The sequence below is a fragment of the Pristiophorus japonicus genome, chromosome 31 (genome assembly GCF_044704955.1).
Source record: "Pristiophorus japonicus isolate sPriJap1 chromosome 31, sPriJap1.hap1, whole genome shotgun sequence".
In the NCBI taxonomy this organism is placed as follows: domain Eukaryota; kingdom Metazoa; phylum Chordata; class Chondrichthyes; family Pristiophoridae; genus Pristiophorus; species Pristiophorus japonicus.
This window is the reverse complement of record NC_092007.1, coordinates 13,350,169-13,638,526: the sequence shown is the minus strand read 5'-3', so window position 1 is coordinate 13,638,526 and position 288,358 is coordinate 13,350,169. Positions and strand designations below refer to the sequence as shown.

The window sequence follows — 288,358 nt, the reverse complement described above, 5'->3', positions numbered from 1 at the left end:
GTGCCGCACTGTCGGAGGGGCAGTACTGAGGGAGCGCCGCACTGTCGGAGGGGCAGTACTGAGGGAGCACCGCACTGTCGGAGTGGCAGTACTGAGGGAGTGCCACACTGTCGGAGGGGCAGTACTGAGGGAGTGCCGCACTGTCGGAGGGGCAGTACTGAGGGAGTGCCGCACTGTCGGAGGGGCAGTCCTGAGGGAGTGCCGCACTGTCGGAGGGGCAGTACTGAGGGAGTGCCGCACTGTCGGAGGGGCAGTACTGAGGGAATGCCGCACTGTCGGAGGGGCAGTACTGAGGGAGTGCCGCACTGTCGGAGGGGCAGTACTGAGGGAGCACTGTTGGAGGGGCAGTACTGAGGGAGCGCCGCACTGTCGGAGGGGCAGTACTGAGGGAGCGCCGCACTGTCGGAGGGGCAGTACTGAGGGAGCGCCGCACTGTCGGAGGGGCAGTACTGAGGGAGCGCCGCACTGTCGGAGGGGCAGTACTGAGAGAGCGCCGCACTGTCGGAGGGGCAGTACTGAGGGAGCGCCGCACTGTCGGAGGGACAGTACTGAGGGAGCGCCGCACTGTCGGAGGGGCAGTACTGAGGGAGCGCCGCACTGTCGGAGGGGCAGTACTGAGGGAGCACCGCACTGTCGGAGGGGCAGTACTGAGGGAGCGCCGCACTGTCGGAGCGGCAGTACTGAGGGAGCACCGCACTGTCGGAGGGGCAGTACTGAGGGAGCACCGCACTGTCGGAGGGGCAGTACTGAGGGAGCACCGCACTGTCGGAGGGGCAGTACTGAGGGAGCACCGCACTGTCGGAGGGGCAGTACTGAGGGAGCACCGCACTGTCGGAGCGGCAGTACTGAGGGAATGCCGTACTGTCGGAGGGGCAGTACTGAGGGAGCACCGCACTGTCGGAGGGGCAGTACTGAGGGAGCGCCGCACTGTCGGAGGGGCAGTACTGAGGGAGCGCCGCACTGTCGGAGGTACCATCTTTCGGATGAGACATTAAACCGAGGCCCTGTCTGCCCTCTCGGGTGGATGTAAAAGATCCCGGGGCCACTATTTGGAAGAAGAGCAGGGGGAGTTCTCCCCGGTGTCCTGGGGCCAATATTTATCCCTCAACCAACTTGACGAAAGAAACGAGATGATCTGGGTCAGACCTGGAGTATTGTGTACAGTTCTGTTCTCCTTACCTAAGGAAGAATATACTTGCCATTGAGGGAGTGCAGCGAAGGTTCACCAGACTGATTCCTGGGATGGGGGGATTGTCCAATGAGGAGAGGTTGAGGAGACCAGGCCGATATTCTCCAGAGTTCCGAAGAATGAGAGGTGATCTCATTGAAACACACACAATTCTTACAGGGATTGAAGGGGTAGATACAGGGAGGGTGTTTGCCCCCCCGGGCTGGGGAGTCTAGAACCAGGGGGTCACACAGTCTCAGGATAAGGGGTCAGCCATTGAGGACTGAGATGAGGAGGAATTTCTTCACTCGGAGGGTGGTGAATCTTTGGAATTCTCTGCCCCAGAGGGCTGTGGAGACTCAGTCGTTGAGTATATTCAGGGCTGAGGTCGATAGATTTTTGGGATATTGAGGGAATCGAGGGATCGGGCGGGAAAGGGGAGTTGAGGTCAAAGATCAGCCGTGATCTCATTGAATGGCGGAGCAGGCTCGAGGGGCCCAACGGCCGACCCCTGCTCCTAATTCTTATATTTTCACGTTGCTGTGTGTGGGAGCTTGCTGTGCGCGAGTTGGCTGCTGTGTTTGTCACATTACAACAGTGACCGCACTCCAATAAGTACTTCATTGGCTGTGAGGCGCTCTGCGACATCCGGTGGCCGTGAAAGGCGCTATATCAATGCAAGTCTTTCTCAGTCATTTCTCGTCTTTGGCACGATCAATTTTTAATTCGCAGGAAGACATTAATTTCCCCTAAATAGCGACGGTAGATTTGGGTTGAGTCACTTGTCTGCCACAACGATTGTGAAATTCTCCCAATGTTGCAATAGATTGAGTAAACTTATTAAAAGGGATTTGAGGACCAGGGTTTTGTGATACAATGAAATCCACCATTTAGTCCACTCTCTCACTTCTGCTCTCAGTTCCGTCCAACCCGACTCTCTCTGTCTCAGCTATCTCCACTTTGAGACACACTATCCAGGCTGACACTCCCCAGTGCCAGTACTGAGGGAGTGCCGCACTGCGCTGTCAGAGGGGCAGTACTGAGGGAGCGCTGCACTGTCGGAGGGGCAGTACTGAGGGAGTGCCGTACTGTCGGAGGGGCAGTACTGAGGGAGTGCCGTACTGTCAGAGGGGCAGTACTGAGGGAGCGCCGCACTGTCGGAGGGGCAGTACTGAGGGAGCACCGCACTGCGCTGTCGGAGGGGCGGTACTGAGGGAGCACCGTACTGCGCTGTCGGAGGGGCAGTACTGAGGGAGCGCCGCATTGTCGGAGGGGCAGTACTGAGGGAGTGCCGCACTGCACTGTGGGAGGGGCAGTACTGAGGGAGCGCCGCACTGTCGGAGGGGCAGTACTGAGGGAGCGCCGCACTGCACTGTGGGAGGGGCAGTACTGAGGGAGCGCTGCACTGTCGGAGGGGCAGTACTGAGGGAGCGCCGCACTGTCGGAAGGGCAGTACTGAGGGAGCGCCGTACTGTCGGAGGGGCAGTACTGAGGGAGCGCCGTACTGTCGGAGGGGCAGTACTGAGGGAGTGCCGCACTGTCGGAGTGGCAGTACTGAGGGAGCGCCGTACTGTCGGAGGGGCAGTACTGAGGGAGCACCGTACTGCACTGTTGGAGGGGCAGTACTGAGGGAGCGCTGCACTGTCGGAGGGGCAGCACTGAGGGAGCGCCGTACTGTCAGAGGGGTAGTACTGAGGGAGCACCATACTGCACTGTTGGAGGGGCAGTACTGAGGGAGCGCCGCACTGCGCTGTTGGAGGGGCAGTACTGAGGGAGCACCGCACTGCGCTGTCGGAGGGGGCAGTACTGAGGGAGCACCGTACTGCGCTGTCGGAGGGGCGGTACTGAGGGAGCACCGTACTGCGCTGTCGGAGGGGCAGTAATGATCGGTAACCGAACTCGCACCGAGTCCCACTCACCCATCTGTGCCCGCTGACCTACATTGGCTCCCGGTCTGGCAACACCTGGATTTTAAAATTCTCATCCTCGTGCTCAAATCCATCCATGGCCTCCTCGCCCCCTCCCTATCTCTGTAACCTCCTCCAGCCCCGACAACCCTCCCAGATCTCTGCGCCCCTCCAATTCTGCCCTCTTGCCCATCCCCCCGATTCCCATCGCTCCACCATCGGTGGCCGTGCCTTCAGCTGCCTGGGCCCCAAGCTCTGGAACCCCCTCCCTGAACCTCTCCGCCTCTCTCTCCTCCTCCAAGACACTCCTTAAAACTCACCTCTTTGACCCAGCTTTTGGTCACCTGTCCCGAATATCTCCTTATGTTGCTCGGAGTCAAATTGAGTCTGATTTTTGCCCCCGTGAATCAACTTGATGTCTAACCTGTGGGTTTATTTTCCAGGTCCGTGTCTGATCGACAGTGAAACCCGTCTCTGAACATGACTGCCCCAGTGATCGCCGTGTTCTCAATTGCCGTCGTCCTGGAAGGTAAGGGCAGATCGTTCTTAAGCAGAGACAGAGAGGTTCGGGCGAGCACAGTGTGTCTGCCGTTCCATGAGAGAGGAAAGACTGATTAAAGTCTGTCCGGGAAGTCCCCAGTCAAAGTGTGGACGGACGTACAAGTGGGAAGATGTTCAGGGAGATAGAGAGAGGGGGAGAGAAAGAGCGAGAGAAATAAGGAAGGAGATGGAACGAGAGAGAGAGAGAGAGAGAGAGAAAGAAAGGGTGAGAGACGTTGTGATGTATGCACTGGGCTCCCGGGCCGCCTGCAATTCCTGCGGCCTGGAGGAGTCCGTGTTCCACGTGTACGTTCGGTGCGCGAGGTTGCAGCCGCCTCTTCCAACATTCGAAGGGGCAGCTCCTCAAATTCTGGCTGCGCTTCAGTCCCACTCTCCTGATCTTTGGGCACCCTGTGCGGAGGGGAGCGGGCAGGTCTGAGGGCCTTCTCGTAGGACTGCTCCTGGGCCTTGGCCGAGGGGGCCATCAGCCGGTCCAGGCAGCGGGCGGTCGAGGGGGTCGTTCAGAACCGACTGCCCGCCTCTCTTCCGCGGTTACATCCGAGCCGGTGTGTCCCTGGAGGTGGAGGTAGCAATTTGTCAGCCGGAGCGGACACGATGGGCCAAATGGCCCCCTTCTGTTTCATAGAATGGAATCAGAGAAATTTACCGCGTGGAAGGAGGCCATTTCGGCCCATCGTGTCCACGCCGGACAACCAAGAGCTACCCAGCCTAGTCCCACTTTCCAGCTCTGGGTCCGTAGCCCTGCAGGTTACGGCACTTCAAGTGTACATCCAAATGTGATGAGGGTTTCTGCCTCTACCACCCTTTCAGGCAGTGAGTTCCACCCCAGACCCCCACCACCCTCTGGGTGAAGACATTTCCCCTCAAATCCCCTCTAAACCTCCCCCCAATTACTTTCAATCCACGCCCCCTGGTTGTTGGCCCCTCTGACAAGGGAAACAGGTCCGTCCTATCCACTCTATCCAGGCCCCTCATCATTTTATACACCTCAATCAGGTCTCCCCTCAGCCTCCTCTGTTCCAAAGTAAACAACCCCAGCCTATCCAATCTTTCCTCATCGCTAAAATTTTCAAGTCCAGGCAACATCCTGGTAAATCTCCTCTGCACCCTCTCTAGTGCAACATCCTGGTAAATCTCCTCTGTACCCTCTCCAGTGCAACATCCTGGTAAATCTCCTCTGTCCCCTCTCCAGTGCAACATCCTGGTAAATCTCCTCTGTACCCTCTCTAGAGCAACATCCTGGTAAATCTCCTCTGTACCCTCTCCAGTGTAACATCCTGGTAAATCTCCTCTGTACCCTCTCTAGAGCAACATCCTGGTAAATCTCCTCTGTACCCTCTCTAGAGCAACATCCTGGTAAATCTCCTCTGTACCCTCTCCAGTGCAACATCCTGGTAAATCTCCTCTGTACCCTCACCAGTGCAACATCCTGGTAAATCTCCTCTGTACCCTCTCTAGTGCAACATCCTGGTAAATCTCCTCTGTACCCTCTCCAGTGCAACATCCTGGTAAATCTCCTCTGCACCCTCTCCAGTGCAACATCCTGGTAAATCTCCTCTGTACCCTCTCCAGTGCAACATCCTGGTAAATCTCCTCTGTACCCTCTCCAGTGCAATCACATCTTTCCTGTAAGGTGGTGACCAGAACTGCACGCAGTACTCCAGCTGCGGCCTAACCAGTGTTTTATACAGTTCAAGCATAACCTCCCTGCTCTTGTATTCCATGCCTCGGCCAATAAAGGCAAGTATTCCGTATGCCTTCTTAACCACCTTATCCACCTGGCCTGCTACCTTCAGGGATCTGTGGACCTGCACCCCAAGGTCCCTGTGTTCCTCTACACTTCTCGGTGTCCTACCATTTAATGTGTATTCCCTTGCCTTGTTAGCCCCTCCCCAAACGCATGACCTCACACTTCTCCGGTTTGAACTGCATTTGCCCCTGCTCTGCCCACCCGACCTGTTCATCGATATCTTCCTGCAGTCCGCAGCTTTCTCCTTCATTATCAACCACACGGCCTTTTTAGTGTCATCTGCAAACGTCTTAATCATACCCCCAACATTCAAGTCTGAATCTTTGATATACACCACAACAAGCAAGGGACCCAGCACTGAGCCCTGCTGGATAAGGCCTTCCAGTCACAAAGACACCCATCGACCAGAACATCATGCAGTACTCTAGCTGTCCTGGCTAAATTTATTGCAAAGGGGATGGAGTATAAAAGCAGGGAAGTCTTGCTACAGTTATACAGGGTATTGGTGAGGCCACACCTGGAGTACTGCGTGCAGTTTTGGTCTCCGTATTTAAGGAGGGATATATTTGCTTTGGAGGGAAGTCTTGCTCCAGTTATACAGGGTATTGGTGAGGCCACACCTGGAGTACTGCGTGCAGTTTTGGTTTCCATATTTACGAAAGGATATACTTGCTTTGGAGGCAGTTCAGAGAAGGTTCACTCGGTTGATTCTGGGGATGAGGGGGTTGACTTAAGAGGAAAGGTTGAGGAGGTTGGGCCTCTACTCATTGGAGTTCAGAAGAATGAGAGGTGATCTTATCGAAACGTATCAGATTACGAGGGGGCTCGACAAGGTGGATGCAGAGAGGATGTTTCCACTGAGGGGGGAGACTAGAACGAGGGGGCATGGTCTTAGAATAAGGGGCCGCCCATTTAAAACTGAGATGAGGAGGAATTTCTTCTCTCAGAGGGTTGTAAATCTGTGGAATTCTCTGCCCCAGAGAGCTGTGGAAGCTGGGACATTGAATAAATTTAAGACAGAGATAGACAGTTTCTTAACCGATAAGGGGATAAGGGGAGCGGGCAGGGAAGTGGAGCTGAGTCCATGATCGGATCAGCCATGATCGTATTAAATGGCGGAGCAGGCTCGAGGGGCCGAATGGCCGACTCCTGCTCCTATTATTTTCTTATGTTCTTATTAACATCCTGGTAAATCTCTGTACGCTCTCTGCTGCAATGACATCTTTCCTGTAATGCGTTGTCAAGTCGTGTGATTATGATATGATAGAAACATAGAAACAGAGAAATATACAGCGCAGAAGGAGTCCATTGCGGCCCATCGTGTCCGCCCCGGCCGACACAGAGCCGCACGGCCCTCGGTCAGCAGCCCTGAAGGTTACATATAAACCCATGAACAATGACGGAAAGGCAAAGGGCACCCGGCCCAACCAGTCCGCCTCACACAACTGTGACACCCCTTATACTGAAACATTCTACACTCCACCCCAACCGGAGCCATGTGATCTCCTGGGAGAGGCCAAAACCAGATAAAAACCCAGGCCAATACAGGGAGAGAAAAACCTGGGAAAATTCCTCTCCGACCCATCCAGGCGATCGACACTTGTCCAGGAGATCCCCCTGGCCGTATTCGATTCCCTGCAGTACTTACCGTTATATCTGCTCCATCCAGCAAAAGGTCATCCAGTCTAATCCCAATGACCAGCTCTAGGTCCGTAACCCTGCAGGTCACTGCACTTTAAGTGCCCATCCAACCATCTCTTAAATGTGGTGAGGGTTTCTGCATCCACCACTCTTCCAGGCAGCGAGTTCCAGATCCCCACAACCCTCTGCGTAAAGAACCCCCCCTCAAATCCCCTCTAAACCTTCCACCAACCACCTTAAAACTATACCCCCTCGTAATAGACCCCTCCGCCAATGGGAAATAGACCCTCACTGTCCACTATGTCCAGGCCCCTCAATATTTTGTACACCTCAATGAGGTCTCCTCTCAACCTCCATGATGCCAATGATGCCGTTTCCTTGCTCCTCAGGCATGCTGCAGGCCGATTCTAACCAGACGGTACCGATAACCCGGCGCCTGAGGGGGCAGAAAGGCCTCTGTGTGTTGATCCCGTGCAACTACAGTGAGCCAGAGACGCCACTCCCAACTGGTCTTGTGGCCGTCTGGTACAAGGACTATGATCGCCCCACGAATAGCACAGTGTATCACCCGAACCAAGACCTCATCGACCGGGATTACAAAGCTCGGGCCCGGCTGAGCGGGAACCTGTCAGAAGGAGACTGTTCCCTGATCATTGGCGGCCTCCAAGGTGGCGACAACGGAGCATACCGCTTCACGATTGAACACACCGCGCTTAATTTCACGGGAGGAGACTTGCAAATCGAACTGGAAATTACAGGTAGGTGTCATGGTCTCGGCTTTTTATCCTCTTCCGCTTCAGGGGTCTCCAAGGGGTGACGGGACCACTTTAGCATTCTACAGCCAGAGTCAGCAATGCATTCTCCCCAACGGGTTTAGGTACAGAGTAAAGCTCCCTCTACACTGTCCCATCAAACACTCCCAGGGCAGATACAGGGGGTTAGATACAGAGTAAAGCTCCCTCTACACTGTCCCATCAAACACTCCCAGGGCAGGTACAGCACGGGGTTAGATACAGAGTAAAGCTCCCTCTACACTGTCCCCATCAAACACTCCCAGGGCAGGTACAGGGGGTTAGATACAGAGTAAAGCTCCCTCTACACTGTCCCATCAAACACTCCCAGGGCAGGTGCAGGGGGTTAGATACAGAGTAAAGCTCCCTCTACACTGTCCCATCAAACACTCCCAAGGCAGGTATGGCGGGTTAGATACAGAGTAAAGCTCCCTCTACACTGTCCCATCAAACACTCCCAGGGCAGGTACAGCACGGGGTTAGATACAGAGTAAAGCTCCCTCTACACTGTCCCATCAAACACTCCCAGGGCAGGTACAGGGGGTTAGGCACAGAGTAAAGCTCCCTCTACACTGTCCCATCAAACACTCCCAGGGCAGATACAGGGGGTTAGATACAGAGTAAAGCTCCCTCTACACTGTCCCATCACACACTCCCGGGGCAGGTACAGGGGGTTAGATACAGAGTAAAGCTCCCTCTACACTGTCCCATCACACACTCCCGGGGCAGGTACAGGGGGTTAGATACAGAGTAAAGCTCCCTCTACACTGTCCCCATCAAACACTCCCAGGGCAGCGACAGGGGGTTAGATACAGAGTAAAGCTCCCTCTACACTGTCCCATCAAACACTCCCAGGGCAGGTACAGCACGGGGTTAGATACAGAGTAAAGCTCCCTCTACACTGTCCCATCAAACACTCCCAGGGCAGGTACAGGGGGTTAGATACAGAGTAAAGCTCCCTCTACACTGTCCCATCAAACACTCCCAGGGCAGGTACAGCACGGGGTTAGATACAGAGTAAAGCTCCCTCTACACTGTCCCATCAAACACTCCCAGGGCAGGTACAGGGGGTTAGGCACAGAGTAAAGCTCCCTCTACACTGTCCCATCAAACACTCCCAGGGCAGATACAGGGGGTTAGATACAGAGTAAAACTCCCTCCACACTGTCCCATCAAACACTCACAGGGCAGGTACAGGGGATTAGATACAGAGTAAAGCTCCCTCTACACTGTCCCACCAAACACTCTCAGAGCAGGTACAGGGGGTTAGATACAGAGTAAAGCTCCCTCAACACTGACCCATCAAACACTCCCAGGGCAGGTACAGCAGAGGGTTAGATACAGAGTAAAGCTCCCTGTACACTGTCCCATCAAACACTCCCAGGGCAGGTACAGGGAGTTAGGTACAGAGTAAAGCTCCCTCTACACTGTCCCATCAAACACTCCCAGGGCAGGTACAGCACGGGGTTGTAGTGAAAGGGTAAACATGTTATTTTTTGATACTTTTATTAGATAAAGGTATCAAGGGATATGTATTAAAGGCGGTGTTAGGATACAGATTTACCATGATGTCGTTGAATGGCGGAACAGGCTCGAGGGGCTGAATGGGCCTCCTCCTGTTCCTGGGTAACAGGCCCGAGGGGCTGAATGGGCCTCCTCCTGTTCCTGTGTAACAGACTCGAGGGGCTGAATGGACCTCCTCCTGTTCCTGGGTAACAGGCCCGAGGGTCTGAATGGGCCTCCTCCTGTTCCTGTGTAACAGGCTCGAGGGGCCGAATGGGTCTCCTCCTGTTCCTGTGTAAGAGGCTCGAGGGGCCGAATGGGCCTCCTCCTGTTCCTGTGTAAGAGGCTCGAGGGGCCGAATGGGCCTCCTCCTGTTCCTGTGTAAGAGGCTCGAGGGGCCGAATGGGTCTCCTCCTGTTCCTGTGTAAGAGGCTCGAGGGGCCGAATGGGCCTCCTCCTGTTCCTGTGTAAGAGGCTCGAGGGGCCGAATGGGCCTCCTCCTGTTCCTGTGTAAGAGGCTCGAGGGGCCGAATGGGCCTCCTCCTGTTCCTGTGTAAGAGGCTCGAGGGGCTGAATGGGCCTCCTCCTGTTCCTGTGTAAGAGGCTCGAGGGGGCTAACTCTTGTTCCTATGACACTTCCCCCTCCCCCCCCCCCCCCCCCCCTCACACCCCCACAGACCTGGAATGGAAACCCAACATAACCTACTCTTCGGAGATCGTTGCTGACAGGAGCACCACACTGGACTGCAGCTTTGTCGACGACTGCAGGGGTCAGGGTCCCAACCTGACCTGGATCAACTCCACCCTCCTAATGAGTTCCCCCTCCATCAAGCGGAGCAGAGGTGACAATTCCACCTCACTATTTTCCACCTCCCTGACCTTTGTCCCCTCATACAAAGACAACGGTAAAGAAGTCGGCTGCAAGGCCCAATTCGTGTTGGCCGATTCGTGGTCCGTCCAGACTCTCGTGCTCGATGTTAAACGTGAGTACACTCTACCTTTGCCCGACACACCTACTGGAGTTTTTGAGGATGTATCTGATAGAGTAGATCAGGGAGAACCAGTGGATGTAGTGTATTTGGATTTTCAGAAGGCCTTTGATAAAGTCCCACATAAGAGGTTAGTGTGAAAAATTAAAGCACATAGGATTGGGGGTAGTGTATTGGCATGGATTGAAAATTGGTTAACTGACAGGAAACAGAGAGTAGGAATAAATGGGTCTTTTTCTGGGTGGCGGGCAGTGACTAGTGGGGTACCACAGGGGATCAGTGCTGGGGCCCCAGCTATTCACAATATAGATAAATGATTTGGATGAGGGAACCAAATGTAATATTTCCAAGTTTGCCGACGACACAAAGCTCGGTGGGATTGTGAGTTGTGAGGAGGATGCAAAGATGCTGCAAGGCGATTTAGATCGGTTGAGTGAGTGGGCAAACACATGGCAGATGCAGTTTAACGTGGATAAATGTGACGTTATCCACTTTGGTAGGAAAAACATAAGGACAAAGTATTATTGAAAGGGTGATGGCTTGGGAAGTGTGGATGTACAGTGGGACCTGGGTGTCCCTGTACACCAGTCATTGAAAGCCAACATGCCGGGGCAGCAAGCAGTTAGGAAGGCAAAGGGTATGTTGGTCTTCATTGCAAGAGGGTTTGAGTACAGGAGCAAGGATGTCTTACTCCAGTTATACAGGGCCTTGGTGAGACCACACCTGGAGTATTGTGTGCAGCTTTGCTCTCCTTACCTAAGGAAGGATATACTTGGCATCGAGGGAGTGCAGCGAAGGTTCACCAGACTGATTCCTGGGATCCGCTGTAGGGCTGTACTGCGGCACTTTTCAAACGTAAGATGTGCCAAGGGATTATAGACAGGCTCAGTGAGTGGGCAAACATTTGGCAGACGGAGTATAACGTGGGAAAATGTGAGGTTATCCACTTTGGCAGAAACAATCGAAACGCAAATTATAATTTTAATGGCGAAAGTGCCGCAGTACAGCGGGACCTGGGGGTTACTTGTGCATGAAACACAAAAGGATAGTATGCAGGTACAGCAAGTGATCAGGAAGGCCAATGGTATCTTGGCCTTTATTGCAAAGGGGATGGAGTATAAAAGCAGGGAAGTCTTGCTACAGTTATACAGGGTATTGGTGAGGCCACACCTGGAGTACTGCGTGCAGTTCTGGTCTCCGTATTTACGAAAGGATATACTTGCTTTGGAGGCAGTTCAGAGAAGGTTCACTCAGTTGATTCTGGAGATGAGGGGGTTGACATGAAGATAGGTTGAGTAGGTTGGGCCTCTACTCATTGGAATTCAGAAGAATGAGAGGTGATCTTATCGAAATGTATCAGATTATGAGGGGGCTCGACAAGGTGGATGCAGAGAGGATGTTTCCCCTCGTGGGGGAAATTAAAGCACAATCTCTGTAACCTCCTCCAGCCCCTACACCCCTCCCTATCTCTGTAACCTCCTCCAGCCCCTACATCCCTCCCTATCTCTGTAACCTCCTCCAGCCCCTACATCCCTCCCTATCTCTGTAACCCCCTCCAGCCCCTACACCCCTCCCTATCTCTGTAACCTCCTCCAGCCCCTACACCCCTCCCTATCTCTGTAACCTCCTCCAGCCCCAACTCCCGTCCCTATCTCTGTAACCCCCTCCAGCCCCTACACCCCTCCCTATCTCTGTAACCTCCTCCAGCCCCTACACCCCTCCCTATCTCTGTAACCTCCTCCAGCCACTACACCCCTCCCTATCTCTGTAACCTCATCCAGCTCCTACACCCCTCCCTATCTCTGTAACCCCCTCCAGCCCCTACACCCCACCCTATCTCTGTAACCTCCTCCAGCCTCTACACCCCTCCCTATCTCTGTAACCACCTCCAGCTCCTACACCCCTCCCTATCTCTGTAAACCCCTCCAGCCCCTACACCCCTCCCTATCTCTGTAACCCCCTCCAGCCCCTACACCCCACCCTATCTCTGTAACCTCCTCCAGCCTCTACACCCCTCCCTATCTCTGTAACCACCTCCAGCCCCTACACCCCTCCCTCTCTCTGCAACCTCCTCCAGCCCCTACACCCCTCCCTATCTCTGTAACCACCTCCAGCCTCTACACCTCTCCCTATCTCTGTAACCTCCTCCAGCCCCTAAACCCCTCCCTATCTCTGTAACCACCTCCAGCCCCTACACCTCTCCCTATCTCTTTAACCTCCTCCAATTCTGCCCTCTTGCCCATCCCCCCGATTCCCATCGCTCCACCATCGGTGGCCGTGCCTTCAGCTGCCTGGGCCCCAAGCTCTGGAACTCCCTCCCTAAACCTCTCCACCTCTCTCTCTCCTCCTTGAAGACGTTCCTTAAAAACCGACATCTTTGACCCAGCTTTTGCTCGCCTGTCCCTAATATCGACTTCTGTGGCTCGGGGTCAATTTGTGTCTGATAATCGCTCCGGTGAAGCACCTTGGGACGTTTCACTGCGTTAAAGACGCTATATAAGTGAAGAGTTGTTGTAAATCTGAGTTTGGAAAAGGAGAGTTTTTTTTCCTGCGACTCACGGAAATGGTTGATGATTCTGGCCATCTCCCTTTACACCCTATCTCGTTTCGCCTTTTGTTTCTTAACTTGTCCCAATTACCATCTCCTTCTGCCTCGCTCCACCATCCCTTTTGTCTCTCTAATCTCTCCTGCTTTCCACTCTGTCTCCGACCTTCCCTTTTGTTCTTACTCCCCTCCCCCTTCGCTGACCTCTACACTTGCTCAAATACCTGTTGCATCTCAAACTTTTTACAGTTCTGACGAGGCGGTGGGGGGGGGGGGTGTGGCAGGGGTGGTCACAGACCTAGAAACATTAACTCTGTTTCTCTCTCAACCAACGCTGCCCTGACTGGCTCAGAATTTCCAGCGTTTTCCGTTTTTATTTCACATTCCAGCTGTTGCTGTTAGATTAGAAAAACAGAAGTTATGTTAAACTTATATAGAACTGTGGTTAGACCACACTGGGAGCACTGTGCACAGTTCTGGTCTCCATATACCTGGGTTAGACCACACTTGGAGCACTGTGCACAGTTCTGGTCTCCATATATCTCATTGGAACACACTTGGAGCACTGTGCACAGTTCTGGTCTCCATATACCTGGGTTAGACCACACTTGGAGCACTGTGCACAGTTCTGGTCTCCATATACCTGGGTCAGACCACACTTGGAGCACTGTGTACAGTTCTGGTCTCCATATACCTGGCTTAGACCTCACTTGGAGCACTGTGCACAGTTCTATTCTCCATATACCTGGGTTTGACCACACTTGGAGCACCGTGCACAGTTCTGGTCTCCATATACCTGGCTTAGACCACACTTGGAGCACTGTGCACAGTTCTGGTCTCCATATACCTGGGTTTGACCACACTTGGAGCACTGTGTACAGTTCTGGTCTCCATATACCTGGCTTAGACCACACTTGGAGCACCGTGCACAGTTCTGGTCTCCATATTATACAAACGATATAGAGGTATTGGAGAGGGTGCAGAGAAGATTTACGAGGGTGAGAACTGAGAGGTTATAACTATCAGGAAAGGCTGGGGCTATTTCTCTCGAGAAGAGAAGGCTGAGGGGTGAGCTGATGGAGGTGTGTAGATTATGAAAGGGTTCGATAGGGTAGATGTAGAGAAGATGTTTCCCACTTGTGGGGGAGACCAGAACTAGGGGCCATCAATATACGACAGTCACTAATAAATCCAATGGGGAATTCAGGAGAAACTTCTTTACCCAGAGAGGGTGAGAATGTGGGACTCGCTCCCACAGGGAGGGGTCGAGGCGAGGAGCAGAGATACATTTAAGGGGGACGCTGGATAAACACATGAGGGAGAAAGGAATAGAAGGATATGGTGATGGGGTGAGATGGAGAGGGGAGGGAGGGGGCTGGTGTGGGACATAAACCCCGGCACGGAGCGGTGGAACATAAACCCCGGCACGGAGCGGTGGGACATAAACCCCGGCACGGAGCAGGGGGGACATAAACCCCGGCACGGAGCGGTGGGACATAAACCCCGGCACGGAGCGGTGGGACATAAACCCCGGCACGGAGCGGTGGGACATAAACCCCGGCACGGAGCGGTGGGGACATAAACCCCGGCACGGAGCGGTGGGACATAAACCCCCAGCACGGAGCGGTGGGACATAAACCCCGGCACGGAGCGGTGGGACATAAACCCCGGCACGGAGCGGGGGGACATAAACCCCGGCACGGAGCGGTGGGGACATAAACCCCGGCACGGAGCGGGGGGGCATAAACCCCGGCACGGAGCGGTGGGGACATAAACCCCGGCACGGAGCGGGGGGGCATAAACCCCGGCACGGAGCGGTGGGGACATAAACCCCGGCACGGAGCGGGGGGGCATAAACCCCGGCACGGAGCGGTGGGGCCCAGTGGCCTGTTTCTGTGGGGTAGGCTTGATGTAACTTGCTGTAATTCTGCGACTAGATGGGCCGAAGATGAAGAAGGTTCAACTCGATCCGGTGACGGAGGGAGAGTCGGTCGAGGTGACCTGCATTGCCGAGAGCAATCCATTGTCCAACGTGAGCTGGTTTCGGAACAATCGCAGGATCTTGACCACCGTGAACAAAAGTCTAACGCTGACCCTGAACATCACCCGTCAGGATCGCGGTTATTATTACTGCCGCTCGTGGAACGGATATGGCCGAGCTAAACGGAACATCTCTATCGTGGTCAACTGTAAGTACACAAGCATAGTCCATGGATCGGCAGGGCGGCGAGAGAGAGAGAGAGAGACTCGCATCCCGACATTGCCTTTCAAACCCACGGCCACATCCCAAAGCACCTCACAGCCCAAGGAATCCTTCCCAGCTGCGGTCCCTGTTGTAGTTCAGCCAACGCGGCTGGCTAATTTGCGCACAGCAAGCTCCCACAGACAGCAACGTGATCGCGGGAGCTCATGATGACCCAGCTCATCTGTTGATTGAGCGATAAGTCTTGGCCCCAGGACACCAGCGAGAACTCAGCCCTGCTCGTCTTCCAAATCGCTGGCCGTGGGACTTTCCAACGTCCATCTGCGCAGACAGAGCCGCGGTTTGATCTCCACTCCGACAGGGCGGTGCTCCCTCAGTACTGCCCCTCCGACAGTGCGACGCTCCCTCAGTACTGCCCCTCCGACAGTGCGGTGCTCCCTCAGTACTGCCCCTCCGACAGTGCGGTGCTCCCTCAGTACTGCCCCTCCGACAGTGCGGCACTCCCTCAGTACCGCCCCTCCGACAGTGCGGCGCTCCCTCAGTACTGCCCCTCCGACAGTGCGGCGCTCCCTCAGTACCCCCCCTCCGACAGTGCGGCGCTCCCTCAGTACTGCCCCTCCGACAGTGCGGTGCTCCCTCAGTACTGCCCCTCCGACAGTGCGACGCTCCCTCAGTACCGCACTGGAGTGTAAGCGGAGAATTTTTATGCTCAAGTCTGTGGTTGTGGGACTTGAACCCACATCCTTCTGACTCAGAGGCGAGAGAGCTGCCCACTGAGTCACAGCTGACACTGTTGGAGGGGCAGTACTGAGGTTCCTACACCCAAGCTGTCACTTCCGTTTTATTAACCAGCGAGCAAAAACATTGCTCTATGCCGGGAGATTTCCAAACGTGATGCAACAATCGTTTTTTGGTCCTGGTAAAGTTTAGCGCTCAGCAAGAAGGGATGTGGTTTCTGGAGAGTAGAATGTCCTTCACCATCACACGCTCCCAGAGCAGGTACAGCACGGGGTTAGATACAGAGTAAAGCTCACTCTACACTGTCCCATCAAACACTCCCGGGGCAGGTACAGGGGGTTAGATACAGAGTAAAGCTCACTCTACACTGTCCCATCAAACAATCCCAGGGCAGGTACAGGGGGTTAGATACAGAGTAAAGCTCCCTCTACACTGTCCCATCACACACTCCCAGGGCAGGTACAACACGGGGTTAGATACAGAGTAAAGCTCCCTCTACACTGTCCCATCACACACTCCCAGGGCAGGTACAACACGGGGTTAGATACAGAGTAAAGCTCCCTCTACACTGTCCCATCAAACACTCCCAGGGCAGGTACAGGGGGTTAGATACAGAGTAAAGCTCCCTCTACACTGTCCCATCAAACACTCCCAGGGCAGGTACAGCACGGGGTTAGATACAGAGTAAAGCTCCCTCTACACTGTCCCATCAAACACTCCCAGGGCAGGTACAACACGGGGTGAAAGTTGTGAAAGGCGCTAATGAAATGCAAGGACCTTCAGACTTTTCCCGCTGTGTGCAGCACACGACGTCACTCAAAACGTGACTTGAGAGTAATTATTTTTCTCTTGTCTTTCTCGTTTTCTCCCCTTCCTCCCGACCCCTACATTTCCCCCCCCCCGCCCTCCCCCTCCCCCCTCGCCCGCCCCCTCCTCCAGACGGACCCAGAATTGAGGACATGGGTGGAACGGTGATCGTCTTGGAGGGCGGATCTTTTCAAAGGAGTTGCATCGTTGATAGCCACCCGGGTTCGAACGTCACCTGGTCCAGGGGAGACCAGGCTTTCGGCAATGGGAACTCCAGCCAAGCAACGCTCCACATCAACGGAATGCGGGACACAGATTCCGGATTGTATACCTGTACAGCTGAGAATCCGTATGGAACCACAAACCGATCTCTGTACATCACAATGGAGTGTAAGTCTTGTTGGAGATCTTCAAAGTGTACCGGCTCTCTCACCAAGTGTACCTGCTCTCTCACCAAGTGTACCTGCTCTCTCACCAAGTGTACCTGCTCTCTCACCAAGTGTACCTGCTCTCTCACCAAGTGTACCGGCTCTCTCACCAAGTGTACCTGCTCTCTCACCAAGTGTACTGGCTCTCTCACCAAGTGTACCTGCTCTCTCACCAAGTGTACCTGCTCTCTCACCAAGTGTACCTGCTCTCTCACCAAGTGTACCTGCTCTCTCACCAAGTGTACCTGCTCTCTCACCAAGTGTACCTGCTCTCTCACCAAGTGTACTGGCTCTCTCACCAAGTGTACCTGCTCTCTCACCAAGTGTACCTGCTCTCTCACCAAGTGTACCTGCTCTCTCACCAAGTGTACCTGCTCTCTCACCAAGTGTACCGGCTCTCTCACCAAGTGTACCTGCTCTCTCACCAAGTGTACCGGCTCTCTCACCAAGTGTACCGGCTCTATCACCAAGTGTACCGGCTCTCTCACCAAGTGTACCGGCTCTCTCACCAAGTGTACCGGCTCTCTCACCAAGTGTACCGGCTCTCTCACCAAGACCTCCTCTGACTTCATGCCCCCTGCCTCAGCTCATCCACTGCTGAAACCCTCGTCCCTGCCTCTGTTACTTCCACACGCACTCCTGGCCGGCCTCCCACATTACCCGCTCCGTAACCATCAGCTCTTCCAACACCCCGCTGCCCACTGTGTCCTGACTCGCACCGAGTCCCGCTCACCCATCACCCCCTGAGCTCACTGACCCCATGTCCTGACTCGCACCCAGTCCCACTCACCCATCACCCCCTGTGCTCACTGTCCCGTGTCCTAACTCACACCGAGTCCCACTCACCCATCACCCCCTGTGCTCACTGACCTCGTGTCCTAACTCACACCCAGTCCCACTCACCCATCACCCCCTGTGCTCACTGTCCCGTGTCCTAACTTACACCGAGTCCCACTCCCCCATCACCCCCTGTGCTCGCTGCCCCGTGTCCTAACTCACACCGAGTCCCACTCACCCATCACCCCCTGTGCTCACTGCCCCATGTCCTAACTCACACCGAGTCCCATTCACCCATCACCCCCTGTGCTCACTGCCCCCGTGTCCTAACTCACACCCAGTCCCGCTCACCCATCACCCCCTGTGCTCACTGACCCCGTGTCCTAACTCACACCGAGTCCCGCTCATCTTCCACCCCCTGTGCTCACTGCCCCGTGTCCTTACTCGCACCGAGTCCCACTCACCCATCACCCCCTGTGCTCACTGCCTCCGTGTCCTAACTCGCACCCAGTCCCACTCACCCATCACCCCCTGTGCTCACTGCCCCCGTGTCCTAACTCGCCCCGAGTCCCGCTCACCCATCACCCCCTGTGCTCACTGCCCCGTGTCCTAACTCGCACCCAGTCCCACTCACCACTCACCCCCTGTGCTCACTGCCCCGTGTCCTAACTCGCACCGAGTCCCACTCACCCATCACCCCCTGTGCTCACTGCCCCGTGTCCTAACTCGCACCGAGTCCCACTCACCCATCACCCCCTGTGCTCACTGACCCCATGTCCTAACTCGCACCGAGTCCCACTCACCCATCACCCCCTGTGCTCACTGACCTACATTGGCTCCCACTCCGGCAAAGCATTGATTTTAGAAATCTCATCCTTGTGTTCAAGTGCCTCCATGGCCTCCTCGCCCCCTCCCTATCTCTGTAACCTCCTCCAGCAACTACGCCCCTCCCTATCTCTGTAACCTCCTCCAGCCCCACAACCCCTCCCTATCTCTGTAACCCCCTCCAGTCCCTACACCCCTCCCTATCTCTGTAATCTCCTCTAGCCACAAAACCCCTCCCTATCTCTGTAACCCCCTCCAGTCCCTACACCCCTCCCTATCTCTGTAACCTCCTCCAGCCCCTACACCCCTCCCGATCTCTGTAACCTCCTCCAGCCCCTACATCCCTCCTTATCTCTGTAACCTCCTCCAGCCCCTACACCCCTCCCTATCTCTGTAACCTCCTCCAGCCCCGACACCCCTCCCTATCCCTGTAAATTCCTCCAGCCCCTACACCCCTCCCTATCTCTGTAACCTCCAGCCCCTACACCCCTCCCTATCTCTGTAACCTCCTCCAGCCCTACACCCCTCCCTATCTCTGCGACTTCCTCCAGCCCCTACACCCCTCCCTATCTCTGTAACCTCCTCCAGCCCCACAAGCCCTCCCTATCTCTGTGACCTCCTCCTGCCCTTACACCTTCCCTATCTCTGTAACCTCCTCCAGCCCCACAAGCCCTCCCTATCTCTGTAACCTCCTCCAGCCCCTACACCCCTCCCTATCTCTGTAACCTCCTCCAGCCCCGACACCCCTCCCTATCCCTGTAAATTCCTCCAGCCCCTACACCCCTCCCTATCTCTGTAACCTCCAGCCCCTACACCCCTCCCTATCTCTGTAACCTCCTCCAGCCCCTACATCCCTTCCTATCTCTGCAAACTCCTCAAGCCCCTACACCCCTCCCTATCTCTGTAACCTCCTCCAGCCCTACACCCCTCCCTATCTCTGCGACTTCCTCCAGCCCCTAACCCCTCCCTATCTCTGTAACCTCCTCCAGCCCCTACACCCCTCCCTATCTCTGCGACTTCCTCCAGGCCCTACACCCCTCCCTATCTCTGTAACCTCCTCCAGCCCCACAAGCCCTCCCTATCTCTGTGACCTCCTCCTGCCCTTACACCTTCCCTATCTCTGTAACCTCCTCCAGCCCCACAAGCCCTCCCTATCTCTGTGACCTCCTCCAGCCCTTACACCTTCCCTATCTTTGTAACCTCCTCCAGCCCTACAACACTCCCAGATCTCTGCGCTCCTCCAATGCTACCCCCGTGGCTGATCTGTGACCTAACTCCCTCTCCTCGCCTTTGGCCCGTAACCCTGGAGACCTTTGGTTAACTAAAATCGATCAATCCCAGTTATTAAAATGAGTAATTGTTCTCACATCGATTGCGGGAGAGAGTTCCAAATTTCTCTCTCCCTTTGTGTATCGAAGTGTTTGCTAACTTTGCACCTGAACGGTCTGGCTGTAATTTTCAGACTCTGCCCCTAGTCCGAGACTTCCCAACCAGCGGGAACAGTGTCTCTCTCTATCTACCCTCTCTGTTCCCCTAAATATCCTGAAAACTTCCATCAGATTGCCCCTTAACCGTCGAAATTCCAGAGAATACATCCCTAGTTTGTGTAATATCTCCTAACTTAACCCTAATTTAACCCTTAGAGTCTGGGTACCATTCTGGTAAACCCACACTGCACTCCCTCCTCAGCCAATATATCCCCCCTAATGTGTAGTTTCCTGAACTGCTCACAGTGCTCCAGGTGTGGTCTAACCGGGGCTTTGTACAGCTGTAGCAAGCTCATAAACAACAAGACGCGAGCGGTTTCTGAAAGCAATCATACAAAAGCAAGGAATTTCTGTTGGACTTCTAAAACAAGCTGCATTGCCCCAACTGGAGTAATAATAAGGACATAAGAAATAGGAGCAGGAGTCGGCCATTCGGCCCCTCGAGCCTGCTCCGCCATTTAATACGATCATGGCTGATCCGATCATGGACTCAGCTCCACTTCCCTGCCCGCCCCCTTATCAGTTAAGAAACTGTCTATCTCTCTCTTAAATTTATTCAATGTCCCGGCTTCCACAGCTCTCTGAGGCAGCGAGTTCCACAGATTTACAACCCTCTGAGAGAAGAAATTCCTCCTCATCTTAGTTTTAAATGGGCGGCCCCTTATTCTGAGACCATGCCCCCTAGTTCTAGTCTCCCCCATCAGTGGGAACATCCTCTCTGCATCCACCTTGTCGAGCCCCCCTCATAATCTGATACGTTTCGATAAGATCACCTCTCAGTCTTCTGAATTCCAATGAGCAGAGGCCCAACCTCCTCAACCTTTCCTCATAAGACAACCCCCTCATCCCCGGAATCAACCGAGTGAACCTTCTCTGAACTGCCTCCAAAGCAAGTATATTCTTCCTTAAATACGGAGAGCAAAACTGCGCGCAGTACTCCACGTGTGGCCTCACCAATACCCTGTACAACTGTAGCAAGACTTCCCTGCTTTTATACTCCATCCCCTTTGTGATAAAGGCCAAGATTCCATTGGCCTTCCTGATCACTTGCTGTACCTGCATACTAACCTTTTGTGTTTCATGCACAAGTACCCCCAGGTCCCGCTGTACTGCGGCACTTTGTAATCTTTCTCCATTTAAATAATAACTTGCTCTTTGATTTTGTTTCTGCCAATTGGGTCCAATTCTTGGCCCCACGCACTTGAGGAAGGATGTGAAGGACTTGGAGACCCTAGTGCGGAGGAGATTGACCAGAATAGTCCCGGGGATGTGGGACTTCAGTAACGTGGGGAGACTGGAGAAGCTGGGGTTGTCCTCCTGAGAGCAGAGAAGGCTAAGGGGAGATTTAATTGAGGTGTTGTGTATTGGAGCAGGGAGGTCTGGAGTAAAAATAAAATGGGGAAGGTGGCTCAACCGTGGCGAACAAGGGAAATTAGGGATAGTGTTAAAACTAAGGACCAGGCATATAAATTGGCCAGAAAAAGCAGCAAACCTGAGGACTGGGAGAAATTTAGAATTCAGCAGAGGAGGACAAAGGGTTTCATTAGCAGGGGGAAAATAGAGTATGAGAGGAAGCTTGCAGGGAACATAAAAACTGACTGCAAAAGCTTCTATAGATATGTGAAGAGTAAAAGATTAGTGAAGATAAACATAGGTCCCTTGCAGTCAGAATCAGGTGAATTTATAATGAGGAAAAAAGAAGTGGCTGACCAATTGAACAAATACTTTGGATCTGTCTTCACGAAGGAAGACACAAATAACCTTCCGGTAATACTAGGGGCCGAGGGTCTACCGAAAAGCAGTAACTGAAGGAAATCCTTATTAGTCAGGAAATTGTGTTGGGGAAATTGATGGGATAGAAGGCCGATAAATCCCTGAGGCCTGATAGTCTGCATCCCAGAGTACTTAAGGAAGTGGCCCTAGAAATAGTGGATGCATTGGTGATCATTTTCCAACAGTCTATTAACTCGGGATCAGTTCCTATGGACTGGAGGGTAGCTAATGTAACACCACTTTTTAAAAAAGAGAGGGAGAGAGAAAACGGGTAATTATAGACCGGTTAGCCTGACATCAGTAGTGGGGAAAATGTTGGAATCAATTATTAAAGATGAAATAGCAGCGCATTTGGAAAGCAGTGACAGGATCGGTCCAAGTCAGCATGGATTTATGAAAGGGAAATCAAGCTTAACAAATCTTCTAGAAGTTTTTGAGGATGTAACTAGTAGAGTGGACAAGGGAGAACCAGTAGATGTGGTGTATTTGGACTTTCAAAAGGCTTTTGACAAGGTCCCGCACGTGAGATTGGTGTGCAAAATTAAAGCACATGGTATTGGGGGTAATGTACTGACGTGGATAGAGAACTGGTTGGCAGACAGGAAGCAGAGAGTCGGGATAAACGGGTCCTTTTCAGAATGGCAGGCAGTGACTAGTGGGGTACCGCAAGGTTCAGTGCTGGGACCCCAGCTATTTACAATATACATCAATGATTTAGATGAATGAATTGAGTGTAATATCTCCAAGTTTGCAGATGACACTAAGCTGGGTGGCGGTGTGAGCTGTGAGGAGGACGCTAAGAGGCTGCAGGGTGACTTGGACAGGTTCAGGTGAGTGGGCAAATGCATGGCAGATGCAGTATAATGTGGATAAATGTGAGGTTATCCACTTTGGGGGCAAAAACAGGAAGGCAGAATATTATCTGAATAGTGGCAGATTAGGAAAAGGGGAGGTGCAACGAGACCTGGGTGTCATGGTACATCAGTCATTGAAAGTTGGCATGCAGGTACAGCAGGCGGTGAAGAAGGCACATGGCATGTTGGCCTTCATAGCTAGGGGATTTGAATATAAGAGCAGGGAGGTTCTCACTGCAGTTGTCCAGGGCCTTGGTGAGGCCACACCTTGAATATTGTGTACAGTTTTGGTCTCCTAATCTGAGGAAGGACGTTCTTGCTATTGAGGGAGTGCAGCGAAGGTTCACCAGACTGATTCCCGGGATGGCAGGACTGACATATGAGGAGAGACTGGATCGACTAGGCTTATATTCACTGGAGTTTAGAAGAATGAGAGGGGATCTCATAGAAACATATAAAATTCTGACGGGACTGGACAATTTAGATGCAGGAAGAATGTTCCCGATGTTGGGGAAGTCCAGAACCAGGGGTCACAATCTAAGGATAAGGGGTAAGCCATTTAGGACCGAGATGAGGAGAAACTTCTTCACTCAGAGAGTGGTTAACCTGTGGAATTCTCTATTGCAGAAAGTTGTTGAGACCAGTTCGTTAGATATATTCAAGAGGGAGTTAGATGTGGCCCTTACGGCTAAAGGGATCAAGGGGTATGGAGAGAAAGCAGGAATGGGGTACTGAGGGAATGATCAGCCATGATCATACTGAATGGTGGTGCAGGCTCGAAGGGCTGAATGGCCTGCTCCTGAACCGATTTTCTCTGTTTCTATGTTTCTATGAGGGGTTTTGATGACGTAAATCAGGAGAAATGTTCCCCAGGGGCAGGAGGGCGGGTAACCAGAGGGACACAGATTGACGATAATCGGCGATGGAACCAGAGGGGGAGATGGGGGAGAATGTTTTTAACGCAGCGAGTTGTTGTGATCGGGAACGCGCTGCCTGAAAGCTCGGTCGGAGCAGGTTCAATCGTGACTTTCAAACCGGGAATTGGGTAAATACTGGAAGGGGGAAATGTGCCGGGGCTGTGGGGGAAAGAGCAGGGGGGGAGTGTGGGACTGATTGGGGTCGCTCTGTCACAGAGCCGGCACAGCACGGGCTCGAGGGGCCCAGTGGGATCCTCCTGTGCGGCACGGTGCTGTGGTTTTGCCCACACCGAGCGAGAAGGGGGTTTCTGTCCGACGGTTGAGCCCGTAAGCCGGTTGGTGAACCATGTGTTTCTTTCCAGATGCGCCGAGGAACCTGACCATTAGTTTGCCGGATGGCACGCCCGTCAACGTATCGCTCGCGACCGAGGAAGGCTTGGCGTTCTCACTGCTCTGCGTCGCTGATAGCGATCCGCCTTCGAACCTGACTTGGCTGGTCGACGGGAGGGTCAGGAACTCCAGCGCGGGCAGCGAGGAGTTATGGCTGGTGGTCACTAACGTTACGTACCAGGACGACGGAGAACACCGCTGCCTGGCGGTGAATTCGCACGGGACCCTTCAGGTCTCGGTGACTGTCGATTTAAAATGTGAGTACGCTGGTCCAAGCTGTGGGAATAGGAGGAGGCCCATTCAGCCCCTCGAGCCTGTTACACAGGAACAGGAGGCCCATTCAGGTCCTCGAGTCTGTTACACAGGAACAGGAGGAGGCCCATTCAGCCTCTCGAGCCTGTTACACAGGAACAGGAGGAGGCCCATTCAGCCCCTCGAGCCTGTTACATAGGAACAGGAGGAGGCCCATTCAGCCCCTCGAGCCTGTTACACAGGAACAGGAGGAGGCCCATTCAGCCCCTCGAGTCTGTTACACAGGAACAGGAGGAGGCCCATTCAGCCCCTCGAGCCTGTTATACAGGGAACAGGAGGAGGCCCATTCGGCCCCTCGAGCCTGTTACACAGGAACAGGAGGAGGCCCATTCAGCCCCTCGAGCCTGTTACACAGGAACAGGAGGAAACCCATTCAGCCCCTCGAGCCTGTTACACAGGAACAGGAGGAGACCCATTCAGCCCCTCGAGCCTGTTACACAGGAACAGGAGAACGCCCATTCAGCCCCTCGAGCCTGTTACACAGGAACAGGAGGAGGCCCATTCAGCCCCTCAAGCCTGTTACACAGGAACAGGAGGAGGCCCATTCAGCCCCTCGAGCCTGTTACACAGGAACAGGAGGAGGCCCATTCGGCCCCTCGAGCCTGTTACACAGGAACAGGAGGAGGCCCATTCAGCCCCTCGAGCCTGTTACACAGGAACAGGAGGAGGCCCATTCAGCCCCTCGAGCCTGTTACACAGGAACAGGAGGCCCATTCAGCTCCTCGAGTCTGTTACACAGGAACAGGAGGAGGCCCATTCAGCCCCTCGAGCCTGTTACACAGGAACAGGAGGCCCATTCAGCTCCTCGAGTCTGTTACACAGGAACAGGAGGAGGCCCATTCAGCCCCTCGAGCCTGTTACACAGGAACAGGAGGAGGCCCATTCAGCCCCTCGGGCCTGTTACACAGGAACAGGAGGCCCATTCAGGTCCTCGAGTCTGTTACACAGGAACAGGAGGAGGCCCATTCAGCCTCTCGAGCCTGTTACACAGGAACAGGAGGAGGCCCATTCAGCCCCTCGGGCCTGTTACACAGGAACAGGAGGCCCATTCAGCTCCTCGAGCCTGTTACACAGGAACAGGAGGAGGCCATTCGGCCCCTCGAGTCTGTTACACAGGAACAGGAGGAGGCCCATTCAGCCCCTCGAGCCTGTTAAACAGGAACAGGAGGAGGCCCATTCAGCCCCTCGAGCCTGTTACACAGGGAACAGGAGGAGGCCCATTCAGCCCCTCGAGCCTGTTACACAGGAACAGGAGGAGGCCCATTCAGCCCCTCGAGCCTGTTACACAGGAACAGGAGGTGGCCCATTCAGCCCCTCGAGCCTGTTACACAGGAAAAGGAGGTGGCCCATTCAGCCCCTCGAGCCTGTTACACTGGAACAGGAGGAGGCCCATTCAGCCCCTCGAGCCTGTTACACAGGTACAGGAGGAGGCCCATTCAGCCCCTCGAGCCTGTTACACAGGAACAGGAGGAGGCCCATTCAGCCCCTCAAGCCTGTTACACAGGAACAGGAGGAGGCCCATTCGGCCCCTCGAGCCTGTTACACAGGAACAGGAGGGGGCCCATTCAGCCCCTCGAGCCTGTTATACAGGGAACAGGAGGAGGCCCATTCGGCCCCTCGAGCCTGTTACACAGGAACAGGAGGAGGCCCATTCAGCCCCTCGAGCCTGTTACACAGGAACAGGAGGAAACCCATTCAGCCCCTCGAGCCTGTTACACAGGAACAGGAGGAGACCCATTCAGCCCCTCGAGCCTGTTACACAGGAACAGGAGGAGGCCCATTCAGCCCCTCGAGCCTGTTACACAGGAACAGGAGGAGGCCCATTCAGCCCCTCGAGCCTGTTACACAGGAACAGGAGGAGGCCCATTCAGCCCCTCGAGCCTGTTACACAGGAACAGGAGGAGGCCCATTCGGCCCCTCGAGCCTGTTACACAGGAACAGGAGGAGGCCCATTCAGCCCCTCGAGCCTGTTACACAGGAACAGGAGGAGGCCCATTCAGCCCCTCGAGCCTGTTACACAGGAACAGGAGGCCCATTCAGCTCCTCGAGTCTGTTACACAGGAACAGGAGGAGGCCCATTCAGCCCCTCGAGCCTGTTACACAGGAACAGGAGGCCCATTCAGCTCCTCAAGTCTGTTACACAGGAACAGGAGGAGGCCCATTCAGCCCCTCGAGCCTGTTACACAGGAACAGGAGGAGGCCCATTCAGCCCCTCGGGCCTGTTACACAGGAACAGGAGGCCCATTCAGCTCCTCGAGTCTGTTACACAGGAACAGGAGGAGGCCCATTCAGCCTCTCGAGCCTGTTACACAGGAACAGGAGGAGGCCCATTCAGCCCCTCGGGCCTGTTACACAGGAACAGGAGGCCCATTCAGCTCCTCGAGCCTGTTACACAGGAACAGGAGGAGGCCATTCGGCCCCTCGAGTCTGTTACACAGGAACAGGAGGAGGCCCATTCAGCCCCTCGAGCCTGTTAAACAGGAACAGGATGAGGCCCATTCAGCCCCTCGAGCCTGTTACACAGGGAACAGGAGGAGGCCCATTCAGCCCCTCGAGCCTGTTACACAGGAACAGGAGGAGGCCCATTCAGCCCCTCGAGCCTGTTACACAGGAACAGGAGGTGGCCCATTCAGCCCCTCGAGCCTGTTACACAGGAACAGGAGGTGGCCCATTCAGCCCCTCGAGCCTGTTACACAGGAACAGGAGGAGGCCCATTCAGCCCCTCGAGCCTGTTACACAGGTACAGGAGGAGGCCCATTCAGCCCCTCGAGCCTGTTACACAGGAACAGGAGGAGGCCCATTCAGCCCCTCAAGCCTGTTACACAGGAACAGGAGGAGGCCCATTCAGTCCCCTCGAGCCCGTTACACAGGAACAGGAGGGGGCCCATTCAGCCCCTGGAGCCTGTTAAACAGGAACAGGAGGAGGCCCATTCAGCCTCTCGAGCCTGTTACATAGGAACAGGAGGAGGCCCATTCAGCCCCTCGAGCCTGTTAAACAGGAACAGGAGGAGACCCATTCAGCCCCTGGAGCCTGTTACACAGGACCAGGAGGAGGCCCATTCAGCCCCTCGAGCCTGTTACACAGGAACAGGAGGAGGCCCATTCAGCACCTCGAGCCTGTTACACAGGAACAGGAGGAGGCCCATTCATCCCCTCGAGTCTGTCACACAGGAACAGGAGGAGGCCCATTCAGCCCCTCAAGCCTGTTACACAGGAACAGGAGGAGGCCCATTCAGCCCCTCGAGCCTGTTACACAGGAACAGGAGGAGGCCCATTCAGCCCCTCGAGCCTGTTACACAGGAACAGGAGGAGGCCCATTCAGCCCCTCGAGCCTGTTACACAGGAACAGGAGGAGGCCCATTCAGCCCCTCGAGCCTGTTACACAGGAACAGGAGGAGGCCCATTCAGCCCCTCGAGCCTGTTACACAGGAACAGGAGGAGGCCCATTCAGCCCCTCGAGCCTGTTACACAGGAACAGGAGGAGGCCCATTCAGCCCCTCGAGCCTGTTAAACAGGAACAGGAGGAGCCCCATTCAGCCCCTCGAGCCTGTTACACAGGAACAGGAGGAGGCCCCTTCGGCCCCTCGAGCCTGTTAAACAGGAACAGGAGGAGCCCCATTCAGCACCTCTAGCCTGTTACACAGGAACAGGAGGAGCCCCATTCAGCCCCTCGAGCCTGTTACACAGGAACAGGAGGCCCATTCAGCCACTCGAGCCTGTTACACAGGAACAGGAGGCCCATTCAGCCCCTCGAGCCTGTTAAACAGGAACAGGAGGAGGCCCATTCAGCCCCTCGAGCCTGTTAAACAGGAACAGGAGGAGGCCCATTCAGCCCATCGACCTGTTAAACAGGAACAGGAGGAGCCCCATTCAGCCCCTCGAGCCTGTTAAACAGGAACAGGAGGAGCCCCATTCAGCCCCTCGAGCCTGTTACACAGGAACAGGAGGAGCCCCATTCAGCCCCTCGAGCCTGTTACACAGGAACAGGAGGAGCCCCATTCAGCCCCTCGAGCCTGTTACACAGGAACAGGAGGAGGCCCGTTGAGCATGCGCACAGGTTTGTGGGGCTGTTGACAGCATCTTGCCCTCCGGAGGAGGTGGAGTTCCCCAGTGGAGTGCTCACTACGCGGGAATCCTCCCTTTATCCGTCGGGGACTTGGCCTGGAGGGTGGTGCACGGAGCAGTCCTGTGCAGTCAGTTTTTAAGTCGGTTCACAGACACCCAGGCCGCCTGTAATTTCCCGAGGCATCCGTGTTCCCACGTGTCTGTGCAATTGTGTGAGCTTTGGAGTGGCTTAGCGAGTCACGTGATGCTTACAAGACTCAATGAAACCCCACTCCAGTTGGGTAGGGGGGGGGATCCACAACATGGTAGGCCGTTGTGAGCCTAGTCGATGAACCGGTAAAGTGTAGTGTGATTGTTAAACCTTTGCTAATAAACCAACTGGTTATTCATAGCAACATAATAGCAAGGCCAATGGTATCTTGGCCTTTATTGCAAAGGGGATGGAGTATAAAAGCAGGGAAGTCTTGCTCCAGTTATACAGGGTATTGGTGAGGCCACACCTGGAGTACTGCGTGCAGTTTTGCTCTCCGTATTTACGAAAGGATATACTTGCATTGGAGGCAGTTCAGAGAAGGTTCACTCGGTTGATTCCGGGGATGAGGGGGTTGACTTATGAGGAAAGGTTGAGGAGGTTGGGCCTCTACTCATTGGAGTTCAGAAGAATGAGAGGTGATCTTATCGAAACGTATCAGATTATGAGGGGGGCTTGACAAGGTGGATGCAGAGAGGATGTTCCCACTGATGGGGGAGACTAGAACTAGGGGGCATGGTCTTAGAATAAGGGGCCGCCCATTTAAAACTGAGATGAGGAGGAATTTCTTCTCTCAGAGGGTTGTAAATCTGTGGAATTCTCTGCCTCAGAGAGCTGTGGAAGCCGGGACATTGAATATATTTAAGACAGAGATAGACAGTTTCTGAACCGATAAGGGGATAAGGGGGGCGGGCAGGGAAGTGGAGCTGAGTCCATGATCGGATCAGCCATGATCGTATTAAATGGCGGAGTAGGCTCGAGGGGCCGAATGGCCGACTCCTGCTCCTATTTCTTGTGTGTTACTGTGAATTCTTAAGCAAAGAACCCACCAGGTGACTACATTACAAACTTGTGATGTATGTTAACTGGATTTTACCCGCCAGCAGAGGGCACGACTATCGGAGTCCGAATGGTCACTGGCAGACACGTGCAAACCGTGTATATAATGTTGGCAGCCATGATGAATCCTCACTTTGAGAATAAATTCACTGGAGTAAGGTTATAGAAACATAGAAACATAGAAAATAGGTGCAGGAGTAGGCCATTCAGCCCTTCCAGCCTGCACCACCATTCAATGAGTTCATGGCTGAACATGAAACTTCAGTACCCACTTCCTGCTTTCACGCCATACCCCTTGATCCCCCGAGTAGTAAGGACTTCATCTAACTCCCTTTTGAATATATTTAGTGAATTGGCCTCAACTACTTTCTGTGGTAGATAATTCCACAGGTTCACCACTCTCTGGGTGAAGAAGTTTCTCCTCATCTCGGTCCTAAATGGCTTACCCCTTATCCTTAGACTGTGACCCCTGGTTCTGGACTTCCCCAACATTGGGAACATTCTTCCTGCATCTAACCTGTCTAACCCCGTCAGAATTTTAAACGTTTCTATGAGGTCCCCTCTCACTCTTCTGAACTCCAGTGAATACAAGCCCAGTTGATCCAGTCTTTCTTGATATGTCAGTCCCGCCATCCCGGGAATCAGTCTGGTGAACCTTCGCTGCACTCCCTCAATAGCAAGAATGTCCTTCCTCAAGTTAGAAGACCAAAACTGTACACAATACTCCAGGTGTGGCCTCACCAAGGCCCTGTACAACTGTAGCAACACCTCCCTGCCCCTGTACTCAAATCCCCTCGCTATGAAGGCCAACATGCCATTTGCTTTCTTAACCGCCTGCTGTACCTGCATGCCAACCTTCAATGACTGATGTACCATGACACCCAGGTCTCGTTGCACCTTCCCTTTTCCTAATCTGTCGCCATTCAGATAATAGTCTGTCTCTCTGTTTTTACCACCAAAGTGGATAACCTCACATTTATCCACATTATACTTCATCTGCCATGCATTTGCCCACTCACCTAACCTATCCAAGTCACTCTGCAGCCTCATAGCATCCTCCTCGCAGCTCACACTGCCACCCAACTTAGTGTCATCCGCAAATTTGGAGATACTACATTTAATCCCCACGTCTAAATCATTAATGTACAATGTAAACAGCTGGGGCCCCAGCACAGAACCTTGCGGTACCCCACTAGTCACTGCCTGCCATTCTGAAAAGTACCCATTTACTCCTACTCTTATGCCTGAACTAGCTTGCCATACTGAGCCTCGTGGAGTTATTCGATACTTAACAAACCGCGTGTTGTCTTTCTTTCAAAGATTCTCCGCGGGAGACGGTGGTGAGGTTCAGCGGAGATGCAATAAAGGAGGGCGATGAGGTGACCCTGACCTGTGGCAGCAAGAGCAACCCTCCGGCCACCAACTACAGCTGGTTCAGGGCGGACGGGAGCCAGAGGTTTGTGCTCGTCGCCAACAGCGACTCCATCGGCCTGGGTCGGGTAACCCGCGACAACCAGACCAGCTTCTTCTGCACAGCCGAGAACACGATCGGCTCCAGCAACTCGAGTCTGTTCCACCTCAGCGTGGAGTGTAAGTGTCGGACACTCGGGAACGCGGGCAATAGGAGCGGGAGGAGGCCCTCGAGGCTGTTACACAGCAACAGGAGGAGGCCCATTCAGCCCCTCGAGCCTGTTACACAGGGAACAGGAGGAGGCCCATGCAGCCCCTCGAGCCTGTTACACAGGAACAGGAGGGGGCCCATTCAGCCCCTCGAGCCTGTTACACAGGAACAGGAGGAGACCCATTCAGCCCCTCGAGCCTGTTACACAGGAACAGGAGGAGGCCCATTCAGCCCCTCGATCCTGTTACACAGGGAACAGGAGGAGGCCCATTCAGCCCCTCGAGCCTGTTACACAGGAACAGGAGGAGGCCCATTCAGCCCCTCGAGCCTGTTACACAGCAACAGGAGGAGGCCCATTCAGCCCCTCGAGCCTGTTACACAGCAACAGGAGGAGGCCCATTCAGCCCCTCGAGCCTGTTACACAGCAACAGGAGGAGGCCCATTCAGCCCCTCGAGCCTGTTACACAGGAACAGCAGGAGGCCCATTCAGCCCCTCGAGCCTGTTACACAGGAACAGCAGGAGGCCCATTCAGCCCCTTGAGCCTGTTACACAGGAACAGGAGGAGGCCCATTCAGCCCCTCGAGCCTGTTACACAGGAACAGCAGGAGGCCCATTCAGCCCCTCGAGCCTGTTACACAGGAACAGGAGGAGGCCCATTCAGCCCCTCGAGCCTGTTACACAGGGAACAGGAGGAGGCCCATTCAGCCCCTCGAGCCTGTTACACAGGAACAGGAGGAGGCCCATTCAGCCCCTCGAGCCTGTTACACAGGGAACAGGAGGAGGCCCATTCAGCCTCTCGAGCCTGTTACACAGGAACAGGAGTCGGCCATTCGGCCCCTCGAGCCTGCTCCGCCATTCAATGAGATCACGGCTGATCTTCGACCTCAACTCCACTTTCCCGCCCGATCCCTCGATTCCCTTAATCTCCAAAAATCTATCGATCTCAGCCTTGTATATACTCAACGACTGAGCCTCCACAGCCCTCTGGGGCAGAGAATTCCAAAGATTCACCCCCCCTCCGAGTGAAGAATTTCCTCCTCATCTCAGTCCTCAATGGCCGACCCCTTATCCTGAGACTGTGTGACCCCTGGTTCTAGACTCCCCAGCCCCGGGGGGGGAAACACCCTCCCTGCATCTACCCTGTCAAGCCCCCTCAGAATCTTACACATTTCAATGAGATCACCTCTCATTCTTCTAAACTCCAGAGAGTATCGGCCCATTCTACACAATCGCTCATCATAAGACACTACTCTTATCCCAGGAATCAATCGAGTGAACCTCCGTGGTATCGCCTTCAAGGCAAGTGTATCCTTCCTTCGATAAGGAGACCAGAACTGTGCACGGTGCTCCAAGTGTGGTCTAACCCAGGTATATGGTGACCAGAACTGTGCACGGTGCTCCAAGTGTGGTCTAACCCAGGTATATGGAGACCAGAACTGTGCACGGTGCTCCAAGTGTGGTCTAACCCAGGTATATGGAGACCAGAACTGTGCACGGTGCTCCAAGTGTGGTCTAACCCAGGTATATGGAGACCAGAACTGTGCACGGTGCTCCAAGTGTGGTCTAACCCAGGTATATGGAGACCAGAACTGTGCACGGTGCTCCAAGTGTGGTCTAACCCAGGTATATGGAGACCAGAACTGTGCACGGTGCTCCAAGTGTGGTCTAACCCAGGTATATGGAGAGCAGAACTGTGCACGGTGCTCCAAGTGTGGTCTAACCCAGGTATATGGAGACCAGAACTGTGCACGGTGCTCCAAGTGTGGTCTAACCCAGGTATTTGGAGACCAGAACTGTGCACGGTGCTCCAAGTGTGGTCTAACCCAGGTATATGGAGACCAGAACTGTGCACAGTGCTCCAAGTGTGGTCTAACCCAGGTATATGGAGACCAGAACTGTGCGCGCAGTACTCCAGGTGTGGCCTCACCAATACCCTGTATAGTTGTAGCAGGACTTCTCTGCTTTTATATTCCATCCGCCTTGCAATAAAGGCCGTTCGTGCCATTTGCTTTGCTGATTACTTGCTGTAGCTGTGTGTTGGCTCGCTGAGATTAATTCTGATGTCAGTGTTGTATCCTACAGATAAGCCGGAGATATCCCCGGAGTCAGACTGTGCTCGGAGGACAGAGGGAGTTACCTGCGTCTGCACAGCAATTGCCAACCCTCCTGGAGACCTCACCTGGCACCAGCCCTTCAGCAATGTCAGCGGCAACCAGACAGGCAGCCGCTTCGTGGCCTGGCAGGTCACCCACGGCCAGCTGGTGACCGGCTCGCTGACCCTGATGACAGGCGAGGCCGAGGAGGAGACCAGGGTCGCCTGCTCGGTCCGGAACCAGCACGGAGAGGCCTGGTTCAACGTGTACCTGTGGGTGAAAGGTCAGAGAGCGGCTCGGGGCCGAGAGAGAGAGAGATAAAGGGAGAGGGAAGCGGGGGGAGAGAGAGGGAGAGAGAGAGAGAGGGAGAGAGGGAGGCGGGGGGAGAGAGATAGAGAGAGAGAGAGGGAGAGGGAGAGGGAGGCGGGGGGAGAGAGAGAGAGGGAGAGACGGGGGGAGAGAGAAGGAGAGAGGGAGGCGGGGAGAGAGAGAGGGAGAGAGGGAGGCGGGGAGAGAGAGAGAGAGGGAGAGAGAGAGAGGGAGAGGGAGGCGGGGGGAGAGAGAGAGAGGGAGAGGCGGGGGGAGAGAGAGAGAGGGAGGCGGGGGGAGAGAGATAGAGAGAGAGAGAGGGAGAGGCGGGGGGAGAGAGAGAGAGAGAGAGAGAGAGAGGGAGAGGGAGGCGGGGGGAGAGAGATAGAGAGAGAGAGAGGGAGAGGCGGGGAGAGAGAGAGAGAGGGAGAGAGAGAGAGGGAGAGGGAGGCGGGGGGAGAGAGAGACAGGGAGAGGCGGGGGGAGAGAGAGAGAGGGAGGCGGGGGGAGAGAGATAGAGAGGGAGAGAGGGAGAGGCGGGGGGAGAGAGAGAGAGAGAGGGAGAAAGGGAGGCGGGGAGAGAGAGATAGAGAGAGAGAGAGAGGGAGAGGGAGACGGGGGGAGAGAGAGAGAGGGAGAGGCGGGGGGAGAGAGATAGAGGGAGGTGGGGGGAGAGAGAGATAGAGAGAGAGAGAGGGAGAGGCGGGGGGAGAGAGAGAGAGGGAGTGGCGGGGGGACAGAGAGAGAGAGAGGCGGGGGGAGAGGGAGAGAGGGAGAGGGAGGCGGGGGGAGAGAGAGAAAGGGAGAGGGAGAGGCGGGGGAGAGAGGGAAAGAGAAAGGTACAGAGAGGGAGAGAGAAGGAGAGGGAGAGAGAGAGGGAGAGCCGGGGGGGGAGAGAGAGAGAGAGAGAGCGAGAGGGAGAGGCGGGGGAGAGAGAGAGAGAGAAAGGTACAGAGAGGGAGAGAGAAGGAGTTGGAGAGAGAAGGAGAGAGAGAGAGAAAGAGAGAGAGGGACAGAGAGAGAGAAAGAGAGAGGGAGACAGAAAGAGAGAGAGAGAGAGAGCGAGAGGGACAGAGAGAGAGAGGGACAGAGAGAGAGAGAGGGAGGGGGAAAGAAAGGGAGAGAGGGAGTGGGAGACAGACAGAGAGAGAGAGGCAGAGAGAGGGAGAGAGAGACAGAGAGAGAGAGAGAGGGACAGAGAGTCAGAGAGAGAGAGAGAGAGAGAGGGTCAGAGAGGGAGAGAGAGGGAGGGAGAGAGAAAGGGAGAGAGGGAGAGGGGGACAGAGAGAGAGAGAGACAGAGAGAGAGAGAGAGAGAGGGAGGGAGAGAGAGGGGGAGGGGGAGAGGGAGAGAGAGGGAGAGGGAGATAGTGAGAGAGGGAGAGACAGACAGAGAGGGACTGAGACAGACAGACAGACAAACAGAGAAACAGAGAGAGAGACAGAGAGAGAGACAGACAGAGGGAGAGAGCGAACGAGAGAGAGACAGAGTGTGACCGAGAGACAGAGAGAGAGAGAGAGAGAGAGAGAGAAAGAAAGAGACAGAGAGAGAGACAGTGAGAGAGAGATTGTGAGAGAAGGAGAGAGAGAGAGAAAGTTACTATTATAATGTGCGAAACGCCAATTTGCGCACAGCAAGCTCCCACACACAGCGATGTGATAATGACCCGGATCGTCTGTGTTAGTGATGTTGGTTGAGGATTAAATATTGGCCCCAGGACACCGGGGAGAACTCCCCCTGCTCTGCTTCCAAATAGTGGCCCCGGGATCTTTTACATCCACCTGAGAGGGCAGATGGGGCCTCGGTTTAACGTCTCATCCGAAAGACGGCATCTCCGACAGTCCGGCGCTCCCTCAGTACTGACCCTCCGACAGTGCGGCGCTCCCTCAGTACTGCCCCTCCGACAGTGCGACGCTCCCTCAGTACTGCCCCTCCGACAGTGCGGTGCTCCCTCAGTACTGCCCCTCCGACAGTGCGGCACTCCCTCAGTACTGCCCCTCCGACAGTGCGGTGCTCCCTCAGTACTGCCCCTCCGACAGTGCGGCGCTCCCTCAGTACTGCCCCTCCGACAGTGCGGCGCTCCCTCAGTACTGCCCCTCCGACAGTGCGACGCTCCCTCAGTACTGCCCCTCCGACAGTGCGGCGCTCCCTCAGTACTGCCCCTCCGACAGTGCGGTGCTCCCTCAGTACTGCCCCTCCGACAGTGCGGGGCTCCCTCAGTACTGCCCCTCCGACAGTGCGGTGCTCCCTCAGTACTGCCCCTCCGACAGTGCGGCACTCCCTCAGTACTGCCCCTCCGACAGTGCGGCACTCCCTCAGTACTGCCCCTCCGACAGTGCGGCGCTCCCTCAGTACTGTCCCTCCGACAGTGCGGCGTTCCCTCAGTACTGCCCCTCCGACAGTGCGGTGCTCCCTCAGTACTGTCCCTCCGACAGTGCGGCGTTCCCTCAGTACTGCCCCTCCGACAGTGCGGCGCTCCCTCAGTACTGCCCCTCCGACAGTGCGGCGTTCCCTCAGTACTGCCCCTCCGACAGTGCGGCGTTCCCTCAGTACTGCCCCTCCGACAGTGCGGCGTTCCCTCAGTACTGCCCCTCCGACAGTGCGGCGCTCCCTCAGTACTGCCCCTCCGACAGTGCGGCGCTCCCTCAGTACTGTCCCTCCGACAGTGCGGCGTTCCCTCAGTACTGCCCCTCCGACAGTGCGGTGCTCCCTCAGTACTGTCCCTCCGACAGTGCGGCGTTCCCTCAGTACTGCCCCTCCGACAGTGCGGCGCTCCCTCAGTACTGCCCCTCCGACAGTGCGGCGTTCCCTCAGTACTGCCCCTCCGACAGTGCGGCGTTCCCTCAGTACTGCCCCTCCGACAGTGCGGCGCTCCCTCAGTACTGCCCCTCCGACAGTGCGGCGCTCCCTCAGTACCGCCCCTCCGACAGTGCGGCACTCCCTCAGTACTGCCCCTCCGACAGTGCGGCACTCCCTCAGTACTGCCCCTCCGACAGTGCGGCGCACCGTCAGTACGAAGCACATTGAATCTGTGTGGTGTCTGTCCTGTAACACGTACACTAACTCCTGCTCTGTTTTTCCAGGGCGAACTCATTATCTATCAGAGATAATTGTTCCAGCAATCGGTGGGGCTGCGGTGATGCTGATTCTGTCCTTGATATTCTGTCTGATCATCGTGCGTTGCAGAAGGTAAATAAACATTGTGATCAGGGCGAGGAAGGCTTACTCCCACACTACGACGAGTTATCAGTTGACTGATGAGCCCAATTTATGACAATGTCTGGGACAGATAGACGTTGAGGGAAGGGGAGGGTGGGACAGACAGACGTTGAGGGAAGGGGAGGGTGGGACAGATAGACGTTGAGGGAAGGGGAGGGTGGGACAGATAGACGTTGAGGGAAGGGGAGGGTGGGACAGATAGACGTTGAGGGAAGGGGAGGGTGGGACAGATAGACGTTGAGGGAAGGGGAGGGTGGGACAGATAGACGTTGAGGGAAGGGGAGGGTGGGACTGGTTTGCCGCACGCTCCTTCCGCTGCCTGTGCTTGGTTTCTGCACGCTCTCGGCGACGAGACTCGAGGTGCTCAGCGCCCTCCCGGATGCACTCCCTCCACTTAGGGCGGACTGGTCTTTGGGCCCAGGGACTCCCAGGTGTCGGTGGGGGATGTTGCACTTTATCAGGGAGGCTTTGAGGGTGGTCCCTTGTAACGTTCCCTCTGCCCACCTTTGGCTCGTTTGCCCGTGAAGGAGTTCCGAGTAGAGCGCTCGCTTTGGGGAGTCTCGTGTCTGGGGGACATGCGGACAATGTGGCCCTGCCCAGCGGAGCTGGTCGAGTGTGGTCAGTGCTTCGATGCTGGGGATGTTGGGCCTGGTCGAGGACGCTAACGTTGGTGCGTCTGTCCTCCCAGGGGATTTGCAGGATCTTGCGGAGACATCGTTGGTGGTATTTCTCCAGCGACTTGAGGTGTCTACTGTACATGGTCCATGTCTCTGAGCCATACAGGAGGGCGGGTATCACTACAGCCCTGTAGACCATGAGCTGGGGGTGAGGTACCTACTGTACACGGTCCATGTCTCTGAGCCATACAGGAGGGCGGGTATCACTACAGCCCTGTAGACCATGAGCTCGGTGGTGGATTTGAGGGCCTGGTCTTCGAACACACCCTTCCTCAGGCGGCCGAAGGCTGCACTGGCGCACTGGAGGCGGTTTTGGTCCGCGACATCGAATTTATATAGCGCCTTTCACCCTCTCAGGTCGTACCAAAGTGCTTCACACCCAATGAGGTCCTGATTTGAAGTGAGCTCACTGTTATAATGTGGGAAACGCCAATTTGCGCACAGCAAGCTCCCACACACAGCGATGTAATAATGACCCAGATCATCTGTTGTAGTGAGGTTGGTTGAGGGATAAATATTGGCCCCAGGACACCGGGGAGAACTCCCCCTGCTCTTCTTCCCAATATTGGCCCCGGGATCTTTGCGTCCTCAAAGACCTGTCCATGGAATTTGATTAATTGTACCTCAACTCTGTGACCGTGTTCGACAAACTCTCCCTCTGTTCATCTTCCGATCCTGTTTACCTCTTCAGTGTCTTTCTCTTGCCCCATTTCCCTGACCTTCTCGTTCTTTCTTCCATTGGCCCCGCTCACTTTCCCTCCTTCCCCTCCATTGTATCGCTGACCTTCATTCTCTCCGACCCTCGCGTTCCCTTCGTCTCTCCCGCTCATCCTCTCCCTCCTGCTCCCCTCTTTCTCTTGCGTTTTCCTTCATTCTTTCTCTTCTTTCTTCCCCTTTCTCACTCGTTCTCCCTCTTTTCCCTCTATTCCATTTACTTTCATTCATTCGTTCCTGCTTTCTCTCCTTTCTCTCTCTCATTCGTTCTCTCTTTCTTTTTCTCTCCTTTCTCGTAATCATTCATTCTCTCGTTCTTTCTCTCTTTTCTCACTCTTGTTCATTCTCTTTCTCTCCTTTCTCACTCATTCTCTCTCACTTTCTCTCTTTCTCACTGCCATTCTCTCTCTCTCTTTCTCTCCTTTCTCACTCTCATTCATTCTCTCTTTCTCTCCTTTCTCACTCTCATTTGCTCTCTCTCTTTCTTTCTCTTATTCTCTCTCTCCTTTCTCTCGCTCGTTAATTCTCTCTCTCCTTTCTCACTCTCATTCAATCTCTCTTTCTTTCTCTTCTTTCGTTAATTCTCTCTCTCGCTCTCTCCCTTCCTCCCTCCCTCTCTCTCTCTCGCTCCCCCTCTCTCCCTCTCTTCCCCTCTCATTCTCTCACTCCCCCTCTCTCCCTCCCTCCCTCTCTCTCTCCCTCCCTCCCTCTCACCCCTCTCTGTCGTTCCCCCTCTCTCCCTCTCTCCCCCTCTCATTCCCTCGCTCCCCCTCTCTCTCTCTCTTTCTCTCTCTCTCCCTCCCTCTCTCTCCTCTATTTCTCTCTCCCCCCTTTTCTCCCTCCCTCCCTCCCTCCCTCCCTCCCTCTCTCTCTCTCTCTCCCTCCCCCTCTCTCTCACTCCCCCTATCTCCCTCTCTCCCCCTCTCTCTCTCACTCTCCCTCTCTCCCTCTGTCCCCTCTATTTCTCTCTCCCCCCTTCTCTCCCTCCCTCCCTCCCTCCCCCTCTCTCTCTCTCCCTCCCCCCTCTCTCACTCCCCCTCTCTCCCTCTCTCATTCTCTTGCTCCCCTCTCTCCCTCCCTCTCTCCCTCTCTCTCTCTCTCTCTTTCGCTCTCTCGCTCTCTCTCGCTCTCTCTCTCGCTCCCCCTCCCTCCCTCCCTCCCCCCTCTCTCTCTCTCTCGCTCTCTCTCTCTCTCGCTCTCTCTCTCGCTCCCCCTCCCTCCCTCCCTCCCTCTCTCTCTCTCTTTCGCTCTCTCTCTCGCTCCCCCGCCCTCCCTCCCTCTCTCTCTCTCGCTCTCTCTCTCTCTCGCTATCTTACTCTTCCCCTTTGCGTGTGGGGAGAGGACAGAGCCCTCGCTCACACGCAGACTTCCTGAACCCAGTTCCCCACAAGAAACAAAGCTGCTGAACAGTGCGGGTGACTGGAAGGGGAAGTGGAGAATACACCATTATGTGAGCAATGAGAAAGTGATTCTGAAATACCTGGAGTGCATTTACAGCCCAGTCACAGGCCACTGGGCCCCACCGCTCCGTGCCGGGGTTTATGTCCCACCGCTCCGTGCCGGGGTTTATGTCCCCCCGCTCCGTGCCGGGGTTTATGTCCCACCGCTCCGTGCCGGGGTTTATGTCCCACCGCTCCGTGCCGGGGTTTATGTCCCACCGCTCCATGCCGGGGTTTATGTCCCACCGCTCCGTGCCGGGGTTTATGTCCCACCGCTCCGTGCCGGGGTTTATGTCCCACCGCTCCGTGCCGGGGTTTATGTCCCACCGCTCCGTGCCGGGGTTTATGTCCCACACCAGCCCCCTCCCTCCCCTCTCCATCTCACCCCATCACCATATCCTTCTATTCCTTTCTCCCTCATGTCTTTATCCAGCTTCCCCTTAAATGTATCTCTGCTCCTCGCCTCGACCCCTCCCTGTGGGAGTGAGTCCCACATTCTCACCCCTCTCTGGGTAAAGAAGTTTCTCCTGAATTCCCCATTGGATTTATTAGTGACTGTCTTATAAGAAATAGGAGCAGGAGTCGGCCATTCGGCCCCTCGAGCCTGCTCCGCCATTTAATACGATCATGGCTGATCCGATCATGGACTCAGCTCCACTTCCCCGCCCACTCCCCATAACCCTTCACTCCCTTATCGCTCAAAAATCTGTCTATCTCCACCTTAAATATATTCAATGTCCCGGCCTCCACAGATTTACAACCCTTTGAGGGTAGAAATTCTACGGAGACCAGAACTGTGCACGGTGCTCCAAGTGTGGTCTAACCCAGGTATATGGAGACCAGAACTGTGCACAGTGCTCCAAGTGTGGTCTAATCCAGGTATATGGAGACCAGAACTGTGCACGGTGCTCCAAGTGTGGTCTAACCCAGGTATATGGAGACCAGAACTGTGCACAGTGCTCCAAGTGTGGTCTAACCCAGGTATATGGAGACCAGAACTGTGCACAGTGCTCCAAGTGTGGTCTAACCCAGGTATATGGAGACCAGAACTGTGCACGGTGCTCCAAGTGTGGTCTAACCCAGGTTGATGGAGACCAGAACTGTGCACAGTGCTCCAAGTGTGGTCTAACCCAGGTAGACGGAGACCAGAACTGTGCACAGTGCTCCAAGTGTGGTCTAACCCAGGTAGATGGAGACCAGAACTGTGCACAGTGCTCCAAGTGTGGTCTAACCCAGGTATATGGAGACCAGAACTGTGCACAGTGCTCCCAGTGTGGTCTAACCCAGGTATATGGAGACCAGAACTGTGCACGGTGCTCCAAGTGTGGTCTAACCCAGGTCAATGAACCCCAATGTTGGGTTTGCTTTGACTGTGGCCTTGTCAACGAGCGTGGCTAGTTGTAGTAATTTGTGAACCTATTTATCTTTCTGTTCTTTTATTTCAGGAGGGCGAAACCGTCACCTATCGAATTGGCAGAGATGGAAATATTGACTGGTCAGCTGACCCCAGTCCTGACCGTGAGCTTGGTGTATCGACACCCTTTATTTATTATCCAGTAGACGCACACTCCCTTCCTGACTGCGAAAGGCTGGTCCTCTATCGAGAGTTTTTCTATTTGTTCCTGGGCGTCGCTGGCCAAGGACCAGCATTTATTTCCCATCCCTCGTCGCCCCTTGAGAAGGAGGTGGTGAGCCTCCTTCTTGAACTGCTGCAGTCCGTGTGGTGAAGGTGCTCCCACAGTGCTGTTAGGGAGGGAGTTCCAGGATTGTGACCCAGCGATGGTGAAGGAACGGCCGATATATTTCCCAGTCGAGGGATGGTGTGTGTGTGACTGGGAGGGGAACGTGGAGGGGGTGGTGTTCCCATGGACCTGCTGCCCTTGTCCTTCGAGGCGGGTAGAGGCCGCGGGTTTGGGAGGTGCTGCCGAAGAAGCCTTGGCGAGTTGCCGCGGTGCATCTTGTAGACGGTGCACACCGCAGCCACGGTGCGCCGGTGGTGGAGGGAGTGAGTGTTGGAGGTGGTGGAGGGAGTGAGTGTTGGAGGTGGTGGAGGGAGTGAGTGTTGGAGGTGGTGGAGGGAGTGAGTGTTGGAGGTGGTGGAGGGAGTGAGCGTTGGAGGTGGTGGAGGGAGTGAGTGTTGGAGGTGGTGGAGGGAGTGAGTGTTGGAGGTGGTGGAGGGAGTGAGTGTTGGAGGTGGTGGAGGGAGTGAGTGTTGGAGGTGGTGGAGGGAGTGAGTGTTGGAGGTGGTGGAGGGAGTGAGTGTTGGAGGTGGTGGAGGGAGTGAGTGTTGGAGGTGGTGGGGAGCGTGGCCCATCGAGTGGCCTGCTTTGTCCTGGATGGTGTCGAGCTTCTCGAGTGTTTGTTGGAGCTGCACCATCCAGGCAAGTGGGGAGTGTTCCCTCACACTCCTGACTTGTGTCTTGTCGATGGTGGAGAGGCTTTGGGGAGTCAGGAGGTGAGACACTCGCAGAATACCCAGCCTCTGACCCGCTCTTGGTCCATTTAGCTCGGCCTGTGTTCCCTCGAGTTTAGAAGATGAAGGGGCGATCTGATGGAGGGGTTTGAGACAATTGAAGGATTGGATCGGGGAGATCGAGAGAGAAACTGTTCCCTCGGGAGGGGACAGTCCAGAACAAGGGGATGTCACCCTAATATTCAAGCCAGGCCGCTCAGGGGTGATGTCAGGGAGCACTTCTTCACACAAAGGGCCGCGGGAATCGGGAACTCTCTTCCCCCAAAAGTCTGTCGAGGTCGGGGGTCAATTGAGGCTTTCAAAACTGAGATCGGTAGAATTGTGTTGGGTCAGGGTATTACGGGTTACGGAACCAAGGCGGGTAGATGGGGTTAACGTACAGATCAGCCGTGATGTGATTGAATGGTGGAACAGGCTCGAGGGGCTGAATGGGCCTCCTCCTGTTCCCTGTGTAACAGGCTCGAGGGGCTGAATGGGCCTCCTCCTGTTCCTAATGTAACAGCCTCGAGGGGCTGAATGGGCCTCCTCCTGTTCCTGTGTAACAGGCTCGAGGGGCTGAATGGGCCTCCTCCTGTTCCCTGTGTAACAGGCTCGAGGGGCTGAATGGGCCTCCTCCTGTTCCCTGTGTAACAGGCTCGAGGGGCTGAATGGGCCTCCTCCTGTTGCTGTGTAACAGGCTCGAGGGGCTGAATGGGCCTCCTCCTGTTCCTGTGTAACAGGCTCAAGGGGCTGAATGGGTCTCCTCCTGTTCCTGTGTAACAGGCTCGAGGGGCTGAATGGGCCTCCTCCTGTTCCTGTGTAACAGGTTCGAGGGGCTGAATGGGCCTCCTCCTGTTCCTGTGTAACAGGCTCGAGGGGCTGAATGGGCCTCCTCCTGTTCCTGTGTAACAGGCTCGAGGGGCTGAATGGGCCTCCTCCTGTTCCCTGTGTAACAGGCTCGAGGGGCTGAATGGGTCTCCTCCTGTTCCCTGTGTAACAGGCTCGAGGGGCTGAATGGGCCTCCTCCTGTTCCTGTGTAACAGGCTCGAGGGGCTGAATGGGCCTCCTCCTGTTCCTGTGTAACAGGCTCGAGGGGCTGAATGGGCCTCCTCCTGTTCCTGTGTAACAGGCTCGAGGGGCCGAATGGGCCTCCTCCTGTTCCCTGTGTAACAGGCTCGAGGGGCTGAATGGGCCTCCTCCTGTTCCCTGTGTAACAGGCTCGAGGGGCTGAATGGGCCTCCTCCTGTTCCCTGTGTAACAGGCTCGAGGGGCTGAATGGGCCTCCTCCTGTTCCTAATGTAACAGCCTCGAGGGGCTGAATGGGCCTCCTCCTGTTCCTGTGTAACAGGCTCGAGGGGCTGAATGGGCCTCCTCCTGTTCCTGTGTAACAGGCTCGAGGGGCTGAATGGGCCTCCTCCTGTTCCTAATGTAACAGCCTCGAGGGGCTGAATGGGCCTCCTCCTGTTCCCTGTGTAACAGGCTCGAGGGGCTGAATGGGCCTCCTCCTGTTCCCTGTGTAACAGGCTCGAGGGGCTGAATGGGCCCAACTCGTTTTCTTGCGGTAAGAGGCTCGAGGGGGCAGTTGGGGCCTAACTCCCTGTGACCCTTGAGGTAACGCCGATGGGCCGCTGGAGTGACGGGGCACCTCCCGTTTGGGTTTTTTTTTTGCAGCAGGAGGACGAGCAGGAGGCGGAGGAGAGAGGTGAGGGCGGGGAGGAAGAGGAGCTCGCTGAGCTGGGGACCGAAGAGCTCAGCGAGACGGAGAGCGTGAAGCGGCTGGAGAACGGGGAGACAGGTCAAGTGTCCGAGGAGGAACTGGAGCTTCACTACGCCTGCATCGATTTCTCCAAGGCCCGCCCGTCCAACGAGATCGTGGGTGTCTGTGACAGCACCCAGTATGCCGAGATCAAACCCCAGTGAGCCCCCTGGGGGAGAGTGGCTTCCGTCTCTCCCTCCTATCACAGGAGCCATCGCGATACCAGCCACAGGGTCTGACTATTCCCAACTCCGCTCCCGGCCGGCCTCCCACTGTCCGCACTCCCAAACTCCGCGGCCCCCCGCTGCCCCCCCGTCTCCCCGTGTCCAAACTCGCACCCATCGCCCGCTGTGCTCGCTGGCCGACAGTGGCTCCCGGTCCAGCAACCCCCTTCGATGACAAAATTCTCCCCTCCTTGGGTTCAAATCCCTCCCTCGGCCACGTTGGCACTTTCCATAACCTCCTCCAGGCCCGACACCCCTCCCTATCTCTGTCTCCGGAGGGGGCTGGAGGTGGTTACAGAGATAGCGAGGTGTAGGAGGCTGGAGGAGGTTACAGAGATAGGGAGGGGTGTAGGGGCTGGAGGAGGTTACAGAGATAGGGAGGGATGTAGGGGCTGGAGGTGGTTACTGAGATAGGGAGGGGTGTAGGGGCTGGAGGAGGTTACAGAGATAGGGAGGGATGTAGGAGGCTGGAGGAGGTTACAGAGATAGGGAGGGATGTAGGGGCTGGAGGAGGTTACAGAGATAGGGAGGGGTGTAGGGGCTGGAGGAGGTTCCAGAGATAGGGAGGGGTGTAGGGGCTGGAGGAGGTTACTGAGATAGGGAGGGGTGTAGGGGCTGGAGGAGGTTACAGAGATAGGGAGTGGTATAGGGGGCTGGAGGGGGTTACAGAGGATAGGGAGGGATGGAGGGGCTGGAGGAGGTTACAGAGGAGATAAGGAGGGATGGAGGGGCTGGAGGAGGTTACAGAGATTGGGAGGGATGGAGGGCTGGAGGAGGTTACAGAAATTGGGAGGGATGGAGGGGCTGGAGGAGGTTACAGAGATAGGGAGGGGTGTCGGGGCTGGAGGAGGTTACAGAGATAGGAAGGGGTGTAGGGGCTGGAGGGGGTTACAGAGATAGGGAGGGGTGTAGGGGCTGGAGGAGGTTACAGAGATCGGGAGGGATGGAGGGGCTGGAGGAGGTTACAGAGATAGTGAGGGATGGAGGGGCTGGAGTAGGTTATGATTGAGCGATCGTGTTGTTTCCGTCACGTCCCGACTGTTACAGGTTCCTGAAAGCTGATTTTGCTGAATCTAGGCTTTAGATTCAGAAGCCTTGCAGTTCCTTTAAATGGTACACCATTCAACATGTTCCATTTCCTTCTCAGTGTGAGCGTGCACCTCTCTCTCGCATCCCATGGTCCCTTTCCCTCCAAGCACAGAAGATGACAATTCCAGCCCTTGCTTCCCCTCTCTTCCCACGATCGTGCGCCCCTCACCCCCACAAACGCCCCTTCTGGACGTCCCAAAGCGCCTCACAGCCAATGAAGTACTTTGTGGAGTAAGCTCACTGTTGTAATGTGGGAAACGCCAATTTGCGCACAGCAAGCTCCCACACACAGCGATGTGATAATGAGCCGGATCGTCTGTGTTAGTGATGTTGGTTGTGGGATAAATATTGGCCCCAGGACACCGGGGAGAACTCCCCCTGCTCTTCTTCCAAATAGTGGCTGTGGGACCTTTTACATCCACCTGAGAGGGCAGACGGGGCCTCGGTTTAACGTCTCGTCCGAAAGACGGCCCCTCCGACAGTGCGGCACTCCCTCAGTACTGCCCCTCCGACAGTGCGGCGCTCCCTCAGTACTGCCCCTCCGACAGTGCGGCGCTCCCTCAGTACTGCCCCTCCGACAGTGTGGCGCTCCCTCAGTACTGCCCCTCCGACAGTGCGGCACTCCCTCAGTACTGCCCCTCCGACAGTGCGGCACTCCCTCAGTACTGCCCCTCCGACAGTGCGGCACTCCCTCAGTACTGCCCCTCCGACAGTGCGGCGCTCCCTCAGTACTGCCCCTCCGACAGTGCGGCACTCCCTCAGTACTGCCCCTCCGACAGTGCGGCACTCCCTCAGTACTGCCCCTCCGACAGTGCGGTGCTCCCTCAGTACCATCCCTCCGACAGTGCGGCGCTCCCTCAGTACTGCCCCTCCGACAGTGCGGCACTCCCTCAGTACTGCCCCTCCGACAGTGCTGCGCTCCCTCAGTACTGCCCCTCCGACAGCGCAGTGCGGCGCTCCCTCAGTACTGCCCCTCCGACAGTGCTGCGCTCCCTCAGTACTGTCCCTCCGACAGTGCGGTGCTCCCTCAGTACTGCCCCTCCGACAGCGCAGTGCGGCGCTACCTCAGTACTGCCCCTCCGACAGTGCGGTGCTCCCTCAGTACTGCCCCTCCGACAGCGCAGTGCTGCGCTCCCTCAGTACTGCCCCTCCGACAGTGCGGCGCTCCCTCAGTACTGCCCCTCTGAGAGTGCGGCACTCCCTCAGTACTGCCTCTCCGATAGTGCGTCACTCCCTCAGTACTGCCCCTCCGACAGTATGGCACTCCCTCAGTACTGCCCCTCCGACAGTGCCGCACTCCCTCAGTACTGCCCCTCCGACAGTGCTGCACTCCCTCAGTACTGCCCCTCCGACAGTGCGGCGCTCCCTCAGTACTGCCCCTCCGACAGTGCTGCGCTCCCTCAGTACTGCCCCTCCGACAGCGCAGTGCGGCGCTCCCTCAGTACTGCCCCTCCGACAGCGCAGTGCGGCGCTCCCTCAGTACTGCCCCTCCGACAGTGCGGTGCTCCCTCAATACTGCCCCTCCGACAGCGCAGTGCGGCGCTCCCTCAGTACCGCCCCTCCGACAGTGCGGCACTCCCTCAGTACTGCCCCTCCGACAGCGCAGTGCGGCACTCCCTCAGTACTGCCCTGGGAGCGACAGCCTCGATGTTTCGTGCTCAAGTCTCTGGCGTGGGACTTGGAACCCACAAGCTTCTGACTCAGAGGTGAGAGTGCCGCTCACTGAGCTACGGCTGACAGTACCGTTAACGCAATCTGCCCCCTCTCCTCTGTGTGATATTTGTAACCTCGCTGTTCCCAGCAGATAGCCAAAGATTAACCTTCGTTTCCTGCCGACACCGGGTGTCAGTCCTGGCGAGAGTTGTCTCATTCTGTCGCCCATCTGCCCGACCTGTTAATCTCCTCAACTGAAAATAAGCATCGTGGCCTTACACGGAGAGTTGGTCGGCCCTGACAGCTTGTAGTTTCATCGCTCTGTTATGCTCGCGAATGTCAAGCACTTTCGAAAGAATATATTATTAACGTTTGGTCTCAGAAAATAAATGTGAACATTTGCAGTAATACGAAGCAGTTGTGTTCTGGTATTTGAAATGAATGTTTAGTGGTAACTAACGCAAAAAACATTGATTGAAAATGCAGCAGCAATTGGAAATGTGACAAGCAGTCGACATGAATTTGCAACTTATGTTTTACTGAGCTCTGTTTGTGTGTGTGTTAATAGACTTCTATAAAGTTATGCCGAAAATGTTTCTGTTACAATCTCTGTCTTTCCCCTAAACAATCCCTTCTCCCTTCATTCGTTCCTGGGATGTGGACGTCGCTGGCCAAGGCCGGCATTTATTGCCCATCCCTAATTGCCCCTCGAGAAGGAGGTGGTGAGCCCCCTTCTTGAACCGCTGCAGTCCGTGTGGTGAAGGTACTCCCACAGTGCTGTTAGTAATACCCGCCCTCCTGTGTGGCTCAGAGACATGGACCATGTACAGTAGACACCTCACCCCCAGCTCATGGTCTACAGGGCTGTAGTGATACCCGCCCTCCTGTGTGGCTCAGAGACATGGACCATGTACAGTAGACACCTCACCCCCAGCTCATGGTCTACAGGGCTGTAGTGATACCTGCCCTCCTGTATGGCTCAGAGACATGGACCATGTGCAGTAGGTACCTCACCCCCAGCTCATGGTCTACAGGGCTGTAGTGATACCTGCCCTCCTGTGTGGCTCAGAGACATGGACCATGTACAGTAGGTACCTCACCCCCAGCTCATGGTCTACAGGGCTATAGTAATACCCGCCCTCCTGTATGGCTCAGAGACATGGACCATGTGCAGTAGGTACCTCACCCCCAGCTCATGGTCTACAGGGCTGTAGTGATACCCGCCCTCCTGCATGGCTCAGAGACATGGACCATGTGCAGTAGACACCTCAAGTCGCTGGAGAGATACCACCAACGATGTCTCCGCAAGATCCTGCAAATCCCCTGGGAGGACAGACGCACCAACGTTAGCGTCCTCGACCAGGCCAACATCCCCAGCATCGAAGCACTGACCACACTCGACCAGCTCCGCTGGGCAGGGCCACATTGTCCGCATGGCCCCCAGACACGAGACTCCCCAAAGCGAGCGCTCTACTCGGAACTCCTTCACGGGCAAACGGGCCAAAGGTGGGCAGAGGAAACGTTACAAGGGACCACCCTCAAAGCCTCCCTGATAAAGTGCAACATCCCCCACCGACACCTGGGAGTCCCTGGGCCCAAAGACCAGTCCGCCCGAAGTGGAGGGAGTGCATCCGGGAGGGCGCTGAGCACCTCGAGTCTCGTCGCCGAGAGCGTGCAGAAACCAAGCGCAGGCAGCGGAAGGAGCGTGCAGCAAACCAGTCCCACCCTCCCCTTCCCTCAACGTCTGTCTGTCCCACCCTCCCCTTCCCTCAACGTCTGTCTGTCCCACCCTCCCCTTCCCTCAACGTCTATCTGTCCCACCCTCCCCTTCCCTCAACGTCTATCTGTCCCACCTGTGACAGGGACTGTGGTTCTCGTATTGGACTGTTCAGTCACCTCAGGACTCGTGTTAAGAGTGGAGGCAAGTCTTCCTCGATTCCGAGGGGCTGCCTCTGTTAGGGAGGGTGTTCCAGGATTGTGACCCAGCGACGATGAAGGAACGGCCGATATATTTCCCAAGTCGAGGGATGGTGTGTGTGTGACTGGGAGGGGAACGTGGAGGGGGTGGTGTTTCCATGGACCTGCTGCCCTTGTCCCTCGAGGCGGGTAGAGGTGGCGGGTTTGGGAGGAGCTGCCGAAGAAGCCTTGGCGAGTTGCCGCGGTGCATTTTGTAGATGGTGCACACCGCAGCCACGGTGCGCCGGTGGTGGAGGGAGTGAGTGTTGGAGGTGGTGGAGGGAGTGAGTGTTGGAGGTGGTGGAGGGAGTGAGTGTTGGAGGTGGTGGAGGGAGTGAGTGTTGGAGGTGGTGGAGGGAGTGAGTGTTGGAGGTGGTGGAGGGAGTGAGTGTTGGAGGTGGTGGAGGGAGTGAGTGTTGGAGGTGGTGGAGGGAGTGAGTGTTGGAGGGGGTGGAGGGAGTGAGTGTTGGAGGTGGTGGAGGGAGTGAGTGTTGGAGGTGGTGGAGGGAGTGAGTGTTGGAGGTGGTGGAGGGAGTGAGTGTTGGAGGTGGTGGAGGGAGTGAGTGTTGGAGGTGGTGGAGGGAGTGAGTGTTGGAGGTGGTGGAGGGAGTGAGTGTTGGAGGTGGTGGAGGGAGTGAGTGTTGGAGGTGGTGGAGGGAGTGAATGTTGGAGGTGGTGGGGAGCGTGGCCCATCGAGCGGGCTGCTTTGTCCTGGATGGTGTCGAGCTTCTCGAGTGTTGTTGGGAGCTGAGGCAATGAGAGGCAATGAGATAGAATGGTTAAAAATGATCAGACAGGGTAATGATTGAATGAACCTGCATTTATATCGCACCTTTCACTCTCTCAGGATGTCCCAGAGCGCCTCACAGCTGATGAAGTTCTTTTGAAGTGTGCTCACTGTTGTAATGTAGGAAACGCGACAGCCAATTTGCGCACAGCAAGCTCCCACAAATGACCAAGGCGATAATGACCCAGATCATCTGTTATTGTAGCGAGGTTGGTTGAGGGACAAATATTGGCCCCAGGCAACCAGAGAGAAGTCCCCTGCTTTTCTTCCACATAGTCCCATGGCAGGCAGTGACTAGTGGGGTACCGCAGGGCTCAGTGCTGGGACCCCAGCTATTTACAATATACATCAATGATTTAGATGAAGGAATTGAGTGTAATATCTCCAGGTTTGCAGATGACACTAAGCTGGGTGGCGGTGTGAGCTGTGAGGAGGATGCTAAGAGGCTGCAGGGTGACTTGGACAGGTTAGGTGAGTGGGCAAATGCATGGCAGATGCAGTATAATGTGGATAAATGTGAGGTTATCCACTTTGGGGGCAAAAACAGGAAGGCAGATTATTATCTGAATGGCGGCAGATTAGGAAAAGGGGAGGTGCAACGAGACCTGGGTGTCATGGTACATCAGTCATTGAAAGTTGGCATGCAGGTACAGCAGGCGGTGAAGAAGGCAAATGGCATGTTGGCCTTCATAGCGAGGGGATTTGAGTACAGGGGCAGGGAGGTCTTACTGCAGTTGTACAGGGCCTTAGTGAGGCCACACCTGGAATATTGTGTTCAGTTTTGGTCTCCTAATCTGAGGAAGGACGTTCTTGCTATTGAGGGAGTGCAGCGAAGGTTCACCAGACTGATTCCCGGGATGGCAGGACTGACATATGAAGAAAGACTGGATCGACTAGGCTTATATTCACTGGAGTTCAGAAGAATGAGAGGGGATCTCATAGAAACATCTAAAATTCTGACGGGACTGGACAGGTTAGATGCAGGAAGAATGTTCCCGATGTTGGGGAAGTCCAGAACCAGGGGTCACAGACTAAGGATAAGGGGTAAGCCATTTAGGACCGAGATGAGGAGAAACTTCTTCACCCAGAGAATTGTGAACCTGTGGAATTCTCTACCACAGAAAGTTGTTGGGGCCAATTCGTTGGCTATATTCAAAAGGGAGTTAGATGTGGCCCTTACGACTAAAGGGATCAAGGGGTATGGAGAGAAAGCAGGAATGGGGTACTGAGGGAATGATCAGCCATGATCATATTGAATGGTGGTGCAGGCTCGAAGGGGCGAATGGCCTACTCCTGCTCCTATTGTCTATGTTTCTATGTTTCTATGTGAGATCTTTTACATCCATCCGAGAGGGTAGACGAGGCCTCATTTTAACGTCTCATCTGAAAGATTGCCCCTCCGACAGTGCAGCGCTCCCTCAGTACTGCCCCTCCGACAGTGCAGCGCTCCCTCAGTACTGCCACTCCGACAGTGCGGCACTCCCTCAGTACTGCCCCTCCGACAGTGCAGCGCTCCCTCAGTACTGCCCCTCCGACAGTGCAGCGCTCCCTCAGTACTGCCCCTCCGACAGTGCAGCGCTCCCTCAGTACTGCCCCTCCGACAGTGCAGCGCTCCCTCAGTACTGCCCCTCCGACAGTGCAGCGCTCCCTCAGTACTGCCACTCCGACAGTGCGGCGCTCCCTCAGTACTGCCCCTCCGACAGTGCAGCGCTCCCTCAGTACTGCCCCTCCGACAGTGCAGCGCTCCCTCAGTACTGCCCCTCCGACAGTGCAGCGCTCCCTCAGTACTGCCCCTCCGACAGTGCAGCGCTCCCTCAGTACTGCCCCTCCGACAGTGCAGCGCTCCCTCAGTACTGCCACTCCGACAGTGCGGCGCTCCCTCAGTACTGCCCCTCCGACAGTGCAGCGCTCCCTCAGTACTGCCCCTCCGACAGTGCGGCGCTCCCTCAGTACTGCCCCTCCGACAGTGCAGCGCTCCCTCAGTACTGCCACTCCGACAGTGCGGCGCTCCCTCAGTACTGCCCCTCCGACAGTGCAGCGCTCCCTCAGTACTGCCCCTCCGACAGTGCAGCGCTCCCTCAGTACTGCCCCTCCGACAGTGCAGCGCTCCCTCAGTACTGCCCCTCCGACAGTGCAGCGTTCCCTCAGTAATGCCCCTCCGACAGTGCGGCACTCCCTCAGTACTGCCCCACCGACAGTGCGGCGCTCCCTCAGTACTGCCCCTCCGACAGTGCGGCGCTCCCTCAGTACTGCCCCTCCGACAGTACAGCGCTCCCTCAGTACTGCCCCTCCGACAGTGCGGCGCTCCCTCAGTACTGCCCCTCCGACAGTGCGGCGCTCCCTCAGTACTGGCCCTCCGACAGTGCGGCGCTCCCTCAGTACTGCCCCTCCGACAGTGCGGCGCTCCCTCAGTACTGGCCCTCCGACAGTGCGGCGCTCCCTCAGTGCTGCCCCTCCGACAGTGCGGCACTCCCTCAGTACTGGCACTGGGGGAGTGTGGGCCTGGATTTTGTGTTGAATCTCTGGAGTGGGGTCTCGAACCTAGCACCTTCTGGCTCCGAGGGGAGAGTGCGAAAGCCAATGAGCTGCAGCCGCGGATTGTGTAAGTGTGGCGAGAAGTGAGACCTTGAGGAAATGCCACATTTGTATGAGTTGTTGAAGTGCTGATGCAATCGACAGAAGCAGAATAATTTCCCCTGTTCCTCATTTGCAGCATCTCTGTGAGAGCAAACGAGATTAGGGCCTCCAATGTGATGAAGTATCAGCCAAATGATACTTCCTTGATTTTAGAGATTATTGACTATTCGTCGCGACCTCCAGACTTAACAATTACAATGCCCGAAATGACTAAGACTGCCTATTTCCCCCTCCGTAACATCGCCCGTCTCCGCCCCCTACCTCAGCTCTTCCACTGCTGAAGCCCTCATCCCTGCCTCTCTTCCCTCCAGACTTGACCATTCCAACGTGCTGCGCTCCTGGCCGGCCTCCCACATTCTACCCGACGTAAACTAGAGGTGCCCCCGTGTCCTAACTCGCACCGAGTCCCACTCACACATCACCCCCTGTGCTCACTGCCCCGTGTCCTAACTCGCACCGAGTCCCGCTCACCCATCGCCCCCTGTGCTCACTGCCCCGTGTCCTAACTCACACCCAGTCCCACTCACCCATCACCCCCTGTGCTCACTGCTCCGTGTCCTAACTCGCACCAAGTCCCGCTCACCCATCACCACCTTTGCTCACTGCCCCGTGTCCTAACTCACACCCAGTCCCACTCACCCATCACCCCCTGTGCTCACTGCCCCCGTGTCCTAACTCGCACCGAGTCCCACTCACCCATCACCACCTGTGCTCACTGCCCCGTGTCCTAACTCGCACCGAGTCCCGCTCACCCATCACCACCTTTGCTCACTGCCCCGTGTCCTAACTCACACCCAGTCCCACTCACCCATCACCCCCTGTGCTCACTGCCCCATGTCCTAACTCGCACCAAGTCCCGCTCACCCATCGCCCCCTGTGCTCACTGCCCCCGTGTCCTAACTCACACCGAGTCCCACTCACCCATCACCCCCTGTGCTCACAGCCCCCCCCGTGTCCGAACTCGCACCCAGTCCCGCTCACCCATCACCCCCTGTGCTCACTGCTCCGTGTCCTAACTCACACCCAGTCCCACTCACCCATCACCCCCTGTGCTCACTGCCCCATGTCCTAACTCACACCCAGTCCCACTCACCCATCACCCCCTGTGCTCACTGCCCCGTGTCCTAACTCGAACCCAGTCCCACTCACCCATCACCCCCTGTGCTCACTGACCCTGTGTCCTAACTCGCACCCAGTCCTACTCACCCATCACTCCCTGTGCTCACTGCCCCGTGTCCTAACTCGAACCCAGTCCCACTCACCCATCACCCCCTGTGCTCACTGACCCAGTGTCCTAACTCGCAACGAGTCCCACTCACCCATCACCCCCTGTGCTCACTGCCCCGTGTCCTAACTCGCACCCAGTCCCGCTCACCCATCACCCCCTGTGCTCACTGCTCCGTGTCCTAACTCGTACCCAGTCCCACTCACCCATCACCCCCTGTGCTCGCTGACCCCGTGTCCTAACTCACACCCAGTCCCACTCACCCATCACCCGCTGTGCTCACTGTCCCCGTGTCCTAACTCACACCCAGTCCCGCGAACCCATCACTCTCTGTGCTCGCTGCCCCATGTCCTAACTCGCACCCAGTCCCGCTCACCCATCACCCCCTGTGCTCACTGCCCCGTGTCCTATCTCGCACCGAGTCCCGCTCACTCATCACCCCCTGTGCTCGCTGCCCCGTGTCCTAACTCACACCCAGTCCCACTCACCCATCACCCCCTGTGCTCACTGCCCCGTGTCCTAACTCACACCCAGTCCCACTCACCCATCACCCCCTGTGCTCGCTGCCCCGTGTCCTAACTCGCACCAAGTCCCGCTCACCCATCGCCCCCTGTGCTCACTGCCCCCGTGTCCTAACTCACACCGAGTCCCACTCACCCATCACCCCCTGTGCTCACTGCCCCGTGTCCGAACCCGCACCCAGTCCCGCTCACCCATCACCCCCTGTGCTCACTGCTCCGTGTCCTAACTCGCACCCAGTATTACTCACCCATCACCCCCTGTGCTCACTGCCCCGTGTCCTAACTCGAACCCAGTCCCACTCACCCATCACCCCCTGTGCTCACTGACCCAGTGTCCTAACTCGCAACGAGTCCCACTCACCCATCACCCCCTGTGCTCACTGCCCCGTGTCCTAACTCGCACCCAGTCCCGCTCACCCATCACCCCCTGTGCTCACTGCTCCGTGTCCTAACTCGTACCCAGTCCCACTCACCCATCACCCCCTGTGCTCGCTGACCCCGTGTCCTAACTCACACCCAGTCCCACTCACCCATCACCCGCTGTGCTCACTGTCCCCGTGTGTAACTCGCACCCAGTCCCGCTCACCCATCACCCCCTGTGCTCACTGCCCCGTGTCCTAACTCACACCCAGTCCCGCTAACCCATCACTCTCTGTGCTCGCTGCCCCATGTCCTAACTCGCACCCAGTCCCGCTCACCCATCACCCCCTGTGCTCACTGCCCCGTGTCCTATCTCGCACCGAGTCCCGCTCACCCATCACCCCCTGTGCTCGCTGCCCCGTGTCCTAACTCACACCCAGTCCCACTCACCCATCACCCCCTGTGCTCACTGCCCCGTGTCCTAACTCGCACCAAGTCCCGCTCACCCATCACCCCCTGTGCTCACTGCCCCGTGTCCTAACTCGCACCAAGTCCCGCTCACCCATCACCCCCTGTGCTCACTGCCCCGTGTCCTAACTCACACCCAGTCCCACTCACCCATCACCCCCTGTACTCACTGCCCCGTGTCCTAACTCGCACCAAGTCCCGCTCACCCATCACCCCCTGTGCTCACTGCCCCGTGTCCTAACTCGCACCAAGTCCCACTCACCCATCACCCCCTGTGCTCACTGCCCCGTGTCCTAACTCGCACCCAGTCCCGCTCACCCATCACCCCCTGTGCTCACTGCCCCGTGTCCTAACTCACACCGAGTCTCACTCACCCATCACCCCCGTGCTCACTGCCCCGTGTCCAAACTCGCACCAAGTCCCACTCACCCATCACCCCCTGTGCTCACTGCCCCGTGTCCTAACTCGCACCGAGTCCCGCTCACCCATCAACCCCTGTGCTCACTGCCCCGTGTCCTAACTCACACCCAGTCCCACTCACCCATCACCCCCTGTGCTCGCTGCCCCGTGTCCTAACTCGCACCCAGTCCCACTCACCCATCACCCCCTGTGCTCACTGCCCCGTGTCCTAACTCACACCCTGTCCCACTCACCCATCACCCCCTGTGCTCACTGCCCCGTGTCCTAACTCGCACCGAGTCCCGCTCACCCATCACCCCCTATGCTCACTGACCCCGTGTCCTAACTCACACCCAGTCCCACTCACCCATCACCCCCTGTGCTCACTGCCCCCGTGTCCTAACTCGCACCCAGTCCCACTCACCCATCACTCACTGTGCTCGCTGCCCCGTGTCCTAACTCGCACCGAGTCCCACTCACCCATCACCCCCTGTGCTCACTGCCCTGTGTCCTAACTCGCACCGAGTCCCGCTCACCCATCACCCCCTGTGCTCACTGCCCCGTGTCCGAACTCGCACCGAGTCCCGCTCACCCATCACCCCCTGTGCTCACTGCCCTGTGTCCTAACTCGCACCGAGTCCCACTCACCCATCACCCGCTGTGCTCACTGCCCCCGTGTCCTATCTCGCACCGAGTCCCGCTCACCCATCAATCCCTGTGCTCACTGCCCCCGTGTCCTAACTCGCACCAAGTCCCACTCACCCATCACCCCCTGTGCTCACTGCCCCGTGTCCTAACTCGCACCCAGTCCTGCTCACCCATCACCCCCTGTGCTCACTGCCCCGTGTCCTAACTCACACCGAGTCTCACTCACCCATCACCCCCGTGCTCACTGCCCCGTGTCCAAACTCGCACCAAGTCCCACTCACCCATCACCCCCTGTGCTCACTGCCCCGTGTCCTAACTCGCACCGAGTCCCGCTCACCCATCAACCCCTGTGCTCACTGCCCCGTGTCCTAACTCACACCCAGTCCCACTCACCCATCACCCCCTGTGCTCGCTGCCCCGTGTCCTAACTCGCACCCAGTCCCACTCACCCATCACCCCCTGTGCTCACTGCCCCGTGTCCTAACTCACACCCTGTCCCACTCACCCATCACCCCCTGTGCTCACTGCCCCGTGTCCTAACTCGCACCGAGTCCCGCTCACCCATCACCCCCTATGCTCACTGACCCCGTGTCCTAACTCACACCCAGTCCCACTCACCCATCACCCCCTGTGCTCACTGCCCCCGTGTCCTAACTCGCACCCAGTCCCACTCACCCATCACTCACTGTGCTCGCTGCCCCGTGTCCTAACTCGCACCGAGTCCCACTCACCCATCACCCCCTGTGCTCACTGCCCTGTGTCCTAACTCGCACCGAGTCCCGCTCACCCATCACCCCCTGTGCTCACTGCCCCGTGTCCGAACTCGCACCGAGTCCCGCTCACCCATCACCCCCTGTGCTCACTGCCCTGTGTCCTAACTCGCACCGAGTCCCACTCACCCATCACCCCCTGTGCTCACTGCCCCCGTGTCCTATCTCGCACCGAGTCCCGCTCACCCATCAATCCCTGTGCTCACTGCCCCCGTGTCCTAACTCGCACCGAGTCCCGCTCACCCATCAACCCCTGTGCTCACTGCCCCCGTGTCCTAACTCGCACCGAGTCCCACTCACCCATCACCCCCTGTGCTCACTGCCTCCGTGTCCTAACTCGCACCCAGTCCCACTCACCTATCACCCCCTGTGCTCACTGCCCCGTGTCCTAACTCGTACCGAGTCCCACTCACCCATCACCCCCTGTGCTCACTGCCCCGTGTCCTAATTCACACCCAGTCCCACTCACCCATCACCCTCTGTGCTCACTGACCTACATTGGCTCCCAGTTAAACAACACCTCGATTTCAAAATTGTCATCCTTGTTTACAAATCCCTCCAGCCCCTACACCCCTCCCTATCTCTGTAACCTCCTCCAGCCCCTACACCCTCCCTATCTCTGTAACACCCTCCAGCCCCTACACCTCTCCCTATCTCTGTAACCTCCTCCAGCCCCTACACCCCTCCCTATCTCTGTAACCTCCTCCAGCCCCTACACCCCTCCCTATCTCTGTAACCTCCTCCAGCCCCTACACCCCTCCCTATCTCTGCAACCTCCTCCAGCCCCTACACCCCTCCCTATCTCTGCAACCTCCTCCAGCCCCTACACCCCTCCCTATCTCTGTAACCCCTTCCAACCCTTCACCCCTCCCTATCTCTGTAACCTCCTCCAGCCCCTACACCCCTCCCTATCTCTGTAACCTCCTCCAGCCCCTACACCCCTCCTTATCTCTGCAACCTCCTCCAGCCCCTACACCCCTCCCTATCTCTGTAACCTCCTCCAGCCCCTGCACCCCTTCCTATCTCTGTAATCTCCTCCAGCCCCTACACCCCTCCCTATCTCTGTAACCTCCTCCAACCCCTACACCCCTAGCTATCTCTGTAACCTCCTCCAGCACCTACACCCCTCCCTATCTCTGTAACCTCCTCCAGCCCCTACAACCCTCCCTATCTCTGTAACCTCCTCCAGCCCCTACACCCCTCCCTATCTCTGTAACCTCCTCCAGCCCCTACAACCCTCCCAGATCTCTGCGCTCCTCCAATTCTGCCCTCTTGCCCATCCCCCCGATTCCCATCGCTCCACCATCGGTGGCCGTGCCTTCAGCTGCCTGGGCCCCAAGCTCTGGAACTCCCTCCCTGAACCTCTCCGCCTCTCTCTCCTCCTTCAAGATGCTCCTTAAAACCCACCTCTCTGACCCAGCTTTTGGTCACCTGTCCCGAATAGCTCCTTATGTGGCTCGGTGTTCAACATTTGTGCCTCATAATACTCCTGTGAAGCACCTTGGGACATTTCACTATGTTAAAGGTGCTATATAAATTATTGTTGTTGTTGTTGTTGTCTGAAGGACAATTGAGGTGGGCAACTAACGCTTGAATCTTCGATACCTTGGAGCCCAGACAGGTGCAATCGCAATTGTGACCAATCTCAAAGACGGATTTCACCGGGGTGAGCGGAACATAATTTTTTAGTACGAAGAAAGACTTGCTTTTGATGAGCGCCTGTCACCCCCCTCAGGACGTCCCAAAGCCTCACAGTCAATGAAGTACTTTTGGAGTGTGCTCACTGTTGTACTGTGGGAAATGTCAATTTGCGCACAGCAAGCTCCCACACACAGCGATGTGATAATGACCCGGATCGTCTGTGTTAGTGATGTTGGTTGAGGGATAAATATTGGCCCCAGGACACCGGGGAGAACTCCCCCTGCTCTTCTTCCAAATAGTGGCCCCGGGATCTTTTACATCCACCCGAGAGGGCAGACGGGGCCTCGGTTTAACGTCTCATCCGAAAGACGGCACCTCCGACAGTGCGGCGCTCCCTCAGTACTGCCCCTCCGACAGTGCGGCACTCCCTCAGTACTGCCCCTCTGACAGTGCGGCACTCCCTCAGTACCGCCCCTCCGACAGTGCGGCGCTCCCTCGGTACTGCCCCTCTGTCAGTACGGCGCTCCCTCAGTACTGCCCTTCCGACAGTGCGGCACTCCCTCAGTACTGCCCCTCCGACAGTGCGGCACTCCCTCAGTACTGCCCCTCTGACAGTGCGGCACTCCCTCAGTACTGCCCCTCCGACAGTGCGGCGCTCCCTCAGTAGTGCCCCTCCGACAGTGCGGCACTCCCTCAGTACAGCCCCTCCGACAGTACGGCGCTCCCTCAGTACTGCCCCTCCAACAGTGCGGCACTCCCTCAGTACTGCCCCTCCGACAGTGTGGCACTCCCTCAGTACTGCCCCTCTGTCAGTACGGCGCTCCCTCAGTACTGCCCCTCCGACAGTGCGGCACTCCCTCAGTGCTGCCCCTCCGACAGTGCAGCACTCCCTCAGTACTGCCCCTCCGACAGTGCGGCACTCCCTCAGTACTGCCCCTCCGACAGTGCAGCACTCCCTCAGTACTGCCCCTCCGACAGTGCGGCCCTCCCTCAGTACTGCCCCTCCGACAGCGCAGTACGGCGCTCCCTCAGTACTGCCCCTCCGACAGCGCGGTGCTCCCTCAGTACTGCCCCTCCGACAGTGCGGGGATCCCTCAGTACTGCCCCTCTGTCAGTACGGCGCTCCCTCAGTACTGCCCCTCCGACAGTGCGGCGCTCCCTCAGTACTGCCCCTCCGACAGTGCGGCACTCCCTCAGTACTGGCACTGGGGGAGTGTGGGCCTGGATTTTGTGTTGAATCTCTGGAGTGGGGTCTCGAACCTAGCACCTTCTGGCTCCGAGGGGAGAGTGCGAAAGCCAATGAGCTGCAGCCGCGGATTGTGTAAGTGTGGCGAGAAGTGAGACCTTCAGGAAATGCCACATTTGTATGAGTTGTTGAAGTGCTGATGCAATCGACAGAAGCAGAATAATCTCCCCTGTTCCTCATTTGCAGCATCTCTGTGAGAGCAAACGAGATTCGGGCCTCCAATGTGATGAAGTATCAGCCAAATGATACTTCCTTGATTTTAGAGATTATTGACTATTCGTCGCGACCTCCAGACTTAACAATTACAATGCCCGAAATGACTAAGACTGCCTATTTCCCCCTCCGTAACATCGCCCGTCTCCGCCCCCTGCCTCAGCTCTTCCACTGCTGAAGCCCTCATCCCTGCCTCTCTTCCCTCCAGACTTGACCATTCCAACGTGCTGCGCTCCTGGCCGGCCTCCCACATTCTACCCGACGTAAACTAGAGGTGCCCCCGTGTCCTAACTCGCACCGAGTCCCGCTCACCCATCGCCCCCTGTGCTCACTGCCCCCGTGTCCTAACTCACACCCAGTCCCACTCACCCATCACCCCCTGTGCTCACTGCCCCGTGTCCTAACTCGCACCCAGTCCCGCTCACCCATCACCCCCTGTGCTCACTGCTCCGTGTCCTAACTCGTACCCAGTCCCACTCACCCATCACCCCCTGTGCTCGCTGACCCCGTGTCCTAACTCACACCCAGTCCCACTCACCCATCACCCCCTGTGCTCACTGCCCCGTGTCCTAACTCACACCCAGTCCCGCGAACCCATCACTCTCTGTGCTCGCTGCCCCATGTCCTAACTCGCACCCAGTCCCGCTCACCCATCACCCCCTGTGCTCACTTCCCTGTGTCCTATCTCGCACCGAGTCCCGCTCACCCATCACCCCCTGTGCTCGCTGCCCCGTGTCCTAACTCACACCCAGTCCCACTCACCCATCACCCCCTGTGCTCACTGCCCCGTGTCCTAACTCGCACCAAGTCCCGCTCACCCATCACCCCCGGTGCTCACTGCCCCGTGTCCTAACTCACAACCAGTCCCACTCACCCATCACCCCCTGTACTCACTGCCCCGTGTCCTAACTCGCACCAAGTCCCGCTCACCCATCACCCCCTGTGCTCACTGCCCCGTGTCCTAACTCGCACCAAGTCCCACTCACCCATCACCCCCTGTGCTCACTGCCCCGTGTCCTAACTCGCACCCAGTCCCGCTCACCCATCACCCCCTGTGCTCACTGCCCCCGTGTCCTAACTCACACCCAGTCCCACTCACACATCACCCCCTGTGCTCACTGCCCCGTGTCCTAACTCGCACCCAGTCCCACTCACCCATCACCCCCTGTGCTCACTGACCCGTGTCCTAACTCGCACCCAGTCCCACTCACCCATCACCCCCTGTGCTCACTGACCCTGTGTCCTAACTCACACCGAGTCTCACTCACCCATCACCCCCGTGCTCACTGACCCGTGTCCAAACTCGCACCAAGTCCCACTCACCCATCACCCCCTGTGCTCACTGCCCCGTGTCCTAACTCGCACCGAGTCCCACTCACCCATCACCCCCTGTGCTAACTGCCCCGTGTCCTAACTCGCACCGAATCCCGCTCACCCATCAACCCCTGTGCTCACTGACCCCGTGTCCTAACTCGCACCCAGTCCCACTCACCCATCACCCCCTGTGCTCACTGCCCCCGTGTCCTAACTCGCACCCAGTCCCACTCACCCATCACTCACTGTGCTCGCTGCCCCATGTCCTAACTCGTACCCAGTCCCACTCACCCATCACCCCCTGTGCTCACTGCCCCGTGTCCTAACTCACACCCAGTCCCACTCACCCATCACTCCCTGTGCTCGCTGCCCCGTGTCCTAACTCGCACCGAGTCCCACTCACCCATCAACCCCTGTGCTCACTGACCCCGTGTCCTAACTCGCACCCAGTCCCACTCACCCATCACCCCCTGTGCTCACTGCCCCCGTGTCCTAACTCGCACCCAGTCCCACTCACCCATCACTCACTGTGCTCGCTGCCCCATGTCCTAACTCGTACCCAGTCCCACTCACCCATCACCCCCTGTGCTTACTGCCCCCGTGTCCTATCTCGCACCGAGTCCCGCTTACCCATCAACCCCTGTGCTCACTGCCCCCGTGTCCTAACTCGCACCGAGTCCCACTCACCCATCACCCCCTGTGCTCACTGCCTCCGTGTCCTAAGTCGCACCCAGTCCCACTCACCTATCACCCCCTGTGCTCACTGCCCCGTGTCCTAACTCGCACCGAGTCCCACTCACCCATCACCCCCTGTGCTCACTGCCCCGTGTCCTAACTCACACCCAGTCCCACTCACCCATCACCCCCTGTGCTCACTGCCCCGTGTCCGAACTCGCACCCAGTCCCGCTCACCCATCACCCCCTGTGCTCACTGCTCCGTGTCCTAACTCGCACCCAGTATTACTCACCCATCACCCCCTGTGCTCACTGCCCCGTGTCCTAACTCGAACCCAGTCCCACTCACCCATCACCCCCTGTGCTCACTGACCCAGTGTCCTAACTCGCAACGAGTCCCACTCACCCATCACCCCCTGTGCTCACTGCCCCGTGTCCTAACTCGCACCCAGTCCCGCTCACCCATCACCCCCTGTGCTCACTGCTCCGTGTCCTAACTCGTACCCAGTCCCACTCACCCATCACCCCCTGTGCTCGCTGACCCCGTGTCCTAACTCACACCCAGTCCCACTCACCCATCACCCGCTGTGCTCACTGTCCCCGTGTGTAACTCGCACCCAGTCCCGCTCACCCATCACCCCCTGTGCTCACTGCCCCGTGTCCTATCTCGCACCGAGTCCCGCTCACCCATCACCCCCTGTGCTCGCTGCCCCGTGTCCTAACTCACACCCAGTCCCACTCACCCATCACCCCCTGTGCTCACTGCCCCGTGTCCTAACTCGCACCAAGTCCCGCTCACCCATCACCCCCTGTGCTCACTGCCCCGTGTCCTAACTCGCACCAAGTCCCGCTCACCCATCACCCCCTGTGCTCACTGCCCCGTGTCCTAACTCACACCCAGTCCCACTCACCCATCACCCCCTGTACTCACTGCCCCGTGTCCTAACTCGCACCAAGTCCCGCTCACCCATCACCCCCTGTGCTCACTGCCCCGTGTCCTAACTCGCACCAAGTCCCACTCACCCATCACCCCCTGTGCTCACTGCCCCGTGTCCTAACTCGCACCCAGTCCCGCTCACCCATCACCCCCTGTGCTCACTGCCCCGTGTCCTAACTCACACCGAGTCTCACTCACCCATCACCCCCGTGCTCACTGCCCCGTGTCCAAACTCGCACCAAGTCCCACTCACCCATCACCCCCTGTGCTCACTGCCCCGTGTCCTAACTCGCACCGAGTCCCGCTCACCCATCAACCCCTGTGCTCACTGCCCCGTGTCCTAACTCACACCCAGTCCCACTCACCCATCACCCCCTGTGCTCGCTGCCCCGTGTCCTAACTCGCACCCAGTCCCACTCACCCATCACCCCCTGTGCTCACTGCCCCGTGTCCTAACTCACACCCTGTCCCACTCACCCATCACCCCCTGTGCTCACTGCCCCGTGTCCTAACTCGCACCGAGTCCCGCTCACCCATCACCCCCTATGCTCACTGACCCCGTGTCCTAACTCACACCCAGTCCCACTCACCCATCACCCCCTGTGCTCACTGCCCCCGTGTCCTAACTCGCACCCAGTCCCACTCACCCATCACTCACTGTGCTCGCTGCCCCGTGTCCTAACTCGCACCGAGTCCCACTCACCCATCACCCCCTGTGCTCACTGCCCTGTGTCCTAACTCGCACCGAGTCCCGCTCACCCATCACCCCCTGTGCTCACTGCCCCGTGTCCGAACTCGCACCGAGTCCCGCTCACCCATCACCCCCTGTGCTCACTGCCCTGTGTCCTAACTCGCACCGAGTCCCACTCACCCATCACCCGCTGTGCTCACTGCCCCCGTGTCCTATCTCGCACCGAGTCCCGCTCACCCATCAATCCCTGTGCTCACTGCCCCCGTGTCCTAACTCGCACCAAGTCCCACTCACCCATCACCCCCTGTGCTCACTGCCCCGTGTCCTAACTCGCACCCAGTCCTGCTCACCCATCACCCCCTGTGCTCACTGCCCCGTGTCCTAACTCACACCGAGTCTCACTCACCCATCACCCCCGTGCTCACTGCCCCGTGTCCAAACTCGCACCAAGTCCCACTCACCCATCACCCCCTGTGCTCACTGCCCCGTGTCCTAACTCGCACCGAGTCCCGCTCACCCATCAACCCCTGTGCTCACTGCCCCGTGTCCTAACTCACACCCAGTCCTACTCACCCATCACCCCCTGTGCTCGCTGCCCCGTGTCCTAACTCGCACCCAGTCCCACTCACCCATCACCCCCTGTGCTCACTGCCCCGTGTCCTAACTCACACCCTGTCCCACTCACCCATCACCCCCTGTGCTCACTGCCCCGTGTCCTAACTCGCACCGAGTCCCGCTCACCCATCACCCCCTATGCTCACTGACCCCGTGTCCTAACTCACACCCAGTCCCACTCACCCATCACCCCCTGTGCTCACTGCCCCCGTGTCCTAACTCGCACCCAGTCCCACTCACCCATCACTCACTGTGCTCGCTGCCCCGTGTCCTAACTCGCACCGAGTCCCACTCACCCATCACCCCCTGTGCTCACTGCCCTGTGTCCTAACTCGCACCGAGTCCCGCTCACCCATCACCCCCTGTGCTCACTGCCCCGTGTCCGAACTCGCACCGAGTCCCGCTCACCCATCACCCCCTGTGCTCACTGCCCTGTGTCCTAACTCGCACCGAGTCCCACTCACCCATCACCCCCTGTGCTCACTGCCCCCGTGTCCTATCTCGCACCGAGTCCCGCTCACCCATCAATCCCTGTGCTCACTGCCCCCGTGTCCTAACTCGCACCGAGTCCCGCTCACCCATCAACCCCTGTGCTCACTGCCCCCGTGTCCTAACTCGCACCGAGTCCCACTCACCCATCACCCCCTGTGCTCACTGCCTCCGTGTCCTAACTCGCACCCAGTCCCACTCACCTATCACCCCCTGTGCTCACTGCCCCGTGTCCTAACTCGTACCGAGTCCCACTCACCCATCACCCCCTGTGCTCACTGCCCCGTGTCCTAATTCACACCCAGTCCCACTCACCCATCACCCTCTGTGCTCACTGACCTACATTGGCTCCCAGTTAAACAACACCTCGATTTCAAAATTGTCATCCTTGTTTACAAATCCCTCCAGCCCCTACACCCCTCCCTATCTCTGTAACCTCCTCCAGCCCCTACACCCTCCCTATCTCTGTAACACCCTCCAGCCCCTACACCTCTCCCTATCTCTGTAACCTCCTCCAGCCCCTACACCCCTCCCTATCTCTGTAACCTCCTCCAGCCCCTACACCCCTCCCTATCTCTGTAACCTCCTCCAGCCCCTACACCCCTCCCTATCTCTGCAACCTCCTCCAGCCCCTACACCCCTCCCTATCTCTGCAACCTCCTCCAGCCCCTACACCCCTCCCTATCTCTGTAACCCCTTCCAACCCTTCACCCCTCCCTATCTCTGTAACCTCCTCCAGCCCCTACACCCCTCCCTATCTCTGTAACCTCCTCCAGCCCCTACACCCCTCCTTATCTCTGCAACCTCCTCCAGCCCCTACACCCCTCCCTATCTCTGTAACCTCCTCCAGCCCCTGCACCCCTTCCTATCTCTGTAATCTCCTCCAGCCCCTACACCCCTCCCTATCTCTGTAACCTCCTCCAACCCCTACACCCCTAGCTATCTCTGTAACCTCCTCCAGCACCTACACCCCTCCCTATCTCTGTAACCTCCTCCAGCCCCTACAACCCTCCCTATCTCTGTAACCTCCTCCAGCCCCTACACCCCTCCCTATCTCTGTAACCTCCTCCAGCCCCTACAACCCTCCCAGATCTCTGCGCTCCTCCAATTCTGCCCTCTTGCCCATCCCCCCGATTCCCATCGCTCCACCATCGGTGGCCGTGCCTTCAGCTGCCTGGGCCCCAAGCTCTGGAACTCCCTCCCTGAACCTCTCCGCCTCTCTCTCCTCCTTCAAGATGCTCCTTAAAACCCACCTCTCTGACCCAGCTTTTGGTCACCTGTCCCGAATAGCTCCTTATGTGGCTCGGTGTTCAACATTTGTGCCTCATAATACTCCTGTGAAGCACCTTGGGACATTTCACTATGTTAAAGGTGCTATATAAATTATTGTTGTTGTTGTTGTTGTCTGAAGGACAATTGAGGTGGGCAACTAACGCTTGAATCTTCGATACCTTGGAGCCCAGACAGGTGCAATCGCAATTGTGACCAATCTCAAAGACGGATTTCACCGGGGTGAGCGGAACATAATTTTTTAGTACGAAGAAAGACTTGCTTTTGATGAGCGCCTGTCACCCCCCTCAGGACGTCCCAAAGCCTCACAGTCAATGAAGTACTTTTGGAGTGTGCTCACTGTTGTACTGTGGGAAATGTCAATTTGCGCACAGCAAGCTCCCACACACAGCGATGTGATAATGACCCGGATCGTCTGTGTTAGTGATGTTGGTTGAGGGATAAATATTGGCCCCAGGACACCGGGGAGAACTCCCCCTGCTCTTCTTCCAAATAGTGGCCCCGGGATCTTTTACATCCACCCGAGAGGGCAGACGGGGCCTCGGTTTAACGTCTCATCCGAAAGACGGCACCTCCGACAGTGCGGCGCTCCCTCAGTACTGCCCCTCCGACAGTGCGGCACTCCCTCAGTACTGCCCCTCTGACAGTGCGGCACTCCCTCAGTACCGCCCCTCCGACAGTGCGGCGCTCCCTCGGTACTGCCCCTCTGTCAGTACGGCGCTCCCTCAGTACTGCCCTTCCGACAGTGCGGCACTCCCTCAGTACTGCCCCTCCGACAGTGCGGCACTCCCTCAGTACTGCCCCTCTGACAGTGCGGCACTCCCTCAGTACTGCCCCTCCGACAGTGCGGCGCTCCCTCAGTAGTGCCCCTCCGACAGTGCGGCACTCCCTCAGTACAGCCCCTCCGACAGTACGGCGCTCCCTCAGTACTGCCCCTCCAACAGTGCGGCACTCCCTCAGTACTGCCCCTCCGACAGTGTGGCACTCCCTCAGTACTGCCCCTCTGTCAGTACGGCGCTCCCTCAGTACTGCCCCTCCGACAGTGCGGCACTCCCTCAGTGCTGCCCCTCCGACAGTGCAGCACTCCCTCAGTACTGCCCCTCCGACAGTGCGGCCCTCCCTCAGTACTGCCCCTCCGACAGTGCGGCACTCCCTCAGTACTGCCCCTCCGACAGTGCAGCACTCCCTCAGTACTGCCCCTCCGACAGTGCGGCCCTCCCTCAGTACTGCCCCTCCGACAGCGCAGTACGGCGCTCCCTCAGTACTGCCCCTCCGACAGCGCGGTGCTCCCTCAGTACTGCCCCTCCGACAGTGCGGGGATCCCTCAGTACTGCCCCTCTGTCAGTACGGCGCTCCCTCAGTACTGCCCCTCCGACAGTGCGGCGCTCCCTCAGTACTGCCCCTCCGACAGTGCGGCACTCCCTCAGTACTGGCACTGGGGGAGTGTGGGCCTGGATTTTGTGTTGAATCTCTGGAGTGGGGTCTCGAACCTAGCACCTTCTGGCTCCGAGGGGAGAGTGCGAAAGCCAATGAGCTGCAGCCGCGGATTGTGTAAGTGTGGCGAGAAGTGAGACCTTCAGGAAATGCCACATTTGTATGAGTTGTTGAAGTGCTGATGCAATCGACAGAAGCAGAATAATCTCCCCTGTTCCTCATTTGCAGCATCTCTGTGAGAGCAAACGAGATTCGGGCCTCCAATGTGATGAAGTATCAGCCAAATGATACTTCCTTGATTTTAGAGATTATTGACTATTCGTCGCGACCTCCAGACTTAACAATTACAATGCCCGAAATGACTAAGACTGCCTATTTCCCCCTCCGTAACATCGCCCGTCTCCGCCCCCTGCCTCAGCTCTTCCACTGCTGAAGCCCTCATCCCTGCCTCTCTTCCCTCCAGACTTGACCATTCCAACGTGCTGCGCTCCTGGCCGGCCTCCCACATTCTACCCGACGTAAACTAGAGGTGCCCCCGTGTCCTAACTCGCACCGAGTCCCGCTCACCCATCGCCCCCTGTGCTCACTGCCCCCGTGTCCTAACTCACACCCAGTCCCACTCACCCATCACCCCCTGTGCTCACTGCCCCGTGTCCTAACTCGCACCCAGTCCCGCTCACCCATCACCCCCTGTGCTCACTGCTCCGTGTCCTAACTCGTACCCAGTCCCACTCACCCATCACCCCCTGTGCTCGCTGACCCCGTGTCCTAACTCACACCCAGTCCCACTCACCCATCACCCCCTGTGCTCACTGCCCCGTGTCCTAACTCACACCCAGTCCCGCGAACCCATCACTCTCTGTGCTCGCTGCCCCATGTCCTAACTCGCACCCAGTCCCGCTCACCCATCACCCCCTGTGCTCACTTCCCTGTGTCCTATCTCGCACCGAGTCCCGCTCACCCATCACCCCCTGTGCTCGCTGCCCCGTGTCCTAACTCACACCCAGTCCCACTCACCCATCACCCCCTGTGCTCACTGCCCCGTGTCCTAACTCGCACCAAGTCCCGCTCACCCATCACCCCCGGTGCTCACTGCCCCGTGTCCTAACTCACAACCAGTCCCACTCACCCATCACCCCCTGTACTCACTGCCCCGTGTCCTAACTCGCACCAAGTCCCGCTCACCCATCACCCCCTGTGCTCACTGCCCCGTGTCCTAACTCGCACCAAGTCCCACTCACCCATCACCCCCTGTGCTCACTGCCCCGTGTCCTAACTCGCACCCAGTCCCGCTCACCCATCACCCCCTGTGCTCACTGCCCCCGTGTCCTAACTCACACCCAGTCCCACTCACACATCACCCCCTGTGCTCACTGCCCCGTGTCCTAACTCGCACCCAGTCCCACTCACCCATCACCCCCTGTGCTCACTGACCCGTGTCCTAACTCGCACCCAGTCCCACTCACCCATCACCCCCTGTGCTCACTGACCCTGTGTCCTAACTCACACCGAGTCTCACTCACCCATCACCCCCGTGCTCACTGACCCGTGTCCAAACTCGCACCAAGTCCCACTCACCCATCACCCCCTGTGCTCACTGCCCCGTGTCCTAACTCGCACCGAGTCCCACTCACCCATCACCCCCTGTGCTAACTGCCCCGTGTCCTAACTCGCACCGAATCCCGCTCACCCATCAACCCCTGTGCTCACTGACCCCGTGTCCTAACTCGCACCCAGTCCCACTCACCCATCACCCCCTGTGCTCACTGCCCCCGTGTCCTAACTCGCACCCAGTCCCACTCACCCATCACTCACTGTGCTCGCTGCCCCATGTCCTAACTCGTACCCAGTCCCACTCACCCATCACCCCCTGTGCTCACTGCCCCGTGTCCTAACTCACACCCAGTCCCACTCACCCATCACTCCCTGTGCTCGCTGCCCCGTGTCCTAACTCGCACCGAGTCCCACTCACCCATCACCCCCTGTGCTCACTGCCCTGTGTCCTAACTCGCACCGAGTCCCGCTCACCCATCACCCACTGTGCTCACTGCCCCGTGTCCGAACTCGCACCGAGTCCCGCTCACCCATCACCCCTTGTGCTCACTGCCCTGTGTCCTAACTCGCACCGAGTCCCACTCACCCATCACCCCCTGTGCTTACTGCCCCCGTGTCCTATCTCGCACCGAGTCCCGCTTACCCATCAACCCCTGTGCTCACTGCCCCCGTGTCCTAACTCGCACCGAGTCCCACTCACCCATCACCCCCTGTGCTCACTGCCTCCGTGTCCTAAGTCGCACCCAGTCCCACTCACCTATCACCCCCTGTGCTCACTGCCCCGTGTCCTAACTCGCACCGAGTCCCACTCACCCATCACCCCCTGTGCTCACTGCCCCGTGTCCTAACTCACACCCAGTCCCACTCACCTATCACCCCCTGTGCTCACTGACCTACATTGGCTCCCAGTTAAACGACACCTCGATTTCAAAATTGTCATCCTTGTTTACAAATCCCTCCAGCCCCTACACCCCTCCCTATCTCTGTAACCTCCTCCAGCCCCTACACCCCTCCCTATCTCTGTAACCCCCTCCAGCCCCTACACCTCTCCCTATCTCTGTAACCTCCTCCAGCCCCTACACCCCTCCCTATCTCTGTAACCTCCTCCAGCCCCTACACCCCTCCCTATCTCTGTAACCTCCTCCAGCCCCTACACCCCTCCCTATCTCTGCAACCACCTCCAGCCCCTACACCCCTCCCTATCTCTGCAACCTCCTCCAGCCCCTACACCCCTCCCTATCTCTGTAACCCCTTCCAACCCTTCACCCCTCCCTATCTCTGTAACCTCCTCCAGCCCCTACACCCCTCCCTATCTCTGTAACCTCCTCCAGCCCCTACACCCCTCCTTATCTCTGCAACCTCCTCCAGCCCCTACACCCCTCCCTATCTCTGTAACCTCCTCCAGCCCCTGCACCCCTTCCTATCTCTGTAATCTCCTCCAGCCCCTACACCCCTCCCTATCTCTGTAACCTCCTCCAACCCCTACACCCCTAGCTATCTCTGTAACCTCCTCCAGCACCTACACCCCTCCCTATCTCTGTAACCTCCTCCAGCCCCTACACCCCTCCCTATCTCTGTAACCCCCTCCAACCCCTACACCCCTCTCTATCTCTGTAACCTCCTCCAGCCCCTACACCCCTCCCTATCTCTGTAACCTCCTCCAACCCCTACACCCCTCCCTATCTCTGTAACCTCCTCCAGCCCCTACACCCCTCCCTATCTCTGTAACCTCCTCCAGCCCCACAACCCCCCGAGATCTCTGCGCTCCTCCAATTCTGGCCTCTTGCCCATCCCCCCGATTCCCATCGCTCCACCATCGGTGGCCGTGCCTTCAGCTGCCTGGGCCCCAAGCTCTGGAACTCCCTCCCTGAACCTCTCCGCCTCTCTCTCCTCCTTCAAGATGCTCCTTAAAACCCACCTCTCTGACCCAGCTTTTGGTCACCTGTCCCGAATAGCTCCTTATGTGGCTCGGTGTTCAACATTTGTGCCTCATAATACTCCTGTGAAGCACCTTGGGACATTTCACTATGTTAAAGGTGCTATATAAATTATTGTTGTTGTTGTTGTTGTCTGAAGGACAATTGACGTGGGCAACTAACGCTTGAATCTTCGATACCTTGGAGCCCAGACAGGTGCAATCGCAATTGTGACCAATCTCAAAGACGGATTTCACCGGGGTGAGCGGAACATAATTTTTTAGTACGAAGAAAGACTTGCTTTTGATGAGCGCCTGTCACCCCCCTCAGGACGTCCCAAAGCCTCACAGTCAATGAAGTACTTTTGGAGTGTGCTCACTGTTGTACTGTGGGAAATGTCAATTTGCGCACAGCAAGCTCCCACACACAGCCAGTCGTGATAATGACCCGGATCGTCTGTGTTAGTGATGTTGGTTGAGGGATAAATATTGGCCCCAGGACACCGGGGAGAACTCCCCCTGCTCTTCTTCCAAATAGTGGCCCCGGGATCTTTTACATCCACCCGAGAGGGCAGACGGGGCCTCGGTTTAATGTCTCATCCGAAAGACGGCCCCTCCGACAGTGCGGCGCTCCCTCAGTACTGCCCCTCCGACAGTGCGGCGCTCCCTCAGTACTGCCCCTCCGACAGTGCGGCACTCCCTCAGTACTGCCTCTCCGACAGTGCGGCTCTCCCTCAGTACCGCCCCTCCGACAGTGCGGTACTCCCTCAGTACTGCCCCTCCGACAGTGCGGCGCTCCCTCAGTACTGCCCCTCCGACAGTGCGGCGCTCCCTCAGTACTGCCCCTCCGACAGTGCGGCGATCCCTCAGTACTGCCCCCCCGACAGTGTGGCACTCCCTCAGTACTGCCCCTCCGACAGTGCGGCACTCCCTCAGTACTGCCCCTCCGACAGTGCGGCGCTCCCTCAGTACTGCCCCTCCGACAGTGCGGCACTCCCTCAGTACTGCCCCTCTGACAGTGCGGCACTCCCTCAGTACCGCCCCTCCGACAGTGCGGCGCTCCCTCGGTACTGCCCCTCTGTCAGTACGGCACTCCCTCAGTACTGCCCCTCCGACAGTGCGGCACTCCCTCAGTACTGCCCCTCCGACAGTGTGGCACTCCCTCAGTACTGCCCCTCCGACAGTGCGGCGCTCCCTCAGTACTGCCCCTCTGACAGTGCGGCACTCCCTCAGTACTGCCCCTCTGACAGTGCGGCACTCCCTCAGTACTGCCCCTCCGACAGTGCGGCGCTCCCTCAGTACTGCCCCTCTGACAATACGGCGCTCCCTCGTACCGCCCCTCCGACAGTGCGGCGCTCCCTCAGTACTGCCCCTCCGACAGTGCGGCGCTCCCTCAGTACTGCCCCTCTGACAGTACGGCGCTCCCTCAGTACTGCCCCGATAGTGCGGCGCTCCCTCAGTACTGCCCCTCTGACAATACGGCGCTCCCTCAGTACTGCCCCTCTGACAGTACGGCGCTCCCTCAGTACTGCCCCTCCGACAGTGCGGCGCTCCCTCAGTACTGCCCCTCCGACAGTGCGGCGCTCCCTCAGCACTAGCACTCAGGCTATCTTTCGAATGAGACATTAAACCGAGGCCCCGTCTGCCCTCTCGGGTGGATGTAAAATATCCCACGACCACTATTTGGAAGAAGAGCAGGGGGAGTTCTCCCCGGTGTCCTGGGGCCAATATCACTCAACCATCATCACTAAAACAGACGATCCGGGTCATTATCACATCGCTGTGTATGGGTTCATGTGTGGTCAGTGCTTCGATGCTGGGGATGTTGGGCCTGGTCGAGGACGCTAACGTTGGTGCGTCTGTCCTCCCGGGGGATTTGCGGGATCTCGCGGAGACATCGTTGGTGGTATTTCTCCAGCGACTTGAGGTGTCTACTGTACATGGTCCATGTCTCTGAGCCATACAGGAGGGCGGGTATCACTACAACCACATTGGGCAGGGCCACATTGTCCGCATGTCCCCCAGACACAAGACTCCCCAAAGCGAGCGCTCTACTCGGAACTCCTTCACGGCAAACGAGCCAAAGGTGGGCAGAGGAAACGTTACAAGGGACCACCCTCAAAGCCTCCCTGATAAAGTGCAACATCCCCACCGACACCTGGGAGTCCCTGGGCCCAAAGACCAGTCCGCCCTAAGTGGAGGGAGTGCATCCGGGAGGGCGCTGAGCACCTCGAGTCTCGTCGCCGAGAGCGTGCAGAAACCAAGCGCAGGCAGCGGAAGGAGCGTGCGGCAAACCAGTCCCACCCTCCCCTTCCCTCAACGTCTGTCTGTCCCACCCTCCCCTTCCCTCAACGTCTGTCTGTCCCACCCTCCCCTTCCCTCAACGTCTATCTGTCCCACCCTCCCCTTCCCTCAACGTCTATCTGTCCCACCCTCCCCTTCCCTCAACGTCTATCTGTCCCACCCTCCCCTTCCCTCAACGTCTATCTGTCCCACCCTCCCCTTCCCTCAACGTCTGTCTGTCCCACCCTCCCCTTCCCTCAATGTCTATCTGCCCCACCTGTGACAGGGACTGTGGCTCCCGTATTGGGCTGTTCAGCCACCTCAGGACTCGTGTTAAGAGTGGAGGCAAGTCTTCCTCGATTCCGAGGGACTACCTATGATGTTGATGTTTGTGGGAGCTTGCTGTGCGCAAATTGGCTGCTGTGTTTTCCTCATTACAACAGTGACCACACTTCAAAATACGTACCTCATTGGCTGTGAGGCACTTTCTGGTTAACATCGAAACATTGAAAATAGGTGCAGGAGTAGGCCATTCGGCCCTTCGAGCCTGCACCACCATTCAATGAGTTCCTGGCTTAAGCCTTTGAATGACCAGCAGTCAGATGGAGAATTGATCGGACGGCAAACAGCATTTAACTGTTTTATTACATTCAATCATTACATTCACAGTCTGTGTCATGTCAGCTTTTTCTGGGCTTCACACAAGCAGCAAGCTATTTGCCGGAGAAGGTTTGTCGCGTTTTATGTGGGACCAGCTCACATGACTATGGGCTGGAGAAGGCTGGACATTAATCCTGGAGTTCTTCCGTGTCTTCAGTCACTGCACCTCCCCACCCCCCCTCCCGCTCCCAACCCTCCCGCTATTGGTCGCCCGACAGGTTCCGTCATCGCGGAGCCCCGGCCCCCCCCCCCCTCCCCCACCCTCTCTCGGCCAATCGCAACGCGAGCAGCCTCTCTGTTACCCGCTTGGTCAACCCTTGACCTGTCCAAGCGTTTGACGTCCGCGTCGTCGGTGACAAATAAACAAAAGCCTTCGAAAGGATTAAAAAAAACATGAACTCTTCCTCTACGGGATGCAGCATCTATTGCCCATCCCTAACTGCCCCTTGAGGAGGTGGTGCTGAGCTTACCTGATTACCTGCAAACTAACTTTTTGGGATTCATGCACAAGGACCCCCAGGTCCCTCTGCACCGCAGCATGTTGTAATTTCTCCCCATTCAAATAATATTCCCTTTTACTGTTTTTTTTCCCCAAGGTGGATGACCTCACACTTTCCGACATTGTATTCCATCTGCCAAACCTGAGCCCATTCGCTTAACCTATCCAAATCTCCTTGCAGCCTCTCTGATCCTCTACACAACCCGCTTTCCCACTAATCTTTGTGTCATCTGCAAATTTTGTTACGCTACACTCTGTCCCCTCTTCCAGGTCATCTATGTATATTGTAAACAGTTGTGGTCCCAGCACTGATCCCTGTGGCACACCACGAACCACCGATTTCCAACCCGAAAAGGACCCATTTATCCCGACTCTCTGCTTTCTGTTCGCCAGCCAATTCTCGATCCATGCTAATACATTTCCTCTGACTCCGCGTACCTCTATCTTCTGCAGTAACCTTTTGCGTGGCAGCTTATCGAATGTCTTTTGGAAGTACCCCCATCCCAGGAATCAGTCTGGTGAACCTTCGCTGCACTCCCTCAATGGCAAGAATATCCTTCCTTAGGTAAGGAGACCCGAACTGTCGACTGTTTTAGCTTCTTAGCATTTCTGACTAGATGTCCCAGCGAGAATGTCGTCGCCAATGCTGTTTTGAAGGGTCCTCTATCCCGCCATTGGTTGCTCGATATGTCTGTTCTCGCAAAACCCCACCTTTTCCACGTCCAATCAGAGAAGCCAATCATCTCTTCGTTGATCCTGATTGGATGGCTTTTGACCTTTTATTCTTCCAACAGATTTAAGTCTTTTCCCCCCAACTCCAACATAATATAAAACAAAAGATTTCGAGAACAAAAAAACCACTACATTCTTTTTGAAGCCTCCATGATTTCCACTCACAGGTGCTGTTGCTACTAAGCATTCTGGAAATGAATCTTCACTTCCGGGAGACTCGTATAGTCGATAGGGAACCCTACAGGAGACCAGAACTGTGCACAGTGCTCCAAGTGTGGTCTAACCCAGGTATATGGAGACCAGAACTGTGCACAGTGCTCCAAGTGTGGTCTAACCCAGGTATATGGAGACCAGAACTGTGCACAGTGCTCCAAGTGTGGTCTAACCCAGGTATATGGAGACCAGAACTGTGCACAGTGCTCCAAGTGTGGTCTAACCCAGGTATATGGAGACCAGAACTGTGCACAGTGCTCCAAGTGTGGTCTAACCCAGGTATACGGAGACCAGAACTGTGCACAGTGCTCCAAGTGTGGTCTAACCCAGGTATATGGAGACCAGAACTGTGCACGGTGCTCCAAGTGTGGTCTAACCCAGGTATATGGAAACCAGAACTGTGCACAGTGCTCCAAGTGTGGTCTAACCCAGGTATATGGAGACCAGAACTGTGCACGGTGCTCCAAGTGTGGTCTAACCCAGGTATATGGAGACCAGAACTGTGCACAGTGCTCCCAGTGTGGTCTAATCCAGGTATATGGAGACCAGAACTGTGCACAGTGCTCCCAGTGTGGTCTAACCCAGGTATATGGAGACCAGAACTGTGCACAGTGCTCCAAGTGTGGTCTAACCCAGGTATATGGTGACCAGAACTGTGCACGGTGCTCCGTCTGATTTATTCAACATTGCTTCTATGCCGCAGTCCATTCTGAGGCTCGGGAGAATATTAATTGAGGTGTTTCATTCTGGTTGAATGCAGTTCCTTGTTCACTCTGTACATGGTCTATCTGAGGTAGGCAAAAGAGAGAGAGAGAGTGTTAATTGAGTTGTAGAATTATATCGATTGTTTTGTTCTATTCTTTCCTGGGATGTGGGTGTCGCTGGCAAGGCCCAGCATTTATTGCCCATCCCTCGTCGCCCCTTGAGAAGGAGGTGGTGAGCCTCCTTCTTGAACCGCTGCAGTCCGTGTGGTGAAGGTGCTCCCACAGTGTTGAATTTGTCGTAGTGCTTTGGTACAACTGAGTGGCCCGCTGGGCCATTTCAGAGGGCAGTTCAGAGTCAACCACACTGCTATGGGTCTGGAGTCACATGTAGGCCAGAGCGGGGGGTAAGGACAGCAGATTTCCTTCCCTAAAGGACGTTAGTGAACCCGTTGGGTTTGTACAAAAATCCAGTAGCTTCATGCTCACCAATACCGACACTGGCTTTTTATTCGGGATTTATTTAATGAACCGAAATTATATTCCCCAGCTGCCTTGGTGGGATTTGAACTGGTGTCTCCGGATCATTAGACCAGGCCCCTGGATTACTGTCTCAGTCACACAACCACACTGCTACCCATACCAGAGGCTGTGTCAGGCTACGCGATGTACAGCCCAGACACAGGCCACTGGGCCCCCCCGCTCCGTGCCGGGGTTTATGTCCCACCGCTCCGTGCCGGGGTTTATGTCCCACCGCTCCGTGCCGGGGTTTATGTCCCACACCAGCCCCCTCCCTCCCCTCTCCATCTCACCCCATCACCATATCCTTCTATTCCTTTCTCCCTCATGTGTTTATCCAGCGTCCCCCTTAAATGTATCTCTGCTCCTCGCCTCGACCCCTCCCTGTGGGAGCGAGTCCCACATTCTCACCCCTCTCTGGGTAAAGAAGTTTCTCCTGAATTCCCCATTGGATTTATTAGTGACTGTCGTATATTGATGAACATCAGAAATAGGAGCAGGAGTCGGCCATTCGGCCCCTCGAGCCTGCTCCGCCATTTAATACGAACATGGCTGATCCGATCATGGACTCAGCTCCACTTCCCCGCCCGCTCCCCATAACCCTTCACTCCCTTATCGCTCAAAAATCTGTCTATCTCCACCTTAAATATATTCAATGACCCAGCCTCCACAGCTCTCTGGGGCAGAGAATTCCACAGATTTACAACCCTCTGAGAGAAGAAATTCCTCCTCATCTCAGTTTTAAATGGGCGGCCCCTTATTCTAAGACCATGCCCCCTAGTTCTAGTCTCCCCCATCAGTGGGAACATCCTCTCTGCATCCACCTTGTCGAGCCCCCTCATAATCTGATACGTTTCGATAAGATCACCTCTCATTCTTCTGAATTCCAATGAGTAGAGGCCCAACCTACTCAACCTTTCCTCATAAGTCAACCCCCTCATCCCCGGAATCAACCGAGTGAACCTTCTCTGAACTGCCTCCAAAGCAAGTATCTCCTTTCGTAAATATGGAGACCAAAACTGCACGCAGTACTCCAGGTGTGGCCTCACCAATACCCTGTATAACTGGAGCAAGACTTCCCTGCTTTTATACTCCATCTCCTTTGCAATAAAGGCCAAGATACCATTGGCCTTCCTGATCACTTGCTGTACCTGCATACTAACCTTTTGTGTTTCATGCACAAGTAACCCCCACGTCCCGCTGTACTGCGGCACTTTGCAATCTTTCTCCATTTACATAATAATTTGCTCGTCTATTATTTCTGCCAAAGTGGATAACCTCACGTTTTCCAATGTTATACTCCATCTGCCAAATTTTTGCCCACTCACTTGGCCCCTAGTTCTGGTCTTCCTCCACAGGTAGAAACATCTTCTCTACGTCTACCCTAACGAACCCTTTCATGATCGAAAGACCTCTATCACACCCTCAGCCTTCTCTTTGCTCGAGAATACAGCACCAGTCTGTTGATCTCTGACGGGGTATTATTAGGTGCCCTAAGAATGTTGCGTCTAAGTTCGGGAGGCAAAGAATCACTTGTGTGTGTGTGTGTGTGTGTGTGTGTGTAGATGTCACATGAGTATGGGATCACACTCAGAAGTCAATCCACAAGGCCGTACCCACAAAGTGTTTCATGTGGCAAAGGAACTCCAAACCACGTTACGGCAATAGCCCAGTATAAGACGAAACTGCCCCTATCTTAACTACCCACGACACTTGTCACCTCGATACGTGACCATTCTGACACTCTCCTGGCCGGCCTCCCACCGACCCCGCTCCGTAACCATCAGCTCGTCCAAAACCCCACTGCCCCCGTGTCCTAACTCACCCCGAGTCCCGCTCACCCATCACCCCCTGTGCGCACTGACCCCGTGTCCTAACTCGCACCGAGTCCCGCTCACCCATCACCCCTGTGCTCACTGACCCCGTGTCCTAACTCACACCCAGTCCTGCTCACCCATCACCCCCTGTGCTCACTGCCCTGTGTCCTAACTCGCACCGAGTCCCGCTTACCCATCACCCCCTGTGCTCACTGCCCTGTGTCCTAACTCGCACCGAGTCCCGCTCACCCATCACCCCCTGTGCTCACTGCCCCGTGTCCTAACTCGCACCCAGTCGCACTCACCCATCACCCGCTGTGCTCACTGCCCCCGTATCCTAACTCACACCCAGTCCCACTCACCCATCACCCGCTGTGCTCACTGCCCCCGTGTCCTAACTCACACCCAGTCCCACTCACCCATCACCCACTGTGCTCACTGACCCCGTGTCCTAACTCACACCCAGTCCCGCTCACCCATCACCCCCTGTGCTCACTGCCCCGTGTCCTAACTCGCCCCGAGTCCCGCTCACCAATCACCCCCTGTGCTCACTGCCCCCGTGTCCTAACTCACCCCGAGTCCCACTCACCCATCACCCCCTGTGCTCACTGCCCCCGTGTCCTAACTCACCCCGAGTCCCACTCACCCATCACCCCCTGTGCGCACTGACCCCGTGTCCTAACTCGCACCGAGTCCCACTCACCCATCATCCCCTGTGCTCACTGCCCCCGTGTCCTAACTCACCCCGAGTCCCGCTCACCCATCACCCCCTGTGCTCACTGCCCCGTGTCCTAACTCACACCCAGTCCCGCTCACCCATCACCCCCTGTGCTCACTGCCCCCGTGTCCTAACTCGCACCCAGTCCTACTCACCCATCACCCCCTGTGCTCACTGCCCCGTGTCCTAACTCACACCCAGTCCCACTCACCCATCACCCCCTGTGCTCACTGCCCCGTGTCCTAACTCACACCCAGTCCCACTCACCCATCACCCCCTGTGCTCACTGCCCGTGTCCTAACTCACACCCAGTCCCACTCACCCATCACCCCCTGTGCTCATTGACCTACATTGGCTCCCGGTCCGGCAACGCCTCGATTTCAAAATTCTCATCCTTTTTTACAAATCCCTCCAGCCCCTACACCCCTCCCTATCTCTGTAACCTCCTCCAGCCCCTACATTTCGCCCTATCTCTGTAACCTCCTCCAGCCCCTACACCTCTCCCTATCTCTGTAACCTCCTCCAGCCCCTACACCTCTCCCTATCTCTGTAACCTCCACCAGCCCCTACACCCCTCCCTATCTCTGTAACCCCCTCCAGCCCCTAAACCCCTCCCTATCCCTGTAACCCCCTCCAGCCCCTACACCCTTCCCTATCTCTGTAAGCTCCTCCAGCCCCTACACCTCTCCCTATCTCTGTAACCTCCACCAGCCCCTACACCCCTCCCTGTCTCTGTAACCCCCTCCAGCCCCGACACTCCTCCCTATTTCTGTAACCCCCTCCAGCCCCAACACCCCTCCCTATCTTTGTAACCTCCTGCCGCCCTTACACCCTTCCCTATCTCTGTAACATCCTCCAGCCCCTACACCCCTCCATATCTCTGTAACCTCCTACAACCACTACACCCCTCCCTATCTCTGTAACCTCTTCCAGCCCCTACACCTCTCCCTATCTCTGTAACCCCCTCCAGCCCCTACACCCCTTCCTATCTCTGTAACCTCCTCCAACCCCTAAACCCCTCCCTATCTCTGTAACCCCCTCCAGCCCCTACACCCCTCCCTATCTCTGTAACCCCCTCCAGCACCTACACCCCTCCCTATCTCTGTAACCTCCTCCAGCACCTACACCCCTCCCTATCTCTGTAACCCCCTCCAGCCCCTACACCTCTCCCTATCTCAGTAACCCACTCCAGCCCCTACACCCCTCCCTATCTCTGTAACCGCCTCCAGCCCCTACATCTCTCCCTATCTCTGTAACCCCCTCCAGCCCCCAAACCCCTCCCTATCTCTGTAACCTCCTACAACCCCTGCACCCCTCCCTATCTCTGTATCCTCCTCCAGCCCCTACACCCCTCCCTATCTCTTTAACCTCCTACAACCCCTACACCCCTCCCTATTTCTGTAACCCCCTCCAGCCCCTACACCCCTCCCTATCTCTGTCAACTCCTCCAGCTCCTACACCCCTCCCTATCTCTGTAACCCCCTCCAGCCCCTACACCCCTCCCTATCTCTGTAACCCGCTGCAGCCCCTACACCACTCCCTATCTCTGTAACCTCCTTCAGCCCCTACACCTCTCCCTATCTCTGTAACCTCCACCAGCCCCTACACCCCTCCCTATCTCTGTAACCTCCTCCAGCCCCTACAACCCTCCCTATCTCTGTAACCTTCTCCAGCCCTACACCCCTCCCTATCTCTTTAACCCCTCCAGCCCCTACACCTCTCCCTATCTCTGTAATCTCCAGCAGCCCCTACACCCCTCCCTATCTCTGTAACCTCCTCCAGCCCCTACACCCCTCCCTATCTCTGTAACCTCCTCCAGCCCCTACACCCCTCCCTATCTCTGTAACCTCCTCCAGCCCCTACACCCCTCCCTATATCTGTAACCGCCTCCAGCCCCTACACCCCTCCCTATCTTTGTAACCCCCTCCAGCCCCTACACCCCTCCCTATCTCTATAACCCCCTCCAGCCCCTGCACCCCTCCCTATCTATGTAAACTCCTACAACCTTCACAGATCTAGGCGCTCCTCCAATTCTGGCCACTTGTCCATTAACGCGATTTAAACATCGAACATCGAAACATAGACAATAGGTGCAGGAGTAGGCCATTCGGCCCTTCGAGCCTGCCCCACCATTCAATATGATCATGGCTGATCATTCCCTCAGTATCCCATTCCTGCTTTCTCTCCATACCCCTTGATCTCTTTAGCCGTAAGGGCCACATCTAACTCCCTTTTGAATATTTCCAATGAACTGGCCTCAACAACTCTCTGCGGTAGGGAATTCCACAGGTTCACAACTCTCTAGGTGAAGAAGTTTCTCCTCATCTCGGTCCTAAATGGCTTACCCCTTATCCTTAGACTGTGACCTCTGGTTCTGGACTTCCCCAACATCGGGAACATTCTTCCTGCATCTAACCTGTTGAATCCCGTCAGAATTTTATATGTTTCTATGAGATCCCCTCTCATTCTTCTAAATTCCAGTGAATATAAGCCTAGTCGATCCAGTCTCTCCTCATATGTCAGTCCAGCCATCCCGGGAATCAGTCTGGTGAACCTTCGCTGCACTCCCTCAATAGCAAGAACGTCCTTCCTCCGATTAGGAGACCAAAACTGAACACAATATTCCAGGTGTGGTCTCACCAAGGCCCTGTACAACTGCAGTAAGACCTCCCTGCTCCTATACTCAAATCCTCTCGCTATGAAGGCCAACATGCCATTTGCCTTCTTCACCGCCTGCTGTACCTGCATGGCAACTTTCAATGACTGATGTACCATGACACCCAGGTCTCGTTGCACCTCCCCTTTTCCTAATCTGCTGCCATTCATATAATATTCTGCTTTCGTGTTTTTGCCCCCAAAGTGGATAACCTCACATTTATCCACATTATACTGCATCTGCCATGCATTTGCCCACTTACCTAACCTGTCCAAGTCACCCTGCAGCCTCTTAGCGTCCTCCTCACAGCTCACACCGCCACCCAGCTTAGTGTCATCTGCAAACTTGGAGATATTACACTCAATTCCATCATCCAAATCATTAATATATATTGTAAAGAGCTGGGGTCCCAGCACTGAACCCTGTGGTACCCCACTAGTCACTGCCTGCCATTCTGAAAAGGACCCGTTTATCCCGACTCTCTGCTTCCTGTCTGCCAACCAGTTCTCTATCCACGTCAGTACATTACCCCCAATACCATGTGCTTTAATTTTGCACACCAATCTCCTGTGTGGGACCTTGTCAAAAGCCTTTTGAAAATCCAAATACACCACATCCACTGGTTCTCCCTTGTCCACTCTACTAGTTACATCCTCAAAAAATTCTAGAAGATTCGTCAAGCATGATTTCCCTTTCATAAATCCATGCTGACTTGGACCAATCCTATCACTGCTCTCCAAATGCGCTGCTATTTCATCCTTAATGATTGATTCGTACATTTTCCCCACTACTGATGTCAGGCTAACTGGTCTATAATTACCTCCTTTCTCTCTCCCTCCTTTTTTAAAAAGTGGTGTTACATTAGCTACCCTCCAGTCCATAGGAACTGATCCAGAGTCGATAGACTGTTGGAAAATGATCACCAATGCATCCACTATTTCCAGGGCCACTTCCTTAAGTACTCTGGGATGCAGACTATCAGGCCCCGGGGATTTATCGGCCTTCAATCCCATCAATTTTCCTAATGCAATTTCCCGCCTAATAAGGATATCCTTCAGTTCCTCCTTCTCACTAGACCCTCGGTCCCCTGGTACATTCAGAAGGTTATTTGTGTCTTCCTTTGTGAACACAGGACCAAATTACGTGTTCAATTGGTCTGCCATTTCTTTGTTCTCCATTATAAATTCACCCGAATCCAATTGCAAGGGACCTACATTTGTCTTCACTAATCTTTTTCTCTTCACATATCTATAGAAGCTTTTGCAGTCAGTTTTTATGTTCCGGCAAGTTTCCTCTCATACTCTATTTTCCCCCTCTTAATTAAACCCTTTGTCCTCCTCTGCTGAATTCTAAATTTCTCCCAGTCCTCAGGTTTGCTGCTTTTTCTGGCCAATTTATATGCATGTTCCTTGGATTTAACACTATCCTTAATTTCCCTTGTTAGCCACGGTTGAGCCACCTTCCCCATTTTATTTTTACTCCAGACAGGGATGTACAATTGCTGAAGTTTGTCCATATGATCTTTAAAGGTTTGCCATTGCCTATCCACTGTCAACCCTTTAAGTATCATTCGCCAGTCTATTCTAGCCAATTCCCACCTCATACCATCAAAGTTACCTTTCCTTAAGTTTAGGAACCTAGTTTCTGAATTAACTTTGTCACTCTCCATCTTATAAGGAATTCTACCATATTATGGTCACTCTTCCCCAAGGGGCCTCGCACAACAAGATTGCTAATTAGTCCTTTCTCATTACACATCACCCAGTCTAGGATGGCCAGCTCCCTGGTTGGTTCCTCGACATATTGGTCTAGAAAACCATCCCTAATACACTCCAGGAAATCCTCCTCCACCGCATTGCTATCAGTTTGGTTAGCCCAATCAATGTATGGATTAAAGTCGCCCATGATTACTGCTGTACCTTTATTGCACACATCCCTAATTTCTTGTTTGATGCTGTCCCCAACCTCACTACTAATGTTTGGTGGTCTGTACACAACTCCCACTAGCGTTTTCTGCTCTTTGGTATTCCATAGCTCCACCCATACCGATTCCACATCACCCAGGCTAATGCCCCTCCTTTCTATTGCGTTAATCTCTGTAACCAGCAACACCACCCTGCCTCCTTTTCCTTTCTGTCTATCGTTCCTAAATGCTGAATACCCCTGGATGTTGAGTTCCCAGCCTTGGTCACCCTGAAGCCATCGTTCCACCATTGGCAGACGTGCTTTCTGTTGCTTGGGACCCAAGCTCTGGAACTCCCTTCGTAAACCTCTCCGCCTCTCTAACGCTCTTTCCTCCTTCAAGACGCTCCTTAAAACTGACCTCTTTGACCAAGCAGCTCCCATAATTTCTCCTTCTGTGGCTCGGTGTCAAATTCATCTGATTTGTCCTATAACACTGCCGCAAAGCATCTTGAGATGTTTTACTATGTTAAAGGTGCTCTGTAAATGCAAGGTGTGGCCTGAGTGCTGTCCCTCTCTCCCAGTCCCAGTCCCACTCCCCCAATTGCCGATGTCCAACTCTCCCTCACTGATTGATTCAGTGCTTTAGCCTTTATTGCAAAGGGCGATGGAGTATAAAAGCAGGGAAGTCTTGCTCCAGTTATACAGGGTATTGGTGAGGCCACACCTGGAGTACTGCGTGCAGTTTTGGTCTCCATATTTAAGGAGGGATATACTTGCATTGGAGGCAGTTCAGAGAAGGTTCACTCGGTTGATTCCAGAGATGAGGGGGTTGACTTATGAGGAAAGGTTGAGGAGGTTGGGCCTCGACTCATTGGAATTCAGAAGAATGAGAGGTGATCTTATCGAAACGTATCAGATTATGAGGGGGGCTCGACAAGGTGGATGCAGAGAGGATGTTTCCACTGATGGGGGAGACTAGAACTAGGGGGCATGGTCTTAGAATAAGGGGCCGCCCATTTAAAACTGAGATGAGGAGGAATTTCTTCTCTCTGAGGGTTGTAAATCTGTGGAATTCTCTGCCCCAGAGAGCTGTGGAAGCCGGGACATTGAATATATTTAAGACAGAGATAGACAGTTTCTTAACCGATAAGGGGATAAGGGGGCGGGCAGGGAAGTGGAGCTGAGTCCATGATCGGATCAGTCATGGTGGTATTAAATGGCGGAGCAGGCTCGAGGGGCCGAATGGCCGACTCCTGCTCCTATTTCTTATGTTATTCTGTACCTGGAAGGGTTAAAACCGGATGTCAGTGTAATCGATACTGTCCTCCGAAATGCGACGTTGCAAACGGTTTCTGGGCAGGTTGAGGTGGACTACCGAAGTGTAATTAACCTCGTCCTCACTGCCGTCATCGTCGTTGGAGTACAGATGGCTGACATTCTCATAATCGTCATTGGCTAGTTGCTGCAACATGGAGAGAATGAGAACGGGTCAGTGCGATTCTCTCGGCTAAACAACAACAGGCTCAATCTCAGCACGACTAAGTGTCAGCCTTATTTCAGTGGGTTCTCACTCTCTTGCTCATCGAAGAACATCGTAGGTTCGAGCCCCTTCCTCCCCCGCTGCACAGACTAGAGCCCGTAATCCATCCCGACGCTCCCCTAAGCCAGTACTGAGAGAGCGCCGTACTGCGCTGTCGGAGGGGCAGTACTGAGGGAGCACCGTACTGTCGGAGGGGCAGTACTGAGGGAGCACCGTACTGCGCTGTCGGAGGGGCAGTAATGAGGGAGCGCCGTACTGCGCTGTCGGAGGGGCAGTAATGAGGGAGCGCCGCACTGTCGGAGGGGCAGTACTGAGGGAGTGCCGCACTGTCGGAGGGCCGGTACTGAGGGAGTGCTGCATTGCCGGAGGGGCAGTACTGAGGGAGCGCCGCACTGTCGGAGGGGCAGTACTGAGGGAGTGCCGCACTGTCGGAGGGCCGGTACTGAGGGAGTGCTGCATTGCCGGAGGGGCAGTACTGAGGGAGTGCCGCACTGTCAGAGGGGCAGTACTGAGGGAGCGCCGCACTGTCGGAGGGGCAGTACTGAGCCACCAAGCTCATGGTCTACAGGGCTGTAGTGATACCCGCCCTCCTGTATAGCTCAGAGACATGGACCATGTACAGTAGACATCTCAAGTCGCTGGAGAAATACCACCAACGATGTCTCCGCGAGATCCTGCAAATCCCCTGGGAGGACAGACGCACCAACGTTAGCGTCCTCGACCAGGCCAACATCCCCAGCATCGAAGCACTGACCACACTCGACCAGCTCCGCTGGGCAGGGCCACATTGTCCGCATGGCCCGCAGACACGAGACTCCCCAAAGCAAGTGCTCTACTCGGAACTCCTTCACGGGCAAACGTGCCAAAGGTGGGCAGAGGAAACGTTACAAGGGACCACCCTCAAAGCCTCCCTGATAAAGTGCAACATCCCCACCGACACCTGGGAGTCCCTGGGCCCAAAGACCAGTCCGCCCTAAGTGGAGGGAGTGCATCCGGGAGGGCGCTGAGCACCTCGAGTCTCGTCGCCGAGAGCGTGCAGAAACCAAGCGCAGGCAGCGGAAGGAGCGTGCGGCAAACCAGTCCTACCCTCCCCTTCCCTCAACGTCTGTCTGTCCCACCCTCCCCTTCCCTCAACGTCTATCTGTCCCACCCTCCCCTTCCCTCAACGTCTATCTGTCCCACCCTCCCCTTCCCTCAACGTCTATCTGTCCCACCCTCCCCTTCCCTCAACGTCTATCTGTCCCACCTGTGACAGGGACTGTGGTTCCCATATTGGGCTGTTCAGTCACCTCAGGACTCGTGTTAAGAGTGGAGGCAAGTCTTCCTCGATTCCGAGGCACTGCCTCTGATGGTGATGGTGGGGGTCTGGGGGGGAACTCACTGCCTGAAAGGGCGGTAGAGGCAGAACCCTTCACCACATTTGGATGTACACTTGAAGTGCTGTAACCTGCAGGGCTACGGACCCAGAGCTGGAACGTGGGATTGGGCTGGGTAGCTCTTGGTCGGCCGGCACAACACGGACACGATGGGCCGAATGGCCTCCTTCCGTGCCGTAGATTTCGACGATTCGATGCTTCCTGGACCACAGCAACTCCGCGGAGCGAGTTGAGACAGAGCTACTTCAACCGGCCGCTCCGTGCCGTGAGAGACTTTGAGAATTTCAGCGCCGTGTCCGGTGCTGGCAGTGACACAGGTTTGGGGGAAATACCGAACTTTCTGTAAGAATAAAAAAAAGGGAACATATCTTTCCTGTTGTTGGTGACTCAAGAACAACGGTTGCGCACGGGGACTGACCTATCGAGTCAGGGCCTCTCACAACACAGGAGGAGGCCGTTTGGCCCATCGAACCTCTGCTGGCTCTTTGAAAGAATGAAAGACTTGCATTTCTACAGCACCTTTCTCAACCATCGCATTTCTCAAAGCGCCTCACAGCCCAAGAAATATCTTGTGGAGTGCGCTCGCTGTTGTAATGTGGGAAACGCCAATTTGCGCACAGCAAGCTCCCACACACAGCCAATGTGATAATGACCCGGATCGTCTGTGTTAGTGATGTCAGTTTAAGGGATAAATATTGGCCCCAGGACACCGGGGAGAACTCCCCCTGCACTCCCTCAATACTGCCCCTCTGTCAGTGCAGTACAGCGCTCCCTCAGTACTGCCCCTCCGACAGTGCGGCGCTCCCTCAGTACTGCCCCTCCGACAGCGCTCCCTCAATACTGCCCCTCTGACAGCGCAGTGCGGCGCTCCCTCAGTACTGCCCCTCCAACAGTGCGGCGCTCCCTCAGTACTGCCCCTCCGACAGCGCAGTGCGGCGCTCCCTCAGTACTGCCCCTCCAACAGTGCTGCGCTCCCTCAGTGCTGCCCCTCCAACAGTGCGGCGCTCCCTCAGTACTGCCCCTCCGACAGCGCAGTGCGGCGCTCCCTCAGTACTGCCCCTCCGACAGTGCGGCGCTCCCTCAGCACTGCCCCTCCGACAGTGCGGCGCTCCCTCAGCACTGCCCCTCCGACAGTGCGGCGCTCCCTCAGCACTGCCCCTCCGACAGTGCGGCGCTCCCTCAGCACTGCCCCTCCGACAGTGCGGCGCTCCCTCAGCACTGCACTGCGAGTGTCAGCCTAGATTTTTGTGCTCAAGTATCTGGAGTGGGACTTGAACCCACAACCTTCTGACTCAGAGGCGAGAGTGCTGCCCACTGAGCCACACTGACCTTATCCTATTAGTCTCACAACCCACCTTCTCTTTCCCCACATACCCTGTTCCTTTTGAAGTATTTATTGGGACCGAATACCTCTCGTACAAGCTGCAGCATTTGCCCTGCCCCGTGTAATGCCCTCTGACCTTGCCAGCTTGCCCAACAATTGACGAACTGTAGCATTGCTTCAGTCAGCCGGGATTTGACGATGCAATCATCGCTGGGGCAAGGTACAGTGTGGATTCCTCAATATCCTGACACACAGAAATATTTATTAACTCTCCGTCAGCACAGTTTCGGTTTTGATAGACTCATTCAAATCCCTTCAAATTAACAAGATTAACTCAAACCCTAACTCGGCTAGCCCCATGTCCTAACTCACACCCAGTCCCACTCACCCATCACCCCCTGTGCTCACTGCCCCGTGTCCTAACTCGCACCCAGTCCCACTCACCCATCACCCCCTGTGCTCACTGCCCCGTGTCCTAACTCGCACCGAGTCCCGCTCACCCATCACCCCCTGTGCTCACTGCCCCCGTGTCCTAACTCACACCCAGTCCCACTCACCCATCACCCCCTGTGCTCACTGCCCCGTGTCCTAACTCACCCCCAGTCCCACTCACCCATCACCCCCTGTGCTCACTGCCCCGTGTCCTAACTCACACCCAGTCCCACTCACCCATCACCCCCAGTGCTCACTGACCCCGTGTCCTAACTCACACCCAGTCCCACTCACCCATCACCCCCTGTGCTCACTGCCCCCGTGTCCTAACTCACACCCAGTCCCACTCACCCATCACCCCCTGTGCTCACTGCCCCGTGTCCTAACTCGCACCGAGTCCCACTCACTCATCACCCCCTGTGCTCACTGCCCCGTGTCCTAACTCGCCCCGAGTCCCGCTCACCCATCACCCCCTGTGCTCACTGACCCCGTGTCCTAACTCACACCCAGTCCCACTCACCCATCACCCCCTGTGCTCACTGACCCCGTGTCCTAACTCACACCCAGTCCCACTCACCCATCACCCACTGTGCTCACTGCCCCGTGTCCTAACTCGCACCCAGTCCCGCTCACCCATCACCCCCTACGCTCACTGCCCCGTGTCCTAACTCACACCCAGTCCCACTCACCCATCACCCCCTGTGCTCACTGCCCCGTGTCCTAACTCACACCCAGTCCCACTCACCCATCACCCCCTGTGCTCACTGCCCCATGTCCTAACTCGCACCGAATCCCGCTCACCCATCACCCCCTGTGCTCACTGCCCCCATGTCCTAACTCACACCCAGTCCCACTCACCCATCACCCCCTGTGCTCACTGCCCCGTGTCCTAACTCGCACCCAGTCCCGCTCACCCATCACCCCCTGTGCTCACTGTCCCCGTGTTCTAACTCGCACCCAGTCCCGCTCACCCATCACCCCCTGTGCTCACTGCCCCGTGTCCTAACTCACACCCAGTCCCGCTCACCCATCACCCCCTGTGCTCACTGCCCCGTGTCCTAACTCACACCCAGTCCCACTCACCCATCACCCCCTGTGCTCACTGACCCCGTGTCCTAACTCACACCCAGTCCCACTCACCCATCACCCCCTGTGCTCACTGTCCCCGTGTCCTAACTCGCACCCAGTCCCGCTCACCCATCACCCCCTGTGCTCACTGCCCCGTGTCCTAACTCACACCCAGTCCCACTCACCCATCACCCACTGTGCTCACTGCCCCGTGTCCCAACTCACACCCAGTCCCGCTCACCCATCACCCCCTGTGCTCGCTGACATACATTGGCTCCCGGTTAAGCAACGCCTCCATTTGAAAATACTCATCCTTGTTTTCAAATCCCTCCATGGCCTCGCCCCTCACTATCTCTGTAACCCCCTCCAGCCCCTACACCCCTCCCTATCTCTGTAACCTCCTCCAGCCCCTACACCCCTCCCTATCTCTGTAACCTCCTCCAGCCCCTACACCCCTCTCTATCTCTGTAACCTCCTCCAGCCCCTACACCCCTCCCTATCTCTGTAACCTCCTCCAGCCCCTACACCCCTCCCTATCTCTGTAACCCCCTCCAGCCTCTACACCCCTCCCAGATCTCTGCACTCCTCCAATTCTCCCTCTTACCCATCCCCCCGATTCCCATCGCTCCACCATCGGTGGCCGTGCCTTCAGCTGCCTGGGCCCCAAGCTTTGGAACTCCCTCCCTAAACCTCTCCCCCTCTCTCTCCTCCTTTAAGACGCACCTCTTCGACCCAGTTTTTGATCACCTGTCTCTAATGTCTCCTTCTGTGGCTCGGGGTCAAATTGTGTCTGATAATCGCTCCCGGTGAACCGCCTTGGGACGTTTTACTACATAATAGCGCTATATAAATGTAACATCTTGTTGATATAAATTGGACATTCCAACCAGTGCAACGCTCCCTCAGTACTGCCCCTCCGACACTGCGATGCTCCCTCAGTACCGCCCCTCCGACAGTGCAACGCTCCCTCAGTACTGCCCCTCCGACAGTGCAACGCTCCCTCAGTACTGCCCCTCCGACAGTGCGGCGCTCCCTCAGTACTGCCCCTCCGACAGTGCGGCGCTCCCTCAGTACTGCCCCTCCGACAGTGCGGCACTCCCTCAGTACCGCCCCTCCGACAGTGCGGCGCTCCCTCAGTACTGCCCCCCCGACAGTGCAACGCTCCCTCAGTACTGCCCCTCCGACAGTGCGGCGCTCCCTCAGTACTGCCCCTCCGACAGTACGGCGCTCCCTCAGTACTGCCCCTCCGACAGTACGGCGCTCCCTCAGTACTGCCCCTCCGACAGTGCGGCACTCCCTCAGTACCGCCCCTCCGACAGTGCAACGCTCCCTCAGTACTGCCCCTCCGACAGCGCAGTGCGGTGCTCCCTCAGTACTGCCCCTCCGACAGTGCGGCACTCCCTCAGTACTGCCCCACCGACAGCGCAGTACTCCCTCAGTACTGCCCCACCGACAGCGCAGTGCGGTGCTCCCTCAGTACTGCCCCTCCGACAGTACGGCACTCCCTCAGTACTGCCCCTCCGACAGCGCAGTACGGCGCTCCCTCAGCACTGCCCCTCCGACAGCGCAGTACGGCACTCCCTCAGTACTGCCCCTCCGACAGCGCAGTACGGCACTCCCTCAGTACTGCCCCACCGACAGCGCAGTACGGCACTCCCTCAGTACCTCCCCTCCGACAGCGCAGTACTCCCTCAGTACTGCCCCACCGACAGTGCAGTACGGCACTCCCTCAGTACTGCCCCTCCGACAGCGCAGCGCGGCACTCCCTCAGTACCTCCCCTCCGACAGCGCAGTACTCCCTCAGTACTGCCCCTCCGACAGTGCAGTACGGCACTCCCTCAGTACTGCCCCTCCGACAGCGCAGTGCGGCGCTCCCTCAGTACTGCCCCTCCGACAGCGCAGTACTCCCTCAGTACTGCCCCCTCCGACAGCGCAGTGCGGCGCTCCCTCAGTACTGCCCCTCCGACAGCGCAGTACTCCCTCAGTACTGCCCCCTCCGACAGTGCGGCGCTCCCTCAGTACTGCCCCTCCGACAGCGCAGTACGGCACTCCCTCAGTACTGCCCCTCCGACAGCGCAGTGCGGCGCTCCCTCAGCCCTGCACTGGAGTGTCTGCCTCGACTTTTGTGCTCGAATCTCTGGAGCGGGACTTGAACCCACAACCTTCTTGACTCAGAGACGAGAGTGCTGCTCACTGAGCCATGTCTGACACATGGACCAGGTGCTTTAACCCAACGACAGTCAATGGGGGTCACAACCCACGTTTGGTGTCTTACCTTGGACGGCAGCTCTGCTTTCTGTACCAGACTATAAATAGCATTAGCATCAGCGTCATGATTGGCCTTCGGACTTTTCTTCACTGTCGATCTGCAAATTCCAAAGCAAATAGATGAATAAAAGGCGCCTTTTGGACAGATGTGAAGTTCTTAAAGGAGTTGACTTATGAGGAAAGGTTGAGGAGGTTGGGCCTCTACTCATTGGAGTTTAGAAGAATGAGAGGTGATCTTATCGAAACGCATAAGATTCTGAGGGGGCTTGACAGGGTAGATGCAGAGAGGATGTTTCCCCCTCGTGGGGGGATCTAGGGGGCATAGTCTCAGAATAAGGGGCCGCCCATTTAAAACTGAGATGAGGAGGAATTTCGTCTCTCAGAGGGTTGTAAATCTGTGGAATTCTCTGCCTCAGAGAGCTGTGGGGGCTGGGTCATTGAATATATTTAAGGTGGAGATAGACAGATTTTTGAGCGATAAGGGAGTGAAGGGTTTTGGGGAGCGGGCGGGGAAGTGGAGCTGAGTCCATGATCGGATCAGCCATGATCGTATTAAATGGCGGAGCAGGCTCGAGGGGCCGAATGGCCGACTCCTGCTCCTGTTTCTGACGTTCTTCGAGAGGGTACAGATATCATTTAGGAGATAGGGTCCAGGGGATGGGGGACTCGAGTGACGTGGAGAGTTTGGAAAAGCTGGGGCTGCTCTTGGAGCCGAGAAGGTTGAGAGGAGATTTGCTCGAGGGTGTTCGAAATCACGCGGGGTCTGGTCAGAGCGGATAGAGAGAGCCTGTTCCCATTGGTGAAGGGGCGAGAACCAGGGGACACAGATATAAGGATGATTGGCAGAAGAACCAGAGGCACGACACGAGGCAAAATCTTTTTACGCAGCGAGTGGTTCGAGTTACGTCTCAAATAAAGAACATAAGAATTAGGAACAGGAGTAGGCCATCTAGCCCCTCGAGCCTGCTCCGCCATTCAACGAGCTCATGGTTGATCTGGCCGTGGACTCAGCTCCACTTATCGCCCGCTCCCCTTAATTCCCTTATTGGTTAAAAATCTATCTATCTGTGACTTGAATACATTCAATGAGCTAGCCTCAACTGCTTCCTTGGGCAGAGAATTCCACAGATTCACAACCCTCTGGGAGAAGAAATTTCTTCTCAACTCGGTTTTAAATTGGCTCCCCCTGTATTTTGAGGCTGTGCCCCCTAGTTCTAGTCTCCCCGACCAGTGGAAACAACCTCTCTGCCTCGATCTTGTCTATCCCTTTCATTATTTTAAATGTTTCCATAAGATCACCCCTCATCCTTCTGAACTCCAACGAGTAAAGACCCAGTCTACTCAATCTATCATCATAAGGTAACCCCCTCATCTCCGGAATCAGCCTAGTGAATCATCTCTGTACCCCCTCCAAAGCCAGTATATCCTTCCTTAAGTAAGGTGACCAAAACTGCACGCAGTACTCCAGGTGTGGCCTCACCAATACCCTGTACAGTTGCAGCAGGACCTCCCTGCTTTTGTGCTCCATCCCTCTCGCAATGAAGGCCAACATCCCGTTCGCCTTCCCGCTTACCTGCTGCACCTGCAAACTAACTTTTTGGGATTCATGCACAAGGACCCCCTGGGAGGCCTGCTTATACACAGTGCTCCCAAGGGATGCTGGGATCCCTTGGGACTCCAACAGATGCGCCCTCTGGTGGCGGGAGAATGCTGGTCTCAAGGTGTTGCATACATAACATCACTCCCCCCCCCCCCCCAGCAAAAGTCAATAGTACACTTATTTACAGGGTGAGACGATATGGGGCTTTCCGATCCCTCGTCGATCGCCTCCCTTGGGAGCACGGCTTGTAAGCAGGCGCCCCATGCTGTGCCAGTCCTCTGGAGTCCGAATAAAGTGACCAAGGTCACGCTTGCTCAAGTACTTACTGAGTACTCAGCCACATTGCTTTGTTTGAGACGTAACAACTGGCGACGAGGCTGGGATCCCTCGGGACTCCAACAGATGCGCCCTCCGGTGGTGACGGAAGGCTGGTCGCAAGGTGTCGCACTCACAACAGCTAGGATCTGGAACCCGCTGCCAGAGAGGGTGACGGAGGCAGACTCTGCCTTGGCTTTCAAAAGGGGGCGATTGGCCGGGCTACGGGGAAAAGGGCGGGGGCGAGTGGGGCCGGCCGAGGTGCTCTTGCAAAGAGCCAGCACGGGCTCGACGGGCCAACTGGCCTCCTCCTGTGCCGTAACCGTTCTATCATTGTAAGTTGGTAACTGTTATGACCTGCGCTCCCATATTCCACCCTCCGTAAACTTCAGCAGGCCCATGGGAACACTCCCCCCACCTCCACGTTCCCCTCCCAGTCACACACACACACACACACACACACCATCCCTCGACTTGGGAATATACCGGCCGTTCCTTCGTCGTGGCTGCCTCACGACCCTGGAGCTCCCTCCCCAACAGCACTGTGGGAGCACCTTCACCACACGGGACTGCAGCGGCTCAAGAAGGAGGCTCACCACCTCCTTCTCAAGGGGCGACGAGGGAATGGGCGATAAATGCCAGGCCTTGGCCAGCGACCGCCCACATGCCAGGAACGAACTTTGGATGAAGCACGGTGGAACTGGGGACAGGTCGAGAAGGGCGGAGATCTTGGACAATGGACTGGAGGAAGGAGTCAGAGACTCGAGACCAATATCGACGGAGTCAACCTACCGAGCTGGTTGCTTATGCTGGAGCCGGTCTCTATCTCTGGGGCCTTGAGCGAAGTTGATCGAGGCGTACTCGATACCCTCCACAGGGGGATCAACGCCCCTCGTGTGGGAGTTCGTCTCCATACAATCAGTCATCACCATATTTTCATATACTTCGGTCTCTCTTGGCTGAAATAGCAAAGGGCAGAATAGCGAAGGCAATTAGCGCCTCTCCTTGCTCAACAACCTGCAATCATACGACGTCTTGAACTCCCAAGGCCCTTCGCAGAGTCGTGGCTTCGAGCCCTCACGCCACAGAATCCACCCCCATCATCCAGGGCCTACTGAGGGAGCGCTGCACTGCGCTGTCGGAGGGGCAGTACTGAGGGAGCGCTGCACTGCGCTGTCGGAGGGGCAGTACTGAGGGAGCGCCGCACTGCGCTGTCGGAGGGGCAGTACTGAGGGAGCGTCGCACTGCGCTGTTGGAGGGGCAGTACTGAGGGAGCGCTGCACTACGCTGTTGGAGGGGCAGTACTGAGGGAGTGTCGCACTGTGCTGTCGGAGGGTCAGTACTGAGGGAGCGTCGTACTGTGCTGTCGGAGGGGCAGTACTGAGGGAGCGCCCGTACTGTGCTGTCGGAGGGGCAGTACTGAGGGAGTGCCGCACTGTCGGAGGGGCGGTACTGAGGGAGCGCCCGTACTGTCGGAGGGGCAGTACTGAGGGAGCGCCCGCACTGTCGGAGGGGCAGTACTGAGGGAGTGCCGCACTGTCGGAGGGGCAGTACTGAGGGAGCGCTGCACTGTCGGAGGGGCAGTACTGAGGGAGTGTCGCACTACGCTGTTGGAGGGGCGGTACTGCGGGAGCGCCGCAGTGTCGGAGGGGCAGTACTGCGGGAGCGCCGCAGTGTCGGAGGGGCAGTACTGAGGGAGCACCGCACTGTCGGAGGGGCAGTACTGAGGGAGCGCCGCACTGTCGGAGGGGCAGTACTGAGGGAGCGCCCGCACTGTCGGAGGGGCAGTACTGAGGGAGCGCCCGCACTGTCGGAGGGACAGTACTGAGGGAGCGCCGCACTGTCGGAGGTGCCATCTTTCGGATGAGACATTAAACCGAGGCCCCGTCTGCCCTCTCGGGTGGATGTAAAAGATCCCACGGCCACTATTTGGAAGAAGAGCAGGGGGAGTTCTCCCCGGTGTCCGGGGGCAAATATTTATCCCTCAACCACCATCACTAAAAAAAACGATGATTTGTGTCATTAACACAGTGCTGTTGGTGGGAGCTTGCTGTGCATAAAATGGATGCCGCTTTTTCCGACATCACCACACTTCGAAAAATAGTGCTTCATTGGTTGTGTCGTGCTTTGTGATGCTGCTGACCTTGTCTCCGAGAATGTGTCTGTATGTTCAACACCAAGTTTGGGAAGGTTCTGTTCGAGAGCGAAGGTATCCTCTTCGAAACAGAAAACGAGGGTTTAAGTTTGATTTGTAAATCTGGCGAGATAAGTCCATATCTTTTGTTGCGTATAACCGTACAGGATATGCACGATGATCATTTTGGTTCTAATTACTTCTTCAATGAGGAGGGAGAAGTGTAACATGGGGCTCCATCTGGTGGACTACTGCTCCACCTGGTGGACAACTCTGGCAATGCAACCATGGCTGTTTACAAGAATAAAAAGGAGTAGGAGTCATCTTGTAAATGTAATGTTGTGGAAATTACGACTGCCTGGAACCGTACGGAGTGTGTACAGACCCGGGAAGGCATCGGAAAAGCCGGTTTTCGGCGCGCAACACGCATGCGCTGAAAACGGTCTTTTCCGATCTGTCACGCTGGAGCTCGACAGATCCTAGACAGATCGGGAGCGAGGATATATGTACAGGCAAGACTGCAGTATTTACCCATATCTTGCCCGGCAAATGTCCTCAAAGATCTTGCGGCTGATAAAAGTAGGCACATAGATGACTTTTACAGGCGCAAGTGTTTTAAAACACTCATAAACACAATAAAATTAAATTAAATAAACACATTTTATTGCTTAAAAACTCTGCCAACTAAGGGAAGTTTATTTTTAACCCAAAACTTAAAATAAATCAGAAATATATTGTTTATTCCTAAGGCATTTTTTTAAACTTTAATTTCAATTAATTTTAATTATGTGAGGTGTATTTTTTATTTTTTATTAGTGTGTGTTTGTTTTTTTTCCCATTAATAGCACTGAGAACTGGTAGTTAGAACATAGAAACTAGGAGCAGGAGTAGGCCATTCGGCCCTTCGAGCCTGCACCACCATTCAATATGATCATGGCTGATCATTCCCTCAGTACCCCATTCCTGCTTTCTCTCCATACCCCTTGATCCCTTTAGCCGTAAGGGCCACATCTAACTCCCTCTTGAATATATCTAACGAACTGGCCTCAACAACTTTTTGTGGTAGAGAATTCCACAGGTTCACAATTCTCTGAGTGAAGAAGTTTCTCCTCATCTCGGTCCTAAATGGCTTACCCCTTATCCTTAGACTGTGACCCCTGGTTCTGGACTTCCCCAACATCGGGAACATTCTTCCTGCATCTAACCTGTCCAATCCCGTCAGAACTTTACATGTTTCTATGAGATCCCCTCTCATTCTTCTAAATTCCAGTGAATATAAGCTTAGTCGATCCAGTCTTTCTTCATATGTCAGTCCTGCCATCCCGGGAATCAGTCTGGTGATCCTTCGCTGCACTCCCTCAATAGCAAGAACGTCCTTCCTCAGATTAGGAGACCAAAACTGTACACAATATTCCAGGTGAGGCCTCACCAAGGCCCTGTACAACTGCAGTAAGACCTCCCTGCTCCTATACTCAAATCCCCTCGCTATGAAGGCCAACATACCATTTGCCTTCTTCACTGCCTGCTGTACCTGCATGGCCAACTTTCAATGACTGATGTACCATGACACCCAGGTCTCGTTGCACCTCCCCTTTTTCCGAATCTGTCACCGTAGCTACGGAGTTTCCAACGCTATTAATGGGAAGACTGTGGAATGCTGGACCTGATTGGCTGAGCAGCCTCACGTGACTGCGCCGTCTCCATGGGGAACGCCCCGGACTGGAGCGCGCTTTACAGTAACATACATCAAATTAAGATTCTGTTGCCGGGGGCGGGGGGGTGGGAGGGGGGGGTGATGATGCACTCCAGTCCCTCCGGCGCCCACCTCTGGCGGAAGGCCGCGAGCGTACCGGTGGACACCGCGTGCTCCCATCTCCAGGGACACACCGGCTCGGGTGTAACCGCGGAAGAGAGGCCGGCAGCCGGGGTCTGAACGACCAACCCCTCGATCGCCCGCTGCCCGGACCGGCTGATGGCCCCCCTTGGCCGTGCCCGCGAGCAGTCCTACGAGGAGGCCCTCGGACCTGCCCCGCTCCCCTCCGCACAGGGTGTCCAACGATCAGGAGCGTGGGACGGGAGCGCGGCCAGGATTCGAGGAGCGGCCCCTTTGAATATTGGAACAGGGGCTGCAACCTCGCATATATTCGTGGAACGCAGACTCCTCAGGTGTACAAGCTGAATTTGGCGATTGGAGCCTGCACCGATCGCCCGGCGGTAAAATCAACCCTGATACCGCCTCAAAAATGGCGGTAACGAATTTCGGACCCCTGTGTCTTTAGCCTGTGGTATTAATTACCTTATTACGTTTTATGACCATGCTGTAGACTGTATTGGTGGCAGGTGTGTCATCTTGGTGAAGAGAATTAGCCTTCGCATTCCTCCTGTGTGCAAACGCGAGATGATTAAGTACTCCGCGCAAGAATTCCAGGCCGATATTTTCATTGGGATCAGAGCGAGGCATTGCAGAGTGATCTCTCAGTGAGCAGCAGGAATTCGGGTAGAATCACAGAGCGATATAGCACAGGAGGATCCCACTGGGCCCCTCGAGCCCGGGCTGTGCCGGCTCTGTGACAGAGCGACTCCAATCAGTCCCACACTCCCCCTCTGCTCTTTCCCCCACAGCCCCGGCACATTTTCCCCTTCCAGTATTTCCGGTTTGAAAGTCACGATTGAACCTGCTCCGACCGAGCTTTCAGGCAGCGCGTTCCCGATCACAACAACTCGCTGCGTTAAAAACATTCTCCCCATCTCCCCCTCTGGTTCCATCGCCGATTATCGTCAATCTGTGTCCCTCTGGTTACCCGCCCTCCTGCCCCCGGGGAACACTTTCTCCTCATTGACTCGGTCATAGAAACATAGAAACATAGACAATAGGTGCAGGAGCAGGCCATTCGGCCCTTTGAGCCTGCACCACCATTCAATAAGATCATGGTTGATCATGCAACCTCAGTACCCCATTCCTGCTTTCTCTCCATACCCCTTGATCCCTTTAGCCGTAAGGGCCACATCTAACTTCCTTTTGAATATATCTAACGAACTGGCCTCAACAACTCTCTGTGGTAGAGAATTCCACAGGTTCACAATTCTCTGAGTGAAGAAGTTTCTCCTCATCTCGGTCCTAAATGGCTTACCCCTTATCCTTAGACTGTGACCCCTGGTTCTGGACTTCCCCAACAGCGGGAACATTCTTCCTGCATCTAACCTGTCCAGTCCCGTCAGAATTTTATACGTTTCTATGAGATCCCCTCTCATTCTTCTAAGTTCCAGTGAATATAAGCTTAGTCGATCCAGTCTTTCTTCATATGTCAGTCCTGCCATCCCGGGAATCAGTCTGGTGATCCTTCGCTGCACTCCCTCAATAGCAAGAATGTCCTTCCTCAGATTAGGAGACCAAAACTGAACACAATATTCCAGGTGAGGCCTCACCAAGGCCCTGTACAACTGCAGTAAGACCTCCCTGCTCCTATACTCAAATCCCCTCGCTATGAAGGCCAACATACCATTTGCCTTCTTCACCGCCTGCTGTACCTGCATGCCAACCTTCAATGACTGATGTACCATGACACCCAGGTCTCGTTGCACCTCCCCTTTTCCTAATCTGCCGCCATTCAGATAATATTCTGACTTCCTGTATTTGTCACCAAAAGCCTTGTCAAAACCCCTCATGATATTGAACACCTCGATCAAACCGCCTCTCAATCTTTTCAGCTCCAAGGAGAACAAACCCAGCTTATCCAATCTCTCCATGTCACGGAAGTTGTTCATCCCCGGGATCATTCTAGTTTTGGCCACTTTGTATAATCTTGTTTTTAATTGGATACCGTCTTTTATTTCTTTGGTTGGCCACGGATGCTTTTACACACGTTGCTACTCACTGGAATATATTTTTCTTGAGAATTGTGAACTATCTCCTTAAATGTACGCCACTGTTCATCAAGCGTCCTACACTTTAATCTATTTTCCCAGTCCACTTTACCCAACTCTGCCCTCATACCTTTATAGTCTCCTGTATTTAAGCTTAGTACGCTGGTTGGAGATGCAGATTTCTCACCCTCCATCTGAATTTGAAATTCAATCATGCTATGATCACTCATTCCAAGGGGATCCTTTACGAAGACGTTGTTTATTAATGCTGTCCCATTACACAGGACCAGATCGCCTGCCCTCTGGTTGGTTCCGTAACATTCTGCTCAACTTACGAGCGTACAGCCCCGACACAGGCCACTGGGCCCCACCGCTCCGTGCCGGGGTTTATGTCCCACCGCTCCGTGCCGGGGTTTATGTCCCACTGCTCCGTGCCGGGGTTTATGTCCCACCGCTCCGTGCCGGGGTTTATGTCCCACCGCTCCGTGCCGGGGTTTATGTCCCACTGCTCCATGCCGGGGTTTACGTCCCACCGCTCCGTGCCGGGGTTTATGTCCCAGCGCTCCGTGCCGGGGTTTATGTCCCACCGCTCCGTGCCAGGGTTTATGTCCCACCGCTCCGTGCCGGGGTTTATGTCCCACCGCTCCGTGCCGGGGTTTATGTCCCACACCAGCCTCCTCCCTCCCCTCTCCATCTCACCCCATCACCATATCCTTCTATTCCTTTCTCCCTCATGTGTTTATCCAGCTTCCCCCTTAAATGTATCTCTGCTCCTCGCCTCGACCCCTCCCTGTGGGAGCGAGTCCCACATTCTCACCCCTCTCTGGGTAAAGAAGTTTCTCCTGAATTCCCCATTGGATTTATTAGTGACTGTCGTATATTGATGGCCCCTAGTTCTGGTCTCCCCCACAAGTGGGAACATCTTCTCTACGTGTACCCTATCGAACCCTTTCATAATCTACACACCTCCATCAGCTCACCCCTCAGCCCTCTCTTCTCTAGAGAAATGAGCCCCAGCCTTTCCTGATAGTTATAACCTCTCAGTTCTGGTATCATCCTGGTAAATCTTCTCTGCACCATCTCCAATGCCTCTATATCATTTTTATAATATGGAGACCAGAACTGTGCACAGTGCTCCAAGTGTGGTCTAACCCAGGTATATGGTGACCAGAACTGTGCACGGTGCTCCAAGTGTGGTCTAACCCAGGTATATGGAGACCAGAACTGTACACGGTGCTCCAAGTGTGGTCTAACCCAGGTATATGGAGACCAGAACTGTGCACGGTGCTCCAAGTGTGGTCTAACCCAGGTATATGGAGACCAGAACTGTGCACAGTGCTCCAAGTGTGGTCTAACCCAGGTATATGGAGACCAGAACTGTGCACGGTGCTCCAAGTGTGGTCTAACCCAGGTATATGGAGACCAGAACTGTGCACGGTGCTCCAAGTGTGGGCTAACCAAGGTATATGGAGACCAGAACTGTGCACAGTGCTCCAAGTGTGGTCTAACCCAGGTATATGGAGACCAGAACTGTGCACAGTGCTTCAAGTGTGGTCTAACCCAGGTATATGGAGACCAGAACTGTGCACAGTGCTCCAAGTGTGGACTAACCAAGGTTCTATACAATTTTAGCATACCCTCCATCATTTACTGGCTGAGTATTGGTGTTCAGAATGCACTTACTTGCGGATAATTAGGATGACAAGAATTATCACCATTACGACGGCCAATATCACAGCAAGAATAATGATTATCAGTTTGATGTGACTGTCTGTAAGAAGCAAAGTGAATTATAAAACAAGAATATAAGATCCCTGCACGACTCACTCAGTACTGCCCCTCCGATAATGTGGCGCTCCCTCAGTACTGCCCCTCCAACAGTGCGGTGCTCCCTCAGAACTGCCCCTCCGACAGTGCGGGGCTCCCTCAGTACTGCCCCTCCAACAATGCAGTACGGCATTCCCTCAGTACTGCCCCTCCGACAGTGCGGCACTCCCTCAGTACTGCCCCTCCGACAGTGCGGCGCTCCCTCAGTACTGTCCCTCCGACAGTGCAGTACGGCATTCCCTCAGTACTGCCCCTCCGACAGTGTGGCACTCCCTCAGTACTGCCCCTCCGACAGTGCGGTGCTCCCTCAGTACTGTCCCCCCGACAGTGCGGTGCTCCCTCAGAACTGCCCCTCCGACAGTGCAGTACGACATTCCCTCAGTACTGCCCCTCTGACAGTGCGATGCTCCCTCAGTACTGCCCCTCCGATAGTGCGGTGCTCCCTCAGTACTGCCCCTCCGACAGTGCGGTGTTCCCTCAGTACTGTCCCTCCGATAGCGCAGTACGGCACTCTCTCAGTACCGCCCCTCCGACAGTGCAGCGCTCCCTCAGTACTGCCCCTCCGACAGTGCGGTGTTCCCTCAGTACTGTCCCTCCGACAGCGCAGTACGGCACTCCCTCAGTACTGCCCCTCCGACAGCGCGGCGCTCCCTCAGTACTGTCCCTCCGACAGTGCGGTGTTCCCTCAGTACTGTCCCTCCGACAGCGCAGTACGGCACTCCCTCAGTACTGTCCCTCCGACAGTGCAGCGCTCCCTCAGTACTGCCCCTCCGACAGTGCAGTGCTCCCTCAGTACTGCCCCTCCGACAGTGCGGCGCTCCCTCAGTACTGCCCCTCCGACAGTGCAGTGCTCCCTCAGTACTGCCCCTCCGACAGTGCGGCGCTCCCTCAGTACTGCCCCTCCGACAGTGCAGCGCTCCCTCAGTACTGCCGCTCCGACAGTGCAGCGCTCCCTCAGTACTGCCCCTCCGACAGTACGGCACTCCCTCAGTACTGCCGCTCCGACAGTGCGGCGCTCCCTCAGTACTGCCCCTCCGACAGTGCAGCGCTCCCTCAGTACTGCCGCTCCGACAGTGCAGCGCTCCCTCAGTACTGCCCCTCCGACAGTGCAGCGCTCCCTCAGTACTGCCGCTCCGACAGTGCAGTGCTCCCTCAGTACTGCCCCTCCGACAGTGCGGTGTTCCCTCAGTACTGTCCCTCCGACAGCGCAGTACGGCACTCTCTCAGTACTGCCCCTCCGACAGTGCGGAGCTCCCTCAGTACTGTCCCTCCGACAGCGCAGTATGGCACTCCCTCAGTACTGCACCTCCGACAGTGCAGCGCTCCCTCAGTACTGCCCCTCCGACAGTGCAGCGCTCCCTCAGTACTGCCCCTCCGACAGTGCGGCGCTCCCTCAGTACTGCCCCTCCGACAGTGCGGCACTCCCTCAGTACTGCCCCTCCGACAGTGCGGCGCTCCCTCAGTACTGCCCCTCCGACAGTGCGGTGCTCCCTCAGTACTGCCCCTCCGACAGTGCAGCGCTCCCTCAGTACTGCCCCTCCGACAGCGCGGCGCTCCCTCAGCACTATACTGGGAGTCTCAGCCTGGATATCTGTGCTCGGGTCTGTGGAGTGGGGGTTCGAACCCACAAACCCTCGGTCTCGGAGGCGAGAGGGCAGCCCACTGGGCCATAGCTGACACTGGGGGTGTACCGATGTGTACAGACTGGTGCGCAGTGCGGGGTCAATCATCGGAGCCCGACGTGGGATAATACTTGGGGAAAGGACACTTACCCACGACTTTGATCCGCCGTCCCTTGGACCTGTGAGACCCGATTGAGTTTTGTGCCTCACAGAAGTACAGACCGTCCTGCTCCCCAGTGACGGTGTACAAACGCAGGTCCTTCCCAGTCGCTGGAAGGGTGATAGTCATGTCCCGCCGCTCCAGTGTCCATTTGTACTCGTTGATGGCAGGTTTACCATCACTGCTACAAGTCAGTGTGATATTGTCTCCTTCCTTAATCACGTCCTTTGGCGGTGAGATGGAAACCTCAGTGTCTCCGGGAGCATCTACCACAAGGAGTAAAGACAGGCAGAAGGAACTTACACAGGATTCCATCGGATATCTGGCCCAGACACAGGCCCACTGGGCCCCACCGCTCCGCGCCGGGGTTTATGTCCCACCGCTCCGTGCCGGGGTTTATGTCCCACCGCTCCGTGCTCCGTGCCGGGGTTTATGCCCCCCCTGCTCCGTGCCGGGGTTTATGTCCCACCGCTCCGTGCTCCGTGCCGGGGTTTATGCCCCCCCGCTCCGTGCCGGGGTTTATGTCCCACCGCTCCGTGCTCCGTGCCGGGGTTTATGCCCCCCCGCTCCGTGCCGGGGTTTATGTCCCCCCGCTCCGTGCCGGGGTTTATGTCCCACCGCTCCGTGCCGGGGTTTATGTCCCACAACAGCCCCCTCCCTCCCCTCTCCATCTCACCCCATCACCATCTCCTTCTATTCCTTTCTCCCTCATGTGTTTATCTAGCTTCCCCCTTAAATGTATCTCTGCTCCTCGCCTCGACCCCTCCCTGTGGGAGCGAGTCCCACATTCTCACCCTCTCTGGGTAAAGAAGTTTCTCCTGAATTCCCCATTGGATTTATTAGTGACTGTCGTATATTGATGGCCCCTAGTTCTGGTCTCTCCCCACAAGTGGGAACATCTTCTCTACATCTACCCTATCGAACCCTTTCATAATCTACACACCTCCATCAGCTCACCCCTCAGCCTTCTCTTCTCTAGAGAAATGAGCCCAAGCCTTTCCTGATAGTTATAACCTCTCAGTTCTGGGATCATCCTTGTAAATCTTTCTGCACCCTCTCCAGTGCCTCTATATCATTGGTATAATACGGAGACCGGTATTGTGCACAGTGCTCCAAGTGTGGTCTAACCCAGATATATGGAGACCAGAACTGTGCACAGTGCTCCAAGTGTGTTCTAATCGAGGTATACGGAGACCAGAACTGTGTACAGTGCTCCAAGTGTGGTCTAACTGAGCTATATGGAGACCAGAACTGTGCACAGTGCTCCAAGTGTGGTCTAACCCAGGTATATGGAGACCAGAACTGTGCACAGTGCTCCAAGTGTGGTCTAACCCAGGTATATGGAGACCAGAACTGTGCACAGTGCTCCAAGTGTGGTCTAACCCAGGTATATGGAGACCAGAACTGTGCACGGTGCTCCAAGTGTGGTCTAACCCAGGTATATGGAGACCAGAACTGTGCACAGTGCTCCCAGTGTGGTCTAACTGAGGTATATGGAGACCAGAACTGTGCACAGTGCTCCAAGTGTGGTCTAACCCAGGTATATGGAGACCAGAACTGTGCACAGTGCTCCAAGTGTGTTCTAATCGAGGTATACGGAGACCAGAACTGTGTACAGTGCTCCAAGTGTGGTCTTACTGAGCTATATGGAGACCAGAACTGTGCACAGTGCTCCAAGTGTGGTCTAACTGAGGTATATGGAGACCAGAACTGTGCACGGTGCTCCAAGTGTGGTCTAACCCAGGTATATGGAGACCAGAACTGTACACAGTGCCCCAAGTGTGGTCTAACCCAGGTATATGGAGACCAGAACTGTGCACGGTGCTCCAAGTGTGGTCTAACCCAGGTATATGGAGACCAGAACTGTACACAGTGCCCCAAGTGTGGTCTAACCCAGGTATATGGAGACCAGAACTGTGCACAGTGCTCCAAGTGTGGTCTAACCCAGGTATATGGAGACGTGACCACTGTGTGAAATCCAGGTACTCACAGAGCACGTCGATCCAGATGGCCTTCGATGTTTCACTTCCGATCGTGTTAGTCGCCTTACAATAATAATCTCCAGAATCCTTCCGATTGAGAGGACCGAGCGACAGTGTCTGGCCCACTGTTGTTTTGATATTCACCTTGCTCTTATACCAGGTATACTGGGGTAATGGACTGCTCTTTGAGTTACACGTCAAAGTAACACGGTTACCTTCCTGCAGCGGCCTCATCAGTGATTGAACCTGTGTGTTCTTCGGAGAATCTGGAAATTTGAAGGGAACAGCATAAGAAATAGGAGCAGGAGTCGGCCATTCGGCCCCTCGATCCTGCTCCGCCATTTAATACGATCATGGCTGATCCGATCATGGACTCAGCTCCACTTCCCCGCCCGCTCCCCATAACCCTTCACTCCCTTATCGCTCAAAAATCTGTCGATCTCCACCTTAAATATATTCAATGACCCAGCCTCCACAGCTCTCTGAGGCAGAGAATGCCACAGATTTACGACCCTCTGAGAGAAGAAATTCCTCCTCATCTCAGTTTAAATGGCCGACCGCTTATTCTGAGACTGTGCCCCCTAGTTCTAGATTCCCCCACGAGGGGGAAACATCCTCTCTGCATCCACCCTGCCCAGCCCCCTCAGAATCTTACACGTTTCGATAAGATCACCTCTCATTCTTCTGAATTTCAATGAGTGGAGGCCCAACCTACTCAACCTTTCCTCATAAGTCAACCCCCTCATCCCCGGAATCAACTGAGTGAACCTTCTCTGAACTGCCTCCAAAGCAAGCATATCCTTTCGTAAATATGGAGACCAAAACTGCACGCAGTACTCCAGGTGTGGCCTCACCAATACCCTGTATAACTGGAGCAAGACTTCCCTGCTTTTATACTCCATACTTTATACTTGAAGTGAAAGGTGGATTGAGATTGTGACGACAGAAATGCGATAGGACATCAAGGGCCATATTCGTGACATCCTTGCCCCTTCTCTATGCTGCCCCTACCTGTTAATCCCCCTTCCCTTTGCCCAGGAGAGATGCAGGATTAAATTGAGTCAAAGCCCAGAAACAGGCCACTGGGCCCCACCGCTCCGTGCCGGGGTTTATGTCCCACCGCTCCGTGCCAGGGTTTATGTCCCACCGCTCCGTGCCAGGGTTTATGTCCCACCGCTCCGTGCTGGGGTTTATGTCCCACCGCTCCGTGCCGGGGTTTATGTCCCACCGCTCCGTGCCAGGGTTTATGTCCCACCGCTCCGTGCCGGGGTTTATGTCCCCCTGCTCCGTGCCGGGGTTTATGTCCCACCGCTCCGTGCCGGGGTTTATGTCCCACCGCTCCGTGCCGGGGTTTATGTCCCCCCGCTCCGTGCCGGGATTTATGTCCCCCCGCTCCGTGCCAGGGTTTATGTCCCACCGCTCCGTGCCGGGGTTTATGTCCCACCGCTCCGTGCCGGGGTTTATGTCCCCCCGCTCCGTGCCGGGGTTTATGTCCCCCCGCTCCGTGCCAGGGTTTATGTCCCACCGCTCCGTGCCGGAGTTTATGGCCCACTGCTCTGTGCCGGGGTTTATGTCCCACCGCTCCGTGCCGGGGTTTATGTCCCACCGCCCCGTGCCGGGGTTTATGTCCCACACCAGCCCCCTCCCTCCCCTCTCCATCTCACCCCATCACCATATCCTTCTATTCCTTTCTCCCTCATGTGTTTATCCAGCTTCCCCTTAAATGTATCTCTGCTCCTCGCCTCGACCCCTCCCTGTGGGAGCGAGTCCCACATTCTCACCCCTCTCTGGGTAAAGAAGTTTCTCCTGAATTCCCCATTGGATTTATTAGTGACTGTCGTATATTGATGGCCCCTAGTTCTGGTCTCCCCCACAAGTGGGAACATCTTCTCTACGTGTACCCTATCGAACCCTTTCATAATCTACACACCTCCATCAGCTCACCCCTCAGCCTTCTCTTCTCCAGAGAAATGAGCCCCAGCCTTTCCTGATAGTTATAACCTCTCAGTTCTGGGATCGTCCTTGTAAATCTACTCTGTACCCTCTCCAGTGCCTCTATATCATTTTATATAATATGGAGACCAGAACTGTGCACAGTGCTCCAAGTGTGGTCTAACTGAGGTATATGGAGACCAGAACTGTGCACAGTGCTCCAAGTGTGGTCTAACCCAGGTATATGGAGACCAGAACTGTGCACAGTGCTCCAAGTGTGGTTTAACCCAGGTATATGGGGACCAGAACTGTGCACAGTGCTCCAAGTGTGGACTAACACAGGTATATGGAGACCAGAACTGTGCACAGTGCTCCAAGTGTGGTCTAACCCAGGTATATGGAGACCAGAACTGTACACAGTGCTCCAAGTGTGGTCTAACCCAGGTATATGGAGACCAGAACTGTGCATGGTGCTCCAAGTGTGGTCTAACCCAGGTATATGGAGACCAGAACTGTACACAGTGCTCCAAGTGTGGTCTAACACAGGTATATGGAGACCAGAACTGTACACAGTGCTCACTGTCCTGGTGGGGGTCGAAGGTATATCACAGGGTGGATACTTACACAGCACCACAAAGCGTTTGGATTGGGACCTCTGTTCACCGATGGTATTCTTTGCTGTACAATAATAGTCACAATGCTCATCTTCACTTGAAATTGTAATTCCCACTGATGGCGAAGAACCTAGGATCTTATACGCTGGGCCGCACGACTTTACCCAGCTATAGACATGTGCATGAGGGTTTGCATCATTGTCACATGTTAAAGTTACCAGCATTCCCTCTTTCACTGTGTCTGAGGACAGGATTTTCACATTCCTGGGTTTATCTGAAAGAAACAAAGAATTGCATTTAAATAGCGCCTTTCATGACTACCGGACATCTCAAAGTGGTTGACAGCCAATGAAGTACTTGTGGAGTGCGCTCACTGTTGTAATGTGGGAAACGCCAATTTGCGCACAGCAAGCTCCCACACACAGCGATGTGATAATGACCCAGATCATCTGTGTTAGTGATGTTGGTTGAGGGATAAATATTGGCCCCAGGACACCGGGGAGAACTCCCCCTGCTCTTCTTCCAAATAGTGGCCCCGGGATCTTTTACATCCACCCGAGAGGGCAGACGGGGCCTCGGTTTAACGACTCATCCGAAAAACGGCCCCTCCGACAATGCAGCACTTCCTCAGTACTGCCCCTCCGACAGTGCGGCACTCCCTCAGTACTGCTCCTCCGATAGTGCGGCACTCCCTCAGTATTGCACTGTAGTGTCACCCTAGATGTTTATGCTCAAGTCCCTGGAGCGGGACGTGAACCCATGGCCTTCTGACTCAGAGGCGAGAGTGCAGCTCACTGAGATATGGTTGGCACATATGGATCTGTCGAAAGTTCAACCATTAAAATAGTTTCCCAGATGTGCCACCGCGAATTTTATTCTTGGGAATAGAATCAGTGTGAGTCAATATTTAACACAAACTGTCAAACTGAAAGATAATCAGAAAATGCCGGAAATAGAACAACAACACATTGCGTTTGTATAGCACCGTAAATGTAGTAAAACGTCCAAAGTTGCATCACACGAGCGATTATCAGACAGAATCTGACCCCGAGCCACATAAGGAGATATTAGGGACAGGTGACCGAAAGCTGGGTCAAAGAGATTGTTTTATAAGCAGCGTCTTGAAGGAGAGAGAGAGAGGCGGAGAGGTTCAGGGAGGGAGTTCCAGAACTTGGGGCCCAGGCAGCTGAAGGCACGGCCTCCGATGGTGGAGCGATGGGAATCGGGGGATGGGCAAGAGGCCAGAATTGGAGGAGCGCAGAGATCTGGGAGGGTTGTAGGGGCTGGAGGAGGTTACAGAGATAGGGAGGGGTGTAGGGGCTGGAGGAGGTTACAGAGATAGGGAGGGTGTAGGGGCTGGAGGGGGTTACAGAGATAGGGAGGTGTGTAGGGGCTGGAGGAGGTTACAGAGATAGGGAGGGATGTAGGGGCTGGAGGAGGTTACAGAGATAGGGAGGGGTGTAGGGGCTGGAGGTGGTTACAGAGTTAGGGAGGTGTGTAGGGGCTGGAGGAGGTTACAGAGATAGGGAGGGTGTAGGGGCTGTAGGAGGTTACAGAGATAGGGAGGGTTGTAGGGGCTGAAGGAGGTTAGAGAGATAGGGAGGGGTGTAGGGCTGGAGGGGGTTACAGAGATAGGGAGGGGTGTAGGGGCTGGAGGTGGTTACAGAGATAGGGAGGGGTGTAGGGCTGGAGGTGGTTACAGAGATAGGGAGGGGTTTACTGGCTGAAGGAGGTTACAGAGATAGGGAGGTTTGTAGGGGCTGGAGGAGGTTACAGAGATAGGGAGGGGTGTAGGGGCTGGAGGAGGTTACAGAGATAGGGAGGGGTGTAGGAGCTGAAGGAGGTTACAGAGATAGGGAGGGGTGTAGGGGCTGGTGGGGGTTACAGAGATAGGGAGGGGTGTAGGGGCTGGAGAGGGTTACAGAGATAGGGAGGGGCGAGGACATGAAGTTTTGTAAAAAATAAATACATTTGAGGTGCAAAAGTTTGGTAGAGGGTATATCGTACTCTGTGTGGTGTTGAGGGTATATAGAAACATAGAAACATAGAAAATAGGTGCAGGAGTAGGCCATTCGGCCCTTCGAGCCTGCACCACCATTCAATAAGATCATGGCTGATCATTCCCTCAGTACCCCATTCCTGCTTTCTCTCCATACCCCTTGATCCCTTTAGCTGTAAGGACCATATCTAACTCCCTCTTGAATATATCTAATGGACTGGCCTCAACAACTCTCTGCGGTAGAGAATTCCACAGGTTAACAACTCTCTGAGTGAAGAAGTTTCTCCTCATCTCGGTCCTAAATGGCTTACCCCTTATCCTTAGACTGTGACCCCTGGTTCTGGTCTTCCCCTATATCGGGAACAGTCTTCCCGCATCTAACCTGGCCAGTCCCGTCAGAATATTACATGTTTCTATGAGATCCCCTCTCATCCTTCTAAACTCCAGTGAATACAGGCCCAGTTGAACCAGTCTTTCTTGATAGGTCAGTCCCGCCATCCCAGGAATCAGTCTGGTGAACCTTCGCTGCACTCCCTCAATAGCAAGAATGTCCTTCCTCAGATTAGGAGTCCAAAACTGAACACAATATTCCAGGTGTGGCCTCACCAAGGCCTTGTACAACTGCAGTAAGACCTCCCTGCTCCTATACTCAAATCCTCTCACTATGAAGGCCAACATACCATTTGCCTTCTTCACCGCCTGCTGTACCTGCATGCCAACCTTCAATGACTGATGTACCATGACATCCAGGTCTCGTTGCACCTCCCCTTTTCCTAATCTGCCGCCATTCAGATAATATTCTGCCTTCCTGTTTTTGCCACCAAAGTGGATAACCTCACATTTATCAACATTATACTGCATCTGCCATGCATTTGCCCACTCACCTAACCTGTCCAAGTCACCCTGCAGCCTCTTAGCATCCTCCTCACAGCTCACACCGCCACCCAGCTTAGTGTCATCCACAAACTTGGAGATATTACACTCAATTCCTTTATCAAAATCATTGATGTATATTGTAAATAGCTGGGGTCCCAGCACTGAGCCCTGCGGCACCCCACTAGTCACTGCCTGCCATTCTGAAAAGGACCCGTTTATCCTGACTCTCTGCTTCCTGTCTGCCAACCAGTTCTCTATCCACGCCAGTACATTACCCCCAAAACCATGTGCTTTGATTTTGCACACTAATCTCTTATGTGGGACCTTGTCAAAGGTCTTTTGAAAGTCCAAATACACCACATCCACTGGTTCTCCCTTGTCCACTCTACTAGTTACATCCTCAAAAAATTCCAGAAGATTTGTCAAGCATGATTTCCCTTTCATAAATCCTGTATGTGTTGGGTAGAGGGTATATCACACTGTATGTGTGGGGTAGAGGGTATATCACACTGTATGTGTGGGGTAGAGGGTATATCACAATTTGTGTGGGTAGAGGGTATATCACACTGTATGTGTGGGGTAGAGGGTATATCACACTGTATGTGTGGGTAGAGGGTATATCACACTTTGTGTGGGTAGAGGGTATATCATACTGTATGTGTGGGGTAGAGGGTATATCACACTGTATGTGTGGGGTAGAGAGTATATCACACTGTATGTGTGGGGTAGAGGGTATATCACACTTTGTGTGGGTAGAGGGTATATCACACTATGTGTGGGTAGAGGGTATATCACACTGTATGTGTGGGTAGAGGGTATATCACACTGTATGTGTGGGTAGAGGGTATATCACACTATGTGTGGGGTAGAGGGTATATCACACTATGTGTGGGGTAGAGGGTATATCACACTGTATGTGTGGGGTAGACTGTATATCACACTGTATGTGTGGGGTAGAGGGTATATCACACTGTATGTGTGGGGTAGAGGGTATATCACACTGTATGTGTGGGGTAGAGGGTATATCACACTATGTGCGGTGTAGAGAGTATATCACACTGTATGTGTTGGGTAGAGGATATATCACACTGTATGTGTGGGTAGAGGGTATATCACACTGTATGTCTGGGTAGAGGGTATATCACAATTTGTGTGGGTAGAGGGTATATCACACTGTATGTGTGGGGTAGAGGGTATATCACACTGTATGTGTGGGGTAGAGAGTATATCACACTGTATGTGTGGGGTAGAGGGTATATCACACTTTGTGTGGGTAGAGGGTATATCACACTATGTGTGGGTAGAGGGTATATCACACTGTATGTGTGGGTAGAGGGTATATCACACTGTATGTGTGGGTAGAGGGTATATCACACTATGTGTGGGGTAGAGGGTATATCACACTGTATGTGTGGGGTAGAGGGTATATCACACTGTATGTGTGGGGTAGAGGGTATATCACACTGTATGTGTGGGGTAGAGGGTATAGAAACATAGAAACATAGAAAATAGGTGCAGGAGTAGGCCATTCGGCCCTTCTAGCCTGCACCGCCATTCAATGAGTTCATGGCTGAACATTCAACTTCAGTACCCCATTCCTGCTTTCTCGCCATAACCCTTGATCCCCCTAGTAGTAAGGACTTCATCTAACTCCTTTTTGAATATATTTAGTGAATTGGCCTCAACAACTTTCTGTGGTAGAGAATTCCACAGGTTCACCACTTTCTGGGTGAAGAAGTTCCTCCGCATCTCGGTCCTAAATGGCTTACCCCTTATCCTTAGACTGTGACCTCTGGTTCTGGACTTCCCCAACATTGGGAACATTCTTCCTGCATCTAACCTGTCTAACCCCGTCAGAATTTTAAATGTTTCTATGAGGTCCCCTCTCATTCTTCTGAACTCCAGTGAATACAAGCCCAGTTGATCCAGTCTTTCTTGATAGGTCAGTCCCGCCATCCCGGGAATCAGTCTGGTGAACCTTCGCTGCACTCCCTCAATAGCAAGAATGTCCTTCCTCAGGTTAGGAGACCAAAACTGTACACAATACTCCAGGTGTGGCCTCACCAATGCCCTGTACAACTGTAGCAACACCTCCCTGCCCCTGTACTCAAATCCCCTCGCTATGAAGGCTAACATGCCATTTGCTTTCTTAACCGCCTGCTGCACCTGTATGCCAACCTTCAATGACTGATGTACCATGACACCCAGGTCTCTTTGCACCTCCCCTTTTCCTAATCTGTCACCATTCAGATAATAGTCTGTCTCTCTGTTTTTACCACCAAAGTGGATAACCTCACATTTATCCACATTATACTTCATCTGCCATGCATTTGCCCACTCACAAAACCTATCCAATTCGCTCTGCAGCCTCATAGCATCCTCCTCGCAGCTCACACTGCCACCCAACTTAGTGTCATCCGCAAATTTGGAGATACTACATTTAATCCCCTCGTCTAAATCATTAATGTACAATGTAAACAGCTGGGGCCCCAGCACAGAACCTTGCGGTACCCCACTAGTCACTGCCTGCCATTCTGAAAAGTACCCATTTACTCCTACTCTTTGCTTCCTGTCTGACAACCAGTTCTCAATCCATGTCAGTACATTACCCCCAATCCCATGTGCTCTAACTTTGCACATCAATCTCTTGTGTGGGACCTTGTCGAACGCCTTCTGAAAGTCCAAATATACCAGATCAACTGGTTCTCCCTTATCCACTCTACTGGAAACATCCTCAAAAAATTCCAGAAGATTTGTCAAGCATGATTTCCCTTTCACAAATCCATGCTGACTTGGACCTATCATGTCACCTCTTTCCAAATGCACTGCTATGACATCCTTAATAATTGATTCCATCATTTTACCCACTACTGAGGTCAGGCTGACCGGTCTATAATTCCCTGTTTTCTCTCTCCCTCCTTTTTTAAAAAGTGGGGTTACATTGGCTACCCTCCACTCCATAGGAACTGATCCAGAATCTATGGAATGTTGGAAAATGACTGTCAATGCATCCACTATTTCCAAGGCCACCTCCTTAAGTACTCTGGGATGCAGTCCATCAGACCCTGGGGATTTATCGGCCTTCAATCCCATCAATTTCCCCAACACAATTTCCCGGCTAATAAGGATTTCCCTCAGTTCCTCCTCCTTACTAGACCCCCCCGACCCCTTTTATAACCGGAAGGTTGTTCGTGTCCTCCTTCGTGAATACCGAACCAAAGTACTTGTTCAATTGGTCCGCCATTTCTTTGTTCCCCGTTATGACTTCCCCTGATTCTGACTGCAGGGGACCTACGTTTGTCTTTACTAACCTTTTTCTCTTTACATATCTATAGAAACTTTTGCAATCCGTCTTAATGTTCCCTGCAAGCTTCTTCTCATACTCCATTTTCCCTGTCCTAATCAAACCCTTTGTCCTCCTCTGCTGAGTTCTAAATTTCTCCCAGTCCCCAGGTTCGCTGCTATTTCTGGCCAATTTGTATGCCACTTCCTTGGCTTTAATACTATCCCTGATTTCCCTTGATAGTCACGGTTGAGCCACCTTCCCTTTTTTATTTTTATGCCAGACAGGAATGTACAATTGTTGTAGTTCATCCATGCGGTCTCTAAATGTCTGCCATTGCCCATCCACAGTCAACCCCTTAAGTATCATTCGCCAATCCATCCCAGCCAATTCAAGCCTCATACCTTCAAAGTTAGCCTTCTTCAAGTTCTGGACCATGGTCTCTGAATTAACTGTTTCATTCTCCATCCCAATGCAGAATTCCACCATATTATGGTCACTCTTCCCCAAGGGGCCTCGCACAATGAGACTGCTAATTAATCCTCTCTCATTACATAACACCCAGTCTAAGATGGCCTCCCCCCTAGTTGGTTCCTCGACATATTGGTCTAAAAAACCATCCCTTATGCACTCCAGAAAATCCTCCTCCACCGTATTGCTTCCAGTTTGGTTAGCCCAATCTATGTGCATATTAAAGTCACCCATTATAACTGTATGTGTGGGGAGAGGGTATATCACACTGTATGTGTGGGGTAGACGGTATATCACACTGTATGTGTGGGGTAGAGGGTATATCACACTGTATGTGTTGGGGAGAGGGTATATCACACTGTATGTGTTGGGGAGAGGATATATCACACTATGTGTGGGGTAGAGGGTATATCACACTGTTTGTGTTGGGGAGAGGATAAATCACACTATGTGTGGGGTAGAGGGTATATCACACTGTTTGTGTGGGTAGAGGGTATATCACACTGTATGTGTGGGTAGAGGGTATATCACACTGTATGTGTGGGTAGAGGATATATCACACTATGTGTGGGGTAGAGGGTATATCACACTGTATGTGTTGGTAGAGGGTATATCACACTGTATGTGTGGGTAGAGGGTATATCACACTGTATGTGTGGGTAGAGGGTAATCACACTGTATGTGTGGGGTAGATGGTATATCACACTGTACGTGTGGGGTAGAGAGTATATCACACTATATGTGTGGGTAGAGGGTATAACACACTGTATGTGTGGGGTAGACGGTATATCACACTGTATGTGTGGGGTAGAGGGTATATCACACTGTATGTGTGGGGTAGAGGGTATATCACACTGTATGTGTGGGGTAGAGGGTATAACACACTGTATGTGTGGGTAGAGGGTATATCACACTGTATGTGTGGGGTAGAGGGTATATCACACTGTATGTGTGGGGTAGAGGGTATATCACACTGTATGTGTGGGGTAGATGGTATATCACACTGTATGTGTGGGTAGTGGGTATATCACATTGTATGTGTGGGGTAGAGGGTATATCACACTATGTGTGGGCAGAGGGTATATCACACTGTATGTGTGGGTTAAGGGTATATCACACTGTATGTGTGGGGTAGAGGGTATATCACACTGTATGTGTGGGGTAGAGGGTATATCACACTGTATGTGTGGGGTAGAGGGTATATCACACTGTATGTGTGGGTAGAGTGTATATCACACTGTATGTGTGGGGTAGAGTGTATATCACACTGTATGTGTGGGGTAGAGGGTATATCACACTGTATGTGTGGGGTAGAGGGTATATCACACTGTATGTGTGGGGTGGAGGGTATATCACACTGTATGTGTGTGGTGGAGGATATAACACTGTATGTGTTGGGTAGAGGGTATATCACACTGTAAGTGTGGGGTAGAGGGTATATCACACTGTATGTGTTGGGAAAGTGTATATCACACTGTATGTGTTGGGTAGAGCATATATCACACTGTATGTGTGGGGTAGAGGGTATATCACACTGTATGTGTGGGGTAGAGTGTATATCACATTGTATCTGTGGGTAGAGGGTATATAACACTGTATGTGTGGGGTAGAGGGTATATCACACTGTATGTGTTGGGTAGAGGTTATATCACACTGTATGTGTGGGGTAGAGGGTATATCACACTGTATGTGTGGGTAGAGGGTATATCACACTGTATGTGTGGGGTAGAGGGTATATCGCACTGTATGTGTGGGGTAGAGGGTATATTACGCTGTATGTGTGGGTAGAGGGTATATCACACTGTATGTGTTGGGTAGAGAGTATATCACACTGTATGTGTGGGTAGAGGGTATATCACACTGTATGAGTGGGGTAGAGGGTATATCACACTGTATGTGTGGGTAGATGGTATATCACACTGTATGTGTGGGTAGAGGGTATATCACACTGCATGTGTTGGGTAGAGGGTATAACACACTGTATGTGTGGGGTAGAGTGTATATCACACTGTATGTGTGGGGTAGAGGGTATATCACACTGTATGTGTGGGGTAGAGGGTATATCACACTGTATGTGTGGGGTAGAGGGTATATCACACTGTATGTGTGGGGTAGAGGGTATATCACACTGTATGTGTGGGGTATTGGGTATATCACACTGTATGTGTGGATAGAGGGTATATCACACTGTATGTGTGGGGTAGAGGGTATATCACACTGTATGTGTAGGGTAGAGGGTATATCACACTATGTGAGGTGTAGAGGGTATATCACACTGTCTGTGTGGGGTAGAGGGTATATCACACTGTATGTGTGGGGTAGAGGGTATAACACACTGTATGTGTTGGGTAGAGAGTATATCACACTGTATGTGTGGGGTAGACGGTATATCACACTGTATGTGTGGGTAGAGGGTATATCACACTGTATGTGTTGGGGAGACGGTATATCACACTGTATGTGTGGCGTAGAGGGTATATTACACTGTATGTGTGGGTAGAGGGTTTATCACACTGTATGTGTTGGGTGGAGGGTATATCACACTGTATGTGTGGGTAGTGGGTATATCACACAGTATGTATGGGGTAGAGGATATATCACACTGTATGTGTGGGTAGAGGGGATAACACACTGTATGTGTTGGGTAGAGCGTATATCACACTGTATGTGTTGGGTAGGGGGTATAACACACTGCATGTGTGGGTAGAGGGTATAACACATTGTATGTGTGGGGTAGAGGGTATATCACACTGTATGTGTGGGGTAGAGGGTATATCACATTGTATGTGTGGGATCGAAGGTATATGACACTGTATGTGTGGGTAGAGGGTATATCACACTGTATGTGTGGTGTAGAGGGTATATCGCACTGTATGTGTGGGGTAGAGGGTATAACACACTGTATGTGTGGGGTAGAGGATATAACACACTATGTGTGGGTAGAGGGTATATCACACTGTATGTATGGGGTAGAGGGTACAACACACTATGTATGGGGTAGAGGGTATATCACACTGTATGTGTTGGATAGAGGGTATATCACACTGTATGTATGGGGTAGAGAGTATAAAACACTGTATGTGTGGGGTAGACGGTATATCACACTGTATGTGTGGGGTAGACGGTATATCGCACTGTATGTGTGGGGTAGATGGTATATCACACTGTATGTGTGGGGTAGAGGGTATATCACACTGTATGTGTGGGGTAGAGGGTATATCACACTGTATGTGTGGGTAGAGGGTATATCACACTGTATGTGTGGGTAGAGGGGATAACACACTGTATGTGTTGGGTAGAGGGTATATCACACTGTATGTGTTGGGGAGAGGGTTTATCACACTGTATGTGTGGGGTAGAGGGTATATCACACTGTATGTGTCGGGTAAACGGTATATCACACTGTGTGTGTGGGGTAGAGGGTATATCACATTGTATGTGTGGGGTAGAGAGTATATCACACTGTTTGTGTTGGGTAGAGTGTATATCACACTGTATGTGTGGGTAGAGGGTATATCACACTGTATGTGTGGGGTAGAGGGTATATCACACTGTATGTGTGGGTAGAGGGTATATCACACTGTATGTGTGGGTAGAGGGTATATCACACTGTATGTGTGGGGTAGAGGGTATATCACACTGTATGTGTGGGGTAGAGGGTATATCACACTGTATGAGTGGGGTAGAGGGTAAATCACACGGTATGTGTGGGTTGAGGGTATATCACACTGTATGTATGGGTAGAGGGTATATCACACTGTATGTGTTGGGTAGAGGGTATAACACACTGTATGTGTGGGTAGAGGGTATATCACAATGTATGTGTGGGTAGAGGGTATATCACATTGTATGTGTGGATAGAGGGTATATCACACTGTATGTGTTGGGTAGAGGGTATAACACACTGTATGTGTGGGTAGAGGGTATATCACTGTATGTGTGGGGTAGAGTGTATATCACACTGTATGTGTGGGGTAGAGGGTATATCACACTGTATGTGTGGGGTAGAGGGTATATCACACTATGTGAGGTATAGAGGGTATATCACACTCTATGTGTGGGGTAGAGGGTATATCACACTGTATGTGTGGGGTTGAGGGTATAACACACTGTATGTGTTGGGTAGAGGGTATATCACACTGTATGTGTGGGTAGAGGGTATATCACACTGTATGTGTGGGATCGAAGGTATATGACACTGTATGTGTGGGTAGAGGGTATATCACACTGTATGTGTGGTGTAGAGGGTATATCGCACTGTATGTGTGGGGTAGAGTGTATATCACACTGTATGTATGGGGTAGAGGGTATAACACACTGTATGTGTGGGGTAGAGGATATAACACACTATGTGTGGGTAGAGGGTATATCACACTGTATGTATGGGGTAGAGGGTATAACACACTATGTATGGGGTAGAGGGTATATCACACTGTATGTGTTGGATAGAGGGTATATCACACTGTATGTATGGGGTAGAGAGTATATCACATTGTTTGTGTTGGGTAGAGTGTATATCACACTGTATGTGTGGGTAGAGGGTATATCACACTGTATGTGTGGGGTAGAGGGTATATCACACTGTATGTGTGGGTAGAGGGTATATCACACTGTATGTGTGGGTAGAGGGTATATCACACTGTATGTGTGGGGTAGAGGGTATATCACACTGTATGTGTGGGGTAGAGGGTATATCACACTGTATGAGTGGGGTAGAGGGTAAATCACACGGTATGTGTGGGTTGAGGGTATATCACACTGTATGTGTGGGTAGAGGGTATATCACACTGTATGTGTTGGGTAGCGGGTATAACACACTGTATGTGTGGGTAGAGGGTATATCACACTGTATGTGTGGGGTAGAGGGTATATCACACTGTATGTGTGGGGTAGAGGGTATATCACAATGTATGTGTGGGTAGAGGTTATATCACACTGTATGTGTGGATAGAGGGTATATCACACTGTATGTGTTGGGTAGAGGGTATAACACACTGTATGTGTGGGTAGAGGGTATATCACACTGTATGTGTGGGGTAGAGTGTATATCACACTGTATGTGTGGGGTAGAGGGTATGTCACACTGTATGTGTGGGGTAGAGGGTATATCACACTATGTGAGGTGTAGAGGGTATATCACACTCTATGTGTGGGGTAGAGGGTATATCACACTGTATGTGTGGGGTAGAGGGTATAACACACTGTATGTGTTGGGTAGAGGGTATATCACACTGTATGTGTGGGTAGAGGGTATATTACACTGTATGTGTGGGTGGAGGGTGTATCACACAGTATGTGTGGGGTAGACGGTATATCACACTGTATGTGTGGGTAGAGGGTATATCACACTGTATGTGTTGGGTAGAGGGTATATCACACTGTATGTGTGGGTAGTGGGTATATCACACTGTATGTATGGGGTTTCGTGTATATCACACTGTATGTGTGGGGTAGACGGTATATCACACTGTATGTGTGGGTAGAGGGTATATCACACTGTATGTGTGGGGTAGAGGGTATATCACACTGTATGTGTGGGGTAGAGGGTATAACACACTGTATGTGTGGGAAGAGGGTATATCACACTGTATGTGTTGGGTAGAGGGTATATCACACTGTATGTGTGGGTAGAGGGTATATCACACTGTATGTGTGGGGTAGAGGGTATATCACACTGTATGCGTGGGTAGAGGGTATAACACACTGTATGTCTTGGGTAGAGGGTATAACACACTGTATGTGTGGAGTAGAGGGTATATCACACTGTCTGTGTGGGTAGAGGGTATATCACACTGTATGTGTGGGGTAGAGGGTATCCCACACTGTGATTGTGGGGGAGACGGTATATCACACTGTATGTGTGGGTTAGAGGGTATATCAGACTGTATGTGTGGGTAGAGGGTATATCACACTGTATGTGTGGGTAGAGGGTGTATCACACTGTATGTATGGGTTTTAGGGTATATCACACTGTATGTGTGGGTAGAGGGTATATCACACTGTATGTGTGGGGTAGAGGGTATATCACACTGTATGTGTGGGGTAGAGGGTATAACACACTGTATGTGTGGGAAGAGGGTATATCACACTGTATGTGTTTGGTAGAGGGTATATCACACTGTATGTGTGGGGTAGAGGGTATATCACACTGTATGTGTGGGTAGAGGGTATATCACACTGTATGTGTGGGGTAGAGGGTATATCACACTGCATGTGTGGGGTAGAGGGTATATCACACTGTATGAGTGGGGTAGAGGGTAAATCACACGGTATGTGTGGGGTAGAGGGTATATCACACTGTATGTGTGGGGTAGAGTGTATATGACACTGTATGTGTGGGGTAGAGGGTATATCACACTGTATGTGTGGGGTAGAGGGTATATCACACTATGTGAGGTGTAGAGGGTATATCACACTCTATGTGTGGGGTAGAGGGTATATCACACTGTATGTGTGGGGTAGAGGGTATAACACACTGTATGTGTTGGGTAGAGGGTATATCACACTGTATGTGTGGGTAGAGGGTATATCACACTGTATGTGTGGGTAGAGGGTATATTACACTGTATGTGTGGGTAGAGGGTGTATTATACAGTATGTGTGGGGTAGACGGTATATCACACTGTATGTGTGGGTAGAGGGTATATCACACTGTATGTGTTGGGTAGAGGGTATATCACACTGTATGTGTGGGTAGTGGGTATATCACACTGTATGTATGGGGTTTAGGGTATATCACACTGTATGTGTGGGGTAGACGGTATATCACACTGTATGTGTGGGTAGAGGGTATATCACACTGTATGTGTGGGGTAGAGGGTATATCACACTGTATGTGTGGGGTAGAGGGTATAACACACTGTATGTGTGGGAAGAGGGTATATCACACTGTATGTGTTGGGTAGAGGGTATATCACACTGTATGTGTGGGTAGAGGGTATATCACACTGTATGTGTGGGGTAGAGGGTATATCACACTGTATGCGTGGGTAGAGGGTATAACACGCTATATGTGTGGAGTAGAGGGTATATCACACTGTCTGTGTGGGTAGAGGGTATATCACACTGTATGTGTGGGTAGAGGGTATATCACACTGTATGTGTGGGGTAGAGGGTATATCACACTGTATGTGTGGGGTAGAGGGTATATCACACTGTATGAGTGGGGTAGAGGGTAAATCACACGGTATGTGTGGGTTGAGGGTATATCACACTGTATGTGTGGGTAGAGGGTATATCACACTGTATGTGTTGGGTAGAGGGTATAACACACTCTATGTGTGGGTGGAGGGTATATCACACTGTATGTGTGGGGTAGAGGGTATATCACACTGTATGTGTGGGGTAGAGGGTATATCACAATGTATGTGTGGGTAGAGGGTATATCACACTGTATGTGTGGATAGAGGGTATATCACACTGTATGTGTTGGGTAGAGGGTATAACGCACTGTATGTGTGGGTAGAGGGTATATCACACTGTATGTGTGGGGTAGAGGGTATATCACACTGTATGTGTGGGGTAGAGTGTATATCACACTGTATGTGTGGGGTAGAGGGTATATCACACTGTATGTGTGGGGTAGAGGGTATAACACACTGTATGTGTTGGGTAGAGGGTATATCACACTGTATGTGTGGGTAGAGGGTATATCACACTGTATGTGTGGGTAGAGGGTATATTACACTGTATGTGTGGGTAGAGGGTGTATTATACAGTATGTGTGGGGTAGACGGTATATCACACTGTATGTGTGGGTAGAGGGTATATCACACTGTATGTGTGGGGTAGAGGGTATATCACACTGTATGCGTGTGTAGAGGGTATAACACGCTGTATGTGTGGAGTAGAGGGTATATCACACTGTCTGTGTGGGTAGAGGGTATATCACACTGTATGTGTGGGGTAGAGGGTATCCCACACTGTAAGTGTGGGGTAGATGGTATATCACACTGTATGTGTGGGTTAGAGGGTATATCACACTGTATGTGTGGTGTAGAGGGTATATCACACTGCATGTGTGGGGTAGAGGGTATATCACACTGTGTGTGTGGTTAGAGGATATATCACACTGTATGTGTGGGGTAGAGGGTATATCACACTATGTGTGGGGTAGAGGGTATATGACACTGTATGTGTGGTGTAAAGGGCATATCACACTGTATGTGTGGGTAGAGTGTATTTCACACTGTACGTGTTGGGTAGAGGGTATATCACACTGTATGTGTGGGTAGAGGGTATATCACACTGTGTGTGTTGGGTAGAGTGTATAACGCACTGTATGTGTGGGGTAGAGGGTATATCACACTCTATGTGTGGGGTAGACGGTATATCACACTGTATGTGTGGGGTAGAGGGCATATCACACTGTATGTGTGGGTAGAGGGTATATCACACTGTATGTGTGGGATAGAGGGTATATCACACTGTATGTGTGGGTAGAGGGTATATCACACTTTGTGTGGGTAGAGGGTATATCACACTATGTGTGGGTAGAGGGTATATCACACTGTATGTGTGTGGTAGAGGGTATATCACATTGTATGTGTGGGTAGAGGGTATATCACACTGTATGTGTGGGGTAGAGGGTATATCACACTGTATGTGTGGGGTAGAGGGTATATCACACTGTATGTGTGGGGTAGAGGGTATATCACACTGTATGTGTGGGGTAGAGGGTATATCACACTGTATGTGTGTGGTGGAGGATTATAACACTGTATGTGTTGGGTAGAGGGTATATCACACTGTAAGTGTGGGTAGAGGGTATATCACACTGTATGTATGGGGTAGAGTGTATATCACATTGTATCTGTGTGTAGAGGGTATATCACACTGTATGTGTGGGGTAGAGGGTATATCACACTGTATGTGTTGGGTAGAGGTTATATCACACTGTATGTGTGGGGTAGAGGGTATATCACACTGTATGTGTGGGTAGAGGGTATATCACACTGTATGTGTGAGGTAGAGGATATATCACACTGTATGTGTGGGGTAGAGGGTATATCGCACTGTATGTGTGGGGTAGAGGGTATATCACACTGTATGAGTGGGGTAGAGGGTAAATCACACGGTATGTGTGGGTTGAGGGTATATCACACTGTATGTATGGGTAGAGGGTATATCACACTGTATGTGTTGGGTAGAGGGTATAACACACTGTATGTGTGGGTAGAGGGTATATCACACTGTATGTGTGGGGTAGAGGGTATATCACAATGTATGTGTGGGTAGAGGGTATATCACACTGTATGAGTGGGGTAGAGGGTAAATCACACGGTATGTGTGGGTTGAGGGTATATCACACTGTATGTATGGGTAGAGGGTATATCACACTGTATGTGTTGGGTAGAGGGTATAACACACTGTATGTGTGGGTAGAGGGTATATCACACTGTATGTGTGGGTAGAGGGTATATCACACTGTATGTGTGGGGTAGAGGGTATATCACACTGTATGTGTGGGGTAGAGGGTATATCACACTGTATGTGTGGGTAGAGGGTATATCACACTGTATGTGTGAGGGAGAGGATATATCACACTGTATGTGTGGGGTAGAGGGTATATCGCACTGTATGTGTGGGGTAGAGGGTATATCACACTGTATGTGTGGGGTAGAGGGTATATCACACTGTATGAGTGGGGTAGAGGGTAAATCACACGGTATGTGTGGGTTGAGGGTATATCTCACTGTATGTATGGGTAGAGGGTATATCACACTGTATGTGTTGGGTAGAGGGTATAACACACTGTATGTGTGGGTAGAGGGTATATCACACTGTATGTGTGGGGTAGAGGGTATATCACACTGTATGTGTGGGGTAGAGGGTATATCACAATGTATGTGTGGGTAGAGGGTATATCACACTGTATGAGTGGGGTAGAGGGTAAATCACACGGTATGTGTGGGTTGAGGGTATATCACACTGTATGTATGGGTAGAGGGTATATCACACTGTATGTGTTGGGTAGAGGGTATAACACACTGTATGTGTGGGTAGAGGGTATATCACACTGTATGTGTGGGGTAGAGGGTATATCACACTGTATGTGTGGGGTAGAGGGTATATCACAATGTATGTGTGGGTAGAGGGTATATCACACTGTATGTGTGGATAGAGGGTATATCACACTGTATGTGTTGGGTAGAGGGTATAACACACTGTATGTGTGGGTAGAGGGTATATCACACTGTATGTGTGGGGTAGAGTGTATATCACACTGTATGTGTGGGGTAGAGGGTATATCACACTGTATGTGTGGGGTAGAGGGTATATCACACTATGTGAGGTATAGAGGGTATATCACACTCTATGTGTGGGGTAGAGGGTATATCACACTGTATGTGTGGGGTAGAGGGTATAACACACTGTATGTGTTGGGTAGAGGATATATCACACTGTATGTGTGGGTAGAGGGTATATCACACTGTATGTGTGGGATCGAAGGTATATGACACTGTATGTGTGGGTAGAGGGTATATCACACTGTATGTGTGGTGTAGAGGGTATATCGCACTGTATGTGTGGGTAGAGTGTATATCACACTGTATGTATGGGGTAGAGGGTATAACACACTGTATGTGTGGGGTAGAGGATATAACACACTATGTGTGGGTAGAGGGTATATCACACTGTATGTGTGGGTAGAGGGGATAACACACTGTATGTGTTGGGTTGAGGGTATATCACACTGTATGTGTTGGGGAGAGGGTTTATCACACTGTATGTGTGGGGTAGAGGGTATATCACACTGTATGTGTCGGGTAAACGGTATATCACACTGTGTGTGTGGGGTAGAGGGTATATCACATTGTATGTGTGGGTAGAGAGTATATCACACTGTTTGTGTTGGGTAGAGTGTATATCACACTGTATGTGTGGGTAGAGGGTATATCACACTGTATGTGTGGGGTAGAGGGTATATCACACTGTATGTGTGGGTAGAGGGTATATCACACTGTATGTGTGGATAGAGGGTATATCACACTGTATGTGTTGGGTAGAGGGTATAACACACTGTATGTGTGGGTAGAGGGTATATCACACTGTATGTGTGGGGTAGAGTGTATATCACACTGTATGTGTGGGGTAGAGGGTATATCACACTGTATGTGTGGGGTAGAGGGTATATCACACTATGTGAGGTGTAGAGGGTATATCACACTCTATGTGTGGGGTAGAGGGTATATCACACTGTATGTGTGGGGTAGAGGGTATAACACACTGTATGTATTGGGTAGAGGGTATATCACACTGTATGTATGGGTAGAGGGTATATCACACTGTATGTGTGGGTAGAGGGTATATTACACTGTATGTGTGGGTAGAGGGTGTATCACACAGTATGTGTGGGGTAGACGGTATATCACACTGTATGTGTGGGTAGAGGGTATATCACACTGTATGTGTTGGGTAGAGGGTATATCACACTGTATGTGTGGGTAGTGGGTATATCACACTGTATGTATGGGGTTTAGTGTATATCACACTGTATGTGTGGGGTAGACGGTATATCACACTGTATGTGTGGGTAGAGGGTATATCACACTGTATGTGTGGGGTAGAGGGTATATCACACTGTATGTGTGGGGTAGAGGGTATAACACACTGTATGTGTGGGAAGAGGGTATATCACACTGTATGTGTTGGGTAGAGGGTATATCACACTGTATGTGTGGGTAGAGGGTATATCACACTGTATGTGTGGGGTAGAGGGTATATCACACTGTATGCGTGGGTAGAGGGTATAACACACTGTATGTCTTGGGTAGAGGGTATAACACACTGTATGTGTGGAGTAGAGGGTATATCACACTGTCTGTGTGGGTAGAGGGTATATCACACTGTATGTGTGGGGTAGAGGATATCCCACACTGTAAGTGTGGGGGAGACGGTATATCACACTGTATGTGTGGGTTAGAGGGTATATCAGACTGTAAGTGTGGGTAGAGGGTATATCACACTGTATGTGTGGGTAGAGGGTGTATCACACAGTATGTGTGGGGTAGACGGTATATCACACTGTATGTGTGGGTAGAGGGTATATCACACTGTATGTGTTGGGTAGAGTGTATATCACACTGTATGTGTGGGTAGTGGGTATATCACACTGTATGTATGGGTTTTAGGGTATATCACACTGTATGTATGGGGTAGACGGTATATCACACTGTATGTGTGGGTAGAGGGTATATCACACTGTATGTGTGGGGTAGAGGGTATATCACACTGTATGTGTGGGGTAGATGGTATAACACACTGTATGTGTGGGAAGAGGGTATATCACACTGTATGTGTTTGGTAGAGGGTATATCACACTGTATGTGTGGGGTAGAGGGTATATCACACTGTATGTGTGGGGTAGAGTGTATATCACACTGTATGTGTGGGGTAGAGGGTATATCACACTGTATGTGTGGGGTAGAGGGTATAACACACTGTATGTGTTGGGTAGAGGGTATATCACACTGTATGTGTGGGTAGAGGGTATATCACACTGTATGTGTGGGTAGAGGGTATATTACACTGTATGTGTGGGTAGAGGGTGTATTATACAGTATGTGTGGGGTAGACGGTATATCACACTGTATGTGTGGGTAGAGGGTATATCACACTGTATGTGTGGGGTAGAGGGTATATCACACTGTATGCGTGTGTAGAGGGTATAACACGCTGTATGTGTGGAGTAGAGGGTATATCACACTGTCTGTGTGGGTAGAGGGTATATCACACTGTATGTGTGGGGTAGAGGGTATCCCACACTGTAAGTGTGGGGTAGATGGTATATCACACTGTATGTGTGGGTTAGAGGGTATATCACACTGTATGTGTGGTGTAGAGGGTATATCACACTGCATGTGTGGGGTAGAGGGTATATCACACTGTGTGTGTGGTTAGAGGATATATCACACTGTATGTGTGGGGTAGAGGGTATATCACACTATGTGTGGGGTAGAGGGTATATGACACTGTATGTGTGGTGTAAAGGGCATATCACACTGTATGTGTGGGTAGAGTGTATTTCACACTGTACGTGTTGGGTAGAGGGTATATCACACTGTATGTGTGGGTAGAGGGTATATCACACTGTATGTGTTGGGTAGAGTGTATAACGCACTGTATGTGTGGGGTAGAGGGTATATCACACTCTATGTGTGGGGTAGACGGTATATCACACTGTATGTGTGGGGTAGAGGGCATATCACACTGTATGTGTGGGTAGAGGGTATATCACACTGTATGTGTGGGATAGAGGGTATATCACACTGTATGTGTGGGTAGAGGGTATATCACACTTTGTGTGGGTAGAGGGTATATCACACTATGTGTGGGTAGAGGGTATATCACACTGTATGTGTGTGGTAGAGGGTATATCACATTGTATGTGTGGGTAGAGGGTATATCACACTGTATGTGTGGGGTAGAGGGTATATCACACTGTATGTGTGGGGTAGAGGGTATATCACACTGTATGTGTGGGGTAGAGGGTATATCACACTGTATGTGTGGGGTAGAGGGTATATCACACTGTATGTGTGTGGTGGAGGATTATAACACTGTATGTGTTGGGTAGAGGGTATATCACACTGTAAGTGTGGGTAGAGGGTATATCACACTGTATGTATGGGGTAGAGTGTATATCACATTGTATCTGTGTGTAGAGGGTATATCACACTGTATGTGTGGGGTAGAGGGTATATCACACTGTATGTGTTGGGTAGAGGTTATATCACACTGTATGTGTGGGGTAGAGGGTATATCACACTGTATGTGTGGGTAGAGGGTATATCACACTGTATGTGTGAGGTAGAGGATATATCACACTGTATGTGTGGGGTAGAGGGTATATCGCACTGTATGTGTGGGGTAGAGGGTATATCACACTGTATGAGTGGGGTAGAGGGTAAATCACACGGTATGTGTGGGTTGAGGGTATATCACACTGTATGTATGGGTAGAGGGTATATCACGCTGTATGTGTTGGGTAGAGGGTATAACACACTGTATGTGTGGGTAGAGGGTATATCACACTGTATGTGTGGGGTAGAGGGTATATCACAATGTATGTGTGGGTAGAGGGTATATCACACTGTATGAGTGGGGTAGAGGGTAAATCACACGGTATGTGTGGGTTGAGGGTATATCACACTGTATGTATGGGTAGAGGGTATATCACACTGTATGTGTTGGGTAGAGGGTATAACACACTGTATGTGTGGGTAGAGGGTATATCACACTGTATGTGTGGGTAGAGGGTATATCACACTGTATGTGTGGGGTAGAGGGTATATCACACTGTATGTGTGGGGTAGAGGGTATATCACACTGTATGTGTGGGTAGAGGGTATATCACACTGTATGTGTGAGGGAGAGGATATATCACACTGTATGTGTGGGGTAGAGGGTATATCGCACTGTATGTGTGGGGTAGAGGGTATATCACACTGTATGTGTGGGGTAGAGGGTATATCACACTGTATGAGTGGGGTAGAGGGTAAATCACACGGTATGTGTGGGTTGAGGGTATATCACACTGTATGTATGGGTAGAGGGTATATCACACTGTATGTGTTGGGTAGAGGGTATAACACACTGTATGTGTGGGTAGAGGGTATATCACACTGTATGTGTGGTGTAGAGGGTATATCACACTGTATGTGTGGGGTAGAGGGTATATCACAATGTATGTGTGGGTAGAGGGTATATCACACTGTATGAGTGGGGTAGAGGGTAAATCACACGGTATGTGTGGGTTGAGGGTATATCACACTGTATGTATGGGTAGAGGGTATATCACACTGTATGTGTTGGGTAGAGGGTATAACACACTGTATGTGTGGGTAGAGGGTATATCACACTGTATGTGTGGGGTAGAGGGTATATCACACTGTATGTGTGGGGTAGAGGGTATATCACAATGTATGTGTGGGTAGAGGGTATATCACACTGTATGTGTGGATAGAGGGTATATCACACTGTATGTGTTGGGTAGAGGGTATAACACACTGTATGTGTGGGTAGAGGGTATATCACACTGTATGTGTGGGGTAGAGTGTATATCACACTGTATGTGTGGGGTAGAGGGTATATCACACTGTATGTGTGGGGTAGAGGGTATATCACACTATGTGAGGTATAGAGGGTATATCACACTCTATGTGTGGGGTAGAGGGTATATCACACTGTATGTGTGGGGTAGAGGGTATAACACACTGTATGTGTTGGGTAGAGGATATATCACACTGTATGTGTGGGTAGAGGGTATATCACACTGTATGTGTGGGATCGAAGGTATATGACACTGTATGTGTGGGTAGAGGGTATATCACACTGTATGTGTGGTGTAGAGGGTATATCGCACTGTATGTGTGGGTAGAGTGTATATCACACTGTATGTATGGGGTAGAGGGTATAACACACTGTATGTGTGGGGTAGAGGATATAACACACTATGTGTGGGTAGAGGGAATATCACACTGTATGTATGGGGTAGAGGGTATATCACACTGTATGTGTGGGGTAGAGGGTATATCACACTGTATGTGTGGGGTAGAGGGTATATCACACTGTATGTGTGGGTAGAGGGTATATCACACTGTATGTGTGGGGTAGAGGGTATATCACACTGTATGTGTGGGGTAGAGGGTATATCACACTGTATGTGTGGGTAGAGGGTATATCACACTGTATGTGTGGGTAGAGGGGATAACACACTGTATGTGTTGGGTTGAGGGTATATCACACTGTATGTGTTGGGGAGAGGGTTTATCACACTGTATGTGTGGGGTAGAGGGTATATCACACTGTATGTGTCGGGTAAACGGTATATCACACTGTGTGTGTGGGGTAGAGGGTATATCACATTGTATGTGTGGGTAGAGAGTATATCACACTGTTTGTGTTGGGTAGAGTGTATATCACACTGTATGTGTGGGTAGAGGGTATATCACACTGTATGTGTGGGGTAGAGGGTATATCACACTGTATGTGTGGGTAGAGGGTATATCACACTGTATGTGTGGATAGAGGGTATATCACACTGTATGTGTTGGGTAGAGGGTATAACACACTGTATGTGTGGGTAGAGGGTATATCACACTGTATGTGTGGGGTAGAGTGTATATCACACTGTATGTGTGGGGTAGAGGGTATATCACACTGTATGTGTGGGGTAGAGGGTATATCACACTATGTGAGGTGTAGAGGGTATATCACACTCTATGTGTGGGGTAGAGGGTATATCACACTGTATGTGTGGGGTAGAGGGTATAACACACTGTATGTATTGGGTCGAGGGTATATCACACTGTATGTATGGGTAGAGGGTATATCACACTGTATGTGTGGGTAGAGGGTATATTACACTGTATGTGTGGGTAGAGGGTGTATCACACTGTATGTGTGGGGTAGACGGTATATCACACTGTATGTGTGGGTAGAGGGTATATCACACTGTATGTATTGGGTCGAGGGTATATCACACTGTATGTATGGGTAGAGGGTATATCACACTGTATGTGTGGGGTAGACGGTATATCACACTGTATGTGTGGGTAGAGGGTATATCACACTGTATGTGTTGGGTAGAGGGTATATCACACTGTATGTGTGGGTAGTGGGTATATCACACTGTATGTATGGGGTTTAGTGTATATCACACTGTATGTGTGGGGTAGACGGTATATCACACTGTATGTGTGGGTAGAGGGTATATCACACTGTATGTGTGGGGTAGAGGGTATATCACACTGTATGTGTGGGGTAGAGGGTATAACACACTGTATGTGTGGGAAGAGGGTATATCACACTGTATGTGTTGGGTAGAGGGTATATCACACTGTATGTGTGGGTAGAGGGTATATCACACTGTATGTGTGGGGTAGAGGGTATATCACACTGTATGCGTGGGTAGAGGGTATAACACACTGTATGTCTTGGGTAGAGGGTATAACACACTGTATGTGTGGAGTAGAGGGTATATCACACTGTCTGTGTGGGTAGAGGGTATATCACACTGTATGTGTGGGGTAGAGGATATCCCACACTGTAAGTGTGGGGGAGACGGTATATCACACTGTATGTGTGGGTTAGAGGGTATATCAGACTGTAAGTGTGGGTAGAGGGTATATCACACTGTATGTGTGGGTAGAGGGTGTATCACACAGTATGTGTGGGGTAGACGGTATATCACACTGTATGTGTGGGTAGAGGGTATATCACACTGTATGTGTTGGGTAGAGTGTATATCACACTGTATGTGTGGGTAGTGGGTATATCACACTGTATGTATGGGTTTTAGGGTATATCACACTGTATGTATGGGGTAGACGGTATATCACACTGTATGTGTGGGTAGAGGGTATATCACACTGTATGTGTGGGGTAGAGGGTATATCACACTGTATGTGTGGGGTAGATGGTATAACACACTGTATGTGTGGGAAGAGGGTATATCACACTGTATGTGTTTGGTAGAGGGTATATCACACTGTATGTGTGGGGTAGAGGGTATATCACACTGTATGTGTGGGTAGAGGGTATATCACACTGTATGTGTGGGGTAGAGGGTATATCACACTGTATGTGTGGGGTAGAGGGTATATCACACTGTATGAGTGGGGTAGAGGGTAAATCACACGGTATGTGTGGGTTGAGGGTATATCACACTGTATGTGTGGGTAGAGGGTATATCACACTGTATGTGTTGGGTAGAGGGTATAACACACTGTATGTGTGGGTAGAGGGTATATCACACTGTATGTGTGGGGTAGAGGGTATATCACACTGTATGTGGATAGAGGGTATATCACACTGTATGTGTTGGGTAGAGGGTATATCACACTGTATGTGTGGGTAGAGGGTATATTACACTGTATGTGTGGGTAGAGGGTGTATCACACAGTATGTGTGGGGTAGACGGTATATCACACTGTATGTGTGGGTAGAGGGTATATCACACTGTATGTGTTGGGTAGAGGGTATATCACACTGTATGTGTGGGTAGTGGGTATATCACACTGTATGTATGGGGTTTAGTGTATATCACACTGTATGTGTGGGGTAGACGGTATATCACACTGTATGTGTGGGTAGAGGGTATATCACACTGTATGTGTGGGGTAGAGGGTATATCACACTGTATGTGTGGGGTAGAGGGTATAACACACTGTATGTGTGGGAAGAGGGTATATCACACTGTATGTGTTGGGTAGAGGGTATATCACACTGTATGTGTGGGTAGAGGGTATATCACACTGTATGTGTGGGGTAGAGGGTATATCACACTGTATGCGTGGGTAGAGGGTATAACACACTGTATGTCTTGGGTAGAGGGTATAACACACTGTATGTGTGGAGTAGAGGGTATATCACACTGTCTGTGTGGGTAGAGGGTATATCACACTGTATGTGTGGGGTAGAGGATATCCCACACTGTAAGTGTGGGGGAGACGGTATATCACACTGTATGTGTGGGTTAGAGGGTATATCAGACTGTAAGTGTGGGTAGAGGGTATATCACACTGTATGTGTGGGTAGAGGGTGTATCACACAGTATGTGTGGGGTAGACGGTATATCACACTGTATGTGTGGGTAGAGGGTATATCACACTGTATGTGTTGGGTAGAGTGTATATCACACTGTATGTGTGGGTAGTGGGTATATCACACTGTATGTATGGGTTTTAGGGTATATCACACTGTATGTATGGGGTAGACGGTATATCACACTGTATGTGTGGGTAGAGGGTATATCACACTGTATGTGTGGGGTAGAGGGTATATCACACTGTATGTGTGGGGTAGATGGTATAACACACTGTATGTGTGGGAAGAGGGTATATCACACTGTATGTGTTTGGTAGAGGGTATATCACACTGTATGTGTGGGGTAGAGGGTATATCACACTGTATGTGTGGGGTAGAGTGTATATCACACTGTATGTGTGGGGTAGAGGGTATATCACACTGTATGTGTGGGGTAGAGGGTATAACACACTGTATGTGTTGGGTAGAGGGTATATCACACTGTATGTGTGGGTAGAGGGTATATCACACTGTATGTGTGGGTAGAGGGTATATTACACTGTATGTGTGGGTAGAGGGTGTATTATACAGTATGTGTGGGGTAGACGGTATATCACACTGTATGTGTGGGTAGAGGGTATATCACACTGTATGTGTGGGGTAGAGGGTATATCACACTGTATGCGTGTGTAGAGGGTATAACACGCTGTATGTGTGGAGTAGAGGGTATATCACACTGTCTGTGTGGGTAGAGGGTATATCACACTGTATGTGTGGGGTAGAGGGTATCCCACACTGTAAGTGTGGGGTAGATGGTATATCACACTGTATGTGTGGGTTAGAGGGTATATCACACTGTATGTGTGGTGTAGAGGGTATATCACACTGCATGTGTGGGGTAGAGGGTATATCACACTGTGTGTGTGGTTAGAGGATATATCACACTGTATGTGTGGGGTAGAGGGTATATCACACTATGTGTGGGGTAGAGGGTATATGACACTGTATGTGTGGTGTAAAGGGCATATCACACTGTATGTGTGGGTAGAGTGTATTTCACACTGTACGTGTTGGGTAGAGGGTATATCACACTGTATGTGTGGGTAGAGGGTATATCACACTGTATGTGTTGGGTAGAGTGTATAACGCACTGTATGTGTGGGGTAGAGGGTATATCACACTCTATGTGTGGGGTAGACGGTATATCACACTGTATGTGTGGGGTAGAGGGCATATCACACTGTATGTGTGGGTAGAGGGTATATCACACTGTATGTGTGGGATAGAGGGTATATCACACTGTATGTGTGGGTAGAGGGTATATCACACTTTGTGTGGGTAGAGGGTATATCACACTATGTGTGGGTAGAGGGTATATCACACTGTATGTGTGTGGTAGAGGGTATATCACATTGTATGTGTGGGTAGAGGGTATATCACACTGTATGTGTGGGGTAGAGGGTATATCACACTGTATGTGTGGGGTAGAGGGTATATCACACTGTATGTGTGGGGTAGAGGGTATATCACACTGTATGTGTGGGGTAGAGGGTATATCACACTGTATGTGTGTGGTGGAGGATTATAACACTGTATGTGTTGGGTAGAGGGTATATCACACTGTAAGTGTGGGTAGAGGGTATATCACACTGTATGTATGGGGTAGAGTGTATATCACATTGTATCTGTGTGTAGAGGGTATATCACACTGTATGTGTGGGGTAGAGGGTATATCACACTGTATGTGTTGGGTAGAGGTTATATCACACTGTATGTGTGGGGTAGAGGGTATATCACACTGTATGTGTGGGTAGAGGGTATATCACACTGTATGTGTGAGGTAGAGGATATATCACACTGTATGTGTGGGGTAGAGGGTATATCGCACTGTATGTGTGGGGTAGAGGGTATATCACACTGTATGAGTGGGGTAGAGGGTAAATCACACGGTATGTGTGGGTTGAGGGTATATCACACTGTATGTATGGGTAGAGGGTATATCACACTGTATGTGTTGGGTAGAGGGTATAACACACTGTATGTGTGGGTAGAGGGTATATCACACTGTATGTGTGGGGTAGAGGGTATATCACAATGTATGTGTGGGTAGAGGGTATATCACACTGTATGAGTGGGGTAGAGGGTAAATCACACGGTATGTGTGGGTTGAGGGTATATCACACTGTATGTATGGGTAGAGGGTATATCACACTGTATGTGTTGGGTAGAGGGTATAACACACTGTATGTGTGGGTAGAGGGTATATCACACTGTATGTGTGGGTAGAGGGTATATCACACTGTATGTGTGGGGTAGAGGGTATATCACACTGTATGTGTGGGGTAGAGGGTATATCACACTGTATGTGTGGGTAGAGGGTATATCACACTGTATGTGTGAGGGAGAGGATATATCACACTGTATGTGTGGGGTAGAGGGTATATCGCACTGTATGTGTGGGGTAGAGGGTATATCACACTGTATGTGTGGGGTAGAGGGTATATCACACTGTATGAGTGGGGTAGAGGGTAAATCACACGGTATGTGTGGGTTGAGGGTATATCACACTGTATGTATGGGTAGAGGGTATATCACACTGTATGTGTTGGGTAGAGGGTATAACACACTGTATGTGTGGGTAGAGGGTATATCACACTGTATGTGTGGTGTAGAGGGTATATCACACTGTATGTGTGGGGTAGAGGGTATATCACAATGTATGTGTGGGTAGAGGGTATATCACACTGTATGAGTGGGGTAGAGGGTAAATCACACGGTATGTGTGGGTTGAGGGTATATCACACTGTATGTATGGGTAGAGGGTATATCACACTGTATGTGTTGGGTAGAGGGTATAACACACTGTATGTGTGGGTAGAGGGTATATCACACTGTATGTGTGGGGTAGAGGGTATATCACACTGTATGTGTGGGGTAGAGGGTATATCACAATGTATGTGTGGGTAGAGGGTATATCACACTGTATGTGTGGATAGAGGGTATATCACACTGTATGTGTTGGGTAGAGGGTATAACACACTGTATGTGTGGGTAGAGGGTATATCACACTGTATGTGTGGGGTAGAGTGTATATCACACTGTATGTGTGGGGTAGAGGGTATATCACACTGTATGTGTGGGGTAGAGGGTATATCACACTATGTGAGGTATAGAGGGTATATCACACTCTATGTGTGGGGTAGAGGGTATATCACACTGTATGTGTGGGGTAGAGGGTATAACACACTGTATGTGTTGGGTAGAGGATATATCACACTGTATGTGTGGGTAGAGGGTATATCACACTGTATGTGTGGGATCGAAGGTATATGACACTGTATGTGTGGGTAGAGGGTATATCACACTGTATGTGTGGTGTAGAGGGTATATCGCACTGTATGTGTGGGTAGAGTGTATATCACACTGTATGTATGGGGTAGAGGGTATAACACACTGTATGTGTGGGGTAGAGGATATAACACACTATGTGTGGGTAGAGGGAATATCACACTGTATGTATGGGGTAGAGGGTATATCACACTGTATGTGTGGGGTAGAGGGTATATCACACTGTATGTGTGGGGTAGAGGGTATATCACACTGTATGTGTGGGTAGAGGGTATATCACACTGTATGTGTGGGGTAGAGGGTATATCACACTGTATGTGTGGGGTAGAGGGTATATCACACTGTATGTGTGGGTAGAGGGTATATCACACTGTATGTGTGGGTAGAGGGGATAACACACTGTATGTGTTGGGTTGAGGGTATATCACACTGTATGTGTTGGGGAGAGGGTTTATCACACTGTATGTGTGGGGTAGAGGGTATATCACACTGTATGTGTCGGGTAAACGGTATATCACACTGTGTGTGTGGGGTAGAGGGTATATCACATTGTATGTGTGGGTAGAGAGTATATCACACTGTTTGTGTTGGGTAGAGTGTATATCACACTGTATGTGTGGGTAGAGGGTATATCACACTGTATGTGTGGGGTAGAGGGTATATCACACTGTATGTGTGGGTAGAGGGTATATCACACTGTATGTGTGGATAGAGGGTATATCACACTGTATGTGTTGGGTAGAGGGTATAACACACTGTATGTGTGGGTAGAGGGTATATCACACTGTATGTGTGGGGTAGAGTGTATATCACACTGTATGTGTGGGGTAGAGGGTATATCACACTGTATGTGTGGGGTAGAGGGTATATCACACTATGTGAGGTGTAGAGGGTATATCACACTCTATGTGTGGGGTAGAGGGTATATCACACTGTATGTGTGGGGTAGAGGGTATAACACACTGTATGTATTGGGTCGAGGGTATATCACACTGTATGTATGGGTAGAGGGTATATCACACTGTATGTGTGGGTAGAGGGTATATTACACTGTATGTGTGGGTAGAGGGTGTATCACACTGTATGTGTGGGGTAGACGGTATATCACACTGTATGTGTGGGTAGAGGGTATATCACACTGTATGTATTGGGTCGAGGGTATATCACACTGTATGTATGGGTAGAGGGTATATCACACTGTATGTGTGGGGTAGACGGTATATCACACTGTATGTGTGGGTAGAGGGTATATCACACTGTATGTGTTGGGTAGAGGGTATATCACACTGTATGTGTGGGTAGTGGGTATATCACACTGTATGTATGGGGTTTAGTGTATATCACACTGTATGTGTGGGGTAGACGGTATATCACACTGTATGTGTGGGTAGAGGGTATATCACACTGTATGTGTGGGGTAGAGGGTATATCACACTGTATGTGTGGGGTAGAGGGTATAACACACTGTATGTGTGGGAAGAGGGTATATCACACTGTATGTGTTGGGTAGAGGGTATATCACACTGTATGTGTGGGTAGAGGGTATATCACACTGTATGTGTGGGGTAGAGGGTATATCACACTGTATGCGTGGGTAGAGGGTATAACACACTGTATGTCTTGGGTAGAGGGTATAACACACTGTATGTGTGGAGTAGAGGGTATATCACACTGTCTGTGTGGGTAGAGGGTATATCACACTGTATGTGTGGGGTAGAGGATATCCCACACTGTAAGTGTGGGGGAGACGGTATATCACACTGTATGTGTGGGTTAGAGGGTATATCAGACTGTAAGTGTGGGTAGAGGGTATATCACACTGTATGTGTGGGTAGAGGGTGTATCACACAGTATGTGTGGGGTAGACGGTATATCACACTGTATGTGTGGGTAGAGGGTATATCACACTGTATGTGTTGGGTAGAGTGTATATCACACTGTATGTGTGGGTAGTGGGTATATCACACTGTATGTATGGGTTTTAGGGTATATCACACTGTATGTATGGGGTAGACGGTATATCACACTGTATGTGTGGGTAGAGGGTATATCACACTGTATGTGTGGGGTAGAGGGTATATCACACTGTATGTGTGGGGTAGATGGTATAACACACTGTATGTGTGGGAAGAGGGTATATCACACTGTATGTGTTTGGTAGAGGGTATATCACACTGTATGTGTGGGGTAGAGGGTATATCACACTGTATGTGTGGGTAGAGGGTATATCACACTGTATGTGTGGGGTAGAGGGTATATCACACTGTATGTGTGGGGTAGAGGGTATATCACACTGTATGAGTGGGGTAGAGGGTAAATCACACGGTATGTGTGGGTTGAGGGTATATCACACTGTATGTGTGGGTAGAGGGTATATCACACTGTATGTGTTGGGTAGAGGGTATAACACACTGTATGTGTGGGTAGAGGGTATATCACACTGTATGTGTGGGGTAGAGGGTATATCACACTGTATGTGGATAGAGGGTATATCACACTGTATGTGTTGGGTAGAGGGTATAACACACTGTATGTGTGGGTAGAGGGTATATCACACTGTATGTGTGGGGTAGAGGGGATATCACACTGTATGTGTGGGGTAGAGTGTATATCACACTGTATGTGTGGGGTAGAGGGTATATCACACTGTATGTGTGGGGTAGAGGGTATATCACACTATGTGAGGTGTAGAGGGTATATCACACTCTATGTGTGGGGTAGAGGGTATATCACACTGTATGTGTGGGGTAGAGGGTATAACACACTGTATGTGTTGGGTAGAGGGTATATCACACTGTATGTGTGGGTAGAGGGTATATCACACTGTATGTGTGGGTAGAGGGTATATTACACTGTATGTGTGGGTAGAGGGTGTATTATACAGTATGTGTGGGGTAGACGGTATATCACACTGTATGTGTGGGTAGAGGGTATATCACGCTGTATGTGTTGGGTAGAGGGTATATCACACTGTATGTGTGGGTAGTGGGTATATCACACTGTATGTATGGGGTTTAGGGTATATCACACTGTATATGTGGGGTAGACGGTATATCACACTGTATGTGTGGGTAGAGGGTATATCACACTGTATGTGTGGGGTAGAGGGTATATCACACTGTATGTGTGGGGTAGAGGGTATAACACACTGTATGTGTGGGAAGAGGGTATATCACACTGTAAGTGTGAGGTAGAGGGTATATCACACTGTATGTGTGGGGTAGAGGGTATAACACACTGTATGTGTGGGAAGAGGGTATATCACACTGTATGTGTTGGGTAGAGGGTATATCACACTGTATGTGTGGGTAGAGGGTATATCACACTGTATGTGTGGGGTAGAGGGTATATCACACTGTATGCGTGGGTAGAGGGTATCACACACTGTATGTCTTGGGTTGAGGTATAACACACTGTATGTGTGGAGTAGAGGGTATATCACACTGTCTGTGTGGGTAGAGGGTATATCACACTGTATGTGTGGGGTAGAGGGTATCCCACACTGTAAGTGTGGGGTAGACGGTATATCACACTGTATGTGTGGGTAGAGTGTATTTCACACTGTACGTGTTGGGTCGAGGGTATATCACACTGTATGTGTGGGTAGAGGGTATATCACACTGTATGTGTTGGGTAGAGTGTATAACGCACTGTATGTGTGGGGTAGAGGGTATATCACACTCTATGTGTGGGGTAGACGGTATATCACACTGTATGTGTGGGGTAGAGGGCATATCACACTGTATGTGTGGGTAGAGGGTATATCACACTGTATGTGTGGGATAGAGGGTATATCACACTGTATGTGTGGGTAGAGGGTATATCACACTTTGTGTGGGTAGAGGGTATATCACACTATGTGTGGGTAGAGGGTATATCACACTGTATGTGTGTGGTAGAGGGTATATCACATTGTATGTGTGGGTAGAGGGTATATCACACTGTATGTGTGGGGTAGAGGGTATATCACACTGTATGTGTGGGGTAGAGGGTATATCACACTGTATGTGTGGGGTAGAGGGTATATCACACTGTATGTGTGGGGTAGAGGGTATATCACACTGTATGTGTGTGGTGGAGGATTATAACACTGTATGTGTTGGGTAGCGGGTATATCACACTGTAAGTGTGGGTAGAGGGTATATCACACTGTATGTATGGGGTAGAGGGTATATCACACTGTATGTGTTGGGTAGAGGGTATATCACACTGTATGTGTTGGGAAAGGGTATATCACACTGTATGTGTTGGGTAGAGCGTATATCACACTGTATGTGTGGGGTAGCGGGTATATCACACTGTATGTGTGGGGTAGAGTGTATATCACATTGTATCTGTGGGTAGAGGGTATATCACACTGTATGTGTGGGGTAGAGGGTATATCACACTGTATGTGTTGGGTAGAGGTTATATCACACTGTATGTGTGGGGTAGAGGGTATATCACACTGTATGTGTGGGTAGAGGGTATATCACACTGTATGTGTGAGGTAGAGGATATATCACACTGTATGTGTGGGGTAGAGGGTATATCGCACTGTATGTGTGGGGTAGAGGGTATATCACACTGTATGTGTTGGGTAGAGAGTATATCACACTGTATGTGTGGGTAGAGGGTATATCACACTGTATGAGTGGGGTAGAGGGTATATCACACTGTATGTGTGGGGTGGAGGGTATATCACACTGTATGTGTGGGGTAGAGTGTATATCACATTGTATGTGTGTGGTGGAGGATATAACACTGTATGTGTTGGGTAGAGGGTATATCACACTGTAAGTGTGGGTAGAGGGTATATCACACTGTATGTGTTGGGAAAGGGTATATCACACTGTATGTGTTGGGTAGAGCGTATATCACACTGTATGTGTGGGGTAGAGGGTATATCACACTGTATGTGTGGGGTAGAGTGTATATCACATTGTATCTGTGGGTAGAGGGTATATCACACTGTATGTGTGGGGTAGAGGGTATATCACACCGTATGTGTTGGGTGGAGGTTATATCACACTGTATGTGTGGGGTAGAGGGTATATCACACTGTATGTGTGGGTAGAGGGTATATCACACTGTATGTGTGGGGTAGAGGAAATATCACACTGTATGTGTGGGGTAGAGGGTATATCGCACTGTATGTGTGGGGTAGAGGATATATTACGCTGTATGTGTGGGTAGAGGGTATATCACACTGTATGTGTTGGGTAGAGAGTATATCACACTGTATGTGTGGGTAGAGGGTATATCACACTGTATGAGTGGGGCAGAGGGTATATCACACTATATGTGTGGGTAGAGGGTATATCACACTGTATGTGTGGGCAGAGGGTATATCACACTGTATGTGTTGGGTAGAGGTTATATCACACTGTATGTGTGGGGTAGAGGGTATATCACACTGTATGTGTGGGGTAGAGTGTATATCACACTGTATGTGTGGGCAGAGGGTATATCACACTGTATGTGTGGGGTAGAGGGTATATCACACTGTATGTGTGGGGTAGAGGGTATATTACACTGTATGTGTGGGGTAGAGGGTATAACACACTGTATGTGTTGGGTAGAGAGTATATCACACTGTATGTGTGGGGTAGAGGGTATATCACACTGTATGTGTGGATAGAGGGTATATCACACTGTATGTGTGGGGTAGAGGGTATATTACACTGTATGTGTGGGTAGAGGGTGTATCATACATTATGTGTGGGGTAGACGGTATATCACACTGTATGCGTGGGTAGAGGGTATATCACACTGTATGTGTTGGGTAGAGGGTATATCACACTGTATGTGTGGGTAGTGGGTATATCACACTGTATGTATGGGGTTTAGGGTACATCACACTGTATGTGTGGGGTAGACGGTATATCACACTGTATGTGTGGGTAGAGTGTATATCACACTGTATGTGTGGGGTAGAGGGTATATCACACTGTATGTGTGGGGTAGACGGTATATCACACTGTATGTGTGGGTAGAGGGTATATCACACTGTATGTGTGGGGTAGAGGGTATATCACACTTTATGAGTGGGGTAGAGGGTATATCACACTGTATGTGTGGGTAGAGGGTATATCACACTTTATGAGTGGGGTAGAGGGTACATCACACTGTATGCGTGGGTAGAGGGTATATCACACTGTATGTCTTGGGTAGAGGGTATAACACACTGTATGTGTGGGGTAGAGTGTATAGCACACTGTCTGTGTGGGGTAGAGGGTATCCCACACTGTAAGTGTGGGGTAGACGGTATATCACACTGTATGTGTGGGGTAGAGGGTATATCACACTGTATGTGTGGGGTAGAGGGTATCACACACGGTAAGTGTGGGGTAGACGGTATATCACACTGTATGTGTGGGGTAGAGGGTATATCATACTGTATGTGTGGGTAGAGGGTATATCACACTGTATGTGTGGGTAGAGGGTATATCACACTGTATGTGTGGTGTATAGGGTATATCACACTTAAATGTGGGGTAGAGGGTATATCACACTGTATGTGTGGGTAGAGGGTATATCATACTGTATGTGTGGGGTAGAGGATATATCACACTATGTGTGGGGCAGAGGGTATATCACACTGTATGTGTGGTGTAAAGGGCATATCACACTGTATGTGTGGGTAGAGTGTATTTCACACTGTACGTGTTGGGTAGAGGGTATATCACACTGTATGTGTGGGTAGAGGGTATATCACACTGTATGTGTGGGGTAGAGGGTATATCACAATATGTGAGGTGTAGAGGGTATATCACACTCTATGTGTGGGGTAGAGGGTGTATCACACTGTATGTGTGGGGTAGAGTGTATATCACATTGTATCTGTGGGTAGAGGGTATATCACACTGTATGTGTGGGGTAGAGGGTATATCACACCGTATGTGTTGGGTAGAGGTTATATCACACTGTATGTGTGGGGTAGAGGGTATATCACACTGTATGTGTGGGTAGAGGGTATATCACACTGTATGTGTGGGGTAGAGGAAATATCACACTGTATGTGTGGGGTAGAGGGTGTATCGCACTGTATGTGTGGGGTAGAGGATATATTACGCTGTATGTGTGGGTAGAGGGTATATCACACTGTATGTGTTGGGTAGAGAGTATATCACACTGTATGTGTGGGGTAGAGGGTATATTACACTCTATGTGTGGGGTAGAGTGTATATCACACTGTATGTGTGGGTAGAGGGTATATCACACTGTATGTGTGGGGTAGAGGGTATATCACACTGTATGTGTGGGGTAGAGGGTATATCACACTGTATGTGTGGGGTAGAGGGTATATCACACTATGTGAGGTGTAGAGGGTATATCACACTCTATGTGTGGGGTAGAGGGTATATCACACTGTATGTGTGGGGTAGAGGGTATAACACACTGTATGTGTTGGGTAGAGAGTATATCACACTGCATGTGTGGGGTAGAGGGTATATCACACTGTATGTGTGGATATAGGGAATATCACACTGTATGTGTGGGGTAGAGGGTATATTACACTCTATGTGTGGGTAGAGGGTGTATCACACATTATGTGTGGGGTAGACGGTATATCACACTGTATGTGTGGGTAGAGTGTATATCACACTGTATGTGTGGGTAGAGGGTATATCACACTGTATATGTTGGGTAGAGGGTATATCACACTGTATGTGTGGGTAGTGGGTATATCACACTGTATGTATGGGGTTTAGGGTATATCACACTGTATGTGTGGGGTAGACGGTATATCACACTGTATGTGTGGGTAGAGTGTATATCACACTGTATGTGTGGGGTAGAGGGTATATCACACTGTATGTGTGGGGTAGACGGTATATCACACTGTATGTGTGGGTAGAGGGTATATCACACTGTATGTGTGGGGTAGAGGGTATATCACACTTTATGAGTGGGGTAGAGGGTATATCACACTGTATGTGTGGGTAGAGGGTATATCACACTGTATGTGTGGGTAGAGGGTATATCACACTGTATGTGTGGGGTAGAGGATATATCATACTATGTGTGGGGCAGAGGGTATACCACACTGTATGTGTGGTGTAAAGGGCATATCACACTGTATGTGTGGGTAGAGTGTATTTCACACTGTACGTGTTGGGTAGAGGGTATATCACACTGTATGTGTGGGTAGAGGGTATATCACACTGTATGTGTTGGGTAGAGTGTATAACGCACTGTATGTGTGGGGTAGAGGGTATATCACACTCTATGTGTGGGGTAGACGGTATATCACACTGTATGTGTGGGGTAGAGGGCATATCACACTGTATGTGTGGGTAGAGGGTATATCACACTGTATGTGTGGGATAGAGGGTATATCACACTGTATGTGTGGGTAGGGGGTATATCACACTTTGTGTGGGTAGAGGGTATATCACACTATGTGTGGGTAGAGGGTATATCACACTGTATGTGTGTGGTAGAGGGTATATCACACTGTATGTGTGGGGTAGAGGGTTTATCACACTATGTGTGAGGTAGAGGGTATATCACACTGTTTGTGTGGGTAGAGGGTATATCACACTGTATGTGTGGGTTAAGGGTATATCACATTGTATGTGTGGTTGGAGGGTATATCACACTGTATGTGTGGGGTAGAGGGTATATCACACTGTATGTGTGGGGTCGAGGGTATATCACACTGTTTGTGTGGGTTAGAGGGTATATCACACTGTATGTGTGGGTAGAGTGTATATCACACTGTATGATTGGGGTAGAGTGTATATCACACTGTATGTGTGGGGTAGAGGGTATATCACACTGTATGTGTGGGGTAGAGGGTATATCACACTGTGTGTGTGGGGTGGAGGGTATATCACACTGTATGTGTGGGGTAGAGGGTATATCACACTGTATGTGTGTGGTGGAGGATATAACACTGTATGTGTTGGGTAGAGGGTATATCACACTGTAAGTGTGGGTAGAGGGTATATCACACTGTATGTGTTGGGAAAGGGTATATCACACTGTATGTGTTGGGTAGAGCGTATATCACACTGTATGTGTGGGGTAGAGGGTATATCACACTGTATGTGTGGGGTAGAGTGTATATCACATTGTATCTGTGGGTAGAGGGTATATCACACTGTATGTGTGGGGTAGACGGTATATCACACTGTATGTGTGGGGTAGAGGGCATATCACACTGTATGTGTGGGTAGAGGGTATATCACACTGTATGTGTGGGATAGAGGGTATATCACACTGTATGTGTGGGTAGGGGGTATATCACACTTTGTGTGGGTAGAGGGTATATCACACTATGTGTGGGTAGAGGGTATATCACACTGTATGTGTGTGGTAGAGGGTATATCACACTGTATGTGTGGGGTAGAGGGTTTATCACACTATGTGTGAGGTAGAGGGTATATCACACTGTTTGTGTGGGTAGAGGGTATATCACACTGTATGTGTGGGTTAAGGGTATATCACATTGTATGTGTGGGGTAGAGGGTATATCACACTGTATGTGTGGGGTAGAGGGTATATCACACTGTGTGTGTGGGGTGGAGGGTATATCACACTGTATGTGTGGGGTAGAGGGTATATCACACTGTATGTGTGTGGTGGAGGATATAACACTGTATGTGTTGGGTAGAGGGTATATCACACTGTAAGTGTGGGTAGAGGGTATATCACACTGTATGTGTTGGGAAAGGGTATATCACACTGTATGTGTTGGGTAGAGTGTATATCACATTGTATCTGTGGGTAGAGGGTATATCACACTGTATGTGTGGGGTAGAGGGTATATCACACTGTATGTGTTGGGTAGAGGTTATATCACATTCTATGTGTGGGGTAGAGGGTATATCACACTGTATGTGTGGGTAGAGGGTATATCACACTGTATGTGTGGGGTAGAGGATATATCACACTGTATGTGTGGAGTAGAGGGTATATCGCACTGTATGTGTGGGGTAGAGGGTATATTACGCTGTATTTGTGGGTAGAGGGTATATCACACTGTATGTGTGGGGTAGAGGGTATATCACACTGTATGTGTGGGTAGAGGGTATATCACACTGTCTGTATGGGGTAGAGGGTATAACACACTGTATGTGTGGGGTAGACGGTATATCACACTGTATGTGTGGGGTAGACGGTATATCACACTGTATGTGTGGGGTAGAGGGTATATCACACTGTATGTGTGGGGTAGAGGGTATATCACACTTTGTGTGGTGTAGAGGGTATATCACACTGTATGTGTGGGAAAGACGGTATATCACACTGTATGTGTGGGATAGAGGGTATATCACACTGTATGTGTGGGGTAGAGGGTATATCACACTGTATGTGTGAGGTAGAGGGTATATCACACTCTATGTGTGGGGTAGAAGGTATATCACACTGTATGTGTGGCGTAGAGGGTGTATCACACTGTATGTGTGGGGTAGACGATATATCACACTGTATGTGTGGGGTAGAGGGTATATCACACTGTATGTGTGGGTAGAGGGTATATCACACTGTATGTGTGGGTAGGGGGTTTATCACACTGTGTGTGTGGGTAGAGGGTATATCACACTGTGTGTGTGGGGTAGAGGGTATATCACATTGTATGTGTGGGGTAGAGAGTATATCACACTGTTTGTGTTGGGTAGAGTGTATATCACACTGCATGTGTGGGTAGAGGGTATATCACACTGTATGTGTGGGTAGATGGTGTATCACACTGTATGAGTGGGGTAGAGGGTATATCACACTGTATGTGTGTGGTAGAGGGTATATCACACTGTATGTGTGGGTAGAGGGTATATCACACTGTATGTGTGGGGTAGAGGGTATATCACACTGTATGTGTGGGTAGAGGGTATATCACACTGTATGTGTGGGTAGAGGGTATATCACACTGTATGTGTGGGGTAGAGGGTATATCACACTGTATGTGTGGGTAGAGAGTATATCGCACTGTATGTGTGGGTAGAGGGTATATCACACTGTATGTGTGGGTAGAGGGTATATCACACTGTGTGTGTGGGTAGAGGGTATATCACACTGTGTGTGTGGGGTAGAGGGTATATCACATTGTATGTGTGGGGTAGAGAGTATATCACACTGTTTGTGTTGGGTAGAGTGTATATCACACTGTATGTGTGGGTAGAGGGTATATCACACTGTATGTGTGGGTAGATGGGGTATCACACTGTATGAGTGGGGTAGAGGGTATATCACACTGTATGTGTGTGGTAGAGGGTATATCACACTGTATGTGTGGGTAGAGGGTATATCACACTGTATGTGTGGGGTAGAGGGTATATCACACTGTATGTGTGGGTAGAGGGTATATCACACTGTATGTGTGGGGTAGAGGGTATATCACACTGTATGTGTGGGTAGAGGGTATATCACACTGTATGTGTTGGGTAGAGGGTATAACACACTGTATGTGTGGGTAGATGGTGTATCACATTGTATGAGTGGGGTAGAGGGTATATCACACTGTATGTGTGTGGTAGAGGGTATATCACACTGTATGTGTGGGTAGAGGGTATATCACACTGTATGTGTGGGTAGAGGGTATATCACACTGTATGTGTTGGTTAGAGGGTATAACACACTGTATGTGTGGGTAGAGGGTATATCACACTGTATGTGTGGGGTAGAGGGTATATCACACTGTATGTGTGGGTAGAGGGTATATCACACTGTATGTGTGGGGTAGAGGGTATATCACACTGTATGTGTGGGTTGAGGGTATATCACACTGTATGTGTGGGGTAGAGGGTATATCACACTATGTGAGGTGAAGAGGGTATATCACACTCTATGTGTGGGGTAGAGGGTATATCACACTGTATGTGTGGGGTAGAGAGTATAACACACTGTATGTGTTGGGTAGAGAGTATATCACACTGTATGTGTGGGGTAGAGGGTATATCACACTGTATGTGTGGGTAGAGGGTATATCACACTGTATGTGTGGGTAGAGGGTATATTACACTGTATGTGTGGGTAGAGGGTGTATCACACAGTATGTGTGGGGTAGACGGTATATCACACTGTATGTGTGGGTAGAATGTATATCACACTGTATGTGTTGGGTAGAGGGTATATCACACTGTATGTGTGGGTAGTGGGTATATCACACTGTATGTATGGGGTTTAGGGTATATCACACTGTATGTGTGGGGTAGACGGTATATCACACTGTATGTGTGGGTAGAGGGTATATCACACTGTATGTGTGGGGTAGAGGGTATATCACACTGTATGTGTGGGTAGAGGGTATATCACACTGTATGTGTGGGGTAGAGGGTATATCACACTGTATGTGTGGGGTAGAGGGTATATCACACTGTATGTGTGGGTAGAGGGTATATCACACTGTATGTGTGGGTAGAGGGTATATCACACTGTATGTGTTGGGTAGAGGGTATAACACACTGTATGTGTGGGTAGATGGTGTATCACACTGTATGTGTTGGGTAGAGGGTATATCACACTGTATGTGTGGGTAGAGGGTATAACACACTGTATGCGTTGGGTAGAGCGTATATCATACTGTATGTGTTGGGTAGAGGGTATATCTATGTGTGGGGTAGAGGGTATATCACACTGTATGTGTGTGGTAGAGGGTATAACACACTGTATGTGTGGGGTAGAGGGTATATCGCACTGTATGTGTGTGGTAGAGGGTATAACACACTGTATGTGTGGGTAGAGGGTATAACACACTGTATGTGTGGGGTAGAGGGTATATCACACTGTATGTGTGTGGTAGAGGGTATAACACACTCTATGTGTGGGGTAGAGGGTATATCACACTGTATGTGTGGGGTAGAAGGTATATGACACTGTATGTGTGGGTAGAGGGTATATCACACTGTATGTGTGGGGTAGAGGGTATATCGCACTGTATGTGTGGGTAGAGGGTATATCACACTCTATGTATGGGGTAGAGGGTATAACAAACTGTATGTGTGGGGTAGAGGGTATAACACACTATGTGTGGGTCGAGGGTATATCACACTGTATGTATGGGGTAGAGGGTATATCACACTCTATGTGTGGGTAGAGGGTATATCACACTGTATGTGTTGGGTAGAGCGTATATCACACTGTATGTGTTGGGTAGAGGGTATAACACACTTTATGTGTGGGTAGAGGGTATAACACACTGTATGTGTGGGGTAGAGGGTATATCACACTGTATGTGTGGGGTAGAGTGTATAACACACTGGATGTGTGGGGTAGAGGGTATATCACACTGTATGTGTGGGGTAGAAGGTATATGACACTGTATGTGTGGGTAGAGGGTATATCACACTGTATGTGTGGAGTAGAGGGTATATCGCACTGTATGTGTGGGTAGAGGGTATATCACACTGTATGTATGGGGTAGAGGGTATAACAAACTGTATGTGTGGGGTAGAGGGTATAACACACTATGTGTGGGTAGAAGGTATATCACACTGTATGTATGGGGTAGAGGGTATAACACACTATGTATGGGGTAGAGGGTATATCACACTCTATGTGTGGGTAGAGGGTATATCACACTGTATGTGTTGGGTAGAGCGTATATCACACTGTATGTGTTGGGTAGAGCGTATATCACACTGTATGTGTTGGGTAGAGGGTATAACACACTTTATGTGTGGGTAGAGGGTATAACACACTGTATGTGTGGGGTAGAGGGTATATCACACTGTATGTGTGGGGTAGAGGGTATATCGCACTGTATGTGTGGGTAGAGGGTATATCACACTGTATGTGTGGGGTAGATGGTATATCGCACTGTATGTGTGGGTAGAGGTTATATCACATTGTATGTATGGGGTAGAGGGTATAACACACTGTATGTGTGGGGTAGAGTGTATAACACACTATGTGTGTGTAGAGGGTATATCACACTGTATGTATGGGGTAGAGGGTATAACACACTATGTATGGTGTAGAGGGTATATCACACTGTATGTGTTGGATAGAGGGTATATCACACTGTATGTATGGGGTAGAGGGTATAACACACTGTATGTGTGGGGCAGACGGCATATCACACTGTATGTGTGGGGTAGACGGTATATCGCACTGTATGTGTGGGGTAGACGGTATATCACACTGTATGTGTGGGGTAGAGGGTATATCACACTGTATGTGTGGGGTAGAAGATATATCACACTGTATGTGTGGGGTAGAGGGTTTTTAACACTGTATGTGTGGGGTAGACGGTATATCACACTGTATGTGTGGGGTAGACGGTATATCAACCGTTGTGTGGGTAGAGGGTATATCACACTGTATGTGTGGGGTAGAGGGTATATCACACTGTATGTGTGGGTAGAGGGTATATCACACTGTATGTGCGGGGTAGAGGGTATATCACACTGTATGTGTTGGGGAGAGGGTACATCACACTGTATGTGTTGGGTAGAGGGTATATCACACTGTATGTGTCGGGTAAACGGTACATCACACTGTGTGTGTGGGGTAGAGGGTATATCACATTGTATGTGTGGGGTAGAGTATATCACACTGTTTGTGTTGGGTAGAGTGTATATCACACTGTACGTGTGGGTAGAGGGTATATCACACTGTATGTGTGGGGTAGAGTGTATATCACACTGTATGTGTGGGGTAGAGGGTATATCACACTGTATGTGTGGGTAGAGGGTATATCACACTGAATGTATGGGGTAGACGTTATATCACACTGTATGTGTGTGGTAGAGGGTATATCACACTGTATGTGTGGGGTAGAGGATATATCACACTGTATGTGTGGGGTAGACGGTATATCGCACTGTATGTGTGGGGTAGAGGGTATATTACACTGTATGTGTGGTTAGAGGGTATATCACACTGTATGTGTTGCGTAGAGATTATATCACACTGTATGTGTGGGTAGAGGGTATATCACACTGTATGAGTGGGGTAGAAGGTATATCACACTGTATGTGTGGGGAGAGGGTATATCACACTGTATGTGTGGGTAGAGGGTATAACAGACTGTATGTGTGGGTAGAGGTTATATCACAATGTATGTGTGGGGTAGAGTGTATATCACACTGTATGTGTGGGGTAGAGGGTATATCACACTGTATGTGTGGGTAGAGGGTATATCACACTATGTGTGGGGTAGAGGGTATATCACACTGTATGTGTGGGTAGACGGTATATCACACTGTATGTGTGGGGTAGAGTGTATATCGCACTGTATGTGTGGGGTAGACGGTATATCACACTGTATGTGTGGGTAGAGGGTATATCACACTGTATGTGTGGGGTAGAGGGTATATCAAACTGTATGTGTGGGTAGACGGTATATCACACTGTATGTGTGGGGTAGAGGGTATATCACACAGTATGTGTAGGGTAGACGGTATATCACACTGTATGTGTGGGTAGAGGGTATATCACACTGTATGTGTTGGGTAGAGGGTATATCACACTGTATGTGTGGGTAGTGGGTATATCACACTGTATGTATGGGGCAGAGGGTATATCACACTGTATGTGTGGGGTAGACGGTATATCACACTGTGTGTGTGGGTAGAGGGTATATCACACTGTATGTGTGGGGTAGACTGTATATCACACTGTATGTGTGGGGTAGACGGTATATCACACTGTATGTGTGGGTAGAGGGTATATCACACTGTATGTGTGGGGTAGAGGGTATAACACACTGAATGTGTGGGGTAGAGGGTATATCACACTGTATGTGTGAGTAGAGGGTATAACACACTGTATGTGTTGGGGAGAGCATACATCACACAGTATGTGTTTGTTGAGGGTATAACACACTGTATGTGTGGGTAGAGGGTATAATACACTGTATGTGTGGGGTAGAGGGTATATCACACTGTATGTGTGGGGTAGAAGGTATATGACACTTTATGTGTGGGTAGAGGATATATCACACTGTGTGTGTGGGGTAGAGGGTATATCACACTGTATGTATGGGATAGAGGGTATAACACACTGTATGTGTGGGGTAGAGGGTATAACACACTATGTGTGGGTGGAGGGTATATCACACAGTATGTATGGGGTAGAGGGTATAACACACTATGTATGGGGTAGAGGCTATATCACACTGTATGTGTTGGATAGAGGGTATAGCACACTGTATGTATGGGGTAGAGGGTATAACACACTGTATGTGTGGGGTAGACGGTATATCACACTGTATGTGTGGGGTAGACGGTATATCACACTGTATGTGTGGGGTAGAGGGTATATCACACTGTATGTGTGGGGTAGAGGGTGTATCACACTATGTGTGGTGTAGAGGGTATATCACACTGTATGTGTGGAGTAGACGGTATATCACACTGTATGTGCGGGAAAGACGGTATATCACACTGTATGTGTGGGGTAGACGGTATATCACACTGTATGTGTGGGGTAGAGGGTATATCACACTGTATGTGTGGAGTAGACGGTATATCACACTGTATGTGCGGGAAAGACGGTATATCACACTGTATGTGTGGGGTAGACGGTATATCACACTGTATGTGTGGGGTAGAGGGTATATCACACTGTATGTGTGGGGTAGAAGGTATATCACACTGTATGTGTGGCGTAGAGGGTATATCACACTGTATGTGTGGGGTAGACGATATATCACTCTGTATGTGTGGGGTAGAGGGTATATCACACTGTATGTGTGGGTAGAGGGTATATCAACCCTTGTGTGGGTAGAGGGTATATCACACTGTATGTGTGGGTAGAGGGTATATCACACTGTATGTGTGGGGTAGAGGGTATAACACACTGTATGTGTGGGGTAGAGGGTATAACACACTATGTGTGGGTGGAGGGTATATCACACTGTATGTATGGGGTAGAGGGTATAACACACTATGTATGGGGTAGAGGGTATATCACACTGTATGTGTTGGATAGAGGGTATAGCACACTGTATGTATGGGGTAGAGGGTATAACACACTGTATGTGTGGGGTAGACGGTATATCACACTGTATGTGTGGGGTAGAGGTTATATCACACTGTATGTGTGGGTAGAGGGTATATCACACTGTATGTGTGGGGTAGAGGGTATATCACACTGTATGTGTTGGGGAGAGAGTATATCACACTGTATGTGTGGGGTAGAGGGGACATCACACTGTATGTGTTGGGTAGAGGGTATATCACACAGTATGTGTCGGGTAAACCGTATATCACACTGTGTGTGTGGGGTAGAGGGTATATCACATTGTATGTGTGGGGTAGAGAGTATATAACACTGTTTGTGTGGGTAGAGGGTATATCACACTGTATGTGTGGGTAGAGGGTATATCACACTGTATGTGTGGGGTAGAGGGTATATCACACTGTATGTGTGGAGTAGAGGGTACATCACACTGTATGAGTGGGGTAGAGGGTAAATCACACTGTATGTGTGGGTAGAGGGTATATCACACTGTATGTGTGGGTAGAGGGTATATCACACTGTATGTGTGGGGTAGAGGGTATATCGCACTGTATGTGTGTGTAGAGGTTATATCACACTGTATGTGTGGGTAGAGGGTATATCACATTGTATGTGTTGGGTAGAGGGTATAACACACTGTATGTGTGGGTAGAGGGTATATGACACTGTATGTGTGGGGTAGAGGGTATATCACACTGTGTGTGTGGGGTAGAGGGAATATCACACTGTATGTGTGGGAGAGGGTATATCACACTGTATGTGTGGGGTAGAGGGTATAACACACTGTATGTGTGGGTAGAGGGTATATCACACTGTATGTGTGGGGTAGAGGGTATATCACACTGTATGTGTGTGTAGAGGGTATATCACACTGTATGTGTGGGTAGAGGGTATATCACATTGTATGTGTTGGGTAGAGGGTATATCACACTGTATGTGTGGGTAGAGGATATATGACACTGTATGTGTGGGGTAGAGGGTGTATCACACTGTATGTGTGGGGTAGAGTGTATATCACACTGTATGTGTGGGTAGAGGGTATATCACACTGTATGTGTGGGGTAGAGGGTATACCACACTGTATGTGTGGGGTAGAGGGTATATCACACTGTATGTGTCGGGTAGAGGGTATATCACACCATGTGAGGTGTAGAGGGTATATCACACTCTATGTGTGGGGTAGAGGGTATATCACACTGTATGTGTGGAGTAGAGGGTATATCACACTGTATGTGTGGGGTAGAGGGTATATCACACTGTATGTGTGGGGTAGAGGGTATAACGCACTGTATGTGTTGGGTAGAGAGTATATCACACTGTATGTGTGGGGTAGAGGGTATATCACACTGTATGTGTGGGGAGAGAGTATATCACACTGTATGTGTGGGTAGTGGGTATATCACACTGTATGTATGGGGTAGAGGGTATATCACACTGTATGTGTGGGGTAGACGGTATATCACACTGTATGTGTTGGGTAGAGAGTATATCACACTGTATGTGTGGGTAGTGGGTATATCACACTGTATGTATGGGGTAGAGGGTATATCACACTGTATGTGTGGGGTAGACGGTATATCACACTGTATGTGTGGGTAGAGGGTATATCACACTGTATGTGTGGGGTAGAGGGTATATCACACTGTATGTGTGGGGTAGACGGTATATCACACGGTATGTGTGGGTAGAGGGTATATCACACTGTATGTGTGGGGTAGAGGGTATGACACACTGTATGTGTGGGTAGACGGTATATCACACTGTATGTGTGGGGATAAGGGTATATTACACTGTATGTGTGGGTAGAGGGTGTATCACCCAGTATGTGTGGGGTAGACGGTATATCACACTGTATGTGTGGGTAGAGGGTATATCACACTGTATGTGTTGGGTAGAGGGTATATCACACTGTATGTGTGGGTAGTGGGTATATCACACTGTATGTATGGGGCAGAGGGTATATCACACTGTATGTGTGGGGTAGACGGTATATCACACTGTGTGTGTGGGTAGAGGGTATATCACACTGTATGTGTGGGGTAGACTGTATATCACACTGTATGTGTGGGGTAGACGGTATATCACAATGTATGTGTGGGTAGAGGGTATATCACACTGTATGTGTGAGTAGAGGGTATAACACACTATGTGTTGGGGAGAGCATATATCACACAGTATGTGTTTGTTGAGGGTATAACACACTGTATGTGTGGGTAGAGGGTATAATACACTGTATGTGTGGGGTAGAGGGTATATCACACTGTATGTGTGGGGTAGAAGGTATATGACACTTTATGTGTGGGTAGAGGATATATCACACTGTGTGTGTGGGATAGAGGGTATATCACACTGTATGTGTGGGATAGAGGGTATAACACACTGTATGTGTGGGGTAGAGGGTATAACACACTATGTGTGGGTGGAGGGTATATCACACTGTATGTATGGGGTAGAGGGTATAACACACTATGTATGGGGTAGAGGGTATATCACACTGTATGTGTTGGATAGAGGGTATAGCACACTGTATGTATGGGGTAGAGGGTATAACACACTGTATGTGTGGGGTAGACGGTATATCACACTGTATGTGTGGGGTAGACGGTATATCACACTGTATGTGTGGGGTAGAGGGTATATCACACTGTATGTGTGGGGTAGAGGGTGTATCACACTATGTGTGGTGTAGAGGGTATATCACACTGTATGTGTGGAGTAGACGGTATATCACACTGTATGTGCGGGAAAGACGGTATATCACACTGTATGTGTGGGGTAGACGGTATATCACACTGTATGTGTGGGGTAGAGGGTATATCACACTGTATGTGTGGGGTGAAAGGTATATCACACTGTATGTGTGGCGTAGAGGGTATATCACACTGTATGTGTGGGGTAGACGATATATCACTCTGTATGTGTGGGGTAGAGGGTATATCACACTCTATGTATGGGGTAGACGGTATATCACACTGTATGTGTGGGTAGAGGGTATATCAACCCTTGTGTGGGTAGAGGGTATATCACACTGTATGTGTGGGGTAGAGGTTATATCACACTGTATGTGTGGGTAGAGGGTATATCACACTGTATGTGTGGGGTAGAGGGTATATCACACTGTATGTGTTGGGGAGAGAGTCTATCACACTGTATGTGTGGGGTAGAGGGTACATCACACTGTATGTGTTGGGTAGAGGGTATATTACACAGTATGTGTCGGGTAAACCGTATATCACACTGTGTGTGTGGGGTAGAGGGTATATCACATTGTATGTGTGGGGTAGAGAGTATATAACACTGTTTGTGTGGGTAGAGGGTATATCACACTGTATGTGTGGGTAGAGGGTATATCACACTGTATGTGTGGGGTAGAGGGTATATCACACTGTATGTGTGGAGTAGAGGGTACATCACACTGTATGAGTGGGGTAGAGGGTAAATCACACTGTATGTGTGGGTAGAGGGTATATCACACTGTATGTGTGGGTAGAGGGTATATCACACTGTATGTGTGGGGTAGAGGGGATATCACACTGTATGTGTGTGTAGAGGTTATATCACACTGTATGTGTGGGTAGAGGGTATATCACATTGTATGTGTTGGGTAGAGGGTATAACACACTGTATGTGTGGGTAGAGGGTATATGACACTGTATGTGTGGGGTAGAGGGTATATCACACTGTGTGTGTGGGGTAGAGGGTATATCACACTGTATGTGTGGGTAGAAGGTATATCACACTGTATGTGTGGGGTAGAGGGTATAACACACTGTATGTGTGGGTAGAGGGTATATCACACTGTATGTGTGGGGTAGAGGGTATATCACACTGTATGTGTGTGTAGAGGGTATATCACACTGTATGTGTGGGTAGAGGGTATATCACATTGTATGTGTTGGGTAGAGTGTATATCACACTGTATGTGTGGGTAGAGGGTATATGACACTGTATGTGTGGGTAGAGGGTATATCACACTGTATGTGTGGGGTAGAGGGTATATCACACTGTATGTGTGGGGTAGAGTGTATATCACACTGTATGTGTGGGTAGAGGGTATATCACACTGTATGTGTGGGGTAGAGGCTTTACCACACTGTATGTGTGGGGTAGAGGGTATATCACACTGTATGTGTCGGGTAGAGGGTATATCACACCATGTGAGGTGTAGAGGGTATATCACACTCTATGTGTGGGATAGAGGGTATATCACACTGTATGTGTGGGGTAGAGGGTATATCACACGGTATGTGTGGGGTAGAGGGTATATCACACTGTATGTGTGGGGTAGAGTGTATATCACACTGTATGTGTGGGGTAGAGGGTATAACACACTGTATGTGTGGGGTAGAGGGTATATCACACTGTATGTGTGGGTAGAGGGTATAATCACACTGTATGTGTGGTGTAGAGGGTATATTACATTGTATGTGTGGGTAGAGGGTGTATCACACAGTATGTGTGGGGTAGAGGGTATATTACACTGTATGTGTGGGTAGACGGTATATCACACTGTATGTGTGGGTAGAGGGTATATCACACTGTATGTATGGGGTAGAGGGTATATCACACTGTATGTGTGGGGTAGACGGTATATCACACTGTATGTGTGGGTAGAGGGTATATCACACTGTATGTGTGGGGTTTAGGGTATATCACACTGTATGTGTGGGGTAGACGGTATATCACACTGTATGTGTGGGTAGAGGGTATATCACACTGTATGTGTGGGTAGAGGGTATAACACACTGTATGTGTTGGGTATAGCGTATATCACACTGTATATGTTGGGTAGAGGGTATAACACTCTGTATGTGTGGGTAGAGGGTATAACACACTGTATGTGTGGGGTAGAGGGTATATCACACTGTATGTGTGGGGTAGAGGGTATAACACACTGTATGTGTGGGGTAAAGGGTATATCACACTGTATGTGTGGGGTAGAAGGTATATGACACTGTATGTGTGGGTAGAGGGTATATCACACTGCATGTGTGGGGTAGAGGGTATATCGCACTGTATGTGTGGGTGGAGGGTATATCACACTGTATGTATGGGGTAGAGGGTATAACACACTGTATCTGTGGGGTAGAGGGTATAACACACTTTGTGTGGGTGGAGGGTATATCACACTGTATGTATGGGGTAGAGGGTATAACACACTATGTATGGGGTAGAGGGTATATCACACTGTATGTGTTGGATAGAGGGTATATCACACTGTATGTATGGGGTAGAGGGTATAACACACTGTATGTGTGGGGTAGACGGTATATCACACTGTATGTGTGGGGTAGACGGTATATCACACTGTATGTTTGGGGTCGAGGGTATATCACACTGTATGTGTGGGGTAGAGGGTATATCACACTATGTGTGGTGTAGAGGGTATATCACACTGTATGTGTGGGGTAGACGGTATATCACACTGTATGTGTGGGGTAGACGGTATATCACACTGTATGTGTGGGGTAGAGGGTATATCACACTGTATGTGTGGGGTAGAGGGTATATCACACTGTATGTGTGGGGTAGAGGGTATATCACACTGTATGTGTGGGGTAGAGTGTATATCACACTGTTTGTGTGGGGTAGACGGTATATCACACTGTATGTGTGGGGTAGAGGGTATATCACACTGTATGTGTGGGTAGAGGGTATATCACACTGTATGTGTGGGGTAGAGGGTATATCACACTGTATGTGTGGGGTAGACCGTATATCACACTGTATGTGTGGGTAGAGGGTATATCACACTGTATGTGTGGGGTAGAGGGTATGACACACTGTATGTGTGGGTAGAGGGTATATCACACTGTATGTGTTGGGTAGAGGGTATATCACACTCTATGTGTGGGTAGAGGGTATAACACACTGTATGTGTGGGGTAGAGGGTATATCACACTGTATGTGTGGGGTAGAGGGTATAACACACTGTATGTGTGGGGTAGAGGGTATATCACACTGTATGTGTGGGGTAGAAGGTATATGACACTGTATGTGTGGGTAGAGGGTATATCACACTGCATGTGTGGAGTAGAGGGTATATCGCACTGTATGTGTGGGTGGAGGGTATATCACACTGTATGTATGGGGTAGAGGGTATAACACACTGTATGTGTGGGGTAGAGGGTATAACACACTTTGTGTGGGTGGAGGGTATATCACACTGTATGTATGGGGTAGAGGGTATAACACACTATGTATGGGGTAGAGGGTATATCACACTGTATGTGTTGGATAGAGGGTATATCACACTGTATGTATGGGGTAGAGGGTATAACACACTGTATGTGTGGGGTAGACGGTATATCACACTGTATGTGTGGGGTAGACGGTATATCACACTGTATGTTTGGGGTAGAGGGTATATCACACTGTGTGTGTGGGGTAGAGGGTATATCACACTATGTGTGGTGTAGAGGGTATATCACACTGTATGTGTGGGGAAGACGGTATATCACACTGTATGTGTGGGGTAGAGGGTATATCACACTGTATGTGTGGGGTAGAGGGTATATCACACTGTATGTGTGGGGTAGAGGGTATATCACACTGTATGTGTGGGGTAGAAGGTATATCACACTGTATGTGTGGGGTAGAGTGTATATCACACTGTTTGTGTGGGGTAGACGGTATATCACACTGTATGTGTGGGGTAGACGGTATATCAACCGTAGTGTGGGTAGAGGGTATATCACACTGAATGTGTTGGTTAGAGGGTATATCACACTGTATGTGTGGGAAGAGGGTATATCACACTGTATGTGTGGGGTAGAGGGTATATCACACTGTATGTGTTGGGGAGAGGGTATATCAAACTGTATGTGTGGGGTAGAGGGTATATCACACTGTATGTGTTGGGTATAGGGTATATCACACTGTATGTGTCGGGTAAACGGAAAATCACACTGTGTGTGTGGGGTAGAGGGTATATCACATTGTATGTGTGGGGTAGAGAGTATATCACACTGTTTGTGTTGGGTAGAGTGTATATCACACTGTATGTGTGGGTAGAGGGTATATCACACTGTATGTGTGGGGTAGAGGGTATATCACACTGTATGAGTGGGGTAGAGGGTATATCACACTGTATGTGTGGGTAGAGGGTATATCACACTGTATGTGTGGGGTAGAGGGTATATCACACTGTATGTGTGGGGTAGAGGGTATATCACACTATGTGAGGTGTGGAGGGTATATCACACTGTATGTGTGGGGTAGAGGGTATATCACACTGTATGTGTGGGGTAGAGGGTATATCACACTGTATGTGTGGGTAGAGGGTATATCACACTGTATTTGTTGGGTAGACGGTATATCACACTGTATGTGTGGGGTAGAGGGTATATTACACTGTATGTGTGGTAGAGGGTGAATCACACAGTATGTGTGGGGTAGACGGTATATCACACTGTATGTGTTGGTAGAGGGTATATCACACTGTATGTGTTGGGTAGAGGGTATATCACACTGTATGTGTGGGTAGTGGGTATATCACACTGTATGTATGGGGTAGAGGGTATATCACACTGTATGTGTGGGGTCGACGGTATATCACATTGTATGTGTGGGTCGAGGGTATATCACATTGTCTGTGTGGGGTAGAGGGTATATCACACTGTATGTGTGGGGTAGAGGGTATAACACAATGTATGTGTTGGGTAGAGGGTATATCACATTGTATGTATGGGTAGAGCGTATAACACACTGTATGTGTTGGGTAGAGTGTATATCACACTGTATGTGTGGGTAGAGGGTATAACACACTGTATGTGTGGTGTAGAGGGTATATCACACTGTATGTGTGGGGTAGACGGTATATCACACTGTATGTGTGGGGTAGACGGTATATCACACTCTATGTGTGGGGTAGAGGGTATATCAGACTGTATGTGTGGGTAGAGGGTATATCACACTGTATGTGTGGGTAGAGTGTATATCACACTGTATGATTGGGGTAGAGTGTATATCACACTGTATGTGTGGGGTAGAGGGTATATCACACTGTATGTGTGGGGTAGAGGGTATATCACACTGTGTGTGTGGGGTGGAGGGTATATCACACTGTATGTGTGGGGTAGAGGGTATATCACACTGTATGTGTGTGGTGGAGGATATAACACTGTATGTGTTGGGTAGAGGGTATATCACACTGTAAGTGTGGGTAGAGGGTATATCACACTGTATGTGTTGGGAAAGGGTATATCACACTGTATGTGTTGGGTAGAGCGTATATCACACTGTATGTGTGGGGTAGAGGGTATAACACACTGTATGTGTGGGGTAGAGGGTATATCACACTGTATGTGTGGGGTAGAAGGTATATGACACTGTATGTGTGGGTAGAGGGTATATCACACTGCATGTGTGGAGTAGAGGGTATATCGCACTGTATGTGTGGGTGGAGGGTATATCACACTGTATGTATGGGGTAGAGGGTATAACACACTGTATGTGTGGGGTAGAGGGTATAACACACTTTGTGTGGGTGGAGGGTATATCACACTGTATGTATGGGGTAGAGGGTATAACACACTATGTATGGGGTAGAGGGTATATCACACTGTATGTGTTGGATAGAGGGTATATCACACTGTATGTATGGGGTAGAGGGTATAACACACTGTATGTGTGGGGTAGACAGTATATCACACTGTATGTGTGGGGTAGACGGTATATCACACTGTATGTTTGGGGTAGAGGGTATATCACACTGTGTGTGTGGGGTAGAGGGTATATCACACTATGTGTGGTGTAGAGGGTATATCACACTGTATGTGTGGGGAAGACGGTATATCACACTGTATGTGTGGGGTAGAGGGTATATCACACTGTATGTGTGGGGTAGAGGGTATATCACACTGTATGTGTGGGGTAGAGGGTATATCACACTGTATGTGTGGGGTAGAAGGTATATCACACTGTATGTGTGGGGTAGAGTGTATATCACACTGTTTGTGTGGGGTAGACGGTATATCACACTGTATGTGTGGGGTAGACGGTATATCAACCGTAGTGTGGGTAGAGGGTATATCACACTGAATGTGTTGGTTAGAGGGTATATCACACTGTATGTGTGGGTAGAGTGTATATCACACTGTATGTGTGGGGTAGAGGGTATATCACACTGTATGTGTTGGGGAGAGGGTATATCAAACTGTATGTGTGGGGTAGAGGGTATATCACACTGTATGTGTTGGGTATAGGGTATATCACACTGTATGTGTCGGGTAAACGGAAAATCACACTGTGTGTGTGGGGTAGAGGGTATATCACATTGTATGTGTGGGGTAGAGAGTATATCACACTGTTTGTGTTGGGTAGAGTGTATATCACACTGTATGTGTGGGTAGAGGGTATATCACACTGTATGTGTGGGTAGAGGGTATATCACACTGTATGTGTGGGGTAGAGGGTATATCACACTGTATGAGTGGGGTAGAGGGTATATCACACTGTATGTGTGGGTAGAGGGTATATCACACTGTATGTGTGGGGTAGAGGGTATATCACACTATGTGAGGTGTGGAGGGTATATCACACTGTATGTGTGGGGTAGAGGGTATATCACACTGTATGTGTGGGGTAGAGGGTATATCACACTGTATGTGTGGGTAGAGGGTATATCACACTGTATTTGTTGGGTAGACGGTATATCACACTGTATGTGTGGGGTAGAGGGTATATTACACTGTATGTGTGGTAGAGGGTGAATCACACAGTATGTGTGGGGTAGACGGTATATCACACTGTATGTGTGGGTAGAGGGTATATCACACTGTATGTGTTGGGTAGAGGGTATATCACACTGTATGTGTGGGTAGTGGGTATATCACACTGTATGTATGGGGTAGAGGGTATATCACACTGTATGTGTGGGGTAGACGGTGTATCACATTGTATGTGTGGGTCGAGGGTATATCACATTGTCTGTGTGGGGTAGAGGGTATATCACACTGTGTGTGTGGGGTAGACAGTATATCACAATGTATGTGTGGGTGGAGGGTATATCACACTGTATGTGTGGGGTAGAGGGTATAACACAATGTATGTGTTGGGTAGAGGGTATATCACACTGTATGTGTGGGTAGAGGGTATAACACACTGTATGTGTGGTGTAGAGGGTATATCACACTGTATGTGTGGGGTAGACGGTATATCACACTGTATGTGTGGGGTAGACGGTATATCACACTCTATGTGTGGGGTAGAGGGTATATCACACTGTATGTGTGGGGTAGAGGGTATATCACACTGTATGTGTGGGGTAGAAGGTATATCACACTGTATGTGTGGGGTAGAGGGTATATCACACTGTATGTGTCGGGTAAACGGTATATCACACTGTGTGTGTGGGGTAGAGGGTATATCACATTGTATGTGTGGGGTAGAGAGTATATCACACTGTTTGTGTTGGGTAGAGTGTATATCACACTGTATGTGTGGGTAGAGGGTATATCACACTGTATGTGTGGGGTAGAGGGTATATCACACTGTATGTGTGGGGTAGAGGGTATATCACACTGTATGTGTGGGTAGAGGGTATATCACACTGTATGTGTGGGGTAGAGGGTATATCACACTGTATGAGTGGGGTAGAGGGTATATCACACTGTATGTGTGGGTAGAGGGTATTTCACACTGTATGTGTGGGGTAGAGGGTATATCACACTGTATGTGTGGGGTAGAGGGTATATCACACTGTGTGTGTGGGGTAGAGGGTATATCACATTGTATGTGTGGGGTAGAGAGTATATCACACTGTTTGTGTTGGGTAGAGTGTATATCACACTGTATGTGTGGGTAGAGGGTATATCACACTGTATGTGTGGGGTAGCGGGTATATCACACTGTATGTGTGGGTAGAGGGTATATCACACTGTATGTGTGGGTAGAGGGTATATCACACTGTATGTGTGGGGTAGAGGGTATATCACACTGTATGAGTGGGGTAGAGGGTATATCACACTGTATGTGTGGGTAGAGGGTATATCACACTGTATGTGTGGGTAGAGGGTATTTCACACTGTATGTGTGGGGTAGAGGGTATATCACACTGTATGTGTGGGGTAGAGGGTATATCACGCTGTCTGTGTGGGGTAGAGGGTATATCACACTATGTGAGGTGTAGAGGGTATATCACGCTGTATGTGTGGGGCAGAGGGTATATCACACTGTATGTGTGGGGTAGAGGGTATAACACACTGTATGTGTTGGGTAGAGAGTATATCACACTGTATGTGTGGGGTAGAGGGTATATCACACTGTATGTGTGGGGTAGAGGGTATATCACACTGTATGTGTGGGGTAGAGGGTATAACACACTGTATGTGTGGGTAGAGGGTATAACACACTGTATGTGTGGGGTAGAGGGTATATCACACTGTATGTGTGGCGTAGAGGGTATATCACACTGTATGTGTGGGGTAGAGTGTATAACACACTGTATGTGTGGGTAGAGGGTATTTCACACTGTATGTGTGGGGTAGAGGGTATATCACGCTGTCTGTGTGGGGTCGAGGGTATATCACACTATGTGAGGTGTAGAGGGTATATCACACTGTATGTGTGGGGCAGAGGGTATATCACACTGTATGTGTGGGGTAGAGGGTATATCACACTGTATGTGTTGGGTAGAGGGTATATCACACTGTATGTGTGGGTAGAGCGTATATCACACTGTATGTGTGGGGTAGAGGGTATATCACACTGTATGTGTTGGGGAGAGGGTATATCACACTGTATGTGTGGGGCAGAGGGTATATCACACTGTATGTGTTGGGTAGAGGGTATATCACACTGTATGTGTCGGGTAAACGGTATATCACACTGTATGTGTGGGTAGAGGGTATATCACACTGTATGTGTGGGGTAGAGGGTATATCACACTGTATGTGTTGGGGAGAGGGTATATCACACTGTATGTGTGGGGTAGAGGGTATATCACACTGTATGTGTTGGGTATAGGGTATATCACACTGTATGTGTCGGGTAAACGGAAATTCACACTGTGTGTGTGGGGTAGAGGGTATATCACATTGTATGTGTGGGGTAGAGAGTATATCACACTGTTTGTGTTGGGTAGAGTGTATATCACACTGTATGTGTGGGTAGAGGGTATATCACACTGTATGTGTGGGGTAGAGGGTATATCACACTGTATGTGTGGGGTAGAGGGTATATCACACTGTATGTGTGGGTAGAGGGTATATCACAATGTATGTGTGGGGTAGAGGGTATATCACACTGTATGTGTGGGGTAGAGGGTATATCACACTGTATGAGTGGGGTAGAGGGTATATCACACTGTATGTGTGGGTAGAGGGTATATCACACTGTATGTGTGGGGTAGAGGGTATATCACACTGTATGTGTGGGGTAGAGGGTATATCACACTGTATGTGTGGGGTAGAGGGTATATCACACTATGTGAGGTGTAGAGGGTATATCACACTGTATGTGTGGGGTAGAGGGTATATCACACTGTATGTGTGGGGTAGAGGGTATAACACACTGTATGTGTTGGGTAGAGAGTATATCACACTGTATGTGTGGGGTAGAGGGTATATCACACTGTATGTGTGGGTAGTGGGTATATCACACTGTATGTATGGGGTAGAGGGTATATCACACTGTATGTGTGGGGTAGACGGTATATCACATTGTATGTGTGGGTCGAGGGTATATCACACTGTCTGTGTGGGGTAGAGGGTATATCACACTGTATGTGTGGGGTAGACAGTATATCACACTGCATGTGTGGGTGGAGGGTATATCACACTGTATGTGTGGGGTAGAGGGTATAACACAATGTATGTGTTGGGTAGAGGGTATATCACACTGTATGTGTGGGGTAGAAGGTATATGACACTGTATGTGTGGGGTAGAGGGTATATCACACTGTGTGTGTGGGGTGGAGGGTATATCACACTGTATGTGTGGGGTAGAGGGTATATCACACTGTATGTGTGTGGTGGAGGATATAACACTGTATGTGTTGGGTAGAGGGTATATCACACTGTAAGTGTGGGTAGAGGGTATATCACACTGTATGTGTTGGGAAAGGGTATATCACACTGTATGTGTTGGGTAGAGCGTATATCACACTGTATGTGTGGGGTAGAGGGTATAACACACTGTATGTGTGGGGTAGAGGGTATATCACACTGTATGTGTGGGGTAGAAGGTATATGACACTGTATGTGTGGGTAGAGGGTATATCACACTGCATGTGTGGAGTAGAGGGTATATCGCACTGTATGTGTGGGTGGAGGGTATATCACACTGTATGTATGGGGTAGAGGGTATAACACACTGTATGTGTGGGGTAGAGGGTATAACACACTTTGTGTGGGTGGAGGGTATATCACACTGTATGTATGGGGTAGAGGGTATAACACACTATGTATGGGGTAGAGGGTATATCACACTGTATGTGTTGGATAGAGGGTATATCACACTGTATGTATGGGGTAGAGGGTATAACACACTGTATGTGTGGGGTAGACGGTATATCACACTGTATGTGTGGGGTAGACGGTATATCACACTGTATGTTTGGGGTAGAGGGTATATCACACTGTGTGTGTGGGGTAGAGGGTATATCACACTATGTGTGGTGTAGAGGGTATATCACACTGTATGTGTGGGGAAGACGGTATATCACACTGTATGTGTGGGGTAGAGGGTATATCACACTGTATGTGTGGGGTAGAGGGTATATCACACTGTATGTGTGGGGTAGAGGGTATATCACACTGTATGTGTGGGGTAGAAGGTATATCACACTGTATGTGTGGGGTAGAGTGTATATCACACTGTTTGTGTGGGGTAGACGGTATATCACACTGTATGTGTGGGGTAGACGGTATATCAACCGTAGTGTGGGTAGAGGGTATATCACACTGAATGTGTTGGTTAGAGGGTATATCACACTGTATGTGTGGGTAGAGGGTATATCACACTGTATGTGTGGGGTAGAGGGTATATCACACTGTATGTGTTGGGGAGAGGGTATATCAAACTGTATGTGTGGGGTAGAGGGTATATCACACTGTATGTGTTGGGTATAGGGTATATCACACTGTATGTGTCGGGTAAACGGAAAATCACACTGTGTGTGTGGGGTAGAGGGTATATCACATTGTATGTGTGGGGTAGAGAGTATATCACACTGTTTGTGTTGGGTAGAGTGTATATCACACTGTATGTGTGGGTAGAGGGTATATCACACTGTATGTGTGGGGTAGAGGGTATATCACACTGTATGTGTGGGGTAGAGGGTATATCACACTATGTGAGGTGTGGAGGGTATATCACACTGTATGTGTGGGGTAGAGGGTATATCACACTGTATGTGTGGGGTAGAGGGTATATCACACTGTATGTGTGGGTAGAGGGTATATCACACTGTATTTGTTGGGTAGACGGTATATCACACTGTATGTGTGGGGTAGAGGGTATATTACACTGTATGTGTGGTAGAGGGTGAATCACACAGTATGTGTGGGGTAGACGGTATATCACACTGTATGTGTGGGTAGAGGGTATATCACACTGTATGTGTTGGGTAGAGGGTATATCACACTGTATGTGTGGGTAGTGGGTATATCACACTGTATGTATGGGGTAGAGGGTATATCACACTGTATGTGTGGGGTAGACGGTATATCACATTGTATGTGTGGGTCGAGGGTATATCACATTGTCTGTGTGGGGTAGAGGGTATATCACACTGTGTGTGTGGGGTAGACAGTATATCACAATGTATGTGTGGGTGGAGGGTATATCACACTGTATGTGTGGGGTAGAGGGTATAACACAATGTATGTGTTGGGTAGAGGGTATATCACACTGTATGTATGGGTAGAGCGTATAACACACTGTATGTGTTGGGTAGAGTGTATATCACACTGTATGTGTGGGTAGAGGGTATAACACACTGTATGTGTGGTGTAGAGGGTATATCACACTGTATGTGTGGGGTAGACGGTATATCACACTGTATGTGTGGGGTAGACGGTATATCACACTCTATGTGTGGGGTAGAGGGTATATCACACTGTATGTGTGGGGTAGAGGGTATATCACACTGTATGTGTGGGGTAGAAGGTATATCACACTGTATGTGTGGGGTAGAGGGTATATCACACTGTATGTGTCGGGTAAACGGTATATCACACTGTGTGTGTGGGGTAGAGGGTATATCACATTGTATGTGTGGGGTAGAGAGTATATCACACTGTTTGTGTTGGGTAGAGTGTATATCACACTGCATGTGTGGGTAGAGGGTATATCACACTGTATGTGTGGGGTAGAGGGTATATCACACTGTATGTGTGGGGTAGAGGGTATATCACACTGTATGTGTGGGTAGAGGGTATATCACACTGTATGTGTGGGGTAGAGGGTATATCACACTGTATGAGTGGGGTAGAGGGTATATCACACTGTATGTGTGGGTAGAGGGTATTTCACACTGTATGTGTGGGGTAGAGGGTATATCACACTGTATGTGTGGGGTAGAGGGTATATCACACTGTGTGTGTGGGGTAGAGGGTATATCACATTGTATGTGTGGGGTAGAGAGTATATCACACTGTTTGTGTTGGGTAGAGTGTATATCACACTGTATGTGTGGGTAGAGGGTATATCACACTGTATGTGTGGGGTAGAGGGTATATCACACTGTATGTGTGGGGTAGCGGGTATATCACACTGTATGTGTGGGTAGAGGGTATATCACACTGTATGTGTGGGTAGAGGGTATATCACACTGTATGTGTGGGGTAGAGGGTATATCACACTGTATGAGTGGGGTAGAGGGTATATCACACTGTATGTGTGGGTAGAGGGTATATCACACTGTATGTGTGGGTAGAGGGTATTTCACACTGTATGTGTGGGGTAGAGGGTATATCACACTGTATGTGTGGGGTAGAGGGTATATCACGCTGTCTGTGTGGGGTAGAGGGTATATCACACTATGTGAGGTGTAGAGGGTATATCACGCTGTATGTGTGGGGCAGAGGGTATATCACACTGTATGTGTGGGGTAGAGGGTATAACACACTGTATGTGTTGGGTAGAGAGTATATCACACTGTATGTGTGGGGTAGAGGGTATATCACACTGTATGTGTGGGGTAGAGGGTATATCACACTGTATGTGTGGGGTAGAGGGTATAACACACTGTATGTGTGGGTAGAGGGTATAACACACTGTATGTGTGGGGTAGAGGGTATATCACACTGTATGTGTGGCGTAGAGGGTATATCACACTGTATGTGTGGGGTAGAGTGTATAACACACTGTATGTGTGGGTGGAGGGTATTTCACACTGTATGTGTGGGGTAGAGGGTATATCACGCTGTCTGTGTGGGGTCGAGGGTATATCACACTATGTGAGGTGTAGAGGGTATATCACACTGTATGTGTGGGGCAGAGGGTATATCACACTGTATGTGTGGGGTAGAGGGTATATCACACTGTATGTGTTGGGTAGAGGGTATATCACACTGTATGTGTGGGTAGAGGCTATAACACACTGTATGTGTTGGTAGAGCGTATTTCACACTGTATGTGTTTGGTAGAGGGTATAACACACTGTATGTGTGGGTAGAGGGTATAACACACTGTATGTGTGGGGTAGAGGGTATATCACACTGTATGTGTGGCGTAGAGGGTATATCACACTGTATGTGTGGGGTAGAGTGTATAACACACTGTATGTGTGGGGTAGAGGGTATATCACACTGTATGTGTGGGGTAGAAGGTATATGACACTGTATGTGTGGGTAGAGGGTATATCACACTGTATGTGTGGGGTAGAGGGTATATCGCACTGTATGTGTGGATAGAGGGTATATCACACTGTATGTATGGGGTAGAGGGTATAACACACTGTATGTGTGGGGTAGAGGGTATAACACAATATGTGTGGGTAGAAGGTATATCACACTGTATGTGTGGGGTAGACGGTATATCACACTGTATGTGTGGGGTAGACGGTATATCACATTGTATGTGTGGGGTAGACGGTATATCACACTCTATGTGTGGGGTAGAGGGTATATCACACTGTATGTGTGGGGTAGAGGGTATATCACACTGTATGTGTGGGTAGAGAGTATATCACACTGTATGTGTGGGCTAGCGGGTATATCACACTGTATGTGTTGGGGAGAGGGTATATCACACTGTATGTGTGGGGTAGACGGTATATCACACTGTATGTGTGGGGTAGACGGTATATCACATTGTATGTGTGGGGTAGAAGGTATATCACACTGTATGTGTGGGGTAGAGGGTATATCACACTGTATGTGTGGGGTAGATGGTATATCACACTGTATGTGTGGGTAGAGGGTATATCACACTGTATGTGTGGGGTAGAGGGTATATCACACTGTATGTGTTGGGGAGAGGGTATATCACACTGTATGTGTGGGGCAGAGGGTATATCACACTGTATGTGTTGGGTAGAGGGTATATCACACTGTATGTGTCGGGTAAACGGTATATCACACTGTATGTGTGGGTAGAGGGTATATCACACTGTATGTGTGGGGTAGAGGGTATATCACACTGTATGTGTTGGGGAGAGGGTATATCACACTGTATGTGTGGGGTAGAGGGTATATCACACTGTATGTGTTGGGTATAGGGTATATCACACTGTATGTGTCGGGTAAACGGAAAATCACACTGTGTGTGTGGGGTAGAGGGTATATCACATTGTATGTGTGGGGTAGAGAGTATATCACACTGTTTGTGTTGGGTAGAGTGTATATCACACTGTATGTGTGGGTAGAGGGTATATCACACTGTATGTGTGGGGTAGAGGGTATATCACACTGTATGTGTGGGGTAGAGGGTATATCACACTGTATGTGTGGGTAGAGGGTATATCACAATGTATGTGTGGGGTAGAGGGTATATCACACTGTATGTGTGGGGTAGAGGGTATATCACACTGTATGAGTGGGGTAGAGGGTATATCACACTGTATGTGTGGGTAGAGGGTATATCACACTGTATGTGTGGGGTAGAGGGTATATCACACTGTATGTGTGGGGTAGAGGGTATATCACACTGTATGTGTGGGGTAGAGGGTATATCACACTATGTGAGGTGTAGAGGGTATATCACACTGTATGTGTGGGGTAGAGGGTATATCACACTGAATGTGTGGGGTAGAGGGTATAACACACTGTATGTGTTGGGTAGAGAGTATATCACACTGTATGTGTGGGGTAGAGGGTATATCACACTGTATGTGTGGGTAGTGGGTATATCACACTGTATGTATGGGGTAGAGGGTATATCACACTGTATGTGTGGGGTAGACGGTATATCACATTGTATGTGTGGGTCGAGGGTATATCACACTGTCTGTGTGGGGTAGAGGGTATATCACACTGTATGTGTGGGGTAGACAGTATATCACACTGCATGTGTGGGTGGAGGGTATATCACACTGTATGTGTGGGGTAGAGGGTATAACACAATGTATGTGTTGGGTAGAGGGTATATCACACTGTATGTATGGGTAGAGCGGAAAACACACTGTATGTGTTGGGTAGAGCGTATATCACACTGTATGTGTGGGGTAGACGGTATATCACACTGTATGTGTGGGGTAGACGGTATATCACACTCTATGTGTGGGGTAGAGGGTATATCACACTGTATGTGTGGGGTAGAGGGTATATCACACTGTATGTGTGGGGTAGAAGGTATATCACACTGTATGTGTGGGGTAGAGGGTATATCACACTGTATGTGTGGGGTAGATGGTATATCACACTGTATGTGTGGGGTAGACGGTATATCAACCGTTGTGTGGGTAGAGGGTATATCACACTGTATGTGTGGGGTAGAGGGTATATCACAGTGTATGTGTGGGTAGAGGGTATATCACACTGTATGTGTGGGGTAGAGGGTATATCACACTGTATGTGTTGGGGAGAGGGTATATCACACTGTATGTGTGGGGTAGAGGGTATATCACACTGTATGTGTTGGGTAGAGGGTATATCACACTGTATGTGTCGGGTAAACGGTATATCACACTGTGTGTGTGGGGTAGAGGGTATATCACATTGTATGTGTGGGGTAGAGAGTATATCACACTGTTTGTGTTGGGTAGAGTGTATATCACACTGTATGTGTGGGTAAAGGGTATATCACACTGTATGTGTGGGGTAGAGGGTATATCACACTGTATGTGTGGGGTAGAGGGTATATCACACTGTATGTGTGGGTAGATGGTATATCACACTGTATGTGTGGGGTAGAGGGTATATCACACTGTATGAGTGGGGTAGAGGGTATATCACACTGTATGTGTGGGTAGAGGGTATTTCACACTGTATGTGTGGGGTAGAGGGTATATCACACTGTATGTGTGGGGTAGAGGGTATATCACACTGTGTGTGTGGGGTAGAGGGTATATCACATTGTATGTGTGGGGTAGAGAGTATATCACACTGTTTGTGTTGGGTAGAGTGTATATCACACTGTATGTGTGGGTAGAGGGTATATCACACTGTATGTGTGGGATAGAGGGTATATCACACTGTATGTGTGGGGTAGCGGGTATATCACACTGTATGTGTGGGTAGAGGGTATATCACACTGTATGTGTAGGTAGAGGGTATATCACACTGTATGTGTGGGGTAGAGGGTATATCACACTGTATGTGTGGGTAGAGGGTATTTCACACTGTATGTGTGGGGTAGAGGGTATATCACACTATGTGAGGTGTAGTGGGTATATCACACTGTATGTGTGGGGCAGAGGGTATATCACACTGTATGTGTGGGGTAGAGGGTATAACACACTGTATGTGTTGGGTAGAGAGTATATCACACTGTATGTGTGGGGTAGAGGGTATATCACACTGTATGTGTGGGTAGAGGGTATATCACACTGTATGTGTGGGGTAGAGGGTATAACACACTGTATGTGTGGGTAGAGGGTATAACACACTGTATGTGTGGGGTAGAGGATATATCACACTGTATGTGTGGCGTAGAGGGTATATCACACTGTATGTGTGGGGTAGAGTGTATAACACACTGTATGTGTGGGTAGAGGGTATTTCACACTGTATGTGTGGGGTAGAGGGTATATCACACTGTATGTGTGGGGTAGAGGGTATATCACGCTGTCTGTGTGGGGTAGAGGGTATATCACACTATGTGAGGTGTAGAGGGTATATCACACTGTATGTGTGGGGCAGAGGGTATATCACACTGTATGTGTGGGGTAGAGGGTATATCACACTGTATGTGTTGGGTAGAGGGTATATCACACTGTATGTGTGGGTAGAGGCTATAACACACTGTATGTGTTGGTAGAGCGTATATCACACTGTATGTGTTTGGTAGAGGGTATAACACACTGTATGTGTGGGTAGAGGGTATAACACACTGTATGTGTGGGGTAGAGGGTATATCACACTGTATGTGTGGCGTAGAGGGTATATCACACTTTATGTGTGGGGTAGAGTGTATAACACACTGTATGTGTGGGGTAGAGGGTATATCACACTGTATGTGTGGGGTAGAAGGTATATGACACTGTATGTGTGGGTAGAGGGTATATCACACTGTATGTGTGGGGTAGAGGGTATATCGCACTGTATGTGTGGATAGAGGGTATATCACACTGTATGTATGGGGTAGAGGGTATAACACACTGTATTTGTGGGGTAGAGGGTATAACACAATATGTGTGGGTAGAAGGTATATCACACTGTATGTGTGGGGTAGACGGTATATCACACTGTATGTGTGGGGTAGATGGTATATCACACTGTATGTGTGGGGTAGACGGTATATCACACTGTATGTGTGGGGTAGACGGTATATCAACCGTTGTGTGGGTAGAGGGTATATCACACTGTATGTGTGGGGTAGAGGGTATATCACACTGTATGTGTGGGTAGAGGGTATATCACACTGTATGTGTGGGGTAGAGGGTATATCACACTGTATGTGTTGGGGAGAGGGTATATCACACTGTATGTGTGGGGTAGAGGGTATATCACACTGTATGTGTTGGGTAGAGGGTATATCACACTGTATGTGTCGGGTAAACGGTATATCACACTGTGTGTGTGGGGTAGAGGGTATATCACATTGTATGTGTGGGGTAGAGAGTATATCACACTGTTTGTGTTGGGTAGAGTGTATATCACACTGTATGTGTGGGTAGAGGGTATATCACACTGTATGTGTGGGGTAGAGGGTATATCACACTGTATGTGTGGGTAGAGGGTATATCACACTGTATGTGTGGGGTAGAGGGTATATCACACTGTATGAGTGGGGTAGAGGGTATATCACACTGTATGTGTGGGTAGAGGGTATTTCACACTGTATGTGTGGGGTAGAGGGTATATCACACTGTATGTGTGGGGTAGAGGGTATATCACACTGTGTGTGTGGGGTAGAGGGTATATCACATTGTATGTGTGGGGTAGAGAGTATATCACACTGTTTGTGTTGGGTAGAGTGTATATCACACTGTATGTGTGGGTAGAGGGTATATCACACTGTATGTGTGGGGTAGAGGGTATATCACACTGTATGTGTGGGGTAGCGGGTATATCACACTGTATGTGTGGGTAGAGGGTATATCACACTGTATGTGTGGGTAGAGGGTATATCACACTGTATGTGTGGGGTAGAGGGTATATCACACTGTATGAGTGGGGTAGAGGGTATATCACACTGTATGTGTGGGTAGAGGGTATATCACACTGTATGTGTGGGTAGAGGGTATTTCACACTGTATGTGTGGGGTAGAGGGTATATCACACTCTATGTGTGGGGTAGAGGGTATATCACGCTGTATGTGTGGGGTAGAGGGTATATCACACTATGTGAGGTGTAGAGGGTATATCAAACTGTATGTGTGGGGCAGAGGGTATATCACACTGTATGTGTGGGGTAGAGGGTATAACACACTGCATGTGTTGGGTAGAGAGTATATCACACTGTATGTGTGGGGTGGAGGGTATATCACACTGTATGTGTGGGTAGAGGGTATATCACACTGTATGTGTGGGGTAGAGGGTATAACACACTGTATGTGTGGGTAGACGGTATATCACACTGTATGTGTGGGTAGAGGCTATAACACACTGTATGTGTTGGGTAGAGCGTATATCACACTGTATGTGTTTGGTAGAGGGTATAACACACTGTATGTGTGGGTAGAGGGTATAACACACTGTATGTGTGGGGTAGAGGGTATATCACACTGTATGTGTGGCGTAGAGGGTATATCACACTGTATGTGTGGGGTAGAGTGTATAACACACTGTATGTGTGGGGTAGAGGGTATATCACACTGTATGTGTGGGGTAGAATGTATATGACACTGTATGTGTTTGTAGAGGGTATATCACACTGTATGTGTGGGGTAGAGGGTATATCGCACTGTATGTGTGGGTAGAGGGTATATCACACTGTATGTATGGGGTAGAGGGTATAACACACTGTATGTGTGGGGTAGAGGGTATAACACAATATGTGTGGGTAGAAGGTATATCACACTGTATGTGTGGGGTAGACGGTATATCACACTGTATGTGTGGGGTAGAGGGTATATCACACTGTATGTGTGGGGTAGAGGGTATATCACACTGTATGTGTGGGGTAGAGGGTATATCACACTGTATGTGTGGGATAGAGAGTATATCACACTGTATATGTGGGGTAGAGGGTATATTACACTGTATGTGTGGGGTAGACGGTATATCACACTGTATGTGTGGGGTAGAGGGTATATCACACTGTATGTGTGGTGTAGAGGGTATATCACACTGTATGTGTGGGGTAGAGGGTATATCACACTGTATGTGTAGGATAGAGGGTATATCACACTGTATGTGTGGGTAGAGGGTATATCACACTGTATGTGTTGGGTAGAGAGTATATCACACTGTATGTGTGGGGTAGAGCGTATATCACACTGTATGTGTGGGGTAGAGGGTATATGACACTGTATGTGTGGGTAGAGGGTATATCACACTGTATGTGTGGGGTAGAGGGCATATCACACTGTATGTGAGGGGTAGAGGGTATATCACACTGTATGTGTGGGGTAGAGGGTATATCATACTGTATATGTGGGGAAGAAGGTATATCACACTGTATGTGTGGGGTGGAGGGTATATCACACTGTATGTGTGGGGTAGACGGTATATCAGACTGTATGTGTGGGTAGAGGGTATATCACCCGTTGTGTGGGTAGTGGGTATATCACACTGTATGTATGGGATCGAGGGTATATCACACTGTATGTGTGGGTAGAGGGTATATCACACTGTATGTGTGGGGTAGAGGGTATATCACACTGTATGTGTTGGGGAGAGGGTATATCACACTGTATGTGTGGGGTAGAGGGTATATCACACTGTATGTGTTGGGTAGAGGATATATCACACTGTATGTGTCGGGTAAACGGTATATCACACTGTGTGTGTGGGGTAGAGGGTATATCACATTGTATGTGTGGGGTCGAGAGTATATCACACTGTTTGTGTTGAGTAGAGTGTATATCACACTGTATGTGTGGGTAGAGGGTACATCACACTGTATGTGTGGGGTAGAGGGTATATCACACTGTATGTGTGGGGTAGAAGGTATATCACACTGTATGTGTGGGTAGAGGGTATATCACACTGTATGTGTGGTGTAGAGGGTATATCACACTGTATGTGTGGGGTAGAGGGTATATCACACTGTATGTGTGGGGTAGAGTGTATATCACACTGTATGAGTGGGGTAAACGGTATATCACACTGTGTGTGTGGGGCAGAGGGTATATAACACTGTATGTGTTGGTAGAGGGTATATCACACTGTATGTGTGGGGTAGAGGGTATATCACACTGTATGTTGGGGTAGAGAGTATATCACACTGTATGTGTGGGTAAAGGGTATATCACACTGTATGTGTGGGGTAGAGAGTATATCACACTGTATGTGTGGGTAGAGGGTATAACACACTATGTGTGGGTAGCGGGTATATCACACTGTATGTGTGGGGTAGAGGGTATATCACACTGTATGTGTGGGGTAGAGGGTATATCACACTGTATGTGTTGGGTAGAGGGTATATCACACTGTATGTGTGGGTAGAGGGTATATCACACTTTATGTGTGGGTAGAGGGTATATCATACTGTATGTGTGGGGTAGAGGGTATATCACGCTGTATGTGTGGGTAGAGGGTGTATCACACTGTATGTGTGGGTAGAGGGTATATCACACTGTATGTGTGGGTAGAGGGTATATCACAATGTATGTGTGGGTAGAGGGTATATCACACTGTATGTGTGGGGTAGAGTGTATATCACACTGTATGTGTGGGGTAGAGGGTATATCACTGTATGTGTGGGATAGAGGGTATATCACACTGTATGTGTGGGTAGAGGGTATATCACACTGTATGTGTTGGGTAGAGGGTATATCACACTGTATGTGTTGGGTAGAGCGTTTATCACACTGTATGTGTTGGGTAGAGGGTATAACACACTGTATGTGTGGGTAGAGGGTATAACACACTGTATGTGTGGGGTAGAGGGTATATCACACTGTATGTGTGGGTAGAGGGTATATCACACTGTATGTGTGGGGTAGAGGGTATAACACACTGTATGTGTGGGGTAGAGGGTATATCACACTGTATGTGTGGGGTAGAAGGTATATGACACTGTATGTGTGGGCAGAGGGTATATCACACTGTATGTGTGGGGTAGAGGGTATATCGCACTGTATGTGTTGGATAGAGGGTATATCACACTGTATGTATGGGGTAGAGGGTAAAGCACACTGTATGTGTGGGGTAGACGGTATATCACACTGTATGTGTGGGGTAGACGGTATATCACACTGTATGTGTGGGGTAGAGGGTATGTCACACTGTATGTGTGGGGCAGAGGGTTTATCACACTATGTGTGGTGTAGAGGGTATATCACACTGTATGTGTGGGGTAGACGGTATATCACACTGTATGTGTGGGAAAGACGGTATATCACACTGTATGTGTGGGGTAGACGGTATATCACACTGTATGTGTGGGGTAGAGGGTATATCACACTGTATGTGTGGGTAGAGGGTATATCACACTGTATGTGTGGGGTAGAGGGTATATCACACTGTATGTGTGGGGTAGAGAGTATATCACACTTTATGTGTGGGTAGAGGGTATACCACACTGTATGTGTGGGGTAGAGGGTATATCACACTGTATGTGTGGGGTAGAGGGTATATCACACTGTATGTGTGGGTAGAGGGCATATCACACTGTATGTGTGGGGTAGAGGGTATATCACACTGTATGTGTGGGGTAGAGGGTATATCACACTGTATGTGTTGGGTAGAGGGTATATCACACTGTATGTGTGGGTAGAGGGTATATCACACTGTATGTGTGGGTAGAGGGTATATCACACTTTATGTGTTGGTCGAGGGTATATCATACTGTATGTGTGGGTAGAGGGTATATCACACTGTATGTGTGGGTAGAGGGTATATCACACTGTATGTGTGGAGTAGAGTGTATATCACACTGTATGTGTGGGTAGAGTGTATATCACACTGTATGTGTGGGGTAGAGGGTATATCACACTGTATGTGTGGGGTAGAGGGTATATCACACTGTATGTGTGGGGTAGAGGGTATAACACACTGTATGTGTGGGTAGAGGGTATATCACACTGTATGTGTGGGGTAGAGTGTATAACACACTGTATGTGTGGGGTAGAGGGTATATCACACTGTATGTGTGGGGTAGAGGGTATAACACACTGTATGTGTGGGTAGAGGGTATATCACACTGTATGTGTTGGGTAGAGGCTATATCACACTGTATATGTGGGTAGAGGGTATAACACACTGTATGTGGGTTGAGGGTATAACACACTGTATATGTGGGTAGAGGGTATAACACACTGTATGTGGGTAGAGGGTATAACACACTGTATATGTGGGTAGAGGATATAACACACTGTATGTGTGGGTAGAGGGTATATCACACTGTATGTGGGTAGAGGGTATATCACACTGTATGTGTGGGTAGAGGGTATATCACACTGTATGTGTGGGTAGAGGGTATATCACACTGTATGTGTGGGTAGAGGGTATATCACACTGTTTGTGTGGGGTAGAGCGTATATCACACTGTATGTGTTGGGTAGACGGTATATCACACTGTATGTGTGGGTAGAGGGTATATCACACTGTTTGTGTTGGGTAGAGGGTATATCACACTGTATGTGTGGGGTAGAGGGTATATCACACTGTATGTGTGGGTAGAGGGTATATCACACTGTATGTGTGGGTAGAGGGTATATCACACTGTATGTGTGGGCAGAGGGTATATCACACTGTATGTGTGGGTAGAGGGTATAACACACTGTATGTGTGGGGTAGAGGGTATATCACACTGTATGTGTGGGTAGAGGGTATATCACACTGTATGTGTGGGGTAGAGGGTATATCACACTGTATGTGTGGGTAGAGGGTATATCACACTGTATGTGTGGGTAGAGGGTATATCACACTGTATGTGTGGGCAGAGAGTATATCACACTGTATGTGTGGGGTAGAGGGTATATCACACTGTATGTGGGTAGAGGGTATATCACACTGTATGTGTGGGTAGAGGGTATATCACACTGTATGTATGGGTAGAGGGTATATCACACTATGTGTGGGTAGAGGGTATATCACACTGTATGTGTGGGTAGCGGGTATATCACACTATGTGTGGGTAGAGGGTATATCACACTGTATGTGTGGGTAGAGGGTATATCACACTGTATGTGTGGGCAGAGGGTATATCACACTGTATGTGTGGGTAGAGGGTATAACACACTGTATGTGTGGGGTAGAGGGTATATCACACTGTATGTGTGGGTAGAGGGTATATCACACTGTATGTGTGGGGTAGAGGGTATATCACACTGTATGTGTGGGTAGAGGGTATATCACACTGTATGTGTGGGTAGAGGGTATATCACACTGTATGTGTGGGCAGAGAGTATATCACACTGTATGTGTGGGGTAGAGGGTATATCACACTGTATGTGGGTAGAGGGTATATCACACTGTATGTGTGGGTAGAGGGTATATCACACTGTATGTATGGGTGGAGGGTATATCACACTATGTGTGGGTAGAGGGTATATCACACTGTATGTGTGGGCAGAGGGTATATCACACTATGTGTGGGTAGAGGGTATATCACACTGTATGTGTGGGTAGCGGGTATATCACACTATGTGTGGGTAGAGGGTATATCACACTGTATGTGTGGGTAGAGGGTATATCACACTGTATGTGTGGGCAGAGGGTATATCACACTGTATGTGTGGGTAGAGGGTATAACACACTGTATGTGTGGGGTAGAGGGTATATCACACTGTATGTGTGGGTAGAGGGTATATCACACTGTATGTGTGGGGTAGAGGGTATATCACACTGTATGTGTGGGTAGAGGGTATATCACACTGTATGTGTGGGTAGAGGGTATATCACACTGTATGTGTGGGCAGAGAGTATATCACACTGTATGTGTGGGGTAGAGGGTATATCACACTGTATGTGGGTAGAGGGTATATCACACTGTATGTGTGGGTAGAGGGTATATCACACTGTATGTATGGGTGGAGGGTATATCACACTATGTGTGGGTAGAGGGTATATCACACTGTATGTGTGGGTAGCGGGTATATCACACTATGTGTGGGTAGAGGGTATATCACACTGTATGTGTGGGTAGAGGGTATATCACACTGTATGTGTGGGTTGAGGGTATATCACACGACCAATACTTACATTGCACATCAATGACTTTGTTTGAGGACTCCCGTTTGCCGATGGGATTAATTGCCGTGCAGTAATAATGACAGGAAGCATCTCTCACTGAAACTCTGAATCTGAGTTCGATGGATGTACCCGACAGGGTTGTATTCATTCCATTGCAGTCTCTCCTCCATGAGTAGGAATTGGCCACAGGATAGGCATCGGACTCACAACGTAATGTCACGTATTCTTCGGCTCGAGCAGCACCCCAGAAATCGATTCGCACATTGGTGGGAGAGTCTGCAAACAAACATTTCCTTCAGTTAAATTTTCTCAAACATCTTCCAGGGAAAGTCCAGATTGTGGAAACTTTCAGAGTGATGAGCTGTTGGGTGTAAGGGAATGGAATCCTTTGGATCAAACACTCCCAGGGCCGGTACAGGGGGTTAGATTCAGAGTAAAGCTCCCTCTACACTGTCCCATCAAACACTCCCAGGGCAGGTACAGGGGGTTAGATACAGAGTAAAGCTCCCTCTACACTATCCCATCAAACACTCCCAGGGCAGGTACAGGGGGTTAGATACAGAGTAAAGCTCCCTCTACACTGTCCCATCAAACACTCCCAGGGCAGGTACAGCACGGTGTGAGATACAGAGTAAAGCTCCCTCTACACTGTCCCATCAAACACTCCCAGGGCAGGTACAGCACAGTGTGAGATACAGAGTAAAGCTCCCTCTACACTGTCCCATCAAACACTCCCAGGGCAGGTACAGCACAGTGTGAGATACAGAGTAAAGCTCCCTCTACACTGTCCCATCAAACACTCCCAGGGCAGGTACAGCACGGTGTGAGATAGAGTAAAGCTCCCTCTACACTATCCCATCAAACACTCCCAGGGCAGGAACAGCATGGGGTTAGATAGAGTAAAGCTCCCTCTACACTATCCCATCAAACACTCCCAGGGCAGGAACAGCATGGGGTTAGATATAGATTAACGCTCCCTCTACACTCTCCTGTCAAAATCTCACAGGACAGAAGTGTGGCCACTGTTGTAATGTAGGAAACGTGGCAGCCAATTTGCGCACAGTAAGCTCCCACAAACAGCAATGTGCTAATGACCCAGATCATCTATTTAATGATGCATAGAAACATAGAAGCATAGAAAATAGGTGCAGGAGTAGGCCATTCGGCCCTTCGAGCCTGCACCACCATTCAATGAGTTCATGGCTGAACATGCAACTTCAGTACCCCATTCCTGCTTTCTCACCATACCCCTTGATCCCCCTAGTATTAAGGACTATATCTAACTCCTTTTTGAATATATTTAGAGAATTGGCCTCAACAACTTTCTGTGGTAGAGAATTCCACAGGTTCACCACTCTCTGGGTGAAGAAGTTCCTCCTCATCTCGGTCCTAAATGGCTTACCCCTTATCCTTAGACTGTGACCCCTGGTTCTGGACTTCCCCAACATCGGGAACATTCTTCCTGCACCTAACCTGTCCAATCCCATCAGAATTTTATACGTTTCTATGAGATCTCCTCTCATTCCTCTGAACTCCAGTGAATATAAGCCTAGTCGATCCAGTCTTTCTTCATATGTCAATCCCGCCATCCCGGGAATCAGTCTGGTGAACCTTCACTGCACTCCCTCAATAGCAAGAATGTCCTTCCTCAAGTTAGGAGACCAAAACTGTACACAATACTCCAGGTGTGGCCTCACCAAGGCCCTGTACAACTGTAGCAACACCTCCCTGCCCCTGTACTCAAATCCCCTCGCTTTGAAGGCCAACATGCCATTTGCTTTCTTCACCGCCTGCTGTACCTGCATGCCAACCTTCAATGACTGATGTACCATGACACCCAGGTCTCATTGCACCTCCCCTTTTCCTAATCTGTCACCATTCAGATAATAGTCTGCCCTCTCTGTTTTTACCACTAAAGTGGATAACCTCACATTTATCCACATTATACTTCATCTGCCATGCATTTGCCCACTCACCTAACCTATCCAAGTCACTCTGCAGCCTCATAGCATCCTCCTCGCAGCTCACACTGCCACCCAACTTAGTGTCATCCGCAAATTTGGAGATACTACATTTAATCTCCTCGTCCAAATCATTAATGTACAATGTAAACAACTGGGGCCCCAGCACAGAACCTTGAGGTACCCCACTAGTCACTGTCTGCCATTCTGAAAAGTACCCATTTACTCCTACTCTTTGCTTCCTGTCTGCCAACCAGTTCTCAATCCACGTCAGCACACTACCCCCAATCCCATGTGCTTTAACTTTGCACATTAATCTCTTGTGTGGGACCTTGTCGAAAGCCTTCTGAAAGTCCAAATTTACCATATCAACTGGTTCTCCCTTGTCCACTCTACTGGAAACAGCCTCAAAAAATCCCAGAAGATTTGTCAAGCATGATTTCCCTTTCACAAATCCATGCTGACTTGGACCTATCATGTCACCTCTTACCAAATGCGCTGCCATGACATCCTTAATAATTGATTCCATCATTTTACCCACTACCGATGTCAGGCTGACAGGTCTATAATTCCCTGTTTTCTCTCTCCCTCCTTTTTTAAAAAGTGGGGTTACATTGGCTACCCTCCACTCCATAGGAACTGATCCAGCGTCAATGGAATGTTGGAAAATGACTGTCAATGCATCCGCTATTTCCAAGGCCACCTCCTTCAGTACTCTGGGGTGCAGTCCATCAGGCCTTGGGGATTTATCGGCCTTCAATCCCATCAATTTCCCCAACACAATTTCCCGACTAATAAGGATTTCCCTCAGTTCCTCCTCCTTACTAGACCCTCTGACCCCTTTTATATCCAGAAGGTTGTTTGTGTCCTCCTCAGTGAATACCGAACCAAAGTACTTGTTCAATTGGTCCGCCATTTCTTTGTTCCCCGTTATGACTTCCCCTGATTCTGATTGCAGGGGACCTACATTTGTCTTTACTAACCTTTTTCTCTTTACATAACTATAGAAGCTTTTGCAGTCTTAATGTTCCCTGCAAGCTTCTTCTCATACTCCATTTTCCCTGCCCTAATCAAACCCTTTGTCCTCCTCTGCTGAGTTCTAAATTTCTCCCAGTCTCCGGATTCACTGCTATTTCTGGCCAATTTGGATGCCACTTCCTTGGCTTTAATACTATCCATGATTTCCCTTGATAGCCACGGTTGAGCCACCTTCCCTTTTTTATTTTTACGCCAGACAGGAATGTGCAATTGTTGTAATTCATCCATGCGGTCTCTAAATGTCTGCCATTGCCCATCCACAGTCAACCCCTTCAGTATCATTCGCCAATCTATCCTAGCCAATTCACACCTCATACCTTCAAAGTTACCCTTCTTTAAGTTCTGGACCATGGTCTCTGAATTTACTGTTTCATTCTCCATCCTAATGTAGAATTCCACCATATTATGGTCACTCTTCCCCAAGGGGCCTCGCACAACGAGATTGCTAATTAATCCTCTCTCATTACACAACACCCAGTCTAAGATGGCCTCCCCCCTAGTTGGTTCCTCGACATATTGGTCTAGAAAACCATCCCTTATGCACTCCAGGAAATCCTCCTCCACCGTATTGCTTCCAGTTTGGTTAGCCCAATCTATGTGCATATTAAAGTCACCCATTATAACTGCTGCACCTTTATTGCATGCATCTCTAATTTCCTGTTTGATGCCCTCCCCAACATCACTACGACTGTTTGGAGGTCTGCACACAACTCCCACTAACGTTTTCTGCCCTTTGGTATTCCGTAGCTCCACCGATATAGATTCCACATCATCCAAGCTAATGTCCTTCCTAACTATTGCATTAATCTCCTCTTTAACCAGCAATGCTACCTCACCAACTTTTCCTTTTATTCTATCCATCCTGAATGTTGAATACCCCTGGATGTTGAGTTCCCAGCCCTGATCATCCTGGAGTCACGTCTCCGTAATCTCAATCCCAATGTAATTTGATGTTGACACAGAACACTATGGAGAATTGCCGTGCTCTTCTTCAAAATACTGGCCATGGGATCTTTTACATGCACCTGACTGGGCAGACGTGGCTGCAGTTTATCATCTCATCTGAAAGACAGCCCCTCCGACAGTGCGGCACTCCCTCAGTACTGCCCCTCCGACAGTGCGGTGCTCCCTCAGTACTGCCCCTCCGACAGTGCGGTGCTCCCTCAGTACTGCCCCTCCGACAGTGCGGTGCTCCCTCAGTACTGCCCCTCCGACAGTGCGGCACTCCCTCAGTACTGCCCCTCCGACAGCGCAGTGCGGCGCTCCCTCAGTACTGCCCCTCCGACATTGCGGCACTCCCTCAGTACCGCCCCTCCGACAGTGCGGCACTCCCTCAGTACCGCCCCTCCGACAGCGCAGTGCGGCGCTCCCTCAGTACTGCCCCTCCGACAGTGCGGCACTCCCTCAGTACCGCCCCTCCGACAGTGCGGCACTCCCTCAGTACTGCCCCTCCGACAGCGCAGTGCGGCGCTCCCTCAGTACTGCCCCTCCGACAGTGCGGCACTCCCTCAGTACCGCCCCTCCGACAGTGCGGCGCTCCCTCAGTACCGCCCCTCCGACAGTGCGGCACTCCCTCAGTACTGCCCCTCCGACAGTGCGGCACTCCCTCAGTACTGCCCCTCCGACAGTGCGGCGCTCCCTCAGTACAGACCCTCCGACAGTGCGGTGCTCCCTCAGTACTGCCCCTCCGACAGCGCAGTGCGGCGCTCCCTCAGTACTGCCCCTCCGACAGTGCGGCGCTCCCTCAGCACTAGCACTGGAGAATGTTTGCCGTGGATTCTGGGGCTCCCGTCTCTGGGATTGCGGCTACTGGAAGCCACGACATTGTGGAAGTTGGTTTGAGACATCAGAGAGATAGAAAGGAACGGGTGCCTCAGATTGAGGAGGAGAAGTTGAGAATTACTCACACGTGATGTCAATGCTGATGGTCTCCGACTGCCCAGTCCCCACTTGGTTCCTTGCCTGACAGTAGTATCGACCCTTATCCTGTTTTGTGATGTGGGTAAACAGCAGTATCTGATCCGTACTTTTCGTATAGCCATAGTCCCAATACCAACCGTAGTTTGTGACTTGAGGATCACTGCTGTTACTCACACAGGTTACTTTCACATCATCGCGCTCTTTAATACCAGTTAAGTCGCTCACCTCTTTGCCATTTACTCTGTAGGAAATGTGGAATTTCCTGGGTTTATCTGAAACAAAGTTTGAGCCAATAATGTCAGACGAATTATCTTGACACAGAATTTACAGTCCCACCGCTCCGTGCCGGGGTTTATGTCCCACCGCTCCGTGCCGGGGTTTATGTCCCCCCGCTCCGTGCCGGGGTTTATGTCCCACCGCTCCGTGCCGGGGTTTATGTCCCACCGCTCCGTGCCGGGGTTTATGTCCCCCCGCTCCGTGCCGGGGTTTATGTCCCACAGCTCCGTGCCGGGGTTTATGTCCCACCGCTCCGTGCCGGGGTTTATGTCCCACCGCTCCGTGCCGGGGTTTATGTCCCACCGCTCCGTGCCGGGGTTTATGCTCCACACCAGCCCCCTCCCTCCCCTCTCCATCTCACCCCATCACCATATCCTTCTATTCCTTTCTCCCTCATGTGTTTATCAGTCCCTCAGTACTGGCCCTCCGACAATGCGGCGCTCCCTCAGTACTGCCCCTCCGACAGTGCGGCGCTCCCTCAGTACTGCCCCTCCGACACTGCGGCGCTCCCTCAGTACTGCCCCTCCGACAGTGCGGCGCTCCCTCAGTACTGCCCCTCCAACAGTGCGGTGCTCCCTCAATACTGCCCCTCCGACAGTGCGGTGCTCCCTCAGTACTGCCCCTCCAACAGTGCGGTGCTCCCTCAATACTGCCCCTCTGACAGTGCGGCACTCCCTCAGTGCTGCCCCTCCGACAGTGCGGTGCTCCCTCAGTACTGCCCCTCCGACAGTGCGGTACTCCCTCAGTACTGCCCCTCCGACAGTGCGGCGCTCCCTCAGTACTGCCCCTCCGACAGTGCGGCACTCCCTCAGTACTGCCCCTCCGACAGTGCGGCACTCCCACAGTACTGCCCCTCCGACAGTGCGGTGCTCCCTCAGTACCGGCACCAGGGGAAGGACGGCCTGGATTATGGGACTCGAGTGTCTGGAGTGGGGACTCAAACACATGACCTTCTGAGTCAGACACGAATGAGTGTTACCCACTGAGCCACAGTGAATATCTGGGGCAACTTGCCAGTTGTTAAGGGAACTGATGATTTCTTTATACATTAATTCTCAGGATGTGGGCGGTCACTGGCCAAGGCCGGCATTTATCGCCCATTCCCTCGTCGCCCCTTGAGAAGGTGGTGGTGAGCCGCCTTCTTGAACCGCTGCAGTCCGTGTGGTGAAGGTGCTCCCACAGTGCTGTTAGGGAGGGAGTTCCAGGATTGTGACGCAGCGACGATGAAGGAACGGCCGATATATTTCCAAGTCGAGGGATGGTGTGTGTGTGACTGGGAGGGGAACGTGGAGGGGGTGGTGTTCCCATGGACCTGCTGCCCTTGTCCTTCGAGGCGGGTAGAGGCCGCGGGTTTGGGAGGTGCTGCCGAAGAAGCCTTGGCGAGTTGCCGCGGTGCATCTTGTAGACGGTGCACACTGCAGCCACGGTGCGCCGGTGGTGGAGGGAGTGAGTGTTGGAGGTGGTGGAGGGAGTGAGTGTTGGAGGTGGTGGAGGGAGTGAGCGTTGGAGGTGGTGGAGGGAGTGAGCGTTGGAGGTGGTGGAGGGAGTGAGCGTTGGAGGTGGTGGAGGGAGTGAGCGTTGGAGGTGGTGGAGGGAGTGAGCGTTGGAGGTGGTGGAGAGAGTGAGCGTTGGAGGTGGTGGAGGGAGTGAGCGTTGGAGGTGGTGGAGGGAGTGAGCGTTGGAGGTGGTGGAGGGAGTGAGCGTTGGAGGTGGTGGAGGGAGTGAGCGTTGGAGGTGGTGGAGGGAGTGAGCGTTGGAGGTGGTGGAGGGAGTGAGCGTTGGAGGTGGTGGAGGGAGTGAGCGTTGGAGGTGGTGGAGGGAGTGAGCGTTGGAGGTGGTGGAGGGAGTGAGCGTTGGAGGTGGTGGAGGGAGTGAGCGTTGGAGGTGGTGGAGGGAGTGAGCGTTGGAGGTGGTGGAGGGAGTGAGCGTTGGAGGTGGTGGAGGGAGTGAGCGTTGGAGGTGGTGGAGGGAGTGAGCGTTGGAGGTGGTGGAGGGAGTGAGCGTTGGAGGTGGTGGAGGGAGTGAGCGTTGGAGGTGGTGGAGGGAGTGAGCGTTGGAGGTGGTGGAGGGAGTGAGTGTTGGAGGTGGTGGAGGCAGTGAGTGTTGGAGGTGGTGGAGGGAGTGAGTGTTGGAGGTGGTGGAGGGAGTGAGTGTTGGAGGTGGTGGAGGGAGTGAGTGTTGGAGGTGGTGGAGGGAGTGAGTGTTGGAGGTGGTGGAGGGAGTGAGTGTTGGAGGTGGTGGAGGGAGTGAGTGTTGGAGGTGGTGGAGGGAGTGAGTGTTGGAGGTGGTGGAGGGAGTGAGCGTTGGAGGTGGTGGAGGGAGTGAGTGTTGGAGGTGGTGGAGGGAGTGAGTGTTGGAGGTGGTGGAGGGAGTGAGTGTTGGAGGTGGTGGGGAGCGTGGCCCATCGAGCGACCTGCTTTGTCCTGGATGGTGTTGAGCTTCTCGAGTGTTTGTTGGAGCTGCACCATCCAGGCAAGTGGGGAGTGTTCCCTCACACTCCTGACTTGTGTCCTGTCGATGGTGGAGAGGCTTTGGGGAGTCAGGAGGTGAGACACTCGACACACAATACCCAGCCTCTGACCCGCTCTTGGTCCCACAGTATGTGTGTGGCTGGTCCAGTTAATTGTTTGGTCAATGGTGAGCCCCAGGATGTTGGCAGTGGGACATTCTGCGATGGGAATGTCAAGGGGCGGTGGTTAAACTCTCGCTTGTTGGCAATGGTCACTGCCTGGCTCTTGTGTGGTGCGAATGTTGCTAGCCTCTTGGTTACCCCGACAAACAGAGCTTTAATCTCCAAAATACTCACACTGGCCCGTCACAGTGAGGGTCTCGGATGGACTGCCGCTCCCTATTTCATTGGAAGCAATGCAGTGGTATTCTCCGAAGTCTTCGTAAGAGATTGCTTGAAACCGCAGAGTCTGACCCCGGCCATGTGTGGCCTTGCCATCCTTGTACCAGCGGTAACCGTTGACCGCGGGGTTACTGCTCAGGGCACGGCAGGTCATGGTGACCGAGTCTCCTTCCTTCATTCTGTGACCCACATCACTCCTGCTTGCTTCCAGAGAGACGCTGGTGTTTCTCGGGCGGTCTGGAAATGGACAGAATGTGTTGGACACAACGGCGCAGGAAGAATCCATTCAGCTCAAACTGCACTCGGGAAGCTCAACACCATAGAAACACCGAGAATAGGAGCAGGAGTAGGCCATTCGGCCCCTCGAGCCTGCTCCGCCATTCAATGAGATCATGGCTGATCCTCTCTCTCAACACCATATTCCCCCTTTCTCCCCATACCCCTTGATGCCTTTTGTGTCTAGAAATCTATCTATCTCCCTCTTAAATATATTCAGTGACTTGGCCTCCACAGCCTTCTGTGGTAGAGAATTCCACAGGTTCACCACCCTCTGAGTGAGAACGTTTCTCCTCATCTCGCTCCGAAATTTCCTACCCCGTATCCTGAGACTGTGTGACCCCTTGTTCCAGACTTCCCAGCCCCGGGGAAACATCCTCCCCACATCCAGTCTGTCCAACCCCGTCAGAATTTTATACCTTTCAATGAGATCCCCTCTCATTCTTCTAAACTCCAGTGAATACAGGCCCAGTCGACCCAATCTCTCCTCATACCGACAGTCCTGCCATCCCAGGAATCAGTCTGGTGAACCTTCGCTGCACTCCCTCTATGGCAAGTATATCCTTCCTTAGGTAAGGAGATCAAAACTGCACACAATACTCCAGGTGTGGTCTCACCAAGGCCCTGTATAACTGGAGTAAGACATCCTTGCTCCTGTACTCAAACCCTCTCGCAATGAAGGCCAACATACCATTGGCCTTCCTAACTGCTTGCTGCCCCGGCATGTTTGCTTTCAGTGACTGGTGTACAAGGACACCCAGGTCCCTCTGTACATCCACACTTCCCAAGCCATCACCATTTCAATAATACTTTGTCCTTATGTTTTTCTGACCAAAGTGGCTAACGTCACATTTATCCACGTTATACTGCATCTGCCATGTGTTTGCCCACTCACTCAACCGATCTAAATCGCCTTGCGGCATCTTTGCATCCTCCTCACAACTCACAATCCCACCTAGTTTTGTGTCATCGGCAAACTTGGAAATATTACATTTGGTTCCCTCATCCAAATCATTTATCTATATTGTGAATAGCTGGGGCCCCAGCACTGATCCCTGTGGTACCCCACTAGTCACTGCCCGCCACCCTGAAAAAGTCCTGTTTATTCCAACTCTCTGTTTCCTGTCAGTTAACTAATTTTCAGTCCATCCCAGTACATTACCCCCAATCCTATGTGCTTTAATTTTTCACACTAACCTCTTATGTGGGACTTTATCAAAGGCCTTCTGAAAATCCAGATATGCTACATCCACTGGTTCTCCCTTATCTACTCTATCAAATACATCCTCAAAAACTCCAGTCGGTTTGTCAAACATGATTTTCCTTTCATAAATCCATGATGACTTTGTCTAATCCCGTTGATATTATCTAAGTGTGCCGTTATCACATCCTTTATAATAGACTCCAGCATTTTCCCCACTACTGATGTCAGGCTAACCGGTCTGTAGTTCCCCATTTTCTCTCTTGCTCCTTTTTTAAACATTGGCCACCCTCCAATCTGCAGGAACTGTTCCATAATCGATAGAATTTTGGAAGATGACAGCCAATGCATCTACTATATCCATGGCTACCTCTTTTAGTGCTCTTGGAGGCAGATCATCAGGCCCTGGGGATTTATCGGCCTTCAGTCCCATTACTTTCTCCAGCGCTATTTTCTTATTTATCAATTGCTTTCATTCCTCTTGCTCACTCGCCCCTTGGCTCCCGAGCATTTGTGGGTTGCTATTTGGGTTCACCCATTCCCTCCACCACCGGGTAGAGGCGGCGGGTTTGGGAGGTGCTGCCGAAGAAGCCTTGGCGAGTTGCCGCGGTGCATCTTGTAGACGGTGCACACTGCAGCCACGGTGCGCCGGTGGTGGAGGGAGTGAGTGTTGGAGGTGGTGGAGGGAGTGAGTGTTGGAGGTGGTGGAGGGAGTGAGTGTTGGAGGTGGTGGAGGGAGTGAGTGTTGGAGGTGGTGGAGGGAGTGAGTGTTGGAGGTGGTGGAGGGAGTGAGTGTTGGAGGTGGTGGAGGGAGTGAGTGTTGGAGGTGGTGGAGGGAGTGAGTGTTGGAGGTGGTGGAGGGAGTGAGTGTTGGAGGTGGTGGAGGGAGTGAGTGTTGGAGGTGGAGGGAGGGAGTGAGTGTTGGAGGTGGTGGAGGGAGTGAGTGTTGGAGGTGGTGGAGGGAGTGAGTGTTGAAGGTGGTGGAGGGAGTGAGTGTTGGAGGTGGTGGAGGGAGTGAGTGTTGGAGGTGGTGGGGAGCGTGGCCCATCGAGTGGCCTGCTTTGTCCTGGATGGTGTCGAGCTTCTCGACTTTGCACTTCATAGATGGCAACAACAAAAACTTGTATTTATATAGCGCCTGTAACGTGGTGAGCCATCCCAAGACGCTTCACGGGAGTATTACGAGATTAACTATTTGACACCGAGCCGCATGAGGAGACATTTGGGACATGCGACCAAAAGCTGGGTCAAAGAGGTCGGTTTTAAGGAGCGTCTTAAATGAGGAGAGAGAGGTGGAGAGGTTCAGGGAGGGAGTTCCAGAGCTTGGGGCCGAGGCAGCTGAAGGCACGGCCACCGATGGTGGAGCGATGGAAATCGGGGGATGGGCAAGAGGGCAGAATTAGAGGTCAGTGAGCACAGGGGGTGATGGGTGAGTGGGACTCGGTGCGAGTTAGGACACGGAGCAGTGAGCACAGGGGGTGATGGATGAGTGGGACTGGGTGTGAGTTAGGACACGGGGCAGTGAGCACAGGGGGTGATGGGTGAGTGGGACTCGGTGCGAGTTAGGACATGAGTCAGTGAGCACAGGGGGTGATGGGTGAGCGGGACTCGGGGCGAGTTAGGACACGGGGCAGTGAGCACAGGGGGTGATGGGTGAGCGGGACTGGGTGTGAGTTAGGACACGGGGTCAGTGAGCACAGGGGGTGATGGGTGAGTGGGACTGGGTGTGAGTTAGGACACGGGGCAGTGAGCAGAGGGGGTGATGGGTGAGTGGGACTGGGTGTGAGTTAGGACATGGGTCAGTGAGCACAGGGGGTGATGGGTGAGCGGGACTTGGGGCGAGTTAGGATACGGGGCAGTGAGCACAGGGGGTGATGGGTGAGTGGGACTGGGTGTGAGTTAGGACACGGGGTCAGTGAACACAGGGGGTGATGGGTGAGCGGGACTGGGTGTGAGTTAGGACATGGGTCAGTGAGCACAGGGGGTGATGGGTGAGCGGGACTCGGGGCGAGTTAGGACACGGGGCAGTGAGCACAGGGGGTGATGGGTGAGTGGGACTGGGTGTGAGTTAGGACACGGGGTCAGTGAACACAGGGGGTGATGGGTGAGCGGGACTCGGTGCGAGTTAGGACACGGGGGCAGTGAGCACAGCGGGTGATGGGTGAGCGGGACTCGGGGTGATTAGGACACGGGGACAGTGAGCACAGGGGGTGATGGGTGAGTGGGACTGGGTGCGAGTTAGGACACGGGGCAGTGAGCACAGGGGGTGATGGGTGAGTGGGACTGGGTGTGAGTTAGGACACGGGGCAGTGAGCACAGGTGGTGATGGGTGAGTGGGACTGGGTGTGAGTTAGAACACGGGGTCAGTGAGCACAGGGGGTGATGGGTGAGTGGGACTCGGTGCGAGTTAGGACACGGGGTCAGTGAGCACAGGGGGTGATGGGTGAGTTGGACTCGGGGTGAGTTTGGACACGGGGCAGTGAGCACAGGGGGTGATGGGTGAGCGGGACTCGGTGCGAGTTAGGACACGGGGCAGTGAGCACAGGGGGTGATGGGTGAGCGGGACTCGGGGTGAGTTGGGACACGGGGTCAGCGAGCACAGGGGGTGATGGGTGAGTGGGACTCGGTGCGAGTTAGGACACGGGGCAGTGAGCACAGGGGGTGATGGGTGAGCGGGACTCGGTGCGAGTTAGGACACGGGGCAGTGAGCACAGGGGGTGATGGGTGAGCGGGACTCGGTGCGAGTTAGGACACGGGGTCAGTGAGCACAGGGGGTGATGGGTGAGTGGGACTGGGTGTGAGTTAGGACACGGGGCAGTGAGCACAGGAGGTGATGGGTGAGTGGGACTGGGTGTGAGTTAGGACACGGGGGCAGTGAGCACAGGGGGTGAGGGGTGAGTGGGACTCGGGGTGAGTTTGGACACGGGGGCAGTGAGCACAGGGGGTGATGGGTGAGTGGGACTGGGTGTGAGTTAGGACACGGGGCAGTGAGCACAGCGGGTGATGGGTGAGTGGGACTGGGTGTGAGTTAGGACACGGGGGCAGTGAGCACAGGGGGTGAGGGGTGAGCGGGACTCGGGGTGAGTTCGGACACGGGGTCAGTGAGCACAGGGGGTGATGGGTGAGCGGGACTCGGGGTGAGTTAGGACACGGGGGCAGTGAGCACAGGGGGCGAGGGGTGAGCGGGACTCGGGGTGAGTTAGGACACGGGGGCAGTGAGCACAGGGGGCGATGGGTGAGCGGGACTCGGTGCGAGTTAGGACACGGGGGCAGTGAGCACAGTGGGTGATGGGTGAGCGGGACTCGGGGTGAGTTGGGATACGGGGGGCAGTGAGCACAGGGGGTGAGGGGTGAGCGGGACTCGGGGTGAGTTGAGATACGGGGGGCAGTGAGCACAGGGGGTGAGGGGTGAGCGGGACTCGGGGTGAGTTGGGATACGGGGGGCAGCCGAGTTTTGGATCCCCTCTAGTTTACGTCGGGTAGAATGTGGGAGGCCGGCCTGGAGTGCGTTGGAATGGTCAAGTCTGGAGGTAACGGAGGCGAGGATGAGGGTTTTGGCAGTGGATGCGCGAGGCGGGGGGCAGAGACGGGCGATGTTACGGAGGGGGAAACAGGCGGGTTTAGTTACGCTGTGGATATGTGGCCGGAAGCCCATTTCAGGGTCAGATATGACCCCAAAGGTTGCGAATATTCTGGGGCAAGTACTTACACCTGACGTTCAGATGGACCTCACTGTCGGCCGACTTTGTATTGTGACCAAACACAGCATTGCATCTCAGAGCCTGATTGCTTCCCTCGAATGTCGGGGTGAATGTCACGTCCCGGGAATAGATCCAAACGTTGTCCCTGTAAGATTGGTGTGTGTCCGACTGAACGCTCGAGTAAGGGCTGTTCCACTCCAAGGCAGGGGTGTCCTCGGGGCAGTAACTCTCCACGGAACAACTCAGCGTGGTCTCTTTCCCCTCCTCGACATTCCCAGGTGGTTTGATCTCTGGTTTCTCCGGATTCTCTGTGGAATAGACCAACGAATTAAAGGGTTGTTCCAGAATATTTGATGTATTTGAGGGGCAGTACTGAGGGAGTGCCGCACTGTCGGAGGGGCAGTACTGAGGGAGCGCCGCACTGTCGGAGGGGCAGTACTGAGGGAGCGCCGTACTGCCGGAGGGGCAGTACTGAGGGAGCGCCGCACTGTCGGAGGGGCAGTACTGAGGGAGCGCCGCACTGTCGGAGGGGCAGTACTGAGGGAGCGCCGCACTGTCGGAGGGGCAGTACTGAGGGAGTGCAGCACTGTCGGAGGGGCAGTACTGAGGGAGTGCCGCACTGTCGGAGGGGCAGTACTGAGGGAGTGCCGCACTGTCGGAGGGGCAGTACTGAGGGAGTGCCGCACTGTCGGAGGGGCAGTACTGAGGGAGTGCCACACTGTCGGAGGGGCAGTACTGAGGGAGTGCAGCACTGTCGGAGGGTCAGTACTGAGGGAGCGCCGTACTGTCGGAGGGGCAGCACTGAGGGAGTGCAGCACTGTCGGAGGGGCAGTACTGAGGGAGTGCCGCACTGTCGGAGGGGCAGTACTGAGGGAGCGCCGCACTGTCGGAGGGGCAGTACTGAGGGAGTGCCGCACTGTCGGAGGGGCAGTACTGAGGGAGTGCCGCACTGTCGGAGGGGCAGTACTGAGGGAGGGCCGCACCGACGGAGGGGCAGTACTGAGGGAGCGCCGCACTGTCGGAGGGGCAGTACTGAGGGAGCGCCGCACTGTCGGAGGGGCAGTACTGAGGGAGTGCCGCACTGTCGGAGGGGCAGTACTGAGGGAGTGCCGCACTGTCGGAGGGGCAGTACTGAGGGAGTGCCGCACTGTCGGAGGGGCAGTACTGAGGGAGCGCCGCACTGTCGGAGGGGCAGTACTGAGGGAGCACCGCACTGTTGGAGGGGCAGTACTGAGGAAGAGCCGCACTGTCGGAGGGGCAGTACTGAGTGAGCACCGCACTGTCGGAGGGGCAGTACTGAGGGAGCCCCGCACTGTCGGAGTGGCAGTACTGAGGGAATGCCGCACTGTCGGAGGGGCAGTACTGAGGGAGTGCCGCACTGTCGGAGGGGCAGTACTGAGGGAGCGCTGCACTGTCGGAGGGACAGTACTGAGGGAGCGCTGCACTGTCGGAGGAACAGGACTGAGGGAGCACCGCACTGTCGGAGGGGCAGTACTGAGGGAGCACCGCACTGTTGGAGGGGCGGTACTGAGGGAGCGCCGCACTGTTGGAGGGGTGGTACTGAGGGAGCGCCGCACTGTTGGAGGGGTGCTACTGAGGGAGTGCCGCACTGTCGGAGGGGCAGTACTGAGGGAATGCCGCACTGTCGGAGGGGCAGTACTGAGGGAGCGCCGCACTGTTGGAGGGGCAGTACTGAGGGAGTGCCGCACTGTTGGAGGGGCAGTACTGAGGGAACGCAGCACTGTCGGAGGGGCAGTACTGAGGGAGTGCCGCACTGTCGGAGGGGCAGTACTGAGGGAGTGCCGCACTGTCGGAGGGGCAGTACTGAGGGAGCCCCGCACTGTCGGAGGGGCAGTACTGAGGGAATGCTGCACTGTCGGAGGGGCAGTACTGAGGGAATGCCGCACTGTCGGAGGGGCGGTACTGAGGGAGTGCCGCACTGTCAGAGGGGCACTACTGAGGGAGCCCCGCACTGTCGGAGGGGCAGTACTGAGGGAGCGCCGCACTGTCGGAGGGGCAGCACTGAGGGAGTGCGGCACTGTCGGAGGGGCACTACTGAGGGAGTGCGGCACTGTCGGAGGGGCAGTACTGAGGGAGTGACGCACTGTCGGAGGGGCAGTACTGAGGGAGTGCGGCACTGTCGGAGGGGCAGTACTGAGGGAGTGCCGCACTGTCGGAGGGGCACTACTGAGGGAGTGCGGCACTGTCGGAGGGGCAGTACTGAGGGAGTGACGCACTGTCGGAGGGGCAGTACTGAGGGAGTGCGGCACTGTCGGAGGGGCAGTACTGAGGGAGCGCCGCACTGTCGGAGGGGCACTACTGAGGGAGCCCCGCACTGTTGGAGGGGCAGTACTGAGGGAGTGACGCACTGTCGGAGGGGCAGTACTGAGGGAGTGCCGCACTATCGGAGGGGCAGTACTGAGGGAGCCCCGCACTGTCGGAGGTGCAGTACTGAGGGAGCGCCGCACTGTCGGAGGGGCAGTACTGAGGGAGAGCTGCACTGTCGGAGGGGCAGTACTGAGGGAGTGCCGTACTGTCGGAGGGGCAGTACTGAGGGAGCACCGCACTGTCGGAGTGGCAGTACTGAGGGAGTGCCGCACTGTCGGAGGGGCAGTACTGAGGGAGCCCCGCACTGTCGGAGGGGCAGTACCGAGGGAGTGCCGCACTGTCGGAGGGGCAGTACTGAGGGAGTGCCGTACTGTCGGAGGGGCAGTACTGAGGGAGCACCGCACTGTTGGAGGGGCAGTACTGAGGGAGTGCCGCACTGTCGGACGGGCATTACTGAGGGAGCACCGCACTGTCGGAGGGGCGGTACTGAGGGAGCACCGCACTGTCGGAGGGGCAGTACTGAGGGAGTGCCGCACTGTCGGAGGGTCAGTACTGAGGGAGTGCCGCACTGTCAGATCCGACTTAAAAAATACAAACGAGAGGGAAGATCGTTTCTGAGAGTAAATTAGAAAGAAATATAAAAACAGACAGTAAGAGTTTCTACAGGTGTATAAAAAGGAAACGAGAGGCTAAAGTAAACGATGGTCCCTTAGAGAATGAGACCGGGGAATTAATAACGGGGAACAGGGAAACGGCAGAGACTTTGAACAAATATTTTGTATCAGTCTTCACGGTAGAAGACACTAAAAATATCCCAATAATTGATAATCGGAGACTATTGAGAGGGATAGCTTAATACAGTCACTGTCAGTGGAGATAAAGTACTAATGGGACTAAAGGTGGACAAGTCCCCTGGACCTGATGGTCTGCATCCTCGGGTCTTCAGAGAAGTGGCTGCAGAGATAGTGGATGCATTGGTTGTAATCTACCAAAATTCCCTGGATTCTGGGGCGGTTCCAGTGGATTGGAAAACCACAAATGTAACGACACTATTTGAGAAAGGAGGCAGACAGAAAGCAGGAAACTATAGACCAGTTAGCCTGACATCTGTGGTTGGGAAAATGCTGGAGTCCATTATTAAGGAAGTGACGGCAGTGAAGAGAGGGACTGGATTGGAGATCACCAAGGTCCCGGTCGGTGATTGGAGCGTGGGCAGGGACAGCAGGAGCCGCGAGGTCGGGGGCGAAGGAGCGGCGAGAGTTCGGGGAGCGACGTGATAGGGGCCCAGGAGAGGCGAGGGCCCAGGGGCCCAGGAGAGGCGAGGGCCCAGGGGCCCAGGAGAGGCGAGGGCCCAGGGGCCCAGGAGAGGCGAGGGCCCAGGGGCCCAGGGCCCAGCCCACACTGTGCGATATGTTGTGAGCACTGGGTCCGTGCAGCAGAGCTGGTCTCCAGTCGTCCTGGTTAACCCTTGCCCCTGGACCAAGACCTCGCTCTGTCAAGCCCCGTGTGGTGGCTGGTGTACAACGGTCACCCCACGTTAAAACAATCCACCCACAGGCATCTTCCACCCTTCAGGATGTAGTTCGGGGTCCGGAATATCAGCTCCTTCATCGAAACACCTGTGAACTCATCCCTTTTTGGCGTAGAAGCAAGTCTTCCTCGTTTCGAAGGACCGCCAAAGAAGACAGAGTAGTGGGATATTCAGAAAATCTTAATACAGTCCAGCAGAGTCAGCATGGATTTATGAAAGGGAAATCACGTTTGACAAATTTGCTGGAGTTACATAAGAACATAAGAAATAGGAGCTGGAGTCAGCCATTCGGCCCCTCGAGCCTGCTCCGCCATTTAATACGATCATGGCTGATCTGATCATGGACTCAGCTCCACTTCCCTGCCCGCCCCCTTATCCCCTTATCGGTTAAGAAACTGTCTATCTCTGCCTTAAATATATTCAATGTCCCGGCTTCCACAGCTCTCTGAGGCAGAGAATTCCACAGATTTACAACCCTCTGAGAGAAGAAATTCCTCCTCATCTCAGTTTTAAATGGCCCCTTATTCTAAGACCATGCCCCCTAGTTCTAGTCTCCCCCATCAGTGGAAACATCCTCTCTGCATCCACCTTGTCAAGCCCCCTCATAATCTGATACGTTTCGATAAGATCGCCTCTCATTCTTCTGAATTCCAATGAGTAGAGGCCCAACCTCCTCAACCTTTCCTCATAAGACAACCCCCTCATCCCCGGAATCAGCCGAGTGAACCTTCTCTGAACTGCCCCCAAAGCAAGTATATCCTGTCGTAAATATGGAAACCAAAACTGCACGCAGTACTCCAGGTGTGGCCTCACCAATTCCCTGTATAACTGTAGCAATACTTCCCTGCTTTTATACTCCATCCCCTTTGCAATAAAGGCCAAGATACCATTTTATGTTCTTTGAGGATGTAATGAGTTGGTTGGATAAAGGGGAACCAGTGGATGTGGTGTATTTGGATTTCCAGAAGGCATTTGACAAGGTGCCACATAAAAGGTTACTGCACAAGATAAAAGTTCATGGGGTTGGGGGTAATATATTAGCATGGATAGAGGATTGGCTAACTAAAAGAGAACAGAGAGTCGGGATAAATGGTTCATTTTCAGATTGGCAAACGGTAACTAGTGGGGTGCCACAGGGATCAGTGCTGGGTCCTCAACTATTTACCATCTATATTAATGACTTGGATGAAGGAACCGAGTGTAATGTAGCCAAATTTCCTGATGCCACAAAGTTAGGTGTGAAAGCAAATTGTGCAGAGGACGCAACAAATCTGCAAAGGGCTAGAGACAGGTGCAGTGAGTGGGCAAGAATCTGGCCGACAGAATATAATGTGGGAAAATGTGAGGTTATCCATTTTGGCAGGAAAAATAAAAGAGCAAATTATTATTTAAGTGGAGAAAGATTGCAAAGTGCCGCAGTACAGCGGGACCTGGGGGTTACTTGTGCATGAAACACAAAAGGTTAGTATGCAGGTACAGCAAGTGATCAGGAAGGCCAATGGTATCTTGGCCTTTTATTGCAAAGGGGATGGAGTATAAAAGCAGGGAAGTCTTGCTCCAGTTATACAGGGTATTGGTGAGGCCACACCTGGAGTACTGCGTGCAGTTTTGGTCTCCGTATTTAAGGAAGGATATACTTGCTTTGGAGGCAGTTCAGGGAAGGTTCACTCGGTTGATTCCTGGGATGAAGAGGTTGTCTTATGAGGAAAGGTTGAGCAGGTTGGGCCTGTAGTCATTGGAGTACCCATGAGAGGGGATCTTATTGAAACGTGTAAGATTCTGAGGGGGGCTGGACAGGGTAGATGCAGAGAGAATGTTTCCCCCTCGTGGGGGAATCTAGAACTAGGGGGCATAGTCTCAGAATAAGGGGCCGCCCATTTAAAACTGAGATGAGGAGGAATTTCTTCTCTCAGAGGGTTGTAAATCTGTGGAATTCTCTGCCCCAGAGAGCTGTGGAGGCTGGGTCATTGAATATATTTAAGGCGGAGATAGACAGATTTTTGAGCGATAAGGGAGTGAAGGGTTATGGGGAGCGGGCAGGGAAGTGGAGCTAAGTCCATGATCAGATCAGCCACGATCGTATTAAATGGCGGAGCAGGCTCGAGGGGCCGAATGGCTGACTCCTGCTCCTCTTTCTTATGTAGTTATGTTGTTATGGTCTGTCCAACCCTGTCACCATGTCCCACACTTCTTTGTCAGTGCCAGCAGGTGGCAATGCTTGCGTGACTTCCCTCTTGAAGCGAATCAAGTTTCAATGTTTTCAACCGAGCTCATTGAGAAGAAAGGGCAAGTATTTTGTTTGTTATTTTTACTATTCATTCACAGGATGTTGGCGTCACTGGCAAGTCCAGCGTTTATTGCCCATTCCTATTTTCCCAGGACACTGGGGAGAACTCCCCCTGCTCTTCTCCACAATAGTGGCCATGGGACCTTTTACATCCGCCTCAGAGGGCAGACGGGGCCTCGGTTTAATGTCTCATCTGAAAGATGGCATCTCTGACAGTGCCACACTCCCTCAGTACTGCCCCTCCGACAGTGCGGCGCTCCCTCAGTACTGTCCCTCCGACAGTGCAGCGCTCCCTCAGTACCGCCCCTCCGACAGTGCGGCGCTCCCTCAGTACCGCCCCTCCGACAGTGCGGCGCTCCCTCAGCACTGCCCCTCCGACAGTGCGGGGCTCCCTCAGTACCGCCCCTCCGACAGTGCGGCGCTCCCTCAGTACTGCCCCTCCGACAGTGCGGGGCTCCCTCAGCACTGCCCCTCCGACAGTGCGGGGCTCCCTCAGTACTGTCCCTCCGACAGTGCAGCGCTCCCTCAGTACCGCCCCTCCGACAGTGCGGCGCTCCCTCAGTACTGCCCCTCCGACGGTGCGGCGCTCCCTCAGTACTGCCCCTCCGACGGTGCGGCGCTCCCTCAGTACTGCCCCTCCGACAGTGCGGCGCTCCCTCAGTACTGCCCCTCCGACAGTGCGGCACTCCCTCAGTACCGCCCCTCCGACAGTGCGGCGCTCCCTCAGTACTGGCCCTCCGACAGTGCGGCGCTCCCTCAGTACAGCCCCTCCGACAGTGCGGCGCTCCCTCAGTACTGCCCCTCCGACAGTGCGGCGCTCCCTCAGTACTGCCCCTCCGACAGTGCGGCGCTCCCTCAGTACTGCCCCTCCGACAGTCGGCCAGGGTTACGGGGCTCGCGTCTCTGGAGTTGGGCCTCGAACCCTTGACCTTCTGATTTGGAGGTGAGACAGAGAGAGAGAACACTGAACCCTTTGAGCCACCGCTGGCACTGAATAGCTGATAGCTGGGCAGAATTTCATTCGTAAGCTCACCAGATACCATCAGTTTGACCCCGGTTTTCCCCGACCATTTGTGTCCGGCTATTTCCATTCGGAAATAATATCTCCCGCTGTCTGTCAATTTCAAATTCTTGATCCTCAAGGAGCAATTCCCGCTGTCCATACTTCCAAGGAACTCTAACCGTCCGGTAAAATCGGTGTTGCTGCCTTCATGGGTGTGGTACACTTGATCTCCGTCATAATTATCGTTCTTCAGCCAAATCCCAATGGATTTGCGGGCTCCAGTGCGAGGGTCAGTGTTCAAGGCTCCCTTCGTGCGGAATAGGCACGGTATGGTCACACATGAGCCTTCCAAGGCCTTCAGCGCTAAAGGAGCCCAAACTCCCCATTGGTTGTCACCTGGAACACACAAGGTCAGTGTGAGGGCCAGTACCATCTCTGAGAAACACACAGCAAGAATTTTTAGATGTCTATAGCGCCTTTAACGGAGGGAAGCGTCTCCAGGTGTTTTGCAGGAGTGTTATAAAAACATTGAAACAGAGAAAGTTACAGCACAGAAGGAGGCCATCTCGGCCCATCGTGTCCGCCCCGGCCGACACAGAGACACACGACCCTCGGTCAGCAGCCCTGAAGGTTTACATATAAACCTATGAACAATGACGGAAAGGCAAAGGGCACCCAGCCCAACCAGTCCGCCTCACACAACTGCGACATCCCCTTACACCGAAACATTCTCCACTCCACCCCAACCAGAGCCATGTGATCTCCTGGGAGAGGCAAGAACCCGATACAAACCCAGGCCCATTTAGGGAGAGAAAAATCTGGGAAAATTCCTCTCCGACCCATCCAGGCGATCGACACTAGTCCAGGAGATCACCCTGGCCGTATTCGATTCCCTGCGGTACTTACCGTTATATCTGCTCCATCCAGCAAAAGGTCATCCAGTCTAATCCCAATTACCAGCTCGAGGTCCGTAACCCTGCAGGTTACTGCACTTTAAGGGCCCATCCAACCATCTCTTAAAAGTGGTGAGGGTTTCTGCATCCACCACTCTTCCAGGCAGCGAGTTCCAGATCCCCACAACCCTCTGCATAAAGAAGCCCCCCCTCAAATCCCCTCTAAACCTTCCACCAACCACCTTAAAACTATACCCCCTCATAATAGACCCCTCCACCAATGGAAATAGACCCTTACTGTCCACTGTGTCCAAGCCCCTCAATATATCTCAATGAGGTCTCCTCTCAACCTACTCTGTTCCAATGAGAACAAACCCAGCCTATCATAGAAACATAGAAAATAGGTGCAGAAGTAGGCCATTCGGCCCTTCGAGCCTGCACCGCCATTCAATAAGATCATGGCTGATCATTCCCCTCAGTACCCCTTTCCTGCTTTCTCTCCATACCCCTTGATCCCTTTAGCCGTAAGGGCCACATTTAACTCCCTTTTGAATATATCTAATGAACTGGCCTCAACAACTTTCTGTGGTACAGAATTCCACATGTTCACAACTCTCTAGGTGAAGAAGTTTCTCCTCATCTCGGTCCTAAATGGCTTACCCCTTATCCTTAGACTGTGACCCCTGGTTCTGGATTTCCCCAACATCGGGAACATTCTTCCCGCATCTAACCTGTCCAGTCCCATCAAAATTTTATACCTTTCTATGAGATCCCCTCTCATTCTTCTAAATTCCAGTGAATACAGGCCCAGTCGATCCAGTCTTTCTTCATATGTCAGTCCTGCCATCCCGGGAATCAGTCTGGTGAACCTTCGCTGCACTCCCTCAATAGCAAGAATGTCCTTCCTCAGATTAGGAGACCAAAACTGAACACAATATTCCAGGTGAGGCCTCACCAAGGCCCTGTACAACTGCAGTAAGACCTCCCTGCTCCTGTACTCAAATCCTCTCGCTATGGAGGCCAACATGCCATTTGCCTTCTTCATCGCCTGCTGTACCTGCATGCCAACTTTCAATGACTGATGTACCATGACACCCAGGTCTCGTTGCACCTCCCCTTTTCCTAATCTGTCGCCATTCAGATAATATTCTGTCTTCCTGTTTTTGCCACCAAAGTGGATAACCTCACATTTATCCACATTATACTGCATCTGCCATGCATTTGCCCACTCACCTAACCTGTCCAAATCACCCTGCAGCCTCTTAGCGTCCTCCTCACAGCTCACACCGCCACCCAGCATAGTGTCATCTGCAAACTTGGAGATATTACACTCAATTCCTTCGTCTAAATCATTGATGTATATTGTAAATAGCTGGGGTCCCAGCACTGAACCCTGCGGTACCCCACTAGTCACCGCCCGCCATTCTGAAAAGGACCCATTCATTCTCACTCCCTGCTTCCCACCTGCCAACCAGTTCTCCATCCACACCAACACACTACCATACACCCTGACCCTGCACACCAATCTCTTGTGTGGGAACCTGTCAAAGCCCCCTGAAAGTCCAATCTGTCCTCATAACTAAGATTCTCCATTCCAGGCAACATCCTAGTAAATCTGCTGTGCACCCTCTCTAGTGCAATCACGTCCTTCCTATAATACGGCGACCAGAACTGCACGCAGTACTCCAGCTGTGGCCTAACCAGTGCATTATACAATTTAAGCATAAACTCCCTGCTCTTGTATTCCATGCCTCGGCCAATAAAGGCAAGCATTCCGTATGCCTTCTTAACCACCTTATCCACCTGGCCTGCTACTTTCAGCGATCTGTGGACAAGCACTCCAAGATCCCTTTGTTCATCTACACTATTAAGTGGCCTACCGCTTTAATGTGCATACCCTTTCCTTATTAGCCCTCCCAAAGTGCATCATCTCGCACTTCTCTGAATTAAACTCCATTTGCCACTGCTCTGCCCACCTGACCAGTAGATTGATATCCTCCTGCAGCCCATGACTTTCCTCCATTATCAACCACACAGCCAATTTTAGTGTCGTCTGCAAACTTCTTAATCATATATTCAAATCTAAATCGTTGATATATACCACAACAAGCAAGGGACCCAGTTCCGAGCCCTGCGGAATCCCCACTGGAAACATCCTTCCAGTCACAAAAACATCATAACCCTTTGCTTCTTACCTCCAAGCCAATTTTGGATCCAACTTGCCACTTTGCCCTGGGCTTTAACCTTCATGACCAGTCTACCACGTGGGACCTTATCAAAAGCCTTGCTAAAGTCCATATATATTACATCGTACGCACTGTCCTCATCGACCCTCTTGGTTGCCTCCTCAAAAAATTCAATCAGGTCAGTCAAACACGATCTTCCCTTAACAAATCCATGCTGGCTGTCCCTAATTAATCCTTGCCTTTCCAAATGTAGATTTATCCTGTCTTTCGGGATTTTTTCCAATAATTTTCCCACTACTGAGGGTAGGCTGACAGGCCTGTAATTACTCAGCCTGTCCCGTTCTCCATTCTTAAACAAGGGTACCACATTAGCAGTCCTCCAATCCTCCGGCACCATGCCCAGATCCAAAGAAGACTGGAAAATGATGATCAAGGCCTCTGCTATTTCCTCTTTTACTTCGCTCAACAACCTGGGATACATTTCATCCGGGCCTGGGGACTTACCTACTTTCAAAGCTGCTAAGCCCCTTAATATTTCTTCCTCTCACTATATTTATTTCATCCAGAAGATCACACTCCTCCTCGATAGCATTATCTGCATTACCCCTTTCCTTTGTGAAAACAGATAAAATATTTGATACCGAGCCACATACATAGAAATTAGCACAGGTGTGCAAGATCTTGGTCAAAGATGTCGGTTTTAAGGAGCATCTAGAAGGGGGAACGAGAGTCGATATATTCTTTACGACATCACAAATTCACAAGATGGTGCTACAGGAACTTGTCATGTGATCTTGGCACATGATCTTTGTTGTGTACATCAGGACTTGCAGTACCAGTGCAGTCCACTAGGGGCAGCAGTAGTCCAGTAGGGGGAGCTCTATAATTCAGAGAGGTCGAGAGGCGGAGAGGTTTAGGGAGGGAGTTCCAGAGCTTGGGACCCAGGCAGCTGAAGGCACGGCCGCCAATGGTGGAGCGATTATAATCAGGGATGCTCCGGAGGGAAGAATTAGGGGAGCGTAGCCATCTCGGGGAGGTTCTGGGGCTGGAGGAGGTTACAGAGATAGGGAGGGGTTCTGGGGCTGGAGGAGGTTACAGAGATAGGGAGGGGTGTATGGGCTGGAGGAGGTTACAGAGATAGGGAGGGGTTCTGGGGCTGGAGGAGGTTACAGAGATAGGGAGGGGTGTAGGGGCAGGAGGAGGTTACAGAGATAGGAAGGGGTGTAGGGGCTGGAGGAGGTTACAGAGATAGGGAGGGGTGTAGGGGCTGGAGGGGGTTACAGAGATAGGGAGAGGTGTAGGGGCTGGAGAGGGTTACAGAGATAGGGAGGGGTGTAGGGGCTGGAGGGTGTTACAGAGATAGGGAGGGGTGTAGGGGCTGGAGGAGGTTACAGAGATAGGGAGGGGTGTAGGGGCTGGAGGAGGTTACAGAGATAGGGAGGGGTGTAGGAGCTGGAGGAGGTTACAGAGATAGGGAGGGGTGTAGGGGCTGGAGCGGGTTACAGAGATAAGGAGGGGTGCAGGGGCTGGAGGGGGTTACAGAGATAGGGAGGGGTGTAGGGGCTGGGGGAGGTTACACAGATAGGGAGGGGTGTAGGGGCTGGAGGGGGTTACAGAGATAGGGAGGGGTGTAGGGGCTGGAGGAGGTTACAGAGATAGGGAGGGGTGTAGGGGCTGGAGGAGGTTACAGAGATAGGGAGAGGTGAGGAGACCTCGGAGAGTTTTGAACACGAGGATGAGAATTTTGAAATCGAAGCGTTGCCGGACCGAGAGCCAATGTCGGTCAGCGAGCACAGGGGGTGATGGGTGAGTGGGACTGGGTGCGAGTTAGGACACGGGGGCAGTGAGCACAGGGGGTGATGGGTGAGTGGGACTGGGTGCGAGTTAGGACACGGGGGCAGTGAGCACAGGGGGTGATGGGTGAGTGGGACTCGGTGTGAGTTAGGACACGGGGCAGTGAGCACAGGGGGTGATGGGTGAGTGGGACTCGGTGCGAGTTAGGACACGGGGGCAGTGAGCACAGGGGGTGATGGGTGAGTGGGACTGGGTGCGAGTTAGGACACGGGGGCAGTGAGCACAGGGGGTGATGGGTGAGCAGGACTCGGTGTGAGTTAGGACACGGGGTCAGTGAGCACAGGGGGTGATGGGTGAGCGGGACTCGGTGCGAGTTAGGACACGGGGGCAGTGAGCACAGGGGGTGATGGGTGAGCGGGACTGGGTGTGAGTTAGGACACGGGGGCAGCGAGCACAGGGGGTGATGGGTGAGTGGGACTGGGTGCGAGTTAGGACACGGGGGCAGTGAGCACAGGGGGTGATGGGTGAGTGGGACTGGGTGTGAGTTAGGACACGGGGCAGTGAGCACAGGGGGTGATGGGTGAGTGGGACTCGGTGTGAGTTAGGACACGGGGCAGTGAGCACAGGGGGTGATGGGTGAGTGGGACTGGGTGTGAGTTAGGGCACGGGGACAGCGGGGTTTTGGATGAGCTGATGGTTACGGAGGGAGGAAGATGAATAAAGCCTGGATACTTACTTAATATTTCCAGGGCGATTGTATCAGAGGAGGTCGTTCCAACCGCATTCATTGCTTTGCACTTGTAGAAAGAATAGGGAGGAACTGAATGGATCCACAGTGTTTCTTCTCGGTTGTAAGAAAGGTCCGTGCTGCTCAGTAGGCCTCCAGCATATGATTGATGGTACCTAATCCATCTGTACTGTGTCACTGGAGGGTTACTGCTCAAGACTCCACACTTTAACGTCACTGGAACCCGAGCACGGATTGGTGCAGTGGGAGAGGAGGTAATGTAAACCACCTTCGGGGCATCTGAATAACGGAAAGTCACAGAATCACAACAACATGTTACTGTCAGCCTAAGATCGCAGAACGCAGAGAGAATAAAGTCATCTGGCCTCAGTACTGCCCCTCCGACAGTGCGGCGCTCCCTCAGTACTGCCCCTCCGACAGTGCGGCGCTCCCTCAGTACTGCCCCTCCGACAGTGCGGCGCTCCCTCAGTACTGCCCCTCCGACAGTGAGGCGCTCCCTCAGTACTGCCCCTCCGACAGTGCGGCGCTCCCTCAGTACTGCCCCTCCGACAGTGCGGCGCTCCCTCAGTACTGCCCCTCCGACAGTGCGGCGCTCCCTCAGTACTGCCCCTCCGACAGTGAGGCGCTCCCTCAGTACTGCCCCTCCGACAGTGCGACGCTCCCTCAGTACTGCCCCTCCGACAGTGAGGCACTCCCTTAGTACTGCCCCTCCGACAGTGCGGCGCTCCCTCAGTACTGCCCCTCCGACAGTGCGGCGCTCCCTCAGTACTGCCCCTCCGACAGTGCGGCGCTCCCTCAGTACTGCCACTCCGACAGTGAGGCACTCCCTTAGTACTGCCCCTCCGACAGTGCGGCGCTCCCTCAGTACTGCCCCTCCGACAGTGCGGCACTCCTTCAGTACTGCCCCTCCGACAGTGCGGCGCTCCCTCAGTACTGCCCCTCCGACAGTGCGGCGCTCCCTCAGTACTGCCCCTCCGACAGTGCGGGGCTCCCTCAGTACTGCCCCTCTGACAGTGCGGCACTCCCTCAGTACAGCCCCTCCGACAGTGCGGCACTCCCTCAGTACTGCCCCTCCGACAGTGCGGCACTCCCTCAGTACTGCCCCGGGGGGAGCTTGGGCCTGGATTACGGGGCTGGAGTCTCTGGAATGGGGGCTGGGACCCAGGACCTCGTGACTCGGAGTCGAGGGTGAGCACTGAGGCGAGGGAGCCAACCTGTAACGTGTTAGGTCCCGGCTCGGAGTGCTGACACTCCATTGAAAGCAGGATCGGTCGAGCTTGGCTTCACTTACAGTTCACATTCAAGGTGAAGCGTTTGCTGTGCGATTCCTGTTGTTCTGAGAGACTCCCGCAGCTCAGTGTCCTCCCGTGGTCCTTAAAGGATGCGACAAAGGTCAACATAACGGAGCTATACCATCCGTTTTCGGCAGAGCCAGCAACTTCTGACGACGAGGACCTGTTTAAGGCTTCAGAACCGGACCACCCGAGCAGCCCAGGGCACGAGTATTGCACCGAGCAAGTTAACGTCACTTCAAGTCCGTCTCTGATCTCCTCAGGCGACGATGCGATTGTAAAACGGGGCACATCTTTGGAGAAAGAGTTGAGCGAGATGCAATGTTATTTAACACGTACCTTGTGTGTACATGGAACAAAGCCAGCTCCATCCGAGAGTTACATCGAGCGTACAGCGCAGACACAGGCCCCTGGGCCCCACCGCTCCGTGTCGGGGTTAATGTTCCACACCAGCTCCCTCCCTCCCCTCTCCATCGCACCCCATCACCATATCCTTATATTTGCAGGATCTTGCGGAGACAGCGTGGGTGGTATTTCACCAGCGACTCGAGGTGTCTACTGTACATGGTCCATGTCTCTGGGCCATACAGGAGGGCGGGTATCACTACAGCCCTGCAGACCATGAGCTGGGGGTGAGGTACCTACTGTACATGGTCCATGTCTCTGGGCCATACAGGAGGGCGGGTATCACTACAGCCCTGTAGACCATGAGCTGGGGGTGAGGTACCTACTGTACATGGTGCATGTCTCTGGGCCATACAGGAGGGCGGGTATCACTACAGCCCTGTAGACCATGAGCTGGGGGTGAGGTACCTACTGTACATGGTCCATGTCTCTGGGCCATACAGGAGGGCGGGTATCACTACAGCCCTGTAGACCATGAGCTGGGGGTGAGGTACCTACTGTACATGGTCCATGTCTCTGGGCCATACAGGAGGGCGGGTATCACTACAGCCCTGTAGACCATGAGCTCGCTGGTGGATTTGAGGGCCTGGTCTTCGAACACTCTTTTCCTCAGGCGGCCGAAGGCTGCACTGGCGCACTGGAGGCGGTGTTGGGTCTCGCCAATGTCAGCCCTTGTTGATAGGAGGCTCCCAAGGTATGGGAAATGGTCCATGTTGTCCAGGGCCGCGCCGTGGATCTTGATGACTGGGGGACAGTGCTGTGCGATGAGGACAGGCTGGTGGACAACGATGTCTCCGCAAGCTCACAGTCTACAGGGCTGTAGTGATACCCGCCCTCCTGTGTGGCTCAGAGACATGGACCATGTACAGTAGACACCTCAAGTCGCTGGAGAAATACCACCAACGCTGTCTCCGCAAGATCCTGCAAATCCCCTGGGAGGACAGACGCACCAACGTTAGCGTCCTCGACCAGGCCAACATCCCCAGCATCGAAGCACTGACCACACTCGACCAGCTCCGCTGGGCAGGGCCACATTGTCCGCATGTCCCCCCAGACACGAGACTCCCCAAAGCGAGCGCTCTACTCGGAACTCCTTCACGGCAAACGAGCCAAAGGTGGGCAGAGGAAACGTTACAAGGGACCACCCTCAAAGCCTCCCTGATAAAGTGCAACATCCCCACCGACACCTGGGAGTCCCCGGCCCAAAGACCAGTCCGCCCTAAGTGGAGGGAGTGCATCCGGGAGGGCGCTGAGCACCTCGAGTCTCGTCGCCGAGAGCGTGCAGAAACCAAACGCAGGCAGCGGAAGGAGCGTGCGGCAAACCAGTCCCACCCTCCCCTTCCCTCAACGTCTATCTGTCCCACCCTCCCCTTCCCTCAACGTCTATCTGTCCCACCCTCCCCTTCCCTCAACGTCTATCTGTCCCACCCTCCCCTTCCCTCAACGTCTATCTGTCCCACCCTCCCCTTCCCTCAACGTCTATCTGTCCCACCCTCCCCTTCCCTCAACGTCTATCTGTCCCACCTGTGACAGGGACTGTGGTTCCCATATTGGACTGTTCAGCCACCTAAGGACTTGTGTTAAGAGTGGAGGCAAGTCTTCCTCGATTCCGAGGGTCTGCCTATGACGAGGATGAAATGATTTGGATGAGGGAACCAAATGTAATATTTCCAGGTTTGCCGACGACACAAAGCTCGGTGGGATTGTGAGTTGTGAGGAGGATGTAAAGATGCCGCAAGGCGATTTAGATCGGTTGAGTGAGTGGGCAAACACATGGCAGATGCAGTATAATGTGGATAAGTGTGACGTTATCCACTTTGGTCAGAAAAACATAAGGACAAAGTATTATTTAAATGGTGATGGCTTGGGAAGTGTGGATGTACAGAGGGACCTGGGTGTCCTTGTACACCAGTCACTGAAAGCAAACATGCCGGGGCAGCAAGCAGTTAGGAAGGCCAATGGTATGTTGGCCTTCATTGCGAGAGGGTTTGAGTACAGGAGCAAGGATGTCTTACTCCAGTTATACAGGGCCTTGGTGAGACCACACCTGGAGTATTGTGTACAGTTTTGGTCTCCTTACCTAAGGAAGGATATACTTGCCATAGAGGGAGAGCAGCGAAGGTTCACCAGACTGATTCCTGGGATGGCAGGACTGTCGGTATGAGGAGAGATTGGGTCGACTGGGCCTGTATTCACTGGGGTTTAGAAGAATGAGAGGGGATCTCATTGAAAGGTATAAAATTCTGACGGGGTTGGACAGACTGGATGTGGGGAGGATGTTTCCCCGGGGCTGGGAAGTCTAGAACAAGGAGTCTCACAGTCTCAGGATACGGGGTAGGAAATTTAGGAGCGAGATGAGGAGAAACGTTCTCACTCAGAGGGTGGTGAACCTGTGGAATTCTCTACCACAGAAGGCTGTGGAGCCCAAGTCACTGAATATATTTAAGAGGGCGATAGATAGATTTCTAGACACAAAAGGCATCAAGGGGTATGGGGAGAAAGCGGGAATATGGTGTTGAGAGAGAGGATCAGCCATGATCTCATTGAATGGCGGAGCAGGCTCGAGGGGCCGAATGGCCGACCACTGCTCCTATTTTCTATGTTTCTAAGTTAGAAACATAAGAATTAGGAGCAGGAGTCGGCCATTGGGCCCCTCGAGCCTGCTCCGCCATTCAATGAGATCACGGCTGATCTTTGACCAACTCCACTTTCCCGCCCGATCCCTCGATTCCCCCAGAGTCCAAAAATCTATTGATCTCAGCCTTGAATATACTCAACGATTGAGCCTCCACGGCCCTCTGGGGCAGAGAATTCCAAAGATTCACCCCCCCTCCGAGTGAAGAAATTCCTCCTCATCTCAGTCCTCAATGGCCGACCCCTCATCCTGAGACTGTGTGACCCCTGGTTCGAGACTCCCCAGCCCGGGGGGGAAACACCCTCCCTGCATCTACCCTGTCAAGCCCCCCATTCTTCTAAACTCCAGGGATTATAGGCCCAATCTATCAATCTCTCCTTGCAATACAAGCCGCTCATCCCAGGAATCAGTCTGGTGAACCTCCATTGTACCACCTCCAAAGCAAGTATATCTTTCCTTGGATAAGGAGACCAATATTGTGCACAGTACTCCGACATCTTCTCTACGTCTACCCTATCGAACCCCTTCAGAATCTTAAACATCTCCATCAGCTCACCCCTCAGCCTTCTCTTCTCCAGAGAAATGAGCCCCAGCCTTTCCTGATAGTTATAACCTCCTAGTTCTGGGATCGTCCTTGTAAATCTGTTTTGTATCTTCTCCAGTGCCTCTATATCTCTTTTATAATGCAGCGACCAGAACTGTGCACGGTGCTCCAAGTGTGGTCTAACCCAGGTATATGGAGACCAGAACTGTGCACAGTGCTCCAAGTGTAGTCTAACCCAGGTATATGGAGACCAGAACTGTGCACGGTGCTCCAAGTGTGGTCTAACCCAGGTATATGGAGACCAGAACTGTGCACAGTGCTCCAAGTGTGGTCTAACCCAGGTATATGGAGACCAGAACTGTGCACGGTGCTCCAAGTGTGGTCTAACCCAGGTATATGGAGACCAGAACTGTGCACAGTGCAACAAGTAGATACAAGACTTACCAGAAATACTTATCGTGACGCCATTTGGTTCTGAATATTTATGCTTGTCATTAAGCTCCATTCGAAAGTAATATGTTCCCTCATCTCCCCTCTTCAGGTTATTGATCTTTAAGGTACAATCCCCTTTGATCGTGTTGAGGAAGTGAGTGCGGTTTTGGTAGCGTGTGTCTGAGTTGCCCCTGGAGTTGATCACGAGGGTCCCATCTGTCTTGTCTCCCTGTAACCACATCCTGGTTTTGAGGGGCGAATTACCCGGGTAGCTGTAGGTGCAAGGGATGACTACACAGGAACCTTCTGCCCCGGTTATGGAGCTGGGAGTCTTCACACTCCATCTGTAGCCAAGAACGTCTAGATACACAAAATCAACTTGCATTTAGACAGCGCCTACAACGTAGTAACAATGTCCCAAGGCGCTTCACAGCAGCGTAAATCGGCCAAAGGGTTTGACCCCAAGCCACGTGAGGAGATATTGGGGACAGGCGACCAAAAGCTGGGTCAAAGAAGTCGGTTTTTAAGGAGCGCCTTGAAGGAGGAGGAGGAGGAGAGAGAGGCGGAGAGGTTTAGGGAGGGAGTTCCAGAGCTTGGACCCCAGGCAGCTGAAGGCACGGCCACCGATGGTGGAGCGACGGGAATCGGGGGATGGGCAAGAGGGCAGAATTGGAGGGACGCAGAGTTCTGGGAGAGTTGTAGGGGCTGGAGGAGGTTACAGAGATAGGGAGGGGTGTAGGGGCTGGAGGGGGTTACAGAGATAGGGAGAGGTGTCGGGGCTGGAGGAGGTTACAGAGATAGGGAGGGATGTAGGGGCTGGAGGAGGTTACAGAGATAGGGAGGGGTGTAGAGGCTGGAGGAGGTTACAGAGATAGGGAGGGGTGTAGGGGCTGGAGGAGGTTACAGAGATAGGGAGGGGTGGAGGGGCTGGAGGAGGTTACAGAGATAACGAGGAGTGTAGGGGCTGGAGGAGGTACAGAGATAGGGAGGGGTGGAGGGGCTGGAGGAGGTTACAGGGATAGGGAGCGAGGTGGCCCGAGAGTGAGTTAAAAGCAATGATGAGAATTTTGAAATTGAGGCACTGCTGGACCGGGAGCCAATGTCAGTCAGTGAGCACAGGGGGTGATGGGTGAGTGGGACTGGGTGTGAGTTAGGACACGGGGTCAGTGAGCACAGGGGGTGATGGGTGAGTGGGACTGGGTGTGAGTTAGGACACGGGGGCAGTGAGCACAGGGGGTGATGGGTGAGTGGGACTCGGTGTGAGTTAGGACACGGGGTCAGTGAGCACAGGGGGTGATGGGTGAGTGGGACTCGGAGTGAGTTAGGACACGGGGCAGTGAGCACAGGGGGTGAAGGGTGAGTGGGACTCGGAGTGAGTTAGGACACGGGTCAGTGAGCACAGGGGGTGATGGGTGAGTGGGACTGGGTGTGAGTTAGGACACGGGTCAGTGAGCACAGGGGTTGATGGGTGAGTGGGACTGGGTGTGAGTTAGGACACGGGGCATTGAGCACAGGGGGTGATGGGTGAGTGGGACTGGGTGTGAGTTAGGACACGGGGGCAGTGAGCACAGGGGGTGATGGGTGAGTGGGACTCAGTGTGAGTTTGGACACGGGGTCAGTGAGCACAGGGGTGACGGGTGAGTGGGACTCGGTGCGAGTTAGGACACGGGGTCAGTGAGCACAGGGGGTGATGGGTGAGTGGGACTGGGTGCGAGTTAGGACACGGGTCAGTGAGCACAGGGGGTGATGGGTGAGTGGGACTCGGTGCGAGTTAGGGCACGGGGCAGTGAGCACAGGGGGTGATGGGTGAGTGGGACTGGGTGTGAATTAGGACACGGGGCAGTGAGCACAGGGGGTGAAGGGTGAGTGGGACTCGGAGTGAGTTAGGACACGGGGCAGTGAGCACAGGGGGTGAAGGGTGAGTGGGACTCGGAGTGAGTTAGGACACGGGTCAGTGAGCACAGGGGGTGATGGGTGAGTGGGACTGGGTGTGAGTTAGGACATGGGTCAGTGAGCACAGGGGGTGATGGGTGAGTGGGACTGGGTGTGAGTTAGGACACGGGGCAGTGAGCACAGGGGATGATGGGTGAGCGGGACTCGGAGCGAGTTAGGACACGGGGCAGTGAGCACAGGGGGTGATGGGAGAGTGGGACTCGGTGCGAGTTAGGACACGGGTCAGTGAACACAGAGGGTGATGGGTGAGCGGGACTGGGTGTGAGTTAGGACACGGGTCAGTGAGCACAGGGGGTGATGGGTGAGCGGGACTGGGTGCGAGTTCGTACACGGGGACAGTGAGCACAGGGGTGATGGGTGAGTGGGACTCGGTGCGAGTTAGGACACGGGGTCAGTGAGCACAGGGGGTGATGGGTGAGTGGAACTGGGTGCGAGTTAGGACACGGGTCAGTGAGCACAGGGGGTGATGGGTGAGTGGGACTCGGTGCGAGTTAGGACACGGGGCAGTGAGCACAGGGGGTGATGGGTGAGTGGGACTGGGTGTGAATTAGGACACGGGGCAGTGAGCACAGGGGGTGAAGGGTGAGTGGGACTCGGAGTGAGTTAGGACACGGGGCAGTGAGCACAGGGGGTGAAGGGTGAGTGGGACTCGGAGTGAGTTAGGACACGGGTCAGTGAGCACAGGGGGTGATGGGTGAGTGGGACTGGGTGTGAGTTAGGACATGGGTCAGTGAGCACAGGGGGTGATGGGTGAGTGGGACTGGGTGTGAGTTAGGACACGGGGCAGTGAGCACAGGGGATGATGGGTGAGCGGGACTCGGAGCGAGTTAGGACACGGGGCAGTGAGCACAGGGGGTGATGGGAGAGTGGGACTCGGTGCGAGTTAGGACACGGGTCAGTGAACACAGGGGGTGATGGGTGAGTGGGACTCGGTGCGAGTTAGGACACGTGGCAGTGAGCACAGAGGGTGATGGGTGAGCGGGACTGGGTGTGAGTTAGGACACGGGTCAGTGAGCACAGGGGGTGATGGGTGAGCGGGACTGGGTGCGAGTTCGTACACGGGGACAGTGAGCACAGGGGGTGAAGGGTGAGTGGGACTCGGAGTGAGTTAGGACACGGGGCAGTGACACAGGGGGTGATGGGTGAGCGGGACTGGGTGCGAGTTCGTACACGGGGACAGTGAGCACAGGGGGTGAAGGGTGAGTGGGACTCGGAGTGAGTTAGGACACGGGGCAGTGAGCACAGGGGGTGATGGGTGAGTGGGACTGGGTGTGAGTTAGGACACGGGTCAGTGAGCACAGTGGGTGATGGGTGAGTGGGACTCGGTGCGAGTTAGGACATGGGGCAGTGAGCACAGGGGGTGATGGGTGAGTGGGACTGGGTGCGAGTTAGGACACGGGTCAGTGAGCACAGGGGGTGATGGGTGAGTGGGACTCGGTGCGAGTTAGGACACGGGGCAGTGAGCACAGGGGGTGATGGGTGAGTGGGACTGGGTGTGAATTAGGACACGGGGCAGTGAGCACAGGGGGTGAAGGGTGAGTGGGACTCGGAGTGAGTTAGGACACGGGGCAGTGAGCACAGTGGGTGAAGGGTGAGTGGGACTCGGAGTGAGTTAGGACACGGGTCAGTGAGCACAGGGGGTGATGGGTGAGTGGGACTGGGTGTGAGTGAAGACACGGGTCAGTGAGCACAGGGGGTGATGGGTGAGTGGGACTGGGTGCGAGTTAGGACACGGGGCAGTGAGCACAGGGGGTGATGGGTGAGTGGGACTGGGTGTGAGTTAGGACACGGGGGCAGTGAGCACAGCGGGTGATGGGTGAGTGGGACTCGGTGTGAGTTAGGACACGGGGTCAGTGAGCACAGGGGTGATGGGTGAGTGGGACTCGGTGCGAGTTAGGACACGGGGTCAGTGAGCACAGGGGTTGATGGGTGAGTGGGACTGGGTGTGAGTTAGGACACGGGGCATTGAGCACAGGGGGTGATGGGTGAGTGGGACTGGGTGTGAGTTAGGACACGGGGGCAGTGAGCACAGGGGGTGATGGGTGAGTGGGACTCAGTGTGAGTTTGGACACGGGGTCAGTGAGCACAGGGGTGACGGGTGAGTGGGACTCGGTGCGAGTTAGGACACGGGGTCAGTGAGCACAGGGGGTGATGGGTGAGTGGGACTGGGTGCGAGTTAGGACACGGGTCAGTGAGCACAGGGGGTGATGGGTGAGTGGGACTCGGTGCGAGTTAGGACACGGGGCAGTGAGCACAGGGGGTGATGGGTGAGTGGGACTGGGTGTGAATTAGGACACGGGGCAGTGAGCACAGGGGGTGAAGGGTGAGTGGGACTCGGAGTGAGTTAGGACACGGGGCAGTGAGCACAGGGGGTGAAGGGTGAGTGGGACTCGGAGTGAGTTAGGACACGGGTCAGTGAGCACAGGGGGTGATGGGTGAGTGGGACTGGGTGTGAGTTAGGACATGGGTCAGTGAGCACAGGGGGTGATGGGTGAGTGGGACTGGGTGTGAGTTAGGACACGGGGCAGTGAGCACAGGGGATGATGGGTGAGCGGGACTCGGAGCGAGTTAGGACACGGGGCAGTGAGCACAGGGGGTGATGGGAGAGTGGGACTCGGTGCGAGTTAGGACACGGGTCAGTGAACACAGAGGGTGATGGGTGAGCGGGACTGGGTGTGAGTTAGGACACGGGTCAGTGAGCACAGGGGGTGATGGGTGAGCGGGACTGGGTGCGAGTTCGTACACGGGGACAGTGAGCACAGGGGTGATGGGTGAGTGGGACTCGGTGCGAGTTAGGACACGGGGTCAGTGAGCACAGGGGGTGATGGGTGAGTGGAACTGGGTGCGAGTTAGGACACGGGTCAGTGAGCACAGGGGGTGATGGGTGAGTGGGACTCGGTGCGAGTTAGGACACGGGGCAGTGAGCACAGGGGGTGATGGGTGAGTGGGACTGGGTGTGAATTAGGACACGGGGCAGTGAGCACAGGGGGTGAAGGGTGAGTGGGACTCGGAGTGAGTTAGGACACGGGGCAGTGAGCACAGGGGGTGAAGGGTGAGTGGGACTCGGAGTGAGTTAGGACACGGGTCAGTGAGCACAGGGGGTGATGGGTGAGTGGGACTGGGTGTGAGTTAGGACATGGGTCAGTGAGCACAGGGGGTGATGGGTGAGTGGGACTGGGTGTGAGTTAGGACACGGGGCAGTGAGCACAGGGGATGATGGGTGAGCGGGACTCGGAGCGAGTTAGGACACGGGGCAGTGAGCACAGGGGGTGATGGGAGAGTGGGACTCGGTGCGAGTTAGGACACGGGTCAGTGAACACAGGGGGTGATGGGTGAGTGGGACTCGGTGCGAGTTAGGACACGTGGCAGTGAGCACAGAGGGTGATGGGTGAGCGGGACTGGGTGTGAGTTAGGACACGGGTCAGTGAGCACAGGGGGTGATGGGTGAGCGGGACTGGGTGCGAGTTCGTACACGGGGACAGTGAGCACAGGGGGTGAAGGGTGAGTGGGACTCGGAGTGAGTTAGGACACGGGGCAGTGACACAGGGGGTGATGGGTGAGCGGGACTGGGTGCGAGTTCGTACACGGGGACAGTGAGCACAGGGGGTGAAGGGTGAGTGGGACTCGGAGTGAGTTAGGACACGGGGCAGTGAGCACAGGGGGTGATGGGTGAGTGGGACTGGGTGTGAGTTAGGACACGGGTCAGTGAGCACAGTGGGTGATGGGTGAGTGGGACTCGGTGCGAGTTAGGACATGGGGCAGTGAGCACAGGGGGTGATGGGTGAGTGGGACTGGGTGCGAGTTAGGACACGGGTCAGTGAGCACAGGGGGTGATGGGTGAGTGGGACTCGGTGCGAGTTAGGACACGGGGCAGTGAGCACAGGGGGTGATGGGTGAGTGGGACTGGGTGTGAATTAGGACACGGGGCAGTGAGCACAGGGGGTGAAGGGTGAGTGGGACTCGGAGTGAGTTAGGACACGGGGCAGTGAGCACAGTGGGTGAAGGGTGAGTGGGACTCGGAGTGAGTTAGGACACGGGTCAGTGAGCACAGGGGGTGATGGGTGAGTGGGACTGGGTGTGAGTGAAGACACGGGTCAGTGAGCACAGGGGGTGATGGGTGAGTGGGACTGGGTGCGAGTTAGGACACGGGGCAGTGAGCACAGGGGGTGATGGGTGAGTGGGACTGGGTGTGAGTTAGGACACGGGGGCAGTGAGCACAGCGGGTGATGGGTGAGTGGGACTCGGTGTGAGTTAGGACACGGGGTCAGTGAGCACAGGGGTGATGGGTGAGTGGGACTCGGTGCGAGTTAGGACACGGGGTCAGTGAGCACAGGGGGTGATGGGTGAGTGGGGCTGGGTGTGAATTAGGACACGGGGCAGTGAGCACAGGGGGTGAAGGGTGAGTGGGACTCGGATTGAGTTAGGACACGGAGCAGTGAGCAAAGGGGGTGAAGGGTGAGTGGGACTCGGAGTGAGTTAGGACACGGGTCAGTGAGCACAGGGGATGATGGGTGAGCGGGACTCGGAGCGAGTTAGGACACGGGGCAGTGAGCACAGGGGGTGATGGGAGAGTGGGACTCAGTGCGAGTTAGGACACGGGTCAGTGAACACAGGGGGTGATGGGTGAGTGGGACTCGGTGCGAGTTAGGACACGTGGCAGTGAGCACAGGGGGTGATGGGTGAGCGGGACTGGGTGTGAGTTAGGACACGGGTCAGTGAGCACAGGGGGTGATGGGTGAGCGGGACTGGGTGCGAGTTCGTACACGGGGACAGTGAGCACAGGGGGTGAAGGGTGAGTGGGACTCGGAGTGAGTTAGGACACGGGGCAGTGAGCACAGGGGGTGATGGGTGAGCGGGACTGGGTGCGATTTCTACACGGGGACAGTGAGCACAGGGGGTGAAGGGTGATAGGGACTCGGAGTGAGTTAGGACACGGGGCAGTGAGCACAGGGGGTGATGGGTGAGTGGGACTGGGTGTGAGTTAGGACACGGGTCAGTGAGCACAGGGGGTGATGGGTGAGTGGGACTCGGTGCGAGTTAGGACATGGGGCAGTGAACACAGGGGGTGATGGGTGAGTGGGACTGGGTGCGAGTTAGGACACGGGTCAGTGAGCACAGGGGGTGATGGGTGAGTGGGACTCGGTGCGAGTTAGGACACGGGGCAGTGAGCACAGGGGGTGATGGGTGAGTGGGACTGGGTGTGAATTAGGACACGGGGCAGTGAGCACAGGGGGTGAAGGGTGAGTGGGACTCGGAGTGAGTTAGGACACGGGGCAGTGAGCACAGGGGGTGAAGGGTGAGTGGGACTCGGAGTGAGTTAGGACACCGGTCAGTGAGCACAGGGGGTGATGGGTGAGTGGGACTGGGTGTGAGTTAGGACACGGGTCAGTGAGCACAGGGGGTGATGGGTGAGTGGGACTGGGTGCGAGTTAGGACACGGGGCAGTGAGCACAGGGGGTGATGGGTGAGTGGGACTGGGTGTGAGTTAGGACACGGGGGCAGTGAGCACAGGGGGTGATGGGTGAGTGGGACTCGGTGTGAGTTAGGACACGGGGTCAGTGAGCACAGGGGTGATGGGTGAGTGGGACTCGGTGCGAGTTAGGACACGGGGTCAGTGAGCACAGGGGGTGATGGGTGAGTGGGACTGGGTGCGAGTTAGGACACGGGTCAGTGAGCACAGGGGGTGATGGGTGAGTGGGACTCGGAGTGAGTTAGGACACGGGGCAGTGAGCACAGGGGGTGAAGGGTGAGTGGGACTCGGAGTGAGTTAGGACACGGGTCAGTGAGCACAGGGGGTGATGGGTGAGTGGGACTGGGTGTGAGTTAGGACACGGGTCAGTGAGCACAGGGGGTGATGGGTGAGTGGGACTGGGTGCGAGTTAGGACACGGGGCAGTGAGCACAGGGGGTGATGGGTGAGTGGGACTGGGTGTGAGTTCGGACACGGGGGCAGTGAGCACAGGGGGTGATGGGTGAGTGGGACTCGGTGTGAGTTTGGACACGGGGTCAGTGAGCACAGGGGTGATGGGTGAGTGGGACTCGGTGCGAGTTAGGACACGGGGTCAGTGAGCACAGGGGGTGATGGGTGAGTGGGACTGGGTGCGAGTTAGGACACGGGTCAGTGAGCACAGGGGGTGATGGGTGAGTGGGACTCGGTGCGAGTTAGGACACGGGGCAGTGAGCACAGGGGGTGATGGGTGAGTGGGACTGGGTGTGAATTAGGACACGGGGCAGTGAGCACAGGGGGCGAAGGGTGAGTGGGACTCGGATTGAGTTAGGACACGGGGCAGTGAGCAAAGGGGGTGAAGGGTGAGTGGGACTCGGAGTGAGTTAGGACACGGGTCAGTGAGCACAGGGGGTGATGGGTGAGTGGGACTGGGTGTGAGTTAGGACATGGGTCAGTGAGCACAGGGGGTGATGGGTGAGTGGGACTGGGTGTGAGTTAGGACACGGGGCAGTGAGCACAGGGGATGATGGGTGAGCGGGACTCGGAGCGAGTTAGGACACGGGGCAGTGAGCACAGGGGGTGATGGGAGAGTGGGACTCAGTGCGAGTTAGGACACGGGTCAGTGAACACAGGGGGTGATGGGTGAGTGGGACTCGGTGCGAGTTAGGACACGTGGCAGTGAGCACAGGGGGTGATGGGTGAGCGGGACTGGGTGTGAGTTAGGACACGGGTCAGTGAGCACAGGGGGTGATGGGTGAGCGGGACTGGGTGCGAGTTCGTACACGGGGACAGTGAGCACAGGGGGTGAAGGGTGAGTGGGACTCGGAGTGAGTTAGGACACGGGGCAGTGAGCACAGGGGGTGATGGGTGAGCGGGACTGCGTGCGATTTCTACACGGGGACAGTGAGCACAGGGGGTGAAGGTTGATAGGGACTCGGAGTGAGTTAGGACACGGGGCAGTGAGCACAGGGGGTGATGGGTGAGTGGGACTGGGTGTGAGTTAGGACACGGGTCAGTGAGCACAGGGGGTGATGGGTGAGTGGGACTCGGTGCGAGTTAGGACATGGGGCAGTGAACACAGGGGGTGATGGGTGAGTGGGACTGGGTGCGAGTTAGGACACGGGTCAGTGAGCACAGGGGGTGATGGGTGAGTGGGACTCGGTGCGAGTTAGGACACGGGGCAGTGAGCACAGGGGGTGATGGGTGAGTGGGACTGGGTGTGAATTAGGACACGGGGCAGTGAGCACAGGGGGTGAAGGGTGAGTGGGACTCGGAGTGAGTTAGGACACGGGGCAGTGAGCACAGGGGGTGAAGGGTGAGTGGGACTCGGAGTGAGTTAGGACACCGGTCAGTGAGCACAGGGGGTGATGGGTGAGTGGGACTGGGTGTGAGTTAGGACACGGGTCAGTGAGCACAGGGGGTGATGGGTGAGTGGGACTGGGTGCGAGTTAGGACACGGGGCAGTGAGCACAGGGGGTGATGGGTGAGTGGGACTGGGTGTGAGTTAGGACACGGGGGCAGTGAGCACAGGGGGTGATGGGTGAGTGGGACTCGGTGTGAGTTAGGACACGGGGTCAGTGAGCACAGGGGTGATGGGTGAGTGGGACTCGGTGCGAGTTAGGACACGGGGTCAGTGAGCACAGGGGGTGATGGGTGAGTGGGACTGGGTGCGAGTTAGGACACGGGTCAGTGAGCACAGGGGGTGATGGGTGAGTGGGACTCGGAGTGAGTTAGGACACGGGGCAGTGAGCACAGGGGGTGAAGGGTGAGTGGGACTCGGAGTGAGTTAGGACACGGGTCAGTGAGCACAGGGGGTGATGGGTGAGTGGGACTGGGTGTGAGTTAGGACACGGGTCAGTGAGCACAGGGGGTGATGGGTGAGTGGGACTGGGTGCGAGTTAGGACACGGGGCAGTGAGCACAGGGGGTGATGGGTGAGTGGGACTGGGTGTGAGTTCGGACACGGGGGCAGTGAGCACAGGGGGTGATGGGTGAGTGGGACTCGGTGTGAGTTTGGACACGGGGTCAGTGAGCACAGGGGTGATGGGTGAGTGGGACTCGGTGCGAGTTAGGACACGGGGTCAGTGAGCACAGGGGGTGATGGGTGAGTGGGACTGGGTGCGAGTTAGGACACGGGTCAGTGAGCACAGGGGGTGATGGGTGAGTGGGACTCGGTGCGAGTTAGGACACGGGGCAGTGAGCACAGGGGGTGATGGGTGAGTGGGACTGGGTGTGAATTAGGACACGGGGCAGTGAGCACAGGGGGCGAAGGGTGAGTGGGACTCGGAGTGAGTTAGGACACGGGGCAGTGAGCACAGGGGGTGAAGGGTGAGTGGGACTCGGAGTGAGTTAGGACACGGTGCAGCGGGGTTTTGGATGAGCTGATGGTTACGGAGAGGAGAATGTGGGAGGCCGGCTAGGAGTAGTCGGGTGTCTGGAGGTAACAAAGGCAGGGACGAAGGTTTCAGCAACGGATGAGCTGGTGTTGGGTTGGAGACAGGCGATGTTACCGAGGGGGAAATAGACGATCTTTGCTGGGGGAGGGGACATGTAATGTGAAGCTCCCCTGTTCGAATTGCACCAATTACGGGCCGTGTGATTAGTATAATCACCAACAATTTTACATTTAATAATTCCTTCTCTCGTACAATGGCTGGGCGAATAGATTCATCGAACGTTTCAGCGTAAAACCAGGCCATTCAGCCCATCGAGTCTTAATTGTGCCCCTTCGAATCCCCCTCTCCCCTCACTCCCCCCTTTAATATCCCACCCAGTCTAATCCCACTCTCCCCTCACTCCCCCCTTTAATATCCCACCCAGTCTAATCCCACTCTCCCCTCACTCCCCCCTTTAATATCCCACCCAGTCTAATCCCACTCTCCCCTCACTCCCTTCTGGAATATCCCACCCAGTCTAATCCCACTCTCCCCTCACTCCCCCCTTTAATATCCCACCCAGTCTAATCCCACTCTCCCCCTCACTCCCCCCTTTAATATCCCACCCAGTCTAAACCCACTCTCCCCCTCACTCCCCCCTTTAATATCCCACCCAGTCTAAACCCACTCTCCCTCACTCCCCCCTTTAATATCCCACCCAGTCTAATCCCACTCTCCCCTCACTCCCACCTTTAATATCCCACCCAGTCTAATCCCACTCTCCCCCGTACTCTCCCCTTTAATATCCCACCCAGTCTAATCCCACTTTCCCCTCACTCCCCCCTTTAATACCCCACCTAGTCTAATCCCACTCTCCCCCTCACTCCCCCCTTTAATATCCCACCCAGTCTAAACCCACTCTCCCTCACTCCCCCCTTTAATATCCCACCCAGTCTAATCCCACTCTCCCCTCACTCCCCCCTTTAATATCCCACCCAGTCTAATCCCACTCTCCCCCGTACTCTCCCCTTTAATATCCCACCCAGTCTAATCCCACTTTCCCCTCACTCCCCCCTTTAATACCCCACCCAGTCTAATCCCACTCTCTCCTCACTCGCCCCTTTAATATCCCACCCAGTCTAATCCCACTCTCCCCCGCACTCCCCCCTTTAATATCCCACCCAGTCTAATCCCACTCTCCCCTCACTCCCCCCTTTAATATCCCACCCAGTCTCATCCCACTCTCCCCCGCACTCCCCCCTTTAATATCCCACCCAGTCTAATCCCACTCTCGCCCTCACTCCCCCCTTTAATATCCCACCCAGTCTAATCCCACTCTCCCCCGTACTCTCCCCTTTAATATCCCACCCAGTCTAATCCCACTCTCCCCCGCACTCCCCCCTTTAATATCCCACCCAGTCTAATCCCACTCTCCCTCTCACCCTTTAATATCCCACCCAGTCTAATCCCACTCTCCCTCTCACCCTTTAATATCCCACCCAGTCTAATCCCGCACTCCCCCCTTTAATATCCCACCTTTCGTACTGAACTCTCCTCACCTCCCTCACCTACACTGCTTCCCCGTGAAGTGCCTTCGAATGTGTCTATACAGAAAGACCACTTTATTTATTTGAGGGTGCAGTACAATTGTAGAGGTACCTACCCCGGGAGATTGACAGGACCAGGAGGAGGATTCTTAACGAGATCATTTGGAAAGTACTGGAAGAGAAATGGAGACAATTAATGGAACGGCTCAGTGAAGGGGTTGTCTTCTGAGGAAAGGTTGAGGAGGTTGGGCCTCTACTCATTGGAGTTCAGAAGAATGAGAGGTGATCTTATCGAAAAGTATAACATTCTGAGGGGGCTCGACAGTTTAGATCCAGAGAGGGTATAGGGGCTGGAGGAGGTTACAGAGATAGGGAGGGGTGTAGGGGCTGGAGGAGGTTACAGAGATAGGGAGGGGTGTAGGGGCTGGAGGAGGTTACAGAGATAGGGAGGGGTGTAGGGGCTGGAGGAGGTTACAGAGATAGGGAGGGGTGTAAGTGCTGGAGGAGGTTACAGAGATAGGGAGGGGTGTAGGGGCTGGAGGGGGTTGCAGAGAGAGGGAGGGGTATAGAGGCTGGAGGAGGTTACAGGGATAGGGAGGGGTGTAGGGGCTGGAGGAGGTTACAGAGATGGGGAGGGGTGTAGCGGCTGGAGATAGTTACAGAGATAGGGAGGGGTGTAGGTGCCGGAGGAGGTTACAGAGATAGGGAGGGGTGTTGGGGCTGGAGGAGGTTACAGAGATAGGGATGGGTGTAGGGGCTGGAGGGGATTACAGAGATAGGGAGGGGTTCAGGGGCTGGAGGAGGTTACAGAGATAGGGAGGGGTGTAGGTGCTGGAGGAGGTTACAGAGATAGGAGGGGTATAGGTGCTGGAGGAGGTTACAGAGATACGGAGGGGGGAGCGAGGAGGAGGTTACAGAGATAGGGAGGAGTGTAGAGGCTGGAGGAGGTTACAGAAATAGGGAGGGGTGTAGGGGCTGGAGGAGGTTACAGAGATAGGGAGGGGTGTAGGGGCTGGAGGAGGTTACAGGGATAGGGAGGGGTGTGGGGACTGGAGGAGGATACAGAGATAGGGAGGGGTATAGAGGCTGGAGGAGGTTACAGAGAGAGGGAGGGGTGTAAGTGCTGGAGGAGGTTACAGAGATAGGGAGGGGTGTAGAGGCTGGAGGGGGTTGCAGAGATAGGGAGGGGTATAGAGGCTGGAGGAGGTTACAGAGATAGGGAGGGGTGTAGGGGCTGGAGGAGGTTACAGAGATGGGGAGGGGTGTAGCGGCTGGAGATAGTTACAGAGATAGGGAGGGGTGTAGGTGCCGGAGGAGGTTACAGAGATAGGGAGGGGTGTAGGGGCTGGAGAAGTTGCAGAGATAGGGAGGGGTGTAGGGGCTGGAGGAGGTTGCAGAGATAGGGAGGGGTATAGAGGCTGGAGGAGGTTACAGAGATAGGGAGGGGTGTTGGGGCTGGAGGAGGTTACAGAGATAGGGATGGGTGTCGGGGCTGGAGAAGTTACAGAGATAGGGAGGGGTGTAGGGGCTGGAGAAGTTACAGAGATAGGGAGGGGTGTAGGGGTTGGAGGAGGTTACAGAGATAGGGAGGAGTGTAGGGGCTGGAGGAGGTTACAGAGATAGGGAGGGGTGTAGGGGTTGGAGGAGGTTACAGAGATAGGGAGGAGTGTAGGGGCTGGAGGAGGTTACAGAGATAGGGAGGGGGGAGCGAGGAGGAGGTTACAGAGATAGGGAGGAGTGTAGGGGCTGGAGGAGGTTACACAGATAGGGAGGGGGGAGCGAGGAGGAGGTTACAGAGATAGGGAGGAGTGTAGGGGCTGGAGGAGGTTACAGAGATAGGGAGGGGTGTAGGGGCTGGAGGGGGTTACAGAGATAGGGAGGGGTGTAGGGGCTGGAGGAGGTTACAGAGATAGGGAGGGGTGTAGGGGCTGGAGGAGGTTACAGAGATAGGGAGGGGGGAGCGAGGAGGACATGGAGGGATTTGAACACAAGAGAAATTAAAATCGAGGCGTTGTCGGACTGAGACCCTGCCATTTCTGTCTCTCCCCGGGAGATTTTTCTCACTATTCCACGATTATATTAATAAAATGATGGATGGGGCTCCATTCACAAACCTCGTGTTTGTCCTGAGAAAGAAAGACTTGAAAAAAAGACTTGCTTTTATATAGCGCCTTTCACAACCACCGGACGTCTCAAAGCCTTTTACAGCCAATGAAGTAGTTTTGGAATGTAGTCACTGTTGTAAACTCCGAAATTCCCCTCTGTCCGACGCACACTCACTCCTTGTGACATCTTCAGAGTCCCGATCCAGAACAATTCATTCTAACTCATTCTTTGCCACAAACTCGAAAATATGGAACTTCCCCTCCAACTGCAGCCCAACATCATTTCTATAAACTCTCTCTCTGAGTCATCGCTGTTTCGAAGTATATTTTGCAATGTTCTCAAATGACCTCTCTCTCCTCTGTCAGGTCATGGGTTCAAGTCTCCACTCGAGGAATTCGAGCTTCATGTTCACAGTCGTGACATTTCCAGTGCAGTACTGAGGGAGTGCCGCACTGTCGGAGGGGCAGTACTGAGGGAGCACCGCACTGTGGGAGGGGCAGTACTGAGGGAGCGCCGTACTGTCGGAGGGGCAGTACTGAGGGAGCTCCGCACTGTCGGAGGGGCAGTACTGAGGGAGCGCCGCACTGTCGGAGGGGCAGTACTGAGGGAGCGCCGCACTGTCGGAGGGGCAGTACTGAGGGAGCGCCGCACTGTCGGAGGGACGGTACTGAGGGAGTGCCGCACTGTCGGAGGGGCAGTACTGAGGGAGTGCCGCACTGTCGGAGGGGCGGTATTGAGGGACTGCCGCAATGTCGGAGGGGCGGTACTGAGGGAGCGCCGCACTGTCGGAGGAGCGGTTCTGAGGGAGCGCCGTACTGTCGGAGGGGCAGTACTGAGGGAGCCCCGCACTGTCGGAGGGACAGTACTGAGGGAGCGCCGCACTGTCGGAGGGGCAGTACTGAGGGAGCGCCGTACTGCGCTGTCGGAGGGGCGGTACTGAGGGAGTGCCGCACTGTTGGAGGGGCAGTACTGAGGGAGGGATTGAGAGGGAGGGAGAGAGAGGGAGGGAATAAGAGGGAGGGAGAGGCAGGTAGGGAAAGGGGAGAGTGAGGGAGAGGGAGTGAGGGAGAGAGGGAAAGAGGGAGAGGGAGAGGAAGGGAGTGTGGGAGAGAGAGAGGGAGGGAGTGAGAGGGAGGGTGGGAGTGGGAGGGAGTGAGAGCGACGGTGAGGGAGGGAGTGAGAGAGGGAGGGAAGGAGATGGAGGGAGGGAGTGAGAGGGAGAGAGGGAGTGGAAGGTGAGGGAGAGAAAGCGAGGGAGAGGGAGGGAGTGAGAGAGATGAAGGGATGGAGGGACGGCAGGAACGAGGGAGGGAGGCAGTGAAGGAGGGAGGGAGGGAGGGAGAGGGAGTGTGAGTGAGCACGGGGCAGAGGAAGGAAGTGAGAAGGAGGGACAGGGAAAGAGTGAAGGAGAGAGAGCGAGGGAGACGGATGGTGTGAGAGGGAGGGAGTGAGTGGGAGAGAGAGAGAGGGAGCGAGTGAGAGAGCAAGGGAGGCAGAGGGAAGGAGTGAGGGTGAGAGCGAGGGAGAGGGAGTGATTGTGAGAGGGAAGGAAGGAGAGGGAGAGGAAGAGACGGAGAGGGAGGGAGAGAGAGGGAGGGAGTGAGAGGGAGGGAGTGAGGCAGGGATTGATTGGGAATAAGGGAGAGGGAGGGAGTGAGTGAGAAAGGGAGGGAGGGAGCTAGAGGGATGGAGTGACGGAGTGAACAAGGGAGGCAATGAGGGAGGGAGAGAGTGGAGGAGGGAGGGAGGGGGAGGGAGGGAATGAGAGAGCCTGAGGGAGGGAGTGAGAGAGAGATGAAGGGAGGGAGAGAGTGAGAGGGATGATGAGAGGCAGTGAGAAAAAGGGAGAGAGAGCGAGGGGGAGGGAGGGAGTTAGAGGGATGGAGGGAGAGGGAAGGAGTGACGGAGAGAGAGTGAGGGAGATGGAGGGAATGAGAGGGAGCGAGTGAGAGGGAGGGAGTGTGTGAGGGCGAGGGTGCGAGCGGGAAGGAGTGAGAGGGAGGGAGCGAGGGAGAGAGAGAGCGAGGGAGAGGGAGGTGTGAGAGGGAGGCAGTGAGAGGGAGGGAGTGAGAGTGAGGGAGAGCGTGTGAGGGAGAGGAAGGGAGTGTGATGGAGGGAGGGATGGAGCGAGTGAGAGGGAGGAAGGGAGAGGAAGGGAGGGAGGGAGAATGGGAGGGAGGATGGCGGGATGGAGTGAGGGAGAGGGAGCAAATGAGGGAGTGAGGTAGTAAGGGCATGAGGGACGGAGAGGAGACAGGGAGCGAGACAGGGAGGGAGCGAGGGAGAGGGAGGGAGTGGAGAGGGAGTGAGACAGAGTGAGGGAGAGGGAGGGATTGAGAGGGAGGGAGGGAACAAGGAGGGGAGAAGGAAGCAGTGAGGGAAAGCGAGCGAGGGAGCTGGAGGGATTGAAAGTGAGGGAGGGAAGGAATGAGGGAGGGAGGGAGAGAGGGAGGGAGGAAGCAGAGAGGGAGGGGTTCAGGAGCTGGAGGAGGTTACAGAGATAGGGAGGGATGTAGGGGCTGGAGGAGGTTACAGAGATAGGGAGGGGTGTAGGGGCTGGAGGAGGTACAGAGATAGGGAGGGGTGTAGGGGCTGGAGGAGGTTACAGAGATAGGGAGGGGTGTAGGGGCTGGAGGAGGTTACAGAGATAGGGAGGGGTGTAGGGGCTGGAGAAGTTACAGAGATAGGGAGTGTTTCAGGGGCTGGAGGAGGTTACAGAGATAGGGAGGGGTGTAGGGGTTGGAGGAGGTTACAGAGATAGGGAGGGGTGTAGGGGCTGGAGGAGGTTACAGAGGTAGGGAGGGGTGTAGGGGTTGGAGGAGGTTACAGAGATAGGGAGGGGTGTAGGGGCTGGAGGGGGTTACAGAGATAGGGAGGGGTGTAGGGGCTGGAGGGGGTTACAGAGATAGGGAGGGGTGTAGGGGCTGGAGGAGGTTACAGAGATAGGGAGGGGTGTAGGGGTTGGAGGAGGTTACAGAGATAGGGAGGGGTGTAGGGGCTGGAGGAGGTTACAGAGATAGGGAGGGGTGTAGGGGTTGGAGGAGGTTACAGAGATAGGGAGGAGTGTAGGGGCTGGAGGAGGTTACAGAGATAGGGAGGGGGGAGCGAGGAGGAGGTTGCAGAGATAGGGAGGGGTGTAGGGGCTGGAGGAGGTTACAGAGATAGGGAGGGGTGTAGGGGCTGGAGGAGGTTACAGAGATAGGGAGGGGTGTAGGGGCTGGAGGAGGTTACAGAGATAGGGAGGGGGGAGCGAGGAGGACATGGAGGGATTTGAACACAAGAGAGATTAAAATCGAGGCGTTGTCGGACTGAGACCCTGCCATTTCTGTCTCTCCCCGGGAGATTTTTCTCACTATTCCATGATTATATTAATAAAATGATGGATGGGGCTCCATTCACAAACCTCGTGTTTGTCCTGAGAAAGAAAGACTTGAAAAAAAGACTTGCTTTTATATAGCGCCTTTCACAACCACCGGACGTCTCAAGGCCCTTTACAGCCAATGAAGTAGTTTTGGAATGTAGTCACTGTTGTAAGCTCCGAAATTCCCCTCTGTCCGACGCACACTCACTCCTTGTGACATCTTCAGAGTCCCGATCCAGAACAATTCATTCTAACTCATTCTTTGCCACAAACTCGAAAATATGGAACTTCCCCTCCAACTGCAGCCCAACATCTTTTCTATAAACTCTCTCTCTGAGTCATCGCTGTTTCTAAGTATATTTTGCAATGTTCTCAAGTGACCGCTCTCTCCTCTGTCAGGTCATAGGTTCAAGTCTCCACTCGAGGAATTCGAGCTTCATGTTCACAGTCGTGACATTTCCAGTGCAGTACTGAGGGAGCGCCGCACTGTCGGAGGGGCAGTACTGAGGGAGCACCGCACTGTGGGAGGGGCAGTACTGAGGGAGTGCCGCACTGTCGGAGGGGCAGTACTGAGGGAGCACTGCACTGTGGGAGGGGCAGTACTGAGGGAGCGCCGTACTGTCGGAGGGGCGGTACTGAGGGAGTGCCGCACTGTCAGAGGGGCGGTACTGAGGGAACGCCGCACTGTCGGAGGGGCAGTACTGAGGGAGTGCCGCACTGTCGGAGGGGCAGTACTGACGGAGGGAGCGAGAGGGAGGGAGTAAGAAGGAGGGATCTTGAGGGAGAGGGAGGGAGTGAGAGAGAAGGAGAGAGAGGGAGGGAGGGAGTGAATGAGGGAGGGAGTGAGAGGGAGGGAGATGGAGGGAGAGAGGGAGAGGGAGGGAGTGTGACAGAGAGATGGGGGAAAGGGAAGGGTGAGGGAGGGAGTGAGAGGGAGGGATTGAGAGGGGGGAGAGAGAGGGAGGGAATAAGAGGGAGGGAGAGGCAGGGAAGGAAAGGGGAGAGTGAGGGAGAGGGAGTGAGGGAGAGAGGGAAAGAGGGAGAGGAATAGGAAGGGAGTGTGGGAGAGAGAGAGGGAGGGAGTGAGAGGGAGGGTGGGAGTGGGAGGGAGTGAGAGCGACGGTGAGGGAGGGAGTGAGAGAGAGGGAGGGAAGGAGATGGCGGGAGGGAGTGAGAGGGAGAGAGGGAGTGGAAGGTGAGGGAGAGAGAGCGAGGGAGAGGGAGGGAGTGAGAGAGATGAAGGGATGGAGGGACGGCAGGAACGAGGGAGGGAGGCAGTGAAGGAGGGAGGGAGGGAGGGAGAGGGAGGGTGAGCGAGCACGGGGCAGAGGAAGGAAGTGAGAAGAGGGGACAGGGAAAGAGTGAAGGAGAGAGAGCAAGGGAGACGGATGGTGTGAGAGGGAGGGAGTGAGTGGGAGAGAGAGAGAGGGAGCGAGTGAGAGAGCAAGGGAGGCAGAGGGAAGGAGTGAGGGTGAGAGCGAGGGAGAGGGAGTGATTGTGAGAGGGAAGGAAGGAGAGGGAGAGGAAGAGACAGAGAGGGAGGGAGAGAGAGGGAGGGAGTGAGAGGGAGAGAGTGAGGCAGGGATTGATTGGGAATAAGGGAGAGGGAGGGAGTGAGTGAGAAAGGGAGGGAGGGAGCTAGAGTGATGGAGTGAGAGAGTGAACAAGGGAGGCAATGAGGGAGGGAGAGAGTGGAGGAGGGAGGGAGCGAGAGGGAGGGAATGAGAGCCTGAGGGAGGGAGTGAGAGAGAGATGAAGGGAGGGAGAGAGTGAGAGGGATGATGAGAGGCAGCGAGAAAAAGGGAGAGAGAGCGAGGGGGAGGGAGGGAGTTAGAGGGATGGAGGGAGAGGGAAGGAGTGACGGAGAGAGAGCGAGGGAGATGGAGGGAATGAGAGGGAGCGAGTGAGAGGGAGGGAGTGTGTGAGGGCGAGGGTGCGAGCGGGAAGGAGTGAGAGGGAGGGAGCGAGGGAGAGAGAGAGCGAGGGAGAGGGAGGTGTGAGAGGGAGGCAGTGAGAGGGAGGGAGTGAAGGAGGGAGTGAGAGTGAGGGAGAGCGTGGGAGGGAGAGGAAGGGAGTGTGATGGAGGGAGGGAGGGAGCGAGTGAGAAGGAGGAAGGGAGAGGAAGGGAGGGAGGGAGAATGGGAGGGAGGATGGCGGGATGGAGTGAGGGAGAGGGAGCGAATGAGGGAGTGAGGTAGTAAGGGCATGAGGGATGGAGAGGAGACAGGGAGCGAGACAGGGAGGGAGCGAGGGAGAGGGAGGGAGTGGAGAGGGAGTGAGACAGAGTGAGGGAGAGGGAGGGATTGAGAGGGAGGGAGGGAGGGAACAAGGAAGGGAGAGGGAAGCAGTGAGGGAAAGCGAGCGAGGGAGCTGGAGGGATTGAAAGTGAGGAGGGAAGGAATGAGGGAGTGAGGGAGAGAGGGAGGGAGGAAGCAGAGAGGGAGGGGTTCAGGAGCTGGAGTAGGTTACAGAGATAGGGAGGGGTGTAGGGGCTGGAGGAGGTTACAGAGATAGGGAGGGGTGTTGGGGCTGGAGGAGGTTACAGAGATAGGGAGGGATGTAGGGGCTGGAGGAGGTTACAGAGATAGGGAGGGGTGTCGGGGCTGGAGGAGGTTACAGAGATAGGGAGGGATGTAGGGGCTGGAGTTGGTTACAGAGATAGGGAGGGGTGTAGGGACTGGAGGAGGTTACAGAGATAGGGAAGGGTGTAGGGACTGGAGGAGGTTACAGAGATAGGGAGGGGTGTAGGGGCTGGAGGAGGTTACAGAGATAGGGAGGGGTGTAGGGGCTGGAGGAGGTTACAGAGATAGGGAGGGGTGTAGGGGCTGGAGGAGGTTACAGAGATAGGGAGGGGTGTAGGGGCTGGAGGAGGTTACAGAGATAGGGAGGGGTTCAGGGGCTGGAGGGGGTTACAGAGATAGGGAGGGGTGTAGGGGCTGGAGGAGGTTACAGAGATAGGGAGGGGTGTAGGGGCTGGAGGAGGTTACAGAGATAGGGAGGGGGGAGCGAGGAGGAGGTTACAGAGATAGGGAGGGGTGTAGGGGCTGGAGGAGGTTACAGAGATAGGGAGTGGGGAGCGAGGAGGACATGGAGGGATTTGAACACAAGAGAGATTAAAATCGAGGCGTTGCCGGACTGAGACCCTGCCATTTCTGTCTCTCCCCGGGAGATTTTTCTCTCTATTCCACGATTATATTAATAAAATGATGGATGGGGCTCCATTCACAAACCTCGTGTTTGTCCTGAGAAAGAAAGACTTGAAAAAAAGACTTGCATTTATATAGCGCCTTTCACGACCACCGGACGTCTCAAAGCCTTTTACAGCCAATGAAGTAGTTTTGGAATGTAGTCACTGTTGTAAACTCCGAAATTCCCCTCTGCCCGACGCACACTCACTCCTTGTGACATCTTCAGAGTCCCGATCCAGAATAATTCATTCTAACTCATTCTTTGGGACAGTACTGAGGGAGCGCCGCACTGTCGGAGGGGCAGTACTGAGGGAGAGCCGCACTGTCGGAGGGGCAGTACTGAGGGAGCGCCACACTGTCGGAGCGGCAGTACTGAGGGAGCGCCGCACTGTCTGAGGGGCAGTACTGAGGGAACGCCGCACTGTCGGAGGGGCAGTACTGAGGGAGTGCCACACTGTCGGAGGGGCAGTACTGAGGGAGCGCCGCACTGTCGGAGGGGCAGTACTGAGGGAGCGCCACACTGTCGGAGGGGCAGTACTGAGGGAGCGCCGCACTGTCGGAGGGGCAGTACTGAGGGAGCGCCGCACTGTCGGAGGGGCAGTACTGAGGGAGTGCCGCACTGTCGGAGGGGCGGTACTGAGGGAGCGCCGCACTGTCTGAGGGGCAGTACTGAGGGAGCGCCGCACTGTCGGAGGGGCAGTACTGAGGGAGGGAGCGAGAGGGAGGGAGTAAGAGGGATGGAGAAGAAGAGGGAGGGAGTAAGAGGTGGGGAGGGAATGAGGGAGGGAGTGAGAAGGAGGGAGAGAGGGAGAGGGAGGGAGAGAGAGAGAGAGGGAGGGAGAGATGGAGGGAGGGAGCGAGAGGGAGGGAGAGAGGGAGGGAGTGAGAGGGAGGGAGGGACTGAGTGAGAAGGAGGGAGGGAGTGAAGGAGGGAGGGAGAATGAGGGAGTGAGAGGGAGAGAGAGAGGGAGAGGGATGGAGTGATAGAGAGATTGAGGGAGGCAGATGGAGGGAGGGAGAGAGGGAGGAAATGAGAGGAAGGGAAGGAGAGGGAAGCTGTGAGGGAGAGAGAGCGAGGGAGAGATAGTGAGGGAAAGGGAGGAAGTGCGAGGGATGGAGGGAGGGAGGGAGGGAGTGAGGAAGGTAAAGAGAGAGGGAGTGAATGAGGGAGGGAGTGAGAGGGAGGGCGTGAGTGGGAGAGAGGGAGAGGGAGGGAGAGAGAGATATGTAGGGAGAGGGAAAGAGTGAAGGAGAGAGCAAGGGAGAGAGTGAGGGAGAGTGAGTGGGAGAGAGAGGGAGGGAGAGTGAGAGGAAGAGAGGGAGATTGAGGGAGTGTGTGGGAGGGAGAGAGAGGGAGGGAGTGAGAGGGAGGGAGGGAGGTAGTGAGGTAGGCAGGGAGCGGGAGGGAGTGAATGGGAGGGAGAGGGAGAGAGAGAGGTAGAGGGAGGGAGTGAGAGAGAGAGGGAGGGAAGGAGTGAGTGTGAGGGAGGGAGAGGGAGGGAGGGAGAGGGGGCAAGGGAATTAGGGAAAGGGAGGGAGTGAGGGAGAGGGTGTGTGAGAGGGAGAGGGAGGGAGTGATGGAGAGAGAGCGAGGGAGATGGAGGGAGTGAGAGGGGGGGCATGAGTGGGAGAGAGGGAGAGGGAGGGAGTGAGAGGGAAGGATTGAGAGAGAGCGCGAGGGAGAGGGAGTGTGGGAGAGAAGGAGAGAGGAAGAGGGAGAGGGAGAGAGGAAGATGGAGGGAGTGAGAGGGAGGGAGTGAGAGGGTGGGAGGGAGTGAGAGGTAGTGAGGGAATGAGTGAGGTAGGGAGGGAGAGGAAGGGAGAGAGAGAGGGAGGGAGTGAGAGAGAGGGAGAGAGATGGAGGGAGGGAGTGAGAGCGATGGATTGAGTGAGTGGGAGGGAGGGAGTGAGAGGGAGGGATTGATTGGGAGAGAGGGAGAGGGAGTGAGTGAGAGAGAGAGGGAGTGAGTGACGTAGGGAGGGAGAGGAAGGGAGAGCGGGAGAGGGACGGAGTGAGAGAGAGAGGGAGAGAGATTGAGGGAGGAAGGGAGTCGGGAGAGAGAAGGAGGGAGTGAGAGGGAGGGAGGGAGTGAGAGCGAGAGGGAGGGCGGGGCAAGGGAGGGAACGAGAGGGGAGTGAAGGAGGGAGGGAGAGGGTGAGAAAGGAAGGGAAAGGGAGCGAGGGAGTGAGGGAAAGGGAGGGAGTGAGCGAAAGGGTGTGTGGGGTGGGAGAGGGAGGGATGATGGAGAGAGAGCGAGGGAGACAGAGGGACTGAAGGAGGGCGTGAGTGGGAGTGAGGGAGGAAGGAGTGAGGGAGAGAGGGAGGGAGGGAGAGGGAGAGGAAGAGAGGGAGATGGAGGGAGTGAGAAGGAGGGAGAGAGAGGGGGAGCGAGTGAGAGGGAGGGAGGGAGGGAGGCAGTGAGGGAGGCAGGGAGAGGGAAGGAGTGCGAGGGAGGGAGAGAGGAGAGAGAGTGAGTGAGGGAGAGGGAGGGAGATGAGGGAGGGATGGAGGGAGGGAGTGAGGGAGGGAGGGAAAGGGAGGGAGTGAGATGGAAGGAGAGAGGGAGAGGTAGGGAGTGAGCGAGAGGACAGAGGGAGATGTAGGGAGGGAGAGAGAGTGAGAGAGAGGGAGGGAGTGAGAGGGAGGGTGCGGGAGGGAGAGAGGGAGAGGGAGGAAGTGAGAGAGAGAGGGAGGGAGGGAGATGGAGCGAGAGAGTGAGTGAGGGAGTGAGAGTGGAAGAGGGAGAGGGAAGGTGTGAGGGAGAGAGAATGAGGGAGGGAGAGCGAGTGGGAGGGTTTGAGAGAGATGGAGGGATGGAGGTTAGGAACGAGGGAGGGAGAGAGTGAAGGAGGGAGGGAGGGAGAGGGAGGAGGGAGAGGGAGGGAGAGAGGGAGAGGGAGGGAGTGAGAGAGAGAGAGGGAGAGGGAAGGTGTGAGTGAGAGAGAGTAAAGGAGGGAGGGAAGAAGAGGGAGGGGAATGAGAGAGTGCGAGGGAGAGGAAGGGAGTGAGAGGGAGGGAGGGAGAGGGAGGGAAGGAGTGGGAGGAAGGGAGTGACAAAAGGGAGGGAGTGAGGGAGAGGGTGTGTGAGAGAGAGGGAGTGAGACGGAAGGAGTGAGTGAGAAAGCGAGGGAGAGGGAGTGAGGGAGAAAGGGAGGGAGGGCAAGGGAGAGAAAGAGAGGGAGATGGAGGTAGTGAGAGGGAAGGGAGAGAGAGGGAGAAGAGAGAGGGAGGGAGTGTGATGGAAGGAGGGAGGTAGGGAAGGAGGGAGGGAGATGGAAGGAGGGAGGTAGGGAAGGAGAGAGAGGAAGGGAGGGAGTGAGGGGGCGAGGGAGAGGGAGGGAGTGAGATGGTGGGAGAGAGGGAGAGGTAGGGAGTGAGCGAGAGACAGAGGGAGATGGAGGGAGGGAGGGAGCGAGAGCGAGGGGGATGAAGGGAGTGAGAGGGAGGGAGGGTGAAGTGTGGGAAAGAGACGGAGTGAGGGAGAGGGGTGTGGGAGGGAGAGGGTGGGAGTGATGGAGAGAGCGAGGGAGACGGAGGGAGTGAGAGGGAGGGGTGAGTGGGAGAGAGGGAGAGTTATGGATTGAGAGAGGGAGGGAGAGGAAAGGAGTGAAGGAGAGAGCAAGGGGGCGAGTGAGGGAGAGGGAGTGAGGGAGAGAGGGAGATGGAGGAAGAGAGAGATAAGGAGGGAGTGAGAGGGAGCGAGAGAGAGAGGGAGGGAGTGAGAGAGAGGGAGGGAGTGAGAGGGAGAGGGTGAGAGGGAGTGTGAGGGAGGGAGAGAGGGAGAGGGAGGGAGTGAGAGAGAGAGCGGTAGGGAGATGGAAGGAGAGAGTGAGTGAGGGAGTGAAAGGGGGAGAGGGAGAAGAAATGCTTGAGGGAGAGAGAGCGAGGGAGGGAGAGCGAGGGGGAGGGAGGGATTGAAAGTGATGGAGGGATGGAGGTAGGGAATGAAGGAGGGAAAGAGTGAAGGAGGGTGGGGGGAGAGGGAGGGAGGGAGAGGGGAGGGAGAGCGGAGAGGGAGGGTGAGATAGAGAGAGGGAGGGAGGGAAAGGGAAGGTGTGAGTGAGAGAGAGCGAAGGAGAGAGAGCGAGTGAGAGGGAGGGCCTGAGTGGGAGAGAGGGAGAGGGGAGGAGTGAGGGAGAGAGAGCGAAGGAGAAAAAGTGAGGGAGAGGATGGAAGTGAGAGGGAGGGAGAGCGAGCGAGATAGAGCGAGTGAGAGGGAGGGCGTGAGTGGGGAGAGGGAGAGGGAGCGAGTGAGAGAGAGAGAGGGAGGGAGAGGGAAGGAGTGAGGGAGAGAGTGAGGGAGAGAGGGAGAGATGGAGAGTGAGAGGAAGAGAGGGATATGAGGAAGATAGAGGGAGGGAGTGAGGTAGGGAGGGAGAGGGAGGGAGTGAGAGGGAGGGAGAGCGGAAGAGGGAGGGAGTGACAGAGAGAAGGAGGGAGGGGAATGGAGTGAGGGAGGGAGTGAGGGAGTGAGAAGGAGGGAGGGAGAGGGAAGGTGTGAAGGAGAGAAGTAAGGGATAGAGAGTGAGGGAGAGGGGGGGAGTGAGAGGGATGGAGGAATGGAGGGAGGTAATGTGGGAGGGGAGTGAAGGAGGGACGGAGGGAGTGGGAGGGAGTGAGAGAGAGAGCGAGGGAGAGGAAGGGAGTGAGAGGGAGGGAGGGAGAGGGAGCGAGGGAGTGAGGGAAAGCAAGGGAGCGAGAGTGACGGTGAGTGGGAGGGAGAGGGAGGGAGTGAGGGAAAGAGAGTAAGGAAGATGGAGGGAGTGAGAGGCAGGGCATGAGTGGAAGAGAGGGAGGGAGTGAGAAGGAGGGAGAGAGAGGGAGAGAGGGAGAGGGATGGAGGTAGAGGGAGGGGAGGGAGAGCGAGGGAGAGGCAAGGGAGGAGAGCGAGGGAGAGGGGAGGAAGAGAGGGAGGGAGTGAGAGAAAGGGAGGGAGGGAGATGAACGGAGTGAGGGAGCGAGGGAGAGGCAGGGAGTGAGAGGGATGGAGGGAGGGAGGGAACGATGGAGGGAGTGAAGGAGGGAGGGGTGGGGGAGGGAGTGACAGAGCGAGGTAGAGGAAGGGAGTGACAGAGAGGGAGGAAGAGGGAAGGGGAAGGAGAAAGAGCAAGTGGGAGAGAGTGAGGGAGAGAGGGAGTGAGAGAGAGAGGGAGGGAGAGGGAGGGAGGGAGAGGGAGGAGTGAGAGTGAAGGAGGGAGGGAGAGGGAGGGAGGGAGAGTGAGTGAGAGGGATGGAGGGAGATGGAGGGAGGGAGGGAGGGAGTGAATGAGGGAGTGAGAGGGGGAGAGGGAGAGGGAAGTTGTGAGGGAGAGAGAGCAATGGAGAGAGAGCGAGGGAGAGGGAGGGAGTGAGAGCGATGGATGGAGAGAGGAATGAGGGAGGGAGGAATGAGGGAGGGAGGGGTGAAGGAGGGAGGGAGGAAGAGGGAGGGAATGAGAGAGCGAGAGAGAGGAAGGCAGTGGCAGTGAGGGAGGAAAATGGGAGGAGTGAGTAAGAGAGAGCGAGGGAGTGAGAGTGAGGGAGAGGGAGGGAGTGAGAGGGGAGGGAGGGAGATGGAGGGAGGGAGTGAGGGAAAGGGAGGGAGTGCGAGACAGGGTGTGTGGGGGGGGGATGGAGTGAGGTAGAGAGAGCGAATGAGACGGATGGAGTGGGCAGGAGGGATTGAGAGGAAGGGAGATGGAGGGAAGGGGGAGGCAGAGGGAGGGAGGTACAGAGGGAGAGAGGGAGGGAGGGAGTGAGGTAGAGAGAGCGAGTGAGACGGATGGAGTGGGCGGGAGACAGGGAGGGGGACAGGGAGAGAGGGAGGGAACGAGGGAAGGGGTGAGGGGACAATGAGGATGCAGGGAGGGAGAAGGAGAGGGGGGGCAGGGAGTGAGGGAGGGAGAAACAGGGAGAGCGCGAGGGAGAGGGAGGGAGTGAGGGAGGGAGAGAAACAGTGAGGGGGAGGGAGAGAGACAGGGTGGGAGTGAGGAGAGAGGGAGGGAGTGAGGGAGAGAGAGGGAGGGAGGGAGGCAAGGAGAGAGGAAGTGGGAGGGAGGGAGGGATAGAGTGAGGGAGGGAGGGAGTGAACCAGGGATGGAGGGAGAGGAAGAGAAAGGGAGGGAATGAGGTAGGAGGTGAGGTGACGATAAGGGTGCAGGGAGGGAGAGGGAGAGAGCGAGGGAGAGGGTGGGGAGGGCTAGGGAGGGAGTGAGAGGGAGAGAATGAGGGAGGGAGGGAATGAGGGAGGGTGGGAGGGAGATCGTGAGAGGAAGGGAGGGAGGGAGTGAGAGGGAGGGAGGGAATGAGTGAGAGGGAGGGAATGAGTGGGAGGGAGACAGGAAGGGAGACAGGGCATGAGGGAGGGAGTGGAGACAGGGAGCGAGACAGGGAGGGAGGGAGGGAATGAGGGAAGGGGTGAAGGGATGATGAGGGAATGAGGGAGAGGGAGAGAGAGGGAGACAGTGAGTGAGGGAGGGAGATGGAGGGAGAGAAGAGGGGAGTGAGGCAAGGAATGAGGGAGAGGGAGAGAAACATGGAGTGGGGAGGGAGAGGAAGGGAGTGAGGGAGGGAGAGAGACAGGGAGAGGGGAGGGAGAGAGTCAAGAATAGAGGGAGGGAGAGAGACAGGGGGGAGGGAGGGAGAGGGAGAGGGAGATGGAGGGATGGAGTGAGGGAGAGGGAAGGACTGAGGAAGAGAAACAGGGAGAGGGGAGGGAGAGAGATAGGGAGTAAGGGAGAGAGACAGGGAGGGCAGGAAGGAGAGAGGGAGTGAGGGAGGGAGTGAGGGAGAGAGACAGGGAGGGCGGGAAGGAGAGAGGGAGTGAGGCAGTGTGTGAGGGAGAGATTCGGGGGGAGAGAAGGAGAGAGTGAGTGAGGGAGGGAGTGTGAGAGTGAGAGGGGGAGAGAGATGGGGGGAGTGAAGGAGAGAGGGAGTGAGGGAGGGAGTGAGGGAGAGGTTCGTGGGGAGTGAAGGAGAGAGGGAGTGAGGGAGGGAGTGAGGGAGAGATTTGGGGGGAGAGAAGGAGAGAGGCAGCGAGGGAGAGAGACAGGGAGGGTGGGAAGGAGAGAGGGACTGAGGGAGAGAGACAGGGAGGATGGGAAGGAGAGAGGGAGTGAGGGAGAGAGACAGGGAGGGTGGGATGGAGAGAGGGAGTGAGGGAGAGATTCGGTGGGGGAGAGAAGGAGAGAGGGAGTGAGGGAGAGAGACAGGGAGGGCGGGAAGGAGAGAGGGAGTGAGGGAGGGAGTGAGGGAGAGAGACAGGGAGGGCGGGAAGGAGAGAGGGAGTGAGGGAGAGAGACAGGGAGGGCGGGAAGGAGAGAGGGAGTGAGGGAGAGAGACAGGGAGGGCGGGAAGGAGAGAGGGAGTGAGGAAGAGACACAGGGAGGGCGGGAAGGAGAGAGGGAGTGAGGGAGAGACACAGGGAGGGCGGGAAGGAGAGAGGGAGTGAGGAAGAGACACAGGGAGGGCGGGAAGGAGAGAGGGAGTGATGAAGAGACACAGGGAGGGCGGGAAGGAGAGAGGGAGTGAGGGAGAGACACAAGGAGGGCGGGAAGGAGAGAGGGAGTGAGGGAGAGAGACAGGGAGGGCGGGAAGGAGAGAGGGAGTGAGGGAGAGAGACAGGGAGGGCGGGAAGGAGAGAGGGAGTGAGGGAGAGACACAGGGAGGTCGGGAAGGAGAGAGGGAGTGATGAAGAGAGACAGGGAGGGCGGGAAGGAGAGAGGGAGTGAGGGAGAGACACAGGGAGGGCGGGAAGGAGAGAGGGAGTGAGGAAGAGACACAGGGAGGGCGGAAAGGAGAGAGGGAGCGAGGGAGAGAGACAGGGAGGGCGGGAAGGAGAGAGGGAGCGAGGAAGAGACACAGGGAGGGCGGGAAGGAGAGAGGGAGCGAGGGAGAGAGACAGGGAGGGCGGGAAGGAGAGAGGGAGCGAGGGAGAGAGACAGGGAGGGCGGGAAGGAGAGAGGGAGCGAGGGAGAGAGACAGGGAGGGCGGGAAGGGGAGAGGGAGCGAGGGAGAGAGACAGGGAGGGCGGGAAGGAGAGAGGGAGCGAGGGAGAGAGACAGGGAGGGCGGGAAGGGGAGAGGGAGCGAGGGAGAGAGACAGGGAGGGCGGGAAGGAGAGAGGGAGCGAGGGAGAGAGACAGGGAGGGCGGGAAGGAGAGAGGGAGCGAGGGAGAGAGACAGGGAGGGCGGGAAGGAGAGAGGGAGCGAGGGAGAGAGACAGGGATGGGACGGTAAGGATACGGGGCGTGGCGATGGCAATCTCTCTCTGGGCCGGGACAGGAAGAGACCTGGAGGTCTATCCACCCCCGGAGCTCATACAGCTGGGGCTGGGTGATATTTGTGGCCTCGAGCAGGTGTTGAGTTGAATCTTGGCCTGTGTCACTCTGACTCACAAAGACAAACCGCAGCGAGAGGGTACTGATAACCCGGGCCGGTTTCTGAGAAAGAGGAACCCCTTGCTCTCGCTGCGCAGACCAACGATGAACTTCCCCCTGCCTTTCCTTTCCGATCTCCGGAACCTGCTGACCGATGCAGAACCTCTCTGCATTACCCTGTGGGGTCCACTGCCGTTAGCATGTCTCAACTTGTATCACCTTTCCCACCCCTGTATTGTGGCAACTGCATTGGTCACAAGAAATAGGAGCAGGAGCCGGCCATTGAGCCCCTCGAGCCTGCTTCGCCAGCCAATGAGATCGCGGCTGATCTACGGCATCAAGTCCGCGTTCCCGCCCGATCGCTGGATTCCCCTCTTGCCCAAAAACCCACCCATCTCGGCCTTGGGTGTCCTCAATGGCTTGAGCCTCCACAGCCCCCTGGGGCAGAGAATTCCAAAGATGCACCCCCATTCCCCCCCCTCCTCCGAGCAAAGAAGTTGCTCCTCATCTCAGTCCTCAATGGCCGAGCCCTTATCCTGAGACTGTGTGTGAGCCCCTGGTTCGAGACTCCCCAGCCCGGGGGGGGGGAAACACCCTCCCTGCATCTACCCCGTCAAACCCCCTCAGAAAATCGTGCGTGTTTCAATAAGATCACCGCTCATACTTCTAAACTCCAGAGTATCGGCCCATTCTACACAATCCCTTGTCATCAGACGACCCTCTGATCCCAGGAATCAGTCTCGGTGAACCTTCGTTGCGCTCCCTCTAACACATGTAAGTCCTATCTCAGAGAAGGAGACCAAAACTGTTCCACAGTATTCCAGGTGTGGACTCGCCAAGGCCCTGTACAGTTGTAGCAAGACTTGCTCGCACTTGTACTCCAAACCCGCTTGCAATAAAGGCCAACATGCCATTTGCCTCGCTTGTTGTCTGCTGTCATCATCAAAGGCAGTCCCTCGGAATCGAGGAAGACTTGCCTCCACTCTTAACACGAGTCCTTAGGTGGCTGAACAGTCCAATACGGGATCCACAGTCCCTGTCGCAGGTGGGACAGACAGTGGTTGAGGGAAAGGGAGGGTGGGACAGATAGACGTTGAGGGAAGGGGGAGGGTGGGACAGATAGACGTTGAGGGAAGGGGGAGGGTGGGACAGATAGACGTTGAGGGAAGGGGGAGGGTGGGACAGATAGACGTTGAGGGAAGGGGGAGGGTGGGACAGATAGACGTTGAGGGAAGGGGAGGGTGGGACAGATAGACGTTGAGGGAAGGGGAGGATGGGACAGATAGACGTTGAGGGAAGGGGAGGGTGGGACAGATAGACGTTGAGGGAAGGGGAGGGTGGGACAGACAGTGGTTGAGGGAAGGGGAGGGTGGGACAGATAGACGTTGAGGGAAGGGGAGGGTGGGACAGATAGACGTTGAGGGAAGGGGAGGGTCGGACAGATAGACGTTGAGGGAAGGGGAGGGTGGGAGAGATGGACGTTGAGGGAAGGGGAGGGTGGGACAGATAGACGTTGAGGGAAGGGGAGGGTGGGACAGATAGACGTTGAGGGAAGGGGGAGGGTGGGACAGATAGACGTTGAGGGAAGGGGAGGATGGGACAGATAGACGTTGAGGGAAGGGGGAGGGTGGGACAGATCGACGTTGAGGGAAGGGGAGGGTGGGACAGACAGTGGTTGAGGGAAGGGGAGGGTGGGACAGATAGACGTTGAGGGAAGGGGAGGGTGGGACAGATAGACGTTGAGGGAAGGGGAGGGTGGGACAGATAGACGTTGAGGGAAGGGGAGGGTGGGACAGATAGACGTTGAGGGAAGGGGAGGGTGGGACAGATAGACGTTGAGGGAAGGGGAGGGTGGGACAGACAGACGTTGAGGGAAGGGGAGGGTGGGACAGGTTTGCTGCACGCTCCTTCCGCTGCCTGCGCTTGGTTTCTGCACGCTCTCGGCGACGAGACTCGAGGTGCTCAGCGCCCTCCCGGATGCACTCCCTCCACTTAGGGCGGACTGGTCTTTGGGCCCAGGGACTCCCAGGTGTGGGTGGGGATGTTGCACTTTATCAGGGAGGCTTTGAGGGTGGTCCCTTGTAACGTTGCCTCTGCCCACCTTTGGCTCGTTTGCCCGTGAAGGAGTTCCGAGTAGAGCGCTCGCTTTGGGGAGTCTCGTGTCTGGGGGACATGCGGACAATGTGGCCCTGCCCAGCGGAGCTGGTCGAGTGTGGTCAGTGCTTCGATGCTGGGGATGTTGGGCCTGGTCGAGGACGCTAACGTTGGTGCGTCTGTCCTCCCGGGGGATTTGCAGGATCTTGCGGAAACATCGTTGGTGGTATTTTGCTGCCACCATCACCATCATAGGCGGTCCCTCGAGTCAAGGGTGACTTACTTCTACGCCAAAAAAAAGGATGAGTTCCCAGGTGTAGGACCGAATATTCCAGATCCCGAACTACATCCTGAAGGGTGGAAGATGCCTGTGGGTGGATTGTTTTAACGTGGGGTGACCGTTGTACACCAAGCCAACACACGGGGCTTGACAGAGCGAGGTCTTGGTCCAGGGGCAAGGGTTAATCAGGACGACTGGAGACCAGCTCTGCTGCACGGACCCAGTGCACACACAACATATCGCACAGTGTGGGCTGGTCCGTGCTGCCCCTGGGCCCCTGGCCCCGAACTCTCGCCTCTCCTGGGGCCCGAACTCTCACCTCTCCTGGGCCCTGAACTCTCGCCTCTCCTGGGGCCCGAACTCTCACCTCTCCTGGGCCCTGAACTCTCACCTCTCCTGGGCCCCGAACTCTCACCTCTCCTGGGCCCCGAACTCTCGCCTTTCCTGGGCCCCGAACTCTCACCTCTCCTGGGCCCCGAACTCTCGCCTTTCCTGGGCCCTGAACTCTCACCTCTCCTGGGCCCCGAACTCTCACCTTTCCTGGGCCCTGAACTCTCGCCTCTCCTGGGCCCTGAACTCTCACCTCTCCTGGGACCGAACTCTCGCCTCTCCTGGGCCCTGAACTCTCACCTCTCCTGGGACCGAACTCTCACCTCTCCTGGGACCGAACTCTCACCTCTCCTGGGCCCTGAACTCTCACCTCTCCTGGGCCCTGAACTCTCACCTCTCCTGGGCCCTGAACTCTCACTTTTCCTGGGCCCCGAAACTCTCGCCTCTCCCGGGCCCCGAACTCTCGCTCCTCCTGGGCCCAGAACTCTCACCTCTCCTGGGACCGAACTCTCACCTCTCCTGGGACCGAACTCTCACCTCTCCTGGGACCGAACTCTCACCTCTCCTGGGCCCTGAACTCTCACCTCTCCTGGGCCCTGAACTCTCACCTCTCCTGGGCCCTGAACTCTCACTTTTCCTGGGCCCCGAACTCTCGCCCCTCCTGGGCCCCGAACTCTCGCCCCTCCTGGGCCCCGAACTCTCGCCCCTCCTGGGCCCCGAACTCTCACCTCTCCTGGGCCCCGAACTCGCGCCTCTCCTGGGCCCCGAACTCTCGCGTCTCCCGGGCCCTGAATTCTCGCCTCTCCTGGGCCCCGAACTCGCGCCTCTCCCGGGCCCCGAACTCGCGCCTCTCCCGGGCCCCGAACTCTTACCTCTCCTGGACCCCGAACTCGCGCCTCTCCTGGGCCCCGAACCCTTACCTCTCCTGGGCCACGAACTCGCGCCTCTCCCGGGCCCCGAACTCTTACCTCTCCTGGACCCCGAATTCGCGCCTCTCCTGGGCCCCGAACCCTTACCTCTCCTGGGCCACGAACTCGCGCCTCTCCTGGGCCCCGAACCCTTACCTCTCCTGGGCCACGAACTCGTGCCTCTCCTGGGCCCTGAACTTGCGCCCCTCCTGGACCCTGAACTCTCACCTCTCCCGGGCCCCGAACTCTCGCCCCTCCTGGACCCTGAACTCTCACCTCTCCTGGGCCCCGAACTCTCACCTCTCCTGGGCCCTGAACTCTCACCTCTCCTGGGCCCTGAACTCTCACCTCTCCTGGGCCCTGAACTCTCACCTCTCCTGGGCCCCCATCACCTCCCTCTACAATCTCTCGCCGCTCCTTCGCCCCGACCTCGCCGCTCCTGCTGTACCTGCCCACGCTCCAATCACCGACCTGGGCCTTGCTGATGTCACTCTTCACTGCCGTCGCTCTCCTGCACCAGCTCGCGCTGTATCTTGCCGTGATAGGCCCCCAGGCTGCTCCCAGGGGGCCCCACACTGCTCCCAGGGGCCCCCACGCTACTCCCAGGGGCCCCCACACTGCTCCCAGGGGCCCCCACGCTGCTCCCAGGGGCCCCCACACTGCTCCCAGGGGCCCCCACGCTGCTCCCAGGGGCCCCCACACTGCTCCCAGGGGCCCCCACGCTGCTCCCAGGGGCCCCCACGCTGCTCCCAGGGGCCACTCGCACCTCCCTGGGCCGCACACCACTCCTGTTATGGCCCCGACCTTTGCTATACCTGCACGCTATCTCTCTGAGTTTCCCGTACGCTGACATCGAAAGCTTTTAAGTTTCACACCGTCGAAATAAATATTTTGCTTTTCTATTCTTTATGGTGTCAGCCGTGGCTCAGTGCGCAGCACTCTCTCTCGCCTCTGAGTCAGAAGGTTGTGGGTTCAAGTCCCACTCCAGGGACTTGAGCACACAAATCTAGGCTGGCACTCCCAGTGCAGTGCTGAGGGAGCGCCGCACTGTCGGAGGGGCAGTACTGAGGGAGTGCCGTACTGCGCTGTCGGAGGGGCAGTACTGAGGAAGTGCCGCACTGTCGGAGGGGCAGTACTGAGGGAGTGCCGCACTGTCGGAGGGGCAGTACTGAGGGAGAGCCGTACTGTCGGAGGGGCAGTACTGAGGGAGCGTCGCACTGTCGGAGGGGCAGTACTGAGGGAGCGCCGTACTGTCGGAGGGGCAGTACTGAGGGAGCGCCGTACTGTCGGAGGGGCAGTACTGAGGGAGCGCCGCACTGTCGGAGGGGCAGTACTGAGGGAGCGCCGCACTGTCGGAGGGGCAGTACTGAGGGAGAGCCGTACTGTCGGAGGGGCAGTACTGAGGGAGCGCCGCACTGTCGGAGGGGCAGTACTGAGGGAGAGCCGTACTGTCGGAGGGGCAGTACTGAGGGAGCGCCGTACTGCGCTGTCGGAGGGGCAGTACTGAGGAAGTGCCGCACTGTCGGAGGGGCAGTACTGAGGGAGTGCCACACTGTTGGAGGTACCATGAGATGTTAAACTGAGATAGAGGATTAGCGAACTAACAGAAAGCAGAGTGTCAGGATAAATGGGTCATTTTCCGATGGGCAACCAGTAACTAGTGGGGTGCCGCAGGGATCAGTGCTGGGTCCTCAACTATTTACAATCTATATTAACGACTTGGAGGAAGGGACTGAGTGTAACGTAGACAAGTTTGCTGACGATACAAAGATGGGAGGAAAAGCAATGTGTGAGGAGGACACAAAAAATCTGCAAAAGGACACAGACAGGCTCAGTGAGTGGGCAAAAATTTGGCAGATGGAGTATAATGTGGGAAAATGTGAGGTCATGCACTTTGGCAGAAATAATAGAAAAGCAAGTTATTATTTAAATGGAGAAAGATTGCAGAGTGCTGCAGTACAGTGGGACCTGGGGGTCCTTGTGCATGAAACACAAAAGGTTAGTATGCAGGTACAGCAAGTGATCAGGAAGGCCAATGGTATCTTGGCCTTTATTGCAAAGGGGATGGAGTATAAAAGCAGGGAAGTCTTGCTCCAGTTATACAGGGGTATTGGTGAGGCCACACCTGGAGTACTGCGCGCAGTTTTGCTCTCCATATTTAAGGAGGGATATACGTCAGAAGCAGTTCAGAGAAGGTTCACTCGGTTGATTCCGTGGATGACTTATGAGGAAAGGTTGAGGAGGTTGGGCCTCTACTCATTGGAATTCAGAAGAATGAGAGGTGATCTTATCGAAACGTATCAGATTATGAGTGGGCTCGACAAGGTGGATGCAGAGAGGATGTTCCCACTGATGGGGGAGACTAGAACTAGGGGGCATGGTCTTAGAATAAGGGGCCGCCCATTTAAAACTGAGATGAGGAGGAATTTCTTCTCTCAGAGGGTTGTAATTCTGTGGAATTCTCTGCCCCAGAGAGCTGTGGAAGCCGGGACATTGAATATATTTAAGTTGGCAATAGACAGATTTTTGAGCGATAAGGGAGCGAAGGATTATGGGGAGCGGGCGGGGAAGTGGAACTGAGTCCATGATCGGATCAGCCATCATCATCATCATAGACGTTGTCCCTCGGAATCGAGGAAGACTTGCTTCCACTCTAAACACGAGTCCTTCGGTGGCTGAACAGCCCAATACGGGAACCACAGTCCCTGTCACAGGTGGGACAGACAGTGGTTGAGGGAAGGGGAGGGTGGGACAGACAGACGTTGAGGGAAGGGGAGGGTGGGACAGATAGACGTTGAGGGAAGGGGAGGGTGGGACAGATAGACGTTGAGGGAAGGGGAGGGTGGGACAGATAGACGTTGAGGGAAGGGGAGGGTGGGACAGACAGACGTTGAGGGAAGGGGAGGGTGGGACAGATAGACGTTGAGGGAAGGGGAGGGTGGGACAGACAGTGGTTGAGGGAAGGGGAGGATGGGACAGACAGACGTTGAGGGAAGGGGAGGGTGGGACAGATAGACGTTGAGGGAAGGGGAGGGTGGGACAGACAGTGGTTGAGGGAAGGGGAGGGTGGGACAGGTTTGCCACACGCTCCTTCCGCTGCCTGCGCTTGGTTTCTGCATGCTCTCGGCGACGAGACTCGAGGTGCTCAGCGCCCTCCCGGATGCACTTCCTCCACTTAGGGCGGACTGGTCTTTGGGCCCAGGGACTCCCAGGTGTCGGTGGGGATGTTGCACTTTATCAGGGAGGCTTTGAGGGTGGTCCCTTGTAACGTTTCCTCTGCCCACCTTTGGCTCGCTTGCCGTGAAGGAGTTCCGAGTAGAGCACTTGCTTTGGGGAGTCCCGTGTCTGGGGGGACATGCGGACAATGTGGCCCTGCCCAGCGGAGCTGGTCGAGTGTGGTCAGTGCTTCGATGCTGGGGGTGATCATATTAAACGGCGGAGTAGGCTCGAGGGGCCGAATGGCTTGACTCCTGCCCCTATTTCCTGATGTTCTTATGACAGTGTCAGGCAGCAAGAACGGACAGTGAGTGTTTCAGAGAACAGGAAACTGCTGTGGTTTCAGCAGTAAAATTGCAACAACCTCGCTAACATCGGCAGCTGCACAGGTTAACCTGCACAGGAAGCTTGCCTGCTGATTAGATCCAATCTTTGGTTAACGTGGGTTGGCTCGAGAGAGAGAGAAAGAGTGACTGCAGGAAGGCTTCCATCAGAAACCGTGCAAACAGACACAGCAGGACTGAGATGGGGAGGAAGTTCTTCACTCGGAGGATGGTGAATCTTTGGAATTATCCGCCCCTTCATCATCACAAGCTGTCCCTCGGAATCGAGGAACATAAGAACATAAGAAATAGGAGCAGGAGTAGGCCATACGGTTGATCTGATCATGGACTCAGCTCCACTTCCCTGCCCGCCCCCTTATCCCCATAACGCTTAAGAAACTGTCTATCTCTGTCTTAAATATATTCAATGTCCCGGCTTCCACAGCTCTCTGAGGCAGAGAATTCTACAGATTTACAACCCTCTGAGAGAAGAAATTTCTCCTCATCTCAGTTTTAAATGGGCGACCCCTTATTCTAAGACCATGCCCCCTAGTTCTAGTCTCCCCCATCAGTGGAAACATCCTCTCTGCATCCACCTTGTCGAGCCCCCTCATAATCTGATACGTTTCGATAAGATCACCTCTCATTCTTCTGAACTCCAATGAGTAGAGGCCCAACCTACTCAACCTTTCCTCATAAGTCAACCCCCTCAACTCCGGAATCAACCGAGTGAACCTTCTCTGAACAGCCTCCAAAGCAAGTATATCCCTCTTTAAATACGGAGACCAAAACTGCACGCAGTACTCCAGGTGTGGCCTCACCAATACCCTGTATAACTGTAGCAAGACTTCCCTGCTTTTATACTCCATCCCCTTTGCAATAAAGGCCAAGATTCCATTGGCCTTCCTGATCACTTGCTGTACCTGCATACTAACCTTTTGTGTTTCAGGCTTGCACTCTTAAAATGAGTCCTGAGGTGGCTGAACAGTCCAATACTGGAACCACAGTCCCTGTCACAGGTGGGACAGATAGACGTTGAGGGAAGGGGAAGGTGGGACTGGTTTGCCGCACGCTCCTTCCGCTGCCTGCGTTTGGTTTCTGCACGCTCTCGGCGACGAGACTCGAGGTGCTCAGTGCCCTCCCGGATGCACTCCCTCTACTTAGGGCGGACTGGTCTTTGGCCAGGGACTCCCAGGTGTCGGTGGGGGTGTTGCACTTTATCAGGGAGGCTTTGAGGGTGGTCCCTTGTAACGTTTCCTCTGCCCACCTTTGGCTCGTTTGCCGTGAAGGAGTTCCGAGTAGAGCGCTTGCTTTGGGGAGTCTCCTGTCTGGGGCATGCGGACAATGTGGCCCTGCCCAGCGGAGCTGGTCGAGTATGGTCAGTGCTTCGATGCTGGGGATGTTGGCCTGGTCTGTCCTCCCGGGGGATTTGTAGGATCTTGCGGAGACATCGTTGGTGGTATTTCTCCAGCGACTTGAGGTGTCTACTGTACATGGTCCATGTCTCTGAGCTCATGGTCTACAGGGCTGTAGTAATACCCGCCCTCCTGTATGGCTCAGAGCCATGGACCATGTACAGTAGACACCTCAAGTCGCTGCAGAAATACCACCAACGATGTCGCCACAAGATCCTACAAATCCCCCGGGAGGACAGACGCACCAACGTTAGCGTCCTCGACCAGGCCAACATCCCCAGCATCGAAGCACTGACCACACTCGACCAGCTCCGCTGGGCAGGGACACATTGTCCGCATGTCCCCAGACACGAGACTCCCAAAGCAAGTGCTCTACTCGGAACTCCTTCACGGGCAAAAGAGCCAAAGGTGGGCAGAGGAAACGTTACAAGGGACCACTCTCAAAGCCTCCCTGATAAAGTGCAACATCCCCACCGACACCTGGGAGTCCCTGGCCCAAAGACCAGTCCCCCCTAAGTGGAGGAAGTGCATCCGGGAGGGCGCTGAGCACCTCGAGTCTCGTCGCTGAGAGCGTGCAGAAACCAAGCGCAGGCAGCGGAAGGAGCGTGCGGCAAACCAGTCCCACCCTCCCCTTCCCTCAACGTCTACCTGTCCCACATGTGACAGGGACTGTGGTTCCCGTATTGGACTGTTCAGTCACGTAAGGACTCATTTTTAGGGTGGAAGCAAGTCTTCCTCGATTCCGAGGGACTGCCTATGACGATGATGATTAGGGTCTGGAGTCACATATAGACCAGACCGTGAAAGGACGGCAGATTCTGTTCCAGAAAGGACATTAGTGCGGCTAGTGGGTTTTTAAGACAACCCGCTAGTTTCATGTTCACCAGTACTGCCACCAGCTTTTTAATTCAGATGTATTTAATTAACCAAAATTATATTCCCCAGCTGCTGTGGTGGGATCAGAAGTCGTGTCTCCGGATCTTTAGTCCAGACCTCTGTATTACTGACCCACTAACATTACCACTTGTAAAGGGGGAGAGAGAGAGAGACGGAGAGGTTTAGGGAGGGAGTTCCAGAGCTTGGGGCCCAGGCAGCTGAAGACACGGCCACCGATGGTGGAGCGATGGGAATCGGGGGATGGGTAAGAGGGCAGAATTGGGGGAGTGCAGAGATCTGGGAGGGTTGTAGGTGCTGGAGGAGGTTACAGAGATAGGGAGGTGTGTAGGGGCTGGAGGAGGTTGCAGAGATAGGGAGGTGTGTAGGGGCTGGAGGAGGTTGCAGAGATAGGGAGGTGTGTAGGGGCTGGAGGGGGTTACAGAGATAGGGAGGTGTGTAGGGGCTGGAGGAGGTTACAGAGATAGGGAGGTGTGTAGGGGCTGGAGGAGGTTGCAGAGATAGGGAGGTGTGTAGGGGCTGGAGGGGGTTACAGAGATAGGGAGGGGTGTAGGGACTGGAGGGGGTTACAGAGATAGGGAGGGGTGTAGGGGCTAGAGGAGGTTACAGAGATAGGGAGGGGTGTAGGGGCTGGAGGGGGTTACAGAGATAGGGAGGTGTGTAGGGGCTGGAGGAGGTTACAGAGATATGGAGGGGTGTAGGGGTTGGAGGAGGTTACAGAGATAGGGAGGGGTGTAGGGGCTGGAGGAGGTTACAGAGATCGGGAGGGGTGTAGGGGCTGGAGGAGGTTACAGAGATAGGGAGGTGTGTAGGGGCTGGAGGAGGTTGCAGAGATAGGGAGGTGTGTAGGGGCTGGAGGGGGTTACAGAGATAGGGAGGGGTGTAGGGGCTGGAGGGGGTTACAGAGATAGGGAGGTGTGTAGGGGCTGGAGGAGGTTACAGAGATAGGGAGGTGTGTAGGGGCTGGAGGAGGTTGCAGAGATCGCGAGGGGTGTAGGGACTGGAGGGGGTTACAGAGATAGGGTGGGGTGTAGGGGCTGGAGGAGGTTACAGAGATAGGGAGGGGTGTAGGGGCTGGAGGAGCTTACAGAGATAGGGAGGGGTGTAGGGGCTGGAGGAGGTTACAGAGATAGGGAGGGGTGTAGGGGCTGGAGGAGGTTACAGAGATAGGGAGGTGTGTAGGGGCTGGAGGGGGTTACAGAGATAGGGAGGGGTGTAGGGGCTGGAGGAGGCAATAGAGGGATTTGAACACAGGGACGAGGATTTTGCAAGCAGTGTCTTTATTCCGAGACTGCTGGTCCCAATGAATAAGGGGCTCCCGATCCCTCACAACACTTTGCAATGTTGATGTTCATTTGCTGTTGCTCCATGGTGCTACTCGCCTGTTTCTGATTTCTACTGCCAATTTTTAAAAATAAAGAATCCCATTTCACCCACTCCGGATGTCCCAAAGCGCCTCACAGCCAATGAGGTCGTTTTTGGAGTGTGCTCACTATTGTAATGTGGGAAACGCCAATTTGCGCACAGCAAGCTCCCACACACAGCGATGTGATAATGACCCAGGTCATCTGTTTTAGTGATGTTGGTCGAGGGATAAATATTGGCCCCAGGACACCGGGGAGAACTCAACCCCTCCTTTTCTTCCAAATCGCGGCCGTGGGATCTGTTATGTCGAACTGAGAGTGCAGACTGTGCCTCGGTTTAATGTCTTATCCGACAGTGCGGTAATACCTCAGTACTGTCCCTCCGACAGTGCGGCACTCACTCAGTACTGCCCCTCCGACAGTGCGGCACTCCCTCAGTACTGCCCCTCCGACAGTGCGGTGCTCCCTCAGTACTGCCCCTCCGACAGTGCGGCACTCCCTCAGTACTGCCCCTCCGACAGTGCGGTGCTCCCTCAGTACTGCCCCTCCGACAGTGCGGCACTCCCTCAGTACTGCCCCTCCGACAGTGCGGTGCTCCCTCAGTACCGCCCCTCCGACAGTGCGGCACTCCCTCAGTACTGCCCCTCCGACAGTGCGGCGCTCCCTCAGTACTTCCCCTCCGACAGTGCGGCGCTCCCTCAGTATGGCCCCTCCGACAGTGCGGCGTTCCCTCAGTATGGCCCCTCCGACAGTGCGGCGCTCCCTCAGTACTGCCCCTCCGACAGTGCGGCACTCCCTCAGTACTGTCCCTCCGACAGTGCGGCGCTCCCTCAGTACTGCTCCTCCGACAGTGCGGCGCTCCCTCAGTACTGTCCCTCCGACAGTGCGGCGCTCCCTCAGTACTGCTCCTCCGACAGTGCGGTGCTCCCTCAGTACTGCCCTCTGACAGTGCGGTGCTCCCTCAGTACTGCCCCTCCGACAGTGCGGCGCTCCCTCAGTACTGCCCCTCCGATAGTGCGGCGCTCCCTCAGTATTGCCCCTCCGACAGTGCGGTGCTCCCTCAGTACTGTCCCTCCGACAGTGCGGCGCTCCCTCAGTACTGCTCCTCCGACAGTGCGGCGCTCCCTCAGTACTGCCCCTCCGACAGTGCGGTGCTCCCTCAGTACTGCCCCTCCGACAGTGCGGTGCTCCCTCAGTACTGCCCCTCCGACAGTGCGGAGCTCCCTCAGTACTTGCTCTGGGGCAGTGTTGGCCTGGATGTTTTTACTCGAGTCTCTTGACTGGGGGCACGAACCCAGCAACTTGTGACTCCGAGGCGAGGTGCTAACCACTGAGTCACAGCCGACACAAAGTGCAAAATAAAATAACTAAAACTGAGAGAAACGAGAGATTGAAGTTAGATTAGAACTCAGCAGAGAGAGAGAGCGAGAGAGACAAAGAGAGAGAGAAACAGAGAGAGAGAATCAGAGAGAGTGACAGAGAGAGACATAGAGAGAATGTTACAATCACACAGCGCACAGGAGGATCCCACTGGGCCCCTCGAGCCCGTGCTGTGCCGGCTCTGTGACAGAGCGACCCAATCAGTCCCACTCCCCCCCTGCCCTTTCCCCACAGCCCCGGCACATTTCCCCTTCCAGTATTTACCCAATTCCCGGTTTGAAAGTCACTATTGAACCTGCTCCGACCGAGCTTTCAAGCAGCGCGTTCCCGATCACAACAACTCGCTGCGTTAAAAACATTCTCCCCATCTCCCCCTCTGGTTCCGTCGCCGATTATCGTCAATCTGTGTCCCTCTGGTTACCCGCCCTCCTGCCCCCGGGGAACACTTTCTCCTCATTGACTGTGCCAACAAAACAAACCCTTGCGTGGTCCCGCTCACCTCCGTCCATCGAAGGTTGAGTTAGTCCTGCCTCCTACCTCGCGGTTCGGGAGACGAGTCTTCCGTCAGCGGGCCGGCGCGCGTAAGAGAGAGAGCGAGAGAGGGACTCGCGAACTTTCCCCGCGGTGCAAAGTCTTTCCTGTCGCTTGACTCAAGCTCTGTGCGAACACAGTTATCTGGGGCGGGAGGGGACGGTGAGAGGGAGGGGCGGAGGGCCCGGGGGGGAGCAGCAGGCTGATTCAAATATCTCTCCGTCATCTGAAAGGGGTTGTCTCAATCACTGATGCGCGAGGTGTAACACCAGGCTACGGGCAGATTGACAGCTCGGAGACCAGTGTGCCCCTCTGGTGTTAGTAAGTCATATTTTCCATTCCACATTTAGCACGTTTATCATCAATCTGTTAAAGTCTTTCCTTAGCCCCAGCCCTTCTCCCTCAGTAGCCGCCCCCCCCACCCACCACAACACCCCACCCCCCCAGCTCCCAACCCCGTGACCAGCCAAGCAAGGATAAGGTAACATATTTGCTCTTTGGTTAAGAATTGGTAGCAACGCATCGCTATAGCGACAGCATCAAGAAGTTGTCTGCCTATAGCGTAATGCTGAGTACCAAAGTACTTCACAGGGGTGTTGTGAGATAAAGATAGAAACACAGAAACATAGAAAATAGGTGCAGGAGTAGGCCATTTGGCCCTTCGAGCCTGCACCACCATTCAATGAGTTCATGGCTGAACATGCAACTTCAGTACCCCATTCCTGCTTTCTCTCCATACCCCTTGATCCCCCGAGTAGTAAGGACTACATCTAACTCCTTTTTGAATATATTTAGTGAATTGGCCTCAACAGCTTTCTGTGGTAGAGAATTCCATAGGTTCACCACTCTCTGGGTGAAGAAGTTTCTCCTCATCTCGGTCCTAAATGGCTTACCCCTTATCCTTAGACTGTGAGCCCTGGTTCTGGACTTCCCCAACATCGGGAACATTCTTCCTGCATCTAACCTGTCTAAACCCGTCAGAATTTTAAACGTTTCTATGAGATCCCCTCTCATTCTTCTGAACTCCAGTGAATACAAGCCCAGTTGATTCAATCTTTCTTGATATGTCAGTCCCACCATCCCGGGAATCAGTCTGGTGAATCTTCGCTGCACTCCCTCAATAGCAAGAATGTCCTTCCTCAAGTTAGGAGACCAAAACTGTACACAATACTCCAGGTGTGGCCTCACCAAGGCCCTGTACAACTGTAGCAACACCTCCCTGCCCCTGTACTCAAATCCCCTCGCTATGAAGGCCAACATGCCATTTGCTTTCTTAACCGCCTGCTGTACCTGCATGCCAACCTTCAATGACTGATGTACCATGACACCCAGGTCTCGTTGCACCTCCCCTTTTCCTAATCTGTCACCATTCAGATAATAGTCTGTCTCTCTGTTTTTACCACTGAAGTGGATAACCTCACATTTATCTACATTATACTTCATCTGCCACGCATTTGCCCACTCACCTAACCTATCCAAGTCACTCTGCAGCCTCATAGCATCCTCCTCGCAGCTCACACTGCCACCCAACTTAGTGTCATCCGCAAATTTGGAGATACTATATTTAATCCCCTCATCTAAATCATTAATGTACAGTGTAAACAGCTGGGGCCCCAGCACAGAACCCTGCGGTACCCCACTAGTCACTGCCTGCCATTCTGAAAAGTACCCATTTACTCCTACTCTTTGCTTCCTGTCTGCCAACCAGTTCTCAATCCATGTCAGCACACTACCCCCAATCTCATGTGCTTTAACTTTGCACATTAATCTGTTGTGTGGGACCTTGTCGAAAGCCTTCTGAAAGTCCAAATGCAAGATGAGCCACCAAAGTAGACATTAGGGCAGGTGACCAAAAGCTGGGTCAAAGAGGTCGTCTTGAAGGAGGAAAGAGAGCAAAAAGGGAATTAAGGGGTTGTGGGGAGCGGGCGGGGAAGTGGAGCTGAGTCCATGATCGGATCAGCCACGATCGTGTTAAATGGCGGAGCAGGCTCGAGGGGCCCTATGGCCTACTCCTGCTCCTATTTCTTATGTTTGTGAGTGGACAAACACATGGCAGATGCAGTGCGATGTGGATAAATGTGAAGTTATCCACTTTGGTGGGGAAAAACATAAGGACAAAGTATTATTGAAATGGTGATGGCTTGGGAAGTGTGGATGTACAGAGGGAGCTGGGTGTCCTTGTACACCAGTCACTGAAAGCAAACATGCCGGGGCAGCAAGCAGTTAGGAAGGCCAATGGTATGTTGGCCTTCATTGCAAGAGGGTTTGAGTACAGGAGCAAGGAGGTCTTACTCCAGTTATACAGGGCCTTGGTGAGACCACACCTGGAGTATTGTGTGCAGTTTTGGTCTCCTTACCTAAGGAAGGATGTACTTGCCATAGAGGGAGTGCAGCGAAGGTTCACCAGACTGATTCCTGGGATGGCAGGACTGTCGATATGAGGAGAGATTGGGTCGACTGGGCCTGTATTCACTGGGGTTTAGAAGAATGAGAGGGGATCTCATTGAAAGATATAAAATTCTGACGGAGTTGGACAGACTGGATTTGGGGAGGATGTTTCCCCGGGGCTGGGAAGTCTAGAACAAGGGGTCACAGTCTCAGGATACGGGGTAGGAAATTTAGGAGCGAGATGAGGAGAAACGTTCTCACTCCGAGGGTGGTGAACCTGTGGAATTCTCTACCACAGAAGGCTGTGGAGGCCACGTCGCTGAATATATTTAAGAGGGAGAGAGATAGATTTCTAGACACAAAAGACATCAAGGGGTATGGGGAGAAAGGGGGAATATGGTGTTGAGATAGAGGATCAGCCATGATCATATTGAATGGCGGAGCAGGCTCGAGGGGCCGAATGGCCGACCACTGCTCCTGTTGTCTATGTTTCAATTTCTTATGTTCTTATGAGAGGTTGAGAGGCGGAGAGGTTCAGGGAGGGAGTTCCAGAGCTTGGGGCCCAGGCAACAGAAGGCACGGCCACCGATGGTGGAGCGATGGGGATCAGGAGGGCAGAATTTGAGGAACGCAGAGATCTCGGGGGGGTGGGGGGAGGGTTTGTGGGGCTGGAGGAGAGACTTCTCAGGCAGTCCCCAGGGGTCGAAGGTGACATGCTCCCACACTGACACCAGTTCTCAGGTGACTGAAGAGACCAATGCGGGACCCGCAGTCTCTGTCACGGGTGGGCCAGATCGTGGTTGCAATGGACGGGCAGGTGTGAGGTGCTTGGGGTTTGCCGTGCGCTTGGCTTCCGCCCGTTCCTGGTGAAGAGACTCGAGGTGATCGGCGCCTTCCCGGATGCTCTCCCTCCACTTTGAGCTAGTCTTGGTGTCGGTGGGGATGTTGCATTTTATCTTGGCCTTTATTGGAAAAGGGGGATGGAGTATAAAAGCAGGGAAGTCTTGCTCCAGTTATACAGGGTATTGGTGAGGCCACACCTGGAGTACTGCGTGCAGTTTTGGTCTCCGTATTTACGAAAGGATACACTTGCTTTGGAGGCAGTTCAGAGAAGGTTCACTCGGTTGATTCTGGAGTTGAGGGGGTTGACTTATGAGGAAAGGCTGAGGAGGTTGGGCCTCTACTCATTGGAATTCAGAAGAATGAGAGGTGATCTTATCGAAAGGTATCAGATTATGAGGGGGCTCGACAAGGTGGATGCAGAGAGGATGTTCCCACTGATGGGGGAGACTAGAACTAGGGGGCATGGTCTTAGAATAAGGGGCCGCCCATTTAAAACTGAGATGAGGAGGAATTTCTTCTCTCAGAGGGTTGCAAATCTGTGGAATTCGCTGCCCCAGAGAGCTGTGGAAGCCGGGACATTGAATATATTTAAGACAGAGATAGACAGTGTTATATATGTAGATAGATAGATTTTTAACCAATAAGGGAATTAAGGCTTACGGGGAGCGGGCGGGTAAGGGGAGCTGAGTCCACGGCCAGATCAGCCATGATCTTGTTGAATGGCGGAGCAGGCTCGAGGGGCTAGATGGCCTACTCCTGTTCCTAATTCTTATGTTCTTATGTTATGACTTGTATATACCTTGTACAGCCACCAGAGGGCTCATCCCCTGGAGTCCCAAGGGATCCCACAATCCCTTGGGAGCACAGGTACTTAAGGAGGCCTCACAGGCTGGAGAGGCACTCTGGAGACCTGCAATAAAAGACAAAGGACACACATTACTTTGAGCTCACAGTGTTCGGGCTGACTCTTTCTCCATACACACCAACAACTGGCGACGAGATACAGATAGCGAACCCAAAGATGCGGAGAACAGTGGGCATCCGGGAGAAATTCTTGGAGGGAGATGATTGGGAAACCATCGCGGAGCGACTCGACCAATACTTCGTGGCCAACGAGCTGGAAGGAGAAGCTAAGGCTGCCAAATGAAGGCCGATTCTCCTCACCATCTGCGGGGCTCCAACGTATGGCCTCATGAAAAATCTACTCGCTCCAGCGAAACCCACAGAGAAATCGTACGACGATTTGTGCACACTGGTCGGAGAGCATTTGAACCCGAAGGAAAGCGTTCTGATGGCGAGGTACCGGTTCTACACCGACAAAAGGTCTGAAGGCCAGGAAGTGGCGAGTTATGTCGCCGAGCTGAGAGACCTTGCAGGACATTGCGAATTTGAAGGACATTTGGAGCACAGGCTCAGAGACTTTTTCGTACTTGGCATTGGCCAAGAAATGATACTTCGCAAGCTTTTGACTGTCGAGACCCCAACCTTGAGTAAGGCCATAGCGATAGCCCAGGAGTTCATTGCCACCAGTGACAATACGAAGCAAATCTCTCAGCACACAAGCGCTGCTCCAAGTACTGTGAACAAAGTGATGTTGTTTTCAAATCGTAACGTACAGGGCAGGCCACACATGCCTGCAGCTGCACGTCTGCAGAAGACTCAGAGTCCACCGTCAAGGGTGATGAATGCAAGTCCTTGTTGGCGCTGCGGGGGTGATCATCGTTTCCATTCATGCCGATTCAAAGGGTACGTTTGCAAGGGCTGTGGAACAATGGGACACCTCCAACGAGTGTGCAGGCGAGCTGCTAATCCTGTTAAACCTGCAAACCATCACGTTGCAGAGGAGGACAGATCCACAGAGGATCACGATGAACCAGAGCCTCAGACCGAGGAGGCAGAGGTACATGGGTTGCACACATTTACCACAAAGTGTCCCCCGATAATGTTAAAAATTGAATTAAATGGACTCCCGGTGTCCATGGAGCTGGACACGGGCGCGAGCCAGTCCATTATGAGCAAAAAGACTTTCGATAAATTGTGGCGCAGCAAGGCCTCAAGGCCAGTCCTGACTCCCATTCGCACTAAACTGAGAACTTACACAAAGGAACTGATTCCCGTAATCGGCAGTGCTACCGTAAAGGTCTCCTACGATGGAGCGGTGCACTCTGGGTGGTACCGGGCGATGGTCCCACGCTGCTCGGCAGGAGCTGGCTGGGACGGGGACGACGTCCGAGCGCTCTCAGCCCGCTGACGACACTTCGTGTGCCCAGGTCTTAAACAAGTTCCCCTCGCTGCTCGAACCAGGCATCGGGAAGTTCCAAGGAGCAAAAGTGCAGATCCACCTAATTCCGGGGGCGTGACCCATCCATCACAAGGCGAGAGCAGTACCGTACACGATGAGGGAAAGAGTAGAGATTGAGCTAGACCGGCTGCAAAGAGAGGGCATCATTTCGCCGATCGACTTCAGCGAGCGGGCCAGTCCTATTGTCCCAGTCCTCAAGGGAGACAGCACCGTCAGAATCTGTGGTGATTACAAAGTAACTATCAATCGTTTCTCCCTGCAGGATCAATACCCACTACCAAAGGCTGATGACCTTTTTTGCTACGCTGGCGGGAGGAAAGACGTTCAGGAAGCTGGAGTTGACCTCGGCCTACATGACGCAGGAGCTGGAGGAATCATCGGAGGGCCTCACCTGCATCAACACGCACAAAGGTCTCTTCAGTTACAACAGATGCCCGTTTGGGATTCGGTCGGCCGCGGCGATATTCCAGAGGAACATGGAAAGCTCGCTGAAGTCGGTCCCGCGCATGGTGGTCTTCCAGGACGACATCTTGGTCACAGGTCGGAACACAGTTGAGCACCTGCAGAACCTGGAGGAGGTTCTTAGTCGAATCAACCGCGTGGGGCTCAGGTTAAAATGCTCGAAGTGCGTTGCCCTAGCGCCTGAAGTGGAGTTCCTGGGGCGAAGAATCGCGGCGGACGGCATCAGGCCCACCGATTCGAAGACGGAGGCAATCGAGAACGCACCGAGGCCACAGAACGTGACGGAGCTGCGGTCGTTTCTGGGACTCTTGAACTACTTTGGTAACTTCTTACCGGGTCTCCGCACACTGTTAGAACCACTACATGTCTTACTGCGTAAAGGAGATGAATGGGTTTGGGGCAAAAGCCAAGAAAATGCCTTTGTAAAAGCGAGAAAATTGTTATGCTCAAACAAATTGCTTGAGTTGTATGATCCATGTAAGCGTTTGGTATTAGCATGTGATGCGTCGTCATACGGTGTCGGGTGTGTATTGCAACAAGCTAATGATTTCGGGAAACTGCAACCGGTTGTTTATGCATCCAGGAGTCTGTCCAAGGCTGAGAGAGCCTACAGCATGATTGAAAAAGAAGCGTTAGCGTGTGTTTATGGGGTAGAGCAAATGCATCAAAATCTGTTTGGGCTAAAATTTGAATTGGAAACTGACCATAGGCCACTTATATCTCTGTTTTCCGAGAGTACGAGGGTAAATATGAATGCATTGGCCCGCATCGAGAGATGGGCGCTCACGTTGTCCGCGTACAACTAAGCCATCCGCCACAGGCCAGGCACAGAAAACTGCGCCGATGCTCTCAGTAGGCTGCCATTGCCCACCACGGGGGTGGAAATGGCGCAGCCCGCAGATCTAGCCATGGTTATGGAAGCATTCGAGAGTGAGCAATCACCCGTCACTGCCCGGCAGATCAAAACCTCGACAAGCCAGGACCCCTTTATTGTCCCTCGTAAAAAGCTGTGTGCTTCACGGGAGCTGGTCCAGTGTCCCAGTGGAAATGCAGGAAGAGATAAAGCCGTTCCAGCGGCTCAAAGATGAAATGTCTATACAGACAGACTGCCTTCTGTGGGGCAATCGAGTAGTGGTCCCCAAGAAGGGCAGAGACACCTTCATCAGTGACCTCCACAGTACCCACCCAGGCATCGTAATGATGAAAGTGATAGCCAGATCCCACGTGTGGTGGCCCGGTATCGATGCGGACTTAGAATCCTGCGTTCACAGATGTAATACATGCTCGCAGTTAAGCAATGTACCCAGGGAGGCGCCGCTAAGTTTATGGTCTTGGCCCTCCAAACCGTGGTCTAGGGTACACGTCGACTATGCAGACCCGTTTTTGGGTAAAATGTTCCTTGTGGTTGTAGACGCGTACTCCAAACCGATTGAATGTGAGATAATGTCGGCTAGCACGTCCGCTGCCACTGCTGAAAGCCTGCGGGCCATGTTTGCCACTCACGGCTTACCCGATGTCCTGGTGAGCGACAACGGGCCATGTTTTACCAGTGCTGAGTTCAAAGAATTCATGACCCGTAACGGGATCAAACATGTCACATCTGCCCCGTTTAAACCAGCGTCCAAATGGTCAGGCAGAGAGAGCAGTGCAAACCATCAAGCAAGGCTTGAAGAGGGTAACTGAAGGCTCACTGCAGACTCGCCTATCCCGAGTCCTGCTTAGCTATCGCACGAGACCCCACTCGCTCACTGGGATCCCACCTGCTGAACTGCTCATGAAAGGAGCACTTAAGACAAGGCTCTCGTTAGTTCACCCTGAGCGACATGAACAGGTAGAGAGCAGGCGGCTTCAACAAAGTGCATACCATGATAGCGCAAATGTGTCACGCGAGATTGAAGTCAATGATCCTGTATTTGTATTGAATTATGGACAAGGTCCCAAGTGGCTTCCCGGCACTGTCGTGGCCAAAGAGGGGAGCAGGGTGTTTCGGGTCAAACTTTCAAATGGACTCATTCACCGGAAACACTTGGACCAAACCAAACTCAGGTTCACGGACTACCCTGAGCAACCCACCTTGGGCCCTACCTTTTTTGACCCTCCAACACACACACCAGTGGCAACCGACACCACGGTTGGCCACGAAGCAGAACCCATCATCCACAGCAGCCCAGCAGGGCCCAACACACCAGGCAGCCCAGCAAGGCCAGCTGCACAGCAGCCCAGCGAGGGGCCCAACAAACGACTCACCAAAACCAGCATTTGCACCGAGACGATCAACCAGGGCAAGAAGGGCCCCAGATCGAGCCACATTGTAAATAGTTACACTATCGACTTTGGGGAGGGATGGGGGCTGGTGAGTGTTGTTATATATGTAGACTTGTACATACATTGTACAGCCACCAGAGGGCTCATCCCCATGAGTCCCAAGGGATCCCACAATCCTTTGGGAGCACAGGTACTTAAGGAGGCCTCACAGGCCGGAGGCGCACTCTGGAGACCTGCAATAAAAGACTAAGATCACACGTTACTTTGAGCTCACAGTATCCAGTCTGACTCTTTCTCCATACACAGTAGACAGTTCCTTAAACGATAAGGGAATAAGGGGTTATGGGGAGCGGGCGGGGGAGTGGAGCTGAGTCCATGATCGGATCAGCCACGATCGTATTGAATGACGGAGCAGGCTCAAGGGGCCGTATGGCAGACTCCTGCTCCAATTTCGTATATTCTTATTTTATCAGGGAGGCTTTGAGGGTGATCCCTTGTCACGTTTCCTCTGCCCACCTTTGGCTCGTTTGCCCGTGAAGGAGTTCCGAGTAGAGCATTTGCTTTGGGGAGTCTCGTGTCTGGGGGGACATGCGGACAATGTGGCCCTGCCCAGCGGAGCTGGTCGAGTGTGGTCAGTGCTTCGATGCTGGGGATGTTGGTCTGGTCGAGGACGCTAACGTTGGTGTGTCTGTCCTCCCGTGGGATTTGCAGGATCTTGCGGAGACATCGCTGGTGGTATTTTTCCCGTGCTTTGAGGTATATTGTCAATGTCCCGATGGTCATTGCATATTACCAGTTCATCCACCAGGCTCAGAACGGCACACCTCATCGTGGATGACCAGAACCCAACTGGCTGGGGTTTTATTGAGTTTTGTGAACATCATGTGACTGGCTGAGCCAATCCCCACTCAACAGCTCCACACTCCTCTGAGCATCCTCACCGGTGCTTACATTACAGATATCATCACCATCATGGGCAGTCCCTCGGAATCGAGGAAGACTTGCTTCCACTCTTAACACGAGTCCTGAGGTGGCTGAACAGTCCAATACGGGAACCACAGTCCCTGTCACGGGTGGGACAGATAGACGTTGAGGGAAGGGGAGGGTGGGACTGGTTTGCCGCACGCTCCTTCCGCTGCCTGCGCTTGGTTTCTGCACGCTCTCGGCGACGAGACTCGAGGTGCTCAGCGCCCTCCCGGATGCACTCCCTCCACTTAGGGCGGACTGGTCTTTGGGCCCAGGGACTCCCAGGTGTCCTTGAATGGCTCAGAGACATGGATATACCTTTCAGACTGAGAGGCACGTTCGAGGGAACAAGGTAGATGCACAGGGATGATACCAGAACTTTAATAGCAGGAAAGACTGAACAGGCTGGGAAAGGGGAGACCATTGAAAAGAGAAGGCTGAGGGGTGAGCTGATAGAGGTGTGTAGATTATGAAGGGGTTCGATAGGGTACACGTAGAGAAGATGTTCCCACTTGTGGGGGAGACCAGAACTAGGGGCCATCAATATACGACAGTCACTAATAAATCCAATGGGGAATTCAGGAGAAACTTCTTTACCCAGAGAGGGGTGAGAATGTGGAACTCGCTCCCACAGGGAAGGGTCGAGGCGAATAGCAGAGATACATTTAAGGGGACGCTGGATAAACACATGAGGGAGAAAGGAATAGAAGGATATAGTGATGGGGTGAGATGGAGAGGGGAGGGAGGGGGCTGGTGTGGGGCATAAACCCCGGCACGGAGCGGTGGGACATAAACCCCGGCACGGAGCGGTGGGACATAAACCCCGGCACGGAGCGGTGGGGCCCAGTGGCCTGTGTCTGGGCTGTGAATATCATGTTATGTAATCCAGGCCAGCGAAATAACAGTGCGGTACTGAGGGAGTGCCGCACTGTCGGAGGGGCGGTACTGAGGGAGTGCCGCACTGTCGGAGGGGCAGTACTGAGGGAGCGCCGCACTGTTGGAGGGTCAGTACTGAAGGAGTGCCGCACTGTCGGAGGGGCAGTACTGAGGGAGCACTGCAATGTCGGAGGGGCAGTACTGAGGGAGCACTGCACTGTCGGAGGGACAGTACTGAGGGAGCACTGCAATGTCGGAGGGGCAGTACTGAGGGAGCACTGCACTGTCGGAGGGGCAGTACTGAGGGAGCGCTGCACTGTCGGAGGGACAGTACTGAGGGAGCGCTGCACTGTTGGAGGGCGGTACTGAGGGAGCACTGCAATGTCGGAGGGGCAGTACTGAGGGAGCGCTGCACTGTCGGAGGGGTTGCCCATGCGAGAGAGAAAGTTAAACCAACAAACACACATGACGTGTTGGCACATCTGTTGTTGTGCCGATCCCAGGGGGCTTTGGGTTTCAGTGAAATGGTTTGATATGACGTTTTTGGCAGACACACTTCTTATATATAAATATACTTCAATCGCAAAACAGGATGTTAGAGACGAAATGTGTTACTTGCTGTTAGTTGCTGCACGGGTGACTGACCTCACTCGTGTCAATATTCGTTGTAAACACGAGACTCGAAAAAATAGGCACAGCAGGATCCCACTGGGCCCCTCGAGCCCGTGCTGTGACAGAGCGACCCCAATCAGTCCCCCACTCCCCCGGCACATTTTCCCCTTCCAGTATTTACCCAATTCCCGATTTGAAAGTCACTATTGAACCTGCTCCGACCGAGCTTTCAGGCAGCGCGTTCCCGATCACAACAACTCGCTGCGTTAAAAACATTCTCCCCCATCTCCCCCTCTGGTTCCATCGCCGATTATCGTCAATCTGTGTCCCTCTGGTTACCCGCCCTGCTGCCCCCACGGAACACTTTCTCCTGATTTACTCCGTCAGAAACCCTCGTAATTTCGAACACCTCGATCAAATCTCCCCCTTAACCTTCTCTGCTCCACGGAGAACAAACCCCAGCGTCTCCAGTCCCTCCACGTCACAGAAGGTCCCACATCCCCGGGACCGTTCCGGTTATAATATTGACAGAGCTGTTGTTGCACGGAGCAGTCCCGTGCGATACGGTTTTAAGCCGGTTCATGGGCTCCCAGACCGCCTGTGATGTCTGCGGTCTGGCAGGACTGACGTATCAAGAAAGACTGGATCGACTAGGCTTATATTCACTGGAGTTTAGAAGGATGAGAGGGGATCTCATAGAAGCACATAAAATTCTGACGGGATTGGACAGGTGAGATGCAGGAAGAATGTTCCCGATGTTGGGGAAGTCCAGAACCAGGGGTCACAGTCTAAGGATAAGGGGTAAGCCATTTAGGACCGAGATGAGGAGAAACTTCTTCACCCAGAGAATTGTGAACCTGTGGAATTCTCCACCACAGAAAGTTGTTGAGGCCAGTTCGTTAGATATAGTCAAAAGGGAGTTAGATGTGGCCCTTACGGCTAAAGGGATCAAGGGGTATGGAGAGAAAGCAGGAATGGGGTACTGAGGTGAATGATCAGCCATGATCTTATTGAATGGTGCTGCAGCCTCGAAGGGCTGAATGGCCTGCTCCTGCACCTATTTTCTATGTTTCTTTATTCATAAAAAGAGTCACTATGGAGTACAAAGTCAAAGAAGTTATTGCTAAACTTTCATAAAACACCAGTTCGGCTATAAGCCCAGTCGATCCAATCTTTCTTCATATGTCAGTCCTGCCATCCCGGGAATCAGTCTGGTGAACCTTCGTTGCACTCCCTCAATAGCAAGAATGTCCTTCCTCAGATTAGGAGACCAAAACTGAACACAATATTCCAGGTGTGGCCTCACCAAGGCCCTGTACAACTGCAGTAAGACCTCCCTACTCCTATACTCAAATCCTCTCGCTATGAAGGCCAACATGCCATTTGCCTTCTTCATCGCCTGCTGTACCTGCATGCCAACCTTCAATCACTGATGTACCATGACACCCAGGTCTCGTTGTACCTCCCCTTTTCCTAATCTGTCACCATTCAGATAATATTCTGCCTTCCTGTTTTTACCCCCAAAGTGGACATCTTCACCTTCCTTATCCCCTATCCTTTATTAACGTCGTCAACATATCTTCTCTGTCACCAAGGCATCTCTGTCATATGGCGATGGGGAAAGAGCAGGGGGGCGCGGGGGAGTGGGACTGATTGGTGCCCTCTTTCTCAAAGCTAGCACAGCACGGGCTCGATGGGCCCAATGGGCCCAATGGGATCCTCCTGTGCACTCTTGTGCTTCAACGGCAGACCTTTATTGCAAGGGGGTTGGAGTACAAGCAGAGGGAAGTCCTGCTCCAACTGTACAGGGCCTTGGTGGGACCACACCTGGAGTACTGCGTGCAGTTCTGGTCTCCTTATCTCAGGCGATCGAGCAGACCAGGCCGATACTCTCTGGAGTTTAGAAGAATGAGAGGGGATCTCATCGAAACACACCAGATTTTGAGGGGGCTTGACAGGGTAGATGCAGGGAGGGTGTTTCCCCCCCCCCGGGCTGGGGAGTCTAGAACCAGGGGTCACACAGTCGTAGGATAAGGGGTCGGCCATTGAGGACTGAGATGAGGAGGAATTTCTTCAATCGGAGGGTGGTGATTCTTTTGAATTCTCTGCCGCGGAGAGCTGTGGACGCCTTGATCTCAGGATTCTCATCCTCGTTTACAAATCCCTCCATGGCCCTTCCCCTCCACATCTCGGTAATCTCCTCCAGCCCCTACACCCCTCCCTATCTCTGTGTAAACTCCTCCAGCCCCTACACCCCTCCCTATCTCTGTAACCTCCTCCAGCCCCCTAATCCCTTCTCTATCGATGTAAACTCCTCCAGCCCCTACACCCCTCCCTATCTCTGTGTAAACTCCTCCAGCCCCTACATGCCTCCCTATCTCTGTAACCTCCTCCAGCCCCTACACCCCTCCCTATCTCTAACCTCCTCCAGCCCCTACACCCCTCCCTATCTCTGTAACCTCCTCCAGCCCCCTAATCCCTTCTCTATCGATGTAAACTCCTCCAGCCCCTACACCCCTCCCTATCTCTGTGTAAACTCCTCCAGCCCCTACATGCCTCCCTATCTCTGTAACCTCCTCCAGCCCCCTAATCCCTTCTCTATCGATGTAAACTCCTCCAGCCCCTACACCCCTCCCTATCTCTGTAAACTCCTCCAGCCCCTACACACCTCCCTATCTCTGTAACCTCCTCCAGCCCCTACACCCCTCCCTATCTCTGTAACCTCCTCCAGCCCCTACACCCCTCCCTATCTCTGTAACCTCCTCCAGCCCCTACACCCCTGCCTATCTCTGTAACCTCCTTCAGCCTCGACATCCCTCCCTATCTCTGTAACCTCCTCCAGCCCCTACACCCCTCCCTATCTCTGTAACCTCCTCCAGCCCCTACACCCCTCCCTATCTCTGTAACCTCCTTCAGCCTCGACATCCCTCCCTATCTCTGTAACCTCCTCCAGCCCCTACACCCCTCCCTATCTCTGTAACCCCCTCCAGCCCCTACACCCCTCCCTATCTCTGTAACCTCCTTCAGCCTCGACACCCCTCCCTATCTCTGTAACCTCCTCCAGCCCCTACACCCCTCCCTATCTCTGTAACCTCCTCCAGCCTCGACACCCCTCCCTATCTCTGTAACCTCCTCCAGCCCCCTACACCCCTCCCTATCTCTGTAACCTCCTTCAGCCTCGACACCCCTCCCTATCTCTGTAACCTCCTCCAGCCCCTACACCCCTCCCTATCTCTGTGACCTCCTCCAGAACCAGAACCCCCCGAGATGTCTGTGCTCCTCTAATTCTGCCCTCCTGAGCATCCCTGATTATAATCGCTCCACCATCGGTGGCCGTGCCTTCAGCTGCCTGGGCCCCAAGCTCTGGAACTCCCTCCCTAAACCTCTCCGGCTCTCTCTCTCCCTCCTGTAAGACGTTGCTTAAAACTGACATCTTTGACCCAGCTTTTGGTCACCTGTCCTTAATATCTCTTTATGTGGCTCGGGGTCAAATTTATTGATTTTGTGTCCTATAACACTCCTGTGAAGCACCTTGGGACATTTCACTACATTAATTTGCTATCTAAATACAAGTTGTTGTTATTTTCAAGGCTGAGATCAATCGATGTTTGGACTCGAGGGGAATTGAGGGATATGGAGAGCAAGGTAGATTCCGGGAATGAGGGGTTGACTTACGAGGAAAGGTTGAGGAGGTTGGGCCTCTACTCATTGGAATTCAGAAGAATGAGAGGTGATCTTATCGAAACGTATCAGATTATGAGGGGGGCTTGACAAGGTGGATGCAGAGAGGATGTTCCCACTGATGGGGGAGACTAGAACTAGGGGGCATGGTCTTAGAATAAGGGACCACCCATTTAAAACTGAGATGAGGAGGAATTTCTTCTCTCAGAGGGTTGTAAATCTGGGGAATTCTCTGCCTCAGAGAGCTGTGGAAGCCGGGACATTGAATATATTTAAGACAGAGATCGACGGTTTCTTAACCGATAAGGGGATAAGGGGGCGGGCAGGGAAGTGGAGCTGAGTCCATGATCAGATCAGCCATGATCGTATTAAATGGCAGAGCAGGCTCGAGGGGCCGAATGGCCGACTCCTGCTCCTATTTCTGATGTTCTTATGGAAGTGGAGTTGAGGTGGAATATTAGCCAACATCATCATCATCATCATAGGCAGTCCCTCGGAATCGAGGAAGACTTGCCTCCACTCTTAACACGAGTCCTGAGCTGGCTGAACAGTCCAATACGAGAACCACAGTCCCTGTCACAGGTGGGACAGATAGACGTTGAGGGAAGGGGAGGGTGGGACAGATAGACGTTGAGGGAAGGGGAGGGTGGGACAGATAGACGTTGAGGGAAGGGGAGGGTGGGACAGATAGACGTTGAGGGAAGGGGAGGGTGGGACAGATAGACGTTGAGGGAAGGGGAGGGTGGGACTGGTTTGCCGCACGCTCCTTCCGCTGCCTGCGCTTGGTTTCTGCACACTCTCGGCGACGAGACTCGAGGTGCTCAGCGCCCTCCCGGATGCACTCCCTCCACTTAGGGCGGACTGGTCTTTGGGCCCAGGGACTCCCAGGTATCGGTGGGGATGTTGCACTTTATCAGGGAGGCTTTGAGGGTGGTCCCTTGTAACGTTTCCTCTGCCCACCTTTGGCTCGTTTGCCCGTGAAGGAGTTCCGAGTAGAGCGCTCGCTTTGGGGAGTCTCGTGTCTGGGGGACATGCGGACAATGTGGCCCTGCCCAGCGGAGCTAGTCGAGTGTGTGGTCAGTGCTTCGATGCTGGGGATGTTGGCCTGGTCGAGGTCGCTAACGTTGGTGCGTCTGTCCTCCCGGGGGATTGGCAGGATCTTGCGGAGACATCGTTGGTGGTATTTCTCCAGCGACTTGAGGTGTCTACTGTACATGGTCCATGTCTCTGAGCCATACAGGAGGGCGGGTATCACTACAGCCCTGTAGACCATGAGCTGGGGGTGAGGTACCTACTGTACATGGTCCATGTCTCTGAGCCACACAGGAGGGCGGGTATCACTACAGCCCTGTAGACCATGAGCTCGGTGGTGGATTAGAGGGCCTGGTCTTCAAACACTCTTTTCCTCAGGCGGCCGAAGGCTGCACTGGCGCACTGGAGGCGGTGTTGGATCTCGTCGCCAATATCTGCCCTTGTTAATAGGAGGCTCCCGAGGTATGGGAAATGGTTGTCCACGATCTTATTGAATGGCGGAGCAGGCTCGAGGGGCCGAATGGCCTCCTCCTGCTCCTGATTCTTATGTTGTGACTGGGACACACAGAATTTGACAGCTTTCCTTGTTCGCCGATCAGCCTGCGCCGAGATTGCGGGCCAGAGAATTGGAGCGCGGTGCCGAGGAATCAGTTTGAAATGAACAGCGCGCTCGAGAAGCAACTCGAGTCAGTCTTTGATGGAAAATACAACAGACACCGGAAATACGATCACCGTACAGAAACACATCTCTACGGGTTCAAACCTATTCGGGGGGAGGGGAGCCGGGAGCAGGGAGAAATTTGGTCGGGCCCCAGTCCAGGCGTTAACCCAGACGGGTCGCTAATTTTAGCGCCCGGAAATAAATTTGTGCCCACTGGCCAGAAATTGGTTTGAGTCAGTGGAATAGCTGACAGGGGCGGTAAACCAGCCGTTGCACATCAGGGCGGAGGGGGAGGGGTGGGGGTGGGTGGGGGGCGCTAATGAATGTTTGGCCGGTACATTTTGCGGGTCCATCGCTCATGCGCGGAACTCCCAATCAGTTGCCCCGGGGAAAAGACGAGTCTTAAAGGGGCGGCACTGTAAACGCCCCCCCCACCGCCCCCGCCCCCCCCCGCTAACATTTTGACAATCGCTTGTTTCCAGCACGCACTGCGACGCCTGTCTGCCGGGGCTAACTCGGAGGTTCGCGCACCGTGCTGTGTGTAATCGCTGCGCTGACTGCGACCTCTGGGGGGAAACGCTTCCTCACCCCTTTAAGCACCCGCCCGTTAACGGCTCTGCAAGTCTGCAGCGGCCGGTTTATTTTCACGACGTCGTTATTGCCGGGCGCTAAATGAGGTGCCGAGGTGTGGAGGACACAGAGAGGCTGCAAGGAGATTTGGATAGGTTAAGCGAATGGGCGAAGGTTTGGCAGATGGAATACAATGTCGGAAAGTGTGGGGTCATCCACCTTGGGGGAAAAAAAACAGTAAAAGGGAATATTACTTGAATGGGGAGAAATTACAACATGCTGCGGTGCAGAGGGTCCTGGGGGTCCTTGTGCATGAATCCCAAAAAGTTAGTTTGAAGGTGCAGCAGGTAATCAGGAAGGCGAACGGAATGTTGGCCTTCATTGCGAGAGGGATGGAGTACAAAAGCAGGGAGGTCCTGCTGCAACTGTACAGGGTATTGGTGAGGCCGCACCTGGAGTACTGCGTGCAGTTTTGGTCACCTTATTTAAGGAAGGATATACTAGCTTTGGAGGGGGTACAGAGACGATTCACTCGGCTGATTCCGGAGATGAGGGGGTTACCTTATGATGATAGATTGAGTAGACTGGGTCTTTACTCGTTGGAGTTCAGAAGGATGAGGGGTGATCTTTTCGAAACATTTAAAACCATGAAAGGGATAGACAAGATCGAGGCAGAGAGGTTGTTTCCACTGGTCGGGAAGACTAGAACTAGGGGGCACAGCCTCAAAATACGGGGGAGCCAATTTAAAACCGAGTTGAGAAGGAATTTCTTCTCCCAGAGGGTTGTGAATCTGTGGAATTCTCTGCCCAGGGAAGCAGTTGAGGCTAGCTCATTGAATGTATTCAAGTCACAGATAGATAGATTTTTAACCAATAAGGGAATTAAGGGTTACGGGGAGCGGGCGGGTAAGTGGAGCTGAGTCCACGGCCAGATCAGCCATGATCTTGTTGAATGTTGGAGCAGGCTCGAGGGGCGAGATGGCCTACTCCTGTTCCTAATTCTTATGTTCTTATGAGATGCACGCAGCGAATTTACCGACCGGGGCCGTAAGGGTTGACACATTGCGGTGATCGAGGCACAGCAAGAGGCCACGGATTAAAATGGTTTAAAAGAAAATCCTGTGGGACGGTTGGGCGGGAGAAAAGGGCAGGTGGTAACTCGTCACTGATCAATGCAACCTCTGCGATCAGGAGCGAGACCCGATTAAACAGCGAGGCAAAGGGTTTTGATATAATCACGCAGAGGAGCCCAGGGATTAATGGGCCGGAGTGTGGGGAAACCAGTTCCCTATGGAACCTACAAGTCTATAAAAACCCAGGACAACAAAGGATCGCACAAGGCGTGCTTTTTTTTTTGGATAACGGGGTTACCAAAGATAAGGAGTTACCTTTGGCCCTGTCGATGCTGGGCACAGAACGAGGTGAGATTGGCAGCCATCCAACAGATCCAGACCCATCATCGCAGCCATCGCAACCCATAAGAACATAAGAAATAGGAGCAGGAGTCGGCCATTCGGCCCCTCGAGCCTGCTCCGCCATTTAATACGATCATGGCTGATCTGATCATGGACTCAGCTCCACTTCCCTGCCCGCCCCCTTATCCCCTTATCGTTTAAGAAACTATTTCTGTGTTAAATTTATTCAATGCCCCGGCTTTCAGAGCTCTCTTAGCTCTCTCGACACATTAACGGAAATGTAGCCCACTCGGAGATTTTATAAGGTTGTTAATCTTCAGAAAAGCATAGAAGGATACACCATGAACTAAAAATTGATTAGTACAAGCTTTTGCAATTTAATACAAGCTTTTGGAATTAAGCTGGACAATTAAGGACATCCTGTGTTCACAAACCAGAACTGACATCATGCATAATATCGGCTTCAATCATTATCATAGGCAGTCTCTCGGAATCGAAGCACTGACCACACTCGACCAGCTCCGCTGGGCAGGGCCACATTGTCCGCATGTCCCCCAGACACGAAACTCCCCAAAGCAAGCGCTCTGCTCGGAACTCCTTCACGGGCAAACGAGCCAAAGGTGGGCAGAGGAAACGTTAACATGACACCTTCGGTGGCTGAACAGTCCAATACGGGTACCACAGTCCCTGTCACAGGTGGGACAGACAGTGGTTGAGGGAAGGGGAGGGTGGGACTGGTTTGCCGCACGCTCCTTCCGCTGCCTGCGCTTGGTTTCTGCACGCTCTCGGCGACGAGACTCGAGGTGCTCAGTGCCCTCCCGGATGCACTCCCTTCACTTAGGGCGGACTGGTCTTTGGGCCAGGGACTCCCAGGTGTCGGTGGGGATGTTGCACTTTATCAGGGAGGCTTTGAGGGTGTCCCCTTGTAACGTTTCCTCTGCCCACCTTTTGGTTCATTTGCCGTGAAGGAGTTCCGAGTAGAGCGCTTGCTTTGGGAGTCTCGTGTCTGGGGCCATGCGGACAATGTGGCCCTGCCCAGCGGAGCTGGTCGAGTGTGGTCAGTACTTCGATGCTGGGGATGTTGGCCTGGTCGAGGACGCTAACGTTGGTGCGTCTGTCCTCCCAGGGGATTTGTAGGATCTTGTGGAGACATCCAGACACATCATCACAGCCATCCAGACCCATCCAGATACATTAACTGGAAAGCAGCCCAGTAGGAGATTTACTAATCTTCAGAAAAACACAGGACAACATGAACTAAGAATTGATTAATACAAGCTTTTGGAATTCAATACAAGCTTTTGGAATTAAGCTGGGCAATTAAGGACACCCTGTGTTCACGACCCAAAACTGACTTCATGTATAACAACAATGGAGATGTTCCACAAGACCCTGAACTTGATTGACCATGGTGGGGGAAACAGCCACTGGAGACACCAAGTCTGTAAAAAGACCGGACAACAAAGGAACCTCACACGAGGTGCACGTTTTTGGGGTTCGAGGTGTTAAGATGAGAAATCAACTTGAGCCTCGCTGACTCAGTGTGCAAATGATAAAACAGGCGAGTCCTTTATTGCAGTCAATCAAGGGGTCCACCAAACAACGCAGCGATGCAAACGCTTTATCAGAAACTCCAGTGGCGGGAGATCAGCCAAAACGGACGCAAGGACGTACGGAACGTACACGGAAGGAATAGGCGCCACAGAGAACAGCCAGAACAAAAACCAACCAGTCACGGAGCCAACGACCATGAACCTGCAATAGCTACATCCAGGAAGGGCGATTGTATGTCTTCAGTCGATTTCTCTCAGCAGTCTAGTCCTGTAGTGTTAGTCGCTTTTTGTTGCATAATAAAATGGACACTGGGTTAAGCCTAAAATTTGTGTCACGTGTTGTCATTTCCTGCTGAAGTTCCGAGCTCTAAGAATCAGAGTTGAGTGAAAAACAAACGCCTTACATTTTGTGTAATGAAATGGATATATATGTAACATAGAAACATAGACAATAGGTGCAGGAGTAGGTCATTCGGCCCTTCAAGCCTGCACCACCATTCAGTAAGATCACGGCTGATCATTCACCTCAGTACCCCCAGTTCCGTGAGACCCTGAACTTGATTGACCAGGGTGGGGGTAACAGCCACTGGAGACACCATGTTTGTAAAAAGACCAGACAACAAAGAAACCACTCCAGGTGCACATTTTTTGGGAGCAAGGTGGTAAGATTTGGAAATCCACTTGAGCCTTGCAGACTCAGTGTGCAAATATGCCGAGCGGCCCTGCGAGCACCATCGGAGCTGGCCGGGGAGCAGGAGGAGCAGTGTAGTGACCTGCCGCTCCGGGGAGCACCACGAGCTGGTGCAGGAGAGCCAGGGCAGCGAAGAGTGGCGTCATCAGGGTGCAGGTCGGTGATTGGAGCGCGGGCCGGTACAGCAGGAGCCGCGAGGTCGGGGGCGAAGGAGCGGCGAGAGATTGTAGAGGGACGTGATCGGGGGGCCCAGGGGGGGGGGGAGGCGCGAGTTCAGGGGGGCCCAGGGGCAGCACGGGCCCAGCCCACACTGTGTGCGATATGTTGTGTGCCCTAGGTCCGCGCAGCAGAGCTGGTCTCACCATCATCTTGGACAACCCTGGCCCCTGGACCAAGACCTCGCTCTGTCAAGCCCCGTGTGGTGGCTGGTGTGCAACGGTCACCCCACGTTAAAACAATCCACCCACAGGCATCTTCCACCCTTCAGGATGTAGTTCTGGACCTGGAATATCAGCTCCTTCATCGAAACACCCGGTGAACTTTTGGACGTGGAAGCAAGTCTTCCTCGCTTCGATGATGATGATAAGAGCTGAGAACAAGGGCTCAGAACAACAGCTCAGGGGAACCGGTCAGAACAACAGGTCGAAAGAAACAACGACCACGAAGCAGGCAGTGGGCCCTCCGCGCCACGCGCCGACAATGGACAACGGCAGCAACTGGCCGGAATGGCGATTGTATGTCTTCGATCAATCTCGAAGGAGTCTTGTTCTGTAATTATTCCTTGTTTTTTTTTTTTTTGGGTCTAACGAACCAACAGTTGGGTTTCAGGCTGAAATGTGGGTCCGTGGCGTCCTTCCTGTAATTCCCGAGCTCTCGCAACCAAAGTAGAGTGGTGCAACGAACAGCCCGCAGGGCTGCAAGCGTGCGCGTTGCACCAGGACTGACGTCAGGATCACACCGATTGTCAGCAGGCAGGCGCGACTGGTTTGTGCCCACGGTGAGCCTCTAACGAATTTTCCGCCAGGGGGCGCTAAACACAGCGTTCCCATTCGTTCAGCTCCAGCGCTATATAAGTCCAAGTCATTCTTTTTCTTTTTAAGTGAGTGGGCAGTCAGCTGGCAAACGCAGTTTAATGTGCGGGAATGTGAGGCCAATCACTTTGGTAGCAAGAACTGAGAAACAGAATACTTTTTAAATGTTGAGGAGCTATTTAAGTGTTGGTGTCCAGTGAGATTTTGGTGTCCTTGTGCAAGAACCAGAGAAAGCGAGCATGCAGGTACAGCAAGCAACAAGGAAGGCCAATGGAACGTTGGCCTTTGTTGCAAAGTGGGGTTGGAGTATAAGAGTAAGGAAGTCCTGCTACATTTGTACAAGGCCCTGGTGAGACCACAGCAGGAGTACTGTGCACAGTTTTGGTCTCCTTGGAGAAAGATTGCAAAGTGCCGCAGTACAGCGGGACCTGGGGGTTACTTGTGCATGAAACACAAAAGGTTAGTATGCAGGTACAGCAAGTGATCAGGAAGGGCCAATGGTATCTTGGCCTTTATTGCAAAGGGGATGGAGTATAAAAGCAGGGAAGTCTTGCTACAGCTATACAGGGTATTGGTGAGGCCACACCTGGAGTACTGTGTGCAGTTTTGGTCTCCGTATTTACGAAAGGATACACTTGCTTTGGAGGCAGTTCCGAGAAGGTTCACTCGGTTGATTCCGGGGATGAGGGGGTTGACTTATGAGGAAAGGTTGAGGAGGTTGGGCCTCTACTCATTGGAGTTCAGAAGAATGAGAGGTGATCTTATCGAAACGTATCAGATTATGAGGGGGCTCGACAAGGTGGATGCAGAGAGGATGTTTCCACTGATGGGGGAGACTAGAACTAGGGGGCATGGTCTTAGAATAAGGGGCCGCCCATTTAAAACTGAGATGAGGAGGAATTTTTCTCTCAGAGGGTTGTAAATCTGTGGAATTCTCTGCCCCAGAGAGCTGTGGAAGCCGGGACATTGAATATATTTAAGACAGAGATGGACAGTTTTTTAACCGATAAGGGGATAAGGGAGCGGGCAGGGAAGTGGAGCTGAGTCCATGATCGGATCAGCCATGATCGTATTAAATGGCGGAGCAGGCTCGAGGGGCTGAATGGCTAACTCCTGCTCCTATTTCTTATGTTTTTATTATCTAAGGAAGGATATACTTGCCATGGAGGTGGTACAACGGAGATTCACTCGATTGATTCCTGGGATGAGAGGGTTGTCCTATGACGAGAGATTGAGCAGACTGGGCCCATACTCTCTGGAGTTTAGAAGAATGAGAGGTGATCCCATTGAAACACACCAGATTCTGAGGGGGCTTGACAGGGTAGATGCAGGGAGGGTGTTTCCCCCCCGGGCTGGGGAGTCTAGAACCAGGGGTCACACAGTCTCAGGATAAGGGGTCGGCCATTGAGGACTGAGATGAGAAGGAATTTCTTCACTCGGAGGGGGGGTGAATCTTTGGAATTCTCTGCCCCAGAGGGCTGTGGAGGCTCAGTCGTTGAGTATAGTCAAGGCTGAGATCGAGAGATTTTTGGACTCTCGGGGAATCATGGGATCGGGCTGGAAAGTGGAGTTGAGGTCGAAGATCAGCCGAGATCTCATTGAATGGCGGAGCAGGCTCGAGGGGCCGAATGGCCGACTCCTGCTCCTATTCCTGATGTTTCCTGGAGAGAGACTTGGCCAAGTGATGATGTTGGGAAGCCTGGATGAGTAGGCCTCAAACCATCATCATATATCACAGCCACCCACTCCAAACCCAACGTTGCCTGAATGGGTGCATCTCATCGGCCTGTGTCAACGAATGACGAAGGCAAGGGGAGGCCGACAATAATGGTCTTGGAGAATGGGCAGGTCAAGCGCGAATTAATCTCAATACAGATAACTGTCAGGTGGAGGACTTTGTGTTGGAGGACTAAAGAGGGAAGAGACAGCTTGGAATGTACGAGTTGTAACTAGGGTACAGGAACCTGTAGAGAAAGCTTCAAACAGTCCCAAGGCAGGTACAGGGGGTTAGATACAGAGTAAAGCTCCCTCTACACTGTCCCATCAAACACTCCCAGGGCAGGTACAGGGGGTTAGATACACAGTAAAGCTCCCTCTACACTGTCCCATCAAACACTCACAGGGCAGGTACAGGGGGTTAGATACAGAGTAAAGCTCCCTCTACACTGTCCCCATCAAACACTCCCAGGGCAGGTACAGCATGGGGTTAGATACAGAGTAAAGCTCCCTCTACACTGTCCCATCAAACACTCCCAGGGCAGGTACAGGGGGTTAGATACAGAGTAAAGCTCCCTCTACACTGTCCCATCAAACACTCCCAGGGCAGGTACAGGGGGTTAGATACAGAGTAAAGCTCCCTCTACACTGTCCCATCAAACACTCCCAGGGCAGGCACAGGGGGTTAGATACAGAGTAAAGCTCCCTCTACACTGTCCCCATCAAACACTCCCAGGGCAGGTACAGCATGGGGTTAGATACAGAGTAAAGCTCCCTCTACACTGTCCCATCAAACACTCCCAGGGCAGGTACAGGGGGTTAGATACAGAGTAAAGCTCCCTCTACACTGTCCCATCAAACACTCCCAGGGCAGGTACAGGGGGTGAGATACAGAGTAAAGCTCCCTCTACACTGTCCCATCAAACACTCCCAGGGCAGGTACAGGGGGTTAGATACAGAGTAAAGCTCCCTCTACACTGTCCTATCAAACACTCCCAGGGCAGGTACAGGGGGTTAGATACAGAGTAAAGCTCCCTCTACACTGTCCCATCAAACACTCCCAGGGCAGGTACAGGGGGTTAGATACAGAGTAAAGCTCCCTCTACACTGTCCCATCAAACACTCCCAGGGCAGGTACAGGGGGTTAGGTACAAAGTAAAGCTCCCTCTACACTGTCCCATCAAACACTCCCAGGGTAGGTACAGGGGGTTAGATACAGAGTAAAGCTCCCTCTACACTGTCCCATCAAACACTCCCAGGGCAGGTACAGGGGGTTAGGTACAGAGTAAAGCTCCCTCTACACTGTCCCATCAAACACTCCCAGGGCAGGTACAGGGGGTTAGATACAGAGTAAAGCTCCCTCTACACGGTCCTCCCGCTGATATATTGGTGCCTCAGTCAAATTGCCGATCTTGGATTATGTGGGCGAGCGACAGAGAAGGTCTCCAGCGTTTGGATCAAGTTGCAGCCAGTCAGAGATGAGCAGACACGGCTGCGAACCCAGTCAGCTTCCCGTCCGTCTCAGAAGGTTCCATTTTTCAGCCCGAGATCCCAGCGTTCAAGCAGGCTCACTGCCCAAACGGTCGGAGGTCGTGTGATGGATGACCCCTGCCCCCAGCGCCAACAGGAGTGGTCACTGCTGGGCCGAGGCTTTGCAGGTGTCCGCACCCAGTGGAGAATGCTTGATCCGTTGAAAGATCTCGTCCTCTGCTTCCTTCTGCTGCTCGTTAAAGGGCGGAAGAGAAGAAAGAAAGGGTAATTAGCCAGGAAGTGGAGAGCTGGTCGTGAGCCTGTGTCCGAGAATCGTGTCACATTGCGCGACAGCACAGGAGGATCCCACTGGGCCCCTCGAGCCCGTGCTGTGCCGGCTCGGTGACAGAGCGACCCCAATCAGTCCCACACTCCCCCCCTGCTCTTCCCCCACAGCCCCGGCACATTTCCCCCTTCCAGTGTTTACCCAATTCCCGGTTTGAAAGTCACTATTGAACCTGCTCCGACCGAGCTTTCAGGCAGCGCGTTCCCGATCACAACAACTCGCTGCGTTAAAAACATTCTCCCCACCTCCCCCTCTGGTTCCGTCGCCGATTATCGTCAATCTGTGTCCCTCTGGTTACCCGCCCTCCTGCCCCCGGGGAACACTTTCTCCTGATTTACTCCGTCAAAACCCCGGCATGATTTTGAACATCTTGATCAAATCGTGCCGGGATTTATGTTCCACCGTTCCGTGCCGGGGTTTATGTCCCACCGCTCCGTGCCGGGGTTTATGTCCCACCGCTCCGTGCCGGGGTTTATGTCCCACACCAGCCCCCTCCCTCCCCTCTCCATCTCACCCCATCACCATATCCTTCTATTCCTTTCTCCCTCATGTGTTTATCCAGCGTCCCCCTTAAATGTATCTCTGCTCCTCGCCTCGACCCCTCCCTGTGGGAGCGAGTTCCACATTCTCACCCCTCTCTGGGTAAAGAAGTTTCTCCTGAATTCCCCATTGGATTTATTAGTGACTGTCGTATATTGATGGCCCCTAGTTCTGGTCTCCCCCACAAGTGGGAACATCTTCTCTACGTCTACCCTATCGAACCCTTTCATAATCTACACACCTCCATCAGCTCACCCCTCAGCCTTCTCTTCTCCAGAGAAATGAGCCCCAGCCTTTCCTGATAGTTATAAACTCTCAGTTCTGGTAGCATTCTACTAAATCGTTTTTGCACATTACCCAGTGCCTCTATATTCTTCCTGCAATATGGAGAGCAGAACTGTGCACAGTGCTCCAAGTGTGGTCTAACCCAGGTATATGGAGACCAGAACTGTGCACAGTGCTCCAAGTGTGGTCTAACCCAGGTATATGGAGACCAGAATTGTACACGGTGCTCCAAGTGTGGTCTAACCCAGGTATATGGAGACCAGAACTGTGCACAGTGCTCCAAGTGTGGTCTAACCACGATATATGGAGACCAGAACTGTGCACAGTGCTCCAAGTGTGGTCTAACCCAGGTATATGGAGACCAGAACTGTGCACAGTGCTCCAAGTGTGGTCTAACCCAGGTATATGGAGACCAGAACTGTGCACAGTGCTCCCAGTGTGGACTAACCCAGGTATATGGAGACCAGAATTGTACACGGTGCTCCAAGTGTGGTCTAACCCAGGTATATGGAGACCAGAACTGTGCACAGTGCTCCCAGTGTGGACTAACCCAGGTATATGGAGACCAGAACTGTGCACAATGCTCCCAGTGTGGACTAACCCAGGTATATGGAGACCAGAACTGTGCACAATGCTCCCAGTGTGGACTAACCCAGGTATATGGAGACCAGAACTGTGCACAGTGCTCCAAGTGTGGTCTAACCCAGGTATATGGAGACCAGAACTGTGCACGGTGCTCCAAGTGTGGTCTAACCCAGGTATATGGAGACCAGAACTGTGCACAGTGCTCCATGTGATCTAACCAAGATTGGCAATTTATCATAAATTCTATGTTTTTTATGGCCTTATTAACCTGCGGTGCTACATTTAGTGATTTGTGAATCTCGAACCCCCAGATCCCTCAGTTCCTCGACCCCATTTAGACGTCCAAGTAGTTCGTAAACACCTAATTCTTAGCACGGATATCGAAATTCTCTTGTCATTTACAGCAATTATCATCATCGTACAGTCCCTCGGGATCGAGGAAGACTTGCTTCCACTCTTAACGTGGTTCTCAGGTGACTGAACAGTCCAATACGGGAACCACAGACCCTGTCACAGGTCGGACAGATAGACGTTGAGGGAAGAGGAGGGTGGGACAGATAGACGTTGAGGGAAGGGGAGGGTGGGACAGACAGACGTTGAGGGAAGGGGAGGGTGGGACAGATAGACGTTGAGGGAAGGGGAGGGTGGGACAGATAGACGTTGAGGGAAGGGGAAGGTGGGACAGATAGACGTTGAGGGAAGGGGAGGGTGGGACTGGTTTGCCGCACGCTCCTTCCGCTGCCTGCGCTTGGTTTCTGCACGCTCTCGGCGATGAGACTCGAGGTGCTCAGCGCCCTCCTGGATGCACTCCCTCCACTTCGGGCGGACTGGTCTTTGGGCCCAGGGACTCCCAGGTGTGGGTGGGGATGTTGCACTTTATCAGGGAGGCTTTGAGGGTGGTCCCTTGTAACGTTTCCTCTGCCCACCTTTGGCTCGTTTGCCCGTGAAGGAGTTCCGAGTAGAGCGCTCGCTTTGGGGAGTCTCGTGTCTGGGGGGACATGCGGACAATGTGGCCCTGCCCAGCGGAGCTGGTCGAGTGTGGTCAGTGCTTCGATGCTGGGGATGTTGGCCTGGTCGAGGACGCTAACGTTGGTGCGTCTGTCCTCCCAGGGGATTTGTGGGATCTTGCGGAGGCATCGTTGGTGGTATTTCCCCAGCGATTTGAGGTACATGGTCCAGATATATGCGCTATACAGCAATATGTCACACTGAAAACGATGCTTTGGTTGAGTATGAACCAGACACCAGCCGTACCTTTCTCAAAGCCTCTTCAGATTCCTTCAGATCCTCGTAACGCTCTTGTGACTCCCTCAAAGGCTGAATCATCACCTCTTCGATCTGGGAGTAGAGCTATAGGCAATGGACAACACAGATACCAGTCAGAGATCCCCAGACACAGTGGGTCGCTCAGAACATTGCTGAGATTGTAAAGTGGCACAAATCCATCGTGGTCAACACAACAACTACCACAACTTGCATTTATATAGTGTCCTTAACCTAGTAAAATGTCCCAAGGAACTGCACCAGAGTGAAAAATCAGACTACATTTGACCCCGAGCCACATAACGAGATATTAGGAACAGGCAACCAAAAGCTGGGTCAAAGAGCTCGGTTTTAAGGAACGTCTTAAAGAAGGAGAGAGAAAGAGGCGGAGAGGTTTAGGGAGGGAGTTCCAGAGCTTGGGGCCCAGGCAGCTGAAGGCACGGACACCGATGGTGGAGTGATGGAAATCGGGGGATGGGCAAGAGGGCAGAATTGGAGAAGTGCAGAGATCTGGGAGGGTTGTAGGGGCTAGAGGAGATTACAGAGATAGGGAGGGTGTAGGGTCTGGAACAGATTACAGAGATAGGGAGGGGTGTAGGGGCTGGAGGAGGTTACAGAGATAGGGAGGGGTGTAGGGTCTGGAACAGATTACAGAGATAGGGAGGGGTGTAGTGGCTGGAGGAGGTTACAGAGATAGGGAGGGGTGTAGTGGCTGGAGGAGGTTACAGAGATAGGGAGGGGTGTAGTGGCTGGAGGAGGTTACAGAGATAGGGAGGGTGTAGGGGCTGGAGGGGGTTACAGAGATAGGGAGGGGTGTAGGGGCTGGAGCAGATTACAGAGATAGGGAGGGGTGTAGGGGCTGGAGGAGGTTACAGAGATAGGGAGGGGTGTAGTGGCTGGAGGAGGTTACAGAGATCGGGAGGGGTGTAGTGGCTGGAGGAGGTTACAGAGATAGGGAGGGGTGTAGGAGCTGGAGGGGGTTATAGAGATAGGGAGGGGTGTAGGAGCTGGAGGGGGTTATAGAGATAGGGAGGGGTGTAGGGGCTGGAGGGGGTTACAGAGATAGGGAGGGGTGTAGGGGCTGGAGGAGGTTACAGAGATAGGGAGGGGTGTAGGAGCTGGAGGGGGTTATAGAGATAGGGAGGGGTGTAGGGGCTGGAGGAGGTTACAGAGATAGGGAGGGGTGTAGTGGCTGGAGGAGGTTACAGAGATAGGGAGGGGTGTAGGGGCTGGAGCAGATTACAGAGATAGGGAGGGGTGTAGGGGCTGGAGGAGGTTACAGGGATAGGGAGGGGCGAGGAGGCCATGGAGACAGTTGAATTTGGATTGGACTGGGAGCCAGTATAGGTCGGCGAGCACATGGATGAACAGGACTTCGTGCAAGTTAGTGTTATATATGGGGACTTGCATTTACTCTGTACAGCTGCCAGAGGGCTCATCCCCTGGAGTCCCAAGGGATCCCATAATCCCTTGGGAGCACAGGTATATAAAGAGGCCTCACAGGTTGGAGAGGCCATTCTGGAGACCTGCAATAAAAGTCTAAGGTCACACTTTACATTGAGCTCACAGTGTTGTTCAGTCTGACTCTTTCTCCATACACTACAACTGGCGACGAGGATGGGATAACCTTGGAACTCCAAGGGATGAGCCCTCTGGTTGCTGTCCAGAGTTAATGCAAGTATACATATATAACAGTTTGGATTTTAGAAACTGACTGTGCAGTGCTCCCTCAGTACTGACCCTCCGACAGTGCGGTGCTCCCTCAGTACTGCCCCTCCGACAGTGCGGCGCTCCCTCAGTACTGCCCCTCCGACAGTGCGGCGCTCCCTCAGTACTGCCCCTCCGACAGCGCAGTACGGCGCTCCCTCAGTACTGCCTCTCCGACAGCGCAATAGGGCGCTCCCTCAGTTCTGCCCCTCCAACAGCGCAGTGCGGCGCTCCCTCAGTACTGCCCCTCCGACAGCGCAGTGCGGCGCTCCCTCAGTACTGCCCCTCCGACAGTGCGGTGCTCCCTCAGTACTGCCTCTCCGACAGTGCGGTGCTCCCTCAGTACTGCCCCTCCGACAGTGCGGCGCTCCCTCAGTACTGCCCCTCCGACAGTGCAGCGCTCCCTCAGTACTGCCCCTCCGACAGTGCAGCACTCCCTCAGTACTGCCCCTCCGACAGCGCAGTGCGGTGCTCCCTCAGTACTGCCTCTCCGACAGCGCAGTACGGCACTCCCTCAGTACTGCCCCTCCGACAGCGCAGTGCGGCGCTCCCTCAGTACTGCCCCTCCGACAGTGCGGTGCTCCCTCAGTACTGCCCCTCCGACAGTGCGGCGCTCCCTCAGTACTGCCCCTCCGACAGTGCAGCGCTCCCTCAGTACTGCCCCTCCGACAGTGCAGCACTCCCTCAGTACTGCCCCTCCGACAGTGCAGCACTCCCTCAGTACTGCCCCTCCGACAGCGCAGTGCGGTGCTCCCTCAGTACTGCCTCTCCGACAGCGCAGTGCGGTGCTCCCTCAGTACTGCCCCTCCGACAGCGCAGTACGGTGCTCCCTCAGTACCGCCCCTCCGACAGCGCAGTACGGTGCTCCCTCAGTACTGGGGAGTGTCAGTCTGGATATTTTTGTGCTCAAGGAGTGGGAAGTCGGACCCACGACCCTCTGACTCGGAGGCGAGGGAGGGAGGGGGTTTAACCCTCAGCCACGGCTGACACATGACCCCCCCTGTGACCTGTGTTACTCCTTGCCTTTGCCACCGCTTCGAACATGGGGATCAGGACAAACTCGATGAACTCGATTTGTGAGTCGGGCTTGGTGACCTTATCTCGGTCCATGAAGGAAGTTACAGGAAGACCCTCCGATTTCTCTCTGTCGCTCTGCGGAACAAACAAATCAGTTAACGTTGGGAAGAAGCAATAGAATTAAAGAAAGTCTTGCATTTATATAGCGCCTTTCAACAACTCAGAACGTCCCAAAGCTTCACAGCACTTTTTTCGAAGTGCGCTCACTGTTGTATTGTGGGAAACCCCAATTTGCGCACAGCAAGCTCCCACACACAGCAGTGTGATAATGACCCGGATCGTCTGTGTTAGTGATGTTGGTTGAGGGATAAATATTGGCCCCAGGACACCGGGGAGAACTCCCCCTGCTCTTCTTCCAAATAGTGGCACCGTGATCTTTTACATCCACCCGAGAGGGCAGACGGGGCCTCGGTTTAATGTCTCATCCGAAATACGGCCCCTCCGACAGTGCGGCACTCCCTCAGTACTGCCCCTCTGACAGTATGGCACTCCCTCAGTACTGCCCCTCCGACAGTGCGGTGCTCCCTCAGTACTGCCCCTCCGACAGTGCGGTGCTCCCTCAGTACTGCCCCTCTGACAGTATGGCACTCCCTCAGTACTGCCCCTCTGACAGTGCGGTGCTCCCTCAGTATTGCCCCTCTGACAATATGGCTCTCCCTCAGTACTGCCCCTCCGACAGTGCGGCACTCCCTCAGTACTGCCCCTCCGACAGTGCAGCACTCCCTCAGTACTGCCCCTCCGACAGTGCAGTACAGCGCTCCCTCAGTACTGTCCGTCCGACAGTGCAGGGCTCCCTCAGTACTGCCCCTCCGACAGTGCGGCACTCCCTCAGTACTGCCCCTCCGACAGTACGGCGCTCCCTCAGTACCGCCCCTCCGACAGTGCGGGTCTCCCTCAGTACCGCCCCTCCGACAGTGCGGGTCTCCCTCAGTACCTCCCCTCCGACAGCGCAGTATGGCACTCCCTCAGTACTGCCCCTCCGACAGTGCAGTACAGCGCTCCCTCAGTACTGCCCCTCCGACAGTGCGGCGCTCCCTCAGTACCGCCCCTCCGACAGTGCGGGTCTCCCTCAGTACCGCCCCTCCGACAGTGCGGCACTCCCTCAGTACTGCCCCTCCGACAGTGCGGCGCTCCCTCAGTACCGCCCCTCCGACAGTGCGGCACTCCCTCAGTACTGCCCCTCCGACAGTGCGGCGCTCCCTCAGTACCGCCCCTCCGACAGTGCGGCACTCCCTCAGTACTGCCCCTCCGACAGTGCGGCGCTCCCTCAGTACCGCCCCTCCGACAGTGCGGCGCTCCCTCAGTACCGCCCCTCCGACAGTGCAGTGCTCCCTCAGTACTGCCCCTCCGACAGTGCGGGTCTCCCTCAGTACCGCCCCTCCGATAGTGCGGCACTCCCTCAGTACTGCCCCTCCGACAGTGCGGCGCTCCCTCAGTACTGCCCCTCCGACAGTGCGGCGCTCCCTCAGTACTGCCCCTCCGACAGTACGGCGCTCCCTCAGTACCGCCCCTCCGACAGTACGGCGCTCCCTCAGTACTGCCCCTCCGACAGCGCAGTGCGGCGCTCCCTCAGTACTGCCCCTCCGACAGTACGGCGCTCCCTCAGTACTGCCCCTCCGACAGCGCAGTGCGGCGCTCCCTCAGTACTGCCCCTCCGACAGTGCGGTGCTCCCTCAGTACTGCCCCTCCGACAGCGCAGTACGGCGCTCCCTCAGTACTGCCCCTCCGACAGTGCGGCGCTCCCTCAGTACTGCCCCTCCGACAGTGCGGCACTCCCTCAGTACTGCCCCTCCGACAGTGCGGCACTCCCTCAGTACCGCCCCTCCGACAGCGCAGTACGGCGCTCCCTCAGTACTGCCCCTCCGACAGTGCGGCGCTCCCTCAGTACCGCCCCTCCGACAGCGCAGTACGGCGCTCCCTCAGTACTGGCAGCGGGGAGGGAATTCGGGCAGAGCGAGAAACGGGACGGAACACTCAAGAGCTCTCAGGAACTCCCCGCGCCGAGCGTGACCACGTTACCTGCATAAAATACTCCTGCAAGAGGCAATCCAGCCAGGGCTCGGAGACTTCCGTGGGCCTCACCTCGTTCGAGATATCGCAGCATTTTATCAACATCTGTTTCAGCTGCAAGAGAAAGCGGAATGGGCAAGCAGGTAATGTTGGGCACCCGGAGGCGAGTGGCGAGGGAGAGCAGAGAGAAGGGAGGGATACAGGCGACCACATTGTAAGCGTAGTCACCAAAGTGGAGGTGGACATTTGCTCATATGCACATGTAAAGCTCGCTTACAAAACTCACTTATCAATGGGTTTTTATAATGGAGACCAGCGAAAAAGCAAAGCATGCTGGTAAATGCGTTGAACCCGAGCACAGACTGGTAGATGATTCAGTTCAGAACAACGCTTGCAAAGGACGGTGGAGTAAGCTGTTTGGCGAGCATATCTTATAATAGTGACTGTTAGTTTTGACTGGAATTCTTGGGAATCAGGCCAACATCCCCAGCATCGAAGCACTGACCACACACTCGACCAGCTCCGCTGGGCAGGACCACATTGTCCGCATGTCCCCCCCCCAGACACGAGACTCCCCAAAGCGAGCGCTCTACTCGGAACTCCTTCACGGGCAAACGAGCCAAAGGTGGGCAGAGGAAACGTTACAGGGGACCGCCCTCAAAGCCTCCCCTGATAAAGTGCAACATCCCCCACCGACACCTGGGAGTCCCTGGGCCCAAAGACCGGTCCGCCCTAAGTGGAGGGAGTGCATCTCCGGGAGGGCGCTGAGCACCTCGAGTCTCGTCGCCGAGAGCGTGCAGAAACCAAGCGCAGGCAGCGGAAGGAGCGTGCGGCAAACCAGTCCCACCCTCCCCTTCCCTCAACCACTGTCTGTCCCACCCTCCCCTTCCCTCAACGTCTATCTGTCCCACCCTCCCCTTCCCTCAACGTCTATCTGTCCCACCCTCCCCTTCCCTCAACGTCTGTCTGTCCCACCTGTGACAGGGACTGTGGTTCCCGTATTGGGCTGTTCAGCCACCTCAGGACTCGTGTTCAGGAGTGGAAGCAAGTCTTCCTCGATTCCGAGGGACGGCCCAAAGCTTAATCAACAAGTCATGAGGAACTGAGACAAACTTGACATCACTGAACAGACACATTCCATAAGACTGACCGGTGATGTGAGATGGACAGGTTACACGAGCCTGATAAGGGTCAAATGATTCAATGTAACTTCGCTGACAAGCAGTCGGCCAATCGGTGGTTCTGTAGGAGGGACTCGAAAACCTCGGGCCCAAATTTCCCCAGGAGTTGCTCCGTTTTTTTCTGGAGCAACTTGATTTTACTGGACTTACCTTTTCAGTTGCAATTCTGGCCATTCACTTTGCGCCAGTGTAAGTGCGTTAGTTAGTTTTTTGATTAAAGATTTAGTTTCAGAACGGGGCGTTGCCAGCCTGTTTTGGCCACTGAAGCCAGTTTAGCCCGCTAACAGTTACTCCAAAGTAACTTAGGACAGTGTAAGTGGGCACTCTTGTACGTTCAGAAAAACCTTGCGCTGACTTAAGATTTTAGCGCAGGTAGCCAGAGATAGCTGGGTGGGGGGGGGGGATTGGACCTTGCAAAGCACTAAACACCTTCACAACAACATTAAAGAAGCATGAATAGATTTAAAGCACCAAGCTTGAAACAAAGCAGTACACTTACACCAAGCACTAAACATAATAAGCGATTAATTAACAAATAAGGTCCCACATGGTAGATTGGTCATGAAGGTTAAAGCCCATGGGATACGGGCCAAATTGGCAAGTTGGATCCAAATTTGGCTTGGAGGTAGGAAGCAAAGGGTTATAATGATTGATGGGTGTTTTTGTGACTGGAAGGATGTTTCCAGTGGGGTTCTGCAGGGCTCGGTACTGGGTCCCTTGCTTTTTGTGGTATATATCAACGATTTAGATTTGAAATTAGGGAGTATGATTAAGAAGTTTGCAGACGACACTGAAATTGGCTGTGTAGTTGATAATGAAGAGGAAAGTCATGGGCTGCAGGAGGATATCAATCTACTGGTCAGGTGGGCAGAGCAGTGGCAAATGGAGTTTAATTCAGAGAAGTGTGAGGTGATGCACTTTGGGAGGGCTAATAAGGAAAGGGTATGCACATTAAAGCGGTAGGCCACTTAATAGTGTAGATAAACAGAGGGACCTTGGAGTGCTTGTCCACAGATCGCTGAAAGTAGCAGGCCAGGTGGATAAGGTGGTTAAGAAGGCATACGGAATGCTTGCCTTTATTGGCCGAGGCATGGAATACAAGAGCAGGGAGGTTATGCTTAAATTGTATAATGCGTCAGTTAGGCCACAGCTGGAGTACTGTGTGCAGTTCTGGTCGCCGTAGTATAGGAAGGACGTGATTGCACTAGAGAGGGTGCAGAGGAGATTTACTAGGATGCTGCCTGGAATGGAGAATCTTAGTTATGAGGACAGATTGGATAGGCTGGGTTTGTTCTCATTGGAACAGAGGAGGTTGAGAGGAGATCTCATTGAGGTGTACAAAATATTGAGGGGCCTGGACATAGTGGATAGTAAGGGTCTATTTCCATTGGTGGA

At 53.2% G+C, this 288,358-nt stretch overlaps 3 protein-coding genes across 6 annotated transcripts in view; 1 reads left to right on the top strand and 2 right to left on the bottom strand.

The window, feature by feature from the left end:
* LOC139240411 (myelin-associated glycoprotein-like) overlaps nt 1-44,399 on the top strand; it is a 48,879-nt gene extending 4,480 nt beyond the window's left edge. Inside the window, exons 2-12 of one of the 4 annotated variants that reach the window (XM_070868917.1) lie at nt 3,519-3,604; nt 7,417-7,785; nt 9,999-10,304; nt 14,793-15,044; nt 16,736-16,993; nt 24,027-24,311; nt 30,842-31,111; nt 33,226-33,519; nt 36,629-36,734; nt 41,040-41,112; nt 43,718-44,398. In XM_070868917.1, the coding sequence (XP_070725018.1) occupies nt 3,556-3,604; nt 7,417-7,785; nt 9,999-10,304; nt 14,793-15,044; nt 16,736-16,993; nt 24,027-24,311; nt 30,842-31,111; nt 33,226-33,519; nt 36,629-36,734; nt 41,040-41,112; nt 43,718-43,966 (2,511 nt within the window). In that variant the 5' untranslated portion in view covers nt 3,519-3,555 and the 3' untranslated portion in view covers nt 43,967-44,398. Of the gene's footprint in view, nt 1-3,518; nt 3,605-7,416; nt 7,786-9,998; nt 10,305-14,792; nt 15,045-16,735; nt 16,994-24,026; nt 24,312-30,841; nt 31,112-33,225; nt 33,520-36,628; nt 36,735-41,039; nt 41,480-43,717 lie in introns of those variants that run through there. The other 3 variants (XM_070868919.1, XM_070868918.1, XM_070868920.1) reach the window with 3 other exon arrangements.
* Nucleotides 44,400-75,468: 31,069 nt separating this feature from the next.
* Nucleotides 75,469-212,140, bottom strand: LOC139240447 (B-cell receptor CD22-like). Its single transcript, XM_070868975.1, has 17 exons — nt 211,881-212,140; nt 207,852-208,145; nt 206,549-206,839; nt 200,970-201,335; nt 193,799-194,098; nt 188,568-188,849; nt 185,473-185,757; nt 180,576-180,842; nt 107,325-107,588; nt 104,777-105,034; nt 102,777-103,052; nt 100,861-100,948; nt 97,610-97,694; nt 93,972-94,138; nt 91,272-91,362; nt 84,539-84,718; nt 75,469-75,728 (listed from the first exon to the last, which is right to left on the bottom strand). The coding sequence occupies exons 1-16, from the start codon at nt 212,107-212,109 to the stop codon at nt 84,548-84,550; spliced, it is 3,714 nt and encodes a 1,237-aa protein (XP_070725076.1). The 5' UTR covers nt 212,110-212,140; the 3' UTR covers nt 75,469-75,728; nt 84,539-84,547.
* Nucleotides 212,141-278,132: 65,992 nt separating this feature from the next.
* Nucleotides 278,133-288,358, bottom strand: part of LOC139240373 (high affinity cGMP-specific 3',5'-cyclic phosphodiesterase 9A-like) — a 54,949-nt gene continuing 44,723 nt past the window's right edge. Inside the window, exons 14-17 of the mRNA XM_070868844.1 lie at nt 285,792-285,896; nt 283,719-283,847; nt 280,935-281,075; nt 278,133-278,219 (exon numbers count right to left, since the gene is read on the bottom strand). Coding sequence (XP_070724945.1) covers nt 278,133-278,219; nt 280,935-281,075; nt 283,719-283,847; nt 285,792-285,896 — 462 coding nt within the window. The remainder of the gene's footprint in view (nt 278,220-280,934; nt 281,076-283,718; nt 283,848-285,791; nt 285,897-288,358) is intronic.

What these genes read in the sequence shown, in the direction of transcription:
- LOC139240447 (XM_070868975.1), bottom strand. Translation starts at nt 212,109, where the DNA reads ATGTGGTTACAGGGAGACAAGACAGATGGGACCCTCGTGATCAACTCC. An exon ending in CAAACGCTTTGTGGTGCTGT is followed by an intron (nt 105,035 to 107,324) that starts GTAAGTATCCAC and finishes TCAAATTTCCAG; the next exon opens with ATTCTCCGAAGAACACACAG. An exon ending in TGGTCATAAAACGTAATAAG is followed by an intron (nt 94,139 to 97,609) that starts GTAATTAATACC and finishes TTGCTATTTCAG; the next exon opens with CCAAGAGAGACCGAAGTATA.